Source organism: Apus apus, chromosome 12, assembly GCF_020740795.1.
Source record: "Apus apus isolate bApuApu2 chromosome 12, bApuApu2.pri.cur, whole genome shotgun sequence".
Lineage (NCBI taxonomy): Eukaryota > Metazoa > Chordata > Aves > Apodiformes > Apodidae > Apus > Apus apus.
The window spans coordinates 11,190,000-11,462,153 of NC_067293.1; the positions used below are offsets into that span (position 1 = coordinate 11,190,000).

The 272,154-nt window shown below is 41.2% G+C and overlaps 8 protein-coding genes across 18 annotated transcripts; 4 read left to right on the forward strand and 4 right to left on the reverse strand.

Moving 5' to 3' along the window:
- Positions 1-2,472: 2,472 nt before the first annotated feature.
- LOC127389743 (phosphatidylinositol-binding clathrin assembly protein-like) lies at positions 2,473-32,834 on the forward strand. Of its 7 annotated transcripts, XM_051630545.1 has the most exons (22): positions 2,473-2,928; positions 9,944-10,086; positions 12,834-12,909; positions 13,662-13,764; positions 13,949-14,042; positions 14,147-14,258; positions 15,306-15,412; positions 15,988-16,029; positions 19,900-19,985; positions 21,082-21,205; positions 21,733-21,869; positions 22,138-22,241; positions 23,103-23,249; positions 23,716-23,775; positions 23,872-23,982; positions 25,052-25,168; positions 25,271-25,301; positions 25,802-25,922; positions 27,309-27,332; positions 27,462-27,518; positions 27,804-27,911; positions 28,495-32,834. In XM_051630545.1, exons 1-22 carry the CDS (start codon positions 2,796-2,798, stop codon positions 28,507-28,509), a joined length of 2,052 nt encoding a protein of 683 aa, XP_051486505.1. In that variant the 5' UTR covers positions 2,473-2,795; the 3' UTR covers positions 28,510-32,834. The 7 variants fall into 7 exon arrangements, with proteins under 7 accessions (XP_051486505.1, XP_051486504.1, XP_051486507.1 ...); XM_051630544.1 differs by having other exon boundaries at positions 27,804-32,834; XM_051630548.1 differs by lacking the exon at positions 2,473-2,928 and adding an exon at positions 3,110-3,330 and having other exon boundaries at positions 27,804-32,834.
- Positions 32,835-33,801: 967 nt separating this feature from the next.
- Positions 33,802-43,877, forward strand: VBP1 (VHL binding protein 1). Its single transcript, XM_051629950.1, has 6 exons — positions 33,802-33,918; positions 38,218-38,342; positions 39,341-39,407; positions 39,863-39,961; positions 41,690-41,828; positions 42,700-43,877. The coding sequence occupies exons 1-6, from the start codon at positions 33,826-33,828 to the stop codon at positions 42,768-42,770; spliced, it is 594 nt and encodes a 197-aa protein (XP_051485910.1). The 5' UTR covers positions 33,802-33,825; the 3' UTR covers positions 42,771-43,877.
- A 1,153-nt stretch (positions 43,878-45,030) lies between these two features.
- RAB39B (RAB39B, member RAS oncogene family) lies at positions 45,031-53,078 on the reverse strand. Its single transcript, XM_051629949.1, has 2 exons — positions 52,825-53,078; positions 45,031-48,832 (listed from the first exon to the last, which is right to left on the reverse strand). The coding sequence occupies exons 1-2, from the start codon at positions 53,037-53,039 to the stop codon at positions 48,406-48,408; spliced, it is 642 nt and encodes a 213-aa protein (XP_051485909.1). The 5' UTR covers positions 53,040-53,078; the 3' UTR covers positions 45,031-48,405.
- A 9,043-nt stretch (positions 53,079-62,121) lies between these two features.
- Positions 62,122-98,761, reverse strand: LOC127389469 (synaptotagmin-like protein 2). Of its 3 annotated transcripts, none has more exons than XM_051629947.1 (17): positions 98,726-98,761; positions 86,056-86,626; positions 83,627-83,778; positions 78,723-78,816; positions 77,117-77,210; positions 76,850-76,943; positions 75,104-76,225; positions 73,712-73,810; positions 71,817-71,908; positions 71,255-71,356; positions 69,211-69,380; positions 68,302-68,404; positions 67,483-67,644; positions 66,678-66,756; positions 66,350-66,449; positions 65,173-65,378; positions 62,122-63,523 (listed from the first exon to the last, which is right to left on the reverse strand). In XM_051629947.1, exons 2-17 carry the CDS (start codon positions 86,154-86,156, stop codon positions 63,378-63,380), a joined length of 2,916 nt encoding a protein of 971 aa, XP_051485907.1. In that variant the 5' UTR covers positions 86,157-86,626; positions 98,726-98,761; the 3' UTR covers positions 62,122-63,377. The 3 variants fall into 3 exon arrangements, with proteins under 3 accessions (XP_051485907.1, XP_051485906.1, XP_051485908.1); XM_051629946.1 differs by lacking the exon at positions 98,726-98,761 and adding an exon at positions 90,855-90,957; XM_051629948.1 differs by lacking the exon at positions 98,726-98,761 and adding an exon at positions 90,495-90,507.
- Positions 98,762-110,543: 11,782 nt separating this feature from the next.
- On the forward strand, positions 110,544-132,476 carry VSIG1 (V-set and immunoglobulin domain containing 1). The gene is made up of 8 exons (XM_051630319.1): positions 110,544-110,615; positions 113,749-113,909; positions 120,211-120,318; positions 126,645-126,843; positions 128,144-128,299; positions 128,957-129,076; positions 130,290-130,416; positions 131,612-132,476. Exons 1-8 carry the CDS (start codon positions 110,579-110,581, stop codon positions 131,793-131,795), a joined length of 1,092 nt encoding a protein of 363 aa, XP_051486279.1. The 5' UTR covers positions 110,544-110,578; the 3' UTR covers positions 131,796-132,476.
- Positions 132,477-136,126: 3,650 nt separating this feature from the next.
- PSMD10 (proteasome 26S subunit, non-ATPase 10) lies at positions 136,127-139,200 on the reverse strand. The gene is made up of 5 exons (XM_051630318.1): positions 139,066-139,200; positions 138,849-138,947; positions 137,930-138,076; positions 137,666-137,832; positions 136,127-136,637 (listed from the first exon to the last, which is right to left on the reverse strand). The coding sequence occupies exons 1-5, from the start codon at positions 139,177-139,179 to the stop codon at positions 136,484-136,486; spliced, it is 681 nt and encodes a 226-aa protein (XP_051486278.1). The 5' UTR covers positions 139,180-139,200; the 3' UTR covers positions 136,127-136,483.
- Positions 139,201-139,384: 184 nt separating this feature from the next.
- ATG4A (autophagy related 4A cysteine peptidase) lies at positions 139,385-151,386 on the forward strand. Of its 3 annotated transcripts, none has more exons than XM_051630073.1 (13): positions 139,385-139,456; positions 141,062-141,172; positions 142,350-142,421; positions 142,777-142,875; positions 144,118-144,219; positions 144,765-144,837; positions 146,122-146,201; positions 146,484-146,671; positions 146,795-146,873; positions 147,763-147,908; positions 148,520-148,576; positions 149,653-149,764; positions 150,101-151,386. In XM_051630073.1, exons 1-13 carry the CDS (start codon positions 139,447-139,449, stop codon positions 150,163-150,165), a joined length of 1,194 nt encoding a protein of 397 aa, XP_051486033.1. In that variant the 5' UTR covers positions 139,385-139,446; the 3' UTR covers positions 150,166-151,386. The 3 variants fall into 3 exon arrangements, with proteins under 3 accessions (XP_051486033.1, XP_051486034.1, XP_051486035.1); XM_051630074.1 differs by having other exon boundaries at positions 141,101-141,172; XM_051630075.1 differs by lacking the exon at positions 139,385-139,456 and adding an exon at positions 139,837-139,968.
- Positions 151,387-153,496: 2,110 nt separating this feature from the next.
- Positions 153,497-234,188, reverse strand: COL4A6 (collagen type IV alpha 6 chain). The gene is made up of 44 exons (XM_051630608.1): positions 234,105-234,188; positions 231,771-231,854; positions 196,082-196,216; positions 195,083-195,127; positions 189,349-189,465; positions 187,284-187,352; positions 185,798-185,833; positions 185,346-185,408; positions 184,672-184,707; positions 184,530-184,571; positions 183,838-183,930; positions 182,730-182,783; positions 181,278-181,337; positions 180,345-180,389; positions 179,430-179,483; positions 179,109-179,178; positions 178,311-178,421; positions 177,491-177,640; positions 175,821-175,925; positions 174,770-174,930; positions 173,616-173,795; positions 172,840-173,023; positions 170,385-170,456; positions 169,884-169,991; positions 168,545-168,766; positions 168,144-168,305; positions 166,011-166,181; positions 165,185-165,328; positions 164,795-164,920; positions 164,298-164,479; positions 163,955-164,018; positions 163,354-163,428; positions 162,853-162,960; positions 162,006-162,113; positions 161,512-161,583; positions 160,633-160,758; positions 160,261-160,377; positions 159,287-159,448; positions 158,242-158,340; positions 157,853-157,999; positions 156,263-156,379; positions 155,350-155,541; positions 154,828-155,114; positions 153,497-154,277 (listed from the first exon to the last, which is right to left on the reverse strand). The coding sequence occupies exons 1-44, from the start codon at positions 234,186-234,188 to the stop codon at positions 154,017-154,019; spliced, it is 5,100 nt and encodes a 1,699-aa protein (XP_051486568.1). The 3' UTR covers positions 153,497-154,016.
- Positions 234,189-272,154: the final 37,966 nt, after the last annotated feature.

A 272,154-nucleotide genomic window follows, 5' to 3' on the forward strand; every position in this document is an offset into this window, starting at 1 on the left:
GATGGCCCAAACCAAGCCAGTGTCTGTGCCCAACAATCAAACATGCTGCTTCTCCTTTCCTGAGCACCCTTCTTGACAGATGGGGCCCAAGATGGAGCCTGTTCCTCAAGAGGAGGAAACCTATGGAATGGGACAATAATATAAATCTGTTAAAGGACAGGGAAAAGTAGTTAATGAGAATGTATAAATCTGTATGTTGGGTATGAAAACGGTTTAAGTATGTAGCATAAATTTTAAGCATTGGTAAGAAGCAAAGAAGTTTCAGATCAGTAGTCTCCATTCCCTGTAGTCACCTAGTTGCCTATAAGAAATGTGCTGAAGCACTGAACAAATGCCCACTGTGTTGTACAAATATTACAAAAAGACAGGAATTTTTTTATGTAGTAATGAAATACACAGTACTGTGGATAGAAAAGTTTCCTACTTTATTGATTTAAATATGCATAAGGCAATAGCACCGGTTGGGTGTCTGGCAGTCTGGCACACGTGTTCATGGAGCACCTCCCTTAGAGATAATGTAAGCAACAAGGCTTTAATCAGCACTCCAAAACACAAGCTGACTGTCAGGAGCTGCTAGATTTTTGTTTATAGCGCTTGGATTCAACTGCCTCCCTGCTACTCTCCTTGCTTTTTGTGGTTTTACTACAAAGCTGGAACCTAAAATAAGTATTGCTGTATCTGTGCACCTTCTGCGTGTACGAGTGTTCATTCACGCTTTATATCAACACGCTACGAATGCAGAAGTGAGAAAAACACAGGAGTGATGCTGCATTTTCCCCCTCACTGTGTTTGTTCTGGCTGGGATGGAGTTAATTTTCCCCACAGCAGCGCTCAGTGCTCCACAGCATCCGGGCTGTCTCTCTCCGACATCCCCCCTCACCAGCAGGCTGAGGGTGGGCAAGAGCTTGGGAAGGGGCAGAGCTGGGACAGCTGACCCAAACTGACCAGAGGAATATTCCACACCAGAGGACATCTTGATCAGCAATAAAAGCTAAGAGGAACACCATTATTGCAACATTTGTCTTCCAGAGCAACTACTACACGTACTGAAGCCCTGCTTCCTGGGAGGTGGCTGGACATTGCCTGCTGATAGGAAATGGAGAATAACCTTCTGTTTTCCTTTGGTTCCACACATGGCCTTGCTTCTGCTTCATTAAACTGCCTTTGCCTTGACCCGTGAGGGTTTTTTCCGTCTTATTTTCCCCCCTCTTGAGGAGGAGGGTGACAGAGCGGCTTGGTAGGCACCTGGTGTCCAGCCAGGGTCAACCCACTACAAAACCTGTGTTGTATTTGTAGCCAGGTAAAAAGCTGGTAAAAGGCAGCCTGGCTAGGAGGACCGGGGAGCCTCAGAGCCTGCCATTTCTTGGCTGTGTGGTTAACCCTGCTTGTGTGGTACCACAAGTGGGATCAATGGTGGTTTGAAACATTTCCCTGGTAATGATCCAGCTGTAATGGGCCAGTATGGTAGAAACCACTGTCACACCTGGCAGAAGCTGCACCCATGCTCCTGTTTGCTCTCCAGAAAATGGCAACAATTGAACACACACACACACAATGAGTGAACCACCATTCCTCTTGCCCATTTTGGGCTGAGCAGATCACCTGGTTCCTCACCCACATGGTTCTTTGGTGTAATTTTAAACATGCAAGACCCATCTCCTCCAAACCAGGTTGATGCCAGGTAGCCAGCCCCACGGTTTAACAAGGTTCCAGCCCCCTCAGTACAACCTCTCCCCCTCCAGAGGGAATTCCTCGTGAAGCTTCCAGAGGAGCAGGCACACAGCCCGGCCCCTGGGTGTAGCCCAAGGTTTGGTTTTGCCAGCAGAACATGAGAGAGTCTCAGCAAGAGACACCAGGCTCTTCCTTTGTGTGGATGTTGCTTCGACAAATAACGTCTGTAAAGGAAAAGTTTCCTTGAGGAGCTTTTCCTCTTTCTCCACAACCTGACAAGAGAGGGATAGAATCATAGAACCACAGACTAGTTTGGGTTGGAAGGGACCTTAAAGATCACGCAGTTCCAGCCCCCCTGCGCGGGCAGAGACAGCTCCCTCCAGCCCAGGTTGCTCCAAGCCCACCCAGCCTGCCCTGGAACGCTTCCAGGGAAGGGGCAGCCGCAGCTTCCCGGGCTCCCTGTGGGGAGTTCCGCCGGGAAGGCCGTGACGACCCGCCAGTCTCTGCCTTTCCCCCCGGACCCCGCACAGCAGGACGAGGCTGCCGCGGGGACACGCGGGAGCGCGAGCGCCGCTCCCGCCAAGCCGCGCGTGACGTCACGGCCGGGCCGGGGTACCCCGCGGGGCACGCGCCGCGGGCTCCTTCCCGCCACACGCCGCGCGCGCGCCCGGGGGCGGGGCGGGGGGGGGCGCGGGGGGGGGTGTGGCAGCGCGCGCCGCCCGGCCCTCCGGAGCGGGGCGGGGGCGGGCGCGCGGGGCGGGCGCGAGGCGGGCGGTCACCTGACGCCGCCGCCGCCGCCGCGGCCGCCGCCATTTTGTCTGGGAGTGTAAATGTGAAAGGGAAAGCCGGCTGCGCGCAGCCCGCGGGACGAGGCGCGGCGCGGCGGGGCCCGGCGCGGCCGGGGAGGGGCGAGGGGGTCGCCGCTACACCCCAGAGCACCGCGGGAAGAGCCCCTGTGAGCGGCGGCGGTCGAGAGGAACCGGGTGAGGCGGAGCCCGGCGAGGACTCCCCGCTCGTCCTCGCCGCATCGGAGAGGGCTGCCGGCGCCCTTCCCCCGGGGAGCCTGCGCTCGCCCCCCGGCCGCGCGGGAGCCACTGCCCCGGTCTTGCTGCGGGTCCGCGCCGATGATGTCGGGGCAGTCGATCACCGACCGCATCACGGCGGCGCAGCACAGTGTCACCGGCTCGGCCGTCGCCAAAGCCGTCTGCAAGGCCACGACCCACGAGGTGATGGGCCCCAAGAAGAAGCACCTGGACTGTGAGTAGGACCCCGCGGCCTGTGCCCCGCGGCGGGGCGGGGTGGCTGGGGCGGGCCCGCGGGTCGCCCCCCCGGGAGCCGCCGCCAGCCCCGGGGCGGCCGCTGTGGCCTCTGCGCGGGGCGGGGGCAGGAGCGGGGCGAGCGCGCCTTGCAGGGGGGAGGTTGTCGCGCAAAGCTGGACGAACTTGACGGGTTTGGTCTTCAAAACTTACCTTACACGTGGAGGGAGTGGGCTTTGTAACACCCTGTCGCGGAAACAAGAATATTCCGACCTTGTGAACTCCTCCTTTGGGAGCTGCTGAGCTTATGTGCTCTGGACGCAGGAGTGCTTGTTAATCCGGCACCTAGAGAGGAGGTGGATTCTGGATTCAGTGGTGTGGCTCTACTGTTGTGAGAGAAAAGGTACCTTTTTAAGCACTCCTCTGTGCATCTGGTGGGCTGCAACCATCTAAATATTTCTAACGTTTCCGCTTTCTGTCTTGCGGCTCTTGGAACGGGGAAAGAAGGCTAGGTGAGGTAAAGGAAAGGGCAGAACCCAACACATCTCTCCTGAATGGGAGCGTGTTGCCTCTGATGCGTTTAACTTCGTATGTTAAAACTCCTTTCTGTATACCAGACGAAAGTTACCCTTATAATCTACAAAAGTATCAGCGATGTTGCTTTGCTTGAGGTTTTAGTAACTGAATAGCAATTGAAGTTACTGTTTGACTGCTCAGAAGAGCACTGAATGCTTCAAACCTTCTACATTGCTGTATAGCCGGTCGCCATCTATTAAAAGTCAAGTTAAGCGTGTGTGTTTTTCCATTAGGTAAGGGGAAGAAGGCATGAAGCTTTATGCTGGTTTCTTCCAAGTCAAGGGAGCAGGCTGGTACTTTTGCAGGACTCATTCAAATTTGTGGTACTGAGGGGAGACTGCTGTTCAAACTCTAGGAAGAAACGTGTTCACTTGCGTTGTTTGAGGATAGGTTGATTTTTTGACACTATGTCACTTGTCTATCAATACAGGCTTCTTAGGTGAAGCTTTTGATGTGCATCAAATAGTTACAAAGAACCAAATATGTATCTCATTTGTTTTTATCTGAATTAGTGGAATCCAGCTACAGTAGTGAATATTGCAGTTACGATGTAGAAATTAAAAGCATTAAAACTGGGTAACTGACAAATTTATTATTTAAAAGGTACCTTTTAAAATTATTTCATTTTTGTCTTGTCTTGTGTTGTGCCTGTAGTAGAGCAACACAATGAGGTAACCCTTAAGTCCAGAAATGGCAACATAACAGGAAGCCAGAACGTGGTGACAGTTTGCTCAATACTTTGAAAGCTTGCAAAGCCTAAAAGATGTAGTGTATTGTTTGAAAATATCCTAAAAATAGTGTCATCTGCTATAAGTTGCCCTCACAAAATAAGAAAATGGAAACCTGGAAAAAACTCCTGACTTGAGAATAGCATAAACTGAGGTTCCCTTTTGACTATCAAATGAATTTGTTATCTTGATACAAACCTGTTTAGAAATGTCAGTTTCCTATTTCTAAGGTAAATAAAAAGCTTGTTCTAACTTGGTATCTGAAAGAGAGGAATGTGTTGGTGAGGTGGGGAAAAAAAGATGTGAAATATGGTACCAAAAATACCTCTGTAAGGGTTAAAAAAAAAACAACAACAAAAACAAGAGAACAACAACAAGCCACAATAAGCAATGAACATACTCCTCTTCACTGAGCATACCCAGGCACTGCTTTTCAAATATCTGCAAACCTTTGCCGGGCATTTCTTGTTTTTTCACTTACACACAAAACTTGTGTTAAATGAAAATGGGTAAGATATTAGTTTAAATCCTGTGATCTCTGGGAAGATCGTACAATGTACTTTCAACAGTGCAGTGCAAGTATTTTCCAATTTAAGTAAATTATGAAGAAGAACATAGTTTGGATTTAATGTGAAACACTGCTAGTTGCACTTTGGTCACTACATGTGTGTGTCATTCAAAATGCTACACCATCTGGTATTGCTTGTAATTGCTGCTCAAGAAAAATAACGTTTTTGAGTCTTGCTGTAGTTGTATCAGGGATCATGGAGGAGTATCGGTTTGTACTCTGTTCAGATTAATTCTTATAATCCCCTCATTGCCAAGATTCCTCAGCAACAAAAAATACAGTGTTACAATATGGGCATTTATGGGAAGATGTTATACATGCAGTGTATGAACTACTATTTAGGAGTTTTGAGTTTTGTCTGGCTACTAACTGCTAAGTAGTATAGTCAGATTTTTCTTGAAGAGCAAAAAACCCCACAACCCCAAAGAAACAACCAAAACAACTCTAAGCAGTGTCAGTAGGAATACTTGGGGTTTTTTTTTCCTTTTAAAGTAGGTCACGATGTCCTAAATAAGTCAACAGATCTATTTCTGTAGTATTTTGTAATGTTTTAGGGTAACATAAAATGTTATGTAGAGACTGATCTTTTCTGTTAGTGGAGCACCTAAAGGTCTTGTCTCTCCCTCCCCAGTGTGGGTTCTCTCACTTTTCCCCTCAGCCTTCTGAGTTTGGGTTGCAGTGAAGTGTGGCTAGCTTATGCATTTGGTGATATATCTCTTCTTGGCTAACTGTTGGAAAGGCATAATAAAAATAGAATAAATGAAAGCTGTAGCCAAGTTGTTCACTGGAAGAGTGAACTTCCCTGTAGACCAACGTTTAGAAAAACACAAACCCCTAAGTTAATTGCATCTTAAACTTTTAAATGAACACAGTAGTAAAGAAAAGAACAACTGTTTAACCTTGTATACAGCCTACTTAAGAAGCACAGAAGAGGGGAAAGTAATTCATATGACTTATCAAAACTCCTATACATATACAAGCTTTGGAAATCCTGTGAGAATTGATAATTCAAGTGCTGTAAAATTCTATTATATAACAGAATTAGACTGTTGAACCTTTTGCTTTAGGAGAAAGTTCAGTTCATTGTGAACTTCAAATGTTGCCAACAGTGTCACATTATGGCTTCACAGTTTGGGCTTGGTTTTGTATCTGCCAACTTTTAGTTTTGGCAGCTGGAGCTCATGAATGTCAGGTGAATGCTGATGCCGTGTGATTCTTGCAGAGATAAGTTGTGATACACTGAAGAAATACTTTGAATTCTTCCGCAGGCAGTAAGGTGTCTGTCTTTAATTTGAATCTCTTTTGTAATCTGTGAAGCTTTGTCAATACAGTAATTGAGGAAATCTGACTTGAGCAACAACTAAAAAAAAAAAGTTAATGTTTTTGTAATTTCTAAGTGTTTTTTATTTAGAAATTGCTTAAGGCTTTTTAAAAACCTTTGTAGGCCACTATGTATCCTTGTTTAGTGGGAGAATAGGACAGAATAGCTGAATTGCTTTACTTCTGATAAAGTAACTCTAAGTTCAGGTTTAGCTATTATATAAATTAAACTTAAGATTGCTGCCAAATATGCACTATAAAAGCACATGGGCATAAAAATATTTGCATTGGTCAGGGTCTGTCTTTTAATTAAGTCTTCCAGCAAGTATTGTTGCATTGCTGGGGCTACATTGAGAGTGTTCGCTGAAGTGGCTCTTCTGGTTTATGTTATTCTAATCTATAGTTTACAGTGCAACTTGCAGAAATAAGATGTTTTTTTGGTTTTTTTCGATACTGCTGGGGTTAAGGAAAGTCGTTTTAAATCTTGTATCTGCCTTAGAGCAGTTTCAGTCCTGTGACCAAGTGGAAAAAAATATGGGAATATTAAACCATTATGGTTGTGTTTAACTTATGTATTTACAGTTCTCTTAAGAGAGACTCCTGAATCAAGAAAATCATGACTTCTTTGCTTGAAAGTTAGAAAGTATGTTAGTTTTTGTCAGTGCCTGGCTGAGAATTTTCCAAAAACATTATTTATTTTCTAGTATCTGGTTGTATGGATGCTGCTCTCCAGAGAGCTATATGGTTTCATAGATGATGTGCCAGTATTTCAGATGAGCTGTGGAAGAGAAATCCTCAGTACTCTTCTGGGCAGTAAGATTTCCACAGTGCTTCCTAAAAACCCCTGTAGTACTCTTCTGGTTTTAATTTGTTGTTTGTTTGTTTGGTTGGTTTGTTTGGTTTTGGTTTGCCTGTGTGATAAATTCTGTTCTAGAAATACCACTACAGTTTCACTTGCAGTTGAAATTATTCTTCTGGGTAATTGGCAAAATCCTTGGAGTTGTAAAGTGTTTATGTAAGTAGTGCGATAAGAAAATGAGCATTGCTTGCCCTACACAATCCATTCCAGTTTTGCTGCCAACATCCATACTACAGTTGCCCAGCTGTCAGTCTCTCAGGTGCATGTGTTCTTTTATACTTCCAGATGAATGGTGTTAATAGCCTTTTTCCTCCTTTGCTGACAGATCTATACCCTTTTCTATGCAGATATTCCTGTTGTAGACTTAGAGGAATCATATTAGAGAAATTACACTTGCTTTTCTTATTTATCTCAGTTGCTAGACTTCAAATGTGATTCTAGCTTTATCATTGCTAGTTGTAAAATAGTATTTTTTTTAAATTGCTCTGAATAGCCTTATTAAAGAGTCTTATGAAACTTCATGCAATACACTCTTAGGAAAGACCAGATTTTGTCTATAAAATGCACTGAGATTCTTTCACGCAGTTCATTCTTAGGTTAGTATTTTAGAGATGTTTTGTCTGCCTAAGCATGTGTTCTTTCGTATTGGCGGTTGTGGCTGATGTGTTTGTGCACTCAAGGAGATTTTGAAACCAAAGGACCGCAATTGTACTAAGTGCCCTCAATAAAAATTGTCTGCAGGAGCCAGTATGTGTCATCTTCAGCACGTGTCTAAAGTGCATGGGACTTGCAGCTCACTCAAGTCCTCTAGCCTCAAGCACAGCTTGAATTGGATTCTGAGTAGCCCTAGATGTGAAATATTTCCTTCTGGTTGCCTTTTAAAATCCTCAGGCTCACACCTTACAAAGAGCACAGGCTGGAAAACCTTACTAGCACTTTTACAGAATTACTGGAACTGCACTTTTCAATCACATGCAACCACACTTGTGGAATAAAATGATAACATATGAGCTTCTTAAATGCACCAGATGTCTGTCAAATTCCATTGTGTTACTGTCACTTGGCAGAAGATTAAAAGAGCTCTTGTGTACCAAAGCAGAAGGGAATTCCCTTCTGGAGGTACACATCTGGGTGGCTTTTTGTGGTAGTAAACCTTTATGCTGGCACGATAAGACAAAGCTTTTTTTACAGATAAGTGGCTTAAAAAGAGGTGATCTCTTGCAGCATTTGGTATGGTTGCAGTAGGATTTCTGTCACATTGTGTCTGAGCAGCTCTGTAAGAACACATTTGATATTAGTCATAGACATAAGTATGTATGAGGGCTCACCTAAGTGTTCAGCATCATCTTAATGTCTGCTGGAACATCTGCTGGTGGACCTTAGCTTGAGAAGTTTGACACAATATCTGATGATGAGACAGCCATGAATGATGAGCAGCATCTATCAAATGGCTTGTTTTTTGAGAATCTTAAAACTAGTAAACATTGAAATATTTTAATGCCACTCAACATGGAATAAGGTTTTGATGTATACCTTGCTAAAAACTTCTTTTTGGGGCTCTTTTTGTGTAGCTGTTTCAGCATGTTTGTGTGCTACTCATAATTATGAAAATTTTCATCACAACTTACACATTTTGTACATTTTTTTAAAACCTTTGACATCAGAATGAAATCAGTAACGTATCAGAATGTGTGTTTTACAGCTTTCTGCCTCAACAAGATAATATCTAAAACTCTTTTTACTCTGGTTATTAAATTATACTGTACAGTATTTTTTCCTAAACTATGAATGCATGGTCTCCAAGCTGATGTTTAAATTGCTAATGATAATGTAGTCTGTCTTCTACATCCTGCTAAGAAAACAAATCAGTTGGCCTTTTCAGTGGTGCTGACACCTCAGTATTCAGTTGTTGCTCAGCTTCCCAGGCACCCACCCTCCTTCTGCAAGTACTTACCCAGACAAACCACATGAACAGCAATGCTGCTCTGCAACCAACAGGCTGCTTGCAGGCTTGGCTGAAATAAGAGGCCACAAAGGAAGCTTTTCTAACTAGGCGTTTGTTTTACTGGCCTTGCCCAGACCTTAAGGTGTGCTTTGATCACACCTGAGCCAAATTTAGCTTAGAGAGAATACATGTCTAATGTGCATGTCTTGAGGGGTTTAGAGTAGTCCTGTATTCAGTTCTCACCAAGTCCCTCAGTAGCGTTCTCAGGCAGGCTTTTTTCCCTGTGTGTCTTCTGGAATGTGTTCTGCTTTTGTACCAGTACTTGGGCAGAGTCTTGGAGTGTCCTGTCTCTGACCTCACAAGTTAATGTTTTACTATTGAGTTTATGATCAGTTTTGGACACAAAGAGCTGCTTTTTTAATACCAAAGCCTGAGGCCTGCCATGATCCAGCACAAAATACTCAGTAGGTTGGTGATTAGATTATTTTAACTAAATGGAAAGGTGTATAGATACAAATTCTTGCTCTTAGTTCTTATAGAAAAGAGACTTATTACAGGTTTGTAACATCTTATTTGCTGTCATGTGTGTTAGTAGGTCGGACTTGCAGGGTACTTACTGCCTGTTGATCTCCTGAGATACAGATGTCTCAGCTTTCTTTGCTTCTCTTGATTTTCATTTTTCTGGTTAGATTGAGTGGCTTCAAGCATTGAGGATCCAGAAGGTCTGCACTGGCTTTCGAACAATAATCTGGGCATAGAATTTCTGCTGGAGCAGGTTATTAATTGATGAGACAATTTAGATTCCTTAAAATTATTGAAATGCCTTCGAAGTTTATGCTTGGAGTCTTTCAGTAAAATGCAGTGCATGTAAGCAAGGAATGTAAAACAGATAATTATTTCCTAAATAACTGAAGTTAAGGCTTCCAGTGTGAATTCTCAATGTAAAAACAGAAAATAACATGATGATACTCTTTTAGCATAGAACTCATTGTAATGCTTTGATTTTTTTCTTTAATTTAGATCTAATACAGTGCACAAATGAAATGAATGTGAATATTCCGCAGTTGGCAGACACGCTCTTTGAAAGAACTGCAAACAGTAGCTGGGTTGTAGTGTTCAAAGCTCTAATTACAACACACCACCTCATGATGTATGGGAACGAGGTAAGACACAATTAATTCTATTAAAACCTCCTTGACAGTCTTTTAAAAAATTGTCTCCATCTATAAAGCCTTAGATATGTACATCAGTTTTTCAAAGGACTTTGTTTTACCTTTGCTGGTGGCTGTAAAGTAGTTTTCTAGAGAAGAAAATATTCCTTCATTATTTCAATAATATATCAGTGTTTGCAATTTACCTGCAGGTACCTGGTTTGGGATACGAGGGAATAATTAGTGACCCTTATAGAATAAAGACTTTAAAAACTTCTGATGACCTTTACTTCATTAGGCTAGTGCTTATCAGTAAGAGCACAGCAGAAGAGTCTTCTTAGCACTACGTAAATGTGCAGCCATTAACAGATAAGAACATGGACTAAAGGAGAGAGGAATATGGTGACTAGAATATTTGATCTTGCAAATCATCATCTAATGGGCTGAATCTTCATATGTTATTGGCATTCATGTTCCTTGAAACAGGTTTCTGTTGCATTGAGTTAGCTTGAATTACTTCATCACTACTTATGAAAGACAATAGCATAGCGTTAGAAATGTAGCCTCTCTTACACAGTCCTTCCATTTAAAAAAATAAACTTTGTCTTGGTCAGGTGACAGTTTACTCCTGAGCTTGTGTAGTTATTCTCCAAATAAATGTCTGGTGACTACTGGCAGTATTGAAATGATGACTCTTAAATGGTACTGCTTCCAGCCATTAAACTGCTCTGAAAACTTAGTGTTGCCTCTTCACTCCAAAGCTCTGTGAGCTTGATGGAAATTATTTGTAAAACATATTGTGCTCTTTGTTACACTTTCCCAACTTATTTATGTGCTTAAATTGTAGTTTGAATGGATGATAAACTGAAATTAGGGGATAATACAAAGTAAAATTAGCTGCTCGAAATTCACTATATATTCTAAGTGTAAAGCTAAGCTGAATGTTGTAAGTCAGTTTGTATATTTTATTTGTTCTTCTTCCAATACAGTTCATGTCTATGCACTGAAACTTGCAAGAAAAAAAAGCAGACAACCATAGTTATGGGCTGCTACTTGGTATCTGTTTGCCTAGAGTGTTTTGTAGTGGCAGAAGAGCTGAATTTTTGTCTGTACCAAAACTGTTCCTCGGCTTTTAATGGCTGTATTTGAAATGTGAAAAATAATTCTTTTATGCCTGCTGAGATAATGTGGCTAGAACACTAGATCTGAAATTTCAAGTGGAACATGTACTACTGTTCTAATATGTTAAAATAAGCCTTTTTCTTAAAGAGAAAAATTATCAGATGTTGGACTTCTATCTTAAGTACAGGAAATACGCAGTCAAAATGTCTCAACAATCACTGTGTTGCAGTGTCTCCTTTGACATGACTGCTTGTTTCTTGTGATGAAGTTTTGGGTGAAACAGGTTAAAGCTCCTCTCACCTGTGCATTTCTGCAGTGCAAGACCTGTGACATCTAGAGAATGAGTTAGCCTTGGCCCATCTGAAATCAGAATCTGAACAGTAGCTAATTTTGAAATGTGTACAAGCACCTTTTGAATATCACTGTTGTGTTCCTGATCGTGTTCCAACTGTTTTTCTTCTTTATCACTTTGCATGCAGAACTAAGATGTACAAAGACCAGATAAACCAACTGGAAAACAGAATGAAAAGTTAAAACAGTGCTAGGGCTGTTGGTAGGCAAGCTGTGTGTTGTAGACTTGGGTGAACTCTGTAGCTATAGTCTGAGAACACATATGGAGTTAGTGATGAGTTGATATGTGACAAGCTGGAGAACCATTTGGGCCCCTTGGAAAGTGCAAGTACTGCTTTCATTTTAAATAGTACTCATGAGAAGTATTTTCTTCCTTTGCTGAGCCCTCATTAAAATTCCCAAAGAGCAGGTGCTATACTGAGCCTGACTGGAAAAAAAATAAAATCCTACTTTTGTATGGTGTGATAATCCAAACCTGGTAGATGGGTGCACTTCTACCATGAAGGGTGAAGGAACATGCCCCGTGGGTTGTGGCAGCAGAGGGATTCAGCTCAAAGATGTAACAAGTCCCTTAAGCCATAATTGCTTGTAATCCTCTTTCATGTACTAAAACACCTACAAAGAAGCAAGAAAGTCAAGAAACCAAAGTCATAGGAGGTGATGTGGAACAGTGGCAAATAAACTGTTAAAACTGCCTTGCTATCTGGATATCTTTGTCTTGCATTATTTATGGAGCCAGTGGTTATTTGTCAACTTAAATGTTGTTGAGACAGATAATGGCATTATTTAATTGATATAGATATATAAATATTTTTTTGATATATAAATTATAATCCCGGTGCAGCTGCTCACCACAGTTGCAGAAGCATCATTGTCACTAATTACTTTTAAACTTTGTAACTAAGTCTGTCTCCCACTGCTACAGCAGCAATAGAGCTGTGCAAACCCTGGGAGCTTGGATAATGCAAGTGGTATTTTGTGTTGTCTGGCTTGTCTAATCTAAACTACAAAGTTAACCGAAGCAGCTTCCTCTAGGATTGTTACTCTTTTATTCACAGGCAATGATGTCTTTACTTAGTTTAAATTTATATTTTTGCCAAATAAAGTTTTGGATTTCAGAGGCTCTAAACTGATCATCAGTAGTTTCAAGTTTGCCTTTAAATTCTTCTGTTTAGACTTAATTCTGTTGTTGATAGTTTACTACAGTTACAAGTGTAGTTTTCTTGCATTACTCTCAGATGTTTTGACTCTCACAGCAATGATATTCTCAATGTTTTCTTCAACAGCGCTTTATCCAGTATCTTGCATCCCGAAACACTTTGTTCAACTTAAATAACTACCTGGACAAAAGTGCCATGCAGGGTAAGAACCTTTCACTGAAGGAAATATCTCTATTGCTTTTTGCTCTGTGGCAGTGCCTGTGTTGATGCATTCTGGGAGATGAATGACGCTTAAATGAAAAGGTGGTGTAATGTATCTTGTATGAGGCACCAAAGAATGTCCAAGGCTGTAGACAGCAGACATTCTGAGTTGCCTACCTTAATGCTAGAAATTTGTCTGTAGTTTATATATCATGTGCATAAACAGCTGTAGATTTTAAAATTTTAACTCTTGACATTGACTAGAATAAACCTGATGAATATTAGCACAATGATCTATGCCATTGTGTTTTAGTGTCTCAGGAGAAAATGTTAACTCTGAAGGTGCATGGCGAGAACTTCTTCAAATCTCTGAGAAGTTTAATTACTTGCCAATGGTAGAAAACATTTGTGGTTTTTGAGGCATTGCAGATAAGTTATCAAAGTCTTCAGTATTTTACTGGGAATACAGTTTTGGTCTAATTTCAAGAACATCTTAAGAGCTGCTTGGTTCTTGTTTAATATTTTAATGTGGTTAGGTGTTTATTCTCCTAATTGCAATGAACACATGGGGAAGAAACTAACATTACATCTCATGGTGAAAAATAGTAAATCTCAATACTCTGGAAAGTGCGTATGAAGTGCTTTTTATACAAGTTGATGTAAAACAAGCTAGTAGGAGAACAGATCTTGAAAATAACTTAAAAGAAGCAGTACCCCTTCAGAATGTCTAACTGATGAATGTTTAACTTTTAGGCTATGATATGTCTACCTTCATTAGGCGATACAGCAGATACTTGAATGAAAAAGCACTTTCATATAGACTTGTAGCAGTTGACTTCACCAAAATGAAAAGAGGGTAAGACCATTACTGCTTCTTTTGCTTGGTCTTTCATACTGGGGGAGAGGGAGTTGCCAGTTGTTCCTGAGCTTCTCATAGATCCATGTTCTTTTGGCCCTTTGAAGCAATGTAGTATTGTTGGAATGGCAAAATATGCTGAGGTCTCTTGGTAGCTTGTAAACTTGTATGTTCTACTCTGTAGGACAGATGGAGTGATGAGAACCATGAATGCTGAAAAGCTTCTGAAAACACTTCCTATCATACAGAATCAGCTTGATGCACTCCTTGATTTTGATGTAAGTACTTTAAGCTCAATGTTAGGTAACACTCTCTAATTTTGAAATGGGAGTTTCATTATTTTATTAAATACTAATTTACTTTCTCATTGCTTTCTACACAGGCAAATCCAAATGAACTAACAAATGGTGTTATAAATGCTGCCTTTATGCTCCTCTTTAAAGATTCCATTAGACTTTTTGCAGCATACAATGAGGGGATTATTAATCTTTTAGGTATGTGAGAATTTTTTTAGCTTTGGAACTTTTGTGAAAGATATTGAGAGAACTAAATAATATAGACAAGTTCTGACTATTATTTCCTAATAATTTGTCACTGTTCTGTTGCTGTTACATTGAGCCTGTCTTAGTTTCAGAGCATAGGCTCAAATGTACACTTCTACCTTGAAAATACATCTTGAAACAGAAATTGGGATGAGAGTGTGACTGATGAGACTAAGACAAAGATATCATAAAAGTGCAGTGGATAACCTTTGGCAATTGGAATGTAAAAGTATTAGTGACATACCTGGTATTTTGTGTATTTAGTGTATCACAGTATGTCTGACTTCTGGTTTCCCATGCTTTTTAGCATGAGTATTCACTTTTACCTGCTGCCTGAATGTAGATGACATGTAGGGTTTTTTGTTCAAGTTTTGAGCTTTTAGCAAAGCCTTATAATGATTATTCAAGCGAATTTCTGAATGAAGACATCTCATCAGTTTGTTCTGTTAATTGATTAGTTTATACTCAAATATATATATAAGTATATAGGGCAAAATCATAACAAGTGAAGGATGTGGTCGATACTCTTATGCTGGTCAGTTCATTATATGTTCCATTTCAGTACCTCTTGTGGTGGCTTTGGATATTGAGCCCATTTTCAAACACCAAAATGTATTGATGCAGGATCAAAAAATGGAAACATAGACCAGGAATGTTTTCAAATTATGAAAGAATTTGCCTTATTGCCAGCTAATAAGCTGACTTCTTGAAATTATTCCCCTAAATATCTAATTTAACAACTGCAGTGATTCACTCCCATGTTTAATAAAGCTTTGCATTATATTCTAGTGTACTGAAATGGAAAAATTAATGTTTTTCTATTGACTGACTTACTACAAAAAGTGCCAGGTATTAATGTAAACTTGAAAATCTGAATAGCTTTGAGTTACTTCTGTCTGTTCTCTCTGTGATGCTTGTCTAGAATTAGCTTTTGTAATACTGTCTCAGCTTTTTGCTGAGGAGGCTGTTATTTCACAAGAGTTTTATTTGCATCCTCAGAAAGATATTTTGATATGAAGAAGAACCAGTGCAAAGAAGGCTTGGATATATACAAAAAATTTCTAGCCAGAATGACCAAATTATCAGAGTTCCTCAAAGTAGCAGAGGTAAATAAATCTACATCTATGGAAAAGATGCAATTTAGCTGCCTGTGCTGGTATAGTCATCTATAGTCATAATGACAACTTCACACACAGACTGGTGTTTGTTTAACTTTGCTGTACATGGAAGTATTCTACAGATAAGGTACTTTAAAGATGTATATGCTCATTAACATGAAGTGAGATTCCTGGGTATCCTTACTAGCCAGACAATATAGTAAGCTTTCTGAAGTGGTGCTAAAAATTTCAAGAATGATCCAAAATGCTGCAGTCTCTTTACAGTGCTCTCCTTTACTGAACCTGTTCAAAATGGAGTAGTTGTTCCAGTAAGCAGTGTAGGTGTTTCTAATGCTCCTCATAAGCTTTGCTGGATGAAAGGTTGGGTTTGCTTTGAGATGCAGTTTAATATACTTACGACTTCTAAGGTGTGTTCCTAGTGAAACTTGTACCAGTTAAGCAAGTTAAGAATATCTCTTTAATATGGTAGTTTCTGTGTAGCATTCAGACATCATTGCTTTCTGTTTTCATTGCCACTGTATGTAGTAATGTACTTTTTCTTTTTTTTTTTTTTGTAAACCCAGCAAGTTGGAATAGATCAGGGTGACATTCCAGATCTTACTCAGGTCAGTATACATGCCATATTGATTAACACAATTATTTTGTTCTTTGCATTTTTAAAGATTGATCTATATCATCATAATCCTTCATCTCAAACATTCTCTTCTGTGTATTTGTATATGGGAAGTAGGCATGGTGACTTTCCCGTGGATTAAATGTATTCAGTACTTGCACTTTGCAGCTCTTAATGTGTTTTGTTGTTAAGGCAATACAACTCACAGAAAATATTTTGTGTATATTTGTCTGAATGGTGGAATGCAGGAGAACACCTTCTAGTGAGGGGCAGAAAGGAGGTGAGAAAGATGATTTGACCTGGTGAACAGCAAACACTAACAGTGCACAGAAGGGCACAGAGTTACTCTTTGCCAGTTTCTGTAGTTGATAGGAAAATTGTATTTCTAACCTAGGACCATCCCAACCCGACAAAGGTGTGTGGTGTTCTTGCTGTAGCACAGAGTAGCCTGAAGGGTGGAATAAATGGCAGTCTGTCAGGAGACTCAGGCAATGAACTGGAGTGTCTTAGAGTTCCAGAGCACTTGAACTGCTCAAGTAGATTTAGTGTGAAACAGTTACAATCTAATGTGTAAACTTTGAACAATCGTATCTAATCCTGCACTACCTTCACAAAATAGAATTTTGTGGGTTAATCATGTAAAAATATATCTACTGTGAAGATCTGCCTAAACTTCATCAGTGTCTTTCTAGTATGGAAATAAAATCTAAACCACAAACTTCCACTGTCAGTGTTGTTCATTACTGCCTAAGAATGATACCCATCTGAAATCATAAGTGCTTCAAAGTACACATCTCTAATACTTGCTCCTAGCAATTAATATTGACCCCTTTAAGATCTTCTAGGCCTTTGTTGTAGCAAAGAAATATGACTGTTACCAGCAGGGTGGAACAGGTAATGAGTGAAAAGAGTGGTCTGATGTTTTCTAATGGCATTTGATCTTAGCGTCTTACTCTGTCTTTTGCTTAGTACTCCAGCATTCAGCTAGCCTGTATTATGCTGATCAAATTACACTCAAGTCTGAAGTTATCCCTCACTGGATTTGTGTGCACTTGACCAGTTAATTGGGTTATTATAAGACTCTTCAGGGTTTCTTTTGATTTAGTGAGAATACGGGATCTGACTTCATTTTGCTGCTTTACATCTGAAAATTTCAGTGAGCAAATCCCTTTCTGTCTAGTGTTCTCACAACTTTTTTTTCTTATAGCTCAGCTGTTTTGTTTTACGTGCACTTAGAAATGAAAGGCAGCTCTGAACAGTGGCAGTAGGTGTCAGCATTGTGTATTTTGGCAATTGCACTGCTACCGTTAAGCATTCCGCTTCTATAGTAAATGTCATGGCATTTAATAAGACTTGACTAATTGTACATCAATTAGGGCCACTTTAAAAGACTGTGCTAAAATTTCCTAATACCGGGCTTTCACTAAGAAGTAGTTTTCAGTGTGCTTGTGCTTCTGAAGTGAGTTCTGACAGGATCCTGTCTTTTGTTTCTGTTCTGGTCTACCATATTTAATATTTTTCCAAAAACTGTTTACATTTCTGGTGTGTATTTTGTTCTGGGATATGCATATTTCAGAGTTTCTTTAAGCTATTCATGGCAACAAAGGTTTTATCTCTCTAGAGGTTGATTATTACTGCTGCTTTATTAGCACTTTTCTTTCTTGATTCTAATGTCTACAGTGTTGCCACTTCTTTCAGTTCCTGTAAAAAATATTTTCCTTTGTAAGTGCCATGTTTCACAGTGATGTTCTTAGTTTCTCTTGATAGCAGCTACTGTATTTCATGAACACAACTGGGGCAAACTGTTGGTCTGTCAAATGTCTTAGGGTGGGAGGAGGGAGGCTGAGTCACAAAATACAGCCCTTTTCCAATTCATAATGTCTGTATCAGCCCAGGTGTCGTTTCTGACATAAAACTACTTAAAATCTGTTCACTCAAAATTTGGTCTCTGATTTTTATTTTTTCCTTGTCTGCAGCAATGAGAAAGCTCAGAGAAGTTACTGGTTTGTTGGTTTTAGATTTTGTGGTTGAGAGGGTTATTCAGAAGGTTTTAGAAGCAGTAAGTAAGCAGAATATGCTTTTCCATACAGATAAGTTTTATAGTGGCCTTGAAAAAAAATGAAAACTTTCCAGAATTAGTGTGTATGCTCCTGCTGTTAAGATTATCTAGTTGTGTCATACAATGCTTTTTGCAAACTGTTGTTCCTCCTGAAAGATAAAAGTATGGGGTTTTGGTTTGGGATTTGTTTGGTTTTTTTGTTGTCCTGGATACCTTTCTGTAAAGATATCTCAAAATATTCCCCCTTGCGGTTTAGCTGTCCAGTTTGAACACTGGATTTATTCATGACCAGTTGTTGAGGTAACTACACTGTCTTAGCTTTACCTAGTTCTATTTATAGAAAGAAGTATCAACTCAGGCCTTAAGTTTAGGCCAGGCAGTTTTATAGGATTATTCTAATTGCTTTTCTTTGCATCTCTTGTAGCTTGAATTGGCCTTCATTGAATATGGGAAGCTAGAGTTGTGCTCCATATTTCAGAGTTGAGCTTGCCAAACCCTTTTATGATTAATATTTTTCCATCTTCCAGGAAATACTTTGCTCTAGCTTTTGGTACAGAAGGGCTAGCAAGGGCAAGGTTGTTTTTCTTTGAAACAATGCCTGTCCTATCTCTTTCTATGGAAAGCTGGCAAGTGGTAAGAGAGCCTTAGTGTCTCTGAACCCTGCCAGATGAGGAGGACTGAGCTGGCAAGTAGTTTAAAACTTTAGAGGTCTATTCCCTTCATCTGAATCTGCAGTAGGATTTATTTCACTTGTTTAATGAAGTATGGACTATGTAGTTAAAAGCCAAGAGAGCAATATGGCTAGAGCAGCAAGGCAGTGAGCTCTTACAAATGAGCCAGCCTCATAAATTTTTTTGCTGGAGGTTGTTTTTATAGGGGTGGTTGGGAGATATCTTACTCCATACTAAGACTGTGTAATCAAGATGTGGGCAACTAAGCTGCTGGAGGGTCTGCAAAACTAACCTTATAAGGGATGGCTAAGAGACTGGGGCAGTTAAGTCTGAAGAGGAGGAGGTTGAGGGCACACCTTATCCCTCTCTACAACTACCTAAAAGGAGGTTGCAGTGAGGGGGGATTGGTCTCCTCTCACTAGTAAGTCTTCACAGTAGAGGTCTGTTTTTTGGAATCTTCATTGCTTTAAAAAGCAGCTTAATGTTTAAAAATGTCTCATGGGTAATGCTTTTCTGGGGCTAGGGGATGGGAGTAGAATCCACCAAAACCAAACTTTATTTGAAGTACTGTTGCTAATTTTTAATGTTTTACGTTACCAAAGGCTTTGGAGTAATGGAGTTGATTTACTATGTAGCTGATCAAATTTAATTTTGTTGCTTTTTATGAAACGTAAAGTTCTCCTGTTGTCATTTGTTTCTAGTGCAAGTCTTTGTCAGTAAATATATTAATGGAAAGTGATTGATGTTTTGTTTTTAGGAGGGGAAAGGGAAGCAAAAGTGCGAAGGCTTCATTTTGGTACTTCTGCATTGTTTAATGGAATTCTCTTTAATCAGCTGTGATTGTTGGGTTAATCTTAGCATAGCAAATACTGTTGCTAAAAAAAAAAAGGAATGCGACTTGTGTACACAGAAGCAGACCCACTCTGGGGGAATCCTTACTTCGTGGCTGTGTGATGCTACTTCTTTTGAAGAACCAGAACTGTGTAGATAGAATTCAGGATGGCAGCAAAAACCAAAGGGAAAATTATTGATGTGTGGGGTTTTGCTTGTTTTTAGTGAATGAGGAAATTAATCTGCTTACTAAACAATGTGTTGTCTAGAAGCAGTGCTTTATACATTCTTTTAACTTTAGGCACCCAGCAGCTTGCTTGAAGCACTGGAACAACATTTGGCTTCTGTGGAGGGAAAGAAGACAAAAGAAGTCTCCACTGCCAGCAGGTGAGCACCCACTGAATTGTAACAGTGCCTACACTTAGGATTTGTCATATACAAAGAATTCTCAGTGTTCAGTCATTTGATGCTCTTGAATTTTATTCACTTCCAGTTATATTTTCCTGTATAAATATAAATGAAGTTTACTCTAGAGAGTAGTAGTCTGATGGCTTAGTCACATTTTAAAGTGTGTGACAGACTTACTATGCTGTAGTAAACCACCAAACTGAGACCTTGCATATTATTATTCTTAGCTTTTACTTGTTTGAAGTAACTTGGCTTATAAAACTCCTAAGGTATTAGGGTTTTGAGGCTCATTTTACCCAAGACTGAATGGCATTTATCTTTATTGTCAATTATTGACCTCTCAGACCATGATTTTATCTTAACCTGCTTATAGAAGTTCTTCAGTCCCTTCTCAGAACAGCCAAATTAGCTTGGATGCTTTGTGCTGACAGGAAGTGTTACTCTTTTTGTCAAGTGCTGTGTCAATATGTATGCACAGTACTTCTGAGAGCAAGAGATCTCTTTTGACATAGGCATTCTCCCCTAGCAATTTGGTAAATATTGATAAACTGTAAGCTACATTCCTGAATTGCTGTCTTTCTCCTCAGATGGTTTGGTCTGGGTTTTTTGGGGTTTTTTGGGGGGTTTTTTGTTGTTTGTTGTTTTGGGGTTTTTTTGCAAGTATCTGAGGATTCACTGCTGCAGTATTCTGCTCAAGTATACTATATCGGCAGTAACTCTTGTCCTTTGTTTGCTGTTACATGTACAATATGTGCAAACAAGCTTTCTGTGCCTCTGCCCCTGGAATGGAATAGAATTCTAGTCTAGTCTGTATGATCTTAAAGAAAAAGACTGCACTTCCCATTTCTACCTGCTGAAAGGAGGGAGTAATTCTGTGCACTCGTGCTTCTTTTTCACTAAACCCCCTCATTATTGTGGTGTCTGCTTTTCTGTACCAGAGAGGAAAGGAAGAAGAGACTGCAGTGGAGAGGGAATGACACACAACTAGATAAGATATTTGGTGATTAAACTATAAGTGATGTATACCTGACTGTTTTATCTTAATAAAAATTCCTTTGTTAATTATTGGTTGTAGAGATCGTGCACTGTCCAGTGCTGTTTCCACACTTGCCAATACAGGAATGTCATTTAGCAGGATGGATGAGAAGGAAAAGCAGCAGGCATTGGAGGAGGAACAAGCTAGACTGCAGGCACTTAAGGTACTATATTCTTTACAAGTTTGTATTCTGAGATATTTCTAACTGGTTACAGGTGAAAACCAGAATTGGCTTAAAATAGCATATAGTGGGGCAACTCATCTTTAGATAGGCCAAGGAATGATTCTGTAGGATGCTGTTGTGATGGCTGCCAATATGTGGTCACCCTTCTACCCTAACAGCAGAGGGAGATGGGTCATCCTCAACAAAGGTCCATTGACCTGTTTCCTCTGCATGACTATGAAGGGAGCCTAGAATGTGTAGCTAGAAATGTTCTACTGCTAGACAGTTATAGATAGCTTGAAAAAATTATTTGAAACCTCAAGACACACCTTGAATTTAAAGGCTTTGTTAAAATAAATACTCTTATTTCTTATTTCATCTTTCTGTTTTCAAGACTTTACAGAAGAGTAACTTGTTTATGTATTAGAATAATAATTAAAATTTCTTCTTGGAAAAGGCCCTCAGGACCTTCAGGATAGGTTAAGAAACTAATAAAAATAAAATGCAAACTATATCTCATCTTTCAGGAGCAGCGATTAAGAGAGATTTCTGTAGTGTCAAATTCTACTTCCACATCAGCATCCCCAAGCACCTTATCAGGAAAAAGTGTGAATACAACTGTGGCTGTTGATCTCTTTGCAGTACCAGCTCCCACAACAAATAGGTGAGAGATACTCTGCTTTCTGAAGCAAGCAGAAATTATTGCATTGACCTGTAGCTCCACAACCCACTGTGAAGTACTAATCTAATTTACTTCTCAAGTACTTTTGAAGAATAATCTTTTGCTGATGCTTTCCTGGTACATTCACAGGAATTTTGGTATTTGTCAATAAGTAGTGCTTAATTACTAGAGCAAGTGATATTGATATGTGTTCATATAACACAAGAATACAATGCCTATTACACAGCTTCATGTTTTCTTTCTTACTCAGCATGCCCAACCTCTCTAGTGATCTTTTTGATCTTCAGCCTGCATTTGTTCCAACAGTGCAGAGTACTCCAGCTATATCAACAACAGCAAGCAGTGCTTGGGGAGGTGAGCTGATACCATGATTTGACTGTCTAAATGATGATAATTCTTAGAATACAAGGACAAAATACAGATTCATACTTAATTGAATCTACATCTTAAACTGTAATTATTTTGCATCCAGACGTTTTTATCTGTGACAGAATATAAAATAAGTAATCTGAAAACTCTGGTTAACTGTTACAGAAAAGTTACTGTTTTTTTAACACATAGCAGTAGTGTCAGTGTGCAGTAGGTGAAATGGAGAAGCTGTTCAGTCAAGGGGGCAGGTAGAAGAAATGTGACTAAAATCAAAGTTTAAAACTGCTGGGAAATATAAACTAAGCAGATGTAACTGAAAAGATGCTGGACTAGTATTTCAAATCATTACATGATATGTAATATACTTTTCATTTAAAAGGTGTTGGTGACTTCCAAGTCCTTATGACAAAGCTGTCATTCCCAGTTTCTTGGGCACAACATTCTCTATATCCTCACCTATCCGTTCAAAGAATAATCAGGGTAGATGTCAGAGAAATTTCTTAAATCCTGAAGTAATGCAGTGGTAGCACCATTATAATTAAGTGTTGGTATTTTAATAGGTGGATTTGATACCCTTGTGTGCTGATTAAAAGGTAGATTTTTGAAGCTAAAAATGTAGTCTCTAAACGTTCTGTCAATCTTCCCCTCCTACCCAATGGCAATACCAGAATTATTTTCCCTAAATAGAGCAAGCTGTTAAGATTTTTATCAGAAACCAAGAATTGTCTTTAATGTGCTGATTTACAGTTTGACTATGTCTGGAGATTCTCATATGCAGTCATTTCAGTCTGTTTTTCTTTTCCATTATTTGTATTCTATTCTTTCCTTCACTTCTGCATCTGAAAGGTCCTTTCTCGTCCTCAAATGGTTGTGTTGGTTCTCCACCTCATCTGGACATCTTTGACATGAAGCCAGTTGAAGAAGCTGTAAAATCTACCACCCCTTTCATCAATTCTACTTTTCCCTCCAAACAAACAGTGGAACTGTTTAGTGGTAAAAAAAAAAAAACAAACAAAACCCATGTACTTTCTTTGCAATTGGAGATGATAATGCTAATAAACTGGGCTATGTAATCATTTTGTGGTTTGGACCAATCTGCACTTTTATTAACAAGTGAAAATGGTGCATTAATTCCAGATGTAGTAAATTGTTTCCTTAAAGTTCTAATTCTACAGTTGAAATAGCTCATTATTTTGTTGAGCTTGCCCAACATAGGCTTCAAAAGATTTGTAATGCTGCTGAAATTTTTGCTGATTTCTTTCAAATGGCAACCTCCTTTCTCTTTTGTAATGGGGAATGCAGGAGCTACCTGAGCTTTTCAAATTGCTAAATAAAAAAACAAAACCATCCCTTTTTATTACTAAAAATTCTTAATTTATAACTACAGACTTAATTTTTTTGTTCCCTCTTCCTTTTTCTCTTTTAAACTGATCTTATTTTCTTGTCTCTTTTTATGAAGATGACTTTACTGGTCATAAACCTGCATATGCTTCTGTGTATCATCCTCTGACTGTTGATGGTAATTTCATTTCTTTTTTAAAAAAAATTCTGGTTTCACTGTAGTGAGTGTTACTACTCCATTGGTGTAATTGATTACTCTAAACTTATTTTCCAGGTTTTCCTCTTCATTCAGCTCCTCCAAGTACCACCTCTTCAGCAATTAATGTAGACTTTGATGCTGTTTTCGGAGGGAAATCTACAACAACAGAGTACAGGACTACAACTGGTAAAAAACAGCTTATGACTAATTTATGCCTTACAGGCAACAGTTGCTTAACAATTTAGCATAATTGCTATTGCAGTTCAAAATTTAATAACTTCATACATTTGCAAGCTGCTTATAGGTCTGATAAGATAACAATTTGTAGTTATTTAAAATTAATCTAATACACTGTGTAATAATGGTTTCCTCTCTTTTTGGGGAATGCACTTTGACCATGGCCCACTGGATATTAATGGGTAAGCATTTGTTAATCTCTTTTCATAGAGTCATAGAATTATTAAGGTTGGAAGGGACCTCAGAGATCATCAAGTTCCAATCCCCCTGGCATGAGCAGGGAACCCTGTCACTAGATCAGGCTGCACAAAACCTTGTCCAACCTGGCCTTAAAAACCTCCAGGGATGGGGCATCAACAAACGCCTTGGGCAACCCATTCCAGTTCCTCACCATCCTTCTAGTGAAGAATTTATTCCTAATATGTAGCCTACATCTCCCCTCTCTGTTTAAAACCATTACCCCTTGTCCTATCACTGTCTTCTCTGATGAAAAGCCCCTCCCCAGCTTTCCTGTAGGCCCCTTTCCAGTACACGAAGGTGCTATAAGGCCTCTCTGGAGCCTTCTCTTCTGAGTTATGGCCTTTTTCTTGGTTCTATTTTGCTATATATTCAAAGTCCTTATAAGCACAGAGCAAAGGAACTTGTGTACGTTCAGGTTACTAGGTGGTGTCATGAAATTACTGCTATATGAAACTATTTTGAACAGTGTGCTTTCTTCAGTTTTAGGGGAGATTAATATCAATTTTAAAATACCATCAGTTACTGCTGAAGTAAAATGAAAGATTCTACTCGATTAGTAGCTAAAATGTAGTATTCTAGACAGAAGCATAGATCAGCTGATTTTTATATAAGCCTTAAACTCTTCCAGCATGTTGAACCTCCACATACAAATACTCAAACTACTTAATGTTCTATAATGAAAATACCTCTCTGGAGTATGGATGTCTTTTATTAAAAGAAATTAACTGCTGTGTTAACAGTTGCTTTTATGTTCTTTGTTCAGCTTTTAACTTTCTAGATGATGTATTGCAACCCACAGTACCCCCACAAAGTCAAAGAGCCACTTTAGCCAACCAGCAAAGCGGAAAAATTTTGGCAAATGACCTCGATTCTTCCCTTGCTAATCTAGTGGGAAGTAAGTGTGAAGCTTTAACTTTTCCATTTGTTAATGAAAACAAACCAAGCCCCACAATATTGAAAATACTTAGGGATTTTGTCTGTTTTTCTTTCACCCCAGATCTCGGCTTTGGAGGAACTCCATCCAAAAAGTAAGTGCATATATGTACCTATAATATTCTTGCATGACTATTCAATAGTCTCTGGCACAGTTTGCTTGCACTAACATGGCAAGAGTCTCAACTCTTGGAAGTAATCTGCTACCAAATACAGCATTGAAACGGTGAGTTTGTGATCAGTCAACATAACATGGTCCACCTTAACTTTTGAAGTCTTTCACTTTAGTTTTGCAATAGCTGTATTTTTATCTAAGTATTTTATGAAGCACCATAAAAGATCTTGGAGTTACATTAAACTCCAATTAATTGTTATGCTGTACAGTGCAGTAATGATAGTTTACTTCTAACACAAAACAGAATATTCAGACTTCCTGCTACTGGAGCAGAGATATAGAAGTAGTTATTGAAATCCTGAGTTTCTTCCACTCGTAGATTCCAGCTGTGGACGTGTATTAAGGCATGTTTTGGTTTTCCTTTATGATGTTCCTCTAGCTGTTGTCTTTGTGAAAACTAACACCACAGTTTTGTTTTAGATCAGATATGCAGTGGACCCAGCCTACAGAGAAAAAACTTACTGGTGGAACAAACTGGCAAGCCAAAACAAGCACATCGACCACATGGAACCCTACTCCCTTACCCACTATCCCACATATGGTAATTTCAATACTACTGAAATGCTGCTTCCCTGCTTGAATTAACTTTAAAAGAATAGCAAAAACTTTTTTGGATGAGACTGGGGAGTAGGGGGGAAATGCTTAAAGGATCACTTCTCAAACTGAATTAAGCAGAGATTTGAGTATGCTTCATTTCCTTCCACTGTAAAACTTGTCTGATAAGGACTGAAATAACAAGCCTTTCACTTGGGACATACCTCAGTTCATAGGTTCTTCTTGAATTGAAACAAATTACCCCAAACCAGAAAATTTCTCATGCCTGTTTTCCACATCTTACATGAGTATGTTCATTCAAAATTATTAAAGTGGCATAGAATATTAAATCTAGTACTGGACTCAAAAATGAAACTTAAATTCAGGTGAAAGGATGTCTCACTGTGCAGCACTTTTATGTGAGACTTCTGAGACCATAACATCTCTTTATGCCCTCTGGTGCTCTAGAATGCAGTTAAGAGTGCTGATGCATTCTTATTTTTGCAAGACAGGGCACCTGACCACACATTGATCAGTCCATTCGGGTTGTGTGTTTTTATTTCATGTGCTCACATTCAATGCTTTCTGGTCTAGGCATTTGAGTGCTTTTTGCCAGGTATCTGCTGACTCATTTGCTTGGGATTCCAGCAATTAATGATGCAAATAATTAGCTCAGCTTTGGACATCTTGAAAATCAGTGCCCCAGTACTGGAAACGCCCAGCTGTCCTTGCTTGGTCTGTGGCATTCAGAGTACTAACCCTCCAATTCATGTATAGTCTGCATACTCTTCAACAGTGAAGTATTTTACCTACCACTCCATTTTTAATATAATTAGCACTGCTTAACAATGCATGGCAGTCAGATGTGCATGCATTGCTGTGCCTGTGAACGTAACCTGATTACTGACTTTAGATGCTCTTCACTGTTCTTTTTTTGGTTTGTCAGAGTTAGTATATGAGCAATACTTACCTGACAAAACATCTGCTGCTATTTGTTTCTTAATCTGAGTGGTCACTGGCTTCCTTCGTTTTTCTGTGTCCTCCTCACTGATGATGGGAGGAAGCAGTACTGCATGCTGTGCCCTCTAAAAGCTTCTCTCACTAGTGTTGGTGTGAGCCATGTACTCAAATCTGGCTAGATTTAGTAAAATTTCTGGTTTTGCTGAAAATCTTTCTAGTGATAGCTTTCTAGGCAGGGAGCTTATCCAAATTAGCAGGCATAGTTATTGATGTTATTCTCCTCCTGCTTTATTTACTCCCATTTTTAAAACAAATTAGTTTAGCATAATTATAGACATTTATGGTACTGGACTTGAATCCATCCCTTGGCTAGAATTTCCAGTTCAAATACCTCTTAAATAATTTTCTGTCCTTACTCCTTTTGCTGTGCCAGAATGGAGTACACTATCCTGGATATGTAAGTCAATTTCTTGTAAATATGTTGGTTAGTTTTAAGTATTGAAAAATACATATTTTTCACAGTTTTACATATAATACTGGTGTGCATGTGCTTATCTAAATTACATTAAAATTTTCTTGATTTAAGGTACCTGCTCCTATCACATACCCAGTGACCCCACCTCAAGTGCCTGTGTATGGAATGGTAAGAAATGTGATTGTCTTGTATTCCTGAAAAAACTAGTTGTCTCCTCCAGTGGGTTTCGTGGCATGCTCAAATTGTCCTGCAACTAGTGTGTAAAATCTGATAGCATTTTCACTCTGTGCATTGGAAAAGATTACTCCAAATTTTATGCAGCAAGTTTTTTAAAAGCTTTAACTTTACAACCTGTGTGTCTATACACTTATTTGCTACTATACTTACCATGCAAAAAGACTTATCTTCTGGAGTTAGTTTGAATGTTTTATGGGGATTTTGTTTTTCTAACAGGTACCTCCTCAGATTGGAGCTGCTCCTTTGATGGCACCCCAGTCAATGATGTATACACAGCCTGGTCTAAGGCCAACAAATCCTTTTGCACCTGTTTCTGAAACTCAGGTGGACTGTTTTCTTTCATCTTGAGATGGCATTGAAAAGTTTTGACAAAAGCAAGCAAATGTTTCATGAAGTGCTACTAATGTATTTCTGCATTTGAAAGGGAGAGGTTGCTCCATCAAGGGCAACAGCTTTTGCTGGTGAGAAAGTAAATTCAGATGGTGACACAGTGCAAATGTAGGAAGCAAGGAAGAAAGTAAAAATTGGAGAAAATCAGAGATTCAGTGGCTAACTTACTGCTATGTCAGTATTAATAAAATTGGAGGGGTGAAAATACGTAGAATTTAGGCTAGCTGTGACAGTAGCTGGGTGCTTGGTTTAGTCTTGCTGACTGGAGCAGTGGTGAAAACTTTGTGAATACTCAGGTGGTAGGGAGGGAGAAAAAGGTATGGGCAAGAAATCACCCAAGTTGCAGAAACTGTGTACTCCTGTCCTCCAAATATGTTGGTCTTAATGTTCCTTGGGGATTTTAAAGTGCCCGACTATAGCTTGCAAGGAACAAGGCAGTAGAATAGATTGATGATTCTAAAACACTGAGAAACCATGTGTTATGTGAGTGCATTAATATGTAATCTCTACTTCACAGATACAATTTATGTAGAGCCGCCAAAGCAGCAAGATGTGAGATCAACCAAATACTGGTAAAAAAAGAAAAGACTGAATTTCAGTTTTTCCATGATGTATTCCTGAACAGGGCAACTGTTTCTTCCCTGTATAATAAGATATTATTTTGAATTGCGATGCTTTAGAGATTCTTGTTTATAACAGTCACTGCAGTATGAAGTCATGTTTGTTCACTTTTTTTTTAATGGCTCAGCAGAAATCTGCATTGAGGTTTACTCAGAGGGTGCAAGTTAGATTATCATCTGCAAAGCTGAGAAGAGGGGGCTACATGATTGCTCTACAACCTTCTTCATCAGTGGATTACCTTAGGGAGTTAACTGAGGATGTCAAAGCTATTTATTTTCTCCATAAATTCTGTGGCTGTTGTAACCAAGACACAATATAAATGAAGTTGAGCAATAAAAATCATGTGCTCTAATAAATACCCTGATAGAGCAATGCTTGTATTATCATAAGGCAAATATTGTGTGGAATCAGACAGCTTTTTTGGATTAGAATAGCTTATAGTAATTTGCAAACTTTATAATGTGAGTTTGAAATGCTGTGAATCAACAAGATATATACATATTGCATATATATATAAATAATAAATTGCTCCATTGGTATGTCAGTGTCACGTGGCTAGTTGAAACAGCCAGGCTCTGATGTGGACTGAAAGTCTGTGATGGAGTAGGAAAAACAAGTGTGTGACAGAACAGCAATGTGCAGCCTCTGGCAGGTGAGGGGCCTGCCCTTCCATCAAGCCTCATCTCTGCAGAAAACATTGTTCATAGCTCTGGGAGCCAGGGAATGTAGGTATCCCCAGTCACCAAACGGGAGCCATCTGAAAATCTTGTTGCTGACTGCAAAAGAGGCAAGAGATCCAATTTTTTTTTAAAAAAGTTCATTAGGTCATGAGAAGCAAACCTTGCAATAGTGCTGACACTTGTGAACTGGCAATTACTTTGGAATTTTCCAGCTGTAGAGAATAGCTTGTGCTGCTTTTCTGAGGTAAGAACCTAGTTGTAAACCATGTAAAAGTAATTATTTTTAAATGTGTAAATATGCGCCAACTTTTAGGTAGTCTTTAGTGCTGCAGTAATCTTTTTCTTCTGTAGTAATTTCAAGGTAAAAATTCTATGTTAAGAAATCCAGACTTTTTTTAGTGAAAAATCTTTTAAATCAAGTAATTTATGAAGTATACTATTCATGATGGGTCAGATGTGCAAGGTCTTCTGGCACATCTTTTGTATTTAGCAATCTTTCTTCAAAACTGCAATTGGCTATGAAAAGGCCTTACCTTGTATTTTTCAAAGTCTGATAAGAAGTGATAGCATTAAAAAAAAGTAAACAAATTTGGGAGCAACCTTTCTTCCAGAAGTTTTGTTGCAAAATACAATGAAAAGCTCTCCTGTAAAATTACTTCTGCTAATTATTAATACTAAAGCTGGGTTTTCAAAAAACTAAGTTTTCTATTGTTACCATAAATAGACCTCCAGAGTAGTGTGTCTTGTATCTGTTGGGGAGTCTGTAATTGCAGAAATATCTGACTCTCTCTGTAAATGCAAATAGGCCTGAGAATCTTGTCAAGCTGTCCTGCAGAGAATTTGTAAAGTGCAGCACTTTCCTTATAGTGGGAACAAGCTTTCTCTTTTTCTAAATGCTTTATTCTGTCCAAAGAGTGCAAAAGTAGTATTTCTTAACTCTATAGAAATATTTTTGCCAAGTGAAACAACTCAAAAGAAACAAATTAAAAAAACATTCCCTAACCATTGGAATCTGTAACCACAAACTTCCTGGGAAATGTATCCTTGCAGAAATTTAAATCTCAGAGCTTCTCAATGTGTACTGATTTGAAAAATAATTTGGACTGGTATATAGCAATTTAATGTTCAAGTTTGAATTATAAAGGGCTGCAAGCTTTAATCCACCTTTATTGGGTTGAACAATTGTACAGTTTTAAGCCAATGAGTTCTTCAGTGCCTATGGTTACCCTCCACACGTTGAGGGAATAGATGCCATTTAGAATGGGGCATTGTGTTGAAGGGACTGTTTATTTAAGAAATACTGGATTCCATTGATTTATTCAGCGTTGAAAAGTCTTGAGTTCAAATTAGTAATAAATGTCAGGGCATTAACGACAGCACTGAGGGCGCTACAAGCAGGCAGTTCCTAGCACTGTAAGCTGTTAGGTCTCTTTCTCATACTGAGTTGTAGAAGTAATAATTATTTAAATAAAATATGCAAATAAATGCCTGGCAAACAGTATATATTGGTTAACTTTATTGCAGAGCATTCTGAATATCTGGAATGTACATCACTCAGAAATTGATTTAGTACTAGGTATAGTTGCACTACTTCTGATTTGCTCTGGATTTTGTAATGGTTCTTGGGTAGGTTTTCTTGTAGCAAAGCTGTCTGATACAGATTTATTCAGTGTTAAAGGAGTAACAGCCACAAAGTATATCTTAAAAACTTTATAAGCTACCTTCTTTTTGGTGTCGTTCAGAATGTTTGATACATTAAGACATGGCTTTCAAGATTTATCTTTATGAAGAAAAGATTGCTTTACCCACTTCTCTCTGCACAAAAGCACACAGGACTGCTTTTTGCCAACCTCTGCCTTGTGCACATACTGGAACGCATAAAATTGCAGAGCACAGTGTTTTAAATAACACAGTTCATACATCAGAAGTAAAAAACCAAGGACTTAGGATGCTGTCAAGGCTTTCATGACTCAGAACTTGTTCTCCAAGAAAACACTTTGAAGACAAAGGTTGTTCTTGAGGGTAACTAATAGTCCTCAAGTGTTGCGAGGAATAGTGAAACACTGAAGAGAGATGTATATAAATGTGACTTTCCCTTTTGTTTCCTTCCAACTGGTGTGATCAGAATCCTGTTCTGAATACTTCAGAGAGCAGATGACTAAGATGTCACTCTGTGTTTGTCTGAACAAGGAGGAAGACTTACAGTGTACTGTGTGCTGTGCATTGTTGTACTTTAGTGGGTCATTGAAGCCTAACTGTTGGGACTTCATGCTGCTGCAGGAAGGCTCTCTGTCCTGGGATATACCATAAGGTAACTTCTGGGGGAATTTGGAAAGGTTGATTGTGTTAGGTCTGATGGACTGGAAAGTGTACCTCTTTTTAAATAACTGGGGTTTTCTATTGTTCTCTAGATATAGTTTGAATTTGCCTCCAAGAAGTTATTGAATTGATTTTTTTTTTTAATTTTGGAAACGTGTACTAGAGAAATCTCAGTTCTGTGCACATAGTGATGGAATACTTATAGGTAAAATAACCAATGGACTTTTGTTTAAAAAAAAGAAAAAAACAACCCACACTCAAAAAATCCAATAGCAAAAAACCTGACTACAAGATTGAATACAGGGTGTATCTCCATTTGGGTTTTTTGATGTGTGGCAGGGAGGGTGGGGTTACAATTAGAATAGAATGCACTGTGGATCGGTGCTGAATTTGTACATAAAAAGGAGAACTTTGTTTTGGGTAGTTTGTATTGTAAGGACAACATCTAAAGGCACTGTGTATCAGTCATTTATTTCCATTTAAAAGATTATATTTTTGAGCAATGGAAACTACATGTTATCATTTATACATTACTGATAGGTAGGAATATAGAAAACCTGTTGCTATTACTCTGCAGATGTATTTGACTTACTGATATATACATGGCTGCACCACTACGCAGATTCTCATGATCATTTATTTAAAGAGATTGTAGTAACTGGTACAGTTACAGCAGGAATTGTAACATCGAGTCTTTCAGTATATCTCAGATGTGTGTCCTTGTGATTAAGTTTAATCCTTTACCAAATATTTGGCTGGAATATCATGTTGGAGCAATTATGAAATAGGTGCTGGAACAGATTTCCTTCATCCCAACCCACACTTTACGTTATTTATTTAATAGGTCTTGTTTTGTATGGTATGTTTCTCCCCATAACAGGTTTGTGCCTTTTATTGGATATTTATTTAAAAGGAGCTACTATAATTTAGGTTGTTCAGGCTTTTTTTCAGATGTATTCTTGTACAGCTGTTCCTTTACATGGATTCCTTCATTTTATAAGAATACAGAATCTGTGGAAAATATACTAGCCACAAACTGGAAAAAAATGAGGGTTTATGTTCTATGAATTAATAATTTTTTTAAAAGAAGCCTAAGCACAAGACTGGCTGTGTTGATATTTTAATTGTGGAACTTCACAATTTGTTAATACACAAACTGTTTGTTTTATAAAAACTGCTCATATCCAATTATTTGATGAAACAAGTTTTGGAAAAAAATAAACTTTGGCACATGCAAGGTGTGTGTGTGTTCATTCTTCAGTGCACCAATAGCCACAGCTGTGGCAGGGTGCTGCAGCAGGTTGTGCTCTCCCGCCTTGCCACTAAGGTGCTATTGTGCCCTATTCAGATGAGCGGTGTAGTCTGACTTCATCAGTTGACAAGTTTTTCTTTGATCCAGCTTTCCCTGGGGAAGCAGTGACTTTTTTGCCGTGCAGGGTGCTTGGAGTTGGTTGGAGGGGAAAACAGAAAGGTGCTGGTACCACTCGGGTGATGTCGGGTTCTCTCCTCAGCGGTCTAAACAGGCCTTAACCAACGCAAATATTTGGCTTTCTCAGCATTTTGTGCTTGCAGAGTGACTGTAGCTTAGGAAGTGTAAGGGCTGTGTTCATAGCTCTGCCTCTTGCCGCGTACAAAGGGTTTGCAAACGTGTTTCTTGCCGGGAGCGGCTCCCGGGGCTGCTCTGGGGCAGGGCTGTGGCTCCGGTTTCGCTCGTCAGCTCCATCCCAGCCCTGCCAGCAGGGTCGGGTCTGGCCTGCTGCTCTGCCTGCTTTCTAAACTGGAAACCCTGACGACCACAAATGTCAACACCTGCTTTTTTGCTTGTTTCGTTTAGCTGAGGAGCTCGGTGTCCGGCCGGCAGCTGGGGCGGCCGGCGGGGCCGGTGCAGCGGAGGCTGGGCAGGGCGGTGCCTAGAGGCGGGCCGGGCGTCGCTCCTGCTCCTGCTCCTGCTCCTGCTCCTGCTCCTGCTCCTGCTCCTGCTCCTGCTCCTGCTCCTGCTCCTGCTCCTGCTCCTGCTCCTGCTCCTGCTCCTGCTCCTGCTCCTGCTCCTGCTCCTGCTCCTGCTCCTGCTCCTGCTCCTGCCGCCTTTGGCCGCCTCCGCTCCCGCGGCCCCGGCCCCGCCCGCGGCCCCGGCCCCGCCCCTGGCCCCGCCCGCCCCGCGAGCGGCGCGCGGCGCTGACGCAGCACGCAGGGCCCGCGCCAGCCGCGCGCACCGTCGGTTCCCCAAGATGGCGGCGGCCAGCGGCAGCGAGGCGGGGCGCGGCGGGGGCGCGGCGGGCGAGAAGCGCGGCCCCCTCGGCATCCCCGAGGCGGTCTTCGTGGTGAGCGGCGGCTCCGCGCCCGGCGGGGGGGCCTGGGGGGAAGCGGGGCGCTGCGCTCCGGCAGCCCGGCCCGTCCCCCGCGAGGCGGCACCTGCGGCGGGGCCGCGGCCTGGCGGGCGGGCGGTGCCTGCGGGCGGCGGGGCTGCCGGGCCCGGCCCGCCCCGGCGGCTGCGGCTGAGCGGGAGCTGCCGGCCCCGCCAAGGCGGGGGAGCCGCGGCGCCCTCCCCGCCTGGTCGCCAAGGGTCGTGGTGCGGGCCCCGCCCCGCGCCGGCCCCGCAGCGCTGCGACCTGCCCCGGGCGGGGGGGACTGAGTCCTGAGGGTTTCCCGGGGCTGATTTCGGTTCTGCCGGGCCGTTATCGAGTATTAATACGCTTTGCAGCAAACTGAAACCCCTGGTTTTGAGCGTTATTGTGTTTCTTCACTGGCCAACTCACAGGCCTGTGAGGAGCGCGTCAGGGATGAACCCTCCTGTCCTGCATCTCGGGCCGCGGCTCCTTGTGCCGGTGTGTCCTGCCCGGAGCACAGCTGCCCCCTCAGACACTGCCGTACTGCCCTCCAGCAGCTCTCCCTGCATCTCCTGGCATAAGAGAGTTCCTGAGTGCTGAGCAGAATCATTCTTCAGAAGGGATTGTGGTGTCCAGCTGGGTTTCCTGACATCGCCAAAGAAAAAAACCTGTCTTTTGGAAAACGGGCTGAACTTGTTTGTCTGACTTTAGAAAGTGATGTACTAAGCATTTAGTAATGGTTGAGTGGTTGAAAAGAAGAATTCATCAACTTATACAGTGATGTAATGTCAGAATTATCGGTTGCTCACTGTTTGCTGTAAGCTTGCTCTTGGTGGGCTGTCTTGACAGCTGCTTTATTTTGTTTGATCAATAAGTATCGATCAGACTGGCTGTGCCTGCCTGCCTTGGTGTCATCTGGAGACATCAGATGTCTGCCCTGAATGCTTTGTTTGTGGTGCTGCTTTATTACTGAGATTTTCTTGGACTTTGAAAGTCCCTATTTCTCAGATCTGTCTTGGATCTCTTTACCAGAGGTGTTTGGACTGGTTGGGCATGATGGCTCTTATAGAAATAAGTTTACTTAACTTGCATTTTGGTGTTCCTAAGTTTCATGCTTGTCTACCTGTGTCCTGCTAGGGCACAGGTCCTGAGCCAGCAGGTGCAGTACACTGCCTTTCAGAGCATCCAGATCCTGCTCTTTCTTTAAGGTTCTTTAACTGGTGGTGGTGTCTGGCAAATCCTACTGGGATGTAAAACCACTGCTTCCTGCAGCCAACTGCCTCCCACCCCCTCATGGGAGAATAACGTGGACACAAGTGAAGGGAAGGGGCCATGGCTTCAGCTGCCTACGAGACTCGGTCATTGTGACAGAGAACTCATGGTTTGGGCTGGCTCTGCAGTGGAGGTGGCCACCCTAGCAGGGAGCAGGAGATAACCAGCTGCAGCAAAGCTCTGAGGGTGTCTGTCACACCTCTCATCTGAATTCTGCTAGCTACTCATGTTTGGTTCCATGTTGTTACTTTTTGATACTTGTGTCTGAAGTGTCTCCTGTGCTCTACCCTGGGACCTGGGAGAGTGCTGGGGGCTGTGGCTTTAGTTCTGTGCTTCGCTTCAGTTCTTCAGAAGCTTTTGTTTGGCTCTAAAAACCATTCTCAGTTTTGAAAACTAATTCTCCGTTTTGAAAGGTGCCCTGATCAAACAGAGGTGTCTCTGCAGACAAGATCCTCAGTGATGAGTACTTGGATGCAGATGTTAAGATAGACTTTATTTTATTCAAAATAAACATGCCAGAAGTTTCTATTCTACTCCACAAAGTGAAAATACCAGTATCTTGAGGGTGTTTTAGTACAGGTTGTTGTTTTTTTCCCAGAAAATAAGTTTCCATTTCAGAAACATTGCATACCACCATGATGACAAAAACTTGCTGATCACTTGCTTGACCTCCCCCCACCACATGCTGCATGGGCACTTTACTGTGAATCTTGTCTTCAGAGATGTTTTCTTTAGATGTCTTCACTCAGTAGAGGCTCTCCAAACAGTTTATGGTGGGTACCTTTTCTTAGGCACTGATCTGTGGACTTGTGTGTCCCTCCATATTTTCAGTGACATTCAGCACTAACTCAGGGTTTCTCAGGAGTTTCAGAACCACTCCAAATAGAACTTTCAACTCCGTTTTCTTTTGAACTGCTGTCCAGATGTTTCCAAATAAGATGCCCTTCTTATTCTGCTTTCCTTAGCGCATATGTGAGGGGAAGGACGGGGGATGCAAATCTGAAAATGTGTCTCTTTTGTCATCTTCTCTGTATCTGCCTGTAGGTGGTGATAACTCTCTGCAGAAGCACAGTGCCTGCAGCTCTTTATTTGGGTCATCAGCCAAAAGATTAACATGGGCATGTGCCATCCTGCTCTGTTTCTGGGCTTTTACAGCATTAGTGTGGCTTGCCTTGACGTTTGCAAAGACTGTGTTATCTTTAGGTATACAACAGTGGTGTTTTGCCAGTGGATTTTCCTCCTTAAAAGATAGGGATGAGTTTTGGTAGGTCCTTGGAGAACCTGTAAGGTAATTCTGCAGTTGAGATGCTGTGTGATGCATCAGGAAGCAGGTGTGTCCTGAGTGCATTGACACCCAGCTCTGCTGCAAAGCTCTTCTGTTCAGGCTCAAGGAAGTGTCCATGCCTCAGCCTTGCAGTTGGGTTGGATGGGCCAAAAACCCAACCAGCAGGACTTGGAAGTTGCAGTTGGAAAACCCAGGTGGTAAATCTGAGTTTGCCCTGGGCTGGGGCATTATGTAGTGGAAGATCACCAGTAGAGAGGGCCTGGACTCGACTCATTTCTCAGCATCTTTGTTTCAGGAGGACTTGGGTTCTGTCTCATCTCCCTGTACTGAGGCAGAGGTGGGCTGCTGGGCAGTATGTGGGGTCAGCTGCCGCCCACCTGCTTTTTCTTTCCCCTTTGAGTGAGTTACACAACCAGAACAGCTTCCACAAGAGTTAGTTTAATTTGAGAACATACTCAGGCCTCACATGTACAACACTTGCCTGAATATAATCCTTGGGTTTTTTGGTTACAGCTTCTCTACAAGCTTCATCAGGAGGCAGGAATGCTTCTTTTTCTGCTGTTGGTGAGGTAGCTTAATGTGTTCCTTGGGCAGCTGATCTGAAATGGGGTCTCTTGAATGCTGTTGTACCACCTAGATCATTCCACCTGCTGTAGTCTGTTGTGGAGTTTGTATTTCTCCTGCAGATTTCCCAAATGATAAGGAGGGTGGTTGACTTCTTACCAGGTTCAGTAATTTCACAGTAAGTTTCTTTAGCCAAGAGAGCTTAGGAGACATGAGGGGAAGCAGCTGTATGTCTGATCTTACTTTAGTAATGTGTTATAGTCTTTTTCGGATGTGGAACTACTGGAATGGAAACACCTAGTAAAAAGGAGAAGCCTGAAGAGGCCTCTTGTAGGCTTCCTCAGATCTTCCAGAGCTGTATAAACAGGGACAGAACTACCTCGGTGGACAAGTATGGTCATCTTGAATTATACATCAGTAAATGTTGCAAAGGTCAGAAACACGTGGTTGTTCTCAGGCCTGATGTACCTTTCATGAGGTGAGAAGGTCGCCTGCGGGCAGATGAACCACTTCCTGAAGGAGGCACTCAGTTGGCAGCATCCTCGCCTGCTCAGGCCTGTCTTCTCTGGCTTCTTTTCCAGTTGACAGTAGGACTGGCTGGAATTGTTCTCTTGAGGTTTCCCTGGCTTCTTGCTGCTGACTATGGGAACAGCTTTTGAAGATAAGCTTGTCACTGCCATAAAGCCTGCCTGAGTGACACCGCAGTTTTCCCCCATTTCCTCTAGCTCTGACACAACATGGTTGATCAGGCCATGATTCTTTTCCTTCACGAGTCTTACCCTGAATAGCTCCTGATCTGATTAGCCACAGTGACCCCTGCTTTACAGATAGGAAACCAAAGTTCAGCTGTGCTCTGGGGATGTCCATCCCTATCAGGTGTCACTTGACACTGGCCAGGACCAGAAGCATCTCTAACGAGATACTTGCAAATATGGGTATAAAATAATCCTTGCAGCTGTTCTGTAGTTCCCTACCAAAAAGGGCGGGAGGGGGAAGTGAAAAGGTGACTGAGAAAGGAAACAAAACTGTTTTGTACTTCACCCGATTAAAAAATAAGTTTGGTCACATACAAAAATCCCTCCAGACTCAGCTGTAGTACAATGATAGCATGACTGTATCTAGGATTTCTGTACAACTCTTCTAACACTGAGGGTTTCTTTCTCCCCTTAAAGGAAGATGTAGATTCTTTTATGAAACAGCCTGGAAATGAGACAGCAGATGTAGTTCTTAAGAAGTTGGATGAGCAGTATCAGAAGTATAAATTTTTGGAACTTAATCTTGCTCAAAAGAAAAGGAGGTAAGTCTTAACTTTTGCAGAACTGGGAAATGTTTAGCACAGTTATATATATATATAAAAAAGTATTTTTTAAAATAAGTATTTCAAAAGTAGTATTTACAGTACTTTCAGGAAAGCCAAGCTTTTTATTTTTTTTTCCTCTTTTTCAGAATCACATGCAAAAGAATTTCTAGTATTGCTGAAATGGTCTTTAGCCTTTAAGGCCAAAAAGTACTGCTACAGTCTCTTAATTTTGTCAGCCTAATGTAAATAAGAAAATGTTTTGGTCAAGTGACTACTGTATCAGCCTGTAACTTATGGCTTAGTCATCTCATCTCCCTTCAGTAGCTTCAGTCTTCATCTGAAGCCAGGCAAGAAGTGCATTTTCAAAAGCTAAAATCAAAGCTTCAAGTAATAATTTATTTAGATTAATCTTCTTTGATGGACAAATATCCCTTCTGTCTGGCACCCAAAGGCCTGTGTGAGCATGAAGGGCAGTGGGGATCCTGGTGGCTCAGAGCTGTGGAGCAGGCAGAGGGGAACACCTCCAACTCTGGAGAGAGCTTTTGTTTTAACAGGGCCCCCAGTCTTGGAGTTCTAAACTATTAGAATAGTTTGTGCACCTCAGAAGAAACACACTTGCTTTGTTTTGCCTATGGTGTTTTTTATCTGTATTTCTGCTGAGGTTTCCCTCCAAAGAGATCAGAAATATGCCAAAATATGCCAGTGGAGCAAATAGGTATCTGTTACTGTTCATGTGTGTCTGTTCAGTTAGAAAGCTGTGTGTGTTGCTCTGCTTCAGGAAACCCCTGAGCCTCCCTATGGTGAGAGGCAGGTGAAGCTGGAGCTGAAATGTCTTTATGTGCTGTATCTTGCAAATCTGCATTCGTAAGTCTGGAAAGATGTTACGAGTTACAGGCTTTAAAATGGAGGTTGGATTGTGTAATAAAACTGATCACTTGTTTAGGAAACTTTGTGTCTCTGTAAAATAATAAATTATGACTGTTGTTGATTCACAGGCTAAAAAGTCAGATTCCTGAAATTAAACAGACATTAGAAATTTTAAAACACATGCAGAAGAAAAAGGTAAACTATTTTGAATATCTAATGAGTATGAGAAAAGCTAACTACCTTTCCACCCTAACAGAACACATTGCAAGAAATGTTTTGGAGAGCACACTTAATATGCCTTTATAAATAACAGAATTGTTTTTAAAGGTATGTAGTACTTTTTGAAAGCTAGTTAAAAAATATATGTTTATAATGCAAGCTTCACTTTTAATAGTGTATAGATTGCAGCTAAGCTTTGACTTCATCCCTCTTCTTTATAGGGATTTCTATGTAATTTTTAAATATATCTTTTAAAAATTCTTTATATTTGAAGCTCTACCTTGAATGTTGAAGTAAGATTTTGTGGAGTTGAAGTTTATGCTGTATCAATAGCAAAAAGCAGAAAAGTGTGCTCTTTCCTGTAAGTTTTATGTCTTTGACCTAAGTTTCCGGTAAAAATAGCAATTTTAAGTTTTATTATTTGTCTTAAGGATTCCACAAATCCAATGGAAACCAGATTTTTATTGGCAGATAATCTCTACTGCAAAGCTTCAGTTCCTCCTACAGATAAAGTTTGTTTGTGGTTGGGGGTAAGTAAAATGGAACTTTCTCTGAAACTGTTTAAGTAAGTTATAAAAGGCTTATGAAGGACAGTGTTGGTTGCTGCCTCATCTGTAGTGCTGGTGGCTGTGGGCATAATTCTGTTCCCTTGTGCATGGTGGAGCTGTGTCCTGTCAGCAAGGACAGTTCCAATGTGTTAGTGGAGGTTTCATGTTTGATTCTGTTTGGCACCTGAACAGGAAGAGTTCAGAGAATTGTAATTTTGCTGGATTGTTCCTTCCAAAAAGCATATTCATGAATGTTTTCCTGATCACTTCTTTACTTTGTGGTTCAGGTTACATCCAGCATTGCCTGGGATGGGCATGCGCCCAGTAAAATAGCTTAGTTTGGCAGCTAGCTTCCCATCTTCTGTCATTGGTATTGAGCATCTTGCTTTCCCTTTTCATGCATGATTTTAGGGAAAGATGGGATTTCTGTTACTCACAGGTACCTGCCAGCATTTAGAGTAGGATTTGTACTAAAGACTGGTGGGATCAGAGCTCAGGACAGAGATTTCTAAGTACTTAAGTGATACCAGGTTGGGATATTTTGTATTCAGGGCCTTCCTTATATGTGGACATAACCTACTTTAGTTTAGACTTCTGTATCTCAAATGTTCCCTGTGTTGGCTGCTAAATAAAACCCCTTGGTTAGGACAGAAACATTGGTGTCACATGCAGCATCCAGACTGATTTGGCAGTTACTCCCAATCTCCCACTTTTTTTTCTATCCTAAAGATTATTTGTCTGATACCTGTTGCTTTTAGGAGACTGTCTTCAGAATTCACAAACGTTGACTTACATGGAGCATCCCAGGTTTATTTTGTAACAGAATGTCAGAGAAAGTTCATCCTGTTGATAGTTCATACAGAAAAGCTATCATGAAATGCCAAAGCAGTCTACTAAATTCAGGTGTTCTTGGCCTTCTGTCTTTATCCTCCTTGTTGCTTACAGTCTGCAGGTTGGGCTACAGGTATTACTCTTATTGGGGAAATTATGTCTGCCAGTTATTTTAAAGGAAAAATGGCTTATTGCCCTCTTGCAGCTCTGTGTGGCACTCCCTGGGATCAGGTCTAATTAGCAGCATCTGCCTCTGCTCAGTGCAGAGTTCTTGAGTGGGACAAAACGTCACTGCTCCATCTTCCCTTGACACTGCTCCTTTATCTCTTCATGCAGCAGCTTCTTACTGAAATAAAGATTTGTAGATTGAAAACCACCACAGGACAGTATAGGGCTTTTATACATGTGTCTTTAAATACCTGTAATACTTCTTGTTCATTAGGCTGTTTGCCAGTGTTCCACATAGGGAGATCCTAAGCTTAATCTTCAGTGTAACAGAAGTTGTTTCCAGCATTGTGTGACACTTGGAAGGTGCTGCTTAGAAACGTCAAGTCTCTCACTTTTCAGATAAGGTGAAGATGAGATACTGACACCTGAAACGCTGAGCACAGGGAGAGAAATCCCTTGTTGCTTAGCAATACTAAGAGAACTTTTTAAAAGTTATAAGAGGGACTTATTTACTCAGTTACTGAAGTGGTGGAGGCCTCAAGTGGATTCTTGCATTGCTCATCCCTGAATCTTATTCCCCTGAATCTTGTTCTCCTGGTCTGTCAGGACAGCCATTTGTTAATGTGATAAGCAAAAGCCTGAAATAAGCCTGTTACGGCTTATTCCTTTCAATGCAGAAGTAACAGCTTTTATTAATCTTTCTTTTTTTAGGCCAATGTGATGCTTGAATACGATATTGATGAAGCTCAGGCTCTGTTAGAGAAGAATTTGTCAACAGCCACAAGAAACCTTGATCTTCTAGAGGAGGAGCTGGACTTCCTTAGAGATCAGTTCACCACTACAGAAGTCAGTATCCTTTCATTTTATTTGCAGGGGAAGATGTGTGTGTGAAAGCTAACAAACAGGTAATTACCAGGTTGTACATGTTTTTATCTTGGACTGGCTGCCCTTAAAATTCTGTAGGACTCAAGGGACTTAACCTTTTCTATCAGTGAATGGGATGTTGTGTTAGATGCAGCAAAGCTTGTGTCTGTGATTGGGTACTAGTGAAGCAGGGAAATGGGGATGGTTGCAAATCTAGCTGGGAAGCGAGTTGGAAGCATGGATTGGTGCTGCAGTGTGATGGTCAGGAGGTCATTTCAAAGCAAAGCCACTCTCCTTTCCTCTCCAGACCACAGGAGTGTTGTTCTTGGGGTTCCTGCTCACCCTACACAGTTCAGCTGCCACTGCTGAGCTCTCCAACCAACGCAGCCCCACTGCAGCCAGCCTGGAGCTAGCCCAGGCACTGCCTGACTCTGGCACTTCTTCATACTGCCATGAAACACCTCCAGGGATGTGTGGTGGTTGGTCTTTTTTATACTTCCTACTTACAGACTATTTTAATGATGAGGGGAGCTGTCAGCAGAAGCATTAGATTTAGTAAAGGAAAGCACAACTACTTGCTTTTTTAAGTTGATACTTAAGATAGTGTAGTGCTGCAGGAAGTTTTGGATGCCTGAAATAGGCAAGTACAGTTATTAACAGCTACTGGTATTCTTGGGTGTTAAGGTGCTGAGTTGCACCAAGTCAGCTCTGTCATTAAATGGTTTCTCTATTGACTGTTTCAAGTAAGTGAAGTGCATGTGGCCAATTCTGTAGCTTGCTTTTCCCCCCTTTTTTTTTCTTTTTTTTTTTTTTTTTTTCTGAATGCATGAGCTACTTCCTTAATTCCACACCCTCAGATATGGCTAGAGTTTATAATTGGGATGTAAAGAGAAGAAACAAGCAAGACCCTTCCAAAAACAAAGCATAGTTTTGCCAATTTTAAATGTGGTTTCAATTTCCAAATATTTTTTATTTAAACACCCCCAAAATTCACTCTTAAGGGACTGAGTTACTTTAAGCATTTCAGTAAATGGTAAAACATAAAAAAACTAATGGTGAGCACCATTTTATTTATTTGTAAATTCAAAATTTGGTTTCATGCATGCTTCATGGAATGAATTATTTGAAAAGGCACCACACGGTCCAGCAAAGGACATAGTATTTTGATCAGGCTAGTCTGTCATATATAAATTTCTACCTGAAAGCTTGTCTGAAAAGTTGAGGGGCACATATGAAATGGAGTCTGACATGACAGCAGGTTCAGGTAGTGCTGGGGTTTACTTTTTCATCTCTGTCCAGCTGATGAAGTTAAAGTCGACTTGGGCTGGGAAGACATGCAGCTGTAATGTTCTAAGGAACAGACAAAATACAGTGAAGTCTTGGATTTTGTTTCAGTCAGTTAATTGGCAGCATCAACCTGCAAGCATTCCTGGATATCCACTATGGATAAATGTGTTTTGAATAATTACGGGTTAGTTAACTGCCTGTTACTCTCAGCACTTTACATGCAACAGTTTGTGACTTGTCTTCAGAGAAGAGTGGTAAAGGGAGTAAACAGCACAAGCTATTTCAAGACTGCAGGTGGTCTCACCCCTTTTTCATACATGTGCACAGACTGCTGCTTTCTGCAAATCCATTGAACAAGGACCCCAAAGTAGCCTGTAAAGAGGAAACCCCCTATTTACGATCCCTTAGACAAGGTGTCACAGCCTCCCACGTGGTGAAACCTGTATTAGACAAGGATGGTTTACCGAAGCATGACTTCTGGTGTTCACAGGTGGAATTTTTTTTTTGGTTCTTTTGAAGCCTTGCAAGATTGTTGCCTTTTACCTCTGCAGTTTCTTTCTAAAATGAAATGCTCAGTGGTGATATCAGTGGCTAATATTCACATTCTGTGACTGAGAATACAGGTTTCGCTGCAAAATAAATGCAAATGTTAACTGTTTGATCTTCATGTAAGAAACAATATACCTGTAAATTTTTTGTACTTTTATTTCATGATATTAAAATAGTAAAACTAAACAGTTGTGGCAAACACCTGTTTTTGTGCATCTTTCTTTGTGGGAGAAAGTCAGAAATCTGATGTGTAATTTTTAAATAATGTTTCCCTCCCTTAACTGGGACGGGGGGGGGAATTCAAGTGAAGCAGCAGAGATGAAAAGCAGAGCTGTGAATACTGGCTTGAGTGTGAGTCAGCACTTCTGAATTCGTGGACACCAGCAATAGATCTAACCACTCTGTTGCTACAAAAGGAAAGAGCTGCAGGGATGGGCACAGAGCAGGTAAGTCCTTACCCTGGCTCCCAGGTAAGTGTCTGGGCTTGGCTCCTCCATTCCTTCCCTGCAGGGCGGTGCCCTTTGTCCCAGTGTCTCTGCTGCAGCAGCAGCAGGTCTAGAGCTGATGTTTTATTTCATAACAGGTCCCTGCACAGGCTGCATGTGGGGCTGCCCAGGCTGCTTCCCTCCCTTCCTAAGAGCAGCAGCAGTGACAGGAAAGGCAGCTGCAAACACGTCCTCATTTCTCTTAAAATTTCCTCTTCAATTTGGATTAACGAGATCCCAGCAGGCTAACCCGCACTCACCCCAGGCTGGTCCTAAGGCAGCAATTGCCTTTGTTGTGAACAATGAAATGACAAGTTAAGCATTTCTACACTAGCAAAATGAGCACTGTGTGCAACTGCCAGTGACCTAATGCTGGGGGGTGGGACAGGACAGCATGAGAGCTGGAATTGCTCTCTAGGCTCAAAAGGTATTGGGCCCGGGCAGGGGAGATGGCTGTGGCCATCTTAACTCTTGGTTTGGGTGTGTTTGGTTTTTTTTTGTTTGTTTGTTTGTTTTTTTTGTCTTAGCTACTAAGTAAATTTAAAAATCTCACAGTCAAGAACACAAGCTTCCCTGACTGGTCCTTGTCCAGTGTTGCTCTGTCCTTGGCTGTGCATTGTTTGTTACTTTGAGTACGAACAGAAGGCCAGTTTGCAGAAGCTGTGACACTAGTCCTGCCTGCTGCTGACAGTGGCCTCCTGGGGACACTAAGGCTGGTTTTGGCCACTGCTGAGGGGGGAGTTCTTCAGATTTGTTTGTTTGTTTTAGAAAGGCCAGTGTTTCTATAGCTGCACTGTGTCTTCTCAGCAAGGCAGCTGGTACGATAGAAGCTGTAGCGCTCAGAGACAAATGTACAGCAGACACTACTGCAGGGTGCCTGTTTATTGTTTTGCCAGTCCCTGTTGGACTGGGTCTGGCTGCAGAACAGAAGGCGTACAGGTAGTCAAGCAATCACTGGTGAAGAACAGGGAGGGGGAAATTAAAAACAAAAACCCCACCAAAGTTTCTTTACAAGTTTTGAATTTCACAGTATCACGTGGTAACTGGTTTGCTAAATACAAGCATATTTTCAGTCACATACAGACAGCTATTTAAATACAGCATTATCTTCACATTTTGTTACAGTGCATAACAGAAAGCAAGGAGAGTGTATAGGATGCTTTATTCTGGAGGGTCTGAGCAATTTCAATCTAACATGCAGATTGTTTTTTTTAATGTGGTAGGAACCACAGAAAGTTAGCTTTTTCCTTTTTTTTTTTTGTTGTTTTTCTCTTTTTGTCACAGAGTAAAAGAGCTCCTGCTCATGATCCTGTGAAAGGTAAGACCTTCTCATTTCTCTGAATCTTGCACTAGCAGTCAAAGCATTAAAACCAGTTAGAAAAGAATTCTTAGCATATCCTATAAGTTCTTTATCTTAGAAAAAACATTCCAAATTTTGTACAGATGAATCTACATTTCCTATATTATAATAAGCTGTCTAGAAAATGCAAGGAATTAGAAAAGATGTATATAATGATTTCTCTATCATTTAGAATAACCATTTATTACCTCTAAGTAGTTAAGACTGCATACATTTTCGTCTGTACTGTTCCTCTTTAGAATTGTGACACTTGTGTTTTTAAATTAAAGATTTACTCTGAAGGCCTGAATGCACTTACTTGTTTAGGCTTTCTGGAATTTCTCTCTGGGAGCAGTTAACGGGGAACATCCAAAACCCATTAAACAAAATACTGGTTGTCTCATGAAAAATGATCTTTCCCTTGCTGGCCAGGTTCCTGCACAGAGAACTGGAGCATTTCCCTATTGCTAAAACACCATTTGACCCAACTCCTTGTGGCCCCTGGTGCAGCTCTGCCCTTGAGGAGAGCTGCTGCCTCCACTCAGCCACCCCAGCCACACCTCCTGACCAGCTGTACCCCTGGGAGACAGGTTGCTGGGTGGACTGTCCATTCTAAGAATGAAGAAACTCACCCTTTCCTACTTGTCTGTCCTTGCCTTTGTGAAAATATGACTAACAGGCCTGGTCCGAGCAACCCTGGTGCTCCCCCGGGCTCAGCCCTGGAGAGCCCGTGCAGCCCAGCTCCCGTGCATGCTCTGCAGCTCTCCTCTCCAGCTCTGCTTACCTAGAAAGAGATTTTGTAAAGGGACAATTTTATTTGTATTTTATTTACTTTTTTATCATCAGGGCACTCAACTCGACCACCACTGGAATTCACTGAACTTTAGCACACAGGTTTTTGCTACATTCGTAGCCTATACAAGTGTGAGCAGGGAGTCCTTACCAGTAACAAGCTTCCTGAAAGGTGCTGGACTGTTGCCACCTTCCCTTCTTCTAATTTGCTCCCACTGCCCTCCCAGCACAGCTGCTCCCCTGCAGAGCCCAGGAACTGAAATTGTTCCTAGAACATTGAAATTAAAATGTTATTGATTTTCAGGGTTTTGGTTGTTGGTTTGGGCTTTTTTTTGTTGTTGTTGTGGGACTGGTTTTTTTTACGGCTTTAATATGGAAACCACAGGATTTTTTTCTTTTACAGACCTGCCCATGTGCTGCAAACCATAAGAACAATTTCAAAGGGAGAAACAGTCCGAATTCAACAGCAATCAAGACAACCCACATTTTTATAGATGGGGGTAGCTTAAAAAGCCATAACAAGTATTTCCTTCTTCTCTACTTAGAGGCCCCAAACCAAACACTAGATGCTTCCCGTATTTTTTACCTAATGCCTCCCTCCTGCCCATTAGCAGTTTGGTGTATAAAGCTTGCAAACTCGAGTAAAAAAGTCACTATAGTTGTTTTTGTTTGCATTTAATAGGCTGAACTCCCCTAGTTTGCTACAGGAGCACAGTTACCCTGCTGCACTTCAAAAGCTTAAGCTAAACCAGTGGAAGGAAAGCTCAAGTGGCCAATGGCACTCCCAGAAACCCTTCACCTGCACACAGCTTTTGCAACACATCTCCCATGTCGTGCTGCCCACCTGAGACAGCTCCTTTTTGTTAAATTAAAACATGGAGGAAAACAGCTCTTAATCTTGAGCTTGTCTTGTGGCTTTCCTTCCCACCTGCTCAGACACTTCTGTTTGAGCTCCTCCTTCCCAGTGCTAGTTCCCTTCTTCTACAGAGGCCAAGAAAGAAAATGACACTTCAATAGCAGAGCATACTGATGGAAGCTGTTGCTTTCCATGCTATTTAACTTCTTTAAAAGCAAATCTCACCTTTTAGGATGTCTGATGCACCTGAGTTAAGCTCTTCAAGTTTTTTTCCTTATTTTGTTGGGGGGTCGGGTTTGGTTTTTTTTTCCCCTCCTTTCCATTCTGCCTTTTGACCTGGTTGGTTAAGACAACCAAAGGGTCAGCACAGTGCTGTTAGCAAAACAGAAATACTGGTGTGTCCCACTTGGCTGCAACACTCCAGCCTTAAGATACATGATAGGAGGACTCTTCATGCTCTTGATCACATAATTCTATTAGAAAGCCCTGAACTCAGGGTCCTTTCAAGGTAGTAAATGCGTAAAAAGGCATTGAATAATTACTACTGGAGCAGGAGTTGCCACTTAGAATCCCAGTTCAGTACAGCAAGAAAAGCACTATTGGCAGGGGGAATAATTTAAATTTTAATTACCAATCAAGTAACATGTTTTCCTCTTTAAATCCCACGGAATATTCTTTGCTATTGAACTAGGTTCAAGAACATAAGAAAGGAATTTCAGAACTGTGCAAACTATGTCAGTAAACGCCTCCTGTGGATAGGTTTCCTTATGCAGAAATGGTATCTGTGCTGCCTTTACACCTTCCTGGTAATAAACTGCTGACACAAATGAATATGTCTTCTTGCTTTCTCTCTGTCTGCCCACCTGTCATACTACTAAAGTATCCACACTGTGGCTTCAATACCCAGCAAGGAGCTATGGATTTACTTAAAAGAGGACATGTACAGTACCCTGGCATGTGCCAGCCCATCCAGCTCTCTGTATACTCTTGCCTGTCTCGTGCAGCCCCTGATTTCTGCTTCCTGTCTCCTTACAACACCATGCACCCTCCCTCACTCACCGTTAGGTTTGTAGCCCCCAGTTCTGAAAGGTTAATTGGAACCGAACATTTCTTTCCAGGGTCTGTTCTGGTGTCCAAAACAATGTGGGAGGCTGTTCACAACAGGAGTGTTGCTCTCCCTTCTGTCACACTGAGTTCACTTAGTAAAGTACATTTGGTTAGTAGAGTTCATCACCGCTTGCCTCCCTAGAAGAGCTCAGCACAAGCACCGCCTATCTGATTTCACCACCTCTTCTGAAGAGTGCACTACGTTTGGGACAAACCCGCTCTTTACCCCTTCCCATCCCTCCTGGATTGAAATGTCCCCCCTTTTAACAAGCTCGTATATATCTCGAGTCAGATCAGTGAAGGCCTTCTCCACATTAATGGCATCCCGAGCTGAGGTCTCAATGTACCTCATACCATAAGCTGCAGCCAGTTTCTCAGCTTCGTGCCTGGTGACTTGCCGCTGTGTGTCAAGGTCGCACTTGTGACCTACCAAAACAAAGACAATCTGGTATGGCTGGACATGCACCTTGGTCTCCTCTAGCCACTCGTGGACATTCTGGAAGGACCTTCGGTTTGTAATGTCAAAGAGGAGGAGTCCACCAACCGAGTTCCTGTAGTAGGCTCTGGTGATGGACCTAGAAATGAAGGAACCACAACAAAAGTATAAGTTACAGCTGTTTGGGAAGAAGGGCAGAATGAGTTTCATGTGTGGTTTTGCTTGTTTGTTCTGATTTATTTTTTTCCTGAAGCCCAGTGTAGCCATTCTGTACACCCATCTTTGTTTTAGGAAGCTGCACTACCACTACCCTGTCCACCCTGAAGAACACAGGGCAGAGAAGGCCCATTCAAGCAACATCTTACCGCTTTTAGCTCCATAGAGCTTGTCATTTAAAAAGACAACTAATCCTGGCTTAAAGATTTAATCCTTGGCTAACTGTGCTACTGATTTATTAAAGCTCTGTTCAAAAACCCCACACCACCATTTTTTGTCTCTGTTTTCTATCATGCGTTTCTGCATGCCCTTCGCTGTTAGTCTCAAGAGTCCTGTCCCCCACCATGCAAGGTCTAACCCATTGGTTTAGAAGCACTGTAACAAATTGAAGATTAATTTGAAATCAAAGACCCACTCTCTGACAAATACATAAAACAAGGAGGCTACAGATCTGGAAGGCAGACCATGGGGTTGTAGCTCCCCTCCATACACCCAGGACCTTGGCACAGGACATCCACCGACCCTGGTGCTTTCTCCCTCTACACCACTGGTCAGAATGGCAGCACACTCTGTTACAGATAATGCACTAACAGGAGCAGCCAGTCTGACACCCCCACCAGTAACAGCAAAATGATACAACAGCTTTCTGGAGGAACCTACATTGCTGTTGGTCTTGTTCCTGCCAAATACTGACAACACGAAACATTAACCAAAAAGACCCCCAAGCTGTGGGCTAAGAAATGGAACACACCTTCCAAAACTGCTCCAAGCAAGGGCAGACTTCAACACAGCCAGAAGCAGCATATGAGAGCACAAGGCTAAGCAGAGCTACAGTTCAATGACTACTACACATGGAAAAAACAAGAAGCTGTAAAACTGGGGTGTTTCTGCAAAGTCATGGATTCGTTCTAAATCCAGAAGCAATGATCGATTTCAGTCCCTGGAGGAATTCATGCTCAGGTCTGAACTTTCCTTGCCAGGAATATATGTAAGCACTGCTCCATTTTTACCTTGGGACAAGTACTTTTTTGGACACAGAAGACTGTTGTTAGAGGTTGTTTGGTGTGTGTATATCTAGTGATACTGCCCCAGGAAAGAATGAACTGGAGTTTTCAAGGATTGCTTTATCAACCCACATGCAGTGATGGGTGAAAACTCACAGCCAAAACTTAAGACAGCCAGAAAAGGGGGAAAAAAGATAGCTGGCTGGGTCTGGAAATTTTCTCTCCCAATTATCTGGCTGAGGGACAACAGTAGCTCTGCACGTTTGGCACTGAGGGAATTAGATCTGCCTTTTGCTATCTAGCCAGCTGCAAACAGATACTGGTACTCTGAATTCACCCCCACGCTGCCACAGGCATTTCTGCTTCTCCCTTGTGCTTAGTGCCTCAGCTCTGGCTGCTCCTGCCAACATCAACAGTGCCTCAGGTTCCCCAGAAAGACATGATGGGATCCAAGCTGAACGCTGCTTTGAGGTGAAAACTAGGTGAAGGTCTCAGTGCCGTTTCTTAAATCCTTCTCCACAGATAGTTTTCCTTACAGACCCACAGGAAGCAAACTATATTGCCTTCATGCTGTGCACCACTCCCCAGTTCCCTTGTAAGACTCCTATCTTCCCTCCTCCCACCACGCCCATACATGCCCAGGCAGAGCAGTTCAGGTGTTTACACCTATTTTGGCCAAGTTTTAACTTATAGGTACTGCCTGTTTGGGAATTCACCCTGGCTCTGTACTCGTGGTGGAGACTCTTGTACCCAGGGTCCATGGCTATTCGCTCAAGTCTTGCCCTCTCAGCTGAGGGAGAGCTGCCAGCCAGAAGGAGACGGCTCTTCTGTAGCTGGTGGCACACAGTCCCAGGGAGCCAGGGCTGCACATGCTTCTGCTTTTCTTAGCATCACACAACAGTGCATTTCAGAAAAGGAAATCACAGTATTTGAGCCACCAGAGATAGGCAACACCTGCTGGAACGAGTAAGAATTGGACCCTGCCCTCTACATCTCCAAAGCAGCCTCAACACTGTCCCAGGCAGCACATTTTGGGGCATGATCTGACAAAACAAAACGGCACATACTTAACTGTAATTTAAGCCTTGACTGCATGGAAATTGCTTGCAATTTATGGTGAGTGAAAGAGCTCACAACGGGGGTCAGGAAGAGCAGAAATGTAGCACAGCTGCAGACCAGAGAATGCCAACAAGGTGTCTTCAAAATAACACTATACTGGTTGCTTCTTTGTGGGGCAGCTGTTAAACTAAACAAAGCTGACTGGAAACCTTCAAATCTAAGAAATCTGTGAAAAAGCAGAGCTTGTTCTTACAAATCTCCTTCTTAAGAAATTCCCTGTACTATGACAAAAAAGTTTAAGGTTGAGAGCACCTGCAGGAGCAGCCCAAGAGCTGCTGTCTTTACAGGGCACAATTTGCCAGAGGGCTAAAGGTAATCTGAAAGGGATAAACACAAAACAGACTTTTTGCCTGATTTTTTCCTACTTTAGAGTGTACCATAAGGACACCTGGGTTTGCTCACTTCCCTCCAGCTTTTCACAGTGAGAATTTAAGTCTGTGCTTTGGCAAGGGCATTTCGAAGTTGGATGATGTGGGGGGTTTTTTCTGTCATTCACTGTTCCTGCCCCTTACACTATTCCTGCTTTTGAAGGCAGCTGCCCATGGCAGCAGTGCAGCCTGCCCTTGTGCTGAAGGTCGCCTGCTCATCATGCTCACAGCCCCAGCACAGGGCCGGGTCAACCACCAGCACTAAGGGTAAGCAGCCTCCAGGGCCCCGAACTTCCTAACACATGAAAGGAAGGAAACTGCAGCCATCCAACAGCTTTGGCTCTTTACAGCAAAGGCAGAAGCAGGGGACAGCATCCAGACGAGTCCTCTACAGACCTCAGCCCAAGATACAAAGCTGGAAGCTGATGCAACTGCAAGCTAAAGCACCTCCTCTCTCAGCACAATAAAGCACCAGCTCCTCACTCCGAAAGGCTGCAAGGTAGCAGAAGAAAAACCTTTCAGTGGATAAGGACCAACTACTGCACATCCTGGGCCAGATGCCAGCACCACAGATATGAAGGAAGGAGGTGAGAGGCATGGGAGTAGCAGAGGTTCAATCTATTGAATGGAACCAAAATACTCCTCAGGCAAGTCATTACAGCACGCAAGGAGAAGCTTTGTGAAGCTGCACGAGATGCAGAGCAAGGAAAGAGCTCCCGGAGGGAGCAGGATGAAAGAGCAGATGAGAGTTAAAGATGCATGAAAAATACAGGCAAACGGGAGGTGAGGGCTGAAGGTACTCACACTCACACCCCTTCCAAACGAATGCTGCCTGAGCAGCACGCATCCCCTGAGGACACCAGCCCCCTGCTCAGCTGGGGCCAAGCCCGCTCAAACCACGATTGATGTGCTCACCACACAGTTCTGGGGGAACCTCTTGGCACCACTCCACACGTCACCTTTATTTTTGCCTCCTCGAGCCTTCAATACTATTGCTTAACCTCTCAAATTGTTTGCTGGGCATGGCGCTCTCCGGAAAGCACCCACATCCCTGCACAGCCACAACCAAAGGGTTCATCTCGGCCTTTCTCTGTCCTACCCACAGCTGATCTCTGCTGTCGCTGCAGAGGATCAAAGCGCATATTCCATCGCATTCAGCAAGCAGAAATGTGTGTTCAGCTGTGACACATCCTGTGAAACACCAACGGCGAGCAGGCCTTCTCCCTGCCCAGCTGCATCCTCTGATGCACACACAACTCCTCCTCGCCCACGGCTCGTAAACGCTACCAAAACCCAGCGCTGCCCTCACACCTCCACCCTACACATCCTATACGTCCTAAACACGTGGACAGCCCCAAATGGCCGCGTGTAGGACCTATAGGATGTGTACAAGCTGTAATGCCCGGCCCAACCCCCGGTCTCACCTGAACCTCTCCTGCCCGGCCGTGTCCCAAATCTGCAGCTTGATCCTCTTGCCCGGTTCGATCTCCACCAGCCTGGAGAAGAAATCCACCCCCACCGTAGGGTCAGAGATCTGAGCGAAGCGTCCTTCGGTGAAGCGACGGATGAGGCAAGACTTGCCCACGGTGGAGTCGCCGATGACGATCAGGCGGAATTGGTAGAGCCAGATGGCCTCCATGCTGCTGCTGCTGCTGCTGCCGCTGCTGCTGCCGATGCCGCCGCCTCAGCGCCCGCCTGCCGCGCCGCCCATGCCCGGCCCGCGGGCCCGGGAGCGGCCGCCGCCGCCCCGCCGCTCTCCCGCAGGCTCCGCGCCGCTCTGCCGGGTCCGGTGGTGCCCCGGGGGCAGCCCGGGCCTGGCCCGCTCGGCGGCGGGGCTGGGGCAAACAGCCCGGCCCTGTTAGCTGCGCCGCTCAGGCGGGCCCCATGGCGACCCGCGCAGGCCCCTGCCCGGCCCCCCCGCTCCCCCGTCACCGCATCCCGCCGAGCCGCGGCCCCGCCGCTGCGGTGCCGGGAGGACCAGGGAGGCGGGCGAGCCCCGGCCGCCGCCTCAGCCCTGCCCCAGAGGCGCGGCCCCAGAGGCCCGGCCCAGGCTCCGTCTCCCCCGCTGAGGCGGTGCCCGCGCTCCCCGCGGCTGCAGCGAGCCCGGGGCCGGGCTGCGGGACGAGGCGCGGCCGGGAGGCAATGGCGGCCGCGCTCCACCGCACTGCCGGGAGGAGCCGCCACCCCCGGAAAGCGGCCGCTGCGGGAGCCGTGCAGGGGCGGGGCGGGGCGGGCCCGTGCGGGGCTGCGGGGGGGCCCGGGGCTGAGGGGAGCCGTGCCCAAGGGCCAAGGAGGGGCTGGGAGAACACGCAGACCCCACAGCTCAGGGGCACAGGTCCCAGCTCACCTTTCTCAGCTCTTCCTCAGGGCAAGGCGGGTTGAACAGGGCACACGACACCTCCCCATGTTTTAAACCCGAGTCTTACCTCTGGAGAGATCCGGGCCCCTCACCGCTGTGTCGGGGGCTTCATTCCCACTGGCATCTAATGGGGGGCACCAAGTGTTCCTGGCACTTCTGGCGAGTCTCTGCACCACCGGGCGCCGGGTCACCTGCACGTGCAGGCCTTGTCTGGAAATAGTAAAGCATCTTACTAACAGACTCATGAAACCCAGCATGTCCACATGCAAACGAACATATATACATGTGTATATATATATATATAGCATGTGTGTGTGTGTATATATCACATGTTTACAGCCTCAAAAGTTAACAGTTTCAGACATTCAATACCCAGCAACTTAAATACCACAAATCTTATCAAATCCGTTTTCCCTCGCCCTGCTGGAGCAGGTTCATGGCTCTGCAGGGCAAACCCCAGTGCTCAGGATCCCGAGCAGCAGTGACTGTCACGCGGCGCACACGGATACCTCGGATTGTAAGTCCCAGCTGGACCAGGCTGTCCCACACGGGCAGCACCGTCCCACTGCCACAGCAACACCACGCTCGTCTGGCTCCATGGGACACAGCTTGTTCAGCACCTAACAGAGTTTTGGTCTCTGGAAAGGAAAATGAGCATGTGTATTATTAAAAACAGTGACTATAAGAAGTGTATTAAGTCAAACACTAAAAAAAAAAAAAAAAAAAGAGGATGACTGACAATTTCTCGTTTTTGTTTTTTAATTTATAAAAGTGCTGGTGTTTCCCTTAAAATAAAGATGGTTTCATTAAGAGCACCTCCTGCATGGCCACTACTGAAATAAAGACATTCGCAGTGGCTATTATATTCATTAGATCCTCAAAAAAAGGACATTTACATAGGTAGGAGGTAGTTAGCCAGCTTGCAAAATGGACTAGGACTTTAGAGAAGCCATTTCAAGTTGAGGAATAAATGGCAAGGAAATTTTTCAATATCCTTAGAAATATATTTATTAAAAAATAACAATGCCAAAACATCCTATTGTAAAGTACCGCAGGACAGGAAAGAAAAACTGATGAAGCAATCTGCACAGCAACAGAAACAGTCCAACTGAAAATATTAAACCTATAAATCCAGGTTAGCAGTACATTAACCAGTGACTCATGGCCAGTGATGCTTTGTGGCGATCTGTTGCACTTTACTGTTTGATTTGAGTATTCAGTGCCCGTTAGTTGAAGCCCACAACAAATTGTGGTTTCTCTTGACTGTTTATCTCTCCTCCCTGTACACGCACACGTGGTCACACCATTCCCTTTCCTCCACAGGTCTGACTGCACTTAAGCAGGCACAAGGCTCTGGGTACCACAACCTGCAAGTCAACCATCAGCAGCATCTCCAGGAGGTATCTCAAGGCAGAGGTATAGTCGACATTTCAGGGCTGCAAGTAGCCAGAGGAATTCCTGGAGCGTTTTCCACAGCAAATAAACCCCGAGGATCCCATGATGCAGATACCATTTCCATCCTCTGAACACATGCATATAGATAAACACACACTGTGTGACTAGGCAGCCACAATATTAATTAGCAGCAACTGAGAAGGCAGAAGAAAATGAGATCCTGGGAGAGCCTTTGTTCTGGTTTTAGAAAATGGAAAATCTGGTGTTAAAAGAAAGCGATGAGAGTAACCTAGATTTGATGCAAAAAGAGGTTTGTTGGCTGGGGACAGGCTGGCGGGTGCTGCTGAGGAGCCACAGGAGTGCACAAGCTGGTGGCAGTGCTTGAAGCTGCCTGTACAGGCTGTGGCAGCCCTGGATTAGGGGCAACCTTTCAGTGCTCCTTCCCAGGGGTCAGGGGGCGATTTCAGGAGTCCCTTTCTCCTGGCAGCTGGGGGAGAGCTGCTTGAAAGCCACCTCAGCACAAGTGAGGGCATGGCTGGACCCACGCTGGCACACAGGGACCAGGCTCTTGCATCTGCTGGCAGCACCAGGACTTCACAAGCAGGGTCCAACCCAGTTGCCAGTGCTGTGGAAACCAGCACAGGTGGGATGGTGGCACAGGTGGGATGGTGAAAGTTTCACAGCTCCTCTCAGGCAGGAGCTCTCTGCGTTAAGGGCCAGTCTTGCTGCAGCTGGTCACAAAGAGAAGATACTGAGCCACTGTCAGTGAAGGCTGGGAGTCAGACACCCCTCTGAACACCAGCACTGTGGTGTTTAACAGAGGTAATTCCCTCTAAATAGTTTGCTGTTCAGTTGTACTTTAGTTTTTCCCCAAAACCAGTCAGTGCCCTTTACACCCCTTAGCTGGCAACTGGAGGCTGAAGCCATCTCCAAGCCCATGGCAGCAGTACATGAAGGAGAGTGCATGCATCATGCAATTTTAATGCCCTTTCAGTTTCCAAGGATACAAAAACCAATCAATCAGACACAACCTCAGGATGCGGGGCTGGCTGCACAGGAGCTGCCCCAGATGGCCTGTGCCTGCACCCCAGCCTGGGAGGCTGCACCAGTTCTAACACACTGGTGACCCAGAGCACCCAAACCCACGGGGTGATGTCCCAGCCCTTGCAGGTTTTATTTCCCAGCCCCACTCACGATGGAGCTGCTGGTCACTGCAGAGATAAACTGCAGCCAAGGGGAGCCCTGTGAGTGCACACTACCAAAGATGCCAGAGCCCATGGGCCAAACACCAGCGTGATGGGAATGCTGAGTGGGGCTGGGTAACCAGACATAGCAAACAATTTATCATCTAGTTTCAGAAAACATCCCTGTTAAATTAGGCCTGTCCAGGAGATGCGACATGGAGACAGATTACTCTGTTGACAGGGATGTAATAGCACCTGTGACCTGCTGGCTGATGTGTGCCACCACTGTGAAACCCAGGACAGAGGAAAGGTATTAAGCGAATTAATGTTTATGATTTATATGATGCCCACAGTTAGTCAGGGTAGTGCAGACAAGTGTAAAGCCACAGGCACCACGTGGTGCTCAGGAACTGACAGCCCAGCTGACAGCAGGCACTGGAAGAGTAATTTAGGACTCTGTGATGAGGTGACAGCCTGAGAGCCTCCAACAGCAGTAGCAGGAGGTAAGCACAAGCAGGGCTGAATGCCAGGAGGCACATGGTGAAGCTTCTGTCCCACCATGGCTGTTGGCTGGGCTCAGGTGCCTTTTGTAGTGGTGGACTTCTGTAGCAGACTGGCAGCCTTGTTCCCCAGGAAACTTGTCTAACCTCCCTCTCCAAATGTTAACCTGTTGGCAAAATACTTCTAGTGTGCGATGGAGTACTGCACACCATGGCAGCTCCAAGCATCCTGGTTGGGTTCCAGGGGTGGCATCCTGCAGAGGTATCAGTGTCACACTTAGATCAAATCAAAAGCAATAGAGCAGACACAGGATTGATAATCTAGTCATGGCTGAGTGATGCTGCCTGTCCCATTAATGGGCCCCCATTCATACAGGAACAATTTACCTAAATGTCTCTCCTACACTAGGTGTCCAGGCTCCTTCTGTAGCCAACAGAGAGAGGCAGGAACATCTTTAGAGCTATTTATCTCACTCAGCTTGATAGGATGAACCATCTACCACCACTTCTCTCTCCCTTGGCAATAGGAGAACAAAGGGCCCAGCATAGAGCAGCTGCCTAACATCTGAAAGCCTGAATTGCCCCATGCCCTGAGCAGGAGGCTCTGCCTCCTCCCAAGGAGATTAACACCACAAGAGAATCAAGGCTGCAAACCCAACCAGGATCCATGGCAGTGGGAGAATGTGGGAGAGAGACAAATGCAGAGAAGCTTCAGAAATAACCAGAGAGGACTTCTGAATCAACAACAGTGCTCCAGGGCAGTGTTAACATTTGCTTTGCAACCTGAATGGACAGGGAAGATTAAACTCTCATACAATATGATCCACATGGGTGGATGTGCACAGAGGATAAGCTTGTCCCTGCATCCCTGCAAGTGGCAGGGCACCCTCTGGTGCCACAAAGCACCCACATGACGTAGCCTCACTGGCTTGCACATGGAACGAGTGTCAGCTGGGTTTGTGAAGAGATGTAAAACATTTGCAAAGTGTTTCCCTGTGACAATAAATTAAACATCAGCTGTACCATGGGATGGCTTACTTCAGATGCAGGTCCCAGTGTCTGTCCCAGTGTGAATATGATCACATTACAATGGTCATGGGCTTGCCAGCCAAAAAAGGGGGGGCTCCCATCAAGAGATCATTTTACCTGCCTAAGTCTGCCTGAATCCAGGAACAAACACTCCCCTGGGAATATTATGTCCTTGTAGCTGTTCAAGTCTTCCCAGGAAGGGAACAGGATCTGTGTACAGCAAAGAGAAGCCATTACAATCAGGGTAAATTAGTAATAGTGAGTGGGAGAGAGAGGAGAGGAAAAGAGGTTATTGTGATTTTTCTTCCTACAAAGTGGGCATCTGATCTACTTACACTGCCAGAAAACAGCTCCATAGCTTCCCCTCTGAGCCCAGAGCTCAGCTCAAGAGCTACTTTCGATTGTTAATTACTAGCAGGATGGCCCTACAGGTTGGTAGATCCATGAAATCTGATTTCTGTTCCTACCAGTAGTGTCTCAAGTCACAGGCAGGTCTGCAGAGTGAGAAAAGGCAACATATACTTGTTTTGCTTTGTTAACAGCACTAAACAGCCTTTTTACCAGGAGCTGCAACACCTATTGAGGACTAATTGTGGGGGTCTTTAGGGTTCTGCAGGGGGTAGGACTGTGGCTCTGTGGTGCTGTGTGTTTTCCATTCTGTAAAATACAGGATGCAAAGTAATTTGCTAAACCCTGACTGCAGTCCTGGAAAAAGAAAAGGAAAATTGCCCAGCAGAAATGTCTTCACACTAAGGACTCCTTCCTTTTCTCCTAAAATGATCTACTAAAGTAGGGTCAGTTTAGTGAGTCTTGATCTACAACAGAGGCTGGATTGCCACAGCCCAAAGTCCAGCCATAATATGATTTTACGGTATTTTAAAAAGCAAATATCTGCCTGCTCAAGCAGACACCTATTGCAGGTCGCTTGCAGGGAAATGGCTGGACCACCATCAGCCCCTCTCCAGCAGGAATGCTAACCCAAGCCCTCCAGCACAAACCTGGTGTGACCAGCACACTTGGCAAGCTTAGATGCTGCTCCTGTTTGTGTTTTTCCACTCTTCCTAGGATGCTGCTGCCTGCTGACATCTCCACCCAACTTCCCTCAGAAGTGGCATTTCAGCTGAGTGAATGGGAAATGAATGCAAAACCCAAAGGAGCTTGCTCTAGGGCTGCCGAACTCCCGTAGGGCCCCTGGAGGAGACACTTCCAGCTCTCCACCTTGCCCATCCCTCTCTCAGAAGAAAGAGATCTCACACAAGCCATTAACAGTAATTTCTCCATGGGCCTCCTGAAGGCCGATGCTCAGTTTTTGTGCTGCTGTGAGCTGACCCAGCACCCTTCAACCAACCAATGTGTTCAGAAGGGTGGGAGAAGCTGGAAAACACCCCAAGATTGGGAAGAGTCACTGCAGAGCTGCCTGCTCTTGCTTAAACTTCACTGCTACAAATCAGCCATTTCCTGCTCACGCCAGGCCAGGACCTGGTACTGCAGCACCAAACACACCCAGAGTCCTCCTGTGGAGGACACAGATTTCACTCTGACCCTCACAGCTCTCTCTGCTCCTCCTGGCAGAGCCACCAGGACAGGGAGCCTCCTAAAAATTACAGCTCCTGGGAAAAAGTGGCTCCTCCTGACCAACCCCATGGGAAGGGATTTCTGTTTCAATAGCTTTCCACAGGTAGCGATGCTGCTGAGAGCAGCACAGCTCCAGCACATACCTTACAGCATCTTTGCAAACATGCTTTTGCACCGTGCTGTACAGAGAGCTTCCCAAAGTCTTCCAACAGCCTTTCTGACAATGCTCAGAGGGACATCTCCTCCTGGGCATCCGTTTGAACAGTAACAGCAGATAACCAGGACACCTGAGGGGTGCAAAGGAGGCAGGCAGAAAAGAAAAAGGATTAAGCCATGAAAGACTGAAGTACAAAACAGCCAGCTAAAACAACCAAACAAACCTGGTGCTGAATATGCACACTCTTAGTTATCAGGAACTGAAGCGTGTTTATTTATTCAGTTTTTGATACATTGGTCTATTTGATACCTTTTTTTACTTAACAAACCTGCAAAAATACAGCGTTTCTTCTTTCAATAGATCACATTGGGATAAATAAACATGGGTTTATTTAAACAGCAGACTCTGCCCAAGTACTTGAAAACTTTTATTCCTGTCTTGGTGAAGAATAAATCTGAGCAAATACTCAGTAATGGATAACTAATTCAATCACTTCTTTTCCATCTCCTCTGCGACATTCCTTCACTGGATTTTGTTCAAGATTCAACAATTCTTTCGTTCTCCTCCTCATTTAGCTTCTAAATTGTTTTCAATAGTTTCTGATACCTGTAACTGAACAGTTTTCAATGGACCTATGCCAGAGATTATGTTTACCTGAAGAATACTTTCAGTATTCTTGCTTTTTTTTTTTTTTTTTTGCTTGTAAGGTTCCCAAGAAAAGTTATATAAAAAAAGAGAAACTCAAATGAAGCATGTTCATTGTCAAACACAGAACACTCATAGAAAGCAGCTGCCCAGCTCTACTGGAGATCCTGAGGTTCCCACGGCAGCACTGGCACCTGTGTGCTCGTGTTCAGGGACATGAGAGATACAAATCACACTTCCTATATGCATGAAGTCTTACCTTCTTATAGAACTTTGTTTAACTCATTCCACAACGAACTAGAAAATACAGTCAGAAAACTTTCTAACTCGTGTTTGGGTGTTTTTTTGCCAATTCCTACTCAACTCACGTTATCACCAGCCCATGCCTATGGGCCTGAGTCTGTTACATTCACAGACAACAAATGTCACAGACAACCAACATCTGAAGCCACAAACAGGCAGTTGACCTTATACTCACAAGCTCATCCACTCTTCCATATGCCACTAACAATAAAATTCTCTTCAATCTTTTTCTGATAAAGTCCTTTCTGTGCAGTTAAGTGAAACAGATACAGCAAAGCAACTTCTACTGCCTGCAATACAGCTGTGTTACAAGTGTGTGTGTGGTTTTTGTAATCTTTTACTCTGATAAACTACTAAATGCCAAAGAAAGCTTCTTAAGTTAATCAGGGCTTAATTTCAATAAACAAGCCACCAAAAGATTAACAAAAATCCTCAATGGAATCTGAATGCAAAACCAGTCTGTTCACAGTCTTTGGCCAAGTGCATAAAAGCAACTGTGCCTACTGATGCACTTCTTCTCTCCTTATTGGCACCAACAATGGAAAAAATATTAATTTTCTGAGAGACCAGCACAAGGATTTCCAGCTCCATTGACACCAACAGCAGTTTTGGCAACACCATCACCGCCATATGTGTAACACTGCATGTGAGGAGAAGGACAAGGAGGAGGAGGACAAGGAGGAGGTGGGATGACTCCATTTTCGTGATGGAAAGAAGTCAGCTGAACCCTCTAGGCAGAGACCGCGACCTGCCCGAGCTGAAGTCCCCAGCATTACCAACCACTTTCCCAGCCACAGCAGGAATTCCCCCACCCCAGGAACACCCTGTGGGACCAGGAAGCACTCAAGGAGAGAGCAGAAGTGCTGTGGGTAACTGCAGTGCAACAAGTCACTGCTCCGATGCAGGGCTCCTCGCAGTACCTAAGCTGTGTGTAAAAATAAATATTCACATGTTCAGCACCTAAACAGGTAAAGGGAAGAATTTACAGTCTCATCTTAGGCCCAAAATAGTTATTTCATCCCACAAAGGGAATAAATGACCAAACCTTGGTGAACAAAACATGCCAGGCTGGAGGCCATACAAAGTATCTTTGGGCTGACCAGCTCCTTCATTAGATAGTCACTATTTCATTCTGCTGCTCTGTGGACTCTCTCTTAGTGCTTTTGGTACTGTGACTGGTACATTTCCAAATACTATCTTTTTTCCAATTGCAAAACCATCTCCTTTATTTTTTTCCCATGAAAGCCAGTGATTATCTCCCAAATGTCTTCATCTCATGAAAAAGCCTTGTTATTTTAAGTGTACATTTTTCCATTCATTTCTTTATGACCATCTTTGCTAAGCTGAAAATTTATGCTGAGTTTGAGTTAAATAAAACCAATACGTTAAAGAAGAACATAAAAAATATTCAGAGTAAAAATCTAGAGTAGGACAGCTACCAAGAAATATTTCTCCATGACATTTAGCTTGCCCTTGGGCAAAAATGGTTCATTTGGACATCATAAAATTTAACACCTCTTTTGCTTGCTTTTTCTTTGCTCAGACCATGCCAAAAACAGGTACAAGGAGACCAGTTGACAACTAAAGAAAAACATTCTATTTAATCACAATATGTACATCCAAAATAGAAATTACAAAGCTGCATTTCAAAAATGCATTCATGACTCCACTCTGCCACACACAATGTGCCAGATGCAAAGTTCTTGCAAGCTACTGGCAAAAAGGAAATTCCAGACAGGGACAATTCACTGACAGGCATCAGGTGAAAGGAAGACTAGAAGGACAGCAGGGTGTTCAGAGGCAGGAGACCCCCAGGCATGTAAAGGAGACCCCCCACTTCACATTAATTCACTCCCTACTTACCTCTCCCACCAGTTCCCAAGACCTCCTGCCTTCCAGTGTGGCTCTGACCTTTCTTTCCTGATCCGTTGTGCCAGGCTAACACGAGACCTGTTTCCTACATCATAATTTCATATTGAAATATTTTGCACACAAGGCATTTCAATGGCATGAAGGGGCCCATTAGCTACATAACTGTATTTTACATTTAGGCAAGCACTTCAGTTTATTTTGCACTGAAACTGTCCTGTCATAGAGAAACTTGCCTGAGGTCACTGAGGAAGCCTGTGGGAAATCTAGGAAAGCAGCCCCTCGTTGCAAAATCCCACTAGCTGTAGGACCATCACTTCTCTCTCATATTAAAGCAGAAATAAATATATCAAATTCCTCATTGTTATCCTCCTCAGGTTGCTTAATTTTCTGCTTCAAATAGTCCTCTTTTTCCTTAGATTCACCTTGGATCTCATTTTTCCTCACGTTAGAGACGTGTTATCAGCAGCAACAAATGCAAAGCTCCTGTTCTCAGGCTGTGCTGCTGGTGATTTGGAGCAATCCTACACCGAGTACAAAGTGTGCCACTTGCAGGGGAATAACACCAATAATAAAGCTGCTGCTTTAGCACAATTGCAGCTCTGCACAGGAAAAAAAATGGCACAAGAAACAGTAAAAAAATAAAAATATCTTTATCTCCTTTTCCTTCTGCCAGTGTTCCCAGAACTAATGGAATTCAAATATACTGAGTATAAATGATTAAATAAAAAGGCAAATGAAGTTTCTTCTTGGTCAAAATCAAGTATAGCATCAGTTTGGCATCTTCAATGGCCTCTGTCAGGTAATTAATCAGTACTTAACATTTAATATCTCCAAAGTGCTGTCCATCAATTGCCTTAATAACCTGACACTTGCCAGCCCTGCGGATGGTCTCTCCTTGGTGCAGGAAGTTTCCTACTTCTAATGAACACATTCAGGTTTCTGTGGCATGAAGAGGATGTTATTTCAGTTTTTTCCTGCCCGCCAGTGAGCGCAGGGGCAGCAATCCCTCAATCCATTCATTGGCAGCCGACATCATCTCCTGCCAAAAGGCCACCTCCTCTTGTGTGGAGTCCATCCAGTCCACAGAGATGCCATAGCTCAAACCTGTCAAGAACAAGAAAACTACAACATTGGGAGCTATACAAAGAGTTTCTACTCCATGCAAAAAATACTCAATGGGTTGTAACTGTTGAAGGCAGTAGCTTCACATAAAAGGTGCTGACTTCCCCTCAGCAAGTAGTAACCAAAACACCTCCTGTTCTGCTGCTAATGGCCTCTGTTTCACACCAGAGTTCAGAATGAATAAAAATGTAAAAGCCCTAAAATGCAAGAATCCTAAACATAGCCTGCCAAGAAAATAATATAGGGCTTAAGCCCTTTCTGGGTCTAAAAGGCCTGGGTTTTCCCTTAAAAGATTTTCTTGGTGGATCTGTCAAAATTCTCTTCCTCCACACTTAAATTGTATAGGAATCTAACATATGATAGCAGAAAAGTGTGTACATTCATCCCAAATAGATTATTCAATCTAATTTTCACATGCCAATTACCTGCCAATGAGATATATGTCTAAATTTGGATCACAGCTTATTTTAGGGCTGGTGTTTTTACACCTTGCTTATGAGCTTACTCTGGTTGCCATTTCCCACTGAATAGTTCACAACCCTCCTGGTGACATGTTAGAGACTGAAAACAGAGAACACAACAGGAAACCAAATAAATGCTGGTGCACCTGCAAGGCAGACCTTCTTGCTATTACAAGCCTTTTCCTGACACCCTCAAGGAACAGTTATTCTTTATTGCAATGCTCTGAAATCTTCTGTTTGTCTGTCATCTCTCAGATGCCTTCTTGCTTAACAATGAATGGTTTAGAACCACTTACAAAACTACAGAGTTGAACATGCTATCTGTTAAAGCCAAGGTATGGAGTACACTGAGAGCTAGGACAGGATTAGAGAGGGACAAACTTCCATGATTTCCATGCTCTTTAAAACTTTGGCTTAAAAATATAGGAATCTTCCTAACTTCAAGGATATGTAACCCTGCTGAAGTGAAACACTTCCACCTAAGCCCAGGTCTAAGTCCTTCTCTGAACTGGAACCTCACACCAGCAACTCCCAGAGACAGTGACAGTCTCCCAGTGGTGCAAACAGCACCTCTGCTGGGGTCTTTCAGCATTACATCACCTAAATAAAAACAAAAACCCAAGAATAATACCTTAGTCTACACCTAGACAACTCTTCTCTTCCAGTTTGTGATTTAATTCCTGCTGATGTACTCTCAGGACTGATTACCAGATCAACAGCTGCCCTGTTTTTCAAATATTAATTATTCCTGCTACTAACACAATTGGTGGACAGAGTGGACAGAGTCACCAGGTGGTGCTGTCCCACATGGCATTCAAGTTGTCTTCATCTCTGAGCACTCCTTCCTGGGAGAAGCAGCAATATAATGTTGATTTGCATTGCAGTCTGTTTTCCTCTACAGCAGGAAAACTCTCTGATAGACCCAAGGAGATTCTTGAGTTTTGCCAGACCTCCAGGCTGATGTTGGCCAAAAATGTGGGAATAGAGGGTTGCTATCATGGTACTAGGGGCCCCTCCATTCCAGACACAATGCAAGTACCAAGATGCTCATGAATTACTGAGACTCCCCATCCCTGGTTTCTCCCCAACAAGCAAATGGTCTGCAACTTCCTGTTGTATCTTGTGGCTCAGCAAGACGGTAATTAATTTAATGTAAAGGAAATTACTCACCTGTCCCAAGGCCCAGCCTGATTCCTCCAAGAAAATGGTTGGTAAGTTTTTCATGATCCCACACAGTCAGTTCAACACAAGCATCCTTCAGATCCGCAGTATGAAAGCCATCATACACGATAGTGTGATTGAAAACAGGGTTTGTGTCTCTTTTTATGACTCGGGTCTTTTGGTAACTCTTCTTACTGGTGTCTGGAAGCACATAGCTTTGAGAGGAGAAAAAATACAGCATGTGGTACTTGAGATTTGAATTGTTCCTATGAGGTGCCTCAGTCTAAACAAGCCTCAGTTCTGAAGAAAGGAGGAACTGGGTCTCAACATAAGAAATCTGTCCCAGATTTAATGGGAAATGTTCGTTATTCCCAGAGAAAACTTTTTTTTTTTTTCCCCAAGAAAATCCATTTTAAAAGCAAACACTTCTAGAAAGGAAGGTACTTGCTTAAAATTTCCTGCTTTTCCCATTTTTTTCCAAACTGACATTTTAAATTAAAAAGCAGACATTACTTTCACATACTGCTATTTTTGTAACTTTTCATCACTTAGATGCCTAAGAGGGCATTTCAAAATGGTCAGTTTGGCTTCTTGAGCAGCAAACCTTTCTGCAGGAGAACTTGAAGAATTTAAAATATAGAAAATAAATGTTGAGCACTTCAAAACACTGAAAAAATCCTAAAATCCCCTTAAAAGATCTTTAGTCTTTTCTGGAACATTTGCAGCACCTTTTCCCACACAACAGAACTGATGTTGCAGGCTGCAGAAAACATGCACACGCTAAATTCTGGAGATCAAAGCAGGATCCAACCACCTGTACGCCAGTTCTGGCGAGTCCCTAACAAATTCCCAAACTTCACATGCAAGCCTGTACCAAGCCAAAATTCACAACTTCTCATGAACACACTGGGCTGAGGAGCAGGGCCCATATATTCCTTTCAGTCAGAAGTTACTGAGGCAAATCACTGAGTGAGTCACAGTGACTGACCAAAAGCTTTATAACTGCTGTTTCTTAATTTGGAGAGAAGGGACTAACACTGGAAATCCTCTCCTACAGAGCCCAAAGCAACACAAAGGCTCTACAGTATGGAGGCACAGCTCGGTGAGCCTGAGAAAAGAGAAGGAAACACTGCTTTCTGGAGGCACAGACCCAGGATCAAAGCCAAGACCACGCTCACGCACTTACCATTTCACAAAGGAGTCAACTCCAGAAGGACGCAACTGCAGCAGGTCCTTGACATCTTTGACCCAAATGTGAACTTCTCCAGAGGGAGGATTTTTGGGACCTGCCATTTAAAAGAGAAAAACTGTCATGACAGTCCTTATAATAGCTAACAAAATGACTGTTGAGCCCCTCCCCTCACTCCAACACTTTCCCAATAAATCCAGAGGTGAAAAATCAGATGTAGGCTGCAGACAGTGCTAGCATGACATTATTCCTTAAATAGATGAGGCACTGCCAGTTGCATGCCTGCATATGGGCAGTATTTCTTAATGCATGAAACACCTTTTACCTAGGCTTCCTGGAGGGACATACTTGATAGACAAATTCATCACTCCTCGATGATCCACACCATTAACAGCAGAAAGGCTCTGAAACAGAATGAGTTATGATTGAAGAAATGATGGGTTGTATAAATATAGCAAGGCAAACAGCTTTTGAGCTCAGTGGATGGGCACAAATCAACAAACTCTGATTTTGCACAGCTGGGGCAGCCCATTCTCAGGGCATCTTCTTTGCAGCTTTGATCTCAAAATCTGTCCCTCGGAACCAAAAGCCTGAGGGTTCAGAGCAAGGCTGCCCAGCTGGACATAATTAAGCACCTTAGTTCTGAAAGACAAACGTCCTTTACTTTCTGAAAACGGATCTCAAATCAGACCTCTGAACCCGTAAGCATGCAGGAAGATGTACAGGGTTTTTAGAAGTGGCACCTGAATATTTACCTCTTAAGGCACAATCAGCTGCATTACCTCTACTCTGATGTCTCTTTTTAAGGGGCGGTCTTTATGTGAGTAGAAAGAGAGAGAGGCAAAGTCATGTCATAGTTTCTGTTAATTAGTGTCAGATCATATTTATGGAAGTGTCCCTACAGATCAGTCACTTGAATAAGACCCAAGAAGGCCTGTGTTCAGAGCACTGAATACTGCACTAACATGCAGGGCTTGTGGGTGTTTTACTGCACTTCCCTAGGTACAATTCAGGCTGTTCTGCTCCATCAGACCACCCAAAGATCTCAGAGGAGTTGGGAAGTACTTCTGCCACCCCTGAAGGCTTCATGGTTGGGCTAGGAAGCGGGACTGCAGCTGAGACACACTTACTCGGGGCTTCAGTGGGTACCAGTTGAGTTTCCTGTTGCTCCAGTCCCAGCTGGCCAAGTCTATCTCGATCTCTCCCAAGAAACTGTTACGTCCCAGTGGGTCATTGTGCCAAACAGAGAGATTCAATTTTTGGATCAGCAATACCATTTTCTCTATTTTATACTAGAGCAAGAAAGAGAAGTTAGGTTGTTCAATTTTTCCTTCTGTTTCTTTCACAATCGGAAATAAACTACTCAAAAGCCTGAATAAGCTCTGACTGAGACACTCAAACCCGCTCCACACAAGCACCAACACACTGGTCCTGCTCTGAACATCTCTTTTTTTGTCCTGCAGCAATACCACTACTCTGACAAAGCTTTTCTCCTGAGCAAAGGGAAACCCACCACTCTGATCATCATGGGGCAAACCCAATATTCTTTCAAGAATTATTAACACAGGGGCAGGCATTGTTAAATACCCCTCTAGGCTTTGATGAGTACAATCGCATAACAACGTCCTGTCTTCCTAGTCCCAGACCTCGTGACGGCACGCTGGGGAAGGGAAGAAGAGAAGTCTTTGCACTGGCTGAACGCAGTCCAGGCTGCAGGTCTCTATCTCACCCAAAGATCGCTGTGTGCTTTTGGCAGAGAAATTTGAGGTAACACACAGATGGGTGCAGAGAAACCTTTACTCTCTCTGTCCTCACAAACCTTAGGAAAGAGCAGTGTGGTGTTGGTGGGAGGCAGGTGAAGAAGCCTGGCCAGGACAGCAGAATCTTTCCAGACCTGACCTGGTACAGGTGCTACAACACAGGTTTTCAGAGCATCCATTTGTTCTTACCCGTAACACCTCATTGTAAATAGGATTCACTGTCCTCTTCTTCACTGAAGTTTTCCTCTTACCCATTCTAGCTTTATCTGGGAGCAGGTAAGTTTTAACATACCTAGAAAAGAAAGCAAACTCCAGCTGGATACTATTCTGTATCACCAAGCTCTAATAAGCAGGCAACAGTGACATGGGAGCAAAAGACCTGGAGTTGGCTCTTTGAAGGCAAAACTAATTAAGAGACCTTCTAGGATAATAACTTGGCTTGTATGTGAAGTTATAAATCTCACTGGAGATACATAGATGCCACCAACATTTAGAACAGGCAGCTCTCTAGGCCATATGGGAAGCCAGCAAGGCCATATACCTGTTTTCTGTTTACCTCCCCATAATTCTAGCATCTCTGTGCATTCAAAACAAGGGTAAAATTAGAGAGGAGGGGAGAGATGGAATGTTTTTAAGCCTTTCTCTCAGGGTTCAAATCCAAGCTCCTTTTCATCATCTTCCAAACTCGAGATCACTAACCTCTGTATAACTACCATTGTGTCCTTAACAGCCTTATGGACTTTCTTTTCCTATAGATATGTCTCTGCATCACCAGGTTATTACCAAAGTGTATTCACCATGGAGAGACTAAGGTTCACAGGGATGCAGAGAGAACATACTCCAGTGATAAAAGGAGCTGACTTTGTAGTGGTCAAAGCTCTCTCAATCTGTTCAAGTTTAAGTCTGTGGCAGCATATTTACTGATGCCAATGGCTCCAGAACCATCAGCTAGGGAAGTCCCAGCAGTAAGCATGCACCAGAAGTCTGAAGGAAGGAAAAAACCATGGTATTTAAAAAGAGAAAGCATAAGAAAAAAAAATCCTCTGGAACACAAAACTCAGCAATGTAGAAGTCACAAGGCACCAAAGCATCACTCACGGGTCAGATCTGCCTTTCTTCTCATCCACGACAGCCAAGTCCTTGCACTGGGACACATGAACCTGGAACTCCCGGTTCTTCTCATCATAGTCTAGAGCAAACTCCACGGTCCCTTGGGCATCCACACTCCCAAAATCACCACTGTAGACACTGAGCACACTGCCACTCACCTGCCAGGTGGAAAAGCAAGGTGAGTGCCAGTGACAACGGCACTCTCTTGAGTTGGTTTCTAGGCAAAGATGATGGTCTGAAAAGTGCATTCTCAGAGAAATAATCTGTAATGTGTCCTTGACACAGAAATGGGAGACATCTGCAGCTGTGCTCAACCAAGCAAGGGTTGGGAAACCCAACTAAGGGTTTCACAAGGATGTGCTATGCTAGACCAGGAATTAGAAGCACCATTCCCCTGAAAGCTCAATAAATGTAGATTTTTCCCCTAAATCCCCAATCTTTGGGAAACTGAGTCAAATACTACTTGGGGGATGGGTCACACAAGTCTCTTCCTTTTCCCTATGCTTACAACAAAACCTGACCCAGACTCATCACTAAGAAAGAAATACAGAGATAACTTGAACTTCCTGTACATGAACTTATGGTTTCTGGTAGATATAATCACACAATTTTCAATCAATTTTTAAAATAGGCTAGTAAAAACCATATCAGACTAGAAATATGGGGAAAACTGTTTACTATCTTGCTGCTTGTTCACAATGTGCAAAGAGATGTATGGAACAGAAATAGGTACAAGCCCTGTTCTGAAGAGCCACTGTCCCACCAGAGACAGCCTGTATACTTCTACCTGCCACAAAGGCACAGCAAAATGATGTTTCTACAGGTATAAAACAGGAGCTAGGCACCCAAGAATCACCTGCTTTCCCAGAACAAACTGCATTTGCCCATAGGCCTTGAGGTTCTCTTTTCAAGGCTTTGTCTTTCACTGGTACAAAGTGACGACACAGCTCCAGAAAAATGAGTGAATTCTCTGTTGCACCAATAATTCATAATTCTGGCCAGGATACCATAAAAGCTAATGCAGTTCACAAAAAAAAAACAAACCCTCTTGGCACTTTTCTGTGATATGGTCATGAACATTTATCAAAAACTTTCTTAATTAACCCAATTCTTCCCTGTCTTCCCCTACTTCCTTTCGTTCTGAATGTCATTCTGTTATAACCTACAAGAACTTGCTGAACAATCTCTCAGTCCTTGGGAGCTGCATTTGCCACCCCCTCAAAATACTCACCCCAGCAGAGAATTCTAAGCAATATTTCTAGGAATATCTGAGTGACTTGGACACAAAAGGCTCATTTTTGGCTCCCAGACTCTCCAGACTAGGAGAAGGACTTGTATGTCCCAAAGTTAAAGGGTTTCTTTTAACATAATTATCTACATTCCCTACTAGCTTTGCTTCACATATACTTTTTTAATCTTACATATGCACCTTGGAGATACTTAAAAGAGTGATACAACAAATTCAAGCACTTTTAAGCAGCCCCCCACAAGACAGTGTCTCTAAGAAATCTTTTTAAAATGCTCAACTAAACACATGCAGCTCTTTTCAGCTTTCCTTAGAAGCTGAAGCTCTAAATCACACTTTTGCTGTCCAACTCTGAGTTCCCTTGAATATGCTGATGAAGTGAAGGATGAGCTGGCAGAGGGCACTCGTCTGCACTCCCAGCTCTCTGGAGCTGGACTGCAAAAATGCCACTTCACAGCTGCGCGCCTCCTCACGCCTCCTCGCCTCACCTAGAGAAAGCCCCCCCACCCCCTCCTGCACACTGCCAGGCTTTGGAGCATCCACACTGGGGAGCAGGGGCTATTGCTTACTGTGAATTTGTCTAACTGTGACCCAGTGGGTCTAATTTGAGGTGGTACCTAGAGACACTCCTCTAGTGCAAGCAATTACCCATCACCGTTCTTTTAATCGCGTACGGTGCAGAAACCCAGGGGATACTCAGGCCACATCATCAGTATCAGCCTAAATGCAGTGTCACTGCATCCAACAGCGACCCTCCCCAGCAAGCTGCAGGCACTCAGTACCTACCGAGGAGACAGATGCCATGTCGGACGAGTGGCTGCCCACGCTCGGCGTCTTTTTGTGCTTGTTAAGCTGGAAGCTGATTTCTGAAGCCGTGTCTGATTCAGTCTGCTCAGAAAATAACAAGCATCTTTAAGCTCTGCCATACGAGCACTTTGCAACACTAGGAAGAAAAACCAATAGCTCAGCAGAGTCCCATTAAGCCGTGAGCAGGTTAGGAGAGCGGAGGAGGGCACAGGGAGTCTCCCCAGAGGCATTGCCTCCAACCGGCAGCGAACGTCATCATTAACTGCCTCCAAACAGAGCTGCATGCACTGCCTGGGCTCATGGGAAGCGCATGGAATAGCATGGTTAGAGACAGAGGGAAACAGACTCCTTCAGGATAGAAGGGTTGGTCTGGGTGATGGGGGGGCTTTTTCCTTGAGGCTTTTCTCATTTATTTATGACATAACAGAGGCATGCTCTAGAGCAAGTACTGTTGGTGTCCAGGAGAAACATTCTGATGAAATTGACTGCCCTTCAGGGGATGCTGTGACATTATTCCAGCCATTTCTGGCACCTAGCCTACCTCAGACAGCAGGAGAGGAGAGGATCGGCTCAGCTCTTTGACTCTTTCAGGTTCAAGGAAGTGATGGGGTATCAAATGAGGTTTAGTGTATGCTGTAGGTGCAAACAAAAAAAAGGTATCAAGGTATCTTGTCAGAGTCAGGAAAATAAAAGAAAGTGACATTTCTGTTTAAGGGCACAAGGAAAGAGGAAAAGCTTGTGGGAGGCAGCAGTGTACCACCCACTTGCCTCTCACCTCTCCCACTGAAGCTGACCCTTCCCAAGACAAAAACTGCTTCCTAACATCATCAGTGTGTTTTCACTCAATGTGCGGGAGCGTGCAAACTCCCTCCCGTGGCTAATTTAATTCACTTATTACTGGCCTAAGGATGTGAACCTTGTTTGCAGCACTCTCTCTGTGTAGGTTTAATTAGACTAAAACCATACAGATCTGCCTCCTCATCAAAGAAACCAAACATGCCCACAGTTTCATCCCAGTACCACACTGGCCTGTACAAAACAGTTGTAAATATTTAATCTATAATTTCACCATTCCATACACCTGTCAAATACTCTTCTTGACAAAGAGGTGGACAATAGCCTGATATCCAGAAGGAAAAAACTCAGAAAGCTCTGTAACAACATAGAAAGAGGGCTACTGGATTGCTTAAATGTCTAAATAAAACCTATTTGTTCTATCTTTATCTTTACTCAATAACTCCCTTGAAGATTACTATCTTCATCCCAGAAGAATTTGTTTTTAGGAGACACATGTGCATAAACATGCATGCACACACACACACACACTTGTTTAGCATGTTAGCCATGATTATACATTCTTCAGTGCTCAAAATGCCCAAGAGCCCCTTTGGCATTTTCCTTTTATACAGTTTACCTTCTGTATGATTTACCCTTCATTTGATACTTACTGTTTTTATTTCCAAACATGAGGCAAGCATTTAGTCTTGCCCTTTCTACAAACTACCTGTTACACTGCAAACAAGTAAGTGTAACTTTGTAGAGGAGGGTTTCTGAGGGTAAAGTTTGTAGCTCTAAATAAGATTTAATAAGGGAAGCTAAAATTGTGGCTGTCAATGTGAAGACCGTGCCACCGAAGGGCAACACCTGTGGGACCCGACACGTGGAGCCCCTGTGCTGTGTGACACAACACTGCACCACACCATGGGGCACACATTTGGTGTGAGGCTCCCAGATGGGAAGGGGACAGTCAGGGGCAACACAGGGTGTCCCACCTGACTTTTATTTGCTTTCTTGGCCACACAGGCTGCTGCTGCCTTCATTCAGACCCCCTTCCTTAGGTGCAACGTTCTTGGGCTTCTTGATGCCACTGACAGGTTTCTTGGCCATGGGCTTCTTCTTCAGCTTTGCTGCTGCTTTCTTGATTGCTTTCTTTCTAGCTCCTCTTGGTTTCTCAGGGAGAAACTGACACCATAAAGAATGTCCCAGCTGGTTGCTGGGGAGATCAGTCCAGAAAAGGAGGTCTGCTTTGGGTGAGGTGAGGTGCCCAGCTGGGGTCTGCAAGCCCAGGGTGTGTGACAGGAGCCTACAGCACAACTCACACGCTGGACACAAGGTCTGACACCTCTGATCAACCCACTGTGCAGCTCCCATGGCATTCCATGAGGGAAGAGGAAAGACAGGCACAAGCTTCTTTCCAACCTGAAGCCCTTGTGTGTTTTGTTGAAGACACTGAGTAACGTACCATCAATCTAGCTGCAAATTCCTGTCTCTGAATTTAATTTTAGGCACCATAAGTTCTCTAATTCAATAATGAAGCCAATATGTCATTTTCCTTGCCTGGTACAGGCACAGAAGGATCAGGGATGCAGAACTTAGGCATAATATGCTGTCTTCAGGGAGTGTAAACCAAAAAGGAGAAAGAAAGATGTTACTCACTCTCTGTTGTTGTGTAAATGTTCACCACACTCTTTGCAAGATTAATACTATTCGCTCGGGTCAGTGCCTGAGCGGCGGGAGAATGATCCCCATCTTCCTCTGGAATACATGAAAAGCCAAATCAACATGGTAAATAAATAAACACAAATGGGCAGGTGTGTCAACAAGCTCACGGGTGTGTGCCTCTCCTGGCTTGTTCACTCTGCTCAGAGCACACTGCAGCTACATTACACAGGGCTGCTTTGAAATCACCAGTGCGCTTGAATGTCTCTCCCTGAGAATAACTCTTCACACCACGATGGGACATGTAAACACTGGATTAACCCAGTTCCTAAAACAGACCAGCACTTGCAGGGAGTTCCCAGTGCAACAAAGCCACGTGCTAATGTCATTCTGAAACGAATATAATAAAGAAACCCTGAAAAAAAATATTTTTTGGTTTAGAGAAGAAATACTTATGTTTCCCTGAAGTGCAACTCAGGATTTTCATAGAACTGTCTCATCAGGTAAGAAACAAGCCAAGAAAGACACAGTTAAAAATCAAAATCAGATGAGTCTATGGAAAATCCTCTCAAACAGGTCTTACCCAGGTACATGAGGACAGAATTTTGGAAAAAGGAGATAAGAAGCTCTCTTGTCCTAGGTCTTTGCTTGGCAGAGAGCAGAGCTGTGGGCAATCACAGCTTACATGTAAAATGAATTGCAATCAACAATAACTTTTGCTCATAGTAATGGTCATTATAAAAGTCCATCAAATCCAGGGGAAGAGCAGATAAAAGTGGTGACACTATTGACACCATCATGGTTGAGAACATGGTATCAGAACCCAGAAAGATCAGACTCCTTGTTCAGTCCACTTTGGTTGCACTTTAATATCCAAATTCACTTGTGGATTCCCAATAGCCCCAAAAGTCATTCAAACACCGACAGCCAGCTGCTATAGCAAGGTAGCCTAACAGCCTGTGTATTTACTAACCATTTTGCTTCACATTTTATTTCTGTCAGACTTAATCTCTACCACCACAAAGAATTCCTCCAGACCCACATATGAAGAAAATACAGTCTTCCCAGTGAGTGAAATTAAGTAAGTTCCTGTGATCTGTTGCAGGTAGTGCTAAAGAAACAGAGGTGTTTGCAGGGAAGGCAGGAGGGCTGGTAGGAGGGAGGCAGGCAAGGGAACACAGCACTTCCTCTGCCCCCTCTTGCACCCGCACCGCACTGGCCAGATTGGCTCCCAGAGCTGTTTGCTACACATGTTGCACACACACTAACGCTGCACCGGCTGCAACGTGGACAAATGAAGAAAGCGTGCAAAATGCAGAAGGGCTAGGTAAGAAAACAGGGATGACTTTCTATTGGGATCTCACAGAGTGCAGTTACAGCCCTCAGTACCTGAGTAAACAGCTGAGTCCATTCCCTGCACAGCTTCTCTCTCTCCAGCTGGTTCGCCGGGTGTGGGCTGGTCTGCAGACTCGCACGTTTTCTCCTCAGGTAGCTCTCCACTTACTTCCATGTTGTCAGGAGTGCCGAAATCAGATCCTTCCTCTTTCCCATCATCATTTTCACCATCTGTGAGCACAGGCTCAATCAGTATCTGCACCCTGCTCGCCGGGGACTTTGCTGTGTGCTTGCGCTCTTCTGACACAATAAACTCATTTGTAGGCGTCTCTAGCTCGAATGTGCTGCCAGACACTTCTTCAGTGGGCGACCCGGTTTTGACGGAAGACACTCGCACAGGCAATCTGGATTTCTTGGAGCAGTGCTGCACCGCCTTCTCTTCCTCTGGGACTGGTGGCTTCCCATCGCTTTCACCCAGCGAGTTGTTTCTTGGAACCAGGCCACCTTTGCTCTTGGCGTACGTGGATCTAGGAACGATGGAAATCGAACCCTTCCGTGCAGGGGCTACACAGCTTGGTTCCTCCTCGCTAGAAGACAAGGTTATTGTCCTTTTGTAGGGGGTCCTTGTTTTGTTGAAGACACCAGGTTTTTCTTCGCTGTTCTGGCCTTGCCCAGAGCGCACAGAGAGTGAGCGGCACAGCTTGAACTGCTGACCATCTGCCTCCACCCAGCTTGGGTCCTCTGGCACGTGTCCTACCATCGCAGAGTCTGCTCCCTTCTCCCAGAAGTTCTTCAAGTTCTTGAAGTGTTCACGATCGAGGCCGATATCCTCCTCTTTGCTACTCATTGAGGAGATTGTGTAGTTGGCACCTTGCTTCCCAGCCTGGCTGCTCTCCCCCTCTGTGGTCAGGGGCTTGGGGCTTGCCAGCAGCTCTCTCTTTGTGAGGCTGTTCTCTGCTGACTCCACGTGATTCACCAACTGCTCAGATCTGGGGAAAGTTCTGCTTGGTTTCCTCTTAACTGGTATCTTGCTGGCAGCATAAGTTTCTTCAAGTGGATTTTTTGCCCCCGCTGTAGCGCCACTGGCCCCACCAACAGCCTCTCCTCCAGCCACACTGCTGAGCTGAGGTACAGCATCCTCTGAAAGTCTGGTGGGCAATGGAGACACTGCATGACCTACAACAACAACAAATGCTCACAGTCTGTGCCACCGAATCACATCCTATTTCCCTGGAAGGTCTGGGCTGCAGTTTCTCCAAGGGAAACTAGGAGAATTTCCAGAAAGCATCAATATATTCCTAATTCTTCTCCTTTTTGAGGCTCTAGCAAACACCCTTCCATTGAAGAAAGCTCTGAAAACCCCAGCCCTTCTCTCTGCAACAGGACACGGAAAAAATCCACTGAGATCTAAATTGTTGCTCTGAGCAGGGGATTTGTTTGCAGCTTTGCTTTCAGTTTGACAGCTTTCCTACTGGCTATTTGCTAGGTACCAAAAATACACTACACATTCAAGGAAGGAAAGAGAAGGTAATTTGGATCTGTGGGTTAAGAAATTGGGAGCCAAATACTCCATTTAAAATATACTGAGAGTCAGAAGAAGTTTTAGCCTTTGTTGTTTTTTTTTCTTGGTCCCTGCTGCCCTGAGCATAATTCACACAAATGTTGGCAGCCCATTCTTTTATGTCAAGGTAAGAAATACTCTTTGTTATTCATTTGTACAGGCACAAAAAAGCAGCTTGTCTCTTGCTGTTTCATGTTGAATAAGAAAACCACCAATGGCTTGCTGAACAAGACCCTTACCTTTTCTAGATAAATGCAAGCTGTTTGTTGCAGCCACAAATGGACTTGCTCCAGTGTCACTCTCTGAGGAAGAGACATCATGTATGCTGGGTCTCTGGAAAACAAACACTATCAGTCTACATAAACTAGCAAGACTGGAAAAATTTATTTTATTTGAGCATAGACACCAGGGCAGGCAGTCTGTGGAGGCCCCACCAGTAGACACAGACTGTGTGAAGGTCCAAGGAATAACAAAACAAAGTGCAGAGGCTGAGCCTGTACAACTACCTTGTGTGATGCAGAGAGAGGGACAGGAAGTCTCGGCTTTGGTTTTGGCAAGATTTTATGCTCCTCTGGGGTATCAAGAGCAGGTGTGCTGGATCTGTGGGACAGGAGAAAAGCTTCAGCAAGGAGATCAGTGCCAGTGATGTGCCTGGCAGGGTGGTGAGGCAGCCTTCCCCATTGGCTCAGCTCTGCTCAGCTGATTTGCCACTTTTACCTGCTGCCACAGCCCAAGACAAGGCTGCCCAGAGCTGGTGCCTTCATTTATTTTTTTGCTGCTGCTTGGAAGGACTGAGGAACATGTTAAATGGCCTGAACTTAGAGTAAGGACAAGTCTCCCACTGCCATCAGTACAGAACTTGCTCAACAAAACCAATGATGTCAACTTCTGGGTTTATTCAGACTTTCCCCTTCCGGGAGAAAACTGTTGGGAAAAACACAAGAAGCAGCAGTGGCAGAAGAGCCCAAGAGCCATGCAGGAGGGAAATGTGTTTCCATGCCATGGCCTAGGAAGGAGCAAGCAATACCACCTAGTTCAGGTTAAAGGCATAACCAGATTGATGGAGGATGTAGAAACTACAGGAATGATTATGAAAACAACAGTTAGGGTAAAACTATGGCATAGGATATAGGCCTTCATGCTTGGATTAGCAGTTAATTACTAACTGCCTGGTAGATAAACGGAAGAAACACATATCACAGGCAGCTTACTTGACCATTTCTGGGAGTGTTTAGTGATGACTGCCCTCTAGATGGAGAACAGCAGTCAAGCTGGTGATTTCAGATGAGAAAGCTTTGTGCTTAGGGTTGAATGAGAAAAACAAAGCAAGATTTTCGGGATTTAATCAAACTCCAGAAAAAACATTAAGACCATTGCTGTGTAGGTAAATCAGGAGCATCTAGAGCTTGTTGACTCTGGATCTTCCCTTACACAACACCCAATGATTAGCTGCAAGAGGTCTGCAAGTGTCAAGGCCCATATTTAACTGGAGCAACTGCCACCTGTGAAGAATGATTAGTCATTTTGCTAACAAAAAATGCAAATGAGATGGGAGCAACAATAAATGAATATGTTAATATTTTAATGGCTTCTACATAGTCCACAAATAGTGAGTGAGGTCACTGACTGGCTTGTCGGAGTGCTTTTAGTGGGTGTTTCTGCTCAGTCAGCACAATGTGAAATCCTAGCAAGCCTTGATGGAGAGTGCTGAGCACTGGACACAGTGGTTGGCACTAGCAGGAAATGAGCAGTTTCCTCAAACAGTTCATTTTGTTAGTGCTGCGCCATGGCAAAAATTAAACAAACAAAACCATAATTACTTTGAAAAACTAACCAGAATATCCTGGCATTAGAGACAGCTTCCATTTTACTGACTCCTTATCAAATTATGCAGGAAAAGACCTGTCTGGGATAAGTGCATTAGCACTTGATTATTAGGGAGGATTGATATTCTGATAATCCCAGGAAAAAGGATTTTTAAAATATCCTATATAACCTATTACTTATACATTCTTGGAAACTCACTTAAAGACCAGAATTTAATGGGTAGCGTTCAGTTTTCATTAGAATGAAGAGCAGCAGCGAGAGCATTGCATGAGCAGCAGCACTCACCTCTCCTCTCCTGCACCAGCAGCATGCTCAGGGAAGGCAGGACTCAGAGCAGCTTTGCTTTCCAGACCCGTCCGGATGTGCTCGCTGGCCTCATCTGTAATATAACAGAGACAATCAAGAAACGCTATTTATTTAAACTTGTAAAGGTCGGTGTGTATTGTTTGGGGAAAGAAAAGGTTTGTTAAATGAATCCCCAGCACAAACCCTGGGGATATACCAGGAGATGGCTGATGGATCCCACAGGTCCAAGAGGCCAAAGCAGCTGCCTGATCCCTGGCTCACGTCAGGAGCTGCCGCACCGCTGGGACCCTCCACAGGACACTGCCATGGGTCAGCACAGCTAATCCATACCAGGATTTAAAATCAGCCATTTCCTGTTTTGACTCAAAGTCATCCGATCTTGGCAAACAAAGGAGGAGGCCAATACAGTTAATGAGGAGAACCCTGTTATTTTTACTGGCACAAGGCTCAGCTATGTCTTCTAAGCTCTCAAAGACCCTAAAGAAAAAAACAATAGAAGACGGTAACCTTCAGAGCAGCCTGCAGGGTATAAAGTTGCTTTAAGACATTTTGTTGGCAAATAGGCTTTCTTGCTCCTGCAAAACCAAAAGGATTAAACTCTCAAACAGTGATGAAAAACTAGTCAACAAAATCTGCACCTGTTTATTCACCTACAGCTACATCTGTTTTAAAGAGTCCACCTACCTGTTAAAAAAACTGCCAAATCTCTTTGGGATATATTTAATTACACAATAAAATTAAAGGCTCAGAGGATTCAGATGTGACATTAAATAATACAGCCTTGCTTGTTATCTGGTTAGAAAACTAGTAAGCCCGAGAGCTTACTGTGGTAAGTGTAGTATCAATGGTATCAATGGTATCAATGTGGTATCAATGACACACCAGTGCTGCCCATATGGTTCTATCCAGCATCAGCACAGGCAGCCCAGGATAACAGGGCTATCCAAAGATGGAGCTTCATTCCCCCTTTCTGCAGTCCCATGGAGAGAATGCTGCAACTCTTCCTCCCCACCCAGCATCTGACCCTGAGGGGCAGGGGACCACAGCAGGTGTTGCTTGGGGCTGTATGTGTTAGGACCGTACATCTGGCACAGGCATGAGATGGCAGCTGGGTGGCACCATGGTTTCTGCAGTAGTGGGAAGCCCAGGAATCGCTCCTGCTGGGAGACAGGAGTCTGGTTGTGTAAGAATGAGCCACATTTCTGAGAGAGGCATTGTGTTTTGTCCGTGTAAATGCAGATGTGCAAAAGGCATCACTGAACATTGCTTTGGGAGAGACAAGTTGTGGCATAGCTGGTGGCATGTGCAGGCCATGTCACGTGCAGGCCAGGCACACTGAGGAGTGTCTATTTATACAGTGAGCCACATCATCCTCTTCTATCCCAGACCCAAGGGAGGGAGATGCCAGCAGATAGCAGTAGAAGTAGAGGAACAAAACACAGAGCTCCAACATTTTCCCTCTGCCTGTCATGGCTGAAGAGACCTTGTCAACTAAAGACTGCATTCATCTCACCTCACTTCCAAAGACACTGTGCCACAGTTTCTTTTCACTGACACTTTCCCCTCAGACAAGGCTCCCCCAGAGCAGCCAGCAGAGGTAGCAAGGGGTGGTCACTGCCTCCCCTCCAAACCACTGCCCTTCAAATTGCTCAGCCACTGGCACAGCTGACTTCTATAACCACAAACAAAAAGGTTATTAGTACAGTATTATTCATCAAGAGAAGCAAAATACCTTTGCTAACTTTAGGATGAGACAGAATAAGAAGCAAATTCCAACAGAAATTAGTAGTGGCCTGAACAGTTAAACTTGTTCATAAATATATTTATATGTGTACGGACAGAGCCACATCTGCTCTGACACTTTAGCTGCTTCACTCATTTCCTATCACTCTAAACCAAAGACACCCAGCACTTGGAGAAAGCAGAGCTAACCATGCCATCACCTTGGTGGGAAAATAAAATGGTCTCCTAGATGAATTTCAGCTCTCATCCATTGCACACAAACTCAAGGAGAAGTTATCAACAGATTCATCTATCTGTGCTGCTCTGCAGACTGCAATTTAAATATAGGGTATCCATCTATTTTATAGAATTTATTGCTGCCAATTACTAGTGTTTTCTATAAAAATAAAATAATTGATTATAAAAATCAATGCCAACTGTGAAGACCCTTAGGGATCCATGCAGCCATTCCTTCTGAAGGTTAACATCCTCCTCCAGAAAAGGTCACTGGGCATTTTCCTGCGCAGATACAATTGTCACCCCTTCCTCAGCCTGTTTTCTATGCAAACAGAATCCCAGCAATTATCTCAGCTGGGCTTTTCCATGCAGGAATTTTCTCATTTCTCACTCCCTAACACAGTCATCAAAGACTTTAATCAGGATAAACAGCCCTGGAGTCATGAACACGTTACACTGATTTGGCTAAATGAACATATACCCCTTCATCACCTTGAAAGCTGACAGAAGGTAAATGACTCTGATCTTTCCAGGAGGAGAAAATAAGGTGTCAAGACGGCAAGCAAAGGCCCTTATCTCATCTACTGGAGGTTGAATGTGAGCAGCAAAAGTGTTTGTACAGGTGCCATTCACTGACAAGTCAGTGAGAGCAGTGCTTGCCCTCAAGTGTAAAGGGAGGCAATCTGTACAGTAATCACTGCAGGGGCCGAGTACACAGTAGGCAACCAAGGTGAAAATATTAGCTGCAGAATCTTGATCCTCAAACAGTGCTGTAAAACTGCAGTGGGTAAAATAAGAGGAAGGAATAAAGTCACCTTATATTCGTGCTTTACTAAAGTGAGTCTGAGAATAGAGAAAGACAGGGAAGAAAAAAAGTTGAAAAAGAAAGAGAGGGCTAAACTTAAACATAATTACTATAGTAATTTAGTAACAGTTGCTTCTTCCTTCTAAAACACCACGAGTCAAGTAATACACATGCAAAGATATAACTTGCATATTACAACTATATTAATAAGGAGATTATTTTAGATTAAAACCTGAGACCACATCTCATACGTGCACACCAACAGTAAAAGTTAAATCTAAAACCAATAGTACTTCACATTTGTTTTCCTGAAATGGGCTGCAATCTAAGGGTGCAGATGCCTCTGGCAGGTAAAAGGCAGATAAATTCAATTCACTGCTGGCCACTAGGTGGGCTGCAGAGGACAGAGCATTCAGCAGAGCAGAGCCCCAGCAGAGGGGCTGCTCAAGAGTGTCTCCATGCAAAAAGGGTGCAAGCACAAATGCACATCCTCAAAAAAGCAGAACATGCTCTGCAGAAACATCCAGGCAACTCTGCCAAGCTGGGAAAGGTTTTAGACGTTTTGGCATTCTGGAGGGATGATAAAATAGTAAATTTAATGACATCAAGAATCCTTAATAGGAAGGATAAAAGCAACTTCATATGAAAAATGATGGGCCAGTTCTGCATCAGAGGCTCTGATGAACCTGTGGTAATTGACAAGAGCTGGCAGGGATAAGTAAAAAGCAGAAAGAAAATGAGGCTCCCAGTTAGTGAAGTTCCTAGGCAGCATTTAGCTTTCCGAATATGTCTAAGTAATGTGGAGCTAAGAGGGGTATACTAAAGCCAGGCAATTAATGTTACACAGACATCCTGGCCAATGAGGCCCATCAAACAAAGGAGTGATTTATATTGCTCCTACACACATCTGGAAGGAGCGGCCAGGCCCAGGAAGGAGGTCTGAACTGAACTGGTAGAGATGACATCTGAATTTTGGACAGATGGAAGATAACCCTTTATCTAACAGTAGCCTTTACTGCAAAAGCGCAGAACCAGTTATAGCGTCCTTATATTAGGGACCATGGCAGTCCTTGCTTACAGCTGTCCATCAGGGCCATGGCTTCTCCAGAGCGGCAGCAGCCAGTGACTCACCAGCCATGTCTGAGGAGCTGTGAGTACCCACCCTGACAAATAATCAAGGAGGTTTTTGTGAGACTGGGCTGCAGTCCCACAGTCTTGCTGCAGAGTCAGTTGGCCTGTCCTCATGTTGAGGACTGGATGTGAATCATCCCCAGTTCTGCTTTGCACAAATGTTCAGCATAAAGTGCCAGCTCCAGGCTGGTTACATTTGGACTCAAAGCACCAGTCCTGTTGTTTCACATGGGGCTGGTCTATTCTCTGCCCTGAGCTGACAAATCTGATTTGATCTTCACCATAAGAGCTCATCTATATGTCTAACAACATACAAACAAAATACAACTGCTTCGAACAGCACATGGTCCCAGGCACACCCTTGCTATGGCACAGCACTCCGGGGACCATTCAGGCCCCAAAACCCTTTTTACTCTGAAAACCACACTATGCCTAGAAATTATTCCCATGTAAAAAGCTAGGCATGGGCCCTGTCAAGTGGGCAAGTATTTCCCAGCACAGAGGCACCACCTCCCTTTGCAGAGTTGTGACTGAGCCCACACCCTGGCCTCCTGTGAAAGCAGTGACTGGCTGTTTTTGTCAGACCACTCACTTAACTGGGAGCAAGTGCTTGACCCACACATACCACTTTGATGCTATAAACTGCCCTACATCATCCCCTTTTTGCTTCTTTGACAAGAAATTATATCAGTGACCTCTGACAAACAGACATTTTGGAAGAAAGAAGGTGAAGTGAGGAAAAGGCAATTAGTGCACGTAGCTGCTAAACAGCTTTTGCCTTGATCCTCTGACACTGTAATTTTTCATCTGGGCCCTGATTTTGATAATCAGGGTTTTTTTTCTAACACTGAAAGCTTAGCTGATAATCCCCTTATCACAATATTAAAGCTGGTTCCCAACAGGCTCCCAGTACAGGGAGATCCCATACTCAAACACTTTTTTCTGGTCCATTAATTTGTTTTATTAAGATGCACACTAAAATACTTACTTTCTAGTTTGCCCTTTTTTCTTCTAATTGATGCTCGAAGTAGATCTGGCCCCTCTAAGTCTTCCTGAAACCGTTTTGCCTTCACTTCTGAAAACCATTCACCTGTCACAAACTTCTTTTTCTTTTCATCCTTGATGGAGCCTTCTATTCGCCTGAAAAGCAACAAGAACATTACACACCAAAAAGATCTCCACGGTTGTGGATGTCCTCTGAGATATCTCCGTAACAATTATCTGTATGGTTCACCCATCTGGTACTACACGGGATCCAGAGATCATTCTCTGCCACCACAAGTGCCAAACAGCACTAAAACAAAAGCCGAGTTATTCTTTATCTGAAATGGGAGCAGTGCCTTTTAAACACAGGCCTTCAACTCTTCCAAATGTTACAAATCCAAGCTGGAGTCACCTGGCAGGGCAACCTGTCCATTTGCTTCCCAGACCAGAGGGTCTGGGAAGGGCTGGGGCTGTTTGCAGGTCATGTACTTCTCATTTTTATTTCTCAATTATTTCTTTACACATGGCAAAGCCTTTTGATCAAATCTGATGCAAACTGTGGAAATAAATCATGTTATTTAGGGGGGCAACCTGTCCCTGCAGCATTCCCTCCAGACACTGCTCCTCTGCCTGCTCCTCCTGCCATGCCACTTTCGGCACTGAAACAGTTAGCTCTCCTTCCCGAGCACAGCTTCTCCTCATGTAACAAGCCCAGGCACACCCAGGGCTGGTTTTTGGCACTTTCCTAGCTTGTACTTTTAACCCTCCTCTGGTTATTTTGTTTTTACACCACGCTTGCAGAATTAGCTGCCTTTCAGAGGGCACTGCCCCACCACAATTCAGTCTCTGGGAGACCTGAGGAAACTTCCCATCTCGGTCCAATTCTCAGCCGGAAGAGGGGGCAAAACCCAGATAACCATGGAGCCCTGAAGGGTCACACTTGATGCCTGAAGGCCAGAAGGGAGCAGGTACAGGATAACCAGGCTAAAGGCTCCACAGGCAGTGTTGGGGACCCAGCAGACTCACAGCCAGGTAGCTACACAGCTCCCATCTGGATGTGGGCTGCATCTGCTCCTGGGAGGGTCTTGAGGCGCTGAGCCAGAGGAGGTGTACCAACGTGTTTTAATCTTGTTGACACTGGATCAGCGTAATACCATTGACTTAATTTTCCCCAGCAGGTAGGTTGTTTTGGAGCCAAATATGTCCACACTTGCACCAAACGTCTCACTGATACAGCCATACTGACAGCAAAGGGCACTTGTCACCATCCTGTTAGGATCTAACTTGCTTAGTTCCCAAATTAAAGCCTTCTGTCCAACACCTTCCAAAGAGAAGTGAAACAAACTTGAAATAATCCAAACACTCTTTTCCCCATACCTCCACTGCAGAGCAGAAATTTTACTGCATTTCAGTAAAAGAAAACATTAAAAAATACAATAAAACCTTTCTGAAACCTATTTTCAATTCATGGGAGGTACATGCAGACACACACACTCTTCAGGCCCAAGCTGCTTGTGTGCCATTGCCAGCTCTGCTTCCCCATCTCTAACCCCTGAGCATTGGGCAGGGTATGAAGGCTTTCCAGAGCCTGCTGCAAAGCTTCCCACATCCCCTTCAAGCCTTCAGCCTCCCTTCTATATGGAGCTTACTCTTTTTTGGCTCAACAGGAAGTCAAAGACTAGCATCCTTAAGAGGGGTAAACTGGCGCAGTGCCATCCACGCAGACTGAACTACTCATTTCTTGTTGTGGAGAGTTTGGTGCCAGCTTCCTGAGCCTGGTGCATACTGTCAGCCCAGATGGTCTAATGGCTGGCATTTAAAAAGTGAAAGCAGCAACAAGCAATCCCAATCAACCAGACCTGAGCTCCAGGACGGCCGATGGCAAGTGAGCTGAACTGAGCGGTTCCTGGCTCTGCTGCAGCTCCCTGCTAACCTTGGGCAGATCATGTAGCCTCTCTGCCTGCATGATAAGTGCTGCATACACACCCACCTCAAGGAGCACCAGAGGGACACAAAACAGAGATGGGGATGTGAAGACTCATTTTGAAACACTCTATGGGATTTCCATATTACTGAGTGAGGAAAATGAGGTAGCAGCTACTGCCCTCCTCAGACCTCTGACATTGAGAAATCAGCATCTTCTCCCCCAGAGCAGGAAAGCCATGATTTATTTCCCTTGGCATCTCTAAGGGATGCTGATCACCTCAAAAGAAGAGTCCAGCCCAGTGATCCTGCAGGAAGAGGACAGCAGCGACAGCAGAATGGCTGAGGAAGCAGTAGATGCAATTAAAAGATCAGGATCTGAGCAAGAAGGGCAGCACTGCTGCAGCCTTCATCTCTCCTTGTTGCACATACATACACATGCTCCCCTCTTTAAAAGAAATAAAAAAATCCCCCCAGGAGAAGCTCACATCCTGCTGATATTGCTCTCACCTGATGCGATCCCCATCCTTCTTCTTCAGCTCTGCATCTCTCTGCAGAACCTTCATCAGTTTCTCATACTCCTCCTCAGTCAGGAAGCTCAAGTCCAACATCTTCCCTGCACTCTTCCTCAGTCCTTCAGACGGCTGAAGCAACAACACACCAGGAACTAATCCAGCCCAGCCTATCGTAATGCCATGGGCAGCCCCTGTGCAGCAAGTCCTGGAGCAAGATGCAGCTAGAGATAAAGGACTTCACAACAGCATGGCTTGAGTGGAAGTTCTGTTAGTACCTGGACTTGCACTTCCAGGCTCTTTGCTGGCACATTTCTCAGCCCTGCATGCCTTCCCCTGCCAGGAAAATTCTCTCAGCAAAAATACGCTCCTTTGCTTTTCTTCAGACACAGTCGCAGTGATTGGGAAGCCAACGTCAATCAAACAGGGATGCACGGGAAGGAGTGAGCTCGCCGCCCGCCTCAGCCGCCTCAACAGGCACAGAAGATCATCTCACCACCAGCAACCCCAGCACCTCTGGCATGCGCTGTCTTCACAGGGATGTCTGCCTGCGTGGAGTTCAAGCATCCCTGCAAAGAAATAACACCGAGATGCCTTTTATGATAAGCACGACATATGGCAACCGAATGTGTACATTGGGGGTTTTTATTTGTTCTTCAGCACAAGTTCCAAAACAAGCTGCTCTACTTTCCTCCCCATCCTACAGCTCCTCACGCAGTGTTAACCTAACCAAGACAGTATTTTATTTCAGCCGTTCTCCTGCTAACAGGTAAACAGTTGCCTCAGCATGCTACAAGCAAAATATGCATACAAATTACCAAATTCCTTACTTGCTTTATACCTCCATTTTTCTTTTCCTCACTTCTTTCTGCCGTAAATGAGATGGAGGATAAGCAGCCAACCTTTGTAAAGCAATCAGAAAATGACAGAACAGCAACTTGCACGTGTTACTGTTGCAGGTTATGCTATAAAATACCAGGGGCTGCTCATTTTCTAATATGCGTGCACTTTGTTTTATGCTGCACTGCTATTTGCTGTTCAAACAGTTCAGGTGCAGATCAGTTACTGTTTCAACAGACACTGAAAAAAGCCAGAGGCTGCAGGGCGTGGAGGAAGAGTAAATTATGTGTTACTTTGCTACTTTATTCCTTTTTGGCTCTCCTGGCCAACTTGAGGGCAATAAAGCACGCCTCTGAGGGAGCTGAAGTTCTGCTCATGCCCATGCAGGCAGTTTCTAGCCCACCAGATGGGCTTTTTCCACTGTTTCCAAGCCTGTCAGCCGACTGTGAGTTTCATCATACTTGGCTTTTTCTTCCAAAGCCACAGCCTTGGGAGCCAGCTCGTTAAAAATTACTTTTAAAAATTACTCTCAGGTTCCTCAGAGCTGGGGTCTACGCAATTTTTGTCCCTCTTCTTAGGACTGTTTCACATGGTGCACATCTTCCTTCAACTGGCATATCCAAAGTTGAGCACAAGTATTTCAGCTTGAACGCTGTTCATTTGACATCATTTCAGAGATCTGCCTTATTTTATGGATTATACATTCCCAAATGTTTGCCTTTTTCATAATGGTATAACATGTTAGAAGAAGCAATAGGTATCTGACATCTTAACGTTTACAATCAAACACCACAGAACACTGCATTAAAAGGCTCATAAAAATCATTGCCATAAAAATCTGTAATTATTCAGAAATATTTTTTTGGAGGGAAGGAAACTTGACATTTCATATTTCTTTGAGTCAAGTATGGCTGTGGTCGTCACACAACAATTATAGCCTTTAACATCTGAGAAACTATTAATACCACTTTAAAGAGTTAAAAAAGAAACAGTAATAAAAAACCCTGATGAATCTCTACTGTTTAAACCAGTTTAATCCAGCTTGGTATGGCACTTCTATGGTTGGTTCCAACCACCTACTTTCTCTGGCTCTCAGGCACAATCCTACTTCTACAAAGACATTTACAGAAATTTCTGTGACAGATTTTATTTTTAAAAAAGTATCTAGGGAAACAGTATTCACAGTATTTGCTTCTCTAGAACTTATATTTATTTTTAACAAACCCATGACATGTGGGCTGAAAGTACTTCATAAAACATTTTCAGCAAAGACTCATATTTATTCAACAGTATGGTAGCCAATTAGACAAAGAATAAAGGCTACTTCTTTGCAAATAGCCTTTTCTTCCCTGACAATATTTTATCTTACTGGAATAGTTACACTAGGAGGAAAAGGTTAACAGAAACGGAATAGCCAACTCCTTCTTTTGTTCTAAATAGTTAAGAATCAAACCACTTAGCACTCTCCCTGTGGGAATGTGAGCTGGTCCAGAAGACTGCTCCACCAGGAGGTTTGCTGGCAGCCTCAGGAGCTGCCAAGCTTTGGACCCAGGCCTGCAGGAGTAAACAAGGCTGGGAAAGGATCTCCATAGGTGGCATGGCCACAGGGTTGTGTGACTTGAGCCACTGCAGCCTCTGACGGGTGAACTGTGCTGCTGTGTCTTGCATGCTGCAGAGCTTGAAAGAGAACCTCACCATTAACCACTCAGGCAGGCAGCAATACGGGGGAGCACGGTACTTGTTCACTTGGGTCTGCAAGCGCAAGAGGTTAAGGATAAAAACCAACTGAGATGCACAGTGTGTTACCAGGCAGGCACACTGCACTGTGCCTAACCATCCCTGCTCCCCCAGACTGCTTAATCCCAAAGTTCACTCTTCCATGCCTTAAGCAACACCACACAGCTTGGACTTGCTTTGTGACTTGCACATAATCCTCTCCCCTCTCAAAGCCTTGTTAATAAACAGTTCAGAGACCACAGGGATGATGCAGTACCAACACCTACATCCACAGATCCGTAAGCAAGCCAGGACCCCTGTGGGTCTCACATGGACAGGGACACTTTCTGCACGTCCTCCCAGCCCTTGCCTTGCCACCGCTGCCAATGGCAGGGAAGGGAAACACAAAATCCTTTGTAGGGCAATGATGGGAGCCATAAGGCAGTGTTGGGGCAGGTAAGAGCCCTAGACTGGGACCTCTTAAGGGCAAGCACCTTTATGAGCCCACTGACGTAAATTGGTTTTGGACAAACTGTGACAGGAAAAAAAGTTGCACTTGCCTTCCCTCTGACAGGTGGGAGATCCCTCCTAGGTCAGGATTCCTCTCTGACAACAGGAGCAAATGGAGATATGATGAAATGTTTGTGTCTGGATTAGCAGCTTTTGTTTACAGGCTGGTGCAAACCGTGCAGAGCAAAGCAGGGCTGCTCTCAGGCACTGCAGCAGCACGGTGCCCCTGTGCAGGGAGAGCAGCCCTGCTGGGTCCTGCCACTTGTCACAACAAAGCAGATAGGCTAAGAAGATTATCATGGCTACAGGAAAGATGTTAAATCTGAACAGAGGAGCACACTGGATGTCCAAAGGACATTCTTCCCTCTGACTGTTTTTCTGGGGAAGAAAACATCACAAAGATCGACAGGCACACCCAGCCATGTTGACAAATGCTGGGTGTGGAGACAAGCAGAAGCATGATCCATCATGTGGCATAACTGGCTGCATCTCTTACTCTGATAGCTTTTGATTTCTTGTGATCACTTCCCCAAGAAGAAGCAAATGCTCCAGTCACTGCAAAACATCCGTGATGGTATTTTATGCTACTGTGCAGCTTGTCAAACCCAGAGTGCAAGCAGAGGTGGAGAAGTGAGGCCTGTTCCATTAAAATAGCATACTGGGATATTTATATCTTCTTTCCCAACAGATTTGCAGTGTCCAGTTTAAAAATACAGGAAAATACAGACTGAGGGTCCCTGTAACACACTAGTTCATCTTCAACAAGGGCTAACAGCACATGGCTAGAGTGCACAGCAAGCCATCCTGCACTCCAGCTTCCTGCAAGGTCAGGGCAGGGACTCCCCAAAACAGGTGCAACGTATCTGTATTTTGCAGATTTTTCTAATTGCTTTCTGAACTCACATTAATTTCATGCATTTGCAATAACCTCAAAGCCTCACAGCCTCGATAAGCTTTAAATGCAAAAATATCTACCTTGTTTTGTGTTGACCTGCCGCTTTCTGTCTTCGTTTAATATCCCCAAGCATTTTATCTGAAAACCCAGTAAGGATTACTCAGCATTCACCTACTGCATGTTGCTCACTTTGCAGACCCATGTCACAGCTATGGTTTCTCCTCCAGAGGAAAGAAATTTGTTGTTTGCCCATTCCAGGTGTTACTCAGGGAGCTCTGATCATTCCTCACCCCCTTCTCTGCCCCCATCTAGCTTACTATAGACCTGCTTAGCACTGCTCAGGTGCAAAACCACTTTTCCCAACCACTGCAACCCCTGGTATCATCACCTGCAAGACTGGTTTTGCAGTGCTAGGAGAGGCATAAGCCATGCCTGGCTGCAGCTCTGCAGCCAGAAGGGAGACAGGCAATACCAACCTGTGGCACAGCTGATGGCTCTGCCAACTTCGTGGAGAGAGGAGAGCTCTGATCACCTGCAGAAAAGCTAAGAGGGATACTAATAACAGGAATAACCCTTCCCTCGGTCAGCTGCATTAACTGTGTGCCAGCAAAGAGCAGTGCTAGTCAGGGAGAAGAGCAGTCTCACATTTTGGAGCCAACAGGTGTCCAGTGTGAATCCAGGGAGACTCCTGTTTACCCCAGCCAAGACATGGAAATGTTTGACCTGTCCAAAACTGCCCCTTGCCCCCTTCAGCAAAGCATTAAGCAGTGGTGTGGCATGCATTCCCCAAGCACCAACCCAACATCCAACAAGTGAAGGGGCAAATAAACACCAACCTTTTCCAGCAGAGCATAACGTCCTCTCGCAGGGAGCAAACCTGCGCTGGGGCACAGTGAGCGACAGGGTGTTCGGACAGCCCGCAGCCTGGACAATGCTCATTTCCTCGTTCCTCAGGGCTGTGCAGCATGTCCCCACACATGTGATCAAAAACCAACTGAGTTAACCTTGCTGACAGTCCTGCCTCCTCTCAGTCAGAGACTCTTGGCTGCACAGCTCATGGCCATGCAGCTGCACCCTCAAGGAAAAGCTTGAAAAGGTGTAGATCTGGAGTGCCTTCCAAAATAAATAGTTTGACTAATCCCATGTAGGGTTTCTGCAGCAGTAAGAGCTATTTATGAAAGAAGGTATGTTACAAACTTCTTGCCCGGATTAATATATCCTCTCTCTTCAAGTTTTGTTTTGTTTTTTTATTGTTTTGGGTTTTTTTATTACAGTGGAGAGGGTGTTGTTCAGAGAGTCATTTAGGTTTTTTAAATAACTCTCCTTCAAATAGTTTAATCAGGTGAAAAATAAATGTTTGAATAGCCCAGAAGGCACAAAACATAGCCCCTTTAGGAGAGGCTGAGGTTAAAGAGGCTGCTGCCTTTTTTGTGCTGCCTTTTAAAATTTATTTCTGGGAGGTTGAACTCAGCTTCAGCTCAAACCAGAACTATAATAATGCTCTTCTCAACTAACCTGAGCACAAACTGCTCAGAGGCACAGTATCAGCTCAGTGCTCTTGGTCACACCTGCCTACAGACACAAGTTATCTACAGAACGTCTGCAGGGCACTTCAGTCTCATCTCTGGTTTCTCAGCATGCACCCTACCGTGCCAGTGCTGCATGTCTCCCTCACTGCTGGGATGTGCACTCATTAACAATACACACTATAGGCCAAGCAGATTTCATTGACCAGTTCACTGCTTTGCATGCAGAGGATGAATTTAGGAACTTTGACCTGTCAGTTTGCTAGTCAGGACCCACTAATGATAACACTTAACACCCCAGTTTCATCACTAAGGTCAGTACAGGACCATCCAGACCCACTCCACGCTTCGAGACCTGGAGCTGCACATAGATACATGTAATAAAGATATGAAAACATCTCTACCCAAAACATGACAAAACCCGGAACAGATAATACTGAGATCACCAGACTATTCATAGCCAGATGAAAATAGCAGCATGCTGGAAAGGCTGCTTGCCTCTATCCATTCCTCTTTATCACATACCCTATCACAATGTAAGGAAATAACCTCCTTTTGCTTTACAATGTGTGGACACTTCCCAACATGCTTATTAGTCAAGAGAGCTCTTGTAGGGCAGGTCAAAACCAAGAGCAGCATTGTATTAAGAATGATGGATGTGGTCCTGGCACCCACAGTCATACTGCAATTCTCAGTAGAAGCTGTAATGAACAGTACCAGAAAGACTCAGTGCCAAAACTGCCATACCTGCACAGAACGGTGATCAGCCTTGGGCCTCTCCCTGTCTCATGCTGGAGGATCCAGCCCCAGTCTTCCTCCCACCTGATTCCTTCTGCTGTGAGTACCGTGACATATGCAGAGGTATTGCCATCACTATTTTATGGACAAAACACTGATAGCCACTGCAGTTCTCATGGGTATAATACTATGGCACTTGATAGATGTCCTTCATCAGCAGAGAAGAAATAAAAAGCAAACTATAGGAAGATCTTTCCCTTCGGGAGGGGTGGGCTGAAAACCAGCATAAAGCCTCCTGTCCCTGATGGCTGAGCTGTGTCCCCCTGCCTTGAGCCCAGTGTTGTGGCTGCAGCCAGACAGGGAGCAGAGCAATCCCAGTTTCTATCCAGCAGGATCTTCCCATGGGTGTCAGCCTGCACCAGCCACAGTCACTGGGAGTAACAGCAGTCCTGAGCTGGGAAGTCACCCTCCTTCTCCCTCCCTGTGTTCACATCTCCCCTCTCCCTGTCATGAACTAAATACAGAGAATACCTGCCTCTTCGTTAGCCATTATGAAGCCAAGCTCCTCAGCATCGTGACAGCTCTTTCAAGGTGCATAATTTTCTCTTACTTTGCAGTAAGCCACTTATAACTATGAACTGTTTAGTCCTTCATAGACCAAGAGCAGCTGTGAGCTATGAGAGCAGAGAATATATTTAATCTAATTGTTTTCTGCATAGCTACTCCACTAAAAATGCTGTGGCTGTGCTGTCTTGCAATGGTATTTTTGTCTGACTTGTCCTAGTGAAAGGAGAGAAAAGAGGTCTGCTGCTCCTACCCAGAAAAACCCTAAACAACTAAGTCATACAGAAATGGCCTTTGGTTGAGAGACAGCTGATAAGATAAAGAACTTCAAACAAAGAAGGCAGTTGTGGTCTCCCAGAGCAGCCTGCATATGAACGCATCTGTTACCATCCCACTGGGAATGTCAAGGCCAAATTCTGGCAATACCAGGCTGGTTTATTCTGACCCACCTACAAACACCAAAATTACTCCAGTCCAGCTAATCATAGAGTTTATACAGACTTTTTATACAGCAAGGGCTGTACATGACACACTGTGCCATGCCCACCTCAGACACAATGAGCAGCTGGTGTTTGCCAATAACCACTACCAAAGGCAGCTTGGGCAGGCTGGAAGACAGCAGCTCTGACCACAGTGATGGCTCCAACGTACATCCCAGAACAAAAAATACTGCTCAGTTCATTGTCAGTACAGCCTTGGGTGGTTTCGCTTGGTTTCAGTCACTCTCACATTACACTTTCCAATAATGTCCAGCACAATGGAGAATCTCAGCTGTTTTATTAAAATCTTCTCCCTCCCCCTGGGCAGCTTTTGTTAAGGACATCCATTGATCAAGAATGGCCGCAGGATGTTCTTAGGCACATAGGAATTGCAGGAATTTATCAGATCAAGAAGGTCTCTAACCCAGCCCCTTCAGAGCAGCCAGTAGAAGGTATTTTAGAAGAACAATAAAATGCTAAGCCAAAACCCCACATCAAGTCCCCTACTCAGTGCATGTGGGGAATGCATAACTGAGGAAATGCTCCACTGACCACATTAGAAGCGGGTGAACTCTGCTTATCTGCACTCAGCCCCAGAAATACCACGGCTTCTGAAGAAGGTATGAGACTCAATATTACAGCAAGTTTTGTTAAGGCTTCAGGTTCCTTTTGGAAAGAACGATGCAGAAGGATTTTTATCCCTTGTGCATTCCTACCCAATCCAATGTAACTGTCACACTAGTAATTATCTACACAGAACTCTACCCATTTCCTTCTAACAAGGAGCTGCATGGGTGGAATCTGCATTACACACAATTTACTTCCTTTTATCCATTTTTAATTAGGTGAATCATCCTACCTAGGGTAAACAAAAGACTGAGTTTTGCAGTCCTATCCATTACTTCCTAGAGCCAGCATTGCCAAAACACCCAACCCATCAGAGGAGAAGTGTGACTCAGGCTCCATAGGGTTGGTAAGGACTTTTACTGGTAATTAACTGATAATTCAATGCTTTAGTTTAAATATTTGAGACTTTTGTTTACTTCATAGGTGAGGACTATTTGCAGACCTTGCAGGATGTAGCTCATTGGAATTCTGCAGATTGCCAGAAGACAAATAAACAAGCCCAGCCACCTGGGACACGAAGAAATCCTCTGATATCACATTGAACAAGGACCCATCATGTCCCAGCTGCAATAGCGTATGCTTATGCTGAGGTTTGTGCTGAATCTGCATTTACAGCCTCAAGAAAATAGAGTTTTAAAATAATCTGCAATTCCCCATTTATTAGTTTGTAACAAGCCCTCACCTCCACGGCTTTGCTGCGAGACAGTTTAAAGCTCTTCATGCAAGTCGTGCACTTCTGCTGCACTGATATTTCCATCAGAGAAATACCCTGGTGTCCAGGCTTCCCCCTCAGCCAAGGGAGCAAAGTCACATTATAACAGCTTTAAAGAACCTAGCTGTCCTGTTAGCAGTGTTTTTAGATGCCATGTGGTATGAAGGTTACTTCTAAAAGCATCTTCTCAGCTGGTAATACTTGAAAAGACAACAAATAAATACATGGTAGCTAAAAGTGAGAAATTAGGAGCTTAAAGCCACACCACTGCAGGTGAAGCTTACGTACTTAGACTAATAATCTCCCTGTCCCCATCTGTCCCTCACTCATCCTCAGAACCTGGATATTTTCAATACGAAAAAGGGACATGAAAGGTAAGTCTTGGTTGAGTTCAAACAAAGAAACTGCAGAATTGGAAAATGAAGCAAAAAGCAACCACCCATAAGAACTTGTCTTTTATTTTTGACCCTGAAAAATATTTGCTGACCTCAACTTTCTTCCTTCCAAATGTAATTTCTCCATGTTTGCCTCCACTGCTGACATGTAATTAATTGCTTTCCTGACCCTGCTTGTTATGCCCCAGTAAAACAGAGATTGCAACACCTGCCCAGCCGTCTGGAGCACATTAGGAGCTCTCAGAATCAGAAGCCATTTTATGGAAAGAAATATACAAAAAAAAAACACCCTAGTTTTGTAACATGGGGAGGGGTCAGAAGTAAAAAATACGTATTTCTAAATTCCTTTGTAACTCGGCTTGCTGAGCTCTATGGCATAAGGTACAGCACAGTGCCTAAACCCAGGGGAAATCAGTGCTGTTTGTTCAGGAAACTTTGCATACTGAGGGATCCTTCCTTCTGGTCAACAATTATTTTTAAGCTTCAGCTATGCCTGGATGATTCTGAAATAACTAAAAACAGAATGAAGGTAACTGCAAAACAACAGGGTGCATCTCATAATTACTTTAAATAAAGTATATTTGGAAGGTGTAATTTCCTCCAGCATCCAGGAAAAGGAAAGTTTTGGAAACAACCTTCTAAGAAATAATCTGCTGATCTGCAGTTTCTCATTTGTGATGCCAAAACATAGAGGGTCTACACCCAGACTCTGGGGTCCGCCCCCACATTACAAAAGGGGAGAAAAATAAGATCAAGACCATGCCTGATTTGGGATCCCTACCTTCTCCTCTTATGACTTCCAAGCACATGCTGAGGCCTGGATTGGTCTGTGCTGTGCCTGGTTCAGATACAGAAATGCAGTATGCTACGATTTTAAATAAAGCTGTTTTTGCTGTCACCCTGAGATACAGTGAAAGGGGATGCCAGGGAGAGCAATCCCATTCCTGAAACTGCTACTTCACCTTCTGTCACAGATCTTGTTCCATGAGAAAACAAATACATACATGGGCACATTTTTTAATAAACTGCCCACTTTTCTTCCAGGAATGCAACTTGCCAATGCAAACACACTCAGTTATTAGTTCAATCACTGGAGCCATGTATGTGCTCTAGGAGCTGGATGACTTCAATGGGACAGGAGGTATCTCTGGCAGCACTTGTTACCTATAGTAAGAAAAAAAAAAAAGCACCTGCTTCCAATGCCTATCCCCTGCAGTACTCAGTTGGGTGAAAGATCTTGTGAAAGATCAGTGAAGACTCCAACACCCAAGACGTGAGGAGACTAATGGTATTAGAGACGGATAGTCCAAACTAACAAGGAAATAAATTAAATAAATCAGATGCCACACTGCTTAATCACAAAGGCACAGTTCTCAGATTAGGTTTTCTCCATAGGAGAAAGTTACAGTAGGTTAATTAACTACAGGCATGGTTGTAAACGGAAGTGCTCAAACTAGCATGTGATTAAAACTGCATGTGGACATGGACTGTCATTTAGTTTAGATCAAGATAAAGTTTAGGTAAACCCAATTGAGAAATCCAAACACTGATTGCATCAATTTAATTTAACCACTAAAAATAAATCAGTTTTGGATGATCATCTGGTACCATTTTCTTGTGCAGACGAGGTGTTTCTTCCATCTGTGCAGCTCCACAAATACTTAGCAAACCTCACAGGGAGGTGGGGAAGACAGAGTTTTGGATAAGAATAACAAAATGACCTGGATAGCTGAACAGAAGAGTTTTACTTCTTGGTGCTCAAGCTGAGTAAGATTTACAGCTTTTATATGAGCAGCGACAACTACAATTCTGCTGAGACTTAACTGTATGATGACACTGATGTGTAAAATACACATTATACTGCAGAGCGTTAAGATGTGCACCCAGTGACACTTCATGCTACTGACTGGTGAGCTGCATGTCTGCGAGGAGGCAATAGCTCCAGGCAAGCTTACCCAAGCAGACACCCAGAGCAGTTGCTGGAAATGTACAACACCCTTCATGACTAAGCTTTGCTGGACTGCTATCCTAATCCTGCCTGTTTTCTCCCCTTCAAGAGGAACTGTACCATTAGGCTTAACTTGCAAAAAGGTAACTTGATTTTGATTCAAGAGTCACTAATAGGCACTTATTTCTCAAAGCTGTTTTGCTGCCTGCTGAAGCCCCGACAGCCGTGTACACCTTTCAACTTTGCCACAAAAATTATTGTTCTTTCTACTCCCCTACATCTCTGAAGTATAGATAACACTAATGATTTAAATGCAATCAAAGTGAGCCTGATAGACAACGAACACTTTGTTCATGTTGTGCCATACCATGGCAAGGGCTGTCTCCTTCCTAGTGATGGAGGCCCATAAAGGGGACACGATTTATGAGTTTGGGAGGAAAAAACAAGTTTGTGCTTCAATTACAGAATTCTGTAGGACAGCAGAAACTTGGGTCCCCATATGGAGCCTCTCAGATGTTCTGTGAAAGGTATATCAGGGAGGGAGAGAGAGGAGGGGAGAATAAAGGAGATTGGTTCAGCCTGCATAACCAGCTGATCCTCGCCAGGTGACACACTCTCACAAGTTTCACAGTGGAAGGACAGTAGATCTCCACCATCCTGCCCATACCCTGTGGTTTGCAATGGGAGCAGAGATGCAAGGGGCTGAGAATGGCCTAAAATGCTGCTGGTAAAGGAAAAACTCCATTGCAAACTTTTATTTAAAAATTATTTACTGCCAAAGAAATCTAAGAAAAACATAATAAACCAAATAGGAGTGGCCACAGGTTACCATTGTTTAGAAACTGCATCAATCACACCAGAGAGATGGCTGCAAAGGGAGCAGAAATTAATAAATGCTGCTCTTGTTGCCATGCCAACTATTTACAACAATGAAGCATAAATAAGGAAGTAATTAAAACCGGGATGGAGGGGGAAGGCTATGGAAATACGGACAAAACATCAGGAGAAATCACAGGGAAGTGACCCTTCAGGTTCCAGGTTTTCACAACTTACAACATGAAGTGAGGAAGCAGTAACAAAAAGGATGCTGCAAAGCATCAGAATTATCCCTTATTTTGTAGGATTTTTCTCTTTTTTCAAAAGTTTTTCATGTCAAATACTCTCACAACACAGCTGCACCTTTGATCTAGTAACTCTCCTCTGAAAACCGGCTGCTGCCTCACAAACTTATTTTTAACAGAGGCCACAGAAGCACTCTACGGCTTGATATCAGAATTCACCAGTGCAAGATAGAAAACGCCTTTATTCAGGTAACAGCCCGAAGCCCCGACCGGGCTCCCGAACGCGGTGCCCCGACCCCCAGCCTGCCCGCAGAGCCGCGGCCACAGCCCCGCCAGCCCGCTCCCCTCCCAGCGCTCCCACTCCCAGCTCCGAGCGTCGAGGCAGCGAGCCCCTGCTCGGGGCTGCCCCGGACCGGTCCGGGTAACGGAGGACACCGGAGGCACGGCTGGCTCCGGCGGTCGCCGGCTCTGCTGCCAGCCCTGGGGCTCCCCACGCGGCGGAAAGGAGCGAGGGGAGCGGCACCTCCGCGCCTGCCGCCCGGACGGCGGAAGAGCTGTGGCCGGTACGGGAAAGCACCGAGAAGCCTCGGCCCGGGGCTGCGCTCACCCCGTGACGAACCCTGGGACTGGCCCGGGGCAGCCCCGGGCGGCCCTTACCTGCCCTCGGCGGCGCGGGGAGCCCGGCGGGGCGGGGCTATCCCCTCGGGGGCGGGGCTATCCCCTCGGGGGCGGGACTATCCCCTCGGGGGCGGGGCTATCCCCTCGGGGGCGGGGCTATCCCCTCGGGGGCGGGGCTATCCCCTCGGGGGGCGGGGCTATCCCCTCGGGGGCGGGGCCGGGCCCGCCCGAAGAGCGGCCGTGCAGAAACACCGGCCCCGAGGTGCGAGAGACGGGAGACGGGGCGGGGGAGGTTTTATTTCTGGGCATTTCCATTCAGTGATAGAGGAAAAGGTTTGACTTGGAAGTGACTAAATACAGTCACATGGGGACAGCTTTATAACAGCCTGTAAAATCAGAAAAAAAAAGGGCATTTTATGAGTGCAGCTACTCCTGTGCTTTCCTCAACTTATGGGCTTTCAGTGTCTTCACTAGACCAACAAGCAGAAGCCAAATAAAACACCGCAAGAGCAGGCAGAGATGGAACAAATGGGATTTACTTGCCAATCTCTATTTAAGTTTTATGATCTGTATCCTAAAACAATTCTAATTTTTTCCTAATTCAAATCTAAACTTTTTCTAATTTAATTCTAAAACTAAGATTCAAGTCTGAGGTTTGGGCTATGAAGACACTTTGCTTATGGGCCATGTGCAGCCCTGATGATGTGACACTGGCCAAGTGCTTCATCTTCTTTCCCTGTAAGGAACAGAGACAACATATCCACAGAGTCCCATTTCGAAATGAGGTGAGCAGAGTCTGATCCCAAACCAGACTCCTCTGAGACCACCAGTGGGTTTTAAGTCTTTATTTCATTCCAGTAGCCAGAAAGCCAAGTAGTCATGCAGAACCTGGTGGGCACGAGGAAAATCCTCCTGGAAAACAGACCTACAAGCCTGAGACCTCCAACCATATGTCAAGACTAGTAGAGTGTTAGTAGAGGAAACTGGTGAGAGTTTACACATGCAGGAGACAGGTAAAACATTGATTGCACACTGATACACACTGCTGTGGTTGCAATACATGTAATTGTAGCCATATGTCTTCAGGTTGAGGGCAGTGCTGTAACAATGAAACCATCACAGAACAGAAACCCGGTGCAGCTGCTCTCACCACTGTCACTCCCGGTTTGCTGTGCTGAACTGTGGATTTTGGCTACAAGCACGTTGCCTATGGCAAAAAGCATCATGAGAAATCTGTTCTTTGCCTTGCAACTGATGCAGTAACCCAGCTTACAGCAGAAGACAACACAGAACAATGACTTCCCAAAGAAAGGCAGCTAGCAAAGGTTTACCATTTTCAGACAGAGATGTGCTGTTGATGGTTAAGTAGCACTGCCTGACATCCCTTCCACAGATTGTCCCTGCCCTCCAAATGTTCTGCAAGCTCACTTCACATCAGCAGGAAGCTATCAAAAATGCATGTTTGCTGCTAACTGGCTTTAAAAATACACTATGTTGTAAAAGGAAACAATAGAGTCTCTCCTGTTGGGAACACATCTTTGCATGTCTTTACAAACAAGCAAACAATAAATCTTCTCTCATACAGGGATTTCTTCGAAATATTAGTGAGTTTGCTGCCCTCCTGCAGTCCAAATCACATTTTAAAACTGGATTTCTCTTTGCTTCTGACAGGATATCCTAAGAAAAGGCTACACTGCAGCATGGTGAGAAGAAAGATAACACAGAGGCAAAGTTGTTGGCAAGATTAAAAAACAGGAATAGATGCCTCTCTGCTTAATGAGAACATCTGCAGTTACTTTAGCCTGCAAGCTAACAAACTGGTGCAAAAAAAGTGTAGGACAGAGCTCCCCATGGTGGCACAACCTTCCCCAAACATGCTGTTTTACCACCAGCACTGCACATCCTGTTGCATTTCTCTGCAAAGATGGGCAGGGTACCAGCACCCCAAAGAGACAGGCTCTTCCCACACACCCTCCCATCTGTGGGATACACAAAGACTGGATTTGTTCATAGTACTTTATTGCAAAGTAGAAAAATTAAGTGGAAGTGCTGCTTAGCAATATGAAATACAGCTCTGCTCCAGCACAAGCCTCAGCACACAAACATTTCAGGTCCACAAAAATCCTTGACAAAATCAGCACTTAACATTGTCAGTGCTGGGATGTCCATTTTTGCCCCTTAGAACACACATATGTAACATAACCTATTTCAGAATAAATATACTGCAGGCAAAGTTAAAAATGTCAGCAATGTCTTTGCATCATTCCCAGTATAAACTCATCCAAAAACCCTAGAAGTGACTTCCCCAGAAATGGGCACAGACTTCACACATTGTGAAAGCTGGTACTGTCAAGATGGTTCTTTCCCAGGATCTGTGCTGTCATCCAGTCTCTCAATTCATCCATTTTTATGGATTGTACTGGGCTTTGCATCAGACTCTAAAAGACATACTCATTTTAAAATAAAAGTCCATGTTTTCCCAGTAGATTTTAAGAATTTTAAGTTAACGCTGGTCTTCAGAGAAGTCTCATTGAACTGCAAGACATCAGTGCAAGAACTGCTACTGAAAACAAATGGGTTTCAAAACTGCTTAAAGCCAGAATTCTACAGGACAAAATGCATTTGGTATTTACTGCTTCAATAAACAGTCAAGAGCAGAAAAGAGAAGTCTTAAGAATAATTATTTAAAAAGGAAAAAGGAACATTAGTTTGAAGATGATTTCTCATTATGAAAAACAAAGAGAACTTTTTCCCTGCAGCAGAGCAGGTGTCCCTGCCTTTCCTCTCTTGCTCCCTCCACCAAACCAAGCAAGGCTGAAATAAATGCTCACCTGCATGTGCTCCCATCTCAAAAGGTTGCAATAAGGTTTTCAGCAACTAATGCACACAAAGCTTTTTGTATTGCAAAAATTGAGAGTGACAGAGCACTGGAACAGGCTGCCCAGAGAGGTTGTGGAGTCTCCTTCACCGGAGACATTCAAAATCCACCTGGACACGTTCCTGTGTGATGTGCTCTAGGTGACCCTGCTCTGGCAGGGGGGTTGGACTAGAGGATCTTTCGAGGTCCCTTCCAACCCCTAAGAATCTGTGAAAAAAATATGTATCAAAACGGCTATTTATTTAACATGCATTGAAAAAAAAAACAGCACTCTGCCAGAACTTATTATTAAAATATATTAAAATGCCTAAATGCATTATGCTGATATTGGCTTAGAGGACGTATTGCTTGTGCTGTATTTGCCTTGAGGCACTGCTGCACAAAATGAGTCTGCTTACAGGAATGAGATAATAAAAATAGCATTTTCTAAGGAAACAGGAAATTTTTGCTGCATGTTCTTTGGTAGTGCAAATTTAGCCGTTACGAGGGATAACACTTCTAAATATATACTTCATATAAAAATTTCACATGGATTTGTGCTCAATCACAATTTTAAAAGTCCCTTGTTAATTGTCAAGAGCCAGCCCTTGAGATGAACTCACACACCATTTATGTTTGTCCCTTTGTTCAGTTTGTGTTCTAAACAAGGAAACATTTGGAAAAAGGCAAGTAGCCTATGAATGGCTTTTGAACCGCAAATTTGAATAAATTTATTTCTAGAAATTATTAATTAATTGTCAGATTATTGTTATTATTATCATTACTACAATGTTAAAATAGAAAAATCAGGAAGAAGCATTGTCCTGGTTGACTTTAAAGTCCAAACTGCAAGAAGCTGCTAGTAGTTTTTAATATTTTCTAAAGCCATATGATGAAATATTCATGGTAGCTGTGTGCTTCAGTAGGGCCATACTGTTAAAAAAAAATAAAATTATGCATGTAATTGGTTTGTTTTCTGATTGTTGCTCTTTTATGGTATGTTTGGACTACTTTAAGATTTTTTCCATGCAACCATAAGAATTGAAACAACCTCCCCTTAAAGAAAATGCAAATATAACCTGATCTTCCATGTTATTATTTACCAGCAGACCCAGAGGTAGGGATTTAGGGAAAACCAGTAATTGTTACATGGTTCATGATAAATTTGACAATACCAGTGCCCCTTAGGTCAATGTCTCCCCTATCCAATCTATTATAATGATGAAACACAGAGGCTGAACTGCAGCTTTCTGCAGCAGGTGTGGTCAGTGGTGTCCTCCTGTCCTCCAGAACCCCCACAGCCACACACACGGGATGACTCCAGCGCCGCAGCAACCTCACCAACACCTCAGGGCTACAATCATGGCTGGAAAGGATCATTTGCAAGGTCAGGGTTGTGCCATCCCAGGAAGGCACTTTAATTACATGTACATGTTATCAACGTACAACCACTCTAATCCATGTCCTACAGGCCCCTTGTCAACTGGGGTGTGACCCAACTCCCAAAATCACAGTGAACTGAAAACAGCTTTTTCCAGAGATGCAAAGACAGGGACCGAGACAGATGTCAAGTGGAACAGTCCTGGCTGGATATATGACATTAACCTGCAGAGCAAAAAGCTAATGCTAATTCAATACTGGTGACATCAATGGTGCCAACAGATAAGTCCCTGAACTGGATTTTAAGCCATTATTTCTTTCCGGGGGCTGTTGGCTTATAGGATTGGAAGTTTTTCAGCATTTCATACAGGCTTCAAGAACATATCACTTTAGTTATAGAACATTACACAAAGGGCCACCCAGTAGCAGCTTTACATCATCTCTGGCACAGCAGCAATACTCAGTGTTTGCAGAGGAAAAGAGCAAAAAAGGGCCCTGCTGCACTCCTGATAATTTTACCAAGCAATTTGATTCTTCAGAGATGCTCATGCAGGACTGTGGCTTTTTGCTTTTTCCTTGTGAAAGCCTGAGTAAATGATAAATCAGTATTGTTGCAGCAAGTTGAGTGCTCTGACATGGCAGAGGTGAGGAGGAGCCCAGCACGGTGAGCAGAGGTGTCTGCTGGAGAGGGGCTGGGGTGCAGCACCCCGGGTGCTGGACTAGGGGAAGCCAGCCCCGATGTGGAAGCAAGAACATGCAGCAAATACATAGGATGCAGCTTGGCTGCAGGCAGCAGGAACCAAGCATGCCTCTCACCTGGGGGAGCTGGACTGTGGGGCAAGAGCTGATGTACAGCGTGCCACAGCTCCCGGCCACGGATCAGCCGTTTCTCCACCACCAGGACGTGCTTGCATAGCTGCAAAACCACGAGTGAAGGTGTGACAGGGACGTCACTGCGCCAGGCCGGGCCACCCCACTGCTTTTATTAGCTGATTTGAATCAAATGGCTGTGTACAACTGGATTAGACAGTTGTTCTTCAAAGGTTACACCCTACACACTATTAAGATTCATGCTTTTTCAGAAGAAGTAATCTGAGTGATTGCCTTCCCAGCTGCTCCCATGATGTACAGGCTGCTGACACTCTCATTTTCCATTACTTCCTCCCAGTTTGCACACTCACCTGCTTACTTCATCCCTGAAGGGTAACAACTGCTTCCAAAGAATATACACAGTGTGTAACCAAACCACCAAGCTACAAGATCGGAGTCCCCATCAGCCGATGAATAACTTTGGTTGCCTGTCCCAGGCAAATCAAAGGCATGACAAAAAAAAGTGCTTAGGCTTATCTTTGTCAGTCTTCCAAACCATTTTTTATTTAGGATAGCTGTTCCTCTGCTCTGCAACTTCATCCCATCACACCATTGCACTGTCATATTAAGTGCAATTAAAATAATTAAGACAACTCTAATTAGATTATTAATAAAGTAGGATAGGAAGCACTGCAGCTTTCTTCCTGAGAATTAAAACCAACTAAACAAGTAACTTTCTCCCAGTACAAAGATCCTGGGAATCAAAAGTCTCATCAAGACACTAAGCAGGCTCTTAGTTCACCTCTCATTAGTGTGCTCAACTTAATGTATCACAGTATTTCCAAAGCACTGCCCAGCTTTAGGGAATCCAGAGTCTCCTAAGGAAAACAGCCCATCACAGCCCACCTTGAAGAACCTGTGCCAGAGCAGCTGGAAAGCCAGCTGCTGGCTGGCAGGGCAAGGCTCCAGCCATCACCAGAGATCTCACAGCACACACGCCACTGGGGAAAAATGAGCTATACAGCTATTAATTAATAATCAATGGCATATATAACTATTATTCCAGTCCCCTCAAGAAAAAGACCACACATCCTCACTGAATGTTGGCTCCTTCAGAGGACAGCCACATTGCAGAGCCTGGACACAAAACAGCTTCTTCCAGAGACTTCATTTTCCTCTGGGGGCCAGTAATGTGAAATAGAATGAAAAGGTTTAGCACCCAGGTGAAACTCAGGCAGGTAAGGAAATGCTCAGACACCAGAAGCTGCTTTGGTCTCTCTGCTAAATTGGAGGAAGCCAAAAGTAAAGAGATTTTTGCAATTCCTCCCTACTTGCAGTAGGGAGCAGCTAAGGTCAGCGTCGGGGTCCCTCAGCATTTCCTTGAAACAGAATTAATAACTAGCTATTTTTTAAAATAAGGAATGAGATTGCCTTGTATTCATTTGACAGCACGAATTGGTGTCTTTGAAAAGCACCAGACATTAGCACTGTTTTAGCATCTCCCTAAACCTTCCATTTCAGAGACAGCGTAAGGAGGTGGAAACCATAGAGTTCAGCCCAATTGCATGAATGTCATGCCAGTTTTTCATTTGGCACAGTAATCCTAAAATTACATTATCATACCTGCTAAGGCAAGCAGGCACCATATAAATTATACAGTTATATGCACACTTAAGCTAAAAGCATTTTTCATTTTCAACAAGTACAACAAATGCTACCAAAGTCACGGAATGGTTTCAGAAGTTGTTAACCTACGAAAATGTAAATGATTATTAGGAAAAAGACCTTTGCCTCTGGTAAGGATGATAGCTTAAACCCCAGATCCCCACTATGAATTTTCCATTTTTATTTGCTTTATTAGCTTCAATTTTGAAACTACATGAAGAAGAAGTAGGGAAAAAAAGAGACATAACAACAGGAGTTAATCATATGCAGTGAAAAGGTTATGCAGCCAATGCAAATTCAAGGAAACAGCAATTCTACAAAGACAGAACCATTTTACTGTGATGCATCATGTGGCAGAGAGCTTACTTTCATCTTGACACCTGAGCCACAGGGCATAAATGGGTTATTTGATGGTAGCACTTTTTATTAGAAAGTCATTCTTTATCCTGCATCAGTCAGGGTACTCTCACCTCACATACTGACATGAGGGGGTTAAACTTAGCATGTATATTAACACCACAAATGCTGCAAAACCCTCACTCGACTTCTGCAACAAAACTCCCTTCAGTGCTCCCAGCATTCTAGTGCAGCACAGTCCTAGGCAGTACAGCCTTGGGTTACATGGATGCTACACAGGCATCCCCAGGGGAGCTGGGACAGCATCATGAGCAGCCACTTCTGTTTTTTTATGCTTTTCTCAGGACAGAGGGAAGTGTTACCATCTAACCAGAAGGCCTGAGCCAGATCCACAAATTTATCCAGGTGTCTGCATTCATACCCATTTCACATGGCTCTTGGCTGAGTAGCAGGTACAGGTGTTACAATGTGTTGCAAACAAGCAAATACCTTCAACTGCAGCAGGCACCAGCTTCCTACAGCCAAAAACTTCCTACAACTTCTGTGTCTGTCAATCAGGCCAGATCAGATGGCAGAGGTCTAGCATTTTGCATGCTCTTAACAAAACCCCACTGAATTAATTGCCTGCTACATTTTTAAGCAATCTAAAATGTCCAAGCCAGCCCAACAGTAATAGTCCAGAAATGTGGACAATGTCAGAATAACAGCCCAGGCCATTGCCAGCCCCACAGAAGGTATATTTAAAATTACATGGCAGTCTAGGGTCATGTCACAGCCACCAGCAGTGCTGATAAACCTGATCTTACTGGTTCTCAGGAAAAAAATACAATTCATATGTAGTCAAAGTGCTCCCTCATGCTAGAGAGGATGCAGAGTGCAGTCAGCTTTGGGGTGATGCCTGTTTACACCCAAAAACATCCCTGACCCTCACAGGCAGTGGAAAGTCCTTACATCTACCTGGAACTGCCAGGGGCATGTCAAGGACAGACTGACTCTCCCCAGCTAGGACAGGGCCAGAACACACTCTAATAAAGATGATGCTGGAGTGTATACATTCCCACTGGATTTCAGTAAGTTTAAGGGAAACACAGGAGACAGACCTGTGAAGAGGGTACAGCCAGATGTGACACGAGAGTCCACCCTGTCCTGCCAAGTCCAGGAAACCCACTTTGAGCCACTGGCTAGCAGAGAACCATATGAAGAAAGTCAGAAAGCCCAGGTTCTGGCTCACCCACCAAACCCACTCCAAAGGGCTGGTTCCTGGGCATGCAGCCCTCTCATCTACTGACAATCACTGATGTTATTTCAGCACCTTTTAAAATTTTTTCACCCAGAAAAAGGAAAGCTTGTTGGATAAGGAGCTTGCTATAGGAGAGCCTGCCTGTTGGATGGTTAAAAGGAAAAAGTATTTCTTTCTGGAGCAAGAAAAGCATCAGTATGAAAAAGACCAGTCCAGCACCTTTATAAGGAAATGGCATTCTGCTTTTTGATAACAAACTGTGCCTTTTCTGGAAAGTTGATGCAGAGAATTAAGTATATTTTGGATCAAGTTATTCTGAGGTGACAAGCCATGGTGCTCTCCTCAAAAGAGCTTATATTATTGGTACCTCTAAAGACTGTCACCCTCTGTGAGCTTGAAAATAACTTTGAGTTCATTAATTAACTTTTAGGCAGCAAACACTCCAGCCAAAGCTTTTAAATATTTTTAGACAACAAATGAGGCTGTGCAAGAAGCAAGCAAACTGTAAAGTGCATTTGAAAGACAACCTAATGATGAATTTAAAAGGTTAAAGAAGCTCTTCTACTGTACTTGTTTGAATCTTTAATTACACTCTTTGTCCCCAGAAATTAGATGGGATACTGAATGAGAGAGCTTTGTAAATCATGTTATGCTGGGTTTGGTGTCTTTGAACAATCACATATTTAGCATATTTTAAGAAGACAAAGCGGTTGAAGTGGTGCTGAGCTTTGTCAAATTAAACAAGGTATTCTACATGAAGTTTTTTATTAGGCTTCAGGCAGACAGAAGCAACCCCTTAATATCATGGCAGTGCTAGGCTGGGCAATGCTGCCTTGCTCTGAGTGTGCCCCGGGGCTTCATTTTTTTGATGACTGACACTACTTTTTATAGAGTCAATACAAGGGAGTCATTTGGAAGGGAACATTTCTGAATACGTTTTGGTGTACATAGATTTGAGTCACCAAGTCTGTTAACATACAGTTCCTGGTACTGGCCCCTTCCATTTAATCTCAAGATAAAGAGTCTTTGCTCCACCCCTGGTGAAGTGACTGCTGCGGTCACTGTACACCGGGCTGTTCTCTCCTCTTAGCCAAGGGCCAGTGGCCTAAGCAGGAGCTGCTTTCTTGTCCCTCTGTAACTTAACCTTAACCATCAGGAAACCAAACCAGATTTTGCTTTCTGTGTTCTGGTCTTTTCCTAAGGTGACAATTGAATGGGCAGGGCTGCTCTATTAGCAATGAGCCAGAACGAAAACCGGCAGCTGGCAGGTACCATCTATGACCCCCACAGGAGAATAACCCTGCATGGTTTGGGAGACTGTGTTTCTGGTTTAATGGCATGAAATGAGCCCCAGGCTGGTTATAGTAAAAGTAAATGCCCCTGGTGTTCAGGGTCCTCTGTACAACAGGATTGATGGTTGTAATCATTCACTATGAGATACACATGCTCCATAACTGGTAATCTCGGCCCTGCTTCCCAAGCTTAAATGGGCACATATTACTGCCTAAGTTGTTGACTCCTGTTCTCTGGTCAAACTGAGCATTTCACACTCCAGGAATGTAATTCTGTCATCTTTCAGAGACTTAACTGACAAAAAGTGAATATAAGAGGGAGAATATATATTAGTACCTGAGGATGCCGTAAGAGCCAGAGAAAGGACTTTGGTGTTGATAAATAAGAGGGAATTACAGGACACACTGATACAGTGTAAAGACACAGGACCATACAGGTGTGTGCTGGCCTCCAGTGCAGCGTGGCAACGTTTTTTGCATCTTCTTGAAAATTGCTCTATTTTGCAAAGGATCAATGCTTGGTGAGCTACCAGTCAGGCTCCTTATGGATATTACGGAGCTGCCATATGCAATCACTGAAACGGGTCTGTGCTCATGTTCAGATCGCTTATGCTCCTTCATAGCTAAATGACTGGAAAACAGCAGCAACTCCCATTTTAGGTTCACCCAGGGAAAGCCAGTGAGAAGTTCCCATGTGTATTTGGAATCCTTCCATGTTTCTTCACTGAAAGTGAATCTAAAAATTTTTCACATTTTGGGAGAAATCTGAATTTTAACTTCAGCCTTTCAAAGTACATATTCCATTTTGGACTCTGCATCACCTTTGCACCCTGTGAGAATGCTGTGTTAAGTGCTGACAGTCAGAACTAAGGAAAATACATATTTTAGAAAACTTTTGGAGATGGTTCATATACAAATATAATAAAACCCTGACATCTGATCTCAGATTACTCAGGTATCTGCCATGCACAGAAATATCTGGCAGAATAAAATTCACCAAAGTCCATAAACCTGATCCAAATAGTAACTGATACAACCAGTATTTCACCATTTCCGTGCTGAAGAATCTACCACCACACATACTGAGCCCCACCAGCCCAAAAGGTTTCCCCTGCTGCAGCATGGTCCCTGCCATGGAAAGGGTGGCTGCCCTTGCCTGCCAGTAGAAAGACACGATCATCAGGCATGAACTAGACCACGTTTTCAACAAGCATGGGGAAAAAGTCACTGACCATTTGAACTGTCTCGGCCCTAGGTGAAGGCACACATCTAAAAGGCAATGCTGCCCTCTGCTATGTACTCAGCCTCTCACCCACGTGTGGCTGCGTACGCACAACCTGCTGCTCCCAGCGCAGCCTGGGGAGTTCTACTGGCCTCGGTCAAATGACTGGGAGTAAAGAAAGCAGAGCTGGCTCCTGCAAGGAGTTAAGCACCTTCAGTTCCTACTGAGCTTCAGAGACTTATAAAAGGCATTTTGCATCCAGTAAGGATGACATAATCTAGTCTAGGCCATTGTAATTAGTTCTTCAAGTCCTAACCTTCATCAGCTGCATTTCACTATATACATCAGGTATTAACATTTAAATAAAAATCAATATATTCACCATGTAATTTTGTATTAGCAGCATCCAAATTAATGGATTAAACCAAGATGAAACAGATTTTATTATCAGCTTAGAAGATAACTTGTATTTTATCTTCATTTTTGTATTATATTGATGAGTTCAATATGGAAATTTAGAGGCCATCATAAGTACAATGTAATTATTCTGTAAAGAACTTTATGAGAAGTATGTGTTATAATTAAAATCTACTAGAAATGTATTATCTCCACCTGCCCATTTTAAAAGAGAAAATAAATTAACAGGAAATAAAGATTATTACTTATTTATATTCAGCCTGACTCCAACACTGGTAATTCAACTGACTGCTAAATAGCTCCACAAATATTTTTCTTGCACTCAGTGGAAGTACTTATGTAGGCAAATAGTGCAGGGCCCTGCCAAAAGTGGGAAAATCTGGGCTTCTCTGATTCAAAGGTTTATTATTAACAAAAGCTTCAGTTGCTCAAACCCCACAAAATGATTTCAACTGAACAGTCACACCACTAGACGGAGAAAGGCACACATGTGATAAAGGAGGAGAATGAACAAGCTTAATGACGTGTTGATACACACATGATAAGGAAAAGAAAAACCTACTTAGAAAAAAACAACAGTTGAGATTTAGTCCAAGTTAGAAGCAGCATCTGGCCTCTTTTCTCTCCCAACGTCAAGAAGACGTTTGCAACAATGCTGAAGATATTTCCAATTCTAGCCATCCTTACAGGTAAGAATAACTTAACTATTTGAAATAGTTGGAATAAAAGAACTTGTTGAATAAGAGAGCAAGTGAGCCTGACTGGGAAACTAGGTGAACATTCAAGATCTATTTCAGGATGGAATGAAAATCATGGCTGTAATGCATTTATTATGCTAGCTGAACACTGACAGGTAAGAATTTTTTGCTCAATAACAGAATTTTAGCTTTGGTAAGTGAATGGTTTGCTCTAAAGCCAGAAAGAGGCAAAGAGATCTCCTGTAGAGCATTAGGGTCTTTCAAGTGCTTCAGGGTTAGGTTTTCTCATATTCAGTTTTTGTCTCCTTTTAATAATAGCCCTGAAAAATGCTGCCTCAGTCCTACCCCCACCCAAAAATTTTTTGGGATGCTTAACTTTAAGCATGCAAATAATCCTTTGGATTTCCCTGAAGTTAAGTGAGGACATAATACTTTGTGGAATCTAGGAATTATATGGCATGTTCAAGATTACATATTATTAATGTTTGAAGGACATTTTATTGTGCTAAGCTTTATTTTAATATATACATAAGCAGACATTTTAATTCTAATGGTCCCTGGAGATGAACAGCCTCTGTATCCACTAAAGAAAATGGATGTTTCCACATTTTCTTTTCTGATTTGAATGCCAGAGAAATATTTTAAGCAGTTGCTCCTGGTATTTCAATGTTATCTCTCTCACACACACATAAACTCCCCCGATTTTTGCCTTAGAAATGAAAAGTAATTAAGTGTTAGTACCAATACTTGCAGAGCAATGTCCTCTTAATTTCAAAGTTCTGAATTTAAGACTAGCAGTGTGTCCATACTAACAGGGTGCCACTGACAGGGGTTTTCCGCAGTGGTTAGATCAGCTAACTTGGATTTCCCACATGAGGTTTAAAGCCTGCATGGGACATCAGTGGGACTGGGCAATTCCCAATTCACTGCAGTGACCTTCCCTGTAGCAAGGAAATGGTCTTACCATAATATTGATGAGTGAGAGATGTGCATCGACTATTTTTAACAAGTTAAGGTCCTGTTCATGCTAGCTTTTTTCACTGAGTTACTTCTTACTCATGTACTTCTTTTCTTTAAACAAAAGACCTGTGTTTGAAATGGTATCAAGAATTCAAACCCATAAACAATGAACTAAGCGCAAAGCAAAACTCCCATTAACTTCCGTGATCAGGCAACAGGTTCTGCAGGTCCAGTTTGTTCCATTTGCAGTCAAAACCTCAATTTTACTACTAGTGATGACTTTAAACAGCCATCCCTGGACAATGTAAGTTTGATAGGTTCTGACTTTATATTTTCACTAGAACAAAACCTGTTTCAGCTAAATGTATTTCTTCAAAATACACAGTGTCATGGAAATGAGAATGCTCTACGGAGTTGTTTCTGCTAAAACAAGTTTCTTCTGGAAAAACTTAAAACAGCCAGGCTCTGTGATACTCCTGACTCCAAAACCAAAGAATGATAGAGGAAAAACGTGGAGCAGATGACTGGAAAAGGGATGTTTTCAGGAGAATGACATTGTGTATAAAGACTGTAGCTTTAATCCTGCTAAGAGCAGAAAATACATACAGGTAAACCTGGAAGTATTATTGTGGCAAGAAACTATCATCCTCTGTAACTGTAACTGTAATTCTTAAAGCTGAGGACAGTGAACTAAGACATCTAAAATAATATCACATGGGTTTTATATTAGTTCTCAGTAAGGATTAAGTTTCTGTGGACTCACAAGACTAGCAGCCAGCACTGGGATCTCCTCTTTCCTCAGGGCAGGTCTGACACATTTAGGTCAGTCTCCAGCCACTTCTGTGAGAATGTCTTCACATATAATAAAAATTTTTCTGCATTTCAAACTTGCTAGTTCTCATCCTAGCCACCACCAACACTGAAAGCAGATTCTTCCCTTCTTGCTTGCAGTGAGCTTTTACTCTTAAAGCCATCAAACAAGGAAAACAGACCCTGAAGAGTTCCGACTCCAGGTTCTGATAGGTTTGCAATATTATAGAAACTGGTGAATCTGCAATATTTGCATGGTTAAAAATGTCAAAATAAGCATATCTCTTTTTTTAAACAATGTTTCCTCTCATAGGACTGATAATTTGAGCAAAATACTCTTTTGGTATTTTGGTATCACTGGAGGTTTTGCTTGAACTGTCAGAAGCAGCACCCTAACATAAGATGTGCAGATATTCCATCAAGAAGAATATTTTATATGTTTTGCCTCTTTCATTAATACATGCAATAAGTCCACATGAAAATTATTATTATAACATGAAGTTCTCACCTTGCCTGTTTTGCATAGAAAGCTCAGGAAGACTTCTGTTTTCCATCACATTCAAAATAAAAAATCTCCATCCAAATATTTGGAGAGCAGCTTTAAAACTGGACTCAGTGATCTAGCAAAACCCCAAAATTCAGACTTATTTTTCTGACAGCTCTAACTTTGTTGCTGTATGTCACCATTGCTAGTAACTTACATGGAAGACAGAAAAACACTGTAAGATGGTGCTTGAATCCTTTCATTAACATGAAGCCAAGACTGACCAGAGCATTATGGGCAAGGCTCATAAGTTATGTTTGCTTCCTTTCTGCTTTTCAACAGAAAGGGTTGGTCATGTTATCACAGAATTTATCACAACCCATATAATAACAGCAGTTCTAAAAAGCTTAGTTTGACTTTCCAATGTAAAAGCATTGGAGAAGAGCAGCTTCTTCATGTAAGCCCTAAGAAACCTAAACAAAAGCAAGGTAATTACCAAAAGAAAAGAGGACAAAGGCTGCTGGGCTCCAACCTGAGGGAACCTGACAGTGCCACTGAGTCCAAGTCATATGGTAAGAATGAAAGAAGAGACAACACTGTGGGAGATGGTGTTCCATGGTAAAGGACAAGGCACCTAAAGGAGTAGCTGCAAAAAAAGAGGGCATGAGTATTCTGGGGGATTTATTTGCTTGTTAGCTTTTGCCCACTCCCAGCTTGTCATCACTAAAATATCCACACAAAGCCCAAGGCAAACTGTACTGACTAGCCATATCCTGCAGTTTTCTTTGATAAGGCAGGGAGCAAGGCACTCCTGCATGGCTCCCAGGGTCGGCCCTGCTGATCTCTCCTCACCACACTTACTGTCCACAGGCCCTGCCAGCAGTGTTGTGGTGACCGTCCCCGAGAAGATAGTGAATGTCACTACAGGTGGAAACGCAACCCTCCTCTGTACATACACGAGTTCTGAACCGCTGGGAGATTTCTTTATTCAATGGAGCTTTTACAGTGCCAAAGAGAGCCAACTTCATACCGTAAGATATTTCTTTATTATTAATTTGAAGGTATAATCAAGATATCCTTAGGTCCTCAAAGAATCTTGTTATGCTCAATAGTGTTATCCTCACTACAAACCAGGGAGGCAGGTAATGTTGGTGTTCCCACCCTAAAGACAAGGGGCTGGGTTGCAATGAAATTTAGGAGCAGATCCACAAAGTTATCTAGGCTCACAGTTCCTCTTGGCATGACTGAACTCCTTTAGAAACTTATAAGAAGGTAGAAAAGGGATTCAGATGCTCCAACGCGCTCCAAGTCACACAGGAAGCGTGAAGCAGAACAAAGACCAGGTGTCAAAAAATCACTCCAGTGCTTCAGCCCCTGGACCAGCTCCCTTTTCTTTTGTCTGGCAGATTATTTCCTGCCACTGTGAAGGCAGCTTTCCTGGCGAGATGACCTTGCCTATGACAAGATGCCCCCATGTAAGGGTCAAACAAGAGCACCTTGATTCACCTGCTATCATTGCTATGGGGCAGCTCAGTGAGAGGAGCAGCATGCAACAACAGGCTGTTGGCACAAAGTAAGCAGCAAATATTTTGGCAGGACTCTCTAGAAAGTTGTCACAGCAGGAAATCTGCCACGGCAAACATGCATTGGTATTTCACACATCTCATGGGCGTCATTGTAGTAAGAGAACAATTATATATAAAAGGCAAACGCTCCATGCCCTTCCTGGGACCCCAAGAGACAGCAGAGCCACACAGTATCTTCCCTCAGAGTATAATGAGACCACATGGTAGGTTGGAGTATCATCATGGAAGCAGCACTGGAACAGCGAAGAACACCAAGCACTAGAAAGCAAAACCTACTAGCAACTTACTAGACATTACCCACTGCCCAAGCCTCTCCTGTGACTGTAAAGGCCTTGCAGAGCAGCCTGGTCTGCCTGGAATGAGTCAGAGATAACATCCTATACATCCTCACACTACCGCCCAGGCTTTAACAGCTATCCACTAATCTTATTTTTTGATGGGGAATCCATGAATCTCACTCCTGGAATAACATGCAGGATATGAGTTCCCATCAGCTCAGTCCTGACATACGCTGAGCAATGAGCAACACCTTCCTTTGTAAGAAGAAATGGTGATTAGAAGTGTTACTGCATCCTTGAAGATGGCTGTGATTTTTTTTTCCACGCCCTGGTGTCGGGCTTTTACTTGTTGACAATCACTCCCTTTTCTCTCCCATCCTTATTACCCTGTTGCTAATATATTTTTTCTAAAAGTTCAGTCCTCATGTCTGTTGTTACACCTGAAAGCTGGTGTAAAGAGATTTGCCTTAGATGAGTGTCACAGTTCACACTGATGATATTCTTGTCATGTTCATCCATTTCCTAATAACATTATGTTAGGAGATTTACCATTGCTGATGTAGTTATACCTTCTACTTGGTTTGCCAATCGTAGCAGGTTTAGACAGTCAGTAATTTGCAGAATGTACAGTATGTAACATATTTGGCACTGAAGAGCAATAGCCAGTATGTAAGTGTTGTACTAGCTGTATCAGTGCTAAGTACAAATGCTGGGCCAACCCTCAGTTCTGACTGTAGCTGAATGCCACACCAACACTTTGCCTAATTGTTCAATTGTTGTTACTCATCTTTTGCATTTTTCAAGTCAAAACAATTTTATTAAATGAGCATCATGGAAGGGTGGTAGCTGCAGGTTTCCTAAGTAAATTGTATATAGTACAATATATTGTAATTTTTATCCAAGATGTTACATCATGGATTTTAATCACTTGTTCAGGTGGGAAGTCCAGCAGGGTGATAGGATCAAGCCCATCATCTCAAGATTTGGTCAGTCCCTTTCTGTTTCACCTGTGTCAAACTTTCCATATTGCAAGACAATAAATGCAATACATGTTCTGGTCACAACCAAGAGAAATAAGCAATTGTATTTGCAAGTATTTTAGAGGGAGATTCAGACAGTTTCAAGAGATCCAGGAGGGGAAAACCATTTGTCAACTATGACCAACGATGGGAAAATACCCCCTGAGGATTATAATCATAAAATACTGTGGGTGGTTCAAAATGTGCTCAACAAGAACTAACTGATGTCCAAATGTCAGGAAAATCCTATGGATCAATCCCTTCAGCACTCACTCCTGGCTTCTGCAGCTCTTACTGCAGGCAATGGGAAAGTCATGCCTGTAAGGACAGTAAGGAACACTACTGGGAAAAACTGCGTTTGGTTTTCACCCTGGCTGAAACTAATTTCATGGCAAATTCACTTTCACACCACAAACACAGATGCATTTGTAATGGATTATTTGCATTTTCATAGAATCATAGAATCATAGAATCATAGGGGTTGGAAGGGACCTCGAAAGATCATCTAGTCCAACCCCCCCGCCAGAGCAGGGTCACCTAGAGTACATCACACAGGAAGGCGTCCAGGCGGGTCTTGAATGTCTCCAGAGAAGGAGACTCCACATTTTTATTGTCATTATTTTCATTAAATAAAGTTGGTTCAATCTGGAAAGGCCACAGGTTAGTGACTAATCCTGTTCTCCTGGAACACACAGGTAAAATTTCCTTTGGCTGCAGCCCCAGTTTTCCTGGGCTCACACACTCAGTGAGGCTCGAGGGCACCCTTTGCTCCTCTGAGCCTGCTGATGTGCCTGGAGGGTGCACGTGTGGGAAGAGCTGCAGGACCAGGGCAATACTCTCTTTAAAATGCTTTTAGCAACCTGTTCAGTCCTGTACTACTTGACCCTGCATCCTTCTACAACAGGGCAACTCCTTACCATTTTGATCCTATTCCCAACAAAATTAATCGTGGTTATGCAAACACTGGGAAGAAAGGACTGTGACTGCTTGTGGAAAATCAGGTTTAAGAAATTACACAAAACAGCTGAACATGAAATTGGATTTTCAACCTCCCTCTGAGCCCACAGCAATACGAGGTTGCTATTTCTATTTCAGGCTGGTGACTTTTCTGAGTTTCAGAAAGGACTGAGTACCTGAAGGTGTGCATGTTTTTCTCCTACAAGTTTAAACAAAAAATAATCTCTTTCTACACACCTGGCTTTGCCCTGGTTGCTTGGCACGTAGCTGAAGTCTCACATTCTGAAACAAATGCATGGTAGTGGAGGAGACTGCCAGCTTTGACTTTCATTGTTTAGATTAAAGAATACTAAAATGCAAGCAAAAATATATAGTTAATGTGCTGGTAAGATGACAAAACAAACTGAATTGAAAAGACTGGCACCATTCCTTACTGAATACCAGAATAGTAGCTTGCATTTTAGGTGGGATAAAATTATTTCATTTTATGAGATATTTAGATTCTGCTTAAGTGTCAGCAATACACAAACACTTCCTTATAAATACCATATATTTTCCCTGAAAAGATTTGTTGAAAATTCTGTCTCCACTCAAAATTTGCCATTTTTCAGCAACTAAATGGATAATATTTTCCAATTCCGTTCTTTAAAGTTGAAAATTTCTGCTAAGTATTTTAAAGACAAGAGACATGCAATTTGAAAAAAAAAAAAGTTGCAGAAAATACATCTTCTTATCCCACATTAGTTTCATTTACATAATTGATAACATGGCCCTTTCTATCTAGAGTGGCAGCAAATAATAGAGCAAACTGTAGAATGTTACAATTAGTTCAGGCAAATTTATGTCATTAAGATGCCTTTGGCTAGAACCATTAATGAATGTGCACTTTAAATAACTAGATTTTAGGACATAATACATGATAAGAACAGAGCTCATAAGTACCTTGTTAAAAAAAGAATGTTAGTATTTTATACTGCACTTATGTTACAGATTTTGCAGTGCTTTGAGATACATAGGCTCAGGTAGAGTCCTGTCTGGAGTGAAATCAATCAGATTTGGATCAGGACTACTGCCAGTGTTAATTTAATTCCCCAGAACATTCAGCAATAGACTTTACCTTGCTTCAAGGTGAGGCAGTGCTGCTCGATAGTTTGCAAATCTGCCTCCCAGCACTGGTTTTGTGAAGCTGCCTGGTGTCTTTTGCTGTTTGTTCTGGTGTTTTCAGATCCTGTTCCACATTGCCCACCTTACACAATGTTGGTGCAGGTGCTCAACAGTTAAAAACCATGGCAGTTACACCAGAAAGGATGAAATACCATAACCAGGCTGTTCACAGACAGTGTGATAAAAAGGAATGGCAGGTGTTCATGGTGCTGTTTTGAAGCCAGTGCAGCTATATATAGTGTGCAAATATAGATCTTTTACTAATTGAGGCCTAACTCTGCCCTTTTCCTGAGAAGCTTCTCCAGTGGAAGTAATTCCCCTCATTTGAACTAAATAATGCAAATACCAACTCATGGAAAGCAGGATGCCTCATGTATTTTTAACTTTTTCTTCTTGCCATTTACCCATTAGCAACATGTCTTTTTAATTATAAATTTATTTTTTAAAGAATAACTCCCAGTCAAGGATCTTGAGAACTTTCCCACACTGAGCTATCTCTGTTCTACCTATAGACAAACTGAGGCAGACACTACTTGTTCACCTCACCCAGGGTAACAGCTTACTCCACAGCCTGGTTCATAAGGTGAAGCCTTGACTCCTGCTACGATCAACATTTGTGCTTCATTTCATGCTCTGAGTCACTCGGCTGGCCTCGGTGTAAAGCACCTAAGTAAATGTTTGAATAATTGAAGCCTGCTGTTGACTCTGCACAGGCGAGGCTACAGCCTTGCAAAGCTTAGTACAACTTCTGAATTTAACCAGGGCAACAACTGGAGCCTCCAGCCCAGGCCACCCACAGGTAAAGTAAGTTAAATTATCAGAGACACTGTGTGGCTACCCAAGATAGGGCCAGGGCAGAATCCTTGATTAAAATTTTAAATTCACTAGGTGAGTGTAAAGGTAATGAATGACTGTTAACTGTAAGATAAACTGAATTATTGATAGACTTCTCATGAAAATATTATCTTTTAAAAAAGCAAGCTTAAAATATTTGCAGTGACATTGACACTGCCTTGGTTAAACTACTGACAGGCAGTTGAGAGGGAAAGACGCATGTAATAAAATAATATCTTCCACTTACTTTATATATTGGCTTTCACTCAACCAGAGCCCTTTATTTTCACTGCTCTGCCAAGAAAGTATCATTTAGTGGATAGAGGCAAGGAGGGTTTCACTTCCTGCGGACCACAGAGAAGAGGAGGACAGCCCTGTTCTCTGATGAGAAGTCTAGTCACGTCCTTATATCCAGCCTTGCAGGCTGATGAGCCACTTTGCCAAGTCTTCACAGAAGGGAGCAGGCTTGTGTCACCTTGTTTAAGAACAGGGCATAGGGTAGCAGAGCCCAGGAAAGGAAAGAGATGCAAGAAGAATGATCTGAGCTCATCTGTGTCTGCTCCTTTCACCCCAAAAGCCTGAATGCAGATTACCAGCAGTCCCAGTGCCCAGCACAACACTGCTGCCCAGCACAAAACAAGGCACAGGCACAGACCCTGAGCTACCACCTGAGAGCCAGGGGCCAGCCAGCCCTGTACGTGTGGGGAAAAAACTATTGAAAGAACTGATTCCTCCCCACGTAGTATGAGTAGTTCCTGACACCCCATCACATGCTTTCAGCCATAGACAAGCCAGATCATGTACTGGCAGAGGCTGTCAGCACTGCAAGGGACACTGGCTTGGGAGCAGAGCAGCTCAAAGATGAGCCTGTGCAAAGCATCTGCTGAAGCAGTACAGGAAAACTTCCTCAAAGGGCCTCTCTGATACATGAGCATTTATGTTTGCCTATAGGCAATTGTTTAAAAATGAGTTTTATCTAGTATTTAGATGAGAGAGCAGACATGTGAAAGGAATAGCTCCATGGAAAGCAGACGCAACACCTTCAATGCTGAGGAGTAGACACGCTGTTGTCACGTCATTGCAGTCAGAGGGATTACTGTGGACTGCCTGTGGTTATCTCTGGCACTGCGGTAACAGTCTGCAGAGAGAAGATACTATGATAAACTGAAGGAGGCAATAGTGAAACAGCAAAGGAAAGTGGAGACAAGTAGAAAATGATCAGGTTGTAACTGGTGTGCTTGGAGCAAACATTAGACTTCAATTTTAGTTTGTCTAATTTTACCTAAAAGCTTAGAAATAAGGTTCTATTGCATCTCACTGTCGACAAGACTTCAGGCATCTTCTGCAAAATGCACCGAACACGAGGCACCCTGCTCGTGTCAACAGAACAGACAGTACTAATGGGTAGCTGTGTAGAGAAGAGGCTCTTGATAATGGGGGAACATTTAAAGTCTCATTTAACTCTCAGATCAGCACATTTTTACTTAAATACAGCATTCCCCGTGTCACGGTATTCTGAGTATGGATGAAAAGTCAGTCAATCAATGTCAAAAGATGGTGTATGTGACAGATGCACGGGGAAGATGTAGCTGGAGATACAAGGTAAGAAAAAAAAAACACCCACAATCTTAAGGGAAAAAAAAGAGCTAAACAGCTTCTAGTATATTTATGATACTATGAGACCTCTAATCATGTTCTGGATTAAAATCTTCAAACCAGCACATGACTGAGATAAGCTGAACCAGATGCACCATTCAGGATTTTTAACTCACCTTCTATTTTATTGCATATTTCTCTATAAAAATAATTTTGGATAGAGCTGTTGTTTTTTCTCCAGAGCTATTCTAGGTGGCTGAACTAGCACCTTCAAGAATATTCTATCCAAAGGGCATGTCCACACACACCAGGAGATTCTGTGCTGGATGTGAGCAAGTCTGGATAGCCCAAATTTGGGGTTACATATGTATATAGGAAAAAATCAATTTAAAAAATAATCCTGGATCTCCTTTCTAGAATATAACAGCATTTTGACATGCGATGGTTACAGAGGACACTAAACTGACTGCTGAGCTGGCTTCTTTTCAGCTGTCAGCTCAACATCCCAGCTGTAATCCACTCCAAACTCTCTATGCAGTGGTATTCATGTCTTGCCATGAAGGACAGGGTACAGCCCAATGTAAACTGAGGTCCAGTAATAACTGCTGAAGAGCAGTTACACCAAAAGAAAACATTGAGAAAACATTTGTACTTGATGCCCTGTAGAAATTATTCACCAATAGTTCAGCCACAAGAATGATACTGTAAGAACATGAAAGACCTGCTCCTCAAAAGTATTTTGTGTCAGTTAAAGCTGCTGCATGATTAATAATCTAAAGGCTTCTGACTCCCTTTCTTCTTCTACCAATGAGCAATTGCGACAAGATGCTTCTAGTCACTATTAACATTCTCAATAACCCATGCAAAAAACCCAGTAATGCAGGACATAACACCCCCACTACAGTCTGGCAGATAAGAGTTTTGTCAAAAATGTGTGAAAAGAAGTTGTGGATGAAAAAAGGTGTTGGTGGCCAGACTCAGTTATATGACACACGTCAAAGAAACCAATGCATGTGTGAGCATTTGCTTTCTTATCTGGCCGAGTTCAGAATCAGGGCCTTGGGCTTTAATTAACACTTAGAGTGTGCAGAATTTTGTCTCTAATTAGGTGACAAGCTGCTTAGGGAAATGATGAACACTTTTTTCCCTTGTTGTCTTATAAATTGTCTGTACACAGAATTCAAAAAGAGATCATGATCTCAAACCAGTAAAGTTGTTAATATCCTCCTTGCATTTATTGGTGAGAAAGAGACTTTAATGGTTCTTTTTCTAGTAACTTGAGAAAATGTCACACAGAAAATGATAAAACAACCCAATGACAGGGCCATCTGAATGCCTGAGCTTTACAGCTCCCCAGGGAAAGACTGTGAATCAGGTGTTGAACACATCAGCCTTGAGAAACGTCATGGCACAGGATGCTTGAGCTTTGCATCTGCTGGTAGGGGAAAGTGAGAAGGGTTTGGGGGAGGGAAGACCCTTCTGGTAAGGAAGGTACTTGTAAGGAATTCATGTTCCAAAACTGCCTCCAGTCAGGAAATTAGGACTACTGTAGGGATCAAGTGGGACATTTTGTGATACCTCTTCAAGTACATCTCATTTTACAGTTCTGATGCCCTGATATGCTAGGCATGTACAGCAATGTGATGCAATGACACCAGGAGATGGAGGGTGGGAGGAATATTGACCTGGAAATTAGGAATGAGTCCATCCAAAGGTATTTGAAAGACAGATATTCATGCAAATTCTAGTATGTGTTTGTCCTGCCTCAAGAAGAAATTAAGCAGATGGATGCATGTTTCTTCTAATTTACTGCTTCCTTCTTCACACACAACCTCCACCTCCTAACGAAGAAGATCTTTCTATAGGTGTTGCATAAAAGAAACCTGTAGGTGGGCTTCTCACTCTCTGCCAAACATGTCAGCCTGTGAAAATCCTCAACTTGGTACCAGCTTTGCTAACTACTTCCTCTGCAGGAGAATACTTTCCTCACCATCACATTATAAAAGTAGCAGCCTTTCCAGAAGTGAGGAGAAGAAAGGGACATGTGGTTTCATGTACAAAATCCTTCAGAATTATAGACAAAAATAATCTTATCTCCAGGATCTGGAGTGCATTGAAATTACCAAGATATTTTTCCAAATGAGTATGATCATTCCCAATTCCCTGTTCTATTTGTAACCCAGATCCCCCAGCTCAACAAGAATAGTTGACTCAACTGCCTTGGAATTTATAAGCCCAAATCCTTTTCTTGATTGCAGCAGAAACTGAGACTGTGGGAATGCAGAGTAACTACACCACAGCCTTAGGAGGCCAAGAGGGACGGCTGCTGACATTAGCAGCTTTTGGTTGAATAACCAACTAGACTGCAATCCTTTCTAAGGTCAGGGAGGCATTTTCTGGCCAACTTGCTGTTCTGCAAGAACTGGCTTTTGAGATTGTGGAGTGATTAAGGACAACATTTAGGAGTGAAAATCTCGGCTCTTTTTTCTGTCAGTTGTTTGATTAGTCATCCCAGGCAGCTGCTCCCAAGAAATGTGAAAAAGCACCATTATATACAAACTCACATGAACAAACTCGCTGGTAAAGAGAAGTGACCGTTGCTGCATCCTCAATATTCTGTTTACACTGGTAAATCATCAGCTTCACGAGAGTTGCTCACGATTTGCTTGAGGACATAAAATGCTTATTTTTTCAAGAGAAGCACAGTGGAATTTTCTCTTGTATTTTTTTACATTCAAGATGTTGCACTTTAAATATATTTACCACATCAAATTAAAAGGGCTTCCAGGAAAAGGCTACCATTGACTAAATTTACAGTTTCCTCATACAGAAATTTTAGGGACATTTTAGGTAAAATGGAAAGAAATGTCAATGAGATGTGCATCTGTATGAGGGAACATAAGCTGTCAATTGCCCAAAAAGAACAAGTCTTCTCTATTTTCAACAGAAAAGTTTTTTTACTTTTGAAACAGAACAGAAACATTTTTGCAGATTTCCATTTCAGCTTTTTGAAAGGTACAAACACAAGCTTTTCAAAGACCATAAAAACACTTTGACCAAGGATTTAAAATACCCATTCTGAGTGTATTGTTTAAATTGGGTTATGAATTCACAGCCAATTAACTGAAACATGTTCCTCTTAAATGAAATTTCCTGTGTACACAATCCAATCATACCTCTGGGACACAATATACACTCAGTAATTAATCACAATACTACTCAGTCTTTTTGGTGTTTACCACCTTCCTTCCTTAAACTCCAGAACTAGGGAGAACTGAGAATAGGCAGCAGCCTGCAGAGGAACTGAATGCATTTCCTTGAGACACTTCACTGCCTTTATGTTTGTAGTTGAAAAAAACCCCAAACAAACAAGCCAGAAAGATTCTGTTTGAATCCACAAAGAAAACAAGTATTCTCTGCCATGCTCACACCTGCCTCAGGTTGAATTGTGTACACACAATATTTTCTCTGCATGACTTCAAACAGGGAGAGAGAACATAGAATTAATTTTTCAGTGTATTGTATTAGGGTTTAAATACATAATCCACCCTGACTTCAATCAAATGCTCCTATCTAATGTTTACTGGCATGCCCTGCCTGCATTTAAGACTCGTAGTGCCAGTCCCATTCCCCAGGAACACTCGCTGACCTAGCACTCCATGGGTAGCTTCTGCTACTGTTTATTCTCACATCAACCCTAAATCACTCAAGAGGTAGATTGAGTATAATTTAGCCCCTTTTTTCAGTAATCAGGCCTTTTAGTAGGATATAATGGGCCTGCCTCTCTCTAATGCTCTGCAAGTCATGCATTACTTAATTTAAGTCATTGTAGAAGTTCATTTCCCATTAGTGAGAAGAGCTAATGGAAGCTCTTTCCCTGCCCCACTCAAACAGACACAATTGATCGAGAGGGGATGCAAATCCAGCCCATCAGTGCTGAGATCTATTTGGGAAAATCAACTTAGAAGTCACAGTTCTTGTAACTTTAGACTCTTGCGAAGAACCGTGTATAATATTCTAGTTGCTCATACTCGGATAAATGTAGTATGAGACAACTGTGATCAGTGTGTTTTTGTAATTACAATTTTTTGATGAGAGATTTGCTTAAACCAAAATGCTTCTTTTGAACATGCTTCATTCTTGGGGAATATGAGGGTGTGCATCCAGACTGTTTTGCAAAAGAGGTCCATCTCTAGACTTCTAGCATAAAATCAGTATTAAAACTGATGGCATTGCACACAAACAATGGGAACTGGAGAGTCTAGCCAGCAGTTCAGGGACCTTAATTCCAACCTAGTCTGCCACTGCACTAAGGCTGGACATCTTACACTTCCTCACTGCCATGCCAGTTTTCCACATGTTGGCAATGCAGTGGTGTAGCTTTGGTGTCCAGAACTCTGCATTAATTGTACCTGGTGTTTGTAACCCTCGGGCAAGGAAAGATAAAGCCTGGTTGGAAAGCAGGAAAATCGCACTTGAGATGGGGCCAAGCTGCAGGATGGAGCTGCTGGTGCTGTGCAGTCTGGGTTCTGACCTTCACTTCAAAGCCTTATCACTGCATAAACTGGCTGTGCTCTGGCAGCTTTGGGGTGTACCTTGCCTTAAGCTAAGAAAGGCTTTCTGATAACATTGCTTAAAGACTTCAGTCAACACTGTATCAGTATGGATAAACAGAATTAAGAATAAATATTCTTAATTAAAAATGCAATCAGTTGATCTGCAAAGTAAAGCAAATTATACTTCTTGCCTGGGAATTTGCAGCATTCCTAAAGGCAGGGACTTTTGTCTAAAAGGAAATTTTGAGACGAGTCAGGTGTGAACAGCATTTCACAAGTTTGTGGAGCTTTTTCCTTCAAGCATTTTCCAGCTATTCCCATTAAAAAACATGCTGTCAGTCCAACTTCAATGAATACATTTACTGCTGACTCTGGAATCCTGTCAGTAGGGACAATGTTAGATCTATTTGGGTCCCAACCTGTAGTTCTATAAAGTTACCTCTCACCACTTAAAAAAATTACTAGAGTACTAGAGTACACTAGAACTGTTCACCATGCCTAGAGTATGGAGTTTGTGCATGTGGACACTGGGGAACACACTGCCATCCCAAATACTAGCATTTTCACACAATACTATCATTAACACCTGAAAAAATTAATTAACTTTCCATAGTTTTTCCACATGAGTTTTGTTCTTTCAGACCTTGGTTTCACAGAAGAGCTAGACTGGACAGAGCGCATGTAATTCCTGAGAATTATTAAATTTACCCCAGAGCAGAGGAGATATTGCAGTTCCTGAAAACACTTAAGGTCCAAGCCTCAGACTACCTGCCAGGCTCCACAATGAACAATTCCATCTCTCCTTTTAGTCAGCAGACAACAGGTTTGAGCTTATCAGCTTAAGAGGCCAACTCCACTCCTGCAGTGCTGTTTAGTACTATTGATGCTACTGAAGTCAGTGACATCAATGTTAAAGACCAAAAGTTTATCTGGGAGGAAATGTTGCATTCCTTAGAGACAATTACTGTCTCTAATTCTGCAAAACTTTTTTTACTGTTTAGTAAAAGGAGAACTTCTTAATTTAAATAGGTGCTCCTCCAAACACTGAGGCCAACAGGTATGCTTGACTTCCACCTATGGTATAAACTCAAAAAACCAAGATGGTCCATGACACTGGCTCTGGCCCTGATTACACAAGGAGAACAGCACGGTTCTCTAATTCCACAGTTGTTCTAACTGCATGTGTGATGATTCTGCTGGTGTTTTCCTACTGCGCTTTTACTGCTTCCAAATTTACTGTCAACAAATCAGGTGCCTTGTTTGCTTAAACCTATGCCTTCTGGATTGTTTTCAGTTCTCTGTTTGCTGGCTTCTGTATTTGCAAATTTCTGCAGCCATCCACTTTTTTGCAATGACAGGTCCATTCTTGTCCCAATCTTCTACTGAGGTGCCTACTAATGGTATCACAAACCATTTGTGGTTCAATTAGTAGCACTACTCATCATGCATGGCTTAACAATTTTTCACAGCATTGTCATATGATGGTCAATGGTCTCACCTTTGTTTTCAAAAATGCATCAGTCTGTGACTACAGTATCCCCAAAGAACAATCTACTGTTCACTTACATGATTAAAAATCCGATTTCTGAAAAGCTTGTATTTTAATAAGTACTGAAAAAATATATTCAAATGTACCATGTTTTCATCTCTGCTTTCTCTGGGGAGGGAGCAAGAAGGGGTGACATTGCTTGGCTTAATCAGAAACCAACTATGAGTACCAAACGAAGCAGCAGCAGATCTCTTGCTGTTAAACTAACAATTGATTCTTTATCACAGATCTATTATTATTCAGAAGGCCAGTCTTACTCCTATGGAGAGTTTAAGAACAGGGTAACAGCTGCAACAGGTCCAGGGAATGCATCAATAACAATCTCCAACATGCAGCCCTCTGACACTGGTTCCTACACCTGTGAAGTCTTCAGCCCACAGGGTGATGCTGGACAGAGCCAAAAATCTGTGATAGTCAATGTGCTGGGTAAGTGCCTTTCCTCTCTGCTGCTGTATTGTATTTCTCTTCCCTTATTATGAACCACTGAATTCATGGCTTAAACTATGTAGGTGCAGAGGGAATAACAGCACAGTGATAAACAAGGCCCATGATACAGAGAAGGGGCTGGCTGATACTCTGAGGCAGAGACATTTGCCAAGGGCTCTGGAGGCAGGCAGGGCCTGGGCTGCCCTCTGGCTTCCAGACACAGCACACCTGAGACCTACAGTAAAATCTTATTTCCCCAGGAGTGGCCTTCAGATTCACTTTGTGCTCTCAGAAAGCTACCTAATGTAAGCAGGTAGCTGGAATTATCCAACTTCATTACATTTTTTCAGGTAGGAAAACAAAGTGATACTAACTTTGATTAAAATAAAAAGACCTTTTAGCTGGGAGTGACAAATTCTCTCTGAAGATACTACATCCAGCCCCAGCAAAGACCAAAATGTTGCTAATTTTACCTAATATTGGTCACAGTGACTTCACATCAGAAAGGCACCAGTACAACCAAGGTAGGGTTCTGGCTCAACCCCATTCCTGGAAACTCGAGAAACTTGTATGTGTTGGATGGAAGTAGGATAAAGTCTGTTTTGGATGGAAGAAAGCAAAAGTTTAACCATGAACAGGCAAGATAGAAAGGGTGAAAAGCAGTAGCATGAGGTATTTCACTTCCTAGTAAGATACAAGTTTATATCAACCCCATCTAATGATTGCTTTTATTGGGCTGTGTTCATTGCTGGTATAGTTCCACTGACTGTACTCTATATCTATAGGTAGGAAATGAAAAATAAGAGATGTGAGTGAAGACAGAATCTTCTCCTGTGTACAAAGTGAGAAATGTTATCTATCAAAATATATATATTTTTAACAGAACTGTAGTTAATTTATTTCTTCCACAACTACAAGCCTTGACCTTTATGTGGAAAAACTCCTGCTCTGTCCCCAGATAAAATTATGTTGCTATGTAGCAGAATGGTATATGACAAATAGTGATTGACTCATTATAATTAAAGTAAGTGACAGTCTTCAACTCAACACCTCCATAATTATTAAGCAAATAGGGGGGGAAAAAGTATTCTAGCCTATGCACATATATTTAATATTACTCAAAACTTTAAAGGAGAGTCTTTGGTCAGATTCATAAGCAAGACTCTGCTCTCAGACGGAAATCTGTAGATAAGGTTCAATTCCTTACTCATAGAAGCCACAGGTACCACCTCCAGGTGGATTCTTGCAGGCTCAGGTATGTACTCAAAGTGTGTCTGCTCTCCTCATTGTTATTTTACAGTCAAACCATCAAAACCTTTCTGCAAAATAGAAGGCATGCCTGAAAAAGGCCATCTAATCTACCTCTTCTGCAAATGTGAAGAAGGATTGCCTCGCCCTACCTACCGCTGGTACAAAGTGGATGGGGACACCCTCAAGCCTGTGACTGAACAACCTAGTACGTAAGCACAGGACCACCATACCGTGTTCAGGATCTGGAATTCCACAGTACCAGCCATTTCAAACTCTGTGTATCACATCAGGCAGTTAAAATTATCAATGCCACAAAATCATTTTACTTACTCAAATTGACTGATGGCTGTCACAAACACAGAACACTTGGTTTTAATAAAAGTTGTGGTGTGGTAAAGTCTTGCCTGTGCCACTACTGTAAATTGTTAAAATGGGAGAAAAGTTTATGCCTTTAGAACTCCCTTTCCTCAGAATTTTGAGTGAACTTAGAATAAGTCAATTTGTCATTCAGGTGCTAAGATGCCCATTCCAAAAATCTTCAGTAGCCATTACATTTTCATTTGTGAAGTTTCACTAACAATACTAATGTGGGTAAAACGTCAGATGGTCAAACTGATTTGCAGACTAGGGGCACACTTCTCATGTTCTGCTGCTCTCCTGAAGAAACTGCTGTAGACATTTTCAAAGAAGGTAAAACTTTTTAATTTAAAGAACATAAAAACCCCAAGTGAATGAATAATCATAGAACCCTGTTTCGAATCTCTTGGTAACTCTCAGTATTTCCAACTAAAGAAAACCACTTGCCTCTACTGCCCCTACAGTACCCAGAGAGTAATCTGGACCTGCTCTCTGTTTGTCACAGATCCAAACACTGGCATTCTTTACATTGGCAACCTCACCACCTTCGAAACTGGGTATTACCAGTGCATAGCCAGCAACATCCTGGGGAACAGCACCTGTGAGCTTGACCTAACTGCAAAGCGTAAGTTTCATGCATGAAAGGAATCACACGTTTGATTTTGACATGCACAGTTTGAGGAAAATGCTCTAAGAACTTTACAGAGCATGGCTCTAGGCATGCGAAGAATTTACACTGACCTAGACAACTCATTTAACATCTCCAGCTTCATTTCCAACTGGGAATGGGAGCTGAATCAGGCTCTGACTGCAGAAATCTTTCCTGAGAACTGAAAAATGCGGAGTTTAGAGAAATTCCTTCCAGCTCAGACTCCCACTGAGGTCCCACTGAGGACAAGCATCACTGAAATGTGGTAGTACAAGGACTGGGGCACTGTAGATGCCTAAAAATACCGCAGTTATGGAAAAATACCCTACCCTGACTGCCCTCAAGCAGAGTTCAACCTTATCCTGACTGTTCTCAAGCAGTTGGCAACCACATCTGCATGCATGTTTTTCATGTAACCAGTAACCTTTAACAAGAGGCAACATATGTACAACGAGCCAGGAGAGATGTCCCTGAAATAATCCCTCAGTTTCTCACTGCTCTATAAAATGAAAACTGCAGGTCAGAGCTAGAGGCTGTAATGAAGTGGAAACAGAAGGTTTTGGGGGCTCACAGATGATCAGAGCATACATTTTACATCTGAAAGACAGAGATAAAGGCAACCTGAATTCCAGAATTTATTTGCAAGGATGGAAGAGCAAAGGCTTTCAACTCAGATTGGATATTAGGAAAAAATTATTCACAGAAAGAGCAGGGAGGCATCAGAACAAGCTGCCCAGGGAGACAGTAGAGGCACTGTCTCTGGAGGTGTTCAAGAAACAGGTAGGCATGGTGTTTCAGGAGATGGTTTAGTGGTTAGGGGTTGTAGGGCAGATGGTTGGACTTGATCTTGAAGGTCTTTTCCAACCTTGATGATTCTATGATTCTGGGATTCTGTTCCCAGTGTTGACAGGCTAATGTTTCCCTTAGCCAGGCATAAACATGAGCTTTGTCAGGATATGGAGCTAATTAACAAGAAAGGAGACAGCAAAGGTCATAAAAACACAGTTCTCTCCTTCCTAGAGAATCTTTGTCCTCCCTCCTGGAAATACAGCTGTCAGTCAGATTTTTAGTTCTTTGAATCCAATGTCTTCCTGTCTGCTTTCTGCCAAAGGCTCCTCCACTAAATTTCCACGGGATTTCGCTACAGTAATAATTTTTAAAAAGTCAAGTAATCTCTTTTTCTTTCCAGACTCAGATGGTGGTATTGTTGCTGGAGCATTAATTGGAGCAATTCTGGCAGCTGCTATCATTTGCATTATCGTCTGGGTCTTAACCAAGAAGGCAAAGAATAAGAAGTCATCAAGTAATGAGATGCAGTAAGAGTTTCTTTTTGCTTCATTTTGAGACAATTATTTATGTAAAGCACTGCTGATAATCCAGAACTAAAGTAAAGTGGAATTACACTAAACAGTTTTGAAGGGTAAATAATATAGGTGTGGAGAAAACTTCCAGAGTGAGAATATTTGCTTTTCTGTGACTTCCAGGCTGTTGCTCTTGTAACAGAACTTGCCATTACCCTCTTCCCAATGTTCAGTGCTATTTGAAATTACAAGATGCATGCGTGGGATACTTTAAGGCACCTCAAATGGCAAGAGACACAAGGTTTAGGCAACAGAATGGAACCTAGAATGTCCATTGTGATCCTGCTCTGGAAATACCTGCTCTGTTTGCTCATTTTCCCATTAAATTGCCAAATTTTCAGCATAGGCATTCTCTCATATACTATAGAGACTGTATTTAGCCCCATGATGTTCAGTGCTACATTTTAGAATACATGCAGCTGAGGCCAGAAAAAAAATATTATGTCATCTGGACACTTCCCTGCAGCACAGATCTAAGATTTCCTGATATGGAATTCTGCTAAAGCAGACGGGTGGTCTGTCACTCATGCCCCTGACTTCTGCTTTCAACTGATGTAGCATTAACATCTAATTTGTGCTTGGATCCTAATAAATCTTTCTACATTGAAATAATTCAGTAGCATCTGATAATTTTTACATGTGAAAGTGCTTAAATATTTGGAGCTGGTTTATTATTGTTTTGATAAGATACATGGACCTCTTCCTAAAAATATTTTTCTAGGTCTCAGCTCTTTTCTGACTGCACTCTATTTTAATGCACTTGAATGGGACACCAGGTGTGCATGGAATTTCTGAGAAAGCTCACATCAAGCTTAGTGTTTTGCTTCTCCTTCTCAGACACTGTTTGCCAGCACTTACTTTCCCATTCTGCTCTCCTGGCCAAGCATTCTAACATACTAAAATCTATTTTATTCTAGCAGGATCACTTAGAATAGTGGTGCAGATCACTCTTATTATTTAACACTCAGACACTTGCCGTCTGAGCAGCAGTGAAGCCATAGCCTTTTTGGGTGCTCTTGGAACAGAGTCACAATAATAAGGGGGTTAATGTTTAGATAACAAAACTACTAGGACTCATTCTTTTGAAAGACTCTAGCACAGATGGGGTTTCAACATGTGAAATCACAATCCTCATCCTGTCTTCCTGCAGAGAAATGACTCAGAAACAGCCCAATGCAGAGTATGTTCAGGTACCTAATGAAGAAAACATTCCTGTGACCACAGTTCCATCAAGCAATGCAACCAATGAATACCCTAGTGCTGATGAAACAGCAGCCTCTGGGACACCTGACAATGATCAGAAGCAAGAAGTGGAAAAAGAAGAAATAGCCTAGAGTTTAATACAGTTTTTCTTGTCAGCTTCGGACCCCTTTATACAAAAATTGTTGTCACTGAACTAACATAGAACCATGACTAAAACTTAAATGGGCATTTGTATTGTGAACTACTGGGCTAGAGTCTGAAAAAGGTCTGTTACACATGCCCTTTGTGCATAGAAGATTTGGCCTCTAAAGTTAATGACATTTCATTTATTATCTAGTTATAATTATACATAATCTAAGCATAGAAAAGCTATCATCCACATGTATCCAATCTATTTTGCAAAACTAATTAGGAAACGGACTGAAGCATTTGACAAAGTAAGAGCTTTTGAGTCAACTATCTGTAAACCAGTATGTGTCTACTCAGTTCTGAACCACAGCAGTTTTCTCCAGAAACAGTGTTGGCCAAACTCCTGTTCCTTGTGCACCCAGAACAATCATCATGGCCAGTACATTGCAGTCTTTAAAGGATCTGATTTTGCACATCAGAAGTAAAAAGAAGTTTCATCAGTGTCATAAGAGTGCAGAAATAGTTGTTAACACCTGGACCAATGAAATCTTGTGTGTCTGAATTCCTACTAAAGCTATTGTGTAGGTCCTGGAAACTTTAACCCTGTTGCTGCTAAGCTGGAATACATTCTGTTAACAGAGACCTTCTTGGCTTTAAAGTTCCCAATGCACCAGCATCCCAGTTGTGTGTTTCAGCAGTTCCAGTTTTCAGTTTACTGGAACTGGCATTCAGGTACCCAGTTCAGACATTGATTGACTGGTTTCCAAACAACAGGAGCTGGAAGTCTAAATGCCTTGCAAGTCATGTTACAACAGGCACACAGAGTATTGGATTTCTCATGACATGCAGATACAGCTGCTTTCAAAACTTAGAAGGCAATACTGCCAACTATTCAACACACTAGTTTTGACCGATTCCTGTGCCTGAGATTATTTAAATCTATTTCCAGGCAACTGCCTTACCCACTAAGCAACAAACTCATGCTACTTTTCTTCTGGTTTCTTTAGCCCAGTGTAACTTGGACTATTTTCTATAGGTGAAGGTATCAAGAGAGAAGGTAAGTGGTGCATGCACACCCACAGCCAACAGCTGAGTAATGAGCACTCTCTTGGAAGGAGGGAACTGAACCATAAACACTCCAATTACTGGACACCTCTTCTCTGGGCCTCATTTTTAGGGTTAAGCAAACTCAGTTCTTCAAAAGAGCAAAGATCCCACTTTCAAAAGAGCTCAAAAGAGCTCAGGTGAATACAGACACACAGTCTCAGTGGCTCCCTTCTGAACTACCCGAGGTAGATATTCACTGACAGCAGGAGACACAGGTTCCAGTCTCACACACTGCAGAAAAATGTATCTGGCTCAGGGATCTGGAAGTTTTTGGCACTTGAAAGTCTTTCTTAGGATCTAATATTCATAAATCCTGTGTGACTGTTTCTAGCCTGTACACATTAGTTATATGCAACAGTCATCTTTAAAACAGATTAAAGGATAAATACATCCATGCTAAAATCTTCGGGTTCAGTACCTACAGCTGCAAGTACGTTTATCAAGAAAGTGACCAGAAAAGAAAAAGTTGGCAACATTTAAGGAAGGCTTAAGGCATGAAGTCCTAATTAAGATTCTACTTAGATCATTATGCGTAACTGTATTCATTGTCCTTTCCACCCAGTTTTCTAGCTTTCAAATATTTGTCTTTTATGTGTCTCCTGGTGTTTAGCCTCATTGCATAGTTCAACAATATTTACAATGCTCTTAAAACAGTTTTAGGCAAAACCTGCTTGTGCCAGACTGCGAAGGTCAAACCCTTACTAATAGCAACACTGCCACATTCTACCTGGGGATCCTCACACTCCTCTCTCCCCAGAATACCCAGATAAAACCTTAAGCCATGACCTATATGGAAGTCTCTTCTTAATCAGGCATCTCTCTTACGGATTCTTGTGGTGATTTTGCTAAGCAAAATCCTCAAACTCACACCCTTCTGTGTAGGTTTGAAAACAGTGAAAATTTCTGATACTCACACTCAAAGTTTTGTGGGTAGGTAGAACTATGACATTAAGCACACTCAGTAACAGCATGAGAGTAGGTGCTACCTACTCCTGTTTGGGTGCCATTTTCTTACCAAAGGTGCTTCCTAATGAGAAATTCAAATAAATTATTGGTCCGAGTGAGCCCACAATTTGGCTGACAGTGGCATTAGTTAATTTCTTCTCTGACATTCCCAGGCACTCTTTTACTCTTGCTCTTCACAGGAAAATACAAACAACTCTCTTCCTGACACTGCTGTAGTTGTTTTAGTTCTTCTAAAGTTATCTTCTATATATATATTTACATTTTCCTTACAGCAACAGCTTTCCAACTTTCACATCTCTGCAACAGAACTATCGTGACTGAAGAGTGGAATATATTATGTGGTCCTCATAGTCATTTTTAAATCTTTCCTTAATCTCACCTCCAGAATGCCTGTATTCCTTATATAACTTGCTACAGTAAAGAGAGGAGTTTATGCTGGTGAAGCTGCAATTACCTTCTAGAGCTAATACAATCTTCCTAGAACACCATAGGTTTTACATTTGCTAAAAAAGTAGAAATTGCTCCAGTTACATTAATGTTTTACATAAAAAGAAAGAACAGTGAGCACAAGTTCTAGACTAATAATTCCTCTCATACTTCTAGCCACCAGTGTGTACAAGTATTAAAAAAAACCCAAAACAACAAAAAGCAAACTTAAGAAGCAAACCAGATTGCTGGGGGTGAGGAGGAAAGTAAGGAAAGTAACATTTATTTGGAGTTCCCTAACATATTGAGATATTTTTGTAAGCCTTCTGGCAGATGTTTTTCTCGTGATTAAGTTTCTCTCATGTAAAATAGTTTATTAAAAAGGATGGGCTCTGTTCCTAGCTTTCCACTTATGCTCTTGGCAAAGCACAAGCCAAACTAGGTATTGATCCATGGTGGGTAGCTCAAAAACCCTGCAGAGCTATGCAAGATGCAGAAGTATTTTTCAGAATTTGCCTCAGATGTTCCGACAGTCTTTGCTGCATGGCCCATTTATCTTCTCCAGAGGGAGCAGGGAACATTAATATGGAAACCAGATATTAAGGCAATATTCAAGCCATCATCTCCTAGGGAAGTGGGTTTACAAAGCTGCAGAGCTGTGGCAGGGTTTTTTTGCTATACAAACATCAAAGATGAATGCTGAATTCTACCTTCAGTCTTTCTCAATTCAAGTTTTCAGCAGTGCCTGCACAATCTATAAGGAACATTTACTCAGCCAGGTTCCTCCTTCCAGCAAGGTCTGTACAGGCAAGTTATCCCTCCTGCTCTCTAATCACCATCCTCAGTGAAATTAACCTGCATTTTGCTTTCTAGGATAGACTTAATGTGCTTGGTGAAGATGTTTGTTTGTTTTAAGTTTCTGTCTTGCTTATAAAAATTAACTGCAATACCTTAATCCCTACAAGTCAAACTGTAGAAACTGTCATCTTCCATTTCAACCTTTCCTTGCAGCTGAAGAACAAGCATGTTCTATTTCCACACTGTGTAATGGATGGCAAGGTTTCAGCTGACTTGTTGTTCACACCCCAGGCATACAAGCTATTGAGAAAATATTGGTTTTGTTACATGCCAGTTTAATAAAGTTTTATAACACCAAAGACTTCTGTTAGGAAAGTTCCTTACTTCACAGAATTTCATCAGCATAATTTTCTTCAGAAGGGTTTGTGAAAAGTGACAACAACAATAGAGCAGAAGGTCACTTTTTAGACTGATCAGTCTCATTAACTCTACCTTCTAATAACTTAATACCAGGATATGCTATGAGTACATAGAGATTAAACCAGGCTGCTGTTATAAAATAAGGTGGTAAACACAAACAGCAAGTGTCAGTTCTACACAATGGGAGTCAAACAGAACAGAAAAAGAAATCCAGCACAGGAGCAAGAGGAAGTAAAATCAGAGCCAAAGTACATCCCAGAGAAGTACCCAGAGGCACCCATCACATAATCGTGTATTTGCAGAGGTAACCCTGAACAGCACCTACATTCTGCAAGCAGTCCAGTGCACTTCATAAAATACATATATTTAAAGATTTAAAGAAACAGGATAACAACAAATAACAACAGAAAAGTTCTGAACATTCAGAGCTCACTGGAATAGTCTAAGAAGAGAAATAATGGGTAAAATTATCTAAGCAACTGAGCCAACAGCTTTCTACAAAGAGAGGTGTAGTTTAGAATCACCTGAAGGACAAGAATCAATACCCACAAGAAAACAAATGTAAAAAACCACATACAAATCACAAAGGCTAAGGGAAAAAACAAAGACTCTGGAATGAGCTTCCAAAAGAAAACTGACTTTATCTGGTTAAAGCATTTTTGGTCCTGTTGCTCTTGAAAGCAACAATCCTAAACTAGGTTCTGAAACAGAGGAAACAACTGCATTTATACAGATCATACTGTAAACTGAAAGAAAATTGCAAGATATTGAAAAAGACTTTAAAATCAGTGAACTGTTTAATTAACAGGAAGTACAAACAGTTGTTTTGGCACTGTGCTTGAAGGAAACCTAGAGATACACATTTTATTACCATGCTGATAGCCATACACAATACCCTAGATGAACTATCAAAATAGGAACTTTGCAGTCTTAAACACAAGTGCAACAGGGAAGAGTCGAGTCAGAGTCCCCACTAGCCTTCCACCATTCTTTTAAGTATGGCTCCCAGGCCACCTTTTGCCACTTTCAGTGGGGTCAGTTCTTCTTTATTCTCAATGTGAATACTTGCCCCGTGAGACACCAGCAGCTTTGCCTCCTCCACTCTCTCTTCATCGCAGGCTAAATGACTGTAATAAGAACAAGAAACCCACGGCCACTATTAAACAGTCTAAGCTTATAAACAAGCAATAATTATGCCTTGTCAAAATGACAGTGTGAATGCTGGGGAGGAGAGATACATCCTAGAACAACAAAACCACATGCAACCAACTACCTGTAGATTCCAAAGCTTACTGTCTAGTCTGTTGTCATTAAGCAACCCAAGAACGTTCCTCCTGCTACTGTCCTTGCAACATTAAGACACTTCATTAGGTTAGGATTTGGTTCTGCAGTCAGCAAACAATAAAGAGCACATAATCCACAGTGAAGCTGGAAAACTGAAATCTCTATTTGGAGAGTGATAAACCAAATAGTATGATGCTTAAAAATAAAATGAAGAGTTACAGCAAATGCAACAAATGCTTTTTTCCATTTGACACAGTGTCTTGAGAATAAATGTGTGTGTCCCAGGACAATCCTGGGTTTTATGCATAGCTAAAACATAGTGCTTGATCATATTCAGGGCAAAATCTTGATTCCACTGTTGACAAGGCAGAGTTCTGCCACCAACTTCAGAGCATTTAAGGTTTTTACTTTACAGATTCAACTGGTCTCTAAAGTAGTATCAAACACCAGACTGCTTATACTTAAATTGCAACTTATTTTCCTTAGAGAGGTGAAGAAAAAGCTTCCAAAATTAGTTTTGCTTGGCAGAACAGAGCAGGCCACCCTGCAAGACAAGTTTCCTCTGACTTCGATGTCATTAGCTCACCTTCCACCCTCTAGTGGCAACTAAACATCTTCCAAATAATTACAGAAAGTGTTCTACACTTCTAAAGTAGATGTAGCAACACAAATTGAAGTATGTGTGTACAGACACACTTAGACAAAATACTAAGTATGATTTTCTCAAATCCGTTTTAATTACACAGGGGTGTGAAGCAAGGGACTACTCTGAGGCAAAGTAAACTAAAAAAAGAAACTGAAGTAATGGACTCATTTCATTTCATAGACACGATGCTATATTAAGCAAAGTAAAAATAAAAAAAATACTTACAGAGGAGTATTCCCTTCAGAGTCCTGTATATCAACAGATGCCTTGTGCTGCAGAAGGATCTGTACCATTTTTAGGTTTCCTTTGGCTGCTGCTCTGTGTAATGGGGTGGATTTAAAATGATCCGTTGCATCCGGATCAGCTCCGTTCTCTAGAAGCATGATTGCAATCTGAACATGCAGAACGAGAAAGGGGGAAGAAAAGTTAAGGTAACTAAACCCTTCTTGGCACGAGCAACAGCACCCCCAGGAGCACAGGCCAACTTACCTCCTGCTTGTTTTTGGAGGCAGCATAATGCAGGGGTGTGCAGCCGTTCTGGTTGGCAGCATTGACCTGAGCCCCCCTGGCAATGAGGCCTCTCACAATCTCGTCCCGGCCCGCCGAAGCAGCAATGTGCAGGGGAGTCCAACCAGCCTACAGAGGCAGGAAAAAACCCATGTTATTCAAGCCAGGGGAGTTTCAGGCAAAAAACATGGCAAAGCACAACCCCAGTACAGACTTGGCTCCTGTTATCTTGCATGGCACTTTATCCCTGCAGAATTAACAGTAATGTTTTTTTTTATAAGGAAATAAGAGTGGCAGAAAAGGGTGTCCAAAAGTTTATGCAATCTTTTCTAGATCCCAGCCTCTAATTAAACTGAACGGGCAATATTTCCGTCCTTGATGATCTCACAAAGCTTCGTAACAGATGTAATTATTTCAGCCCTTCCTCTAGGACAGTGACAATCTCCCGCGGAACTGCAAAACCCCTGATCCTGCCACCTGCTCTCTAGTGCCTTCCCCAGCAACGGGAAATCTTTAGGGTACCTCATGATTTGGCACAACACATTTAAGAAGATCACACTGAGATAAATGTAACATGAACCTGTCCCAAACAACCCGAACACCCGTTTTCTCAAGTTTGTTCATAAGAACAGTTCTCCTGAGCTTTCTTGACAATAAGCAAGACTCATCACTGCCCTTCTCTTCCACATAAACAGCGAAATACGTCAGTTTGCCTTTCTAGCACACACACAGCAGCAGTGCGCACCTTTTAAAACCTCCCAGAAACCACACCGGACCCACCAACCGGGGGGAGGAAAGGAAATGGGGCGACCAGCGCCAGGAGCCACCGCGAGCTGCCCCAGCCCCACGGCAGCAGCCCCTCACAGGGGTGAGGGGGTCCCGGGAGAGCTGCGACACTCACATCGTCCTTGTCGCCCACAGGCACGCCGAGACCGAGGAGAAAGTTGGCGACGTCCGTGTGTCCCGCCGAACAGGCCCAGTGCAGCGCGGTCCGGTTGTCCTGAGGGGAGGAGGGAGCGGCGGTGAGCGGGAGGCTGACAGGAACCGCTCCGCCGGGAGCGGCCCCGCAGGCCGCCCGCTCTCACCCCGCCGGGCAGGGAGGGCCGCAGCCGGCTGACCTGGTCGGCCTTGGTGGCCAGGGCCCTGTCGCGCTGCAGCTGGTCCCGCAGCTCCTCCAGGCGCCCGGAGTAGGCCAGGTTGCAGACCCCGACATCGGACACCGCGTCCCCCATCCTGCCGCCTCCCGCCTCACCACAGCGGCAGGGGCGGGGCTGCGGCCCGGCCGCCGCCAATCAGAGGGGCGCAGGAGCCAGTCCAGCCAATCACAGCTCCCGGCCCGCTCCGCTCCCCCCTCGGCCCGCTGGGGTTTGTAGTTCAAGGGGGCGGAGAGCGGCTCCTCTGGGCGGGGGGACTACATCTCCCAGGGTGCCCCGCGCCGCGGCCGTGTTGTGCCTCCGTGTCGGGGCGCGGCGGAGGAGGAGGATGGTGGCAGCGGGAGGATGGAGGCCGGTGAGGGCGGCGGTGCCCGCGCGGGGCGGGCGGGACTCGGGCCCGGCCCTGGGGCTGGCGGCGAAGGGCTAGGCCGGCCGCCCGTCCGTCCCGGGGGCCGCCAGCGGGGCCGCGCCGCGGCGGGAGCTCCGGCGGGCGGAGGAGCGAGGCCGGGCGAGGCCGGTCGGTGCTTTCCGCTGTCAGGAGCTCGGCTGGCGGGGAGGGACCAGGCCCCGCGGCCTCCCCCGGGCGGTGGGCGTGGGGCGGAGGGGCGAGGCCGGGGCTCCGGGCGGCCTGAGGCCGGTGTCCCCTGGAGCTCGGGAGGTGCCGCGGTTCCGCCGGGAGCCCCGGCCGGGCTGCAGCGGCAGGAGGGTGCGAGCTCCGCAGGGCAGAGACCGGTGCTTTTCCCCCGGCTGGTGTGAGGTGTCCTGTGGGAGCGGGGCTGGGAGATCCAGGGGGGACGCGGCGCTCGGCTGCTGCACTTGGGGAGAGACTCTGAAGTCTTTGAAGAGCCTGTTCGCTCTGCCAGGGCGGTGAGTTTTCTGATAGAGAAGGCGGGGCAGTGTCAGAGGTTCTTTTACTCTGTAGACAGTCTTGGGAGGTGAGTTTGTAATGTTTTTTAACAACTGTCAGCACAAGCAGACTAACAGTGTTTGCACTGGCCCTGGGCGCTCGAATCAGAGGGTTCTGGAGCTCAAATTCACTTCTGATTGCTGTAGTGTATATTTTCACATTGATTGCTTTTTAATATATTTACCTGATGATTATTCATTCCTTATACTATATGTATGTGCACTTACTTGAAGAGTAAAATGTAGTTGAGTTTGTGTTCAACTTTGATTTTTTGACAGTATCTATTCCTTAAGATTTTAAAATAAAATATTTAAAAGAAGCTATTTTACATTCCGTTTTTACCCTTGAAGGCCTGTTTTATTCTTCCAACAAACCCTAGTTTAATTAACTATATATTAAAAAAATATTGAATGGTCTTCTTTAAGTAATATGAATTATCACAGAATCATAGCACAGTTTGGGCTTGGGAGAGACCTTAAAAGGTCATCTAGTCCAACCCCACGATTGTTTGTTATTTACAGCAAATTGATCTAAAATTGAATGATTACATGAATACATCTTCTATTTTGAGGTGTTTCAAATCTCCAGTTAGGAAGGTAAAACCCAGTCTTGCTAACACTTTTCACATGCTTTCCATTAAGCACAAGGCCACAGTTGCTCTGGGTGGCAGTATTTGTACATTTAAGGTCGAGCATGGGCACATACACCCTGATGCCTAAATTGTTTTTCCGTTTCCTCATTTCCTTGAACCAAATCTTACTCTCCCTGCAGTCAGCTTGAACTTCTGCTACTGGCTTCAGTCAGGCTGCTTATAATCAAGTGTCAGCCATGTTATTCTCTCAGCACTTGCTGAGGATCAAAATAAAAACCAGCCAAGACATTGGATATGGCAGCGTCAGAACAGCTTGTTAAAGGAAGAGAGTAAATGCAGCTGGCAGCACTATTCAGATGACCCAGGGACTGCAGAGACAAGCTACAACTAAGAACTCAAAAGTTGTGCATAAAAGAACAAAGGGATAAAATGGAGTTTGAATTTTGTGTGTTCCTGTACAGTTTTATCCAGGTATGAAAACCAGATCACTATTTTGTCAGACTACTTAGAAGAATTCCCAGAAACTGATGAGCCAGTGTGGATTCTAGGAAGGCAACACCACCTAAACACAGGTATCTTTAGAATGAAAATTCATCTGTAATATCTGTAGACCATTTAGAGATTCACATGCAAGAGCAGCTCCTGATTTCTTTATGTTCTCTAAATGTCTCATGAGAGAAGTTTATTTTTCTCCATCAACAAGAAACCAGCCATAAGCAGTGGTGTTTGTGCTGTAATGAAACCATTTACCAGTGTACTTTCTACCATAATTCATGCAAAGAGATAGTACTTGTAGCAGAGGCTGGTTAGGTATGAGGCTGGTCACTTCTCAGCATCAGAAGTCTCAGAAATAGATAAATAAATAACTATGGGGGGAATGTTCAGTGTTCCTAATGTTATTTTCTCCTGAGGGGTGATGTCTGTGACCTGTTATTTGCAACTAAAATTATATCTCAAAATAATAAGAATAAATTGATTTAGGGCATGTACTGTATTTTTATTAAAATAAATATATAACCTAGAAGTCACAAGCAGCTTGATGCATTTATACAGATTATATAAAAACAAGAGTTCAGAAATGAGGCTTGTTCCCTGGGGAGAAGACAAGGGTGTCCTCCTGGGTGCCAGGTCCGGGGTGGTTCTGTCGGCACAGGCAGGGTGCTCAGGACAGCCCAGGGCAGCACTTCCAGCACTGAGGGATCCCTTGGAAAGGCCACTGCTCAGAGAAAGTGCAGCAAATGAGATTGTTAAGAATTCTTCAGAACCTTTGGGAAAATTTTGTATGTGCGTGTATTAAAATCCCCCAATATCTATTTAATTAAATTTAATATTATTAACCTTTTTTTTTTTTTTTTTTTAAACGACTTTTCAGTGGGCTTTGGAGGTAATGCATAATTCCATTTTGGTTTGCATGGAGAAATTCCTTACCCTTCTGAACTTGCTTTACCAGTTTTTTCTTGAGGATGCAGTTCTCCATAGTTGTTTCATTCAAGCTGGGCATAGTCATTCCAATCACCTTGTAAAACTTCATTGGCTAATAATGATTTCATCCTTAATAAGTAACTCTTAATTGCAAGTCTACAAAAGCTCTCTCTTCAAACAGTTAAAAAATCCTTTAAGTGTTAAGGGTCTTTCACGTAGAAGCTAACAGGAATCATCCATGCACTTTGGGTATTGACAGGGAAAATTAGAATTTTTCAGTTTTAAAGGTTGTTTTTAATAATTTCTTTCCTTTTAAAAATGTTCCAGACAAATCTAAGTTCTTGTTGGATATAAGTTCTCGTCTCTGGTTTACGTACAGAAGAAAGTTTTCACCTATTGGTGAGTATACAGCAGGCCAGCTGTGTTGTTGTAAGTGAGGTAGCAGGATTAGTGATGTTATCATGGACTGAAAAAATATTTTTATAGTATTAGCACTTTTTGAGCATAATTTTAACTGTTTATGCAAACTAAATATTGAAGCTGTTAAAAATGCTGTTTACTTGTACCTGCATATAATCAGGTCTTCACGTTTTTAAAGGAAGCAGTAGAGTTAGACCAGCAACATGGAAGGAAAAAGATGCCAAAGTGCCTTTGGTCCATAGGACAGTTGTTGGACGTTATAACTCTGAAATTTCCTCTGGGTGCTGCCCTCAGTGTAAAGCCCCAGCTGACTGTCATGAACTCTTCCTAACAGGAGGCACTGGTCCTTCGTCCGATGCTGGCTGGGGATGTATGCTGCGGTGTGGGCAGATGATGCTGGCACAAGCACTGATCTGCAGACATTTAGGAAGAGGTGAGCACTGTTGCTGCAGGAACTTCTGTGTTGTTTCAAGGCTGTTCAATTTTTGTTGTAGTTTTCCATAAAAAATCCCAAACCTAAATTTATTTATGAAACTTCCTTTGATGCCCTGATAGAAGTTACTCATGGATTATTCTTGGGGCAAAATCATGCCAGCCTTTAGCAGACAAGTAGAGGGAGGACCTATAGGGAATCCTGTTTCATTATTTAATAAATCTTGTTGAGGAATACCCAAGTTGAGGCCAAGGAAAAAGCTGTGGCCATGGGTCTGAGTTCTTACCCTTCTCTTCATTGCCTACGTAGCCACCAAATGCTCGCACACAGTGACTGTGTGAACAGTGGCATAATGATAGACATCATACAAAGTACTTCACAGACCACCCACCCGTCACCAGCCTGAGGTCCAAACCCCACAGCAGAGCCCATTAGTGCAAGATCTTAAGCCCGTATCAACACCTCACACTCCAGGATCACAGGTGAGTATCATAGGTCTGGTCTGTGTGTAGCTGCTGTATCAATTAAATTGTTACAATTAGCTCTGTAATCCTTGTACTGTTGTGCTTTGGTTTCCATGGCAGCGTGGTTTATGGATTGATTGACTTTAATAATGGATTCCACAGAAGGATTTATTCACTTGAATATCTGAATCCACAGAATGGAGGTACAAGGATGTAACTGAAAAAGTAGGGAAACATCACCTAAGAAAAAAGAGAACTTGAGCTCATTGTTTGTAGCTACTTCACAGTCTCAGCCCTGAGTGAGCTTCTCTGTCAGTCAAGAGGCATCCATGGCAAAGCTGTATTTTGGGTTTTGCTGTGGGAGACGTCCAGTGTTGTGTCTGGACTCTGCTTTATGGATCTTGTATCATTATGGTACAAATGCTGACAGGATGCTTACAAATCTGGCAAAATCTAAACAGATTGTATAGCTTTAAATGATCTTGGAAGTTCACATTCAGCAGTAGCCATCAGTTGGCAGCAGTGATCACTCAGAATGTATTTGCAGTTGATTTTTTTTATTTTCCCAGCTTTCACAACCTAGCCTGTGATAATAAAGGATAGATTGGTAATAAATGACCAGCTGTGACTTCTAGGAACTCTAAACAAAATGTAAATACTAGAGATGAATTGTACATTAGTCTTTTAACATCTCATTTTATGGCTTTCTACTATCTAGAAATTTGATCAGGATGATGCAATCATTATTTTTTAACCTATATAACTTTTTTCCTGTAAGATTGGCAATGGGAAAACCACAAAAAACAACCAGAAGAATATCATAGAATCTTACGGTGCTTTCTAGACAGAAAGGATTGCTGTTACTCCATTCACCAAATGGGTAAGAACACACATCAACTTCTTGGTTTTTCCACTGAAATTTTAACACTACTGTGTTGAGACTTTCTAATTTGAAATATGTTAATTCAAAGTTTGAAAAAAGTTAGGATTAAGATCATGTGAATGTTTATATATAAATAAAAATCCATGCAAATGAGTGCAAAGTATAATAATTGAGAAATGTTATTCACTGAGACCTAAATAAGTCTGTATACTAGAATCTAGCTCTTGATACTTGGGTACCAGAGTTGATAGGATTAAAATAGACTGTCACAAAGCTTATTGCTGTAATTTCTAATAAAGGACATTAATATTTGTAATCCTCATTACAGTTTAGAAACCTTTTGTAAAGAGTGTAGCAGACATTCAGACTTGAAAAGAGCATAGATTGAGAAAATAATTGTTATTAGTAAATAGACTTTGCAGTGGCTCTGGAATGTATGTCTATATTGGCAGGTCATGCTATTTTACAGAAATTGTGACCAGACTCTCAGTGGCCTTTTTTTTTTTTTTTTCCCCTGTGTGTGTGTTCCCTCACAAAAACAGCTCAGATGGGTGTTGGAGAAGGGAAATCAATTGGAGAATGGTTTGGACCAAATACAGTTGCTCAAGTACTGAAGTAAGTCATGTCACACTAGCTCAACTTGACATCTCCTCCCCTGGGGCCACTGAGCTCAGAGATCCAGACATGGCCCCAGACAGTTTTAAAGGCTGATCTTTCTCTGTCAGGGTCAGGAATACATATCCCACCTGTTTGCAAGCACGGTGCAGACCATGGTGGGCAGGTACTGTGTTGGGACTGTCAGAATCCTAAATTTTAATATACCAAGAGCTCTGGGGAAGCCCTGCAAAAATGGTCTCTCTTGCTGTGCTGTTCCTACCACTCTTTCTCACAAAGCAGCACAGATTTGACAGGTGCCACCGTGCAGGACAGAGGGGTGCTGTGAAACATCAGTGACACCATTCAGGCCAAGGAGGGAACTGAGCTGCAGTTCTTCACTGAGCTTTGGTTCTGCTGAAGGCTGCTGGGGAAAACATGGGCAGCTCCTCCTAAGTCTGGAAGCCATGCTTAAAAGAGTTGGCTTTGCTCCCTTTCTGAAGCATAGGTGGAGATGCCAAATCTCAAGTGGATGGCAGACTGTGGGTCCAGAGAGCTCAGCAGAAATGTTTTTGCAGCCCTGGGACTGACACGTTCTGGAGAGCAAGAGAGGAGCTAAAGCATGCCCTGGCCTCCAGCTCTTTTCATTTAAAAAATCTTTATGGCTTAGTGCTCACATACAGGTTTTTCTGGCTGTAGACAGCTGACTGCCTTTGAAGTGTAGCTCCCTTTCCCAGAGTTTTGGATTTCACAGAAACCTGTGTGCTTAATGCCTCCCTCCTAACCTCTGGGTGCCAAAAACCTTCAGCTGATGTAGCTTTTACCACCCTGGGTCTGCTGTCCACATGTGCACAGAAATAGTTCCACTGAATTTAGTGGAACTTCTTAAGCAAAAAGATGCAGAACTGGCCCAGGGATTTTTTCCTTCTCTAAACAATGCCAGGCACAATGGGCAGGATCCCATTGTGGATGTTATTGCATGCAATAAAAAGCCAATAAATCTAATTATGTGGTTGAGCTGTTACTACCAACACATTTGGCAAAAGGACAAAACAGTTTTCACATGGGAACAGTGTGTGTGCTTTTCCTGGCAACACTTAGTATTTATTTTTCTAAATATATTAAACATTAAATATTCAAAGTTATATTTTTATTACTTGGAGATTTTAAAAAAATCCAACAAATATATTTTTCTAAAGAAACAACTGGATTTTTTAAACTCCAGAATAATCCAGTAGTCCTGAATGAAAAGCTACCTTTGTGGTCCTAATTAGTTTATATTAATATTATCTTAATGTTTTCTAGGAAGCTTGCTTTATTTGATGAATGGAATTCATTAGCAGTTTATGTATCTATGGACAATACAGTGGTCATTGAAGACATCAGTAAGTGAAACATTAGTTTTCTGGTTATATTTTATTTAACTGCACTTTCCTGAATCTATCTAAATATGTATCTCAGCATTTTAGGCCATCCTTATTAGTTCTAGCAGCGTGTCTGCTGGAGTTACTTCTACTAAAGAGTTACAATTCCCGAGCCCAGCTCCTTTTCTCTTAGAAGGGGAGCTCTGTGAAGATGTCTGGCCAAGGACCGTAGTCCATGCCGGGGAGGCAGATCTGCCCCGTGGTGCTGTGTGCAGTCACTAATGGCTGTTCCTGTTCCCACAGAGAAGATGTGCTGGTCCCCCCCACAGGGCGGCAGCGCGGCGCTCGGCAGCGCCCACCCGCACAGAGGCGCTCTTGGCCGGAACAAGAGCACAGCAGGATTCTGCCCAGGCTGGAAGCCCCTCTTGCTCATTATACCTCTGCGACTGGGGATAAACCACATCAATCCAGTGTATATCGATGCATTTAAAGTAAGGGTTGTTTGGGCTTTTTTTTTTTTTTCAGTCAATTGCCTGTTATTGCAAAATCAGTTCAGGTATCTTACATCAAGAAACAAATCAGCCATAATTTCATTTTTCTCCCTTTGAACTCAGGAATGCTTTAAGATGCCACAGTCTTTGGGAGCATTAGGAGGGAAACCAAATAATGCCTATTATTTCATAGGATTTTTAGGTAAGAAAAAAATTAACTTCTTAAAAATATGCATATGATGTAGAGAGAGGGTATTGCTTTTTCTAGAAGGAGAACTAGTAAGCAGTATAAGCATGAGAATAGAGAAATGAAGAAACATACCTCAAACACTTCAGGAACCGTGTGATATCATCTTTACAGAATGGAAAAGTAGCAGCAAAGCTTGGCTTAAAAATAAGTAACAACACACTGAGAATAACTGATGGCATTTGACAAGTGTCAGATGTCACAACTGCTAAAATACTGATATTTTTTTTTTCCCCTAATCATTAATACTTCATAACAAACTGTTTATTCTTTTGCTTTGCAGATTTCTTAAGACATTTTCTGAGAGCAGTCTCTTTTTCACTTTCTTCCATGTCTTCCTTTATTAATTAAAGCAATAGTTAATAGTGGACTCAGTCTTTCAGAGTTCACTCGTTTGATCCATAATTTTATGGATATTTCATTCTTCCTTTTGCAAAACCTGTTTTAGTCAGATACCTCATTCCAATTTCTGAATTAATGCCTAATGGGATTACAGATTGTGTTTGTGGTCATCCTGTACCTTTTGATTTGTGAAATGTAAGGAATTACAAGAGTTGAGATTTTTTTTTTTTAAAATGTGCCGGGCCTCACATAGGAAAGTACATGACAAAGGTAGAACAAATCAACCAAAAATCTACAATAATAGCTCACAATGGAAAATGATACTAATTACCCTGTGGAAAATTGTGTCTAACTTTCTGATTTTCTTGAAGACTCCCTAGTTAGTAACTCTAAATGTTTTTGACTGTGATGGTAATCTAATCTCTGTTTTACAAATCTGGATGAAATAAGTGGTTATTACAGTCTCCTGCTTATTACCAACATAGGGATTTTATCTATACAGGCAATGAGTTGATATATTTGGACCCTCACACCACTCAAAGTTTTGTTGATTCAGAAGAAAATGGCACAGTTGATGACCAGAGCTTCCACTGCCAGCAGGCTCCACACAGAATGAAGATCATGAATTTGGACCCTTCAGTAGCTTTAGTAGGTGTTTGGAAATAAGAGATGGTATACTTGATTTCTCAGTAAGATCTCTGTATATTGATACAGGCACTAAGGCATTTCCTTGAGCAGAATCAGGACCACAGGGCAGTCTTCTACAATCTAAAATTCAACACATGGTAGTTTAATGTATCCTATGTAGTTAATATATAATCTTAGGAGAAGCAGGGAACTGGCTGTTTGTGTCTGAGGGAGCTGATTTCATTTTCTTTACTGAGCAGCATTTACCTTTTGCAAGAAGTATTTTGAAGGTCAAAGCAAGGAATAGAATCAGGTTTCTCTGTTTTATTCCATCACTACCACATATGCACGGCCACTCTGGACAAAGAACTTAAGTTAAACTTATGTCATAATTTACAAATCTTCAAATGGAATTACTTTTAGAAGTTATTCAGTATAGGTCACAGGGATACTGTGGCAGTTGAAGAAATTAAATCTGATCCCATGCCAGTATTCTGTGGTTGGGTTATGGGTAATTGTCACTTGACACATACATTTCTAAAGCTTTACACAGTGCATGAAGATACCTCAGCATCCTTCACTCATGGACATGTTATTATTTAACACTACTACTGTGTGTGCTTTTTCCTTAGGGCTTCTTCTGCAAAGAAGAATGTGATTTTGATAACTGGTGTAGTCTTGTACAAAAGGTAATAATACCATTTTTAAGAAAAGGACATTCCCATTACATCTTCCTCTGCGTGCACATTAAAGAGCCACAGGGAAGAATGCATTAGTGCATCAGGGATCGCCAGTACTACTGAATTGCTAATTGGAGCTTGTTCATCACTTTGCCAGCCATGAACCCTGCCACTTGGAAAATGTGTGTAAACAGATACCTTTGAAAGTTTCTTTTTTTAGAACCACTATGTTAGTGGCTGAAACTTGCTTTTATTTATCAGAAAATGACTAAGTTTTAACTGTCACATTGCAGCAGTATATTTGCTTCCTGATCCTTTTTTATTGCTTGATATATTATTACAACTTCTAATTATGACTGTTGGTCCCTGGTGCCACAGAAGATCTGATTCTCTAAGTGCTGAATCCCTCCAGCTCCTGCTGAACTGGGGGACACACAAAAGGTGCTTGCTGCCACTGGAGAAGGACTTGAGGACATTTCTGCATGCAGTTGTTATACTAAGCAATAGAAGGATGAATGTGAAGTAACATCAACCTCTAAAGGCATGTTAAACAAAAAAAACTAGTTTGTAAACAACTGAAATACAGAATATGATGTAGCTTACCTGATAGAAAAGGAGTGGGATTTGGCTTTTAATACCTTGTTTCTCCTGATCAAAACTTGGTTTTTTGGAACTGATAGATCTGTCTTTTGTCTTATTGATCAGCAGAAAATTTGAACAGAGAGGTCCATGCAAGTAATTTTCTTTTAAAAGGCAGAAAATGCTGTACTTGGTGTCTGCTTGCTACAAATAAAGAAAATTACAGGTGTACAGATATTAAAGCTAATTGTAACATACTGATAACTTATAGGACAGTTCAGATCTGTCTTGTAGGTGAGTTTTCAAGTAATCCTACAGAGATCTGTGAAGCAGTGATGCCCAATGGCAGATATTGAAAGAATAGGTTTTCAATGTGTATCTGCATAAAGCTATTGTTTTTTTCATTGAGATACATCATTAAACATGTTTTTAATTAAGGAGACATTTTTTTAATGTTTGAAGATTCTCTTGAGGCATCTTTTAAAGTGGAAGTATTCTGTCCTCAGGAGATTCTAAAGCAACAGAGTCTACGGATGTTTGAGCTGGTCCAGAAGCATCCACCTCACTGGCCTCCTTTCATACCTCCAACAAAGCCAGAAGTGACAACCACAGGAGCAGGTGCAGTACTGACTGACAGTCTGATGTGCAGCAGAATGTTCCTCATTACCAAACAGAAGAATAATCACAAGTGGAGTAATTCTGGATTCCTATGTGTGAAGCAGTCACCATGTGATTAAATGCTTCTGTTGTACAGAGTATCAGTTACCCAAACAGGCCACATAACATTTGCTAGCACAGATAGTTATCTTTTTTAAAATTAATCTTACAAAATACTTTGAAGGACACATTCCAGAAAAATGGGGGGGTTGATGTGTTTAAGTAAAAAAAATCAGGCATGTCTTTAGATTCTAAATTGTTGCTTGGGTTATTTGTTGTGGTGTTTTTTTTTTTCAGAACTCATTGAATCTACTGACAAACTATTTGAATTGGAAGAAGAATTTGAAATCCTGAGTGTATGAAGGAAACTGTGGTGACCCTTCTGAGTATTGAACACATTTGCTAATATTATTGCATTGACTTAAACAGCCATGTTAGCCCCAAAGTGCCTGAAACTACAGATAGCAGAGCACAAAAACCTCGTAGCATCCACAACTCCAACAGGGACAGTTCCTGCTGTCAAAGACCTTACCCAGATGGAAAGGCAGTAAAAGATCATCTTATAAGACCCTTGAAAGGGAATGTCTTTAATGTGTCTTTCCTGAAGACAAATGGACCTTTCAGATTAAGGCAAAAATAAGTGTATCACTGGGCTGTATGTTTGGAGAAAGGGATAACCCCAATGGATATTTCTTGCTCTCGTATAATGCAATAGTTTAGTTCTTAAAGCAAAACAGTCTTCAGTTAAGGAGGATGTTTACTTCTCTTCCCTCCTGTGGGCTGCTTCATAGAAAAAATACATTGTCTTGTTTAAAAGATCGACTGGATCAGAAGAAAATTGTTTCCTTGTTAAATATTTTAACATGTATTTGAGCAACCACACTTTATTACAAAAATGTTTCTGTAAAAGGAACTATGTCTAATGTATACGTTTTGCAATAGCCTTCCTGTTTCTGGGAAACCTCAAGAGGAACAGGAGACTCAAATAGTTGCTATAGATCACAACCACTGTTACAGTTATGATATATTTCACCTTGACCTTAAAATTCAGATCATTAAACACAGGCTGACTTTACTTTTGGAGCTAAAATGAGTCAAAGGTGGTTTAACTGTACCTTATTTATTTTAAAAAAGATTTACACAAGTTTCTCTGTTACAGCACTTTATATGTGCATCTAATAAATTTCTTAAGCTTTTCATAGGTTGTATGCTGCTATATTTTGTTAATTTGTGTGAACTATAAACCAGGTTATCTTAAAACTTAATATATAGGCATATGCAAATTACTTAACTGTTGTTTTTTGACTTGATGCCTTTTGAAATGTGTTTTGGTACAAGTGCCTTAATTCTACAAGTTTATCAGAACAGCCTGTGCAGTTTTGTTTCTAAGGCAGATTATCTCTTGAGCAGCCGTAAGGAAAACAGCTCAGAATAATTAAAGGCAAAGATGTTTTAATCCATCATAAAGTTCCTTTTTACTATCAGACAGTCCCCATTATGGTCATTTTGTCATGGCAGTGTACTGGACATGAATCACACAGTTTCATCTTCACCAATAAATGACAACATGGAGAAATACTGAACGCTGTCTCCTCTCACTTGCAGTTCTTGATCAGGGCCACTGATTTCCAAGAGTACCAGATCATATTCCATCTTACTTGCCTTCAACATTTATTAACCATTTTGGAAACTATACACTTTAAAAAAATGCAGCTAGTTTATGGAGAGGGGAAGAAAAAGCTATTTTTTTCTAAACAGAGCTTTACTTCTTAATTAATACATGAAGTTATTGTTCATGTAACTGCAGCTGTAGCCCTCTCCTCCCCACAGACAGAATAAAAATGAAGCCCCTCCTCTGAAATGTTCAGTCCTGAGCAGTAACTGCTAAAAGAAAAAAGTGAAGCACCTAAGTGAAAAAATAAAAATAATTAAAATCAGTTAGTGGAATACAGCATACTTGTTCCCCAACGGCTCTTAGCTGGTATGTAAACACTGTTCAGAGAAGAGGTTCTGGCCCTGCAGCCCTCCTGAAACAGTGTTCTTGGTGGGGTAAACAGATCTGTGAGAATGGGACTGATGGAAGAATGGCTGGTGCCTGGAATTCCCACCCATGCACCTGACAGAGGATGGCTTATGTGTAACCAGTGTGGGAAAAGGTTGTTGAATGTGATGGAAGTTTGGACATTGACAGCAGCAGAGCCAGGTTTTTACAACAGGATCTGTTCCCTAAAGACAGTGGTGCTTAAAATGCATAAGGCTCTGGTTCAGGAAAAATGTATTAATTGTATTTGCATGTGTCCATGTTAAAAAATAAAACCAAGTCCCTGTAGACACCACCTGAGTGACACACCTGCACCATGGCAGCCCAGTGGCTGAAAAAATCATTGTAGTTTGTCAGTTATTTGCACCAATTTTCAAAAACTAGTAAGCTTCACTGTGAACACAGTGTTTTACAGTTGCATTTGCATAATCCAAGATGCAAATAGAATATGATCAGTCTGTGCTAGGACAGATAAGGAGTAGATTGGATATTATGCATAAAACAATTGCCACTTGGGAGCATTAAAATGCTTTAAAGATATTTGCAAGATACAAACAAAGCAGTTGCTGATCTTTCATAACTGAGAATAAGATAAATGAAAGGGTAAGTTGTCCTTCACCAATTCCCTGCTCATCTCCAGTGGGGCTCAACTCTAGAACATGCAGAGCTCTCTGACCCCATACTAGGAAGATAATACTACATATATATGTAAATAATCACTAAAAGTAAAAATATCTGCTTAAAAGTAAGCATGTTCTTAAGTACTCTGCTGGCTAGACCTAGAGCCCTAGAGCCTAGTAAAGAAATAATGCTTTAAAAGAACATCTCATTCTTGCATTAATAATAATTTGCTGAACAATTTTGTCTTTAAGATTTTTTAAGGAAAGGTGATAGTGTATTTGCAAGGCACTTCTTTCAAATGTCCTAGAATGTCAATAAATAAGGATTTAATATGTTTCACCCTAGAGGAGATGATAACAACTTCAGCCCAACTAAATGAATTCATTCTATATATTAGCATACCTTTTTCATGGCCTTCCCTCAAAATGTACAACAATAATACAATTAGTGGCACTTTTTTAATTATACCCTGAAGAGAAGTGTGACTAGTTAACAGTGCATACACCAGAAAAACAACTTTTAAAAGTAACAGAAATAAAGCCCAGAGGAAGAAGTGTACATCACATAGTGTCTGTGGGAGTAAAAAATGTACATCCCATAACTGCTTACTTCAGTGTTTGCATAAGCTTGCAGGCTATCTAGCAAAGCCTCTACTCTTCAAATACACACAGCTTGAATAACTACAAAACAAGTGTTCCAGGGCTACCTCAGAAAGGAAATTCACATTCAGAGTAATGAAATGTTTCTGGTGGCTGCACATCATTTGACTGCAAGAAGCATAGATCTTGAAGCAGACATTTTACCTGGAATATATTTCAATAGAAAGCTATGAAACATGCTGGAGGTGTTTTGGATTCATCTTTGCATCAAAAATTGTATTTTTCACTGGGTTGGCTCTTTACAGTCAGCCGTGGATGGGAGTCTGAATTAGAATTGATTGCCTGTCACTGGAGGAAAGAACATTCCGTCTGTTTAATAAAGCAAAGCAAAACAAATCTTCCTAGGAAGTCAGTTATCAACCATTAATGCTTAGTGTTTCTAAGTCACCTACAATACACTGATAAATTTTAGCTAGCTCTGTATTTCATAGAAGAATGAGCCTTCATTCTCTTACACTAGACAAAATACTGTTTGCAAAGTCTCTAATAAAACGTAACTTCTGAGCAGTCTCTCTTGCTGATGACTGGCATGTGCCTTGGCCAGAGGAGTGGTGTCATGTGAGACATCAGTTACTCTTTGGTATTCATGAGGAAGTCACAGAGACTTTCTGAGGTAGCTATCAATAAGGGAAAACAACCCTATTGAAGTAAAAGCATAGCACCATGTTCCATTAATAAAAAAAACCTAAAAAAGATGGTTCAGAGCACTGGTCTTTTCCTCCTCTGTGTGCAGTCAAACTGCTGGGCCTGGAACTTGATTTCTGTAGAACTCTGGCTGTCTTGATTCACCCATCAACCACACACACAACAGGTTTATGGATTTGTCCTTCTTCACGTCAGTGATGTCCAGTCTTAGATGGCAAAGACTGTTAATGTTACTGTACTTGAGTTACTACAAGTTCTTCATGCACACCTGGCAGCGGCTGACCCTGGTGCGAAGCTGTCCTGCTTTCAGAGTTTCTGAGGGGGGAGCACTGACAAACTGCTGCGACTGTTCAACAGTTGTCAGCCAGAAGCTGTATTTGTTTGCAAAGTAATGGCATGTGCCCCTAGCACCGTTGCATTCAATGAATGGAGTAGCACGGAAATCCTCCAGGCAAGAGCCAGGTGAGACAAGGGACTGACCTCCACCTTCTGCACCGGCCGCAGTGTGCTGAAATGAAGAGGTCGATTTAAATGAGTACACGGGAACAGAATGGGAAGTAAACAGGAGTTGAAGAAGCAAAGGAATGTCCTTAGGCTGAATATACAACTCTGGAATAATGGAAAACTGGCTTTCCATTTGCAAGCTGGGAAAATTTGGACACAATAACACTGACTTCATAGTTTTCTAACAATCTTATGCTAACTAGATTCTAGGAATGTGCAACAGAAAATGTTCTTTTTCCACTGAGAAAGGGGATTAAGACAATGCTGTAGCTTAATTAGCATTTCCACATTTAAAGGTTTGAAGAACAATGAATTGCAATACAGAATTACTGCATCAATGTTACTACTGAACTTGAGCAGTGCAGGTGAGAAGGCCAGCTCAACGTGAGCAAACTTTATCAGCAGGCCAGCTGATAAAGAAATGCACCAGGGCACGAAGCTACAGGGCTCCAGTTTCCTGTAAGCAACTCACACAACAGAGTCTCAGTCACCTGATCAAAGATAAGATTTAGAAATGTTTAAAGCTGCTTTTGCATTACCAGTAGCACCCTTACCATAAGGAAGGAGTATCCTATCCATAGGCTGCGCCAACCAAGCGGGCACTGTGGGATGGTGATGTCCTGGCTGTGCACAGCCACAGCCTGGGAAGGTGCCTCACAGACGGAGCAACGGCTGATGTACTGTGGGATCTGAACACTGTCCACTGGCATCATGGGGATAGGAGCAGTGGTGGAGAGCCAATAGGACTTGTCATTTCGACTGGCGTAGTAGCACACTTCATTGATGTTGCAGTAAATAAAAGGCATGGTGCTGAAGCGAGGCAAACACGAGCCAGCAAAACCTGGAAGCATTGGAGAAGGGGCTGTACCAGGCATCTGCCAAATGCTCCAGCTCATACACACCAGACACAAGTGGCAAAGGATGGCATAAGTGACAGTGTTCCCAGAACAGATCCTGGCCAAACAGACTTCTACCACCTCTGCTACAGCCTCCTGCAGTACCAATGAAAATCGGTATGAAATTGAAATGGGATCTTGGCCTACATTGTTATGCCCAAGGGAATTCTACCAACTCACCAAGATCCTGGTTGTGTGACTTTTCCTGCCCCTCCACGTACAATAAACTGTAGCCATCCCAGAGCTTATTCATTCCAATGGGACAAGGTGGGATTTGGTCCGATTGACTGTGCTTCACTAACGTGTATCCAACGCCCACGCTCCGACCAGGCATTCCTGGAAAACCAATTGAGCCCGGCTTTCCAGCAACACCTAGAAGACAGAAAAGGAGTCACTAACACAGTGCGGACATCAGCTGGATCTGTCCCTGGTTTTGGCATTGCTGTCATTGTGTTTATGTCAGTCTTGTACAATGAGGAGCCTAAGTTTTGAGAGGTGTTATATGAATAACTAGAATTACCAGTTCCAAAAGCAATCATTTCAAAGCAGCATATTATTTAATTTCATTTTCTCTCTTGACTCAACAATTCTGGTGCCAATCTGTTAGCACGTACATCAGAGTACAATAATTCTGAGAGTCTCAAAGCATCAACCAAAACCTAATAAATTCATTTTTGCTACAGTGTTCTTCATGATGCTATTCCTTTGAAAGGCCAAAAGTTGTACAACAAATATGTGGCAGAATCCAAACCTTCTCTCTCACTGTGCCTTTCCTCAACTATCCAGCCTTCACAGGTGTTTTCACTATCAATACCATTTTGCTCTTTTAGATCATCAAGATGACTCCCATAAAACATTAGAACCAAAAGATGTTCAGGATTGTACCTCGGGAAACACCAGCAGTGATAGACAATGACACGTGACAATCTTCCTCAATGAAGATTAAATTTAATTCATAGCAGATACAAGACACAAGATCGTGTACATCCCCTGATCTTCCAAGCTAATTGAGTGATGGGGAGGGTGTTTGCAGAACCTGTATAATTCTACTGATTGCTTCTTCTCATCTGTGCTCCCCAAAACATAAAACTACCTTCAAATCCTTGTGGTCCTGGGGCACCTGAAGGTCCTGGATCTCCAACTGCGCCAGGTGATCCAGGTAAACCATCACGTCCTTTCAAACCAGATCTTCCTGGCAGACCTTTTGCACCTGAAATTAAATACAATTATTACTAGCATTATTTCCTCATATTAATGCCTTCAGTCCTGCAACCGTACTCCAGAAGAGCAATGCATTGTCAGCAGCCATGCTGACAGCTCACTCTTCAACAGCTGTCGTTAGAAGCAACTATCTGCTTACAGGGATTCTACACAGCCTGACTGTGACAGGATCAAGAGCTGCAGCTCAACATTAGACAAGGATAAAAATGCAACACTGAGATCTGGGATAAGCTACTTTTTTTTAGCCTGAAGCCACATCAGACCTAAGACGTGGGTCTCAATTTGATGGCTGTGGAAGTCTGTGAACTCCTCTCATCTCTGTCTTGCAAGATTCCTGCCATTGTGAAAACAAGAATCCTCCAGAATAATGGTCCAGCTGTTGTAAGTTGAAAAAGTTGAGCTAACTTGCTGAAATTTTGCTTAAGACTTTGTCCCTTAATTTGTTTAACTATTATTTTTTTTCAAACCATAAAATTGGCCTTGAAGTTCAGCCTAAACATTATGTAATACTAGAGCCACTGATCTGAACTAAATTCACCTTTCCCCTCCTCTCCCTGATGTCTGATGATGAGCATCTGACTGACAAATCTTTAAAAAGTCTAAGGGCAGTGGGTTGCACAGAGCTAGAGAACTAGCATGTGATCAGTGATGTGGGAGGTTTATGTGAGTATAAAGAAACATGTGACTGGGAAACCGGGTGTACATTTGCACAACTTTTGTAAAGATTAAGAATTAAAGATAGCATAAATTGGGGTAATTTCCCAATGAACTTCTCTTTCCTCTGCTCTGCAGTGCCTCTTACCTGGTTGCCTGAGCCGTATTAATAACGACTCTCAGCTTTTATTCCCTGCACATTTATTCCCTTTAAGAACTGTCAACAGGAAGCCAGGAACTTACACAGTTCTGTTCACTGTGATGGGAGTCAGGACAACAGCCATGGGAAGGACTGGTGCTAAGTGATGGTCCTGCTCTAGGAGTTTTCATGGATAAAAGAGAATACTAACATTTAAAAATCACATAAATGGCAGGAGTAAGAAAGGAATCACAGGCACTTGCTGGGCCTAGGAGAGCCAACTGTTGCTTTGCTACATGATATGAAACACAGTGGGCAGGCTCAAGTTTCCAGCACTTCTCCAGGGTCAGTATTTAATCAACAATTCAAATAATTCTCAGTGGTGAATCATTTTCATGACCACTCCACCTGCTAGTACCAAAGCTGGTATCAGCTACATCACAGGCTGCTGCACCTAATTGTGGAAACCTAATTAAAAAACACTATTACAAGTGCATGAACACAATTTTTCAAATACATTCTCATAATAACAAAACATGACATTTGTATGTGTTTTGCTGGAAATACTTCCTTTATTAGAAAAATCTGTAAACCTTCCTAATGCATTTGAGAAAGCAGTGCTGTTCTTCCAGAAGGTCAGCATGTCAGCGACCTGAGTGTACTTTTTACCTCGTTTTCCAGCTGGGCCCTGAAATCCAGGATCTCCATCAAAGCCGGGGACACCATCAATGCCTGGCAGACCAGGTAAACCTGCAGGGGCTGTGATTTCTTCTGGTTGTGGGGTTATACCTGGAGCCCCTTGTTGGCCAGGGAGACCTGAACACAGTGCAAGTGACAGGGTAAGCACCCCACAAACAAAAATCACAGTTTTGATGATAATACTGACACAAAGGAGACTGGGTATCTTTCTAAAAAATCTTATGTCAAGCTCTTTCTAATTTATTTAGATCTGTAAGAAACTGAGTCCCCCAAATAAGCCCCTTAAGAGAGTTCTGAAATTTTGCCCAGCCCAAACCACATGCAATAAAGTACAGCTTTTCAAATTCTCCAGAACTCACCTCGACGGCCCATTTCACCTTTCAGCCCAGGGTAGCCAGGATCCCCTGGAGGCCCATCTTTTCCTGGCATCCCCATAAGACCAGGCTCCCCTCTTACACCTGCAAAGATATACAGCTTAAGACCACAGGGGATAAGCACAGGGTCCTGATTCTGATCTACAGCTGGGGCACTGAGAAACACACAGATGGCAGCAATGGCAACAGCAGCTCAGCTGGATGGAGAGGACCACAACCCTTAAGGAAGCCTGTGCCCATTTTGATGTTCAGAACAGCTGCAAAGCCTCAAGACAAGAATTTCCACTGCTACATAATTACATTTTATTGGGCGTGTTGTTCTTCCCCTTCCTTGGGTAACCCAAGGCAAGTGTCTGGGGAGTACACATCTTTTCTGTTTGGAAAACATCTTTATGCACAGCACAGAAGCATAGGGATCTGCCAGCCTACAAAGACAGCATACAGGTCTTCACCTGGCAATGGTTCTCCATCCTTTCCTGGCTTTTGAGCTGGGCAGTTTCTTTGAAACCTTACTACTAGAGTTCTTGTTTGCAGCTGCCCTCTAGTCTTCTTCGGCAGACACCAAAAAGAGAGCAACCTGCTCCCTACCTTAGCCCAGAACAAGAGGTCTTAACTCCTACAGTCCTCTTAGCCTCTTGCAGACACCTAAATCCATCACACTATGCCTGTCAGTATATATGAAAGATGGGATGAAACAGGATCTCCATTCTTTGCCTAGACAGCACATGCAAGTGGGTAACTGTGGTCAACAAGCACAGCACCACTGCATATGGACATCACCTGCTCAGGAAAAAAAAATAATTACAAAATCATCAGGGACACACTGGTGAGCACATGGTGGAGCTGGCCTCACTTTTATGCTTTTGGAGTCAGTAGGTAAAACCTGCATGGGCCAAAAGGGAAGACTTGGACAAGAAACTGCTGTGCTTACACCTGAAAAAGGATTTGTTTCACAGCATTTAACCTAAGCACATGATAGCCAAGGAAACAGCTGCTAAATCACACCCAGACCCTTTCAAGGCAAGATTACCTTTGAATCCAGATGCTCCAGGGAGTCCAATTGGACCAGTGAGTCCCACATCACCCTTAATGCCTCGCAAGCCAGGAACACCAGGGAAACCTGGATTGCCTGTGTCACCTTGGTCAGAAGCTGGGCCAGGGGGCCCTCGTGGTCCTGGAGGACCTGAAAGACCTAGAGATAACAGGTGTAATCAGCACAATCTGCTTCTCAGGTAAAGTAAATGCTGGGGCTATCCCCAGTGCATCTTTCTAGAGGACACTCATTGTTTGGGTGTCTGTATTTTCAGGGTTGTCCTCCTCGTCCTGGAAAAGAACCAGACTCCACCTGCTTATATCCACTTAGGTCTTATAAACTTTTAAGTCCTTTTAACCATGGTAATTTAGCTTCAAATTCTGGGCTTGAGCATAGCCCTTGCCCCACCTGGTAGCTAGGCTGGTGACTCAGATACTTCCTAGGAGAATGAGAGCACTGACTTCAAATCCTTGGCCAGAGAAAGGCCTAGAGTCCCAGCCTCTCTGACAAGGCTGTGAGGTATTGAATAGGTACCAATGCCATTATGACAAATCCTTCCAACTGCACTTGGCTCTCAACCCTACAGCAAGTGCTTCTTACATAACTCTAAGTATCAGTGCAGCTTTGCTGCCTCCCAGCTCACACAGGATACTTCTAAACTTTACACAGAGCCTATGATTACAGCTGTGACAACCACAGTCCAAAATGGACATGGTGTCCAAACCCAGACATACTGCCCTGGACGTAAGTACCTACCTTAGTGCCCAAGTCTGTCTTCAGTACCACAATAGGTGGAATAGCAGGAACTGAAAACAGATCTTCTCATTCTCAATCTCTGATCTAAAACCAAGGTTATTGAAGTGATGGTACTCATCCAAGTTGTTCCCTCTGAGAGCTCTTCAAAGCATGCACATAAAGAAACAGAAATCCCCTTAGCTAGCCCACTTTCCCAAAGAGGCCTTTCTTCATACCTGAACTCCCATCAGTTCCTGGATGGCCGGCATCCCCAGGTCTCCCACGTATATCAGAAGGAAGAGAAACTCCAGGTGTTCCTGGCAAGCCAGGCAGTCCTACAGGTCCAGGGGGTCCTTGAATACGAAATACAAAGTGAGAGAGTGTACCCAGAGCTCTTCAGTGATCTTCACAGACGTGTAGTATTTATATTGAGGAGAACAAAGAGACACCTTAAATAGATAAGCATATCACAGATTTAACATTTACTTGTCAAACTACCAATCACCTCTGTGGCTTTAGGAGCTCTCTTTGGTAACTCTGCTGACCATACAACCCATTAACCTGAGCTGCAATACACCCTGCTGAGTTTCCAGAACACCAATATTTACCCATGTCTCCTGATGAGCCTTTTGGTCCAGGGAATCCTAGAGCTCCTCTAGCCAAGCCTGGAGAACCTTCTTCACCCTTTGGACCTGGGAGACCTGCAGGGCCTTTCAGTCCAGCTTCACTCAGACCTAATTAAATGGGGTTAGCAAAGGTTAAGAGAGCCTATTCATATTGCCTAACAGCAGTTAAATTATTACACAAACTGACTTGTAATAAAAAAATTAGACTGTCCATTTTCATGCCTAAAATGTCTGCCATAAATTTTAAGTGCTGCTTTACAAGATGACTGACTAAACCAGTCTCTCTGGAAAGGTCTTTCTCCATTTTACATTTAGTAAAACACTGTTTTCAAACAGAACCAGATTCTATTTCATATGGTTAAAAATATGAAAAAATCCAGCAGAAGCTTGCAAAAAGCAGAATACAGATTCTAATCAGAGAAATTAGCTTTTGGTTTTACTGATGTCTTTCTTGAGCTCCATATAGTGGAGGGCTATGGAAAGCAGAAAGGAAATATGCCATCACTAAGCACAACTCAAAGCAGGCATTTGATGCTGCCCTGCTAAAATCAAGCATCCATTAGAAACGGAAACGTTTTATGATTTCATTCCATCAACTTTCCAGCAGTGACACAGTCCTTAAGGAATTCAAGGACAACCATCACTAGAAAAACCTCTTCACTCCACAGGCTGCACCTGATTCTTACTGGCATCAAAGATTAATTTGTTCATGCACATTCAGTGTCCTGAAATTTTTCTTCAGGTTATAATTAGATCCAGAACTGGGTGAAACAGGGGAATTTTGTAGGGAACACTGCTCTTATGACTGACCAGTATATGTATTTCCCCAGCTATGACACTTCTACCACACATTTCCTTTACCTGGTGTTCCAGGAGACCCTTTTGTGCCTGGCAAGCCATTCAAACCATTTAAACCTGGAAATCCATGAAACCCTGAAGAGACATTGGGAACATATAAATTATCAAATAAGAAAATAATCTGCTGAGGTGGAAATGCATAAGGTGTTTCATGGAGATTACAACGTGTATAAGAAACCTGACAGAAAGGGGAACGGACGATGTAAAGTTTTCCTTCACACAGGCCCCCTTCAGGGAAACTCCTCCCACTGCTCTCATTGGTTTTACCCTCAATGAACACCCATCAGTGATCCAAACCAAGTGAGAGCCTCTCTCTTTCCAGCCACTCCTCTGCTCATTTCAAGCAGTTGGTGTCTACTCTAACACTGCCAAGAAATGAGCTGATTTCCCATGCACAGCTGGCCCACACATGAGTGCTGCCTGCCTGCTGTGAAACTTGGCTGAAATACTGGTTTTCTGACCCAATCTCTGCCCCCATGTGCAGCCTCCAGATATACCTTTAGGTCCTGCTGTTCCTCGAGCTCCAGGGAATCCAACAGATCCTGGCTGCCCTGGAGGTCCCGGTGGCCCAGGGATTCCTCTCAGCCCAGCATTTCCAGGGAATCCTAAAAACAAGCATAAAAATGTTCCCATATTACACATCCATGATGGAACAGCTCGAAGTTCCATCTTACAGCTTCTTTTCCCCCACTTAGCTCACAAAATGGGTGAATAAACTGCTATTTGAATAAAGCAAAACCAGATCCAAATCTCTCCTCAGTACCAACACAACTACTACTAGCATAACACATACCAAACTGATTTTTTTTTTTTGTCCAGTCATAGCAGTGACATTCTTTATCATCCACCAAGTCGCATGCTGGAACAGTTAATAGACCAAATAACTAATAAAACTGTTTTTCAAATAAAATATTCAAAAAAACTTACACTGTTCTCCCATCTTTTCCTGATAACAATTTGAGAATCTACCTTCTATAGTTACACCACTACCCAAAGACACCTTCTGGGTAAGTTTGGCTCTGGAGAGGGAATGGGCAGAAGTGCTGCAAAGCAAGATTTTAGAGCAGTCTTGCCCATAAGCAGTAGCAAAGAAGTTGCTACTGTTTGTATCTTATTGAGGTCTTCCCTATGTGTTAAATTAATTCCTTTAGGTTTTCACATGGTTGATCCACAGGATCAGTCATGACAGGACAAGGTGACACCTCACACTAGTGCCAAAGAAAATTCCCATTTTCTTGTATAAGCCTCAGCTGAGACAGGCCAACCAGGGAGAGGCAAACAACAAGGTGAGGTTGTTGCACAGTCACATTATGAACTGCAGAACTTAGATGCCCAGTCCAGTACCTGCTGGTCCTTCTTGGCCTAGATCTCCTGGGCTGCCTTTGAGTCCATTCACCCCAGTGCTTCCTGGGTAGCCTGGTTCACCCTTGGGTCCTTCTCTCCCTCTCTCTCCTGAAAGGATAAAACCAGACAGCATGCTATAGCACAAGTCAAACTGGAAAAAGGCATGAAGAGAATGAGAAACACATTATATTGAGGCTTTAGCACTAGTGTCTGCTTAGCAACGATCAGGGCCCTGCATTGGACTCCCTGGATGCCAGTGCAAGTTCACAAGTTCCTCCTCAAGAAGTGAAGTGGGACGCAGCATTAGAACTGGGCTGTTCTCAGACATGTTAATTATCATCCAGATTTGTTCCCCAACTGAATTCCCCACTCCTCAAATCTCACTTCCAGGAGAGGACCACAGTATTTAAATTTATATATTAAAAAATATCCCAATTGGGCAGTGCTATCATGTTTCATGTCTAGAATTTTGTGTTCTTGAGTAATAAAAGGCTACTTTACCTGGGAATCCTGGGTCCCCTCGGTCTCCTTTTGCTCCAGCAACACCAGGAATGCCAACAGACTCTCCCTGGTCACCTGGAAAAGAAAGACAAGGTGGGGAGGCCATTCCCTAATTGACTATGGGGAGTAGTTTTCAGGGCTGCTCAATAGCCTTGTTAATGAAAATAAACCTTGCCTATACCTGAAATCCATGGAGGAAACAAAGACAATAGTAAGCGATGTACCTGAGCTTGAAAAAGGTTATAAACAGCAACAGATGCAAACTGACTCATGCAAATGCATGATAAGACAAATGCCCGTGGGAAATTCCACAATATCTTGCCTGGGATACTTTTGACACAAAGACATGAGAAAGAAGGGGGCCTCTCATTCTGTCCAACATGTTTCACACAGTGCTGTGGCCAAACTTTCAAAGGACCACGAAGTATGTAGGCATTTGCCTTGGAACTGGTCTCCTCTGAATGAAGCCCCTTGCAAGGGGACTTGTGCTTTGGAGCCACTCACTGGTCAGCAACTTCTAGAACACTACTCATTCATTTCAGTTATGAATATTATGACTGTGTGTACTGAAAGACCATATATACTATGAAAGATTTCTTACCCTTTGGACCAGGGAGGCCAATAGGTCCTGGGAATCCAAGTGTTCCTGTGATACCATCTGAACCCTGAAAAAAACCCAACAAAACAACCCAAAGTTAGCCTTTGCTTTTTATTCTTGTTGTCCCAAATTTGAGTCATGTGGGATAACAGACCACAAAGATGTAGGAAGAAATACTGTCCAAAGTGTCATTCAACAGTATGAGCCAAACAGAAACAATCTGGAAGTTTTGAAAGGAAAAAGTCAACCAGCTTCTGCTGCTTTGCTACAGCAGTACCATACAGAAGAACACAGGATTTTCTTAACAGCACTTAGAGAAGATGAAGATACTTCAGAAGGTATTTACCCTCTCTCCTGGCATTCCTGGAAATCCTGTGATACCATGTGCACCCTTCTGTCCTGGCAGCCCAGGCTGACCAGGTGGACCAGGGAAGCCTGGGTCACCATGAAAACCTCTCTCTTTGCTTGCTGACCCAGCTGGACCAGGGAGACCAGGTTGTCCACGGCTTCCTGGGACTCCTTTATCACCTGGGTTATATAATAGAGTATAAATTCATTTCATAATACAGGCATTCAGCTCATTTGGGCCAACTGACCAGTTACTCAAAGCTCCCCTTAAAGAGGAGGAAGGGATGGCATTAGCTCTGCAGAACAGAGCTTCACAGGACATGTTTTTTCTCAAAATTCATATTTGCCATATGTAAATCTTGCTAGAGCATGAGTGACAGAATAGAAAATAGTAATACTGCAGATGCTGTCAAAAAGACAGACCATACTCCATTGAGAATAAGCACAGTTACTGAGGAACTGATTCTGGCAACTAACTACAATGTTGTGAAGTACCTCTAGGTCCAGGGAATCCTCCAAGGCCAGCTAACCCAGGATCTCCTTTGTCTCCTTTGAATTGCAGTGCCTGTTCTGGAGGCCCAAGAACAGGAAGACCAGGTGGACCTACATCGCCTCTGTCACCTGAAGAAATAAGCAGTCAGGAAATCTTGCAAACTAATCAGAGGAAGGGTATAACACTAGAAGCTGTCAGACAAAAACAGAACTTCCATGTCTCCTGGTGCAAATTCATCAGCAAGTGCTCAGCATCTTTGGCAACCAGGCCACAGTATTCACATGGAGGAAAAGAACAAAGTATTTATAAGAAAACATTTAGTACACAGACATCTCACACTTCCTAAGTCCCCCTGCTGCACAACCAGCAAAAGGTTTTCAGTTGTTTCTCACCTTTTTGACCTTGGAGTCCCACAACTCCAGGGATCCCTTTTCCTCCAGCTGTGCCAGGAGTTCCTTTAAACCCATTCACCCCAGGGACACCAGACAAGCCTGGCATGCCAGGGAAACCAAGCAGGCCAGGAGACCCTTTCTCGCCTGTTTAGAAAAGTTGAGAAATAGAAAGGGAAAATGAGTCTCTCTGGTACACTGCACCACCTCGCTGGCAGGCAGAGGCTGCATGGATCAATCACCCAAACCCAGGTAGTAACAATCCATGGCACAAGCACAGCCACTTCTCTCATAGGTCTCTAACTCATTACACTTTCAACCAGCACTTTTCACCTTTGAGAGTCTGGTCCTGCTTTCACTGAAGAGCAAAACCCAATCCATTTCCAAGAGAGCAACATGCAGTGATGTAGCTCTATTGCTCTCCACATAAAGTAACATTGAATTCTCCAAATAACCTGTTACTGTATTGGTGCCAATAACCAAAAAGATTGTAAACTTTTACTTCCCATTTGGTTTGTGCATTTTTCTCTCCTTTATATAAATCTAATTCACTGCTCTTCATTTCTTCCATTTCTTGTCTTTCTATCTTGATTTACATGATCCTTTGCCCATAAGGGCCCAAGCTCTTTCAGATGGATCCCCTTATAACCACAATTTGATAATTAAATCCATTATTTGTAATTCATAACTCAGCAGCAAAACAACTGCATTCCAACACTAGCTGGGAATTCATTATCTTCTGACAAGTTTGGTCTAAAAATCAGTATTAACAAGGTTATTGTTTTGTGGGCACAGTAATCTCAGACCATTCCCCAAGTGGAACACATACCTTTTGGCCCTGAGAAACCTGGACGTCCATCTTGACCAAAAGGCCCTGGTGGCCCTAAGAATCCTCTTTCTCCAGGAGATCCTGGAGCACCATCAAGACCTGGGAAGCCTTTCATACCAGCAGGACCTTGTGGACCTACATCCCCAGTCAAGCCTTTAACTCCAGGAAGTCCTGAATCAATACAAGAAAGAACTCAATTGATTATGTCACACAAACACTAGAACTATTTGTGGGCAGTTTCCCAGATTCTTGAAACACAGCATTGTTTTTTAACATGACAAATGAACCTTATGGCACATGCAGCCTACTAGAAGGCATAAAGCTTAGAAATGCAAAAGCATTAGTCATCTAATACAATACCTATGAAGAGGGTTACTGCCTACATCACTACACAACTGGCAAGAGTGAAACCCCTTATGATGTATCCATGATGGTATCCTTTACCATACACTAACCTATAGTGCACCAGTCTTACCTTTATCATCAAGGCAGTCAAACCAGAATGAGGAGCATCATTAACGCCAGCTTCTGCTACCTACCTCATCCTCTGGGTGAACCAGAGATCAATTAGAGAGGCTTGTTTTTACAAGTTTCTTTTCCACCCTGGTAGTTTAAATGTGTTACTTCTCAAGAGCAAATTGCTCACTAGGGGAATGAGCTTCTGATTGTGCTGTCACGAAACCAACTTCATATGCACTCTTTTGCCTCTAAATGTTTCAGAATGTTTCCATCTGAAGCTTTGTAATGGTTTACAATTTTAAATAAAGGCTCAAACCATTGAAAACAGAAGGCTCAGATCCAAAGAGAGGAAGAGAAAGAAAAATCATGTGGCTTGTCAAAAAAGGCATTTGCAGCAGTAGCCCCCAATATACAAGCTTTGTTATATTCAGGGCTTACATGTCTTAAGCTACAACCCAGTATTTTTTAAAGCAAAAGATGAAATGGCTGCTTTATTTAAGAGGACAGAGAAAACATACAGACTTAAAATCCGTACATATTAAGGACTTCCTTATAGGCTTCAGGCTTTGTTACTATCTGAGCATTCTCACTACAATGGTTCTCTGCCTTCTGGTTTGATAAGCAATAATAAGGGGTATCACCTGTAGTCAATGCAATTCTTGTAGCATTAAAAGCTAGGCTGTTAGTCCATGAGCTTTTGTGCTACACTGCATTTTCTCACCTTGACAGCCTATGTGAAGAACCCATAACCAAACAGTGTGACATCAGAAATGGAGAGTTGATGATAAATGGAATAGAAACATGGTGAAGGAAAAAACAGACAAAAAATGTAAACAGAAGGAATAAGGGTACAAAAGAAACTAATGATTTTGAGAGACTACAGCTGCAAAAACTTTATCATCTGGAGGTTTGTAAAAACAGTTCAAGGAAAGTAATATTAAAACAATAGAGAGGCAAAAGCAATGTTCATGTCAATGTTTTATTTTAAAAAAAAAAAAGCTTAAAAAATGCTGTGATTTAAATTTCAGCCATTAGTGCTTTTATTCATTTGTGGTCACTGTGCTCCAGCACTGTCATTCTGCATTTCTGAACAGATGAGTTATGTCACGGACTGTTATCTACTTGTTGCTCTCTGCTTGGTTCTCAAGTTTTGCATATACAGTTATCGTTAAACACTTCAGTTAGTGCAGCTTGAAAGATAATGCTGTACTCAAGTGGTGGGTTTTTTTCCTCCCTTAATGTGAAGGGAAATAAATTATCTTCCACCCCAGTGAAGAGAAAGAGAAGACTGAAGCACTTGCTCTGAGAAAGCCAACAATTTTTCAATCTATTGAAGTCACATTTCAAGCAACGTCATACATTAGAAATTAATCACCATGAAAATGTGAAATGAGAATTAATCAATGATACAACTAGCGTGTAAGAGCAGAGATGCTGAAAATATCAATATTTTCAAGATGCTTTCTCGTGTGTTTCTGCTGTACTTCTTACAGCCTTGTGGTCCTGGTAGGCAGGAGTTGTCCAGCAGTCAGAGGCAAAAGGCTCAATTCTGCACTGTCACCCCTAACCAGAGGTAGGAGCTCACTCCTAGCAAACGCCAAATCTCTCCCAACACATCCTCAACATTTCATCGTTCAGCTTTGCTACTTGACTTCATTTGATGACATTACATACCTGGTGCTCCTGCAAGGCCAACTGGCCCCAAGGGTCCTGGTTTTCCCTTAATGCCAAAAGGACCTCCAGGACCAGGAGGTCCCCGCAATCCAGGGACACCCGAATATCCTGGATTACCCTGTTCGCCTTTAATACCTAGGAGGCCTGGTCTTCCATCTAACCCTGGGAACAGAGAGGTGGCACATTACAGAACAATTAAAACAAAATTCACACTTCTAATTGCAAAAATATTTTTAACAAAAGCCTTTTGAGTTTCATTAGATTGTAAGAGAGAACCAGCAAATGGCCACATGCGAGCAGCTCAGAGGACTGCTAACAAAGTAGTTAAGATCGGAAAGGTGAAAGGTTTTTGAAAGAGAAATAGTTTTATATTCCCAGATACAAGCAGTATCAGTGCTTACCTTTTGGTCCTGGAAATCCAAGATCACCTGTAAGCCCTTTATCACCTGGCAGTCCAGGTCGGCCACGCTCTCCCAGGGCTCCACTCTCAGCACCAAATACATCTCCAGGAGCTCCTTTTGTTCCAGCTAAGCCTGAAGCACCCATTTTCCCAGGCAAGCCATCTGTTCCATCCAGTCCTGGAAGCCCTTGTGATCCTTGCTCTCCTCGAGGCCCAGAGAAGCCTTAAAGAGAAAAACAATAAATGCCACTCAGCAGGGTACAGAATATCTGCTTCCAATAGCATCTCTAACAAAATCAACATTAAAAAAAAAATTCCACACAAGTTGCAAAATGTTTCAGTACAGAATTAGAAACAGTAACTGGTGACAGCCAGTGATGAAACAGTTTAAAACAGTTAAAATGGTATTTTTATATATATTTATTTATTTATTTTAATAAAAGAATACTTTAGGAGTACTTGGGAGTTGCAGCTTTACAAGATCAGTTTCAGTGGATTGCAGATTAGGCAAAAAGGACAAAAAAAGGAAAAGAAGAGGAAGATGGCCACTTCAGACTACAGATGGGTAGTATCTCATTACCACTGTCAACCACAAAAGCTGCACAGATGTTAGATGCATCACAGCTGTATTACCCTGTCCTCTATGTCAGACAACTTGTGGCACTGTGGAGCAGAAGGCACTGGCAGCCTTGTTACAAGCAGGATCAGAGGGTACCAAGCAGACACCAAACTGCACTGTTGTGTGGATCTGTCACACTGCTCAGGGGTTATGTAATGAAATTGGTGACCCCATCAAGGTGACATGTCTCCCTAAGGTAGTGAAAGGATTAGAGATTTCTTCAGCCATACCCAGAGAAACCTGATGGATACAAGGCACCTAGCTTTAGATATCTTCCCTCACCACCTCTGCTTCTTGCTCTACTATTTACACAACCATCAGAAATTTCCACAGCTAAAACGAATCAAACACTGCACACAGTGTGCCTTTACCAGAGTACCACCTGGTTTAACACAAGTTCTACACCAAACTTGTAGTTAACCTAAACAGGAACAAAGCACAGGACAACAGTCTCTGGAGAAGCAATTTGTGTAGGTTGTCTTCTGCCAGCAGGGATACAATGTTACATGCAGGTAACAAGTATCCTGAACATTTGTTTTCTTTTAAGCTGCAAACATTTGCTTGCAAAGATTGCATTTGGAAGGAGCACAATGCAGCTCTCAATGGAGCATTATGAATGCACCAGGCAGAAAAGTGGTCTAGAAGGTTGGACAACAATTTTGATAAAACATTGTACGCATTAATCAGACAATAAAAACAACTCCAGAAACTTCCCTCTTACCAGGTTCTCCTTGCAAGCCTACTATGCCTGCAGACCCTGGCTGTCCCTTTGACCCATGTAATCCAGATTGGCCTGGCATGCCAGGAAAGCCTTTGCTGCCTTTTGGACCTAAGGATAAATATATATTAATAAATAATATTAATGAACAAATAATGGAAGACAAAAACACAATCCAAACTTTTCTGCAAAGCTAGTGCTGAAAAGCTTGCTGGATACACAATTTAAGCTAAACAAAGTCTCAAAGCTATGGCTGCTTCATCAGCTACATAAACACAGGTGGAGAGGGTTTGCGTTCAGAGGCTACTTGAAAGGGAAAAAATGGTCCAGTCATGATCTTCCTTGGGATTTAAACCTAGGAAAAAACGCCAAAAAACACTGTTCTGCCAGTTCATTCTCTGGAATTATTATGAACTGGAGATCAATTAGCAGGTACTATAATCATTTGGGAATAAGTGCTTCTTGGTAGTCAGCCAGAGCATTACAATCAGCTTGTCTCCCTACCTGGCAATCCTGGAAAGCCGGGAGTCCCTGGGGGCCCATATGCTCCAGGAACTATGCAGGGCAAGGTGATACCTAAAACAAAGAAACACTGAGGTTACACACAGCCCACTTCATGGAGATGATCCAAAGAGGAACACTTGGTATCCCCATGTTTTTCACAGGATATAGAATAAGAGGCAGTGAGTGAATTAGGCACATCAAACATTGCTGGCATCTCAAATAGGTGACGTTAAAATAAAGGCATTTAGAACCTGGTGACTGTTTAATCTCATCCCTACTACTGAGCTGCATGACGAGTGAAAGGTATCAACTACTGCCATGAAGTACTTGCAGCATGGTGCCCACAGCTTGTACTCAGTAACTGGTCCTCCCTGTGGTAGCAGCTATGCAACTGGGGCAGCAACTGGCATGGAAAAGGAAGTTTAATTACTAATGCTGCAGTCACATCACATGGCTTTAAGGACTGTCTTATGTGAATTCTCCAAAAACAACTGTGTACAATGGCATATTTTGTATTATTAGCCAGCAGTAAAATACTTGTACAATGGCTATTTCAGGTCAGGATAGCTGAAATGCAAATAAGGCTGTTTCCTCATATGTTTTGCAAAATGATGTAAGCGAGGCTTAGTGTAAAAATTACAAAACTTAGTATTCCCCAGCTGCTTAATGCCCTACATTATCACAGTTTATACAAAAATACCCCTGTATCTAGGAAATAAAACAATTATGAAATCATTATGTCAGACATAAAAGTAAAATACAGGCAATTCCAACATTTTTTAGTTATCTTAAACCAGGTAAAATTAGTCTAGCTTTTTATAAAATACTGAGTTAGACTTTTTCACCCTGTTTTACCCACATGTGGCAGGAACTTGAGCAAAATTCCGCAGTGGTGTCTTTGACGTAACTTCAATAGGTCACAATCTCTTTTTTTTAAACATCTTTCCTCATTTTCACAATAAGGTCTTTCAGTCTGGGCACATTTCTTTAATTTTAGACGAACCTTACTACATTCAGAAGTTTTCTTACACAGCTCTATGGAGGTGCAAACTGAATTGGCCAACAACTTATTCACACTTTCCTACAAATTTTGGCTATATACACTCTTCTACAAAGGACGATTCATTGTTAGCAAAGCTTTGATGCAGCACTCATAATAAGTTGGCTTCTGATGTGCTCTACAGAATATCTAGAGTTCACATCATGCACAGAGCATTTTACTTCTACTTACCTTACCATGCAATTTTAATTTGGTAGATTTTGTAGGAGATGATTTACCAAACAAAGATATAAGCATTCACAGCCATGAATTAGTAAAGCTTTTAGCATTTAGCATGTGACTTGAATTGGAAAAAAAGCTTATGCAGACTATTCCAGGGGGACATTAATGCTAGCTGTCTCCTCACCCCGTAACAACAACCCAGCATGAGGTAACATGCCACCCGGCATGTCTGTGCAACCTTCCCTCTGTTCTTCTGGCTTAGCCCTCACCTCCCTCAGGATTTAAGATTCCGCTGCCAACTCCTCATCCTGCAGTGGTCTTACCACCAAGGTTTTTTAATTCAGAACATCAGTTTATCAGTCCAGAAACAACATGCAACAACATTATATTACAAATATATTATTGATTCTGCATTATTGATACTGACTGAATTACAAACCTAGAGGGCCAAGTATACATAGAATGGAAAATACACTTAAAATCAGCAATGGTAAAGAAGAAGTACTGTTTATCTTAAACTACATTTAAATGGCTCACATGGAATCAAGACATTGGGACTAGCTCTGTGCAGTCATTTTGTTATGAAAACATCAACATTTAAACATATGATTTTCCATCCAACTCACTTTGAAGTCTGAGAATGAACATAAAACATCCTATGTGAAACCTTACCAAACCTATATTTACTAACTTTATCACTTGTCATTATGATATGCTTTAGGTATGTACAATGACATATCAACTGAGCCAAACTCTAGTACCTCAGGGAAGGAAACAGGCCAGAGCTGGTTGCACCAGTTATACCTGAACTCCCTACCTAACCGTCATGACAATATATGTTTCACCAAAGCCTGTTCACACATACAATGTACTATAGTGTCTTCTTTAAAAAAATCTAGAGCATTTCTTATTTCAATAAGAGTAATAATTCTGAAAACTGGTCCAGAAGTCTCAGATACCAGTGAGTTACTGGTTTTACATGGACAATGAAGTAAGGCTGTGCTTTTGAAAGACCTCATTTTATCAACCTTCCTAACAACATCCTGCAATAGTCTGTGAGTAGCTCCATCCAACACTCTTTAAGATTAGAGAACTGTTTGAGTATTTGTTGCTTATTATCTGTGTCCTCCTGAGCATGACAACTTGAGAAAGCTGTGACTGCTGCGTGAGTGCCATCTGACTTGTAGCAGCTTTTCACCTTTTCAAAACAACAGGAGACCCAGCAACACATACCTGCAGGGCCTGGAAGACCTGCCTGTCCTGGAAATCCGTCCATTCCTGGGTCACCTGGCGGCCCACGAACTCCACTAGGACCTGGATATCCAATGCCAGGAGAACCAGTTTCTCCACGATGGCCCTTGGAACCAGGCAATCCTGGCAGTCCTTTTTCACCTGGAAAACCTAGACCACCATCACCCTGTGCACAGCAAAGACAATTCCAGTTGAAAAATCAAGGAGATGTAGGAAGAATACACACCATTTATCATTTTAACAAATGCCTAAGAGTTTGGTCAGTTCTGTACAAGGTTCAGATGGACCTGGGAAGGTACATGGAAACCACTGAAAATTATCCATTGTTTCAAAATGGAGGAAGACTCAGTGACTATTAAATATAATATTTTAAGCTGTATTTGCCAAAACTAAAATATTACATATTCTGAAAGACATTTCGTTTCTTTTTAATTCAAAAGATTCTATTGTGATTTTTTCTATTCCAAGATTTGACTCATAATTATGCCTACGGTGTCTTTTATCTTTTAGGACACAAGAAAAACAGCATTAGAGTCTACCCACTACTGAAAGCTTATCTTTCGCCTGGGCAGCCAGAGGCATAATGAGTGCCAATTATTAATCCTGATCAAGACCAATTTGTGCTCAGGAACTGTGAGGTTTTTATGCACATGGAGACTTACCACAGGGTAATCAGGACTAGTAAGCCAGGCTTTTATATTGTCTCTGTTCCTTACTCCAATTCCAAAGCACTGCTGCTAAAACTAATCTGAACTTACTGGAGGGCCTGGTGGACCTGGCAACCCTGGAAGTCCATCCCTGCCAGGGGTTCCTGGGATGCCTGAAGGTCCTCTGGGTGCTGTTGCACCACGGTCGCCACGTGCACCTTTGCCTGCTGCATAGGATGAATCCCCTTTTTCTCCCTTAAGGCCTGGAAGACCTTGCTGACCAGCCAAAGCCTACAGAACAGAAGATTAAAAAACAGGAATACAAACAAGCAGATAAAAGGCTTTGCTTCTTAAAATGTCACATGAAGTCAGGTCACAATGACTGGAGCTGGAAAGAATCTCCAAAGAGTTTTTCTACTGTATACACTACAACAAAAAAAACCAAACCCAAAACAAAGAGGAGCTTTGATTATTTCCAAATGTTTCAGTTAAGTCACTACAGCTTTAGAGTGGCAAGCCAAACCCTGGTATATAGCACTATAGTGACAGCAATCTTGGATGGCATCTGGGAAACATTACATCACTCACGATACAAACAGGGCCCAAATATTGAATCTTCTTCCCTATTACTTGGTGTGCTGCAGTTACAGATACTGATAAAAATACTCTGAAGACAAAAGACTTGTGGACGATGATTTTCAAAAGTAAATCTGTCAATGAGCAATGCTCAGCACTTTGGGAATTCCTGTTTGTTATGATTGCTGTCTCATAAAAAACACAGCTCAACTCTGGCTAATGTATCTACTGCACAGCAGCTGAGAAAGAGACTGCATCTATGGCACACAGTTTTTACAGCCATGAGCAATGATGTGGACAGATCTCACCATTTGAATTTTTCTTCTTCTTTCCATGCAGATGTGTATCTGCTTCCCCAGCCAGCCCTCACTTAGGAAGAACCCTGGGTCTAACCCATGTATGCTAAGAAGTCCCGGGATGAATAATCATTACTGTTTTTCTCTTGACTGCTAAACATCATGCAGTTCTCAGAAATTAAGAACCATTTCTCCAGTTTTTCTATAGGTGACAACTTCTCTACTTTCAGCTTCTTTTCACAGTTGTTTTGTTTTGTTTTTTAAATCCAAACAAGTAGAAGAAATTATGCTAAAAATGTGTTCTGTTTTCACTACAATCAACACCAGCAATTGCTCTTGGGCAATTTTTCTACTTTTATTCATGACAGCCAATACAAACTCTTCCTGCCTTACCGGAGGGCCTCGTAGTCCTGGTGCACCCACAGTGCCTGGGTCTCCACCAATGCCCTTAATCCCAGGCACACCAGGGTTTCCCGATGGTCCTGGTGGACCTGAGATTCCTTTTAGACCAGCTCTTGTAAATCCTCCATCACAAGCACAATCACCTGCCTCTCCTGGAAAATACAATCAAAACTGCAAATTCAGTTTAATTTGGATAAAGATCCTTTTCAGTTGCAAGAGCTCCAAAAGCAGTTATTTGACTGAATTAGGACAAAGCCATTCTCATATGCATTGACTTTGTCCCTGCTCTGCTCAGGTGTCAACTGTCAAGCAAGTGGAGCTCAGGTTTGGTCCAGGATAATTTGTGCACAAGGCCCATGAACAAATTACCAGGTGGAACACAAACCTCAGCACTTCTTGACCTCTTTCCAAAGGTTTAGACTCCTAAACTGATGGCTTTAGGACAGAAGTCTTATGGGTTGTTTTTTTTTTTAAAGAGATTGCTATATCTCAAAGGAAACAAATCCATGCTGTCACTCACAGTAAGTTACAACGACCCTCAGCTGGATATCTTTATATTTCCCTGAATCATAACTGGCCATGGATCTAAACAATCACAAAGCACAGTGACGTGCATCATGGCTTTTGCCACTGGTTCCTCCACACTCTAGGACCTAAATTCTCCTCATTTTTAGCACAGAGGAGAATAAAATTAAATTTTCTGTTGTTTACAGCTTATATTGCAAAAAGCGGTGAACAAGATTTTATTTCTACATCTCATTATGTCTTCTGGCTTTAAAGTATAACTTACCCAGCTCATTTTCTGGGTATGAGATGTCTATCTGCTTATTTGCTTGAGAAGAGTAGGAACTAGGATTTTGTTGGCAGTGCTGGGCACAACTCTCTCTAAACTGTAAAGGCTGTTTGCTCTAATCCATCTGAGCCTCCTGTGATTTTCCATAAAGACACTTCTACCTTATCCCTTAGGATATTACCCATGTGTTAATACCTTTCTGAGGCCAAATGACTGCTAAAAGGCTCTCCAAGAACAAGTATCAATTACCTTTAAACCCCTTTGGACCCAAACCTCCTGGCAGCCCTCTTTGCCCAGGCTCCCCTGGGGCCCCAGTCCTTCCATCCAGGATCGTGTCTGGGCGGAACGAAGGGCCTATAGTGGAAAGAAGCAAGCAAAAGCCATAAGAAGGCCAGATTTGCAGCTCATTAATTGCTTACAATGTCAGTTATGCAACTGATAGAAATAGCACCGGATCAAACTACAACTGTGGAAGTTACAAGTAGATGTAACTTGGCTGAAATCACAGGCTACAATCCTGTGCCATATGTTTGCTTCCAGCTTCTCAGACAGAAAAGCAAAAGCTCTCACAATGTGGATGCAGTATGCAAACTGCTCTACCACTGCACTTTTTCAAACTTAACAGTTGGCCAAAGAACTAACCAAACTGCACATGGGTTGTATAAAGAAGGTCAAATTACTTAGTCCATGGCCAATGTGCCACTGCAGCTCTGCGAGAAGCTAAGGCTTGGATGGATAGAAGTTGAAGGGACAAATTAATGTACTGGTGATTATGATGACTGGCTACCGTCCTTTTTGTTGGCACACAAGCTGTAACACACAAGCAGTGTTCTCTGCTGCTGCTGCTTGGCATGGTAGAGTCATCCTCAGGGCTACCTGCCCTCTGCAGAGCTCCTTGGCTTCTCACTATGTGGCTGCAGCTCAGGAAAGAAATTAAAATGGCAAAAAGGTTTAGCTGATTTTCCCTGTTTCTCACTTTATAACTGAAGTGTTATTTTCAACATCTCTCTATATGCTGAATAGAATGAAACATGAGCTGACAGAAACAGCAGTGGAAAGTGATCTAACTTAATCTAAAACTACTGTGTCTGAAAACCCTTCCCCTCAATGACAACAGTAAGATGGAGTGCTGACCAGCACCATCTGATGTTCCAGGGAAACAAATTGCAACCATCAGCTAAAAAATGCTACAAGAGCTTTACAGACTCGGCAGAAAAATGAGCCAGATTTGACTAGCAAACAGTATTGATAAGAGAGCACTTATTTCTTCTTCACAGAAAATCATTCCATGCTCACTGGCACCATCACTGGAGTGTGCCCTGTTTTTGAAAAGCTGGCTTTCAAAAATAAAACAGGTTGCTTGAACTCAGTTTATGGCAGAAGGGTAAAACACAAGGTTTGTGTAAAATGAACCCTTTTCATGTAATACTCAGTTTCTGAGGAAAACAAAACAATGCATAATTAATCCAATCTGGGCATCTGTACATACGAATATGTAAAAATAAATTCATATGTCCTTAGTTCTGAAAACTGTCTTTTCAGGCACCCTATTTGACTCCTGGTAACCTACTCACAAGACTAGACATTTACCCCAGGTGCTCATAACAGTCATGGTCAATTCTTCACGTAACCCAGTAGGAGACTAGCCTAGAACTTCAAAGTCCTTTGTGTCATAAATTGTGCCTACAAAGCCTCACGCTTCAGTCTCTCAGGCTACCACATTAACAATAATTAGCTGCATTTGATTACTTCAGAGGGGTGGCTGCTGATATACATATGTAAAGTTGTGAGTTACAACCACAATGAGGTGTCAACTAAACATTTGAGATAGATGAATAATCCTCACTGGCAAATAAATAAATACATATATGATTATTTATCTTGTTTCACTTGGAATTAGATGTTAAAAATATACATACGTGGTGAACCAGGCAATCCTGGTGCTCCTGGCAGACCTGGTAAACCCTCTCTGCCACGAGTGCCTGGTAATCCAATCGTTGCTCTTCCTGGTTCTCCCACTTCACCCTTCACACCTGGAATACCTGGAGACCCTCCAGGGCCCATTCCATCTAGACAACAATGACACAATGAGCAGCTCTCCAGCAACAAACACATTTGGGTATTTTTAATGTTGTGAAAATTACTGCTGTGCCCTGAACTGCAAACATGTTAGCACAGAGCAATTTATAAGTGCATACAAAAGAAAACCTACTAATAGGAGGCACCAACTGGCTCCCCCAAGTGCACACTCTTCAGTCATCCAAAAAACTTCACTGGACTCCATTTAAGTCCCACTGATCAGACAATTCACTTTGTAGGACTGTGGTTTCTTTATTTTCTGATTTCCTTTGAGTGAGATAATTTCTTTAGCAGGTCCTAGTCTCTGGATCTTTGCAGCCCAGGACTTTACAGATTATATTCAAGTGAAATAGAAACTTTAAAGTGACATCTTTGATGGGACAAATGGGTTCCACCTACAGTGGGTTTAGCCAATATATTATCTCTCCATTTCAACCATGAAAAGCGATTTTTAAAAATATCTTTGAAAACATTTGCTATTATTTCAAATGTAGGAAATGTTCTGCCAATCAACTCATTTGAAATAAAATGAGGTACTGGTTACTGTACCTCATAAAATGAGGTACGGTATCTTCATCATCTCCAGGCCACTATCCAGAGTCTTCTCACCAACACACACAGGGAACAGCCTGCTAGGGGCACTGTTAGGAGCTGCTTTACCTCTTTTCAGGCCTGGAAACCCTGGAGCTCCTGGAAGGCCTGGTAAACCACTGATCCCTTCATCTCCTGGAGGACCAGGTATTCCTGGGCTTCCAGGGTCACCTGGGGCACCTATTAGGCAAATACAGAAAAACAGGGAGGAAAATCTCATGAGAATTTCTGCTGACAGACTCTCTTTAGTCAACTACCCTAGTGGCCACAGATCTCATTGACAGCAAAGGTCGCAAAGCCATTAGCAGTAAGACTGTTAGTCAAAGTCAGAGGTTGTTTCAAACCTGACTGCAAGTGAAGGAGGAAGAACAGGAGAGATCACACAATCTGTTCCCTTCAGAGACTGTTCCCATCCAGGCTTCATTCAGCTGTGGCATTGAGCTCATTTATTTAAAGTCATAATACTCTTACCACATTGAACAACAAATAATAGCAGAATGTCATTCAGAGTACCCATTTCCAAGCAACAAAAGGGAGTAATTTGTCCTTTTTTCTTACACTGAAGAAAGGCACACAGGTAGACACACAGGGCTTCCCTGAGCTCATTCACAGACAGCCTCCCAGGCAGTACATTTCATTCTGCCTTGAAACATACTCTGCAATGTGAGGATGAACAATTTATTGCAAACTCTGAAGTTATAAATATGGGACAACATGTATCTGTATGCCAACAATACAGAAAGGAAAAATAACAAGGATGGGTTAGACCCAGTACATAATGTAGAAAAGTGGTAAAATATAGTAAGAGGAAAGTTGGATCAGAAAAAGTGCTTATGACTAGTTTCAAAATAAAATGGAAACATGTACCTGAAATGACTACACCTTCCCTGTCAATAACAATAGGAGGGCCTGGGGGACCAATGTCACCTAATTCACCCTGTTGAAGAAAAGGGATTCACACCACATTCAGATGGGTGAACATTGTAAAGGTATTAAAATATCTGAGTGTTCTTAGTTCAGCAACAATTAATTTTTATCCTTCAGAATAAAGTCAACGAGGAACTGAGACAATGAAAGTTACAGTGATACAGAGGTAAAGAAGAGATTTGATTGAGGCAATGACACCTACTTATTCATGCAAGTATCTTTTAAAAAGCAGTGCTTTAATATTTTCATGTGAGAAGTTACCTTCATGCCTTCGACTCCATCCAGTCCTGGATAGCCTGGAAGACCTGGATGACCCTGCGAATTCCCACAGGGAAACACTATTACACAGTGATACAATAAGACAAGTGGCATTATTTGTTGGCTGAGACATCTGCAGTGCCTGCACTTGAATCACAAACTAAATTCACTGTCCTAATAAATATCTGCAGAAGAAATAAAGAAAGACAAAAGCGATGGCATCAATTTCTCACCACTCAGCCTGGCACTGAATGGATCACAAACCCCACTGCCACTGCCGACAAAATGGGATATCCCAAGAGCTCTGGAGCAGGAAATCTTAACTTTAAACCTTGCCTGTGATTCTAAAGTCTTGGTCAGCTGTAGGCCCCAAGATAGCCCATACACAATACTGTTGAGAAACTTGTCATAAAGGGCTTTGTTTTAATCACATAACTTTAACATATAGATATGAATTAGATTATATTGGAGATACCATCACTTTCAGCATGTCTTGAAAAAGACATACATAAAACAAAATATGTGACTGAATTCCAGGCTGCAAAATTAAAATTGTATTTCTGAAAGTTGCTTACACTACTGTATCTACAAGTGGAAGTGCTTTAACGTGTTTTCAGCCACTTGATCACCTGGCCATTTCCACTCCCAAAAAGGGAAAAGTAAGACAGTTGATTGTTCCAGGATGGAATGTAAAATTTCCAGTCTGTGGAGGTAGTCCTCTGAATATGTAGGGAGAGCTACAGAGACAGTTAAAAGAATCTAGAGTTTTATGTGGACTTTCTAGTTAATTCTCCCTAATTCAAAGAGGTAGGTGCATTCATCCATCAGAGAACTTGGAGCCATTAGATAAGGGAGTCAGTAGATCTTAAACAGTTTGATGGTTTCTGCAAGTGCAGCAAAAATTAAAATAAATTTCACCTTTCTCCCTGGAATCCCATCAGATCCATCCAGTCCCAAAAGACCCTAGAAAGAGAAAAAAAACCATTAACTTTCAGAGGCTCCATCTCAGTCTGCTCTTATTATATCAGACTCCAAATATCTCAGCATCAAAGAAGAAAATGTAAAATTTGCAAAAGGAGAAGCTACTGCTTTATATATATCCTCCCAAGATTAACAATCATAATGGAAAAAATTCAGTAGAATAACTGATAAAAGGAGTCTGTTTGATTTTCTCTAGTAGTTGTCTTTCTAATCAGTAGTTCAAGTTAAACAAGTCATGCTGTCTCAGTTTACTAGGAAGTTAGGTAGGTAGTTTGCAATTATAAAACCATGAAACCCAATGCAATCAAGACTTTCTGTCTTGACAATTTATTCTGCACATGCAGAACAGTATTCTGTGGTCTTACTGTTGTGTATAAGGACATCTTTGCAGGGACACAGTGGTTTGAAGAATCTATGGCTGGCATGTGATTGAGCATGCTGTTCATGACCACATTCATTGACTAGTTAGACCAACATCTATTGCCAGCTTGCCCATTTCTTCCCCAAATATCTATCTTTGTTCTCTCATGGCTGGTTAAGGGCTCCCTAACACTCCTGCAAGGCCTCTTTAGTATCTTCATTTGACCTCCTGCAAGCTTCCTTTTCTGTGAAGTTTAAAAAAAATGTATTAAGATATCCACTCATTACTTCTGCATTATTGTCTTGGACTGGCTTTTCTGTATACATCTTTCATCTCACCTTTAATCTGAGACTTTACTAAGGTAGGAACTATCTATTGGTTCTGTTGTTGTATGGCAATGGCTACTATGGAACCCAGTCCAATGTCTGAGACTCCTAAATGCGTCTGATGATGAAAGACCATTCATGTGTTTAAAAACAGGCATTTAAGGTCTTTGTAAAGTTACGTACCCTGCCACCAGGTAAGCCAGGCACACCTTTTTCTCCTTTTTCTCCAACACCTCCAAAGCCCTGAGGAAAAATGTCAACATTAAATCTGTGCTTAGTTTTGGAACTGAACAGCACAGCCCAAAGATAAAACGAGCACAAATCCACCTATGAATGTAAACAGTAAAACTGAAAGACAAGGGGAACTGACTGTTTCTTCTGGCTGTCTTTCTGCCCCAGAAAGACAGCCTGTATCAATCAGACTTGGCAGTATATGCAGTACATTATCTTTGTAATTTTCCATTACTTCCAGTCATTTAAACCACAGCACAACTTCAGTAGCATATCCAAGTAAGCCCCTGCTATGAGCAGCAAAGTCCTGCCATTGCCACTCTGCGTTGTATTCTACATCCAAAAAGTATTTCAAATCCTGTTTTTTAAACTGCAGCTCGATTGCTCAGAGCACCCTTTCCTATAGTCTAAGAATGACTCAAAAATAGCATTTTCATGCTCAACATTTGGAAATACTTGGTGGTTTTCCCAATCAGCAAGAAGTATCAAATCCAGAGATAGAACATCAGGATTAATTTCAGCAAGAGTTACAGTAGTTAAGCAATTTTCAAGCTTCAATCTTGAAATATCTTATGGTTGCGGTTAAGTTCACACATGTTCTACCCCAGCAGCTTCAATGGGCCTCTTGTGATGCATAAAGCTAAACATGCACATTATGGAACATGTCCAGAAGGGTTTATAACAAACTGCACTCCATGTACAGGTTTTTACTGACGTCTTTCTACTAAAAACATCTGTACATTGAAGAAAGTGGAAAACAATTTATCTTATTAGTCATTAGTTCCATAAAATATTTATTCCCTAAACTTATCAAAATAACCTATGTTTACAAAAGGTTATAAGCTGGGAAATAGCTCTCTGGAATCCAGGTATAAATTGTTGTTCTTGATTGATACAGAGAAGATGCTACACATTTCTGAGTTCATGAGCACTAATGTTAAATAATCCATTTTAAAACTGGACAAATATAGACAGACAAAGATCTACATGTGTATGATGACTTTCAAGTAAAATGACAAAAAATATGTTTAGACATAATTAAAGAAAAAAATATATTTAAAAAATATGTCTACCATTCTGCAGGAGCTCAAGAAACACTGACATCAAGTGGCCATGTACAGGGTCTACTTGCAGATCTCTGCTGCAAACTGCAGACTACACGAACTGAAATCATGGCTGCTTGGTAACATCTGCAGTAGAATAGCATTATTTTCTTTGTATTTCCAGGACAAAAAACCTATCAAGTTACAGTTACAATCTTCAAAAAGTCTTGTGGACATTTTAGTCTGTTTTTCAAAGTGATATCATGCCTAGGAACTCCTGTAGAGACCTTGTGAGCCATTCAGAGGTTGTTGAACCATCTAATCCATGTTAGACACATTAAAAACTCTCCTCTGTCCTTACCGGCAGGCCAGGCAATCCTTTGTCTCCAGGGAATCCTCGAGGCCCTGGCTCACCCTGACAAGGGGCAGAGTAAACACAAAAAATGACTGTACCCGTGAAAGCAAGACTTTCCCCAATCCACCCATCATGCTCTTGACTCCTAAAATAAGCCCTTTCAATTTGCTTGTGGGCAAGTACACTTCCTTTGTTTCATCGTTAGCCAGATAAAGTGTCCCTCGGCACAGTGTCAGTGCATGCAAAATACTGTCTGTGACCACTTGCCATGGCTTCAAAGACCACTGTTGTGCTGCTGTCCTCCACTGCTAGATGTCAAACTAGAAGCATTTCATATTATCACTGTGGGATCTGAATACTTGCTCAGTATTTCACGGAAAGCAGCAAAATAGCCCATGATGAGACAGCATAATGTCTTCACAACCCTGCTTACAAATTCAAGAGTGAACCAAAAGGAATGGCATTTGTTTGAATCTCACCTCACACTACTGTACCTCCACCATGTAAGGCAGAATCTCTCACCACTTATGAAGGGGCTTAGGCAAGCTCGGACCGGTCTCACAACCAGCCTGTATATGTCCCAGTTTAATTCAGTATGCCTATATTTCATGTACTTAGACAATCTTTACCTCAAGATCCATAAAGCTTTTATTAAAACACTGATGAACTAAATATTATCTGAATAAAAACTGATAACAAACTGGTAACACCGGATAACAAAGAAAAATATCTGATTATTTCAGAGCAGTGTGCATCAGAGCCAAAGCAAAAGAGTGGGAGCTTTTTATTTCTGTTTCTAAAAGGGTTTGAGTTTTTTGCTTTGGTTGACACAATTTCACAGGGCCACCAGAAACAAACTACGGTTCATTTATTGTTAGAATTAATGAAAACCTTTAAATAGCTTTCAGATTTCTCCTTCTGAGAGGTGTGCATCCTCCAGTGCTTCACAATGCCCTGGAGTTAAGAATATTTTTTATTCAACAGCCATGTGGCAGATTGAACTAGTATAGAAAATTATTTTGATTTGGAAATATAACAGCCCTCACTATCCAGTAATTTCATTCAGCCTTGAATGAAGGCACATAGGGAGGGTTTGCAAACTGAATTCACAGACCTTTTCTCCTTGCTTGCCTTTTGGAAATCCCATGAACTCCAGTATTCCAGTGGATGGTGGGGGACCTGGAGGGCCAGGCAGGCCTACATCACCCTGTTGGCAAAAGAGGAAAATACTAACATGGGCAGAACATGTTTGATTGCCTATGAAAGCGGCTTGTAAATCAGAAAAACTCTAATTATATCCCACATAAATAATATCTGCACGCTTGAATGATGGCACAGGAGTTTGGATATGGAAGTCAAAAGATCAGACTAGAAATTAAGATTAAAAAAATGCATTAAATCTGTTTCCAAAGATGTGTGGATATAAAACATGGCCAAAAAAAAAATAAATCCAACAAGAAACCAAAAAACCCCAAACCACAAAACAACAGCAACAAAAAAGCTCAGCTTTTGAAACAACACATTAGACAATGGCTATTGAAGGCCATTAAAACACTGCACTGAACTGAGATTTTCCCCTTTCCCCCTCTTCATCCAGAAAAGGCTCTCATCCCTTTTTTTGTGTACCAATATATAAGGGACCAGCAAGACTCCTTAGTATTTGGACTGTCATTCAGGCCAAGAGAAGAAATTAAAGAGGAAAGTAAGAAAACACTAGAATCTACCCATTTTCTAAAGGATCAAGCTACAAGTGAACGCTAGAATATTATTTCTTGCTCTTTCCATAACAGAACACGTTTCACCTACCTTTTCTCCTTTCTCTCCTTGAAAGCCTAATCCCATGTTACCCTAGGAAAGAAAAACCAACAGCATCACTATCATCTAAGCCCACAGCACTGTTAAAAAAGCCAACACTCAGGCATAGAGAGAAGACAGGAAAGGTACTTACTTTTGGCCCTGGTGGCCCAGGGGGACCCATTGGACCCTGAATATGAAAAAAGATCAAGATTTTATTTCTTTTTACTTAATTAGCATGCATGCAATTGGAGTAATGTTGGCATCTGCAGTGGTACCTGAACTTTCACCTCTTGCCCCCAAAGCAAAAGTAACTGATGCACAGTTACACTGATGATCTTCAAGTCTTTACATCTATAACAGACAACACTGCCCTTCAGTACTGTGGTTAATTAAGAGCAAATTTCAACTTAAAAGCACAAACATGTAGTTTGTTTTTACCTCTGCCTAATGGAAGCTCTTCTTCTATTACCTTAAAAAAACAACCCTTCAGCATATTTCCTGATGACAAAGGCTCCAGACATGCAGAGGTCAGCATAATTCCTCTAGTCCTGACATGACGAAGTCCTCAGAATAGTATAATGCCGTGTTTGCAGATGGAACTCTAGGACTTTGCTGGAGCCCTCATTCATGGTTGCTGCTCTGAATACTGCCCTAGAGAGGAGCCTTCCTTCTTGTGATGAGATTAAACTGAGTTCAACTATTCTATGTTTGAAGCCAGCTGTGCTCAGTCCTTTTGGGTGCAGACACACTTTTGCTCATTGTCACAACACAAACACAGGCAAGGAGGAAAAACTGCTGAGATTTTCAACAGTTGTGGTATCTTACCTGCAAACCTGGTAATCCTATGGGGCCTGCAGGGCCTGTTGGGCCTGGAAAACCTTTTGGACCCTGTAAAACAACACCAGACATTCAGAATTTGTAGCACATGCCCCATCACAGAATCATCAGGGTTGGAAAGGACCTCTGAGATCACCAGGTCCAACCAGCAACACAAAAATATTTAAAAAATCAAACCCCAAACAATGACAAAGTGAGTCTCAGGAAACATTAAGTATGCCAATTTAAATGCTCTAACAATCCATTTCATATATTAGATGCATTTTGAAAATCAAAGTTACAGAGTTCAATGGTAGAAGACAGTTTTGATTTAAAAATGAAAAATGGAACAGCAAAAACCTGACTCTACTATAATGTAGATCCCCTCATAACATCAATGCAATAAAAAATGCCTCCTTCATATTCTTTAAAATCATTATTCCCCAAATTAAATAACTTACAGAAACTCCATCCAATCCAGGAAGACCATTTTCTCCCTAAGAATTATAAATGCATGAGTAAAAATTATACTATGTTAGTACAACAAACTATAAAGCATATTAAGTTTTGTATAAATAGAAGTATTTGCTGTTAGTTAATAACAGATCCACTGCAAATGGGAAGATATTTTGACATCTGTGCCTCCACATTTAAATGGAGCAACAGAGAGATTCCAGAACTCTGGGGAAATTACAATAATTTATTTATTGGTACTAAGAGAAATTAAAGTGTCATGAAAAAAGCCTGTAAAAAATTGAAAAACACTATAAAAAATTTCACTGCAAAACCACTATAAAATGTGTAAAAGTGTAACATTTTTATATACAATTATTTGTATTTCCCATAAAGACTGAAGTAAATAAAGATCTATTTAACTTTTACCAACTTACGAGTCTATATTATGTGAACAGAAATAAAGAAAACTTCTACATTTTGACCAACTAAGTCAGTGTGAGGGTCCTTACATGACATAACAATTTTCTTTTTCAATATTCAATGAAACATGAGGTGGCTAAATGTTGCTAAATTTAATATCAGAAGAGGTACTGAATCCTTTGGAGATGTATTCCAAACTTAGTACTTCTGGCAAAAATAAAAACCATGGTAAGCTGGTGAGTGTTTATTTCAAGGTGACAAAGAACCAAATCTTTTACATGAGTGTATTCAAGAACCCAATCACTGTTCTGAACAATAAACTGAAATTGGCCATCCATAGTTTGTAATTTCTGTACAGGAAATAAAATGACAGCCACAATACAAACATGTCAGGGCAAGGTCATTACTAAATAAGAGTAAAATCCTGACTTCACAGCAGCAAAAGACGAAATACTGTGAGTGGGATATGATATTCTTGTATTTAAATGCAGAATATGACTGAATATGACTTACAAGTATCTCCCATTAGGAAAACCACCAGGAGACAGCTGGGGTCTGTGAGTAGAAATCTTAACATACACAAGTTTCCTGAGCTGCTATTTCAACAGACCTGGCACATGCAAAGATGTCAGCTACAAGAGAGCATAGGTGAAGGGGCCCTCTTTTGCAACATCTGCATCTAGGAACACACATGCTACCTCATCAGCTTACAAAAATTCCTCACATCTGTGGTTTGACACCAAAAATAAGTGGCACCAGCTCTCCAGAGACAAGTGAAGGACCCACAACTAAGCTGAGTGGTAGCAGGGTGAGCCATGTCCCAGCATCCCAGTGTGGGATGGACAAGATCTCTGCAGAGACCAAGCAATGCCAAGTTCTGGAAAAACCAAGTTGTGGTCTGTTACCATTAATTAAGTTGTTATGAGGCCTTTTTCACAGCTTTGCATCCTGCCATGTCCAGGATACCCACATCTAACTTCATGAGCTAACCTGCAGCATCAGCCCTGCAACCTGTTGGACATCAGAGAGTTTCTTGCACTTCATTTTCTGCTATGTGATGACAAGTCTTACCTTCATTCCTTTAAGACTGCCCTGAACAAAAACAGGTTCTCCTTTAAGACCTTTTGGGCCAGGACGACCCTGATTAAGAAAAAAAAAAAAAGAAAAAGTAAAAAATAAATTCCTGGAAAAAATACTGATTTAGTTTTGAAATAATGTACATTCAGCTTAATGAACAAAGCAAACTCCTGGCTTCAGTGAACTGCAAAAGTACCACTCCAGCTTTGCCAAAGAAGCTGTGGTATCATGAGAACTTAAGACTTCCTGCAGCTTTAGAAAAACAAAGCCCTGCAAATATTTTCTCTGGTATTTTCCTGTTTATATTAGATTTCCCTTTCATTTTAGGCCTTCAACAACTTCTAAGAACCTATATTAATCTGTCTGACATGGTGTAACCCTCCTGTTCATAAACGTATCAGTGCCATCCAGAGGGATCTTGACAGGCTAGAGAGGTGGGCCTCTGTGAACCTCATTCACCAAGGCCAAGTGCAAGGTCCTGCACCCTGAGTTGGGACAAACCCAAACAACTCATCAGGCTGGGTGATGAGTGGATTGAGAACAGTCCTGTGGAGAAGGACATGGGGGTGCTGGTGGATAAAAAACTGGACATGAGCTGGTAATGTGTGCTTGCAGCATGCAAAGCCAACCATATCCTGGGCTGCATCAAAAGCAGCATAACAAGCAAGTCAAGGGAGGCTATTCTGTCCCTCTGCTCTAGTGAGATCCCACATGGAGATCCTCAGCACAGGAAAGACATGGACCTGCTGGAGCAGGTCCAGAGGGCCATGATGATCAGGGAGCTAGAGCACCTATCCTGTGAGGAAAGGTTGAGAGAGCTGGGCTTGTTTAGCCTAGAGATGAGAAGGCTCCAGAGAGACCTTATAGCACCTTCCAGTACCTGAAGGGGCCTATGGGAAAGATGGGGAGGGACTTTTTATCAGGGAGTGCAGTGATAGGACAAGAGGTAATGGCATTAGATTGAAAGGGGAGATTTAGATGAGACATTAGGAAGAAATTCTTTCCTGTGAGGGTTGTGAGACACTGGCCCAGGTTGCCCAGAGAAGCTGCGGATGCCCCAGCCCTGAAAGTGTTCAAGGCCAGGCTGGATGGGGCTTGGAGCAACCTGGTCTAAGTGGGAGGTGTCCCTGACCATGCAGGGGGGTTAGATCTTGATGATATTTCAGGTCTCTTTGAACTCAAACCATTCTATGATTCTGTCTCTCGTTTAATACTGTAAATCACCAAATTTTGTTTAGAATCAATGAGAGAAAAAACTGGTAGACGTCACGAATCTGCTGAAAAAGCTGTCATTACAATTCTAGATTTACCCAATTTATTTTAACATTGATCATCCTATCCAATTTATCTGAAGTGATTTCATTTAATTGTCAACTTAATTTCAGAGGGGTTGGCTGATCCAAGGAGCTTTTCTTGCCAAAAATGTAACCCTCCAAGCATTACAAAATGGATATTTGTGCAGCAGTACAACTAAATCAGTTGCTTCAGAAAACAGTACTTTAATTTTATCTTATTGCTTCCGTATTTTTCAACAGCATATGAATTTCAAGGCTGGATGACATGTAGAGATTTCTTAGCACAGTTTAGAAAAAAAAATTAACCTTGTAGAGAAGTGTTTTCAAAAGTAAAACATGCCCTGGAAAGTAAATGCTATGGATATTCAGTAAGACTGAACCTTTTTGGCTGTATTAAGACCTGGAGGAAGGCGCACAACATTTGGTGCACAGATTTGAACACGTGAGAACATCCTTTCCTCAATCAGCATCCACTAACTTGAAATGTGCCAGGTGGAGGATATTTGACACTTCATGGTTCTCAAAAACTTCTGAGTTAGCTTGAATACTGCCAATGACAATGGTGTAACTTGGTGTGGGAACATAATGAATTCTCAGTCTCTTCATTTTATCCTCAAAGATGCTGAGCTCTAATAATGATGCTAATAAACTTAAGAGTTATTAGTGTTCTTCCTAAGTACTTGGGAGTTACTTTTCCAATAATGGCACGAAAAGCAAATCCTGCTTTAGTGACTACAAAACACCATATTCAAATTGGGACCTACAGGCAGCCCAGGAAGGCCAGGAAACCCATCTGATCCAGAAACTCCAGGACTCCCAGTGGTACCATTGCATCCATCAAGGCCAGGCAGACCTCTAGGTCCAGATTGTCCAGGGTGACCCTGTGTAAAGGGAAAAAAAGAGTGAATGACTGACAGGATGCATTATTTGATTAGTAATACTGTCTCTGGAAAACTGATACCTTTCAAATGGGAATACAAAACAAAAGAAACACACAACTCCCACATATGGCAGACTGCAACAGAACTAGCTTGTCTGGCCAGCATTGTTCATCCTTCCCAAAGCTGAAATCCTAGAACATTAACTGCATTCATTTAATTATCGTTTTCTCCAAGGGGTAATTTTCTGAAGTACATAACTTGTGCATGAGTAGGTCCCAAAAGGGCAATACTCATCCCACAGCAGTCTGAAATACACAGCATATAACAGTGTCAAACAGCACGCAAGGGTGCACCTGACACCAGAAATGGAAGTCACTCACATAAAAACAAGGGCAGAGGCAGACTCAACAATACTGAGCATTTATAATTCCAAACTGCTTAAAATTTCAGTGACTTCTCTTCCTTTCCAGTGTGGATTCTTTCCTTTAATAGTTCAACAGATGTTACAGCTCCAGCATCAAACCACTCAAGCAAAACAGCTCTTATTGTTATTTGAAACTTAAGGCCTTAGAGAAAGCACCTTGGAGAAAGACCTAATTAAACTAACCACATTTAAAGTAAAGTATTTGTAATGGTCAATTATTAATCAAGTAGCACAGAAAACAATTTTACCTAATTCTAATTTCACACCTCTTTTGCTCTGGGGTAGCTCTATTAAATTGACTGGAGTTTATTCAGCATGGTACTGGTGCAAAGATCAGTTACTTTTCCCTCAGTGTCTTATGGGTTTGTGTAGGCAAAACACAGAAATGCAGCCTTATTCTATCTTCCTTTTTATAGAAATGAGTTCCATGGCTCTCAGTGTTTTGTGGCAGGAAGAAAAATGAAACTCATGGAGATAGTAGCAGGAACTGATAGTTCTCTCCCTCCCTTCTGTACACCATGATCTTGACTCATCCCAAAAGTACTTTTGTTTGATCCCAAAGATTCATCCTTAAGATATGACATTAAACAAGTTATGACTCACACTAGGAAAGTAAAAAAATAAACACGGATAAAATGGAAATAAAGCAGAACATTAACAATCCTTCATGCCTGACACTTAAAACAAAACACATTTGTGTTGCTAAAGGTCTTCCAAGTCCAAGCCAATAGCATATGCTCTTACCAAACTCAGTGAGAACTTTGCTGTAGTGTAAAGCTTTTTATCTCTGGATCTTAAAATGCCTTGCAAAAATGTGGTATTGTTCAAATCTTCATTTTACATATGAGAAGCTGGAGGCACACAGTAGCAGAATGACTTTCCTAAGGATGCACAGCAACTTAGGCCATAATTAAGTAAATACTAAAGCTGATCACCTGTCTCAGCCACTGTCAGGAGGGCCACTGTGCACTCTGGCTTACTAGCACCTACCTCTTTTCCCTGAGCTGGATAAGCACAAGTGAAATAGGTGAGTTGGAGCAGGAAACCAACACAGCTGAGAAATAACTGTTCTTAATGGGGTTGATTTTAAGCCAGATGAGCTCCTCAGTCCTTCGGCAACTGTATTGTGACTTGTGTCAACAAAATGGTGAGGAGAGAGAGCCCAGATCTGCTCTCTCTCAGTCAATAAGGTACAAAGTGAATAATTGTAGTGTGTCTCCACTAGAGAATCAAGATAGCTCATCTGACAAGTATAAATTTGAGATTAAACAAAGCCGCAGGACATGGAATGAAGTAATTCCAAAGCATTAGCATCAGGCACCACTGCATACATAGCATCAGTTGCCCTGATGATTAAAGTCTGTCAAAACACCCACATGTGGTGCACAAGCAAGGACTTGCCAGACTCTAGTGAAGTGACAGGAAGAGGCTGAAGCACCAGTTTACTGCCACTTAGAAATTATTCCACCTGGTTCCCAAAGCAAGAACAAATTAATGGCAATCCACCCTCCTCCATCGATACGTAGGATATCATAGCCAAGAGCAGCAAGCCTCTGACAGGACAGGCTGTAACTGCAGAGGGAGGCCAGAGAGGTTAATGTCTATCAGTTCTTTTACTTTGTTTACAACATCAACAAAACCAGGGGCAATGTGGAACAAGTGCACATGTATCTGGTTACAACATAAGGTGACCAGCTGCTAGGTTTAGTGAAGCTGAACAACCAACATCTGCCCCTCAGAGCTGGACAACAGGGAGCCAAGCTGCTGAGCCTTTAGTGGTGGCCAAGAGCCAGCCCATGGCAGGCAGCTGACTGGTGGTCTCATGTTTTGGGAAACTCTTTGGGTGAGATCTCCTAACTCTTGGCCCCAAACAGTCTGTATTAGGCCCAAAGGATTTTGGTATTCTCCTAATATGTGAGAAGGGCTCAGAAAGAGAGGATGTAAAGTGTGCTGGCCACAGTGACTTCTTATGTGTGGTAAATAATTCTGTGGCCCGGTCACTTAACTGCCTGGCATCCATGCCTGTGGTTGTGAGCCAACATCACACAGACTGACACACATACACATGCCATCTCTTTTGCTTTATGAAAAAAATCCAAAGGATTTCCTGATTTCTAGTTAAACTGCTATGAGAGTTCACAATGCTTTAATAGCCTTACCTGAGGTGATACTGAGCACCCACAATGGACTTGCTTGAGAGTTGTAAAATTCTGGCTTAAATGAGCCTTTTGCCAAGGGTTTTTAAATCCTGATTTTAAAATCTATTTTGACCTGAAAAAACAGTGGTTAATAGATTCACTACTCACACTGCCTCTAATTCCTGTTTTGGCAGATATGCCAATTCAGCACAAGCACCTTAAAGACTAAGGCAAAAGACTTTCACAGGCTTTGCTTAAACATAGCAGGGTGACTAGATAACAGATCTGAGTTAAAACACAGGCAGGAGAGATCACTTGTGCCCTCTGTTCTCACAAAAGGGGACATTCCCTGTGAGACAGATAAGGAAACTGTTCTTTATCTAACTCTTGCTCATAAACTAACAGTGTGATCCCAAGGGGCCTCTTTACTAAATGAAACAGCACAAAGGCAATCCCAACAGGACAGCTTAAATATTTAAAAACAAGGAAACAAATGCAACTAAGAGTGAACACAAAACTAACTGAATAAGCAGTTTCATGGATGGCTATGACAAAGTGGCCTTTTTGCATTTCCTCTAGGAGGGTCACAAAATGCAGAAATTTGCCTCTCCATGTAGCTCTAGTTTTCACAGTACAGAAAAGGGCTTACTTCTCATACAAATATTTATTGGATAGTTCATGAAAAGCTATATGCATCTGCTGGCTCCAGTTCCAGCCTTTGCCAGAGGTGTCCTTGAATCTTGTCCAATGGGAAAAAATAAACTTCTTGAGTAGGGCTAAGGATTTGAGGGTTTCATGTACAGTGAGACACAGAAAGGCTAGCAATAAACACATGTAGCTGCTGTATTTATTAGGTTAAAGGGATTAGTCAGGCCAGCTGCAACAACATGATTTACTTGCCACCAGCATTCCTCGAGGGAACTCTGTGGAAAACCACTTCCCTCAAGGTCAATAGTGGGATTTCCCTCTGAATTACAGCCTAGAAGCCCTTTGGCCATGACTAAAATATACCTGCCCACGCTAACATACCTGCACACTACAAAGAATCTCTCTTCATATTAAGATACTAATTCTTGTGCAGGGATAGCAATATCATTTTTGCTTCTCTCTTATAGGTATCAGCACACATAGACTCTCTTCCCTTTGTTCTGCATTTCACACATCCATACAATGTCCATATACATTTCACAACAAATCACAACTAATCCCCATCCTGCAACTGACAAAAGTGTAAGTATTTTCTCAAGCAGCACTGGCTGCTATTTTCACCCTAGAATGGAAGTATTTACCTTGATGGCTAGAATGTAAACAGTATGAATTAATTTCCCTTTTCTCTTTTTCTGTCCTGAAATTGTGACACAGAAGAGCTGCAGTGATGAGCACTTTGCTGTTTGTGAGCAGCAGAGATGCCCACCTGCAGAACACTGCAAAGCCAGCAAGGTAGTTCTGCATATGCTGGAGGCTTTGCATCCTCACATCTACCTCCCCTGCTCCCTCCATGGAGTGCCTGTCGCTGCCAACTATCTGGCAATGGCTGCTGCTGTATCTCTGCCCCTCCTCATTGTTGGGAATCCCCTTTCTCCAGTGCCTCATCTGAAAAATACCCTGAGAACAGCATGTTCCCACAGTGTGTTCAATTAAATTAAGTATTATGGGAACAGCTTGTTCTCTTCAGAAGTAGAGAGTTGGCTGGTGGGAAAAGAAAAAAAAGAAAGCAGCAAGGGAGTAGAGCAGGAGAGAAAACAGGCAAGGATGAGTGGAGGGGGAGAGAAGGACAAGGGCCAGGAAGGAACTGGAATCAGCAAGCTCATTTACAGAGCCAACTGTGCATTTTCAGCCAATCTATCAAAACAATTCAGTTTTTGATAGGAAGTAAGAAAACACAGCTCAACTCTTGGAGCTCTGTTGGCCAGCTGAGGAAGTAGGGAAGATGAGATAGTCTGAAGGCTCAAGGACACAGAAGATGGAAAAATGTCAAAAAAAGAAAAAGAATTGTAATACCAGAAGAAAAAAGAAGGATGAGCTAAAAACTGTAGAGAGCACAAGGAAGTTTGGGGCAACTTCTAAAGCTGTCCCACTTAAAACTCCTCTGAGGTAGTGTCTGTAAGACATCTTTGCAAGAATCACTGGGTAAAACAAAAGCAAAAGAACGCTGGTCCAAATACTCTAGGTACATTGTATGGTAAAGGAAAAAACTGCCACTAGAATTCAAATGTTCTAAAGAGTGAAGCAAACAAAAAAATCCTTGATGGTCAAGGAAAGTATTTACCTACCCCTATCACCCAGAAAATCCAGCAATTGTCTCTTTCCTGTCTTAGGTTTCTGAAAGGCTCAGACCTAAACCAGAACTAGCACCTAGAGAGAAGTAAGGATTGTCTGGAGGGCCTCAGCTCTAATCACTGTTTTTGTCCATGTCATAGGAAAATAAGATTAAGGGACATCTGGTAACAGCTATCACCTAGCAGAAGGCTACCACTAAGTAAAAGGGAACAATCTGCTCTCTGTCTGTGATGAGTAAGATGAGAACAAAGAGGGTTAAATTGCAGAAGGAAAGAGTGAAATCAGGCATTAGCAAAGCTTTTCTAAAAGAGAAGTTAAAGTCTCCATCATTACAAGGTTTTAGGAACTGATTAGGAAACATACTAAAATTGTCCTGAAGCACAGCTGATCATGCCTTTTTGACTGTCTGAGGTCCCCTCAGCTCCATAAATCTACGATTTTATGATACAGAGTTTTCTAGACATGGTGCTGGGAAAATACAGTGCTGAAAGAAAAGCTTATCAATGATGCAGTGGATTCCCATGCAACTTGGGTTCACTTCCTGATACGTATTAACTTCCTGTGGTCCCCTAACAGGATCCAAGCCTCTTCCAAACCAGCATGGCACCACCAAGTAGACTAACAAACACTACCATTTCCCTTCAGAGAGAAGCAAACACTTGCACAATACACAATGCATATGTTACGACAGCCCATTCATAAGCACAATAAGTGCTTATGTAATTGTGGTTCTGACTAATGTTCTGGTGATTAATATTTACATATGTAAACTTACTGGGATCCCATTGATGCCTTGAAATCCTGGAACTCCCATTGGGCCCTGAAGAAAAAAAATAGTACACATTATATTTAATTTCATCAATTTGTATATTTCAGTTTCTTGTGAGATACTTTTCACTTCAACATCTTCAGTCTTGGACTTCAGATTTAAAAAAAAAAAAAAAAAAAAAAGAAGCAAACTATCTCATACAGATTCTCTCTGGCCACAGAGGCCAATGAAGATAGGAACTGAGCATCTGAGCCTGACTGAATGCCAAATGAGTGTTTCAGGAATGTTTAATCATGCAATTTAAAGTAAAAATCTAATCTCCTACTGCACATCTGGGGAAAACAAGATGCCAGGAAAAAAAAACAATCCAGTATAAGCTTAACTCTCTGTGTCACTCTTGACCTTCCAGGAATTTCAACAGGACTTACGGGCTTTTTGTCTACCCTTGGATAGCACCACCCAGAGATACAGAGACCACCATATTAACTTCAGACCACCCCTGGCTGAGTTGCATGTAATGATCACCTTGTTGGTTCTACTGCTCTGCTCTGAATAGTAGCAAAACAGACTGTGCAAGCAGGGTATTCAGCCAAAACTGCTGCATGTGAAAGTACAATTGAGCTAGTTTTCATCTAGCTACCTCACCTAGCTGGGAAAACATGGAAGACAAACTCTGCTCTACAGGTCCTGGTACCTAAACTATTTGTCTTTTTCGTATTTGCACCTATGACCTGAGCACCTTGCATCAAGTACACTGGCAAGATGCTCTCGGATAGTCCCAGGATTTAAGCCCTTGTCCTGATGTCCCAGACTTCCTTCAGATTTTAGAAACTAGGCAAGCATGCAGGACTTCCTCTGATTTTTTAGTTTGCAAGTTGTTGTCCTTGAAACATTGCTTTCCTTCAACTGCATAGGCAGGAGAGCAGGAATCTCATCCCAGTTCTCACATCAGACAATATCTGATTTGTTGCAGGGGAAAAAAAGAAAAGTCACAGTTGAGCTTACCTTGTCACCTTTCTGTCCAGCTGGTCCAGGGGGGCCCACTGCTCCTCTCTCACCTTTTGCTCCTGGCAAACCTTCTGGGCCAGTAAATCCAGGTGCACCTATCGGTCCTTGAAGCCCAATTGGTCCTGGTCGACCCTAATACACGACGACAAAAATAAGCCAGGGCACAATGTTCACAAACTCCTTTGTGATTACTCTATCCAACTCAGTCTTTAATACAATTTGATACTTCTCAAGGTAGTAGTAAGGACATCCTGAAACTCCTTCTGTACATTCCCAGCTAAAGAGTGTTTAGATGTTATTTCAGACAAGTCATAAGTACTAGTAAGACACCTTCCCTTTCTCCTGGAAGATTTATTACTACTCATATTGCTGTAGGAAGGAACAGAGGAAGACAACAGTGCTTTTAGATTAAACTGGGCTTCTTTTTGAGTTTGCACCTCTATTTCCAAGTGGCAAAGTTCAAAAACATTTTGCTTATGCAAAATCAAGCAGAACAAAAGGATAACAGAAGATGCAAGAAGTGCGTGGGTCACATTCAGTCAGAAAGCCCATTTTAGAGTATTTGAAACTACCACAATGATTCCACTGTGCTCTCCTGGTTACCTTACAGTCAGGGTGTGGATTTTCTTGCGCACAAAAAGAAGGGTGCAATGACTGAGCATTGCCCGAAGATGGCAGCCTTTTCTACAGCTGCGCCGATTCATACGGCACTGATGAACTTTCATTGTTCTATCACTACATGGATGTGCAAAGTAGCCTGGTACTTGTTTCTGAAAAAAGATAATGTTTTAAAAAAATTGCTGTAGGTGCTCTGATTTTTTAATTTGTCTCAGAAGCTGCCTCTTCGCAGCTGAACACTTAACACAGAGTTTTATATCAACACTATTGTACTTTCCATTTGTTTCATTTTGAAAGAATCTGAAAAGATCAACAGCTGACACTCCCAAAGTATCAGTAGAAAATGGCAGTTTAGAACTATGCTTTCCACTGGCAAGACAGTCAGTGGGCTACATGAAATTATTCATGCAAAGAATAAAGCCTTACATTAAAAGATAAAGAATAGAGGAGGAAGATTAAAAAAAAATAAATTTAAAAATCCTCCCCAGTTCTCTTCACTCATGTCCAGGGCAGTGTGTTTCCCTTCCATTTCCCTAACTCCTTGAAGCAGCAGAAGGAATGCAGCACCCTGCTGCAAGTGTTTTAGTAATCTCAGCTGGAGACATATGAAGTCCTGACTCCATGCCTTGGCAGGTAAAAGACTTTACAGTTAATTTAAAAATGCATTTTACATGTTAATAATCAAGCAAAAGGAAAGAATCTGTAATTTATCTTTTGAATTCTTTTTCCAGGATAATTTTTAGTACTTGTTTAGGCAAAAACATTTCATCCCATATTCCATATTTCTTCACTACTGGAGCAGTTTTCTTTTAAAGTGCAGCAAGTTCCATCTGTAATTCCCCCACGTCACTCTTTCTGTTGTGATTGTTTCATCCTGGCCTTTTAACTGGGGTCAAGTGCACATTTTGTATTTCATACCTTTTCCGTCTAGACACTATACATACTGTGCACTTACAGAGGCACAGACTCCCATCTGAAAAGGCTTTCTTGTTGATTAGCTTTCTTCACTCTGGGCTAATTATCAATGGAATCCTTTATATTGGGAACCATATGATCATAACACTAATCCCCAAATCTTCAGTGGTCCTTAGAGACCATACACTACAAGGGACATGTTGCAAAAATCACGCGCTTTGCTCTCACTTGCAGTCTCAGATTTAACTTTTTCATTTCCCCTGGTCATAAGCTATTTAGAGTCTTTCAGGCAACGTCGCACTTACGAGACACAGGCTGTGGCCTGTTCACCTCAGATCAACACAGCAGTGGAGAAACAGCTTCTAAAAACGGGCATGTTACTGCTATAGTCAGCCACCACCCACAAAGCCAACAGCATCTAAGATTGCACCCAGGTTTCTAGAGAAAACACATCGTGAATTCCTCAGTTGTTCAAAAAACTTCTGCTTTGGTATTCAATTAGTTTGATTGCTTGGTTAATGACAGTGTTTCACAACGACTGGAACTGATAGGAGTTAAAATTTTAGGAGGCTTTTGTTTTGCTGTCCTGCAGGTCACTTCGAGCAACGTATCTTAAATGAGACAATAAAGACCAGTAACTACATGTTCTGCTTGTGTTTGGTTCTGAAGCTGACAGAAGAATTAAACATGTTCTCTGTTTTCAAGGGCCCACAGGTAAAAAGCTCTCTTTTGCCGCTTAGTGCCTGACAAGAAAGATTTTAACAGCACTTGAAGATTTTGTCCAGTGCCTTAGAGTGTCACTAAACCATAAAGACACAGTAAAGTGCTTCTAATCTCTCTGATAATGTGATTAAGCCATGATAATCAGACTCTCAAGAATTCCTGCTCTTTCTTTTGAAGTCTGTGTGGATGGAAATCATGTTTTCTATGCTGAAACAAAGGACTTGCCTCCACTGCTAAAAAAGCAGCATTTTTCGTCACTCAGTAGCACTCCCATGAACTGTCCTAAGATAAAAGCATTATAAAGAGCAGATACTGGGCCTTGCAGGAGCAATTTCAGGAGAATAACGAAGACTGAGGTTTTAGCACAAGGTAAACTTCCAGCGTTCAAAGCCAGGTAAAGTAGTGCTTGACCTGAATGAGTTTACTTTGTGGTAAAAAGAAAAGTGCCTAATCTTTCCTGTGCTTTGGCATCAAGATTGCTCTTACTTATCCAAGGGATAAAAAGAATACATTTCTTAGCAGTGAGGACAAGCTTAAACATAAAATGTGGATTACGTCAAACAGAAACTACAGTGAATCAACAGAGCTCCCTATTTCAATATTTATTGCTCAATATATATTGTCCAGTAGCCTGCAGAACACCCGTAAGTAATTAACACAAAAGGTATCATTTTGGTTTCCTGGCTACCTGACAATCATTTTTAAAAACAAAAATTAGAGAATGCTAGTACCAACCAAGGACAAAGTCTATGAAATTACTGTGACTTGTGAATGTTTTCTCAAATGCCGACTAGAATTTCATAAATTTGAAAACCATAACCTGCCTTCTCTAACATACTTGTGCACCAGGCTTTTACTACACTAGCAGCACTAAATGAGACTCCTGTCCCTCTGTAATGAATACAGTGCTTGTGAAAAAAAGGACATTACTTCTTAATATACCATAGTGTTTCCATAGAAAATTTCAGGATTTTGACCAAGTTTGTGCTGCAAGTTCAGTATGAGTTACATGCATCTCTGTTACACACTTCACTGCAAACCATTAAAAAATACAGAGATGTCTGAGACATTCAGGTTTCCATTCTCAATGTGTGGTAACCAAGAGGAAAAAATGGCTGGGACAGGAACCTCCCATTGCTTCTGAATCACCACACTGCAGAAGGCACTAAAACAAATTGGCCTGAAAATGTAATTTGATGGCAGTGCCTTTCAAGATAGAAAAGGTTCTGGCAAGATGTGCCTTCTTTCCTTCACCCTTTAAATTCATCTGCGTCTCAGGGTGTCATGAGGAAAGGCCAGGATGGTGAGAAATGATGGGGCTCTCTCTTAGGAATTCACTGCTACACAATCAAATACATCACAGTTTCTTTCTTGTCCCTACCCCTTTTGCCAGCTTTAATACCCCACATAAATTTTCGCCCACTGAAGCAGAGCTGCTACACATAGAACTGCAAATTCCAAACATATTTTTTTTTTCCCATTGCATCTGTAAGCTTGAAGAATAAAGTGTAAATTGATTTGATTTGTCACTGTGCAAAGGAACATGTGGCAGTGGTATGGAGCTACTGGACATGCCCCTTATTTCACAGACAGAATACAAGTACTTACTTACTTGGGGGACAGTTCTACTAACCATAATCACTATCAAGTATTAGCTCAGTGACTCAACACAAAAAGGATACTGGAGCTCAAAGTCAGACAGGTTCAGCAGGAGTAATAACTAAGGCAGAATACTGCTGATAAGGTAGGACAGAACTGATCCCTACTTCAGTTAGTAAATTTGTAGGTTGCCATATTTCAAGCAGCAAAATTAAGATCCATTGTATGAAAAAAGCAACTGAATTTAAAAATGTTAATGTTTTCTCAAATTAACACATAATTCCTTCTCTATGAGAATTAAATGAACACATTTTTTTAAAAGCTTATTCACGCTTTCTATTTTTTCCCCCATAGTCAGTTTTATCAGCACAAAAAATTGCTAGTGACAAAGATTTACTCCATGAGCTAATGCTTTGCAGCCTGAAGCATCCTGCACTCAGTTGATTACATTAAGGCAAACCAAAGAGCCAACTGTTAAAATCGTTATGGCCCTAAAAATGACATTCTTATGAACTGCATACACTAAGAACAATCTAACCTGAAACTTTCAAGGAAGGTCTATATATCCAATTCATAGAATCACAGACTGGTTTGGGTTGGAGGGGACCTTAAAGATCATCTAGTTCCACTCCCCTGCATAGGCAGGGACACCTCCCTCCAGACCAGGTTGCTCAGAGCCCTATCCAGCCTGCCCTTGAACACTTCCAGGGCTGGGGCATCCACAGTTTCCCTAGAGAACCAGTGCCAGTGTTTCATCACCCTCACACTGAAGAATTTCTTTCTAATATGACACACAACGCACACAGAATTCAGATGAAGTGTCCATAGGTGACTCACTGCTGCTAGGCAGCAGTGTCCATCAGTGAGCAGCATGACCTTGGCCTAACCACTTGTACTTTCCACCTCCATTTCCTTCCTTCTCCTCTTCGTTCCGTGCTGCCTTTGCTGCAAGATTCCTGCAGAAGTGGTTATCTCCTGCTAGGTAGACAGTGCCTGGCACAAGGGAGTCCTGGTCTCAACTGGGGCCCCACAGTTCTACTGTAAAATAATAATTACTGATGAAAAACCCTTCACTGTTTTCCCAAATTACAGGTCAGGTATCCAGTGCCCTACTCACATATCAGAGAAAGTAATTATTCTCCCTACTGAAAAATGCTTTGTACTTTTAAAGAAATGATTCTCCAAGTTTTTCTTCTAAAAAATTAGGGAAAGTCTTATTCAAAATGGTTTCTTTATTTCTGTCATACAATTTATTGTTTCTCTACACAGATTATTACCCACAGAGCATGATATGAATACACAGAACTGCATACACAACAGAAATAAGGGACTGGAAAAAAACCTGTGGAACAATCCTATTTCGTTCAGCATCTTCCCAGAAATCTCATCTTTATTTTCTTCGTTGTTCCTTTTATTTATTTATTTATGTTTTAAAGGAAGGATGCCAGGGTAATATTTTTTTTTTTAAAAATCATTTTAAAAGAAGGAACAAATTATTTCTGTACCATGTGAAATTATTTAATATCATAATTAATTTTAGAAGTGTTCTGTTTATGTGAAGCAGCACTTGGCATGCTCACACTGCAGTCTGTCAAGGCTGCTCTGGTCATCTCACAAGCAATCTTTTAATGTAGTAATGAGGAACTGCAGGCTGCTACTCATAATAATTTCCAATTTTAGTTCATGTGATAAACTCAATTATGAAAAAAACACAACCAACTTCTGTTATTTCCACTAATCTGACTAGACATGACCACAAGTAGAAAATCAAGGTGATAAAGTATGTGTGTGTGCATATATATAAAACTAGGCCATAAAGCCATACATAACTGGTTTAAAAAAAAAAAAAAATCAATTAAATTTGATTTCATGAACCCTTTGCTTCCTGAATCCTGTTACTTCAGTAACATAAATAAAGTTGCAATGGAAGGTTTACCACATTATAAATATAGAAATGCTATAAACCCTAGATTATTTTTTTAATATTTATTTTAAAATATCTTTATTTTTTAATTGGATATTTAAATCTCTGAAAAGATTGTTCTTTAGAGTGCTTAACTTAACTTCCAGTTTAAAAACTTTTCATGGAACATTCTGATCCAATCAATTCCACATATTTGCTATTTCTATTCATAGCACACAAAAAGAAAACATTCTGTTGTCTTTTTCCCCACTATGGACAATGCCAGGAGCGACTCAGTGTTAAACCTAAGTAATGATTCCATTTTATATTTCACAACCTTTAAAGAAACTACTTTTTAAAAGAAACGTAAGAGACTAAAAAAGGATGACTTTAACTCAGATTGCTTTTTTTGCTTTGATATACTGAAATGTCCAAGTTAGATGAGAAACTAGGCTCCAGGCCACAAGGAACACAGATAACATGAAAGTAAGTGAAAGTCACTTGTGGTTGTAACATCTGTGTGAGATGTGCTGGCTGGGCGAGCGCCTTCCTGCACTGCACTCCAAAGAGATGGATCCATGCTAACACTGGGCATCATATGGAATGATGGGCACTACAGAAATATAAAGATATTATTCATGTGGATTTTTAATCATAAACAACAAGCAGCAGGATTTCTGAAGCATAGTGATGACTTATATTGTATTTCAACTAAATGAATAACAGTGGTATGAACTATACAAGTAAAGCTTATTTTTAAGGAGCTATGCTAGGTATTTGAATGACATTCAACCCTACTCACACTTGAAGTACTGCATCCAGTTTTGGGCACCTCAATTCCAGAGAGACATCGAGATACTGGAGCAAGTACAGAAGAGGGCAATGAAGCTGGTGAAGGGCATAGAGAATCAATCTTATGAAGAACATTTGAAGGAGCTGGGAATGTTTAGTTTGAGGAAGAGGAGGCTGAGGGGAGACCTCATCAGTCTCTACAACTACCTGAAAGGTCACTGTAGAGAGGCTGGTGCTGGTCTCTTCTCACAGGTAATTAGTGACAGAACAAGAGGGAATGGCTTCAAGCTGCAACAGGGTAGGTTCAGATTGGACATTAGGAAAAATTTCTTCACAGAGAGAGTGGTTATACACTGGAACAGGCTGCCCAAGGAGGTGGTTGAGTCACCATCCCTGGATGTGTTTAAGGGTCATTTGGATGTGGTGTTGGTAGATATGGTTTAGGGGAGAACTTTGTAGAGCAGGAATTACGGTTGGACTTGGTGATCCCAAGGGTCTTTCACAACCTGAATAGTTCTATGATTCTATGATCCTCTACAATGTTCACCCCTAAACTGTATCCCCAAGCACTACATCTGTATGAGTTTTAAACACATTCAGGGATGGTGACTTAAACCACCTCTCTGGCCAGCCTGTTCCAATGCCTGACAACCCTTTCAGAGAATGTTTTATTCAACAGAGAGCATGCCCCTCCAAGCCATGAGCAGGCAGTTTTTTTCATGAGAATGCTGTGGTAGAGTGTCAAAGGCTTTATGAAAGTCTAAGGTAGACAACATCCACAACCTTTCCCTCATCCACCAGGCAAGTCATCTTGTCATAGAAGGAGATCAGGTTTGTCAAACAGGACCTGCCTTTCATAAATCCATGCTGACTGGGCCCATAGACTTGTGTATGTATAAGTGTTGCAGCAGGTCCCTGACCATTTCCAATTTGATTGAGAAGGTTTCATTCTGTCCCCTCTCCCTGTCCTCCAGCTCAGGGGGCTGGGTGTCCAGGGAACAACTAGTTCTGCTGGTAAAGAGTGAGGCAAAGGTGAGTCATCCAGGATTAACTTCTTGCTACTTGTGATAGCAAAAGGTTTTTCTAGCTTGGCTGATATTTTTAGGGCCTTTGTGTGTTTTAAACTGGCGAGGCAATGCTACGTTCATACACAAATGCAGAGCAATTCCTGTAGACAGCACAGGAGACAGACAACTGGCACTACTCTGAAATCATGCAGGTGTTTAAGTCTGACTTAGAGGCAACTAAAGAAATGAGGTGAGGAGGAGGAAGGAAGCAACTCCCACACCTCATAGAACTCTGGCATTACATCAACATTTTAAGAAAATAGGATTTATATAGAAAGGATGGATTACACGATTATGAAATCTTAGCAAAGATGTTGCAGCAAGCGAGGTCTAACTGATTTCAATTTACTTATGAATCAAGCATTTTTTTATTTAACAAAAGAGCATAGTAGAGCCAAAGGTTTGAATGGTTTATGAGATTTTATGGTCTTTTGCAACCTCAGTTCATCTTTTCTCCCTCAAGTCTTCGGTGCCTAATCTCTAAAAAATGTTTTACAAAGCCTTTAACAGTTCCCTGACCTGTTCACATAGGACAGCAGCTGTCATAACATTTTCCTGCCCTTTGCTGAAGGAAGGGCACTTCTGAATATTGTGTACATCTCTTGACAGCAACACAAGTTCTGAGCTGAATTTTAATACAAAAGAAGAATTTTAATGTTCCAGAAGAAAACATAGAGTTTCCCTCGGACTTCTTTCCTTTTTCCTGAAGGCTGTACGGGAAAGTAGACAAGGTAGCATATGCAAAAGCATTATTTTCCCCCCAGAATGCACAAAATCTCTGGTGAGCATGGCAGTAGAAAATGATCCAGTGAGAACTCCTCAGCAATCAGTCCCCAAAACAGGAGATGGATCAAATGAAAAGCAAAGGTCATAGTCCCTAATTCTACTGGCTTTGGTTGCAGGGCTTTTCTCTAACTAGACTGATCTACAGATGCCACTACAGATTCTATTGCTAACTATTTTTTGTCACTTACAGGCCAGTGAAGCCTTTTATGGTGATACAGAACAACAGGTATCTACATCACTATTGCTCTATCAAAGGATCAGCTAACTGGTTATAATTAGCTTTCATGTTTTCTGAAAACTGTGTGAATTAAAAGGATAACTAAAATTGCTTCATTCTTGAGTAACCCATAGAGATATGCTACACACAAGTGTGACCTGCAAAGGAAGGCAGCCCACAATTAATGCCAGTTTTGCTATGCTTTCTTCTTCTTCAGCCTTACTACCCTTACTTCTGGCAGTACATCTATTGTCCTCAGAAATACTTCAGTCTGCTTTTACATCTTATGTTTAAAGTTGTCTCTTACTAACTTTTTTTTTTCAATCAGACAATCAAATGCGATTACTTTGTTTTGTCCTGTATTTTAATTGTTTCTATCTGGTTTTCACAACCTATTTAAAGGGGTTTGACCTAACTCATTATTGAGGAAGATACCACACTAATTATAGATATTAGACAAGTCCCTTGGGGAAAACTGATACTGAATCATCGTGACCTAATGGGCAGTCACATCACGACTGCTGCCCATGAAACAGCTTCTGACTCTCCTTAAGATATACCCTACAATACCTAACTTTTTCAGGGATCTGTTGTGGGCTCATGAGGAAAGAACAACATGCACTGTTGCATTATTTTCCCTTCCACTTATCCCTAGCACCCCACAAAACAACCCTAAAAAGCCCTATGTGTTTCTCAAGAACCGTTTAAGTGAACAGCGCTACAATGAACTTTTTGCTACCTCCCCCTCTGGCTGGCATTTCCAAGCTGCCTTCTTCACGGACTCAAGCGACAGAAGAGTCATTGTTGCAAAAAAATGTTGTCAGTAGAAAATTAGCTGTATTAAGTAGTGTACTGAACAAGTGAAATCTTGCCAGTATCAGGCCTGTTAAGACTATTAAAGGGACATTGTGTCTAGAAAGGCAGGGAGGGTTCAGCCACATGCTGAAGCCGAACAGACTCCAAACCTCCTCAGGGTCTGCTGTGTCCAGATTTGTTAATTTGGTTTGGGCTCCTCTCCAGTTCTTTCTTTTAGAAGAAGTCCAATTTTTAAATTTCTAATTCCTCTTGCAAGCAAAGGCTGTGAAAAGTTAGTGTTTCCTCAGAGACAGAACAGGGCCGTGGGTAATGAGCAAATCCAGCAGGAGGAGAGTGCCCATACCAGCTTTTTCCCAGTACAACTATTCCTTAGCATATAGGATGGTTTGGTCTTCCCTGTTGCACTGAGGGGCAGAACCTCTGACTTTCATGCATCCCACAAAGGCACTGGTTATCAAAGTCCAGGCTTCACATTAAGAAAGTGACAGTTCTATAAGAAGCAAATGAGCGGGAGGAACTGCACATCTCAGTGCACAACTGACTCTTTCACACACAGAATTCTCTGCCCATCAGCCTCTACAGCACCCATCAACAGATGAGGGATTTTGAAAATGGAAGAGCGAGACAGGAAGAAAGGAAACAGGGAGCTGGTAATTTTTGGTCAAAAGTACCTCTCCACTGGCTCACAATTTGTAATACTACATTATAATTACATTTTACTACTTTTCTCTTTTTATCCGTGAACTGGAAATCAAGAACCATGAAGACATGTCCTGCTCCCCCAACAACACAGTGATAAGGAGGTAACTCAGAGATAAGGAGTAGACCCAGAAGCATAAGACAAAGAGGCGGAAGAGGAGTTACGGAAACCCCTTCTGCTCTGTGGATGATAGAGAGAGCTTTCCATTTCCCTCACTCTGTGGGAACAAAGAGTGTCCTCTAGCACCAGAACTTCCCCAGACATGACATGCAATCAGTAAAGAAAGGAATGAGGATGAAGAAACAAGTAATGAAAAACAAACAAACAAAAACCAAACAAACCACAAAAAAAACAACCAACCAAACAAAATAACAACCCAAAACCAAACCAAACACCCTTGAGGTTTCCATGCATGAAAACAGAGCTCTAGTGATCACTTAGCTTTCATGACACCTTCTTAGCCTAAGGGCCTCATGCTAGATCCAAGAACATAGTTCACAAAGCTTTTAGAGAAACATCACTCACCTTTACTACAGCTTCAGGTACAGATAAGCTATATCTAATTTTAGTTTCTATCAGCAGCTAAGTTCCCTCTCTATTTAAATCCTAGCAACTATCCTGGAGAACTCACTGCCACAAGATGCATCAAGACCAGCAATGAAGGAGTATTTTTTTACAGAAACAGCCATAAAGAGAAGAATATGGAGACATACAAGAGCAGTTGCAAAAGCATCAGGTAAAGACTTCTTGCAAATATTTAATGCTTCATGGACTTCTTAGAGAGAAACCACTCACAAGTCAACAAGAATTAGGAAGAATTTAAATTATGCCATTCTTTAGGGGGGTTCCCTGATAAGCACTGGATTAGTTAGGCAAGATCCTGTCCTAATTTTTCTGGGCTAGCAATAGCAATGTTCCCACTCTTTGGACAATTTTAGAACCAGATCTAGAGTGTGCAGCCTGGGCTAGGCTCATTCCTTTCCAGATCCTTGCAATGTCCAATCAAACCCATTTTTAAATTACATTAAAGGGATAGAGTTGGTTATTCAAAGAAAATTCACTCCATAAAGTATCCGTTTACTTTGCATAGATTCAAAAACCTCCACAATGTTTTCTGCCAGGTGAAGACTTTTAACCTGAATGGGATATCTAAGTACCTCAGAAACACTCAGTTCATGGCAGTTACAGAAAGCAGTCCTGTCTTTGATTCCAAAGACGAGCAACTTGATTTTGACTTGATTTGCTACTTCTCCTTTGAAGGTGACTATCAACAGATCATGTCTGTGAAATGGTAACTGGAAATGTTGGTGGACTGCAGTTTATCTGAACAGTAAAAAAAAGGCTAGATGTAACCTCAGCAAAAAGTGATAATGTAGTGTATGACACATCTCAAGGGAGACGAATAATTTCTTTTCCATGGTAATTATTCTAGAGCAACAACTTCTCTTAGATCATCATAATTAAGGACCATTCTAGTGGAGATATATTAATTTGCTAATTAGCAGCTGTATCACTACTGAGGCCATTAATCCCCTACCTGTCACACTTCTTATGGAAGTTTTCTGTGTTGTTGTCAATCTTTTAACTGTATTTCAGCTAAAGCAGAAAAACATATACGTTGGTTTAAATGCTGAAAAAATATCAACTAAAAGAACAATCTTCATATTTAAAAGCTTGTCTTTGAATCTTCATAAAATTTGCTCAGGCTTTTCTTATTATTCTTTGTCTATCAGCAGATACTATAGCTAGTAACTTGGCTATTCGTAGTAGGATGGTATCAGTTTGTCTTACTGCATTTTGTAATATTTGATATTTTGAGATGAGTTGGTTGCAGAAACTAATTAACACTAACTAAAATGGCACAGATTTATTTTAATATTTGTTTTTTCAGGTGGTAACTAACATGATAATAAAATAAAATATTATTTTTTTCGTGTTTGTCATTATGTGTTCTTGGTTTCTGCAGAATGTAGAACCATTAGAATACGAACAATAGAGACTTGGATCACAAGTATAACACTGGAATTCTAAAAGCAGATTTAAATGCCTGTATCCAATCTTGTCTTGAGGAGTTTCTCTCAATTTGTCTCAAGTTCCTGAGAGAACAAGCTTGTAAGATGCTGAGATAGCTGAAACTAAAATCTGAACCCCACTTCTAACTTAGCTCACAATCCAAGTCATAGCCTAACCTATTCTGGACCAGGGTTGCTTTTTTGGCACACTTTTATCATTTTGGACCATCTAATTATTCTATTAAATTTCACTGCTACACAGAAAACGTGTATCTATAAATTGCTACAAGTAAAGCAGTGTTTTAGAAAAACAATATGGTCTTTTTTCCTTTGTTCTTAATGATGCATTACTTATGTCCCTTCCCCTGCCCAATATCCAGTCTTCATGCTCTTACAACCAAATTTTAGTACTGAGTACAATGTAATTCTGAAACCAAGACTGAATGTGGCAACAGATCTATGCAGCATGGAGTTACCGCTAAGCCTTATTACCATATCTATTAACATTATTCATCTGGTGAATAAAATAGCCTTTTTGGAAAAGAAAGAAAAATACAATGACACACTTAAAAAAAAAAATAAATCAATTTTAGTCACTAGACCATGTTCCACATGCTAAACATTCTACTTACAAGACAGAAACATAGCAAAAGTTCTCATTATCCACTAAGGGTCATTCTGCCCCAAAGGATGCTTCTAGTGAGAAGGCAGGCTGTGAAAACAGGGCATTCACAGATCTGTCCAGTAAGGGGTCAGTGCAGAACAATAGATTCTCTGCAAGCTGGTTCCCCTACATTTTGCCTCCCATAGACTTTGCCGCATGTTCCTGGCACTTCAGAAAGGTCTGAGAGGCTTTCCTTGCACAGGGTTCTGCTAAAAACAAAATTATCTGTTGGAACAGATAACAGTAGTCAAGATTCAAAACTCAGATGGCAACCATTTGCTTATTCAAGATAGCAAATTTAGAATAAAAACTCTTCCCAGGGACCTGTTACATAGCAGAGCCAAGGGGAGTTTTGCAAACATGTAAACAATTCACTTTAAAGGGGGAAAATGGAGTCTGTGAATTCTCATCTACACATCGCTTGGAAATATACAGACAAAAGCAGAAGGAGTGGAGGGTAGTAGAAACCTGTAAATCTACAAACACAACATTTGGCAAGATTCCCGTTATCTCTAGAGGCTTAAGCAGAGCAGGTCCAGGCGAAATTTTACTGCAGTGCCTGATAACAAGAAGCGCCAGTCAGTCAGGGGCTGGTTTACCAGGCAGTGTCAGAGAATAAACTGCAATTAGTAAAAAATAACTTCAAACCAAAGTCAAGGAGAGAAAAAAAAACAGGATTTTTTATTTCTCTTAATAAGTGTTGCATATTGATCAAGATAAGGTCGGAAATGAACTCTTCACCTACTTGAATTCCCACTGACTAATGTATATAGAATAAATGATTAATTCCAATGTTGCTTGTCATCACATAAATTGTATGTTTAAGTCCTTCAACATTTACTATGTGGCTGTATTAACACTCCAAAAAGCTTCATTCATTTGTTGGTATAAACTACACTTCCAGTCTGCTTAATCTTTGACAGACAGGTCTCATTGTCCTCAAAATCCCTTGCTACACAATACAACAAAGACTTAAATGACTCCGTAGGCCTGCCCTGCTACCCACACTGCTCTGCGCTTCCTGCCCATATATCCCTGGAATTCATGACCATGCAGATTACTAAATTACACACTAGGCCAGGGATTAAGCATAGCTCTTTGTATGGGAGCATCTGAGGTCTGGAAGAAGATTTTACCTGTCACGGTCTGTGCTCATTGGGCCTTGATGAGAGGCAGAAGGAAGCAGTGCTGAAGATCACAAACACTGGTGTGTGACAATCAGCGATCTGTATATGATGACAGGATAACCTGACTGGTGGTGTCCTGCACGCAGGCCTAGGGAGGTTTAGGCAGACAATAACCAGCCCACTATTTCCAAAGCAGCTCACCAGCTTCTTCCCTCTTCCTTCTTCTAGCTTTTATTAGTTATGATGATGTAGCCATACTAGTCTGAAAGATGATATTGGATGTCTCATTGTATTTTGCACTCAGAGTCCAGTGAATAACAGGAATTATCTAAGGCCTGAGACACACAAAATTCACATTATAGTCAGTTTTAGGGGTTTGTTGAAGACAGGAAACTCTGCTAACAAAAGATAACAAAATGGGGCCCAGTACACCACAATGCAGTGATGCTTTGGTCCAGCATCGTCCTACTACATCAAAGAATAGTGTTACTGCACGCCAACATGATGACACATCATTTTAGAGGAACCAAAACTGACTCAGATCTGCAAAAAGCCTCCTAGAAGCTCATAAAAAATTTGCAAACCCCCAGAAACCCTGAGAGGACAAGCACTGGAAGCGGATCTGGTCTGCACAGACTCAGGACTCTTTGGAAGTTGCTGCCAGTGCTCCTTTTGCAGCCAAAACAGCCACTGTTTAGCTACATAAACTACTCTAAGCTCTTTCCCTAGAGCCATCAGCTAGGGAACAATCCTTAGATTACTGTTTGAGGAAAATACTTTAAATGAATAGAGAAAAAAAAGAATCCTCTATTGATCACTGCTACAAACTGGCTTTGTATTTCCCTTCTTCATGAAGTGACTCCCATTTCAGTTAAACCACAACTATCTGCAGCAATGTTTTTCCATAGGAAAGCCTGAAACCACCCTGTATTTGCATAGTATGCAACAAGCTGTGCCCTCAGCCACACATATACATACCAGCTTCCTTCAGACACAAGATTATATTGTTTGTAACCCTAGGAGGTATTTATAAAGGCCTAACTTTTACCCAGCAAGAACAGCAAAACAGTGAACATGAGTTATTGCATTTTCTGTATCTGGATCTCTGAATAAACATTTGCTTCTATGCAGTTTTAGATCATATGAAGACTCCAGTCTTCTCACCAATATCAATAATTGAAAATAATGACTTAAGTGAGGTATAAACCTCATGCCAGAGACAGAGCATCAGGCCCTATATGCAACATTGCTTCACTGCCACTGCTATTACCAGCACAGCTGATCTTTGCTTGGCAGAATCAGAATCAGCAGAAATGTTGTCTTACATCTGTCATGGACTGGAAAGTCAGCCCTGCAACCAAAGCCTAAGAGGAAAATGAATAGCTAAAGGGCCAAGGCTTAAAAGCAGAATAAAGGAAAAGGAATCTGAAAAATACAAGAAAGAAGATGATGGTAAGAAATCCAGAGGAGGCAGAGCTATAGTGTTCACCATTTGCAGCACAGACTGAGGAGTACAAACAAGGGAAGCTCATAACAGTTGATCAACCATACAGGGTAAGGTGAGGGAAGGGTCTCAACTTGTGGTAACCATGAAACTAAGAACTGAGGATGTGTACCGGAGACTCTTGCTGGTTGGTTTTTATGTGAATCTGGTGGCCACCTCCCTGCTTGTACTATTGCTCCAAATGATAAAGCCAAGAAACAGGCACACAAATTCTGAATGGTGGTTTCACAGGTGATCCTGGGAAAGGCAGGCTGTGAAGCCTAGGTTTCCTTTTCCCAGCTCTCACAGAGGATGTGTCCAAGCACAGAACTTATATCCTGAACATGGGGATTTAAGTCTAAAAAGCTCCAGCATCTTCTCTTTCCTTTCCAGAAACAATTTTTTTCTAAAGCTCTTAACAGTCAAATGGAATAACAGATACTCTACCCTGGGGAAGTCAAATTTAACTACCCAGAAATTTTGCCTTTGCTGAACAAATAAAAGTACATTTCCCTTGTCTTTTTGTTACTGGATACAACGGCAAGCAGAGAAAAATCTGGGAAACTTTTGTTCTTCAGATTGTGATGCACCAGTATCAAATAGGCATTATTTGGTTTGATAGCAGGTTTTTGTTTAACAATACACCAGTCTACTGTTAACAGCTCATACTTTATTTGTTAAAGAAACAACTAACCATTAACACAACCTATTTTCTTTTCCTCTCCACTGAGGCAATATATGAAGTGCATTTCCTTTTCAAAATAGCAGCAGCTTCAAAGGCATCTTTCTTTTTGTAAGTATCTCCAAGTCCAGCAGCCTGCCACAAAAGCAGGAGAGATCAGATCCCCACCTGTACTTAGCTATTAGCAGGCCACCACTTGGAGAGAAAATAATGCCTTGAAGATATCTTGCACCACTGATTTTAAGTCTATTCATATTATGTGATTCACATATGTTCAGCATCATAAAAGGGTCAAAGAATTCTAAAACTTGATCCATGCTCTAATGATTAGAAATAGGACATTGCACAGCTTCTTGTGGTATTTTTATGGCTCCTTTACTCTGTTGAGAGCCTGCATGCTCTGAGAGCACCACCTGGTCATGTATGGACAGCTGTGTGCTGCCTCACTCCATTCCAAGCCTAGAGTCAGCTTTAGGGTAGAGGCCACTTAAACTTACATACTTGAGATTCTTTGGTGCAAGGCTTTTTTTGTGCCCTGTGACAGGACAAGGGTCAATGGATGCAAACCAGAACACAGGAAGTTCCACCTCAACATGAGGAAGAATTTATTTACTGTAAGGGTTACAGAGCACTGCAACATGCTACCCAGAGAGGTTGTGGAGTCTCCTTCTCTGGAGACTTTCAAGACCCATCTAGATGTGTTTCTGTGTGACCTGCCCCAGATTCTGTGGTGGTCCTGCTCTGGCAGGAGGGTTGGACATGATCTCCAGAGGTCCCTTCCAACCTTTCCATTCTGTGATTCTGTGACATATTGAGAAAATAGTATCTCAAACAGTGCATTGTGTGGCAGGAAACTAAACTTAGCAGACAATTTGTAAATATACTTTTTTTTTTTTAGACTGGAATGCAAATTTTATACAGCACAAACAACTCTTAAATCCTATCCAAACACAGGGACAAAGCAGATTTTAAGAGTACATACCTAGAACTGTAGGTTTTGCTTACTTTCAAATCTTTTGCAAAATATTTGGAGATTAATTTAAACACAGGAAGCATTAGCTCAGAAAGACTCACCAGAAAAAAGCAAAGCACATGGTTAGTCATAACTGCATTTAATTAATTCTTCATCTTGCAGGAATAAGGCTCCTTCTTTCTTGGAATACAGTGGTTAAAATATTAACTCCATAAAGCTAAAATCATAACAAATGCTATATGTTTAGCAAAAAAAGAGTAAACCCTACTAGTTCTGACAAGCAAGTGGTGCTTGCTATGGTTTTGGAAACCCTCCAGAATTTGTAACTTGAATAGCGAGTTGTGCTTAGAAAGAATTAGACTAAGGAGCTCCTGATATGCAGTGGCATTTAGGAATAAGCAAAGGGCACTAGATCTTAAAAGTGTGTGTAAATTTGTTCAGAGGCCATTTACACTCAAAGCTGCCTGAGACCCTAAGCCACCACATTCAAGAGAAACAGTTAATGTTCCTGTTTGTTCGCAGCTCATGCTGAAGTGAGCAGATATTTGCTGGAGGTGAGTGCTGATCAGACGAGCTCTTGCTAGATTTGCAAAATAACTGGACAGTTTAACACTTGCAGTGTTGTACAGACTGAGCAAGATTAGAGAGCACATTAAAACCACTGCTGATGCCTTAAGACTAGTGCTCCCCAGTTATCTCTAGGATAATACACAACCTAGGAAGATTACACATAAATAACTAGCTTTCACTTTTAATACCTACAGCTTTTGTTCTACAGATGAGTGAAGTTTTTCACTCACAATTTTGTAGTTTAAAGAACATTAAGGTTTTTAGACGTTTCTTCAAGTGATACAGCTGTTAAACACACAGGCAACAGTGCTTCAACACCAGGAAACTGGATTATCCTCTGCAAAATAAATTCAGGCTCTTAGCTTCTTCCTGCCTTGTCAGTGAAACTGTTCTCACACTAGTCTCTACTTCTGGATATCAGATTACATATGTATTGTTATGCCTAAAGATGGAAAGGAGGCTGGATCTACAGCCTCTCTTAAGAAAGAAAAAGGATGCTTTACAGAGCCAGCATACCAGTAACACCGTGGTGCAGGACCCCATTCATTTATCTTTTTTACATACATCTAGAGTAGCATCAGTCAAGTCAGCCAAGTGACTTCTTAATGCTAGCAACTGGTTTTCACTAGTGTAAAGAACAGACCTCCAACAAACCTAAACCAGGAGAAACTCTGGTATCTCTCCGATATTTCTGATACCATTTATCTTCTCTAAGAACTGTTGGAATGCAGCAGAACAAGAGTTACATCAAGAGCTGGTATTCATCAGTATTTTGTTAATCACAATTTTAGAAATGTACTTCTAGAACCGATGCTTCTCCATTTAAAACTCTCCTGTCATATACTCAGTAATTCAGTGAGCTCTTAGTCCTTAATTTGGAAAGTTGAAGCAAACTTTCCTTAAGACTTCACTAAAACCCAGGTGTTCTGGATCTTCCCAATACAACTATACTATGAGGTGCAAAGTAAACAGTCTAGTCCATGCATAAATATTTAATAAGATGCTTGCATCTGGAGGCAAATGGAGCTAACTTAGCGTTCCCTATTTATAATGTAAACAGATTAGTTGCATGACACAGTGTTAGTACAAACTGTCCTTGACTATAAACATTTGCTGATATATTTCACCAATAACGTAATGTATAGCAACAGAGGAAGGATTTACTCTGAAGAGCACATGTGCATAAGGTCCAATTTTGCAACCTCCTTTCACCTGGCAGTACCTTTTCCTAAAAGCTCTTGACACAAGTTTCCTGTGCAAATGCTCCTTTTTACTGCCAAAGAGGAAAACTACCAATAGCAGGCAACAAAAGAAGATGTTGTTGTGCCTCATGTATCCCCACACAAACCAAATACTGCCACACTCAGGATACTCTGCTTGCTGAAGGACTGGCTCACTATTCACTTCAAAGAAGGACCCGCAAGTCAAAACTTTTAAAACTAAACAACTTCAAACATGCTCATTAGCTGCTTGAAGAAAAGTTTCTGCTAAAGACCTAATCCTGCAATGTTCTGATTGTCCTCAGCTTGTTTTCATGTTTCTGCATCTGGTAATGACAACTAATGCTGAAGATAACACAAGCAATGGCAGGCAAAGCAGGCTACCCCTTCTCTCAGCCTTCCTCTGTTTTTACTTACTTTGTAAGCTTCCATGTCTCCCTACAGCTCTTCTTATTGTTTACAACACTGAGAGCTCACATACCTGGAGACTCTCTTTTCAGAATATGAGCTAGAGGACAAGATAACTTAGCACCAGCAGTGCTGAAAAGCTTCCCCTGTGCATTCTGGTTGTACTCAGCTCTCAGTGTGAACTCAACACTACCTAGCTGATCCAGTTCCCCTCTTTTCATGAGGGGTGACAATAGAACATACTATCCTCGTTGCTGTGGGAAAGGAAATAAAAAGAGTAACAGATAACACTGCAAGTGACAGCAGCAGCACACACTGAATTGGCAGGGACATTCAAATGGGAGATCCCAACAGAATACAAGTGATGAGTTCTTACCACTCCCTGAAGAAGACTGGCAGAAGGGGCACTCCTTGGTTACTGTTCAGTCAGAAGAAAGGAAATAACTACCTCTCTCACAACAGGTCAGCAAAAGACCACAGACAAGAGATCCAAACCTATTACTATCTGGAGCAAGGAACTCAATTCTCTTCAATTGCAGAACTCTTCTTAGAGTGTTCTGAAAAATCTCATGACAAAGTCACAAGAAGTATTTGCTAAAGACAATTCAGATGGGACTAAGAACAGCCAAAATTTTTAAGGCATAAAAACCATTCTATTTCCTCCCAGAAGAAATTTCTCATTTCTTGTTGCTCTCCTTCAGGAAGAGACCACTGAAAGGTGAGTATCAATTTGTTTCCTCTCCCACCTCTTGTATTAATTTGATTCATTTAAAAAAATATTAATAATTTGATTCATCATAAAATCAGACCTTTTTTTGTGTGGCCTTGTCATTTGAGACAGGATGAAAAGACAATAATTCTGTCAGAGCTTTATTGCATGCAAGTGTTCATATCCCAGAAACAGTAATACAGTAAAACCACATTGGTCACAGTGCTCCTTAACTAATCAAACACTGAAGAGAGGCAGCTTCTTTACAGGGGGTATTTCTATTGCTGATCCGCTGAGGAGATTGAAAAGCAGCTAGGAATCGTATGGAAGCATAAAAGTCTCCTAACTCTCCTTTTCATAGTTTGCTTTACATCTGTTCTCAGACCAAAATTTCCAGATGTAAAATAAGTATGTGAAAAATCATTTAAACTCTTTGTTGAAGTGAATCAACTTCCATTTAATATCCCAGAGGATTAACTTACAAAATAACAAGTAGGACAGGCAGAAAGTAGATTATTTACACTGCCACGTATCTTGAACAGGGCTAGTCAGCCTTCTGGGGATGGTAATTTGCCATTGAAAAAGCCAGTTTTTCAGTGTGTGTGTCCATGATTCAACTTGTTTTCTAAAGCCAGGCCAGAAACATAAAATCCAGATTTATGAGGAACTGCAGCTCCCTTTTTAGGGATTACCATCCTCAAACAGGACCAGGATAAACTCTGTTAATGCCCTCTGCCTTTTCAAGTAGCAAATATATATGATAGATCAACACTGTATTTTGAGTGTAGACCTGATTCAAAGTTGAAGCCTACACTCAGCTACAATCCAAGCAGGCAGATGTACGTGTCTGCCTAGCTGTAGGCTTTAGGTAAATCTGAGTGTACAAAGGAAAATACCGAGCCCACGCAGTTTGGAAAGGAGAGGTCCACATTTCTAGCCTGAACCACAAAACTCAACATCCCTTGCAGTTGCATAGCATAACCAGTGCAGGAAGTAGAAGCAGCTGCAGGTTACCTCTAAAGACAACTTGTATGAAATGAGCACTGATGGGACTTACAAGCTACCTGTATTTATGATGACCTTATAATGGGTTTGCCAGGTCATGCACTGCTGCCTTAGGTAGTCTCTGAACAATGCTCCTGAAGACAATCCAGCCAGCCTGAGGATAAACAGCTGAGACCGGCAAAAAATGGAGATGGAAGCAGTCACAGAAACATGAAACAACTTTTCCAAGGTAACTTTTGCCAGGTCCTCTAAGAATTTTATGGCCATAGTCTGAAGCCCTGGAGACAATCCCTATTAATGTATCTGGCTACCAAGATAATAACTGCAGCTGTACTATTAACTATGTGGAAACTGGTAACTAAGGGTTTTTTCAGTATTTTCACAATTACCAAATAGAGAACTGCAATACTTGTTTGTACTCACGTACTTACTAGGCAGAAATCAGTTATACCATATGCTTTCTAACATACAGCAAAAGAGTGATTAAAAAAAATCCTACAAACAGGGCTTTAGGCTTTAAGTCAAATATTTTTAATCTATTAGGCTTTATTTATAAGTAACCCCAAAGTACAAAGAGGAAATGTGAACCAAATGCTTAGCTTTATTAGTAAAGCATAAGTGAAAAAGAATTATTTATATGCCAGACTGTTCTTATCAGAGGTAAGTCAGTATTCCTCAAGAATCTTTATTTTTGTTTGTCACAGTTATTTGTTTCTATGTCCAGTTAAAACAGAGGAAATTTAATTAAGTGCAGGATTATTTAACAAGGATGTTATTTTTTTTAATTAAATACACTCCCACTTCAACTTCCCTTGGGACAAGAGATGCATTTACTGAAAAAGTGTAAGATGGAAGAAAAGAGAAAAAATTAAACACTGTGTAAACTGCATTTTCCTCTGCAGGTCTTTGAACACTGAAACTTCATTGAAATAGATACAACAAGCACCACAATTCCTCAGAAGTCATCAAGACTGTTATGAAATAACAATAAAAATCCCAAACCCATTTTGCAAGGGAAAGGAAACCACTTTTAAATGTTTCTTCTGATGTGACACTGCAAGTCACAGCCTGGGAACACGGCAGAATTGTGCTACTCACAGAGGAGGTCTGGAAAAGATCATATATCTGGAGGTTTCCAAGAAGCCTGTTGCACAAGATGGAAGGACCATTCAAGCTTCACCACCCTTGAGGGACACACAGCTTGTTTTCTTCTCCAGGGCAAACTACACTGTGATACAGTATGCAAGGAAAAAACAAAACAAAACAACAGTGCTCCTTCCTTCTCCCTGCCCATTTCTGTTTGTCCATCTACTGAAGAGAAAATCTTCACTTCTCTGAAGTCATTCAAGTAACCAAAAGTTCATCATCAGGAACTTGTGGGTATTTCTAGCAGCCAGCTCACAGAGCTGTTCCTGAAACCTCCTCCAAGGGTAATGCCCTGCACTGGAAGTCAGTGAAATATGATGGACACTGTTCTGAGATGCCACATATACTCAGCAGAGTTACAATTAAGTATCATTTGCAAAATAAATTAGATCTTAATTTTGCAAAGGTGATCACGTTTCCAGAAATGCAATTCATTCAGCTATAACACCCTGCCAACACCCTACAAAGCATTCACACAGCTTCTTCTAAACAAGTGTGAAGAAAAATACATCAGGAGGTATTTCTCCTGAAACTGCTTCCCTTATGCAAAATTCACATAAAATGGTCTACATAAGTGGTTGGCTGAGCAGTCATTCTTGGAAGCCTGAAAGCAATTTGCTTTGAAGGTCTGAAAATTAAAATCCTGGCTTCGTTACAGCTGAAGGAAAATTCCTTAGTAACACCAAGGGAACAAACCTTTCCTCTTCAGCATAGACTAAAGCTCCTAATACTGGTACCAACAGAAGCATGTGACAGAGCCAGAGCACTGCTTACTGCAGATACTCTCTTATCAGTGTAAATAAATCTAGAGACATCTAAATATGGTACAGGTACACCTGACAAGTACTCCTGCAGGAAACAATAATGCAGAATACGGCAACTACATTAACACTGTGAAGGAAAGCCTGACTGCTTTTTGTCAGCCAGTGCACAAAATAAAGCCACTGTAAGCAGAACATATAATCCAAATGTTCTCAGGAGTTAACACATATTCCAGCTGATAAAAAAGAAGGGAATGGTTAGAATAGATTAGTTCAGGTTTTAGTCCTGATGTTAGAAAAACAAGTGAGCTTAATTCACTGCTCTGGAAAAAGCCTGGAGATAACACTTATGTCATGTATTGTTTCAAGACAAAACATTAAATCTTAGGAAAATTTCCTTTAATGTCCCAGGAACACTGATCCAAGCCTACAAGGAACCACTGGGTGTCCTGTTGCTAGTTTTGTAATGCTTTTGGATTTACAGCTCAAGTGCAGCTGGACTTACACAGGGAATGACCACCTGCTGCCTTGATTTTGCATGCAGACTTTATTTATTTATTTATTTATTTATTTGGAATTTGCTGTGAGATAGACCAGGCTACAGTTCCATTACTAAGGATTTTCCAAAGGTTAATACACTCCAAATACATTTTGTACTACAAGACATGCCCTAATTAAAATGAGACGTGAACAACTCTTCTGCTCTCTTTCACATGTCACTAAGTTTGGAGAGAAAATGTATTCCAGAATAATTTATTAACTCTTATTAAGGAGTACAGAGTACTTAACTTTTGAGTGGTTTATTTCAAAAGAATTTCTATTGTCACATATTTTCCTGAAAATACAGTTGAGTAAGTGACAGATTTCTTAACTAGAACTTGAGAAAATGCATAACTAAAGTAATTCTTGCAGAGTGAAAGCACTTTGGAGCACCAACTGTTTCCTACTGTATGTTGGTAACTGCCCTGCAATGCAGGACATCTCCCATCTCAGCTGGGATCCTCAGTCATTAAAAGAAATGCCACAACAACATCATGTAGGTATTCAGAATGGCCAGCACAGTCAGTAACCATCAAGGGAAACCACGTTTCACAAAGAAGAAACAAAACCTGTTTAAAAATCTGCTAGAAAATACCCATTGCCTATATTTGATATAAGAATACCCTGATTTACATTCCAGCTGTTCACCAAGTGTGAGTCATGATGACAGGGTAAGCAGTCCTCCATATATTTGTGGGACTACATTAAACCATATTTGCAATGACAAGATTACTGGTAAACATGCACTGTGATTCCCAGAAAGGGCTGAGGGTGAGCATTACTGCACTGCTCCAAAGCATTGGGAGCTCATATGCTGCTCATGTCCCAGGAAGTATCTGTCAAAGTACACAAGCTATAACTTCTGCACTTTTGAGAGTGATGTCATTGTCCATCAATCCAAACCAGCTATCACTGCAGTTAAGGGTCCAAGTTACAAAGATTAATTATAAACAAAAAAACCCCACAGCCTTTACTGAACACGACTATTTACAAATCTTGCTACTACAGGGGGACAGGATGCCCAGATTAAAGATATTTTTTTGGTTCTATGACCTACATGATGTCTAATACAGTCTGAAAATACACTATATAAAGTGACCTTGACTTGCAGAGCGTGGGCTCTTTGTGTCTACTCTGAGACCTTCCAGTACTTTTACACTAAAATCTATTCCTAAAGTACAGCAGTTTACAGCAAAGAGCTATAGCAAGAATACCCTGGCTGATGCATTTGTTATTTTTTTTTTCCACATTTAAAAATTTTGATTGTGCTTTTGGAACCTCACAGGAAATGGAAATACCCAGACACACGAGCAGGCAGATGTTGCTGGTCTGGCAATATAGATGAGAGCAAAACAAATTTGGATTTGCCACTGGGGTAATACACACCCCAGCTTCAGGAGCAGATGGACAGGGCACAGCTTGACTAAAAAGCAGGACAAGTTCTGCCATACTGTTTCAGCAGAATAGTTTGGATATGAACACAAATCCAAGAGATCTCTGTCTTAAAAGCTTTACAGAACTTCAAAAGACAAAATTAAGCACAGACCCGTTACACCCTTCGTGCTAGCACTAGGTACTAAAAATTTTTTAATTTACTGTACACTGAGAATTCACCACACACCGAGTCATTTTAATAGAGAGCTTTGCTTTGAAAATTTTAAAGAAGTACAAGAGACAATCAGATATTTCTTTTTCCTAGTCCTTCGAAGTTGTGCATAATTCGTAATGTATTTGTTATGGATTTAAACCAGACATTTAAAATTACTTTTACTTTTTGTTTATTTGTTTTGGCAGCACTACTGATTTTTTAAACAGACAGTTTTTCCACCCCCCTCCACCCCCAATCATTCATTATTAATAACGACATTTGTATCTAGGCTACTTTTCAGACTATTAAAATGTTCCTTTTTCCAAAACAAGTAACTGAATGACACCTGGTACAACTCAGTCCTCCCAGTCTCCTATCTTGGCAATTCCACAAAATGTCAAAAAGTATTAAATATGTCACCCATAAAATCAGCTTCACATTAGACAGCTGTGAAATTATGCATGTTCCTCATTCACAAAGAGACACCTCACTGTTCTCCTTGCCCACCAGTCATGAACAGGCTCTTGCATTTATTCTAATAACCCTTTATAATGCTGATGAAGCTTAGTCATGGACTAAGATTTTCAGGAGTCATACAGAGGGATCAGGTAACACATTCCTAATCTTTCAGATGATTTTAAGCAATAAAAACTAATTTTGAAATACAATTTTTTGAACCAATGATGCATATACATGACATTGTGATTCAGACTCTTTCTTGCTTTGCTGGGTTTTGCTTGTTTTGTCTTTTTTGTTTGTTTGTTTTGGGGTTTGTTTTTCTTCTTGCATTACCTTTTCCAAACTCAGAGAATGCCTGGTTATTTCCATTAAAGGCACAGTAGGCATTAGATACCAGAGTAAAAAAGAAACATTAATATACAGTTACTTCACAGGACCTACTCTTTTTTTTTTTGCTGTAGATGCACATCCTCTTCTCTTCTGAATAAAGAAAACTACCTCCAAACAGCTTTTCAACCTTACACACCATGAAAAGCTGAGAAATGTCAGGATGATCCCGTAGCTTCTGAAATCTATTACTTCCTACCAGGAAAAGCTGCGATTCACACCAAAAATATTGCACATTTTTCCAAAATAACAGGGATTGACAGCTAGCCTGGGGAACCCATGCATTTGGCTTTACTTCCAGCCAGTTGGCACCACAGCCTCTTTTACCAGTACAAACACAGTTTTGCCTGGTTAACCATCTTCATTGTGTGCTCTATCTGGCTGCAGGCTCCATGACTGGCGTACTTCCTGCCTAGCTGTTGTCCAATTAAGTTTGCTTTGTAGTAATCCCTGCTGTCGGCTGTTTTCCTGGCTCATGAGTTGGCTTCTAACCTGCCAGCCAAATTTCTTAGAACTGGGCCTTGCTCATAGACTGGTTCTGTGATCCTTCTGTTTCCGAGAGGGTGACTTGCTCAAGAGATCACACTGCAAATCTCTGTCATACCTTTCACTTACTGCCAGAGGAAACTTTTTAAAGACAACTCTTGCTTCTGCAAAGGCTGCCTCTTCTTATTTTAAGAAACTTAAAAAAATAATTACTACCAGGAATATTCTGAAGCAATCACACTTAATTAGAAGATAGGAAAGTTTGGGGATAGGGTGAGAGGAGAGAGGTATGAAGAAAATAAGATATTAAAGAGAACCTGTTCTAGAGAAAAATGCTACTAAGACACAGTCTAGGAGGCAAATCCCACACATGAAAGATACAGAATGTGATGGAAGAAAATGCCAATTGAGTAATGTCAAGGTAGGATATAAGTTACTACATCTTGTCTGTTAGCTGCTTGGAGAGGAAAGGCAAAGTCTTGTGCCACTTCTCCAATGTAAGGAGGCATTAGCAATCTCTTTTCAACTGAGACATTTTCAGGAATCATCAGATAAAACCCTACAGCTTTTGCTAAGCAAAAGTCCAACTGGATACTCATATGTTCCACAGACTCACATTAACATTTACTTCTCCTGTCCTGGGAAGGACACTGGAGAGTTTCTCTTCCTACAGGAATTCTTATTTACCTTTCTGACTGCAAGGTGAAGTGGCTGACAGAAAACAATTTTAAGAACATTTACAACTTTTCACCTACTGTGAAAAAAAAACAAAAACAAAAACCAACAAGAAAATAAAAGGTCAATATTAGTCCTGTTCTAAGGAGTTATATGGCAAGTAAAACACCTCAGATTTGTCAAACATTATAGTCAAGAAAGAGCTAACAATTTTTATAAACACAAAATTTGGATATGGGGATGATTTTACTCTCCAGTATTTAGGAAGCAGGAGGGGTTACTAGGAAACTGCTGTTGAACTCTGGTTTGTCCGTATGGATCAAATCTGTAGCACAGCTTGTCATTTTTGGTTTTGGAGAAAGTGCCACATATACAAAGCTAGATCAGAAGGCCAGTCATGGCAAGGCTCCAAAGGAGGGAGAAGGCTAGTCTGGATCTGTCTTCCCATCTGTCTACATACATAAAATGAAATCAGTGGGAGTGATGGCATTGGCTTCAAGGGAAACAGTACTTTACCCACCCAGATTACCAATAGTAGCTATGGCAGCTTGTACAAACAAGAAATTATAAAGTATCTATTCCCAAGGCAAGATGCCTGTATCCTCAGCTCACATTGCCAGCATCAGAACAAGGACTATCACAGTTTACTATATCTTCGGATGAAAAGGACATATCCCAGTTCATGGCAGAGCAATCTGACTCTGTCACCAGCCGACCATGACACTTTCAGTGGTTGTCTCAACTTAAATTCATACCAGTAACACCTTACTTCTGTGAAGTTCAATTTGAGGAAACCAGAGACTTCCTCTCAGTCAAGAAAGGAGAAAGAGTAAAGATATTCACTTGGTATAATGAGGCTACATAACTTCTCAAGCTAAGACAACTCAAAGCACTGAATGATGGAGCAAGGAGCTTTTTAAATGCTCTGTTTGCTCCCAAAACAATGGAAAGACTTTAAAATCCTGGGTTACAATTCACATGAAGCACAACTACTTGAACAGTGACAAATACTTCTTTGCTGGGCTTTTCCAGGCCATCTGGAAGTGCTCTATGGAGCACAGTTTGAGGACCCCTGTTCTGGTTGATTTTTAAAGTAAACACAGGTCCCCACTGCAATTACAAAATACGCTGCCCTTGCAGGCCGATTTAGAAACAGTGTCAGGTCACAGAGTCACCTCAGCCACCCTGATGATACAACAATGCTCTAGTTTCTGATTAGTTTTGAAAGCTGTGGAAGTCTTCTTAATGGGTTATGTTTCCTAGAATATATTTAACCTCATTTAGTGCACACATCTGTTTGGCCAAACTGTGAAAGAATGGAAACATGATTTGCTACCTGGAACTCCTTGGTTAGCCTGTTAAAATACAATTGTTCACCATTACTGAATTCTGTGATCTGTAAGTGAGAAAAGATGGGTGCCTGTCACCTCAAGTCGTCTTCACAAATGTACTCGAGATGATGAGAGATGATGTAAGACTGTATGAATGAACAGGTTTGGTCTTGATACCCATTGCATAAAGGATACTTTCAAATGCAATGAGATCTGTTTTATTTTAGTTAGTATATGGTGTGGTTCTCATTAGAGGGCTAGGCTCAATGTGCTTAGGTTGGGTCAGGAGGACATGTACAATAATTGCTTAATGCTGGATTTGGCAATGTTAGTTTTTATTATTTAAAAAAAAAATCTTGGCAGCTGTTAAAAAAGCAGCTGGCACGTAAGTTGTTTGACTTAACTATTACCTCATTTTCTCTCAAAATATTGCCAAAACTTCTTAATGACAGTGAACAGATGGTCCAGATTTTTCAACATTATAAATAATCCCCTTCCCAAATAAAATGATGGCACTTTATTTGTTTAACCAGAGGGGGATTTGAACAAGAATTATACATCATTTACATATATTCTATGACCCGTTTATACTAAGGGTGAAAGTACTCCAATATTGTCAAAACTGCAACACATCAAAATAATTTAAAAGTATAGGTCTTACATTCACATTTGGAGGAGAAAGGTCTGATTGCTGGCTGAACCTGCCTGCCTTCCTAAGGTGCTGTGCATACCCAGTTATGCTGCAGTCCAGTCAGTCCACCTCAGAGTTCAACCTAAGATACTGCACAATCAGCTGGTATTGAAAGAAGAATGAGGCAAGGAGAGAAGTTGGACAGAATGAGCAAGTTACATGAGGTAGACATACACAAAGGTCCAAGATCTTTCATCTTCAAATATGACTAAAAGACAATAAAAAGACAATGACATGAGAGGTCAGGACAATAGTTTATAAGCTGTATTTCTAGACAGCAGTCAGAAAGGAGATTCTAGCTTCTTCTGATGTAGCCAGAAGAAAGTGACGTGAATTGTTGACGTGTAGACAGGAAGGAAACAGATTCAGAGACACTGTAGAGAATGTCAGAAACCGGTTATAATCTGGCAGAAAGAGACAAGTCAAGGATGGAAAAGGAGGACTTCATTAAAAATAGGACATTGGCTTCTGACACTGCTGCATGTAAGGTGACAGTAAGACATTTGTAAGGACATTTTTACAGGTCCAGTGTGACATACAGCTGCTGGCAGGGGGAGAGAAAGGAAAGCAACTCACCATATTGAGACAGTGAATGAACAAATAGAAACACAGGAGACAGGAACTGTGAAAGCCAAAGGAGGGAAAAATACTGAGGCCAAGCATGTCTACCAGATTCAAGTACCTAAGGTTTGGATACAAGACTTTAAAAAAAGCATTTTCAAAGACCACAGAACAGTAGTTGGACTGGAGGTCCTCTACAATGCAAGTGGAAAGGAAGAACCTACAGTAACATTTGGAGAAGCCTGAAGGTGAAATAAAAAATTATGGCAAAACATACATGTAATCTAGTCCAAAATTTGTGTTCTTTTGCAACAGGAAAAAATAATCAGCTGTACTTATTCTAAGAAGAAAGTTACTGGAAAGAAATCTTGTAGGTAACAAGGAGAGAAAGGCAGGAAGCATGGCTTCACAGAATGTTTTAAATTGGATGATGATGAACACCACACTCTAGAATTAAGCAACATTCTGTTCCCACCTGAATTATCTGACTTCCTTTTCTGAGCTCACACTAACTAGAGAACTGATTCTATGTCCCTATATATGAATTTAGTGTATTTGCTACTGTGCACCCCTCCTTCTATTGGATGTTAAAAGTTCTTTATAAAAACAACTGCACCATGATCCCAGTATTACCTCTACCAGCCTGATTACCCATGGTTAGTAGACTATGACAATATTTAGAACTGGTCATATCTTTGCACTGTCAGTTTGAAGGAAATGTCAACATCTCATAATTTGGTTTGATTTTAATCAGTATGGCAGGCCAATTTGCAGGTCATGGATATCAAAATGGAATCATTATGTCCTACAGTGCTTGTCAAACCAGGTAGTAGGAAGCCACATAGAAACACAGAAAAGTTTGAACCAACAGCTTAGCAGAATTCTGTCTCTAGCAAATATGTTTGTGTAAAATGCTTCTGCAAAAGAGAAAAAATCATTTTGCTGGGTTGACACTCCCAAAGACATTGTGTTTCATAAGGATATCCCTCAACTCTTCCAACTAGAGTGTTTAACCAGTCAAAGCAGAATTTGGCAAACATTATAAAAAAAATGCAAGTTGTAATTATTACAATTTCATAGCAAAGAAATGTCAACCAATCTTCAACTAATTATCACAAGATACCCAGTATTAAGTTGAGGGGATTAGTTCCAGACAAAAGTTAATCTAAGATCTCTTGCCAATGCGGCATTAGTTTATGCTAGATAACAATTGGATTCAATCACCCAAAGTTCTGACCTCAGGTTATGCTGTTCACAGTGCATGGATGCTGGGGATCTATAATTTCTAGTGTGTTTGATCTGCAGTAATTCTACCAAAAACTCTTTGATTGCCTACTGATGATTTACACTACGATTATTATCATCACTTTAACTGTAGAGAAAACCTGTGCAATCTTATGTATCTCTGGGTACACTAGCCTTTAATTCAGATTCTGACTGCATTTTTCAGCAAAATCTCTCAATCTTACTCAATCTCTCTTAGTGTGCTGTGCTTCACACTGCAGTGTTGTCTGGAGTACACAAATAGGTTTTCTTTTGATCGAGGCTGGGTCAGGAGATGGGCTTCACAGCACACCTTATGCACACCAGTGGTCCTTCACTTCATGAGATGAGACTTGATTTAAAGTGCCCACCATGTCCTCAGAAACAAGTGCCTCATTCTACAGATAACACTCCTCCAACCACACCAGCTGCTATTAATAGTCTCTGTGTGGTTTTTTTCTGGGGCAGGAAAGAGGTTCTCTAATGTTATTAATATTTTTCTAATTGATCATATGATCATATTTTAGTGGGCTTTAAAAAACACAATGTGTAAGAAATACATTATTTGACATGATCGCATATCACAGGAAAAAATGAAACAGAATTGGCAACATCAAGTTCTCCCAATTTACAGCAATTCTAAGTTTTAAAATCCACCTGGGACACAGACTCTGCCAAGTAATCTCTGGAGCCTTGGAAACTTTTTTTATCTTCAAATTCTTTTTTTGGTGTGGGAGGTGAGGACAGGACTTAGAGTGAAAAAAATGAAAGATTAGTATCAGCTGAACAGATCCAGCACATGTAGAGAAAAGTTTAAAACAAACCCTAATATTGTTATAAATTCCAAGATAAGTGAACAGGCAACAGGAGAAGGTTCAGATGCAACAAGGACTGTGCCTGCTAGTTTATCTTTGTGAGTGTTTGAAAGTAGATGACAACATATAAAAACAAAAAAGCCAACACTATCATAAAAAGATGCAAAATGAGCTGCAGAGATGAAATGGTACAGGCCGTCTACTATTTAGTGCTCCTTGAAACTCTGAAAAAAGGGAAACACCCTCCTTGTTACTGCTGACTTATCTGCAGTGCATTTCTTTGTGAGACAGCCATCAATTCAGCACGACATTTTCAAAGGGCATTATCCCTGCTCATAAACTGTGGATCAAACAGCTAGAAAGGGGAGTGAAAAACAACAGTTTAAGCATAATAATTTCTTCTGACAGTCCCAAAAATGTTCTTTCTAGCTTTAGAACACCCTCCTGCATTGAAACAACACATGGGAAATCCAGCCTTTCACTAGACAGAGACTAGCATCAGAATGTACATTTACTGCCTCACATCAGCATTTAATACAATTGCTTTTTCCACCCTCCCTCGTCCTTGATAGTCTAATATAAAGCACTTTTTCTGCCTCTCAGTTGTTGTTCTGAAAGAGACATGTATGCCGAAGTGAGTTCAAGAAGTATAAGTCCATGTTCAGACCATCTCCCTTCCCCAAAAGCCTGCACGCACCAGGGTGTATTTAGGCATCCCCACAATCACACAAGACTTACTTTAAAAATTGGCTTCTTGTGCTAGTTTGACAGCTGGCTTCTCAGCTGGCCAGACAAACAGGAGAAGGGAGAGATTTAAAAGTCCCACAGATCATCTAGAGACTCCAGCTGTAGGTGGGGACTCTCATTCTCTCTGTGATGCTACCTAGCATTTCCTTTGCACAGCATTAGGTTAGATTTCAAATTAAAGTCAGTGTAAGTTCTAACAATGCAGTTTAGGATAACTGAACAACCACATGCAAAATTCCAAGATTTATTACTGGCCAAAATCAGTTTGGTGGGCTTCTCCTGCTACTACCTTTATTCTTAAACTGTCACATGACATGTAAAATTAACTAGGTATCTTTTTGTGTGTTTAAATATTAACAGCCACAAACTCAGTTTAATCTTTCCATTTGACCTCTGAGAAAACCTCCAAGAAAAGGTCCTAGCTGGGACTTTTCAGTGAAGGTGACACCTCTTCATTAAGAACTGGACTTCTGCACAAATTGCTGGACTGTTACCTATAAATCTTTACAAGGTAAGAACTGATGAAGTGGGGAGAATTGTTGCAACATGGCCCAGGATTTTTGCCACTCAATTACACAGAGACAGGCTTTTCATTAACTTATCATTAGATACAAGGACCAATTCTGAATCGCTGGCTAAGATGAAGGATGCCTCCATAACAGATTTCTTCTTATGCAAGCTTCACAGTAAATTGAATCACATTAAACTTCAGTGAAGAGCCTAAAATGGGTACCAGCTAGCATTATGGCTTTTCAAAGTTAACACAAGCCACTGGGACAACTACCAGGAATGACAGCCTACTCTTTTAAATTATGTGCCTTACCCCTCTGCTAGAACTCCCTAAGTGACTGCAAGCCAAACACTATAACATCCTTCCTTCTGAAGAAAATCCTAATCTATTCCACAAAGAGCTAATTCACTTTATAGAGATCAGAGACTTAAAATTTTTTTATTATTATTTTTGTTTTAATCCTACATACGCAATAACAGTGTATAGCAAAAACAAGCATCTGGGGATTCTATATGCCTCTGTCCCATAGAAATACCTTTCACTAGTCAGGCAGTGGGTCCTAGGCACTTTTGACATTTTTATTGCCTAAATGATTTTCTAAAGAATCTGGTCAGAAACTACTTAATCACAGCTTGATCTGATCAGAACTGCACCCACGGAGAAGGACATTTAAGGACATTGCCTATATTATTTTCATTGAGCTGTCAGTTTATTGTCATTTTCCTTGTGCTTTTTAGTTAATTTCTTTCTTTTAAAAAGAAAGCTTAGCTTTGTTCTGATCTGGTTAATTGTTCAAAATTGACAGCTGAAACCTTTTTTTAAACAAAATATGGATTCAAGGCATTGGCAAAGTCTCATCTGCCATTAGCCTGTTCTGAACTTAAAGGTTTTGCTGCAATGGAGGAAAAGCTAGGCAGGAAGCCAAGGAATTTGCCTCAGGCTGTACAGTCTTCTCCAAGAAATAAGCTGTGCTGTAGGATATGTAATCACACCATCCCCTTTCCCAGTTCAGCCAGTCACCTCCTTATCCTCTGGCATGGCAGGACTCCAGTAGCTGCCTGCAGATGTCCAAGAAGGTGTCAGCAAGGCTCAGTATGGCTTGATGGAAGTAGTGTTGTAAAAGGGAAAGATTACCACTTCTAGCAGACAGTTTACTCCATAGACAGGTCTCAGTAGGATGGAACACATGTTTAAAGGACTGAAAATGCCTACCAATACAGGTCACATAAGAAACAAGCTAAAAGCCAAATGAGTTCTCAGGTCAGCAATGAAAACAGCCTAAAATCTTTGTGACATCTTAACAAAAGAGATGCCAAGAGCTCAAACTGCAAGGTCAACAGTGTTATGGCCAGTTCAAACAATCAAGTTGAAGCCTGGGAATGTAAAGAGACAGAAGAACGATGCTCATTGCTATCTAAAGGTCAAAGCTTTTACAGGATATTGTGTTCCAGAACCAAAGTAGGTCTGTCCCTCACCATATCTAATCACAAAAGGTGTTGAGGAATTGGCTTTAGCTCATATTCTAGGTTATGTTGAGAACTTCCTTGCAAAGTTCTTCCACTTATCTGTTTAGACAGGTTTTCAACCTGACACATGATGATTTGAAAGAATTTATATACTTCCAGAACAAACACATCATCAGTTATCAATTAAGAATTCACGCTCAAGTCTGTCTGCAATTAGGGAACATTTAAGTCCATGCTGATGATTATTTCTAAATAGCAACATTTTCTGCAGTTCAGTCCTAGAAAGTGGTGCCTTGATTTTACCCACACTGTGTCACTGCAATACACAGGAAAAAAAAAAGGATTACTAGTGTTTAAATAAGACTTCATTTACTTTGTTTTCCCTCAGAGAATGACTTTTCAATAAAATTCCAGCAAGAATAACTGCTTTATGTAACAATACAAGTAGTAGTATTTCCTGCCAGTTTAAGCCATCCAAGTCAATTCTTTAAATACCTACAATGCAGCTCTTTCCTCCTTTCATTTCCATTAATCTATAAGATTCATTTTGATAAGTACAATAATACTTGAGAGACCTTAAGAGAAAATATTGAGTAGATGGTGTTTGGACAAAAATTAACATTGCCATAAAAGCCAGAATGAAGTCAGCAGCTCTGTATTACCCTAGGACAGGAAAAGACCAGCTGCATTGAGAAAAGTTAACATTTTCATACAATCAAAAGAAATAAAGATTTTTACAGAAGCCTTGCTTAAACATTTAGTCTCTTCCAAAGCAGACTTCAGAGAGAGAGGCTTTAGCTAAACAAAAGACCTTCTCAAAGGGAAATGCTTAGATTCATTCAGAGTTATTGTTCCTTCACAAACAAATGCCAAAGTCAAAAGTGCTTCCACAAACAAACAGAAGCTGTTACAGTGAACTGGCCAAAAATCTGTACTGGAAGTCCACACTCCTTTGATTTTCTTTTTTAATTGTTGTAATCTACTTAAAAACCATTAGACTTTTTTGAACTAGGGCTCAGATCACAAAGAAATGAGATTCCATTGAAGACTCATTGCAAAGCCGGCAATTTGTAAATCTTTAGAACAGCTTTTGAAATCTTGGCCAGAGACATTTGTAATGCAGCTGGTCTTCATAATTTCTTTTTTTCATGAAATCATTAGCTTGAGAATGAAAGCTATTAACTTGGGGAGTTTATTTATTTATCTTTTACAAGATTGATAAGAGACACAAGGACTAGTTGTATTAGTGAAAAGAAACAAAACAACTTACCCGGGCACCCTTCTCTGGAAAACATTTGCATCCAGCGCTGCAGTCGCGGCCCCCACATGGCCCACTGTAAGATTTCTTCCCACCCTATTAAAAAAAATATTTAAATTTAATGTAATAACTATTTGTCAGCTGAAGATCATCTTAAATTAAAATGCTTTGTTCCAGTACTTTTCACACATTACATTCATTGTGTGAACTTGCTGCAAAGTGGCAAAATACAGTTACTTCTCCATAATCGGGTCATTTTCAGAATTACCAAATAGACAGAAGAAGTTAAAAATCCTTTGAGGACAAGTGAATTTACACAAGTTGGTGCTGTTCTGCAAGCTGATGAGTGCTTTCTAGGACTACCAAAACCCTTAAAACTAGATTATGTTTTGAGATACTGAATGCACTATTAAACTAGGACCACAATCAATAGTTAGAACTTGTGCTTCAGCCATCCTGGGTGTCCAAATACCTCTACATCAATGACAACTACCAATATAGATTTAACCTTGTGATCCTTACAAATTTTCAAGAGCAAGAAGCTGCATTCTCTGAGCCACAAGAACAGACAAACTCCTGAATGAGAGAAGGTGGCATTTTTAGCTAAGGACAGATGTGCAGGGAAGATAGTAGGAAGCCACCATGGATTTTGATTTAATCTGAAAATATATTATATACTATATAGTATATATTTCAAGGATAATGATAAGGTTTATGTAAATCTGAAGTCCCTATATAATGATCTTAATTCCCAGCTAATACAGAGTGTGACAGTACACAAAAAAAGTCAAGTACATGAGTTTAGTCTAGAGAGCTTGACTCACTCCCTCCTACGCTCAACAGGCTTGAAACACTGGGCTGCCGAAAGCCCTGCAATACTATTGACAACACTGCAACAGTCCTGGAAAAACATTCAATTTAGCATTTTAATTTAGCCTCTCAATAAGAACACCCCTCTTTAAGGAAACTATCTTTCACTCTCAAGTGTGCTCAGGTACAGTCCCCAGGTTTTGGAACTCTGCATGGAATAAACATCTAAGTTCCTCATATCAAGGTGACCAAACTAAGTGCTGAAACAAGTTCAGACTCGAACTGAACATTTCCTTACTAAAAGCATTCACAGAAAATATTTTTAAAGCCTTTAAAATTTCCTGACATCTGTCGGTGAGGAAAGTGAAAAATGAAAGGCAATTCATGCAAGTTTCTCCTGTACTTTTGAACTTCTTTGTATCAGCTTTCTCAAAAAAGGGACTAGTCTGACATCACCTGGTAACTTTTCTGCTAAAGGTGAATAAAAGCCCTTGATACACCCTGACGTTTGCAGCATTTTACTAAATTAAACACCTTTGTTTTTAAGGCCAAGTAGAACAAACTAATAAAAAGCTTGAAGTCCAACCTCCCACACTTCCCTAGCCTGAAGGGAACATTATCTCTTGCTGCAAAATAGTCATAACAATCAGAACAACCTTCAATACTAAGAGGCATCAAGAATAAAAACCCAAGCAAACAATACCAGATTTCTTGGCAGGTTTGTTCAGATGAGACCCCATAGTAGATATGGGGATTTTGGACAACTCATTAACATCCTTCAGTAGGATCTAACACAATACTTGAGCAGAACAGAGAGTGATAAATTACAAGAGTTGCACTGACAATGCAGGCAATTCTGACCCTAGCCAGCAAGAAATCATTGTAAAATTAATGCACTGAAGATAAAAACAAAAGAAAACTTCAAAGAAGAGCAGAAAAATTGTATCTAGAGGTCATAAAATAGACTGTAAGAGCATCTCCAAACTCTCTGCTCAGACAAGGAATGATCAAGCACGAACCTGAGTCTGCAAGATACACTGGCAAGGGCTCAGTACAGAAAAACTGGTCCCTGGCTTAGCAGACACACTGTGGAGAGGTCATTTCTGACCACAAGCATTAAGACCTTAGGATCTGGTTCTAAGAAGACTTAAAAGTGAAGCACACAAAGACAAACCTTTGGCCATGACTATATGCAGCAGAAATTCAGACTAATTGCTAGCCAGTATCTACCTCTATTCCTGACAATTTTACGCTTACACTCTTAGCAGATCACTTTTATGCCTCCAGGGAATCAGATTATGCCTTCCCAGACACTTACTCAACCTTAAATTATTAAAATATTTTAACTTCCAATGATTTTTTTTCCTCCAGATTATTCTTTGTTCCAATAACAATTTGCCTTTGGGTCCTATGGTTCCCTTAATTCTGCTTGCGTCGTAAGAGCGAGTAAAGGCAGTGAAACTTCTCATGGCAGATCTGGATTCCTTTAAGGTCACTGCCTTGCAACAGTTGCTGTCTCAAAGCACTGAACCTCACCTCCTTAGAAATTCCCCTCTTTGGTCCTTCCCAGTCACAGCGGACTGGACAAAAAGCAACAATTCTTTCCACCCCACTGCTCATGCTGCTCCCCACAGTGCTGTGGTTAGCAAATATGGTTCTAGTCAAAATGCCACTGAAGTTTAAAGAAATTTTTCAATTTAATTTATTGGAGGCTGGATCAAAGACTCACTGACCCTTATTTAAAAAAAAATGAAAATATGTCCCTATTTTCTGTAAAACTGTGTTCACAATGTATTTCTAGGTTCCTTTTCACAGCACGAGGAGTCACTTTTTTCACTTGTGAATGAAAACATTTGGAAAGGAAGCAACCCAAAGCCAGTTGGCTCAAAACCAGGTGTTACATGTCCTAAGTATTTTCTTTAGGGGAAGTAGCTGACACCAGAGACTTCAAGGCTACTTAAATAGCAAACAGCCATGTGCACAATACTTACGAATACAAGTCTAAAGGCTGCTTATAAGACTCTACACCACAGTGTTCTCTTCTGAAAAGGTTTAATACATTTTTCCATTCAAATGTATGAACACACAGATCATTCAAACATTCACAGATTGTAATCTGAACATGCAAGCATGGGCCCTTCCTACTTGTTCTGTATATGTTTTCAGGATCTTTCCAACTGCTCTGAGATATGTTTCAGATTGATGAATACGGCTCCTCAGAAACAATAAAAACTAAAGAAATAAGGGTATCAGTTAGAGTGCTAAGTGCCCACATTATAACAGAAATTATACTATTTTAATTTAATTGACTAAAAGTAAACCAAGGTTTTCAGAAAAGAAAACATAAAATAGTAGCATTGTTAAAAAAAGTTATCCGAGATTCAAATAGTCATAAAATAAACTAAGTAACACACATACTGATTTTAATTTAGTTAATCCAGGCTTAGATAATCACTAGCAATTCAATGTAGGAAAAACCACGTTATTCAAGAAGGATTGATAGCAGTAAGAAACTATTCTTAGAAGACATTTGAAAACAAGAGTCAGTGTAAGAATAATCTTCCTCCCTTGCTTCTGGTGTACCTTCATCTAGCATTTATGCACAGTTGATTAATTCAGATGGAGTGCCATTCAAATACTCCCATCAACTTCAGCTTGTTCTGGAGTGGAGCCAAAGAGTAAAGAAACCCAACAGCTGTGATGATATGAGGTGTCCCAGAATCCTGTTCATTCCAGCTTCTCTAGAGCAGCACAGAGGACCGCAGTATAGCTGCAAATGATCTTGAAGGCCTTGCCTGCAAATCCAAAGAAAACTGTACCTGCAGCACAGCCAGGAGTAAATCAACTAACAGGGGACTTATGTGGGAGACTTCCAGGAAGTACAGCTCAAATGCATGAGCCAGGCCCAAATTTTGCCTCAAAACTTGTGCTCTGCATCCAAGGGTCAACTGCAGAAGACTTGAAACCTCTTGGCTAAAGAAAACAATTCAATCAGCCAGGAGGGTGAATCCACAAGCCAGCAGAGGAATGTAATGAGGGCATGTTCTGGCAAAGGACAGCAGAAAGGTTAACAACATCATCTTTAACAGGAAGTAGTAGCAGCAATAATGGGAAAATAAATTGGAAACTTTTAGAAAATACAAGATTCTAAGGAAAGTCAGCAAGCAAAATTGGCGGATGTAAAATACACTACAGAAGGAGCATGCCTGTGATAGAACAGGAAAAAAATATGACAAAAACAATGCTGCTGATGACAAAAAGACTTATCTCCAGTTACTTCCCAACTCTAGTTAAGGACAGTTACAGTCCAGAGCAAAATCCTAACAAGAAACTTCATAAGCAAAAGCTGGAAATGGAGCATAATGAGCATTTTTCATATAGTTCAGGATCCTATTATTTGCTGACGACTAATAGGGAAATTATATTTACAGATATTCAGACATCCCTGTAATATTTAACAGTAAAAAAAATAGTGAAATATAATATCTCTGTTTACTTCATGAGCTATGTAATGCTGCTGTGTTAACCTTTTTAGACTTCATGGCTTCTAGGAATTAAATTTATTATAATATTTTGTCTATTAAAATTTTAGTTGTCATATTAGAGAACCTAGAGCCGAGTTCTGTAAACACATGCCCACATGTTCAACTCTTCCCTCTGAAATTAGGAGATTCTACTTCACGATGCATGTGTTAATATTTAGCTGCCTTACTGACATGAAAGAACTTCTTCAAGGCTAAAAATCCCTTAAAAAACTAAACCAGGAACCGCAGCAATCTCTGCACTCAGAAATGGCACTGTGACCCATCAAAGATAACATTATGCAGCAAATGGATTTGGTAGCTCTTCCTAACATGACCTGTCACAGAGCAGAAATAAACTGACAGTCTTGACAGTTAAGATTGTATGAAAATAGTGATTTAAGAGCCTTCCTGCTACAGAGCAAAAATAAGACTTGGAGATGATATGATGGCCATCTATACATTAATCAGAAAGGTAAATGCCAGAGGAATGAATAAACTTTATTTAAACAATGTTCTGGATACCATACTTCTGCTTAGGAGTATTTTATACCTCTAACTCTCAGTAACTGAGAAGGTATGTCAACAGGAAGATCTCTTTGTGGTAAATCAATATAAACCATCACTATGGGTGGTTGTCAGAGATGGAATAATGAGTTGCTCTACACTAACTAGTCATAGGAAAGGACAATGCTGGCAGAAAAGCAAGTATGTATAGGTTTCCATAAATACATGGAGGAGAAATCAAGTTCTTAAGCAGAGGGCAACATCCTTTCAGTGATAAAGGCAAGAGACTTGACAATTTTCATAAGATTAATCCCTTTCAATGGAGATTGATACAACACGGTGTTGTACCTGTATCACACTGTGACAGTGGTCAGACACACTATGAGACAAGATTCAGTGACTGCCACTTGTCCTTTGTTGCTAAAGCATTTCCTGACAAAGAGCCACTTTTCCATCCAGTCCAGTTCCAGCCATTAGCACCAGAAGTGTCTAGAAGCAGAGGTGGGGGGAAATACTGAAGACTTAATGAAACAAAAAAATGGTGGAAACTGTCCTCAAGGTGTCCACTTTCCACACCTACAAATTTATCCAACAACTTGCTACATTAAAATTTGGTGTAAAACGTTAACAAGGCTGCAAAAGCATTTTTCATTGACTCTAACACAATTAGAGTGCAAAAAAACACATTCAAAAGTAAGAATCTGCAGAGTTTGAGTACTAACTCATAAACCGCATATAAAGCCAGACTTTAAGCCCTTCTCTTATCCTGAGTACCACCTTATTCTTCTTACAGTCTCACTGAAAAAACTGGCCTCCAAACACTGCAGCAGTAGGAATGTCACATACTAGTTATTCAATGTTAACAGATTCAAATCTGGCTCTGAACAGCTTCATCTTCTGTTATTTTTCACTTTTGTTGATAGGATTACACAAAGCTGTAGACAATTTTTTTCTGAATAGTCTATCAGTCAATGAACATGTAGCTAAAACCAGACAGTTTATATACAGCTTACATGGGCAAGGACACAACACAAAGCCACAAGCTTATCTTTTCCTGCACAAAAGGTCTTTCAAATGGAGCTATTAAACATGAATTTGTAGCTAAGATACTAATTCATTTTAGGGTTCACCGACTTCTTTGGTTAACCAGTGTCCTCAAATATTTTCATTCATTTCATAGAGCTGGCAAACATCTTAACTGGCAGCTGAGACTAAGTGATAGTTACTATTAGAAACCAGCCCTCCTCCAATTCAAATGACCCATGAGGTTACAATACTTGGAGGAAATCCTGGCCTAGAGAAACTAGTGGCAAATTCCCACTGAAGCAAATTCCATCCCCTACCCACTCCCTCCTTGCACTCCTTCCAGTGAGACAGGAGTGCTGTTCCACTGAAAAATAGATGTAAGAAAAACCAAAATAAGTGTTACAGGTCAATTCTTCCACTTCATATACAGAGCAAAAATTAATCATTTGGCTTTTTGTAAACTACAGAAGTGTTATCTGTCTCATTTTTTGAGGAAACATGCATTTCTTATTCATTGGATGGAATCTGGAGATAGAGTTTGCAGACTTTTTTTCACTGAAGTAATTTTCACTTATATTAACAACGTCATCAATTTCTGTGAAGGGAAATGTTTTCCCAGTAAAGAACTTCCACAGTACAAACGGGCCTATAAGAGCTGTCCAGTATACTATTTATTATATTTAGGGCATTAAAATAGCAACAGACCTCATTATACTTTATAATCAGTGAATGGGTGATTACCTGGTCTGAAAACACAAGGAATAAAATTCCAAATAACTCCATGTGGTTTAAAAAAATCAAAAGCTTTATCTTAGCAGCTACACAGAAGGAACAGTTCCTTCATCATATTTGTCAAGGTCTCTGTTATTGGCTGGAAAGTCATCAGCACCAGCCTCATCTATGCTTCACCCTGGTCTCAATACTCAGACTGGTAAGTATCCTACAATTATTCCAGCAGCCACCTAAGTGGCCAGCGTACTGGATCAGCTACTTTAATACATAACAATACAAATTTGTTTAAGAGCTTTTGTTGGTTTTGTTTCTTTTGCTTGTTGAAATTCACAACGTATTTCTTAACTAGTTAAATTTAGCTGGGCATAAAGAATGTGTAGGTGGCTGTAGGCACTACTCACATGCAGCCACGAAGCTGAATCATTAGTAGGCATGTCCTCAGTTAAAGGCCATGCTCTGGATGGGAGTGCTGAAGTGCCCAGGGAAAGAGATTTTCTTTCCCTGCACCCTGTGGAGCGAAAGGAAGTTCTCTGCGTACGTTCACAATATGCCAGTGCATAGGCAGCAGAAGGAGAGCCCTGAGACCCATTATCATGCAAATGTGGCACTGTTAACAACAGGGAACAGTAGAATTACCGCACCATGTTGTAGGAAAAGTACTTGCAGTGAACCAACAGTGTCGCTCCAGGGAAAAAAATGCTCAGTCAGTTTGTGGTTTTAATTTAAAAAGCAACTGCTAATGGTAGTATTTATGCATCCCCAAATAAACCCATTTGTACGGACAGAGACAACATGAAGCTTACATAAGTGATTTTTAAGACTACATTCACATATGGTTGCAACATGTAACACTGAAAAGCACTAAGGATATTGGAAAAGAATCTTCTTTCCTTACATTACTTTCTATGAAAGATGGGTATGTGCCAGAGGGAGAAGAAAAAACATTGGCATATTTCTGCAGCCGCACAGAGCTATAAGCTATAGAACCTGAATTAGTTATTCAAAAATCAGAGATAACTGTTATTTACACTACTGAGCACAACTATTTACCAAGTTCGTACCTGCCCAACAGCTTTACAAGCCTCACACAACTCTCTACCACAACCCTCTGGCTAAATCCAACACACATTGCCAATTAGAGCAGATATTCATTGCACTCAAGTTACCGAACAGATTAATATTTAGGATACTAAACCCATGATACCAGATAGTTGGATATTATAAAAAGTATCAATGATGTAGTTGTAGGAGGTGAGCCTTATAATTACCTGTTGTGCAGCATGTGGATGATACATAACACCATGAACCAACCAAAGCCTTTATAAACATCACAGACTAATAATCTAAAAGTTGGTTTTAAAAACCAAAATAATTCACAACAGGCAACCTGCACTCTCTCATCAAATAACCTGCTTTTAAACAACTTCTCACTTTATCCTTTTATGTCCCTGTGATACATGTAAGATTTCACACAACCATAAAGGTATGCTTATAGCTTGGAAATACATTTTCATGAACAGCTGCACGTATTCATTCATGGACTGAAGGGATGACATAATACAAGCAACCCTTCTACTTCTGACAGTGCCCTGCAAAAAGTTGAGTAATAGATGAAATCTTTTTTTCCTCCAAAAAGCTGAAGTTTTCAGTGTTGAAGCCAGTTTTCAAATTCAACAATAGGTATCACCCTTTCATATCAACACAGAACTTTTAGAGCCCTCTTTACAACAGTCTCATCCGGTTGCCAAACTGAGAGCACAAACTTGAACAATGACAAAGCATTGTAAGCAATATAATAATTCACTTTCAAAAAGTGATCCCAGACAATTAATTATAAATATGTAGGAGACTCTTCTGCAAATTCACTATGAAACTAACATAATTGGGATTTTTTTTTCCTTCCTTTAAAGGGAAGGGGGAAATCTTACATTCAGTATATTGTGTAAGATCTTTGCTTTCCAACAACTGAGATTTTCAAGCCTGGTTTTCGATACTCAACATCTACAGAGTGTTTGTTGCAAGAGAAGTCACTCATTAAAGATTTTTTTTTTTCTAAATGATACAAACTAACGTTTTGGTTTTGAATATAAAAGCTTCTGATTCAACAGTAACAGAATCTGGGAAAATAACTTGGGTAACTTCATCCGTTTCAACTAAAATGCTTGTCCAGAGTCTCATGCAACTGAGGTGACTACAACTCCTTCCATAGACTTTTATTACGTTTCTGCAGTTTTGCATTCATTCCAGATACAGCTGGGCCACTGGACAAGCATCAGACCTGAAAGTGACTCAGCTCCTTCATCTTAGAAACAGTTCAACAATTTAAAATACTAGAGAAGAAAAATCTTTACCAAAAGTCAAGGGTATGCTCATAGTACTTATCAGCAAAACAGATGCCAGAAGGTAAACTGGAACATGTCTACCGTGATTCATTCTCCAATTTTATACACAACACAGACCACCAACTTTGAAAACATGGCAGCATTTTATTTACATCTTCTTTTCAACTGCATCATTCCCCAAAGCCATCTGTTAAAAAACGTTTTTTTTTTAAAACGAAAGCTCCAGAGCTGATGAGCAATCAGTAAAACCCAAGGAAACACTGTTAGACACTGGCTGTGCTTTTACTGATGCTCCTAGCAAAATGCTTATGGATTAAGAAGCGAGGGAGGGAGCTGCATGTGACCTTCCACTCCAAAGCTAACTAATTATCTCTCTATCTTTTGATTTGAGTCAGAGAAAAAAAGAAAAAGAAAAAGTTTCTGATGTAACTGCTTACTCCAATAGAGTTACACTAGAGGTCAATGTAGCCTTATGTGTGGGAGACAGCTGGTATAAGGATGCTTGATCTATCTGCCAGGAGAGACAGTGAAGAGTGGGATGAGCACACAGAAATGCACAGCTATGAATATGAGTGGAGCCTCTTAACAGAAGTGGCCTTTAAGCCATTTCTGCATTCAGACAGCTTTGGTCTGTAGGCTCAGCTGACTCAGCCAGCATCAAAACACTGTCTAGAACAGAAATGGAAGTTGTAAAATGAGCGCTACAGCCTGTTAACCTTCATTTCACTTCCATGAACAACACTTGTCTTGATTTCAGTCAGGTTCCTTTTCTTTGGCTATTCTGTTTGCATGCTTCAAGTTATTGTCAGAGAAGTACAACTCATGTAACCATCCCTTCCTGAAGACAACAACATCAATACTATGCAAAATAATAATGTTGGTTTCAATTATTTTCATGCCAGTTTCTTCCATAAAATTCTCATTTTCTCTCCTACACAAAGCAAATAAACAATAGGCAAAAGAAATAGCCCCAGTTCCCCTAATTCTGCTTTGTTTCAAATTTGGGCATATAAACTACACGTATCAGCAGTACTCTGAATCTCTTTATTAACCATTACTTTATTTCCCTAATGAAAACATGACCTTCCCAAAAGCAGGATTCTACATTGCTATACACTGTTAAGCATCTTTAGTGAAAAAACATTGGACAATTCAACTCCACAATGCACTAAGATCCATGCTTAATTCTGATTACTTCAATGGGACCACAGAACACTGTGAATGTTCTAAGCAGAAATCATCTTAGGCACATGCTGGCTTTGCTCAATGAAGATCTCGGAAACAGCCCTCAGAGTATCTACTTGAGCACAGAGCAATCCTGCAAAAAAACAGCAGTACATGTTACCTTTCCTCTTGCACTAAAATGCCTCCTCTATTTGCCTCAGCTCCCATGAAGGTTGAACTGACCAAAGCAGTACAACTGTCTGCCCTTCCTTCTTAGGGATGACTCTGACCATGACACAGAAAGAAAAAAGAAATTTCACTTTTCCCTCTTCAGGAATAATCCATTTAAGAAAGATGAAAATATCTTTACTAGCATAACAGAAACAGTCTTACTCCAAAACACAGGGAGGGAAGCATGTGAACTTGCTCTTTTATTTGACATTTTTAATATGCCATGTCGCTTTTAGCTGGAATGTGGCACACTTTTTTTGTTATTAGCCTAAAAGACAAACTGTTTGAAATATTCCAGATTCCTTCCTTGTCAGGATTAGGAAAAAGTTGCCCTCAGCACTGAATATCCAAGTATGCACATTTCCATAGACATTGAAAATACCTAAACAGCTGCTTTTCTCTACAGCAAAGTGAGAAAAATTTAAAAATAGCCATTTTTTATGCCATTAGTATTTCCAGAATATGTAGACAGAAAACCCCCATGACATGCTACATGATAAAAATGCCTAGCACTACTTCAATGACCACATTATTTTGACAAGTAAGTCTTATGATACAAACCCACATATTCTGGGGAGGGAATGCAAGCATTTCTGTTAATAACTTCAGTAGGGATTCCAAATCTTCACTAGATAGTCTTACACAATACCTTGCATTCAATTTACTTGTCAAGTTATCAATAGACACTGATTAAGAAATGTTGATGTTTTCTGATGTTAAAAATTAAAATGAGTGATTAAGAACTGGATTTACTTTAAAATATTCCTGCAGCAAGAAATCATTGCTGCTAGGAGTCTGTCACAAATAATGGAAATTATACCCAGAGGGACAGGATATTTCCATTTTTATATATAAACAATTAGCTCTGCCTATCCCGAATTAATGGTTACAACCGTGGCATTTGTCTGTTCTTGTTACAAATAAACCTATCCCAGATTAAATTTCTAAAATAGGATGGCACACGTCAGCTGCAGACAGGGTGGAACCAACTGAGAACCACTCCCATGTGCAGAATGGTGTAGTTAGCAAAGCATTATGGCCCACAGGCATAAAGTTTACTCAGCTTTTCCAGTTCACTTACAATATCTAAATCAAGGTCAGTCATTCTTCTTTTTGAGATGGGACTGATAAACAACTCTGCCTACTCATTTTCTCTCACTTGACCTTTCATCCTAATTTTTAAACTGGAGGTCTACATCACAAGTTACAAGAGGACCAAAATGCCCAACAAACTGAAAGTCTATGTAATTATAGTCTATCTCAATAAAAACATATGTAGCCACCTCCTGAAACTGTCAGAAGATTGGCTACCTGTTACAGTACCAACACAATGAACACTTTAACCTCTATAGCTTCAATAGTTTGCTTTCTTTCTCCATTTAGTAATTTAATCTCTAGTCACCTTGTACTCCATGGTGCTGCAAATTTGAGCTGGCTTGTAGCTGGACACCTCCTCACTAATACCCCTGGAGGTTTTATCCTTGACTGAAGAAGCAAGAATAGACTAAACCAACTGCCAACAGCACATTGAGGCATCCCAATATGTCATGTTCGTCAAGTCTTCTACTAAAGACCTACTACATCAACTCTGTAAAGTACCAAGCACATTGCGTGTTCTTGGTTAATAAAATCACAAAAGAAAGGGAAGCACTTTGTGCTCCACCCACAAAATAACTCAAAGAGCAGCATCGTTAAGAAATGGCTATCCTTTGGGGGAAAAAGAGATGTCTGCTACTCTTGTGTTTCTTTTAGACACAGCACAATGAGTCCTTGTTGTTAACGAACCTTTAGGCACCATAGGAGTAAGCATAATTAAGAAAGATGGGTGTTTTAAAGTAAACATCTTTGAAGCTGTTCCCCTATGCTATTTCTAGTATATTATTTCTATTTTCAGGGAGTGGAATTATCAAGTCAGAACATGTTTTTCTCCCAGGAACATACAACTGCCAACTCCTGGCTGCTAACTGCTTTGCAATCTCGATTGGTTATTTACACTTTATTGGAAATGTAAAAAGCCACCAGGCTAGCTGTGCCATCTACAAACGTATTGCAGTAGCATAAATGCCAGTGAAAAATCAAGTTCCTTTATCTTAAAATGAAAAATAATTAATTTAGTACATCCTTCAAATTGTATATACTCCTGCATCCACCTTAAACCAAGCAAACAAATTAATAATAGAGTAAAATCAGACATCTTGTTCTTCTATAGTCCTACAACCCAGCAAAAGAAAAATTTAATAAAAGGACCATCCAAGCAGCAAATGCAGTCTAGCTGCCCTTTGAAAAACAAAGGCTTCCCATTTCGTCCTTAACAGGATAAATCAGTTCAGAATTAAGAATTTTCCAATACTACAAAAATACCAGAAATCCACAGAACAAGCAACAGGTGGAAAAATCAAGAAAATTGGTTTATAAAAACCTAATAGCATGCATGTGAGATATTATAACCCTATGCAAGCAGGCTTACATAATTACACATAGATTTATTAAAAGTAATTCCTTTTTCTAGCCACAGCTGTAAAGCGACTTTGATGAGTCCTTCTATCATACTGATGATAGAAACCACATGTTTCTACACACAGCTTATCTATAGCACGTTTATCTCAAAGTCTTCTACAAACACAGTGATGGTCATGCAAAGCATTTTTCAAACAAGCCATCTCTGGGAGGAGACAAGGAGGGCAAAAATTTTATCTGCTGGAAATACTACATTTCAGACATTGTTTTCATTCCACATGGAACAAAGGTTAGGAAAAAAAAAACTCCTGAAAAATTAGTATTTTCAGGATAAAATAAAACTGATGGTTTTAACATTGGAAAAAGAATTCTGAGCACACCTTTTATATTCTGCAGCAAGCCCCAGGAGCTTTAGTTTCAGCAGCATGTGAAGTAAAAAGCCAAGAGGCCTAGGCTGCTGAGCAGCTGGGAAGACAAGAAAGCAGCGAGAGACCAGGCAGGTTTTCTATAGAGAAAACTTCCTTTCCAGCATCCCTGTACACCAACAGATTCTTTGAGGTCTGAGCAGCATTCCCAGTGAAAAAGAGCTTTTTCAAGCCCAAGGGGGCAAATAAAACAACTGTCCATCAGTTGGAGATAAGCAAAAGCAAGTAACAAAATACAGATAAAAACGGCAAGGCTGAAGGGGTGCAAGAAAGATCATCATCAGACCAGGCAGTGAAGAGTAACAAGGGGTTAGAGGCCACAAGGCTGGGAATTCAAGACTTTTAACAAGAAATAACAGAACAAACAGAAACAAAACCCTTTTCCAATTGTTTCCACCCAGTAGAAACAGAGCTATGACCAAGTCTACCTTCCTCCCTAACCCCCAGCAGAGTACTGCTGGGTTGCTTTGAGAAAGTCAGCTGCTGCCTTCTTCTCAGTTCCCATGTCCCAGTTTTACTGTCATACAACAGCTCGGTGGGAACCTGATCCTGGACCCTGGAAATTCAAAGTGGGCAAGCCAAATTTGCAGAGGAACCTCTAAATGACAGTGTGGTTTTCTGCACTTCTTTCTGCTCTGTAGAACAGCAACATCACAGCCCTCAGGAAAGGTGTCTGGACCCTACCTTTGAGCCTGGTTGGACATGTGCAGAACAAATATAGCACCACACTCCACAATTTCAGATGATCACTCAAGACTTTCAAGATCATGATGTATGAATGAATCCGAGATGCTAGATCAACCAGAAATTTTCTTATTACAGAGTAACTCTCCACTTTTGTGACAGTTGCATACAACACACAACGTGCACAACAGGATGATGCATTTTGTATTACAGCTTTTATTTCAGACGGATTTTCTGGGCTGTCCTCTTTTCACTGAGGCTTTGGCTTTGCAAGAGAAGGCAAGCAAAGTGTCCTTTCATGGTAAAACAACTCTTCCCAGTAATTCAGCCACACCAGCCCTTCCCTGCAGGGCAGGACTGATTTGCTTAAGGATTCCTTTTCCTGTCTACCAAGTGAGTACATTACTACACAGTTAAACCAGATGTAAATAAGACATTAACTTGAGAAACCAAAAAAGGATGTGTTCCACATGCTGGAGAAGACCATGGCTATCATGCTAACTCCTGTGACACTGATAGTGACACTGATAAAGGAGAAGTGATGAAAGGAGAAGATATAAACTGAAGGAAACAACTATAAAATGTCAGAGGAAATTTAAGTAGTTCTATAATGTACCCATATATTTAATTTACTGTTTGGTCTATTTAATTTCAAGTAACACTTCTAAGCAAAGCAGATGTCTATTCATCAACTGTGGATGTTGCAAACTTCTGCCAAAACAAAATGTACAATCTCCATTACAGATAATCTTACCTGTCTGGAAGAGGAAAAGACAAAGTGCCTTTATAACATTTACCTAGATTAAACAGATCAGAGGAGGTATAGCTTGATGCAGTATTTTGACAGGATGAGAGTATGTTTGCTGAAGAATAGGTACTGATTATATCTGAGACAATGTGTGCCACAAACATTTCTAAGGAAACCAAAAAAGGACAAAATGTAGAACTGGCATCATAAATGCATAATTTTATTTACAAATACCCTATTTTTTTTGTGTGGATCTTGGTTACTAAGCAGCTTCAGCGAGTTATATTACAACACACAAAAACAAATGTCATGGTTAGTTAGTACTGGATAAGAGAAGGAAAAAATGAGACAAAAGGAAACTATTTTTAGCAACAGCTACAAGAAGTATGAAAATGTCTTTCCAGACATCATTATCACAACTCCAGAAATTGAAAACAATGCAAAGGATTAATTTTATCTTTTAGCTTTATTTTTTGTCTATATATGTAACACTTTTTTGTTGTTGTTGTTTCCTGGATTATTTGATATGTGGCTGGGGATGGAAAACCAGGCTTTTTTCTTCAGATTGTCTTACGAACAACCACAGACCTACAGTAAGTATATGCAACATCAACCTTCAGATGTCTAGTTTGTCACAGAAACCAATATAAAACTTGAGGAAATTTTTTTCAGTCTTTACTAAACCCTGCAAAGGAAAATCTGTCATCAGAAAGACTAAAACGATCTACAGAATTAGATTGTGGAGTCTGATGCAATTTAGAACTGAAATGCCTACTTCATATAATCTCCAAAACTCTTTTTTGCCAAAGGCATAGATCTTTATCAATAGGTGTGTGCCCTGCAAGCAGCTGTTTGAAATGGTGACTTCTTAAAATGCTTAACCCCTTAATCCCATAAACCTACTGGATACAGTACTGTAACTGAAGACACTGCTTGGACTTCTCATATGGGTAGATGACAAAACATCTCAGGAAGTAAAAGCAGCTAAAGTGACGTCTAAGACAATTAACATAAAGAAATGGGCAAGGCTAAACAACTATTTGATTCTGGAAGTCCAAGCAAGTAAGTATGTTTACAGCAGTAAGTTTGTAAAATAACAAAGTCATACTGTAAGGACACAGTAAGTCTGTTTAGGCATTACCTTGCCCTGTCCTCCCTGAAACCCACTAGAGCTAGTAATGGACAGACATCTCCTAAATAGGGAAAACCAATACAGAATGTCAAGCAAATCAACATCTTTTTACCTGCTTTTATAAACCCTCTCCCTTAAGCAGTCCCTCAGGATTGACTGCATTATTGTGGAGTTAGAATTGCTCAAAAAGAGAGGATTCTGAGGGTAAGGCTTTTCATTTAAAAAAAACAGTTGCCACCATATTTAAAGTAAGTTCTGCTAAAAAATATATTTTAAAAAGAGAGTTTATGCTCAGAATAGACACTGTCAGAATCAGTACCACCAAAAAACTCATCTTAAGCTTTCAAAATGTCCTCAATTGTTTTTAGTTGAGTGCATTTATTTTTCTTGGCTATCAGGCATAGCATGATAACAGATCTACACTACACATACAGCACCTACAAATGAGACCGAGAGGTGCTGTATATGCCATGTAGAAAGCACATTACTGTAACATTCTTGGTAACTTAATAACCAATCTTGAATATTATCATTCAAAACAGCAAACCCACAACTTATGAAGAAGTGTAGAAGGAATGAAAACTAGTTCTATGAGCAAAAACACTGTCTGGTTGTGCAACATGCTAGCTAAGCACAGATACCTCCCCTGAGAAATTAACACCCACACCATTTCAAACAACTTTTCTCAAGGACTTTGGCAACTTAAGTAGCTTTTTTTTTTTCCCTTGGCTACAAGCATCATAATAACATGACAAGGTAGAAAGTATAATGGAAGAACAAATAATTTTTCTCTATTACTAATTTCTCTTATGTGTACAGCCTGCCTCATTGTCCCCTGTTCTTCTATTGTGAAACTTCTGGACATAAAAATGGAATAGACTACAGAATTTAAACTGGAAAGATACTAACAAACCAGGTGACCACAGACATGACAGGATGAAACTTTTATTTGCACACTATTTTGAATTGTACTGGTTTAAGAAAAGACTATCAATTTTTTTCCTTAATTTGTAAATTGGATTCTAACTTTTACACTGGCTCCAGTTAAAAAAATGCCATAGCTTGTGACATGAAACAACAGATGCTCTTAAAATAACAGACTCAGATATTTCCAACAGAGAGAAATGCCAGGCAAAGAAAAGAACTTCCTTTTTGACACTGGGTCCACCAGGGACAAGTCCTACAAACTGCTGAGCAACCTGGAGAGATTCAATGAGACAAAAGCATACCCAGCAATTCAAGGCCTATCTTGGAACTGACAGAAAACGTGTCTAACAATACCGTTGAAAAATCACCTTGTTTTACTAAATGCCAAACTGATACACACCTGTACCACCCTCCCCTGACAGTCCAAGCCTGTTATTCCCAGCACTGAGCTGGAATTAGTCCTTGCAGTGATGCTACACTTCTCGCCCCAGCAGGATGGTTTACTGATGTTGTGCTGGCACCCTGTCTTCACATCACATCACACCATCTCTAAACTCAATCTCTTCTGGATGCCAGAGAATGTGGCACAAAGACTTATGAGTGGAATCACAGGAGTCAGCCTGGGCCCAAGCAAAAGCTGGCCATACCAAACCAACCTGGCCTCAGCCAGAATGAGCCTCCCAGCTCAAGAGTCAGATAAACATTTGCAAATGCTACAAAATCAAAAGGACTTCTGCAATCATGTTGAACCATCTCTGAATTTAATTCCTGTTTTAACTACAATGTATCTTTTAGGAAATCATCCAATCTTCATTTGAATAACTAAACATGAAACTTCTACAATAGGACTAAAAGCAAAGTGTTTCTATTTTATCAACATGTTTATAATTTCCTGTATGAAAACGCAACAAAAATTGGTCCATTGCCTCAAATTCCTCAAGTTCACTTAATCAGCATTTTTTGCCAGAAAAAATATTCCATCTACATTTCTGAGCACAGTTGTATTAGCCAGTATGCAGTATTAAGAAGAATATTTAAATGTAGGCATACATTCTATTAAACAAGTTAGTATCATCTTGCTTTTAATGGCTCTGTGGGCCATGAATCATCATCAAAAGTACCTCTTCCTTTTTCATCTAGGTAACTCCATAGTACTGCTGTGGATTTTGAACTCTTAAGTTTTAGCAGAGCTTTACTTGCTTTACTTGCATTTAAGCCTACCAGCATTTAAAACCAGCATCAGCCTTTCTGTGTTACATAGAATAGAAACTGGAAAATAACAGCATTTCTGGTTATCTGCCTTCTCTCTTTCAACAAAGGCTTATCCCGAGACTTCATTTTTACTCCTTGTGTTTCTTCATCTGATTAATCAAACAGGTCCTTCAACAGCCTTTAGACCAACCAAGGCCACTCACAAATCACCTGTGTTAATTCACTGGAAAAGCTTCTGAGATTACAAGCAAGTATCATGCAGGAAGAAAAACAAGCTGGTTCCATGGCAACATGAAAGTCAATGAGCCCACCTTGAAACCTGGAAACAATGGTCCCTTTCAGAGCAGGGAGGAGAGGGGAGGGCCCATGTCTTATTGAGATGTTGGGTTCTTTCAGATTACTTGCCAGTGAGTTTGCTGCTTTTTTTTAAGGAGAAAAGGCACACTGTAAATTTGCCTTGCACAAGTTAATTTAATTTTGCAGCCTATTATCGAGATGCTGTTGAATTTTGTCCTCCCCCAAAAAGCAGCAGCAAACAGCAGAATGAAAGACCCTCCCTGTAGCCCTGTCACTCACGGTATACACACTTTCAACAAGACACACTTAAGAATTCTGAGCATATAACCACCAGGAAAAAGGGATGGCCTCCAGGATAATATGCTATTCTAAGAAGAAAACCTGGATAAAGTTTGTGGAAAAATAAGGAAATTCAGCATGAAAAAAGAAAGCCTCTCCATCTGAATGGAGAGAAAGCTTACAGAGCTGCACTGAATTTCCCAAAGCCAGCTCTGCCCTGGACATCAGTACAGGCTTAGTAATATTTAAATGCATTACAAATTAGGAGACTATTTCAACACCATGACTGGTCATGGCAGCCTGCCTATTGTTTTTCATTTTAGGTTTCTACCACTGCTTTCCAAAGAGACTTTCTAGATTATCTTTACTTTCCTTGGAAGATGCAGTCTAAAAATGACCCAAGCATTTGTATGAGCATACTCTTTAACCAGCTCAAAAGCAGTCATGTAATAACAGGCTCAGAATCAAAGCTAAGTTCAACACTGTGCTCCACACTGAATCACTCATGGTTGTGTTTTAACTCCTATTTTTCCTACTTATATAGGGCAAATGCTGCATTCAGCCAGGCTGAGAGGAAGAGATCTCAGTATGACTGCTTGTAACAGGAAGCCTTTGTGCTGTCATGTAGAACAGGCAGAGGAATAAATGCTTCTGTAAGAAGCCCCCCCCGACTGTCGTGCCAGCTCCCATTGTAGCCTCATTTAGGGAGATGACTGACTGTGGGCCCCAGAAAGCCATGGGGCCAGATCTTCCACGATGTGGTACCAGTGCTCCTTCACCTCCACCTGGTTTGCCTCCTTGTAGGCCTGCTCCAGGACCTCTTTCCTCTCTGGTTTTCCCCAGGCTTCTCAAGTGCCCTGGTGACTGTGGAGATGAGCTACTGGGTGACAGTCAGAGCACTATTTTGCAAAAAGTTGGGTAATGTTTTGTGTTGCACAGTTCTCAACATAGACAAAGCTTTTTTGTTTTGTTCTGTTAGTGTTACGTTTGCCCAGCACCAGCCACTGGGAGCCCATAGGCCACACACCAGATTCCTCCACTTATCCAGGTGAAGGGCTGCCTCACTCCCCTTGGACAGCCTTTTGAAAGGGTTAAAATAGTGAGCAACACAAAGTATTAAGATCTGGAAAAGGGATACAGTAAAATGTAAATTTCTTATACCTGGAATTTCTGAAAATGCAGTTGAAAGAATTTATACTTTGTACTGTCCAGTAAAAAATTATTCTCCTTGCCAGCTATTTAGGTAACTTCAGATCAAATACATTTGCTTTTTAGAAGACCATTTTATTCACCAGCTCTCAAGAGCGGTGACTCCCAGAGCTGCAAGATTACAGCAGTCATGCACCTACAGAAGGACCTGGACATTACCTTGCAGGTTATAATTACAGACCACAGATACCTCACCCACATTCTGAAGAGACCAGGTGTGTTCTGCCAATAAACATGTTTTAGTTAAACTCCTCAGCCTCCTTTCTTCCCTAGTCCCTTTTTTATTTCATCTACGGATGGATGGGGAAGACAGTAAATGCACACAAGGCTGAGACATCACATTCCTTGGCTTGCAGTACACAAACATCCAAGAACCAAACATAAGATCTAGGCAATATTCTGTATTATAATGACAACAATTGAAATTCTCAAAACAACCAGCCAGAAATTTTGGTTCAGACTCTCGAAGATGTCAAAGTAATTTCAAAGCAATTTCAGAAAACAAGCTATGTTGTGAAAGCCTTATTTTTCATTCTTACTATGATTGTTCTCTGCATAGAGGAAAGCAGCAAGAAAAGTTGAATACCTTTACTGAGGAAAATTAAATTAGCATTAGAATCACAGACCTACAAACCAAATAAAAGTCATTCTAGTGGAGAAAGTCAGTACAGAAGAGTGAGCATGCACTTAGTATAGCATTATTAAAGCATGCAGAAACAGAGTATGGATCAGAGACATTCAGTACATTCAGCAGAACAGCCTACTAAAATATGCACAAGACAATTCTAAGTAAAATTCAGGAATATTCAACTCTATTCAAGTTAATGTTAGTGACCTGTAATATGTAAAAGGAAAAGCAGATCATCTTCTTTGAAATGACTGATCATCTGAGCTCACAACAGAATAAAGCAAAGTTTTCAGAACAACTAATTGAATATAAAAATTATTAAAATATATCTTCACAACTTGCTTAAAAATCCCATAGAATAAAAAATTCAAAAGCCATTCACAATAGATTATCTGCACTGTTGCATATCCTGAATTACCTGCACACACAAATATATTTCTTTCTAGGGATGCTTGCCATTCATCTCCAGTGGCAGAGGAGTGCAACTGTACAGTTCTTCAGTCCCTGAAAGCATCCTGCTAGCAGCAACCTCCATCACACACCTCATGGGTCTTTCTGCCACTGTCACTTATGAGACAAACACACTCAGCCACCATCCGGTTTCAGTGGCCCTAGACAAAAAGCATGTTTGAGAGGCCTTCTTTATTTGTACAGTACTCTGAGGTTAAAGTTTCTGCATCTTACTCATCTGCTTTAGGAAAATTATTAATATAGTCCCTGTTGAAATAATCATGTATTTTTCCTGACATGAAGTGACTGTAAAGTTGGTATTGTTGAAAAAAAGAAAAAGCAAAAAAAGCCCAAACAAACCAACAAAAAATAACCAAACAAAAAACAACATGAATGTATCTTGAACTGTTCTTTCCATCTTTCCCACCCTAACTACATCAACATATTTTGCTATAATTCTTCCTTCCTCTATTTGAAATTTAACTAACAGCATCAATGAAAAGATTTTGAAAGGGTGACTTTTTTTTTTTTTTAGATTACTTAGAACAGCGTGTTTAAACAGCTACAAAATTTTCATTGAAGAAAATAACATGTACACTTAGGCTTGTCTCAGCCTGACACAACCAGAAACTGGTGCTGTGTTAGCTCTTAAATATAAGGGACAAAACACATTTGCTGCAACAACACAGCAACAACAACAAATATAAACCTCCTCCCCCCAAAAAACCCCCAAACACAACCAAAGCAAATACATTTGCTGCAACAACACTAGGAGCATCTTTACAGCCACAATTCTGGCAGACTTGGTCCCTTCATTCTGTCAGTCAATAGAAGTTTGCGTAAGATTTTGGTACCTGAATAAGCCAAACTGAAAGTCTGATTCAATAACTTTTACTCATACACTTATCCTTTATTTCACATTAATTGCACAGGACTGTAGCCTGCTGCCCCAAGTCTCATTTCCACTCTCATTGATTCCTCTCCTCCTCTTACGTTGTTCCCCATTCCCATCTCTTCAGAGCTAGCAATCCCGTGGGTCTGCTGGCAACAGCAGGTCAGATTATCAGCAGGAGCTAGTTTTCTGTCAGAACAATAAACTGATCCAACTCACCTTGTAATCAATTGATCCAACACAAGGGAGGCAGGAAAGCATAATCAGGACATTGGGTAGCCCACACTTAGATCGGATTAAGTGCAATATAAGACTGCACTTCATGGAAGACAAGGGATACAAAGTTTGAATTTAAGTATTCAGTTGTATTTAGCTCCCTCACTTTGATGGGCTCAGCTCTTGGAAGGATTAGTTTTTTTTTTCGCTGGGTGCACTGGCATGAGGGGCAAAGGGGGCAAAGAATCTGACCTCCCTAAAGATTTGCAAGTATTTGTGAATCCTGCGTTCAGTGAAGTCAATGGAAACTTCTTACTGACTCCAACTGAGGCAAGATTGGACTTGTTATCAAAATGTCCTTCTAAGCCAAGTCCAAATGCCATTTTATCCAGTGACTGAATATAGGCTGCATCTTATGTGAGCATTTCATACTGTGTGCCCAAACATAAGTTGATATTTAGGCAACACATCTTGTGCATGCACCAGAAAATGTATTTTTACATATATATATGCAAAACTATACATATATAAAACTACAAAAAACTCCATACAGCCCACATTTTAAAGCTCTGTATAAGGAACAGCCACACACAGTATGTAAATTTGGTTTTGCTGGTATCTTCATATTTACCAGCAACAAGACAGGACCTACAGATTTTAAAGACAAATCTCTGCAAACATACTCCATTATAGGAAAGAAGTTGTTTACATACTGAGCTCCTTGTTTCCTCTTTATCTCTCAGTAGTGATCATGGAAAAAAATGAATTTTTCATCTCTTGTACTTGTTACACTGCTGCTCCCTGGCACTTGGGATTTCCTCCCAGTCATCTCCTTCCCAAGCACTGGAAGAGTCCACAACAATTCAGACATTTTTAAGCCTTTTCAGGGTTACTTTATTCCCACAATGTGAAGGGTTTTATATTTAATTTCAATCCATACCAGAGCTCCATTAAGATAGGGGGCAGTGGGTAGATCTGACACACAAGATAACTGGACAAACATACCAAGGAAGGAGTTTCTGTGCTAATCTTGCAGGCTGCGAGCGAGGGCTCAGCAACAACATGTTATGCAGGGCAGCAGTCACTGCATATACACACTCCAATCCAGTGGTCTCACAAGACTGGGCTGTGGTGTAGAGGAACTACTGATGCTGTTCCAAGACTGGAACCACTAGACTGCTTATGCTGCTCTTTCCTACAAGGAAGTTTAATATAAAGACACTCTATGGTAGAGGAGCATTTTTCCAGAAATGCATTACCTACTAGGCCATCAAAATCACCATCATAAAATAGTAAATAATTACATTGAGATTGATAAACTTCCTTGTCTCAGCTGTTGGAAGTTAAGCCAAGACTAAGCACTTTTGTACAGCACTAGTATACTTGGTCCATTTTAATAGCCTTCCTGTTATTGTCAAACCTATACACAAATAATCCTTCTGCTGGAGCATGTGGCAGTACAGCAGGCCAGAGAAGCAGGAGTAGGATAGAGGAATTTAACATGTCAGTACAGTTTTTTAGAAGCTTGTCTCAAAGCAAGGAACAGCCAGTCCTTGTAATGAAAGTTCCAAAAATATCATTTTAAGAACAAAGTGCTCTGGCCTATAGTCCTGCTTAACACCCTCTCTTTATAAGCAGATGTTTTAAAGTTCACATTAGGTCCTTTCATAAACTAAATCACAGAATAATGTTCATTCATTTTGCAACCACATTTATAAAGCACACATTTTAGCCCCTATTGAATCTTAACCTGCTTGTGGTTCCAGTTGTAGTCTGTAAAACTTCTCCTTGCTGGACAGCAAACATTTAAACAACTGGACACACACAAGTTCACAGGACCTGACAAATACACTCGTGAATGCTGTCTGATGTGCAGCTACTCTTGATTATCTCTTAAACATGATGGTAATCAGGAAAGGTTCCTGAGGTCTGAAAGAAAGCAACTGTGACTCCTATCTTCCAGAAATGCAAGAAAGAAGAACTGGGGAAATGCAAACCAGTCAGCTTCAGCTCAGTCCTTGGGAAACTAGTGGGGAAAGTCCTTCTGGAAGCCAATTCCAAACACATAAAGGACAAGAACATAATCAGAAGCAGTCAGCAAAGATTTGTGAAGGTTAAATCATGCTTAATGATCCTGATTGCTTTCTACACTGGGATGACAGGCTCAATGGATGAGGGGAGAGAAGTGGATGTTGTTTATCTTGACTTTAGTGAGGCACTCCAAACTGTCTGCCTTAACATCCTCATAGAGAAACTTAAGAAGCACAGGCTACACAAGCAGAGTGAGATACACTGAAAACTGGCTCAATTTCCAGGTTCAAATGGACTTTAAAAATAAACCGAATTATATTTTACTCTTTATGCACATGAGAACACTCTTTAAGCACATGAGAACATGTGGATGAAGTCACCACGATGAAAGAATCTCAGTATCATAGAGGACAGAGTCCTTTGTTTCAATGGTTACAATTTTATGAGGACCTGATCCAATTCAGCTCCATATGGGATGAAGGTATCCAGTACATGTGACAGCCATCTCAGACGTCTTTCCTTATGAGAAAGCCTAGAGATTTCTGTTTCTTGTCACCTGAAGGCTAGTAAATAATTTATTTCACTAAACAGAGAAGCAATGGACCAGCAAAAGCCAACAGAGGTGACTGGCTTAAAAGTGGTTAACAGGGTGAAAGAAATACAGGTCCTAATTCTGATTTCATATCACTTCAAAAGTGACAAAGTACCACTAGTGTCAGAAGAGTTAGCAGAGAATCCACCATCCCAGACTTCTCGGGATCTTCCACTTTTAAGGCAAAGCATAACTTATCCTGAACATAATTTAATGGTAATTTTGGTAATCCCAAAGACATGATACTTAAATACATCTGACAAACATAATCTTAATGACACTTCTGTAAAAGCTCCTGACCAAAAATGAGTACACTCTCCTAACACATTGCTGGAGCCTTACCAGAAATACACCTCTCTCCCCCCACAGTTTTATAATGATACTGTACTGCTTTATGATGTAGAAGACAAGCTTTAGCACTTCAAATCATTGTGCTGCATTAAAAACTCTCCTCTCCCTACCGCACAAAAATATTTTAGATAGGTAATCTACCCAGTTAGATTCCTTCCTCCCCTCTGCAAATGCCTTTTCTAACAGCTGATTTTAGGATGCCAGCAGAAATAGTATTGCAGAAATCAGAGAGTGCCACTGTAAAATTAACATGCAGATGTAACGTAAGACTTTAGGACAACTCAGGACAACTAATATGTCAGTGTCAGAACAGTTCAATGTTCTAAACTTGTTTTCCTGGCAAAATCTTTCTCCAAACATAGCATCTGCTGATGTTTAGAGCTTAAAGTGTGTTGGAAATACTATATATTTCATCACTGTTAGCCAACAGCTTTTCATCATCTGGATCACTATTCCCACTGACAGCTGCAGAGTGAAATGCAGAGGGGAGTTAGAAAAATGACTCATGGTCACACAGCACCTTCCACAATCAAAACTTTGAGTTTTATGATTCCAGCTTGACACTATCATTATGACTCAAGTCTATTCTCTTACAGTAGACCATCTTCAAAGACTCCTTTTTGTCAGCAATGAGAAGCAAACAAGTGTTTTCAGAAAACAGGAACTGATACAATTCAAAGAATGATGAGAACACATCTGGGAGGCTATCACTTAAATACACCACACTACAGTAATTTACATTAATTCACAGAATAACATTATTCACTTTTCACCACCCACATTTTGATTAGGCCAATTCTGCCTTCATTTGTACATACACTTTTTCTGTCTTTAAATTAATACATGGTGTCACAGTTAAAGCAAAGTAAACAGAATCCTGTCAGGGATACCTGTTAGGATTGCTTTTTCTTTCTTGAGGGAAGAATTTGAACAGCATGTTTAAAGTAGATAGCTCAAGGATAGTTTTACAAAAACTGACATTTTGAACAGTGAAGACACTCCAGGGCTTCTTAAATCATTAAATGTCTCCATTCTGCCCAACAGCTGGACTGTGGGAAGAACTGGATGTTCTATCACTTCTACCCAGCTTGAATGCAGCAGAAGAAATTAAGCACTTAAAGGTAGAAGCATAGGAATACAGGCAAATGCTCAGGCTTCTTGATTTTTACTGTATCCTTGACCACATATTGAATGATTGCATATCAGCAGGTGAAATGTGATTTTAGACCTTTTTAACAACCAAAACTAAACAAAAACCCTTGGGATCTTTTAAATATAGTTCATTTTAATTGAAAATAGCATCTCTTCTAAGACTGCTCAAATTTTTAAACACTTCTGCTAGCCTAGGTAATACATACAGGTTCGCACTTTCCTGCCACTCTTGAAGAACTCTTGCTCATCCCACATTCCTTCATTGCTCAGCATACGAAGTAAAGTACAGGGATCAAAATTTGTCAACAAAAACATTAAGCATTAATACATTTAGAGCTACTCACCGTATCCATATTTAACTCAGATTTCACTAGGACAGCTGAAGAGTCTTACTGGCCAACGATTTCCACACCATCTTGCATGACTATTGTATGTTCTCCCCAACATTCAGGTCATTATTAGACATAACATTTTCAAAAATTCAAGAGAATCAGGGAAGGCGAGAGAAAAAAAAAACACACTTCACCTGACCTCCTCATTGTGTCTCTGAGAAAGATATATATTTGCATGAAGTTTTGGATCCAAATTCACAACTGTTGCAATAGAGACTTTGCAGTCAAGACCTCCAAGAATACATTTAGCTTATTTTTGCTACTTCAGCCTCATGTTTGTTTTGACTTGACACTGACACGTTCGGAACATAATACAGGAAATTAGAGTATCCTTGTGTATCTTGGCATTTTAAGTTACAGTAAAGCTACTGCCCAGCACGTTGCAAAAAGCAATGGTCTCCATGTTCTTTTATACAGGACCACAGTTCTGCTCATTACAAAATATTACCATAATGTAATGAGTCATTTAAAGCTATTTAAGGCCAAACCATCTCTCATCACCTCAAAGACTGACTTCTTTTTTTCATCTGAAAAACTTCCCAGAGCTATACCTAGCCACTTTAAATTTAGTAACTACAAGCAGAGACAAACTTATCTCCTAACACATCTAAACAACATAGCAAATGTATGAGCCTGGCATTAGTACAGGTCAGCAAAACACCAAAATAGACAAAGAGGTAGCCACCTCACAGCTGTAAACTATCCCTCCTCAATTTTGTACTATATAAAATCTATTAGAATGGCACATACATAAAGAGTGAGAGCCAGAATGCAAACTACGTTTGATATGTCACATTTACTAAAATATTTCTGAGAAAACTCATTATCTAAACTGTGCAGGAGATACAAGCATTAACTTGGAACAAAGGCAAAGAATGGTTCGAGTTCTTCTGTCATGTAAATTTAACCCCGAGGTATTCTGAGCATTCAGCAGTAACAAAATACATCTTCTGGAAGAAATGCCTCCTACATCAGAACTTTATGGCATTGCTGGAGATCAGACTATTTTTCACCTTTGAAACACCTACTTTTTAGGCTCAAGCTGCTTTACAAACAATGCATGCAATTTCAGTGTCAGCATCTCTTAACTACAAACATTTCCATTAGCCAAACAGATCCAAGATTTTGAAGATTTCAGTTACCACTGACTAAAGACCTCTGCTGGATATAAAGTGATTACAAAGACGACTGAAACTCAGATTCTTTACACCCCCAAACCCTCCCAAATCTTAAGCCTTCAAAGTTCAAGTTCCAATATGAAGAAAAAAAAAAAGTGTCATATTCAAGTCTTTGAAGCTTTTATGGTACAAGTTAGGTGGTGTTCACAGATTCCATACCTGAGATCTTCTTTTCCAATAACTGTTTCGATGACATTCTTTAAGGAGAATACAGAGACCGACTGGCCATGGAAATGGAATCACCACACCTCAGAATGGCCTACAGGCTATGTCTTCAGTGTGCTGTGAGTAAAGTAGTTTTGTGAATGTGTTGGGTAGAAAGGATCTATAAACCTCAAGATTTTCCATTAATATCTAAAATGTTTAAACAAATACCCATTTCTCATGTGGTTTAAACCAGAATTTTGAACAGTGAAAATATACTTCTTTAGTCATTCTGTACTATCTCGACCATTAGCCTATTGCTGACACATGCTGAACTGGATTTGTAAGACCTAACTGAATATAAAACTCTAAGCTTCAAACATTTTGATTTCAGAAGTATTTTTTAAGAGCTGCAGGTCCTAGCCTTCAGTTCCCCTTTAAAAGTCATGATGAAAAGGAAGAAGAGATCATTCATTTTTAAAAGAAAAGATAAATGACATCATTTGGAAGAGGTCTTGATCTTGGTAGATTGCTTTAAGTACAAATGTAGCCTACACTGTCTAAGGCATTTTAATGTCAGATTAGACATGTAAGAGCTGTGTGAATAACTGTATTTTGACAGCAACAGCATTGTCTTCTTGACAGAACTACCAAAAAATGGACGTGTTCAAATTACCTTCTGTGTTTAGTACTTTGGTTCCAAAAATGAGAGTAGAAACATCCACCTATACCTGGGTTTTAAGAAAAAAAAATACTGTATAGGACTAAAAGGAGATAAATATGGGCAATAATATTTTAATGCTAATGTTTTCATAACATCCAAGTATCAAGGCTTTAACATATGCTGGACAGGCTTGGATGCACATCCTGATTTTCTCATTGGATTTTGGCCTAGTTCAGGAAGAACTCTTGCTGCTGGGAAGAGACAAGACTTCTGGCCCCTGCATTTGCTTAGAGGAAGGGCAAAAGTCACACAGAAAGAAAAAGGTTTTAAGTTTTCATTGGAAGTGCAGATGTAGGCTGAAACTTAGCTGGAGGGATGGAAAGAAGAGGGGAATAAAAAACAAAACAAAAAACTAAAAACCACACACAAAAAACCTAACCAAACAAACAAAAAAAAATCCAGAAGAAAAATTCAAGCTCACTGCTCTTCCACAAATGCTGAGATATATCAAACTCATCTGCAAGTCTTTATGGATTAAAGAAGTTCTTGCTAAAGTATAGTACTGGCACTTGTAGTAAAAATAAAGTACCTTTTCCAATCCTACCAACAGATATTGTGCCTCTCCATACACCTGCTATAAAGTCAGCCTCATGCATGGTCATCTGCTGTAAATTCAACATTTCTCTCAACTGCCACACAAATACTGGACAGTTTTCACTGCACTCCCCAGGACACAGGCTTTTCTTGTATACTTCAGACCTGCACAGTCAAGGTCATCTTTTATCATTCTTCCTCCAGGACACGTAACTGCATTTCCCTAAGCAATCTGACTCTCCTCATTTCCCCCTATAAACAGAATCACTAGAAACCTTTCTGCTCTGGTTTGTAGCTACTGCTGATCTCTGATTTATTTTATATTGTTTTTTTGTAAAGAGGAACAAAAGATGTACAGCAGTCACAAATGCAGGATCAGAAAATTTTTCTTAGGGTCTGTCTGAGAAAGGAGGACCATGACTGAAAGGTTCCTCTTTCTGCTTCTGGTCTGAATTTACATGAAACATTAACTGCACTTAAACTGTGCAGGAGCTGGAGTGCAATACCCTGTAGTACAGCAGGTGGTTGGATGACTCTTCACAGACTCATCACTGTCCCACAATATTGGGAGGTTTTTTCTGCATATCTAGTCCCACTCATCACTGAAGAGAAGCGAGATAACAGACCATGCTTTTGGCATGACCCTCGAAGCCCAATTAACAAAGATGCATTGCACAGCACACAGAATTTAAGGTGGTACTTCAAAATAGTGGTCAAAGTTTCTGTTTATTCACCTGGAAGATACATGGTCAGTTCCTGTGCCGTAATTGTGATCCCTGAAAACATGAACCAGCTGCTTGAGGACTGAGTAAGGGCATCTTCTTCTGTTGAACACTAGCTAGTGTCCAAAACAACAAATACACATAGATGTGCAAAATATCCCAGAAGGAAGCCTTCTGAAGAAAATTTCATGAAAGACCTGTTTTCTTGCACATGGTGAAGTATTTAACTGCTTTCTGAATGGTATTTAAAAAAAGGGGGGGAGGGGAGTGGGTGGGGAAAGGGCAAAAGAGAAGACAATGGAAAGAAGAGAACTAGCAGCAAAAGGCCACCCACTAGATCTCCCCTTGAAATTATAAGCAGCAAGCTGCTAATTAATTCTGGCTCAAAAACTACTTCTGAATCCATCGCTGAATACAAATTCTCATTTCAAAGACTGACCATTAAATTATTCCTCAAGAAGAGATCAAATATTGTTAAAATACTTCAGAGAAATGTATTTAGATGTATTTTGTCTTTGTTACAACAATAATCACCATAACCCTTGCCTTGACAAGAAGGAATGTGTGTATCTCACAGGAAAGCTGCAACCTTTTGCACCTACCCCTGTCAAAAAATCCCAATCTCAGCACAACCATGTTGTCATAAGAAGCTCCACCAGAAACGTGAGTGATAGAACAGCCAGGGCTGGGAATTAGCAGGAAGCATTTATATCTTAGTCTATCCTGAGCAATCAGGAATTGTGATGACGTAGGCTTTTTTTCAGATGAGATAAAAAACAGAGGTCCTGGCATCTGGCAGCCATTAGGAAACCAGAGATATTGGAGATATTAGTTGCTGTATCCTGGTCATATTCCAAGACAAGCAATTATATTCAGCCTTCTTAAAATTACTTACTGTTTCAGAGAAAATCATATATTCCTCTACCCATTGAAAGGTGCTGAGCAATGTTTATTGGTACGTTGCAAAACACTAACACTGATGGAATCTAACACACTGTACTCCACAATAACATGACACTTGCTTAATCTCTTTTATTTATTATCTGAAAATAGCTATTTTAGGTTTTGCTACCTGCATAGCTATCCTGAACCCTCATTCCCTATAGTAATGGAATGTGGACAGGCTGCACACCCTGCAATGGTACCTACAGAAACAACAGTTAACACGGATGAAATCCTTTTCAGTTGCCCAAGTATCATCACAAGGAAAGCAGATTTGAACAGCTGTCCTGTGTACCATCCTTGCTTCCTCTTCTATTGATCTCATGTACTGCCTGTCCACACACCAGTTTACAAGCATTTTTTCATAAACATGTAAATATAAGCACTTACATTTCCTACATCTGTCAACTATCTATCTGACCCTGGTGCTCAGAATTACCCCTCTTACCATCCTGCTTTGGCTATAAAAGGACTCAGGTTGTTAATGGTCATGCTCTGAGTCACACCTCAGCTAAATAGATAAATCAGCTCAAAAGTAGACTGGCTAAACATCATCACCTCCTTAAACCTTCTTCTGGAGATCAAAAAAGTCAGTGCGAGATACTGAGTAACTAATCTGGATATGAAGCCAAATTTACCCTGAAAACTCTTTCCACCTGCTGTTACTGCCATTTGAGATTTCCAAGGGGTCAAAACTAAGCAATAGCTGTATATAAACATACACCCACACACATTTTTACTTGACTCAAGTATAATAGCTTTGGATACTCCAGTGTTCATCTTACCCAAGGATTACAACTCTGATTATTTTCTCTATTTGTAAGAGGCGTGTGTATTGTTCCTAGAGTGAACACCAAGATGTATTTTCTGGCTTGATCCGGTTTCCTGTAATTTTTTGGCATTACAGCGGCAGATTTTTCTTCAGTATATGAAATAATTTTATGTTTTCTGGAAGAGTAATGCCTCTGTTGTTGAAAGGAAGAGAACTATCCCTTTGGATCACTGACCATTGACTCAAAAGATTTATGGTCTGAGCTATCAGATCAACAATCAGCTTAACAATAAAATACTGTTGTAGAAAGGTTCTTTTTTTATGGTCTGTTTACACGCCAGCAGAAGAAAGCACAGCTGTGCTCTGAGCTCACCATCCTGCTGCTACTTTGTTGCAAGACTGAGGAGAAAGAAGCATTTCTGGAGAAACAATTGCTTCCAAGACTCTCCTCAGCTTCCTAGTGCAGTAAGTGATTTTTAATTAAAATCTGGCTTGAGCCTCCACATCTACACCCAGGAAAAATATTTAGTTCAGGTATTCTATATGTTTTAAGAGGCAGAGGAGCTGCCATCATCAAACAGAATAAATATCAGCAAAAGCTGTGTGTACAGTTTCTTAAACAGCAGCAGTGCGGTTGATGTGATGAGACTGCCCCTTGGTGAGCAGTATTTTCCCATTATTTTTTTAGGTTTTGCATGAATCCAGCAGGTTTCAAACCTTTTGGAGTAGGGATTGTATTTCAATTCTGACTTTCCATGCACGCTAGTAAAGTAGGGTCATACCTAGTGATCAGAGTTCACAGGTGCGAGCATTACAGAAGTAATAAAAATGTGTGAGAACTCTCATCTGCACATAGTGATGTTTCAGGAAAAAATATTTCTTTAGGTGTGCATGGAGATACTCAAACCTCACAGATTTTAAACAAAATTTATATCAGTACTATTTGAAGAATATTTTTGAAATGTCAAATCTGACTACAATTGCATGCTCTGGACTTCTGGTAAGTGCTACATTTCCTTCCTTCGACCACAGGAAAAAATTCAGAGCTATCTGTACTCCCACATTAATTCCACAGACTAACTTCTGCTGTGATGGCTACAAGACCTACAGTTGCAATGGGAGAAATATAACCAGAGATAAAAGTTCAGCCTATGAACTGACCAACCATTACCTTCCTAACTAATCCTGCCCCCCCAGAGGCAAATAGCAGCTTCAAGCTGGAAAGCAGGGGTTATACGTTGTACATCCTGACACGCTGCAGATTCTTCTGCAGTACAGAAGACATTAATAAGGGCAAAAGGTTATTTTCCAGCAAAGTTTGTAAATTAAACTCAATAGAAAACCAAACAAAAAGTTACATGAGCGTTCACTTATCTATGAATAGTAAGCCAAAAAGAGAAATATTTCATTTAAGATTTTGCAAAGGTGCCCTAGCAATGGTAGCTTGTGTATCACAGGTACTCAGCAAACAAGGCTAAATTAATTAATATAAAATTTCAGTGAAGTTACTGACCTGAGAAACGTTTAATTTTTTATTTTATTTTTTTCATCAAATGAGCTCAGGTTTTAAGACCTTTGCTAACAAATAGTACAGAAAGAGTAACTGAAAGGAAGAACACATTTTATTTACATTGATTACTTTTAGCACACACAGGCTTGCAGAGTGGCACAAATGGGAAATACAGAATGGACTGGGAAGTTACTTTAGTTAGTTAGATAAGTTATCTGATCTTAAGGTCTAAGTTGTCTAACTTATTTGGATTTAAACCAGCTACAGAAATATTCCATGCCTCACCCTGAACAAAATACCTTGCATTTGCTGTGTTGGAGGTGTAAAAGTTTACACCAAATTACAGATTCGCTGCAAAAGGGGACACAAGAGAAGCTGGCTGAGGAACGCCCTCCTTCCTCCCTTGCACACTCACGTACCCGCGGGCAGGGCACAGCCACAGCCTCTTGCCAGATAATGGCAACAGCAAACAGGATTCCTGGCACCCGCACTGCAGGCTTCTCTGCTGGAGTCTCTCGCTCCATTTAACAGCCTTTCTCCTCCCAAACTCCAGCTCATCCAAAGACAGAGAAATTTCAAAAAGTATTTAGAGATAGCACAATCAATTAATGCATTTTAAAAGCTGAACTTTTTTCTTAACACTTAACTGTGTCCACTGTGCATCAAACATGATATAACTGGCATGGCAGATCCTGCAAGCTAAAGAAGTTTGATTTATTTATTTTCACTGCTCTAGAATCCAGCCCCACCTAAACAGCTCCAGCTCTTCAGAGATCTTGATTCCAACTGCACCAGGTGCCAATTGTTTCACAGGAAGACACAAGAAAACTCACAACTGACAGGTCTGAGATGATAACACAGTCTCAGGGAAACCTTCTCCTTATTTCCTCAACACTGCTGAAGTCAAACATGCAGATGCTATAGAACAGGCCCCTACAGTCAAGCACCTGATTCAAAGCTACAGAATTAAAAGGAATAGTTTTAGGATTTCTTTTTTCTTCTGGTTTCCTCAATTATTGCCTAAGATTTAGAGACGGGAACCAAGTTTTATTTCAAATAATAGTGGATGTTCTCACCTTGACATGATTCCAACATGTCTAAGATTAAAAAATAAATAAATATAATAATAAAATTAAAAATCAAAGCTGAAAATTCTGCAGGACTAAGATTGGCATGATTTTAATTTAATAAAAAATATGTATTACTGTTAAAATGATAGGCTAGTGCAATTAAGACTCATTAAATCCTTAGCGCTTTTAAACCCAACCAACTTGTATTCTTTTAAGAAAAAAATCTGGAATCACCTGCATCCCTAGGCAACACACTGTATCACTTGTGTGTATTTTTCTTTATTTTATAGAATTTATAAAGGCATAATGTAAAGTAACACTAACTTTTTTCTGCTGCTTTACACAGTTACTATTTGTTTGGTACAGTCTAGACTTTTTTGTAATCCTAATTTCTAACCAGCCTCATAGGACCTGGGTGGAATACATGTAAATAAAAGTACAAGTTTTAGGTTAATTCTTTAGTTTTGTGAAATTAAAACTCAAATTGGAATATGCATTCCAAGAAATGTTTAGAAAATACATGTTTTTATTATTATTATCATTGTCGATTCACAAATATTAGAGGAGCTTGCAGATTACTCATTAAAATCAATAAACCAAAATACTTGTAACACCTTAAGAAACTTTAGGAAAATAAATAAGCACACTTCCCCCCCCCCCAATTTCTTTTGGTGTTACCTGTCTTCCCCTCTGAGAACAGCTCTTTCTGCTACAATGACATAAACCAAAAAATAAGTATTTTTCATTTCTTTGACAAATAAACATAAGGGCACCAGGAGCACATGCAGGATTATTTTACAGATATCTACATACATGCTATGGAGCATTTAATAGTTTCATTAAGTCATTCATCCAGCTATATTGAGAACATAATCTAGGTTTTCTTACTCTTTATGCCACAAACAACTCCTCATGCCTTATCTGCACGACACTAGCTTCCTGCCTTAGCCATAAAACACCTGACAGAAGTCAATACCCTGCTACAGTTACTTGGTATCATCAGACAGAGATTAGTTATTTAAGGCTTATCAAGAGCAGAGGCTGAGGTGGATATAAACCAAGCAAGTACAGTAAATTTCACAACTCTGCGAAGGAATTGAATGAATTGTAGTGGTTTCATCTGACAGAAAGAATCTGATTTCCAACAGAACTTGAATTACTTTCCCATAGAAGTTTTATGATTAATTTATTCAAAGGAAGTGGTTTAATTCTCTTCTGCAACTTTTTCAAGATAAAAGTTGATACTAGTATTACTTTGATACACTGTAAGGTAACATCTAAATCATCAGGTATAGGATGCCACTGACATTCAACACCTGAGGAAAGTAAGGATTACTCATCCCAGACACCAAGTAAAATCACAAAAGAAACTCAGTAAAATCACTGAGACCCCGGATTATATACTATGTAAAGTACAGACTAAATTCTCACCCACGTCAGTTAAACACAATCACATAGACTACATCTGACAGCAGAGTGAGTGTTTCTGTCTCTACCTTTCTTACTATCACAGCCACCACTTTTAAGGGTTTTACAATATACTTTTAATCCCTCTCTATAAAAGCAGAATAATAATAAAAAAATCCATTATATGAAAAACTAAAGAAAACTCACAACACTCTTCATAAAGACTAAGCCTCTAAGACTAAGTCTCCTCTTCTTTTATTTATTTTCTATTAAGAAATGAAAACATGCAGATAAACAAGTGTTGTAAATCTGAGATCTGTAAGCTGCCAGGTCGCAGCAGGGCCTCTCTAAACAAGTATGTCGTGGAGCTAGCCTGTACCTGTGTCCTACTGCACATTCCTCTGCCAAAGGAATTTAAGCCCGAAACCTGGTACCCCTCTGCCCTCCTGTGAGTGAGCTCATAATACCGGAATGAAGAGGAGGGAAATAACTTTCTCACTGGAATTTCTTTAATGGAAACTATAAGCACACATCCTGATGAAATGGATGCTGAAAATATTTTGCCTGGTTATTCCTACATATACAGAACCCATTATTATATATAGAAGAGATATAACTCAGCATAATTAATTTCTGGTGAATTCAATGTTATCATATAATCAAAAGAAAAACTGTTACCAGTATCACTGCACAAAGATGACTGGGCTGACAGTCTTCTGTACAGAGAAAACTGTAAAACAATTATTCCAGGTCTGGACAGTAGCTTAATTTAAAAAAAAAAAAAAAAAGTAAAAATAAAAAAGTAAAAAAAGTCAATCAACAAAACTAAACAAATAATAAAACCCCAAAGTTTCATTTTCCTTTGTTTCACAAACTAAGAGGTAAGAAATGGGAAACAGGTCTGGTTAACTACAGTCTGCTGCAGAACACTTCTGTTAATGACAGCTCAGAAAGAAAATTATTAAATTCCTAAATTTTTAAATTAAAAACAAAACAAAAAACCCAAACCATCTATTTGCTGAAATGTACTCAATATCTATTGTTTTATGAATCAGATTTATTCTTGGGAAAAAAAAACAACCAACCCAAAACAAAGCCACAAATAATTCAAAATCACAGCATTCTATATTTTTTTTTAATGTCACATTAGTTTCTTTCTATCCAAAATACTCGGTAAACATTTTAGTTTGCTGTTCATAAAGTAACCTTGAATAGAGCTGAGAAGTTCAAGTAGCACTGGAGATCTGATACAAACATGAATAAATTATATTCTATCACTGTCAGACTGCAGCTGAGACTAACTAGCTGGTTTTTTATCCTTGCCACTCCTCTATGAAGCACGTGCAGAACTTGGCTGGATAGTGTGAAGCTGAAAGATAAAAACTAGTCAGATTCTTTGGAAACTTCACAGTATCATGCTAGCACATAGGAAAAAAAATTTAAAAAAAAATTAAAAAAAAAAATCTATGGAATGAAGAGTCTTTAAATAGCCATAATGAACTTTTTAGTTTTGTGCCTTACTGCTCAAAGGTTCAACCCTTCCAGGTCTACAAAAGCAGATTGTACAAACTGCCTCATTTTTAGAAGAGCCTTAGGGCACACAAAACACTACCAGTTATGTTGCAACAGTTCAAAGAAGCAAAACTACATACTAGACCTATGATCATTATGCAAAGTGATATTTTGCATTTCCTGGCTGTAATACCTGTTTTCATCCAGTGGGTAAAGCAGAGATCTAGGAGTCACAATCCAATCTTACCATTGGCTTGATCTATGAGTTGGGGCAAAGCTTTCTTCACACATGCACGATGGTAATACCGGTATTTAGGCTGACACAATAGCATGGTCAGACATGGCTGAAGGATATCTGCAAATCACTCAGACTCAGGATGAAAGACAAGACAGTAACACCACCAGTGATGATATAGTTTAAAGTTAAAATTGCAACATGTCACTTTGTATTTATGTGAGGGAAACAGTGTGAAATGCATGTCCATGATAACTGAACCCTTAAAAAGGGGACAAAACAGACCCAATATTGTTGCTGTAACTTTAACAAGTACGTTCATTTCAGGATTCAGCCTATTCTGCAATTCTCTGCACTCTGGAGCACCTGTGAAGACATTTTAGCTTCAATGGAAAATGTGCTCTGCAACATTAAAAGATGTTCTGACACAGCCCTCAGTTTGTACAGTCTCAGAAGAGCAGTCTTTGCAAAAACTCTTGAGCTACAGGAAGCCCTGAGCTCCCAGAGACTCTGCTGAGGGCTCTCAACACTCCACATACTCCAGGGCCACTCCATTCACATGGAAATTGTACCACTACCAGGCATTAGGTCAAACTACAATTTGAAGCTCACTCTAATTATCTAGTCAGATTTCAGTTTAATCCTAACAAGATTATAGATACACACAGATAAAGGCTGTTAAAAGTACCACAAAGCAAACCATATAATCACTACTTTGAAGAAACCATCTAAAGTATTCTCTTTATGGTCACCAATGTATAAAACCTCTGCAGAGTTTAAAGAACATTTCCTGTATCTATTTGTGGTAAAAGCAGGCTAAGAATCTTACATTTATTTTGGTGACTAGAATACTTCAACTTTGTTACAGGAGTGGTTTGAAAGCTTCTTCCCTTCACCACCCTGTTAACATCTTTCCTCTACATTTTTCTTAAGCTTACACCTTACACCCTTTTCTAGTCACAGCAAAAAAGCCAAGTACCATCTGTAGGAAGAGATTTCATGAGTGGTTCCCAGTTTAAGCCAAAGCTACTTCATTAGGTTAAAAATGCACTGCTACTCCTCTTTTGTAAAAATGATCATATAAAGCTTACAATGAGAGTTCTTAAAAACTGTGCTTCCAATGTATTTGTGTTACACTTATTCCCCTGAAGAAAGTTAAAAGCACTTGGATTTCAGAAGTACCTCAGAAATAAAGCACTCTGGCTTTGGAACTCAGGGCTTATTGCAGACCACCTCAGTCATGCCCCCAAGACCAAGACTCATCCCACTTCAAACCTTTCCAGCAATAAAAGAGTCAGCATTTTATATGCAAAATGATGTACACTGTCCAATGCAACACAGGACCTGACAACCTCACCTTCCAGCCAAATCCACACTCCACATGTACTGCAGTTCATGCAGATGCTATTTACAAGGACACATTAATTTACAGATAATGCTCCAACTTTTCAACCCCTTTGCATGGACCTTGATGGTAGTCTGAAACCTCTCAAGGAGCGCCGAGGCTGAAAATCTACAGGCTACTTTTATGGAAAAGTATGAAGACTACTGTAAATTCTTAATTTTCCAAGCTTGCTTTTTGCCAAATGTTTTTGCTCCTTCAGGCTATGTTCTTCCAGTTCAGTTACACCCTGCTTTGTGGATACATTTAATCCTCAAAGTACAACACAATGATTCACCTTCCTATTGTTTTGATGTGCTTCCACTATAGCAGTAGTAATAATTCCAAACTGCTTTCAAAGTGTATATATATACACACTTCAGAAAATAAAAAAATATATATATTCTACAGAGCAAGTGATATCTGCACACTCCTTCACAGCAAAAATTTGACTGATATAAGCAGAATTACTGTAACTTTAAAATGGTCCTGCATCTCTTTGGGTGCTTGGGAAAGTCAAGCAACTATTCCTTGTGTCAATGAAGCTCTTTAACTTTGTTACAATAAAGAGATTTGTTTATATATGCATTTCTGGAAAACTGACTTACAAGTTTATGAATTCTAAGCAGACTTAAAAGTATTAAGAGCAAAATAGCCAACACTCTTTTTATAATTGTATCATTTTCTAAGAGAACACTTTTTTGTTTAAGACTTCTTTCTACAGCTAGATAGCATTTCACGTCCAGAGAGAGACAGTCTTACCACTTGTGAGAACATGGCCTTCCTTAATAGAAAATATCTTTAATGATTCAAACGAAAGGATAATGAACATAAGGAGATGATGTTAAAACTCTGATAGTGTGAACAGAAAAAACGCATGCAGTAATTATAAAAAGTTGGGAAAACACAAGCACTGACTTGTTGATATTTAGAGCTTTAAAATAATGCCACAACACAAAAAAAAAGGTAGGAAGATTATTTTCAGAAGAAGCAGATAACGTGCTGATGCTACCTTGTTTTCAACCTCTTTCCTGCTCAATGGAAATGGAAAAATGACAAATATGCAAAACCAAAGGAAAAGGAAATATTACTCTCATTTCTTACTGAAACCTTGATGTATTATTGCCTTTTCTAGCTAGTTCCCAATGACATTTAGATTTTACCAGTGTCTTGCCAAATGCTCATGTCAAGGATGGAACCATTTGTTCCTATTAGTAATGGGAAAAGCAACAAAAATTAGCTGTAACCCTCTTAAACAGATATGTGCAACAGAGACTCCCTGGTAACAGGCATTGACATGTCCTCACAGCTGCTAAGAGGGAAGCATCAGAAAAAGCACTACAAGATTAACTGCCAGGAGTCATACTGGCAGCCTCCCTGGACTGCTAGGCACAAAGGAGAGCTAGAAAGGTAGATGAGTTTAAGAGCACGTTGAGACAAGGGCTGGAGGCTGTACAAAGTACAGTAGGTTCCAGTTAAATAGGAGAAAATAGAGCAGAGAGTGAATAAGGCAAACTCAGAATACAGTAGCTGTTGACATCTCAGTGTCGATATCTGCCCAGTTTGGTTCACAGCATTGGTTCTTTCAATATGAAGGTAACCAAATGAGCAGAAACTGTGCAAAGTGGACAGTGCTGGTGTAGTGGCCCAATGAGGTTGACATAACCAAATCTATTACAAATACTGCAGAAACAAGAAGGGAAGATAGAACAGACCACAGAGATCTTGACAGTTTTGCATCAGTTTGGATAAGAGCAGAATCAGGGGGCCAAACTTTCAACCAGCAAGAACTATGAAAAATCTGGCAAAAAAAAGCCAGAGAAGAAGTAGATCAACAGGACAGTTTATTTGACTTGGT

What these genes read in the sequence shown, in the direction of transcription:
- LOC127389743 (XM_051630544.1), top strand. Translation starts at nt 2,796, where the DNA reads ATGATGTCGGGGCAGTCGATCACCGACCGCATCACGGCGGCGCAGCAC. An exon ending in ATGCACTCCTTGATTTTGAT is followed by an intron (nt 14,043 to 14,146) that starts GTAAGTACTTTA and finishes CTTTCTACACAG; the next exon opens with GCAAATCCAAATGAACTAAC. An exon ending in ACATTCCAGATCTTACTCAG is followed by an intron (nt 16,030 to 19,899) that starts GTCAGTATACAT and finishes TTTTAACTTTAG; the next exon opens with GCACCCAGCAGCTTGCTTGA.
- COL4A6 (XM_051630608.1), bottom strand. Translation starts at nt 234,188, where the DNA reads ATGAGCAGTGGGGTGGAAAGAATTGTTGCTTTTTGTCCAGTCCGCTGT. An exon ending in CAGGAATGCCAGGAGAGAGG is followed by an intron (nt 164,019 to 164,297) that starts GTAAATACCTTC and finishes GGTTTTTTTCAG; the next exon opens with GGTTCAGATGGTATCACAGG. An exon ending in AGGCCAAGAAGGACCAGCAG is followed by an intron (nt 162,114 to 162,852) that starts GTACTGGACTGG and finishes GCTTGTTTTTAG; the next exon opens with GATTCCCTGGAAATGCTGGG.
- LOC127389469 (XM_051629947.1), bottom strand. Translation starts at nt 86,156, where the DNA reads ATGTTGGACTTGAGCTTCCTGACTGAGGAGGAGTATGAGAAACTGATG. An exon ending in AAAAAAGGGCAAACTAGAAA is followed by an intron (nt 78,817 to 83,626) that starts GTAAGTATTTTA and finishes GTTATATTACAG; the next exon opens with ATGAGGCCAGCGAGCACATC. An exon ending in GGTACCCACTGAAGCCCCGA is followed by an intron (nt 66,757 to 67,482) that starts GTAAGTGTGTCT and finishes ATTCTGTTTCAG; the next exon opens with AGCCTTTCTGCTGTTAATGG.
- VBP1 (XM_051629950.1), top strand. Translation starts at nt 33,826, where the DNA reads ATGGCGGCGGCCAGCGGCAGCGAGGCGGGGCGCGGCGGGGGCGCGGCG. An exon ending in AAGTTTGTTTGTGGTTGGGG is followed by an intron (nt 39,962 to 41,689) that starts GTAAGTAAAATG and finishes TTCTTTTTTTAG; the next exon opens with GCCAATGTGATGCTTGAATA. An exon ending in GTTCACCACTACAGAAGTCA is followed by an intron (nt 41,829 to 42,699) that starts GTATCCTTTCAT and finishes CCACACCCTCAG; the next exon opens with ATATGGCTAGAGTTTATAAT.
- ATG4A (XM_051630073.1), top strand. An exon ending in AAGAAAGTTTTCACCTATTG is followed by an intron (nt 142,422 to 142,776) that starts GTGAGTATACAG and finishes TCTTCCTAACAG; the next exon opens with GAGGCACTGGTCCTTCGTCC. An exon ending in CTGCAGACATTTAGGAAGAG is followed by an intron (nt 142,876 to 144,117) that starts GTGAGCACTGTT and finishes TTTTCCTGTAAG; the next exon opens with ATTGGCAATGGGAAAACCAC.
- PSMD10 (XM_051630318.1), bottom strand. Translation starts at nt 139,179, where the DNA reads ATGGGGGACGCGGTGTCCGATGTCGGGGTCTGCAACCTGGCCTACTCC. An exon ending in CTGTGGGCGACAAGGACGAT is followed by an intron (nt 138,077 to 138,848) that starts GTGAGTGTCGCA and finishes CTGCCTCTGTAG; the next exon opens with GCTGGTTGGACTCCCCTGCA. An exon ending in CCTCCAAAAACAAGCAGGAG is followed by an intron (nt 137,833 to 137,929) that starts GTAAGTTGGCCT and finishes CTGCATGTTCAG; the next exon opens with ATTGCAATCATGCTTCTAGA.
- RAB39B (XM_051629949.1), bottom strand. Translation starts at nt 53,039, where the DNA reads ATGGAGGCCATCTGGCTCTACCAATTCCGCCTGATCGTCATCGGCGAC. An exon ending in GCCGGGCAGGAGAGGTTCAG is followed by an intron (nt 48,833 to 52,824) that starts GTGAGACCGGGG and finishes CTTCATTTCTAG; the next exon opens with GTCCATCACCAGAGCCTACT.
- VSIG1 (XM_051630319.1), top strand. Translation starts at nt 110,579, where the DNA reads ATGCTGAAGATATTTCCAATTCTAGCCATCCTTACAG. An exon ending in GATGTAGCTGGAGATACAAG is followed by an intron (nt 120,319 to 126,644) that starts GTAAGAAAAAAA and finishes TCTTTATCACAG; the next exon opens with ATCTATTATTATTCAGAAGG. An exon ending in GCTTGACCTAACTGCAAAGC is followed by an intron (nt 129,077 to 130,289) that starts GTAAGTTTCATG and finishes TTTTCTTTCCAG; the next exon opens with ACTCAGATGGTGGTATTGTT.